The sequence below is a fragment of the Ovis canadensis genome, chromosome 19 (genome assembly GCF_042477335.2).
Source record: "Ovis canadensis isolate MfBH-ARS-UI-01 breed Bighorn chromosome 19, ARS-UI_OviCan_v2, whole genome shotgun sequence".
Taxonomy (NCBI): Eukaryota; Metazoa; Chordata; class Mammalia; order Artiodactyla; family Bovidae; genus Ovis; species Ovis canadensis.
This window is the reverse complement of record NC_091263.1, coordinates 71,008,274-71,229,820: the sequence shown is the minus strand read 5'-3', so window position 1 is coordinate 71,229,820 and position 221,547 is coordinate 71,008,274. Positions and strand designations below refer to the sequence as shown.

At 47.8% G+C, this 221,547-nt stretch overlaps 4 protein-coding genes and 1 non-coding gene across 22 annotated transcripts; 2 read left to right on the top strand and 3 right to left on the bottom strand.

Annotated features, from left to right (window-relative positions):
- The first annotated feature begins 35,891 nt into the window (after nt 1–35,891).
- TSEN2 (tRNA splicing endonuclease subunit 2) lies at nt 35,892–91,723 on the top strand. Of its 16 annotated transcripts, XR_011250739.1 has the most exons (15): nt 37,963–38,088; nt 44,333–44,547; nt 46,307–46,388; nt 51,242–51,278; nt 54,663–55,158; nt 56,191–56,268; nt 64,696–64,746; nt 67,017–67,155; nt 74,510–74,546; nt 75,317–75,428; nt 79,725–79,814; nt 80,719–80,851; nt 90,154–90,248; nt 90,456–91,320; nt 91,414–91,719. XR_011250739.1 is itself a non-coding variant. In XM_069560988.1 (14 exons), the coding sequence occupies exons 2-14, from the start codon at nt 36,361–36,363 to the stop codon at nt 80,776–80,778; spliced, it is 1,497 nt and encodes a 498-aa protein (XP_069417089.1). In that variant the 5' UTR covers nt 35,892–35,985; nt 36,221–36,360; the 3' UTR covers nt 80,779–81,447. The 16 variants fall into 16 exon arrangements, 9 of the variants coding, with proteins under 9 accessions (XP_069417089.1, XP_069417087.1, XP_069417092.1 ...); XM_069560988.1 differs by lacking the exons at nt 37,963–38,088; nt 90,154–90,248; nt 90,456–91,320; nt 91,414–91,719 and adding exons at nt 35,892–35,985; nt 36,221–36,393; nt 37,685–37,751 and having other exon boundaries at nt 80,719–81,447; XR_011250734.1 differs by lacking the exon at nt 37,963–38,088 and adding an exon at nt 37,374–37,751 and having other exon boundaries at nt 90,456–91,723.
- On the bottom strand, nt 65,559–65,630 carry TRNAC-ACA (transfer RNA cysteine (anticodon ACA)). Its single transcript has one exon. It is a non-coding gene; the product is annotated as a tRNA-Cys (tRNA).
- Nucleotides 88,958–95,350, bottom strand: MKRN2OS (MKRN2 opposite strand). The gene is made up of 4 exons (XM_069560996.1): nt 95,029–95,350; nt 91,476–91,525; nt 90,557–90,719; nt 88,958–89,316 (listed from the first exon to the last, which is right to left on the bottom strand). Exons 1-4 carry the CDS (start codon nt 95,244–95,246, stop codon nt 89,076–89,078), a joined length of 672 nt encoding a protein of 223 aa, XP_069417097.1. The 5' UTR covers nt 95,247–95,350; the 3' UTR covers nt 88,958–89,075.
- Nucleotides 95,351–107,745: 12,395 nt separating this feature from the next.
- On the top strand, nt 107,746–147,067 carry MKRN2 (makorin ring finger protein 2). Its single transcript, XM_069560985.1, has 8 exons — nt 107,746–107,913; nt 128,272–128,400; nt 129,280–129,461; nt 130,469–130,773; nt 131,659–131,873; nt 134,357–134,467; nt 145,491–145,635; nt 145,785–147,067. The coding sequence occupies exons 1-8, from the start codon at nt 107,888–107,890 to the stop codon at nt 145,920–145,922; spliced, it is 1,251 nt and encodes a 416-aa protein (XP_069417086.1). The 5' UTR covers nt 107,746–107,887; the 3' UTR covers nt 145,923–147,067.
- Nucleotides 146,976–220,484, bottom strand: RAF1 (Raf-1 proto-oncogene, serine/threonine kinase). Of its 3 annotated transcripts, XM_069560982.1 has the most exons (18): nt 220,060–220,484; nt 210,467–210,662; nt 177,801–178,033; nt 168,158–168,270; nt 166,159–166,261; nt 165,710–165,867; nt 163,545–163,643; nt 161,333–161,486; nt 158,324–158,351; nt 158,088–158,215; nt 157,622–157,739; nt 152,144–152,228; nt 151,344–151,520; nt 150,167–150,213; nt 149,002–149,120; nt 148,532–148,663; nt 148,289–148,423; nt 146,976–147,935 (listed from the first exon to the last, which is right to left on the bottom strand). In XM_069560982.1, exons 3-18 carry the CDS (start codon nt 178,005–178,007, stop codon nt 147,792–147,794), a joined length of 1,947 nt encoding a protein of 648 aa, XP_069417083.1. In that variant the 5' UTR covers nt 178,008–178,033; nt 210,467–210,662; nt 220,060–220,484; the 3' UTR covers nt 146,976–147,791. The 3 variants fall into 3 exon arrangements, with proteins under 3 accessions (XP_069417083.1, XP_069417084.1, XP_069417085.1); XM_069560983.1 differs by lacking the exon at nt 210,467–210,662 and having other exon boundaries at nt 220,060–220,473; XM_069560984.1 differs by lacking the exons at nt 210,467–210,662; nt 220,060–220,484 and adding an exon at nt 203,485–203,535.
- Nucleotides 220,485–221,547: the final 1,063 nt, after the last annotated feature.

Below are 221,547 nucleotides of genomic sequence, written 5' to 3'. Positions count from 1 at the left end.
ATAGGAGGTTTGACTTTCTCTGTTTTCTCTTACCTGTTGGTTCAGTTTTATTTATTGAGTACCTCCTGTGTGGACTTTCCTGGTGGCTTAATCGGTAAAGCATCTGAGGGAGACCGGGTTCAATCCCTGGATTGGGAAGATCCCCTGGAGACGGAAGCAGCAACCTACTCCAGTATCCTTGCCTAGAGAATCCCATGGACAGAGGAGCCTGGTGGGCTACAATCGATGGGATTGCACAGAGTCCAGCATGACTGAGTGACTCACACTTTCACTTTCTATGAGCTGTGGGCTGTTGGGGAGATAGGATTTCACCCGAAGGCCAGTTCTTCAGAGTGTCTAGTGGGCAAAGCCACAGGCCATCCCGTTTCTCCTAACAGTGACAGTTGAGGATGAGCAGTATTCTTTGCATTTCCTTCCCCCTGCCAGGAACAGGGGTAGAGGCTGCAAGCGCGCACGGACCCTACGGGTGTCTCGCGGGGCGTCTGCACAGACACACCAGCTAATGGGCGCTCGTCTCTGGCTTCTTTGTCAGGCTCAGTTCTTTCCCACGACTCAACAGAAACCTCCCCTGAGCTCCTAGGTCTCCTTCTGGGGAGAGTTTTATTATCAGGAAGCAGTGGCCCAGACAGATGGCAGGGCCCAGGCCCAGAGTCCTTTGCTCTCAGATTCCTCTGCCTGGGGTTCCCAGCCCAGGGGATGCCCCCTCCAGCCTGTGTCCCTGGACCTCAGCTGGAGCCCCAAACTAGACTTTCCGTGGTTGAAATTCAGCCCCTGATTTGATTTCCTGGGTATTCTTCTCACCCCAGTTTTTCCAGGCCTGAAACCTTGAGGGGCCTCAGTTTTTACATCAGTAAAATGGAGGTGATTGCCCTCCTTTATAAGATGGCGCAAAGCTGTTTGGAGGATCAAACAAGGTAATGGGAAGAGGAAGTGCTTTACAAACCCTATAAACTAGAAATCGTGGGGGCCACCGAGCTACTGCTAGTTGTTTTAGAGCCGTGTCCCCAGGTGCCTCCCTGAGTTGGGCCCCAGGCTCTCGAGACTCCAGCCAGACGCTTGGGTCTCAGGTGAGGAAGATAAAGCCCAGGAGCTAGGGCTCCACCCCAGGGAATCAGCTTTGGTGCCTGGAGCCATGGGCGCCCCGCCCCTGCCCAGGTTTATGAGCGCAGAGGAGGTTTACATTGTGACTAATGTCCCATCTCGCTCCCCGGGTCACCCCCACCTGCTGGGCAGGAAGTCCGCGGGACTCAGCCCCCCTTAATCACCGCCACCTCCCTGTGACCCGCCTCAATCACGTCTCTTTACAGTCGGGCAGAGCCGGCTGGGCCTCCTCAAACTTCCATATCTGCACCGGGAGATCACTGATACGCCTGATGGCGTTTGCTCGCCTCCACGCCCTGGGTCCAGCATTCCGGGAGTCACGCAACCCCACGGGCCGGGGCGGAAGCCACTCCCACAGCGGCCAGGCCCCAGAACCTCCCCAGCCCGAGAAGTACATGAACCAGGCCTTTCTTCACCACCAGCTGGCTGGCCAGCCCTTCTGCCCTGCCACCGCCACCGCCCCCCCCCCAACACACACACCTCTACCTTCTCTCTCGGCTCTGGGGATCTCCAGACCCCAAATTTCTCCTGCTGGAGAGGGAGGAAGTTGCTAACCTGAAGGCCACTCCAGCCATCCATCCATCATTCACTCACCTGCTCATTCGTTCATTCAGGGCTCAGAGAGCGTCTGCTCTGAGCTCGGCCCTGTGCGCTGGTGGCAGAGATGCCCTCCAGTCGCTGCCCTCGGGGAGCTCATCGTCAGGATGGGAAGAGGGCCCAGGGTACCATCTGGAGGGCTGTTGCAGCAGAGAAGCCCAGGAGCCCCATCGCGCCCCTCCTTCATCCTCACCTCCCTCATCCTCACCTCTTGCCTGTACCCGGCCACCAGCTTCACCTAATGAGATTTGCTGGGATCTTCATGCTCCTGGGAGCAGCCCGAAGCCAAGGGCGATGGGTTGTAGTTCATCGCTTGGTCATGTCCAACTCTTTGCAGCCCCATGAACTATAGTACACCAGGCCTTCCCTGTCCTTCACCATCTCCCAGAGCTTGCTCAGACTCATGTCCGTTGAGTTGGTGATGCCATCCAACCATCTCATCCTCCGTCACCCCCTTCTCCTGCCCTCAGTCTTTCCCAGTGTCAGGGTCTTTTCCAGTGAGTCAGTTATTCGCATCAAGTAGCCAAAGTACTGGAGCTTCAGCTTCAGCATCCATCCTTCCAATGAATATTCAAGGTTGATTTCCTTTAGGATTGACTGGGTGATGGGAGTCAGGGGCAAACACCCAGCTCCCTCACCCCTCCAGTAGGGCAGTCTATGCCAACTCCCAGAGTGTCCCAGTGGGATTAAGATCCCATCTCCCACCATGGCAAACAGCTTGAAACCACAGTTTTGTGGGGCTGCCTTCTATTTCTGTCCCACCTCCTCTCCACCTGAGGTGTTCTCTTTACCTCCTGATAACCCCTGTCCACCCTGAACCCTGCCCAGGGTCTCCCTGTTTGTGAGGGAGCCCAGACTAAGACACCCAGGTAGCAGTAACAGTGGCCAGACTGGGGACACTCACGCATCTGTCCAGGCAGTCAGTGAGAACACCCTGAGCACCCACTCTGGGTGCTGGGGACACTGGGGAGATCCAGTCTTGGACCCGGCCTCCAAGAAACACACTGTCTAGTGAGGAAGGCAGACCAGTAAGGCAGCGGTTACTAGTCAGAGTGATGCAGGCAGTGATGGAACGTGGTCCAGGCTGCTGTGGGAACACGGAGGAGAGCCCCTAACTCAGCCTGGGAGTGGGAGAGGCGGGCATTAAGCTGGGTCTTAAGAGTCCAGGAGAAGAAAGCATGAAAGGGAGCTCCAGGTCAGGAACGGTATGGGTGAAGGCAGAGTCAAGCATGGGCTGGCTCCAGAAACACCAAGGAGGCCACGGGGGGTGGGACTCAGCTCATAAGATAGAACAGGGAGAAATGAAACTGCATTCAGATCTTAGTGTGTGTGAGTGTGTTAGTCGCTGAGTCGTGTCCAACCCTTTGCAACCCCATGGACTGTGGGCCATGGGATTTCCCAGGCAAGAATACCAAAGTGGGTGGCCATTCCCTTCTCGAGGGGATCTTCCTGACCCAGGGACCGAACCCCGGATCTCCAGCAATGCAGGCAGATCCTCTACTGTCTGAGCCACCAGGAAAGCCCTAAAAGCCGTCTAGTTTTCCCAACGTTTGCATTTTTAAAAGAGACCCTGAACAGGGCAGTGTTGAAGCCTCAGGAAGTGAGGCTGCCATGGGGGTGGGTTTCAGGCCCCTCCCTCCTCCCTGTCCTGCCTCATTGCTGGTCCACCCCTCGCTGTGACCAGATGGCTGTGTGCAGAGGGACATGAGGCTTTGGAGGACAGCAGAGAACAGGAGGAAGCAAGCGGGCTGGCGTCAGGCTCCAGTCTGCAGCCAGCCCAAGCCAGCCCGGAAAGCTCCCCCCGCCTCTCAGGCTGGCTCCCACTCTTCTCAGAGATCCCCGTCTACTGGAAATATGGGAAAGTCAGATTTGGGCGATAATTCGTGTGGGTGTGGGGGAGGGGTGATTCAGACATTCCTGGGCCGGTCAGGTGAGCCTGTGGATTGGAGCCGCGGAGAGTCAGTTCCCTGAGCCGCAGAGAAGACTGTGAAGTGGGGTCAGGAGCCTGGTTGCAGTCTGGGGAGGTGTGGTTCTGAGCCCAGCAGGGGATGGTCCCTGAGCTCTCTGCCTGGCTCAGCTCCACAGACCTGCATCTGGATCCTAGGAAAGAAGAGCCCTCTGGGTAGAGGTTAAAGAGCTTCTTTGATAAATCCTCTGTTCCCAGTTCTTTTCATGGATTCTCTGGTTTAGTCTTGCAAGAATTTAATGAGGCTCTTGTAAAATCCCTGTGCCCACCAGTGTTTTTTGTCGGTTTGTTTGTTTTGGCCACTTCGTGCGGCTTGGGGATCTTAGTTCCCTGACTAGGGATAAACCCCACCCTCCGTGGTGAAGGCACCAAGTCTTAATCACTGGACCCCCAGGGAAGTCCTCCTGTGCCCCTTTAAAGAATAGGTGGGTTTCCCTGATGGCTCAGAAGGTAAAGAATCTGCCCGGAATGCAGGGAACATGGGTTCTGTCCCTGGGTGGGGAAGGTCCCCTGGACAAGGGAGTGGCAATCCACTCCAGTATTCTTGCCTGGAGAATTCCATAGGCAGAGGAGCCTGGTGGGCTACAGTCCGTGGGGTCACAAAGAGTCGGACAGGACTGAGTGACTAACACTTTCACACTTCACAATCGAAACGTAGAAGTGTTAAGTGATTTGCCCAAGGGCACATTTTTAATTCGACAGAGAAAAGAGGGAGCCAACTTCCCACACTTCCCCTCAGCCCCAGCTGAAGCTCTGACACCGCAAAGAAGCCTAGTGCAGTCAGGCAGCCCCCAGACCAGAAACAGTCCGTCTTTTCAGGTAGCGCCTGCCAACCTCTGAAACCTCAACCTGATTGGTCCACCGCAGTCACATGATGTGCCACCTGCCCAATCCCTGCATCCACGAGGATGCAGAAAGCCACTGTGTCTCCTGCCCAGCCCCGAAGCAGGGCCTGGGGCCTCCTCCAGCACTTGAGGAAGATGAGAACAGCTCCAGTCAAACACTGGAGGATGTTGGTAAAGGAAAAGGAAGTGGGATCTGGAGCAGCACTAGCTGCAGTCACGTGAGGAAAACGTGGTATCTTCCGTCCACCACAAGGCACGGAGCACACACAGAACTGTGTTAGCGTCCCACCACGAAACAGCAGGCGTGCTCAGATTGGGTAGTTTGAAGACAGCTTGATAAAGGGGTTATTTCCAAAGGGGTGAGCAGAGAGACCCCCAGGGGCAGTGTAGAGATCCAGGGCGAGACCCAAGGTCAGGCAGCAGTCACCAGAACCTGGAGGGAGAGTCAGCTGTGGGGAGAAGAGAGCCTGGGAGGAGAGTGGTGTTGGTCCAGGGAGGTGGCCCACTCACCCGGCCCAGGCAGCCAAGGAGCCAGGGCAGTAAGCCCCAGCCCCACTCTCCTTTCCCTCTGCCTCAGGTGTGCCTCCCATTCACTGGAGCTGGCCAGAAACCACTCGGCAAGGATTCACGCAAACCATGCAGGTCAGCCTCCGGCGGCGGCGGGGAGAAACACAGGTGTGGGTCTAGGGAGGTGGATGGGAGGTACCCAGCACACCAACAGCCTAGCAGCTCTTGGAAGCAGGGCCCTTGGTCTTCACGCCGGGAAACTCCACTGCAGGCAGTGCTCTCCAGGTTAAGAGTGCTTGAAAACCACCCAGGGAGTGTGCATACGTGCAGTTTCCCGAGACGTTTCCAGACTCTGACTCAGTGTGTCTTAGCATGGGGTTCACCCAAGGGTGCAGGTGATATCTGGGGGAGGTGGTTGCAGGAAGCAGCGGTGGCAGCGTGGGGAGAACCTGAGGGAGAGCAGGAAAAGTCAGAATACAGGTGTGGTGGCACCGTTGCTGGCTGCTCAGTAGGTAAGTTCCCCGGAAGGACAGTCCCCACCGGCCCCCAGCTGAGAGCACCGACGCTGGGAGTTGTCCCGAGCATGTCTGCATGTGAGCCTCGAGGGCTCCCACAACCGGGGAGAAGATCCTGGGGCAGAATGGGAAAAGGGGTGCTGCATGTACCGGGCATGGGGCCCCTACAGCTGAAGCCGAGTCTGAGCCTGCACGAGGCCGCCCCCACGGCTGTGGCTGGTCACAAGCGGGCCTGGGATGCGACATGGGCACCAGGTGCCTGTGCTTCTGCCCGACGAGTCTGGTGGAGGGCCCCAAACCCGGGCGGTGGGTGCACATCCCAGGAGCTCCTGAAGGAGGCTTTCGGGAAACCACAACTGGGAAGGCTTCCAAGGAGAGTGGGGCACTTACGTTTCAGGCACCAGGGGCTGTGAGTGAGTCAGGAGGCCCTCAGAAGAGGGAGTGAGTGGCTGATGGTGCTGACGTATCATTTTGGACCTTGGGTGTATCAGTTATCTACTGCTTCATAACAAGTTACCCTCAAACATCTGGTGGCCTGAAACAGTGATAATCGTTTTATCATCTCACGCAGTATCCGTGGGTCAGATTTCGAGGCGGCTCAGCAGGGAGGTTTTGACGTGGGAGTTTCTCAGAGGTGCATCCAGGTGTCGGCTGGGGCTGCATCCTCAAAAGGCCTGATTGTGGCTGTGGGGTCTGCTTCCATGATGCTCACGTGGCAACCAGCAGGAGGCCTGGGCTCCTCACCGTGTAGACCTCTCTCCTCACCGTGTAGACCTCCCTGCCTGGGTACCCTTGCAACATGGCAGCTCACTTCCCCCAGGTGCAGGATCCCAAAGAGCAAGGCAGAACCCACAATGCCTTTTATCACCTAGCCTTGGAAGTCGTACTCCGTCATTTCCATGAGATCCTGCTGGTCACACAGGCCAGCCCTCTTCTCGGTGGGAGAGGACTGCACGGTGTATGGATACCAGGAACCTTGGATCACTGGGGGGGTCACCTTGGAGGCTGGCTACCACCCCAGTGTTTGCACGGAGCCTGGCAGGTTCAGCTGGTCAATTCGTGTCTGACAAGTACCAACTGTGTCCCAGCCTCGGGTGGGGCTTGACACAGTCCCTACCCTCAAGGGCTTGTATTATTCTTGGAAATGTAGGCTAAAGACTGAATCAGGAGAAGCCAGTACAAGCTAGTGCTCAAGAGAACCAGAGATAAATAGACTCACAGAGCTCACCATGGCCCCAGAGGTGGTCCAGACACCTTCACAGCAGGCGGAGAACCGGCTGAGCCCCTGTTCTCACCTCAAGGACAAGTTCCTTGGAAACTGGGCACAGGAGGCCCTGGGCCTCTAGCCAGATGGCTGGGTGACATTGAGCTGGTCCTGTCCCTTTTGCTGACCAAAGGCTGACACCACCCAGGATAGTTGCTCCAGTTTGGGTCAAGCCTAGAGGCTGAGAGCTGGACAGGCCCTGAGAGACCGTCAGGTCTCACATCTGATATGTGATCATGTCCAGAGAGGAAAGGGAGTGATCTAAGGCCCCTGGGAAACTAACACACACTAGGCACCCACTTTGAGCCGGGCCTGGTGCTGGCACCTTCACCCCCGTTGAGCCATTTAGTCTTTACAGAAACCCTGAACCGCAGGAATGATAAAGCCCGTTTTACAGAAGAGAAATGAACTGTCTGGAGTCAGAGCTGAGTAGCAGTGGGGCCTAAACTTGAACTGTGGTCTCTCTGACCCTGAAGGCCTTGCAGGGTAGAAGGTAGACAAATGGAAAAGTCGGACATCCGTGCCCCCACCAACAGTGGGCTCTGGGGACCAGGTTTACCTCCAGCCCCATCCAGCCCCTCCAGCCCTGGCGCAAGCTCCCTGGACGGTGCCAGGGACATGCGGCCGTGTTTAGCAATCCCCAGTGGAGCCGGCCACCCTGCGATGGAGCACGAGCTGGTGACACCATGGGGCTCTTGGCTGCCTCCACGGTCCCCGTTGCAAGAAGGGCGGCCGCCATGTGAGACAGTTATTGCCACACGCGCGGGGCTCAGCATCTCCGAATAAGGCCATTGAGGACTCGGGGGACCTGAGCTCTGGTGCAAAGGCTCAGATGATCAGCACCAAAGTTGTGCAAGGATTGGGTCAAGGGTTTGCCGATAAACAGGGCTGGGTTCCTTAGATACAAACACAACAAGCTGTTACTGGGGATCCAGTGGGGTGGCAGCTACCGGCCAAGGCACCGAATACACATTATTGCACATTTTCACAGCATTCCTGGGTTGGGGGAGGCATCTTTATCTCTCATACAGATGAGGAAAGTGAGGCTGAGGAGGGAAATGACACAGTCACAGTTCTTTAGGGCCTGAGTCAGAACTGGAGCTCAGGGCTACATGACTCTCAGGCGCCCACCCTAGGCTGCCCCGTCATTTCTAAGGACAGGCTCTCTGAGTTCAGGATGGGTGGTCAGAGGGGAGACCCTCTCTTTGTGCTTACAACAGGATCCTTCATGCAGCAGTTTCCAGAGTTGCAGTTTCGCCCAGGGGTTAAACATGGGGCGTTAGGTGTCCGACAGGCATTCAGGTCCTGCCACTTGCAAGTTTTGTGGCTCCGGGCAAGCCTCTTGGCTTGGGTGAGTCCCAGTTTCTTCCAGCCCAGAACCAGCTAAGAATCTGTCCTGCGGGCTGTCCTCAAAGGCCGATGAGGGATTGGGAACTCCATGCCCCGCATCTTAAGTTCCACAAGAGCCTGGAAACCGCTTAGTGGGACAGTCACCATCTAACTAACTTTTGCATCTGCGGAGCATGGAGTCTGGCACACTCCAACCCATAGCGTGAGGCCCCCCTGTAAATGTCACCACCTCTGAGAAGCCTCCCTTGATTCCACGGGCCCTCTTCACCACATTCTCAGCTCTGCATCTCACTCTCACTTCTAAGGCCCTGGACAGACCTCTGTGTTGGCATTTATCGGGTTGGAGACGAATACAGTTTCTTGGCAAAGAGCAAGGCAGACCTGAGTCCAGTCTCCCTCTGCCTGCCTAGCTGTGCAGCCCTGGACAAGCGACTCCACGTCTTTGATCGTCAGCATTCTTTTCTGAAAATAGGAATGGCGACCCTGTCTTCTCAGGGTAATGACGAGAATGAAATGCTGTTCATGCTCTTAGCACAAGGATTGACGCAGACTAAATGGGTAATAAATTCTGTCATTGGAAGGACTGATGCTGAAGCTGAAGCACCAATACTCTGGCCACCTGATGCAAAGAGCTGACTCTTTGGAAAAGACCCTGATGCTGGGAAAGATTGTGGGCAGAAGGAGAAGGGGGTGACACAGGATGAGATGGTTGGATGGCATCACCAACTCAATGGACGTGAGTTTGAGCAAACTCCGGGAGACGGTGAAGGACATGGAAGCCTGGCGTGCTGCAGTCTCTGGGGTCGCAAAGAGTCAGACACGACTGAGCGGCTCAACAACAAATCAGTGCTATCAGCGTCGTCATTATTGCTGCTGTTGTGCAGAGACCCTTTTGCCTATGCGTCTCTCCCCTCCGGCTCTGAAGTTGGAGGTAGCTCAGGAGGACCCAGGAGCCTAACCCCTGCTGATCATCTGTTATGCACCAGTCTCCAGCGGGGGCTTCCGTAGGCTGTGATCCCATTCCACCCTGCTGGCCCGTGGCATTCTTGTCATTCTTACAGAGAAACGCATCGGAGCCCAGAGAGGTGAAGTAACTTGCCGAAGGCCGCACACCATGCAAGAGGTGGAACCGGTCCAGCTCTTCCCAGCAAACCTATCACGTTCATCTCTGCATCCCAGGGACCCGAGAAATGCCTGCTGATGAATGATCAGCACCCAGGCTCAGGCCATGAAGCATGACGTTCAGGAGGGGGTCTGCTTAGGCCTCGGGGCTCTGGACTTTGCAGGGGCAGATAAGGGCCCTCCTCCAGTTTGAGGCAAACGCTCCTGCTGGGACGGATGAAGGCAGCTGGACACACAACCTCTGGAATCCTGTCCCTCCCTGCCCAGCCCAGCCTCCTTGCTTCACACAGGTTCCCATGGGGACCATCCACCTCAGCCCCAGACCTGGGCTCAGAGTATCCCCACCCCCGTGTCCTGCTTCTGGGCTTTGGGGGGAATATCTTTCATTTATTTGTCTTTACCATGCAATTCATTTTATTTTAGGAAAAAAAAAATGTACTTAGCAGAGAATGAAATTTTCTATTTATTTCAAATATTCATTTCATAGTGAAGACTGAGAAGTTAAGAATCAATCACAACAGAACACAGAGAGCCATTAACAACTCCCAGACTCCCAGGCTAAGTGACACGTGTGTTGTTGTTTAGTCACTAAGTCGTGTCCCACCCTTTGTGACCCCATGGACTGCAGCCCTCCAGGCTCCTCTGTGTATGGGATCTTCCAGCCAAGAATAGTGGAGCGGGTTGCTATTGCCTATTCTAGGGGGTCTTCCCCACCCAGGGATCGAACCTGCGTCTCCTACAAGTCTCTTGCGTTGGCCGGCGGATTCTTTACCACTGAGCCACCCGAGAAGCCCAAACGACGCATGTACCTTGACTTTTTTTTTTTTTAACCAAAATGCTGTTCGGTAACTGCTTCATCATCTTAAAAAAAAATGTTGGGAGAAAAATAATCCCTGTTGGTGAGAGATGAGGTGCACACTGCGGATGACACAGGACAGGAGCAAACAGCCAGCACTGTCGACCTCTGCTGGGGGTTTCCTCTCCAATGACGTCTCTCTGCTGTAGGTGATACAGGCACAGCCACGGCACAGCGCCTGAGCAGAAGAGCCAAGCTTGCTTTCTTTCTAAATCAGATGAGGATGTTTTCAGGGTAGGAGGTCGTGGGAAGCTGAAGCAGGGCCTCTGATCGTCTGCAGGACTCAGTGGTCTGCCAGAGGCAGGCAGCTCCATCCCCACGGCAAAGACAGGGTGCAAAGGGTCCCCGGTCGCGGTCACAGCTCCAGCACCTACCCCTCCTTCACGGCCTCTGTGCCATAGGTGCATTAGCGGCTCAGCTACCTCCAGGCCACCGCCCAGGTCCCCAGTCTCCGTGGCTACGGCCCCTTCCTTCCCACTTCTATCTCCCCCACTTCATCCCGAGCCGTGCAGCTGCATCGCCTCTGGGGCCTCAGGCTTTAGGGAAGAAAAGGCCAGTAAAATTCTTCTCTGGGAGAAGCTGATGTGGGAGGGATGGAGTTGAGACCTCTCTTTCTTCCTGCGTCTCTCACAGGAGCAAGAACAAGTCAGGAGTTAGTAGGCCGACGACACGTCGTCCCGCATACCCACAGGAAAGACACATAACCGCTCTTTCGTAACCTCTTTCCATTCCCTTCCTTCTTCATGTTTTCTCTCCTATTCAAGCTCTTGTCCTTCTCCTCCCATTTCCCGGCCACTCCAGCCCTGGGTGGCCTCGCCCTCTCTTGAGCTCATAAGGCTGTGGGATCCCAGATCTTAGGGCCCCTGGACAGGGCGATTCAAGCTGCTGCCGTGCACGCTGGGTTTGGCTGGCCTTCAAGCACCATGGGCCCTTGGTGGAACCCAGGAGGAAACAGCCAGGGGCTCAGCAGGAGCCACTCTTGACCAAGAGGCACGAAGTTGGATGGACGACATCTATCCGCAGACCTAACCTCCTTTGGTGCAGCATAGAGGCTCCTTCTAGGGTGCATTGATGGGGCCTGACCAAGCGTCAGCCTGAGCTTAAGGGCACTCCTGGTGTCTGTGGGCTGCCATGGAGAGGTGGGGGAGACCCAGAGAAGCTTGAACAGCCCCCAGAGCACGGGCAAGCCCATGGTGGCCAGCTGGCAGCCAGCATCCCGGTTAGTGGTGACGACAGCTGGGCAAGGTGGCCCAAGAGCAGGTGGTACAGAGAGGGGAGGTCGTGGAGCATCTGGAGGAGGTAAAGATGGACGCTGGGTGCTCAGTGGCCAACCCCAGTGGCCACAGAGTGGCCTCCTGAGGGCCCCAGCCCCTCCTGTGGCTTCACCCAGTTGACCTGGTTTGTTAGCTGCTCAGTCATGTCCAACTCTGAGACCCCAAGAATTGTAGCCCACCAGACTCCTCTGTTCATGAGATTTCCCAGACAAGAACACTGGGGTGGGTTGCCACTTCCTTCTCCAGGGGATCTTCCCGACCCAGGGTTCGAACCTGCGTCTCTTGTGTCTTCTGCGCTGACTGGCGGATTCTTCGCCACTAGTGATACCTGGGAAGCCCCCGTGTTGACTCATGGTAATGGTAGAATGAGCGGTCCCTGCGCTCGCAAACACAGCACCAGACTGCTGGTGACTGTCACTGCCAGTGCCATCAGGGTTTCCCTGAAAGCTCAGCTGGTAAAGAATCGCCTGCAAAGCAGGAGACCCCGGCTCAAGTCCTGGGTCAGGAAGATCCGCTGGAGAAGGGATAGGCTACCCACTCCAGTGTTCTTAGGCTTCCCTGGTGGCTCAACTGGTAAAGAATCCGCCTCCAGTGCGGGAGACCTGGGTTTGATCCCTGGGTTGGGAAGATCCCCTGGAGAAGGGGAAAGGCTCCCACTCCAGTATTCTGGCCTGGACAATTCCATGGACTACAGTCCATGGGATGGAAAAGAGTCAGACACGACTGAGCGACTTTCACTTTCACTTCACTTTCGGTGTCGTCACGATGGACACAACCGAGCAGCTGCTGTAGAACTTTCTGTTGTTCCGTCACTAATTGAGCAACAGGTAGAGTTCACTGCTCCCTGACCATCCTGCTTCTTTCTTTGCTGGGGGCTGTACCTCTCATGAGTGTCGGGTTTCAGCCATGCTCCCGGCTCCCCAAAGTATCATCTGCGGTCTGATAACTGAGGCATCGCCTTGTTAAAGCCCTAAGTGTGACTGCATCATTTCCAGATCCAACAGGCACCCCACACGCCTCAGGTTCTCAGTTGCCTTTAACACTTTCATTCAGTCATGGAGATCAGGGAAGGGGCCTGGAGGAAACCCATTTTCCAGCTGACTCCAGCGTGGCTGCCAGCAGATCAAGGCCCCTCTAGTAGCATTTCTCCCTTGCTCACACACCTTCAGTGTCTCCCTGTGACCTACAGGATAAGATTACAAGTCTTAACCACCATAGAAGGTCCTCACAGTCTGACTTCAGCTGGCCGCTCCAGCCTCACCTCCCACCCCAACCACACGGGGCCACAAAGCCTTCTCCAGCTGTTCCTGGTCCGTTCGGCAACCCAAACCCTCCCTGGGTCTCTCCTTAGTTCTCCCCCAGCACTTTTATTCTAACCCTCATCATATTGGAACTTAGATTCCCACAGGATTTTATCCACCCATCACAGAGACTGCACCTTCCTGGGGTTGGAGGTGTGTCTTAGCTGAGAATCCTCCGTTCCCTGCACTCAGTAAATACCCAGTCACCGCCCTAGATGCTTTTTACAAACAGGAACTCTAATCTCTGTGCGTGTCTGTGCGCACAGTTGCTCAGTTGTGTCTGACTCTTTGTGACCCCACGGGCTATAGCTGTCTAGGCTCCTCTGTCCATGGGATCCTCCCAGCAGGAATACTGGGGTGGGTTGCCATGCCCTTCTCCAGGGGATCTTTGTGACCTAGGGATCCAACCCACGTTCTTTTTGTATCTCCCACATTGGCAGGAGGGTTCTTTACCACTGTGCCACCTGGGAAGATGTAATCACCATGGTAACCTCGCAACCTGGACAGTGCTTTCCCCAAAGTGACGGTTCTGGCTAAGCAACTTGCCCCAACGTTGCATCTACTTAGCTTCAAAGACAGAACTCTTTACAGTGTGTCCATACTACAAAAACAAAACAAACAAACAAACAAAAAAAAAAACCAATGACTCTGCTTCACCAGAGCAGCATTACCTGGGCCTAATCCCATCCACCTCTCACGGGACCTCGTGTTCCGTTTTGTTTTGTTTTTTGGAGCTCAGTACCTGGACAGACACCCCCCTCCTTTTCTGAAATTTCAGATGTCCTCTGCTATTACCGGGCTTGGTATTCACAGCTTCCTTCTTGGGCTGATGAAGAGAGTACACACGGAGCATGGGGGCTGCTGGTAAGCCTGTTCCTTGCTGGGGGGATGGCTGAGCAGTGCTGGGGCGGGGCAGGGGACAGGGTGGGGGGCAGGGCCCTGTCCTCCTTGAGGTCCCTCGGCATCACACATCTGGTTCATCTGGGCGGAGGTGGGGCCAGGAGCCAGGCTCCCTAGTCACTGACGAAATGTGTCTGTCCCGGGTCTGTTGGGCAACGCGGAGCCTGGAGAGGAAGGCGAGGTAGGGGCAGCTGCTCCCCGCTACCACCAACGCCCCACCACCGGGTCCAGGCAGCTTGAGCAACCCCCACCCCCACCCCCACCCCGGCAGTTGCTCCATCTGCAAAAGGGGCGACGATGCCCCAGGGTGCCGAGTTGCACCACGTTCTTAGAAAGCGGCCTCTGTACACGCATTTCCATCTGGTCCTGGTTTTGTTTAAGCAGTGTCTTTCACTTCCAAATTTCTGAGGGCAAATCGGGCGACAAGATATGGTGAAACGATGGTGATTAGCTAACTTCCCCTGAGCATTCAACCCGCACCCTGCCCGCGGTGCCAAGGAGGAGGCCGTATGCGCGAGGTGCGCACCCCGACCCTCGCAGTGGGTACCGTTCTCCCCCCTCACCCGCGGAGGAATACAGCGGCTTCCCCAGGACGAAGTGTCCTGGCCGCGCTCACACAGCTGGTAAATGGTGGGGCCAGGATGCAAACTCGCCCTGCGTGATTCCGGCCCTCTTCCCGGCTGCTCCGTACTGCTCCCCACGAGGGCCAAGAAGCTGGGCTCTGAGATCAGGCTGTTCCAGGTTGCATCTCAGCAGTACCTGGGTCCCCAGCAGGCCCTGCCTCCTCTCTCAGCCTCACTTTCCCCGCCTGGAGAATTCAGTGGGTTAGAACAGATCACGCATGTGCGTGTAAGCGTGCTCAGTCGTGTCCGACTCTTTAGAACCCATGGACTGTAACCCACCAGACTCCTCTGTTCTTGGGATTCTCCAGGCAAGAATCCTGCGGTGGGTTGCCACACCCTCCTCCAGGGGATCTTCCCGACCCAGGGACTGAACCTGAATCTTCCACACTGGCTAGCGGATTTTGTACCACTGCGCCCACAGATCACTGGTTCTCAAATGTTACTTTAGCTTAAAAAAAAGAATGCTTCAAGCAAGTGTGGTCTGCATTCAGGCAGGAGGACATTTGGTAGGATGAGGGAAACATTCTCCAAGTGGATTGTGGTGATGTATTTTCTGAAAAGCCTTAACTTGGACACTTGCAATGGGTGAATTTTATGGCAGGTAAATTATCCCTCAATCAAGCTGTAAAGAATTATATTGTTTCATGAAATCGTGACATTCAACCCCCCGGACCCCACCGGATTGTTTGAAAACCCTCCGGCTGTGTGGACTCTGGATGGCCTTCAGACTCTGACCTTGGGGGATTCTGAGGTCATTTTAGTTCACTCTGTGCAGCCGGCCCTGAGTTCTCTGGGAGGACAAGGATTTCTTCCAGTCCAGCCCCACACAGCATGCGGACCACAGCAGTCTCTCCCAGGCCTCCGGAGATGAGTGGCCACCCTTGATGGGAGGGACACCTGGCACATTCTCACAGTGTTCACCCGAGTTGGGGTGCTGGAGGCAGGCACTGTGTTTTCATGTCTGAAGCAATCCCAGCATTGATGCACGGAGTAGATACCTGGTAATGGTTCGTTGAATAAATTTTAAAAGTGAATGAATAAATGGCTCAGTCCCTGCTCGTGAGACAATCTGAGGAGGTAAGACATCCATGTATATACACGCACTGTGTATTACTTAGGATGTAACTTTATTTTTTTAACTTTTTTTTTTAATTACTTTTGGCTGCACCGGGTCTTAGTTTTGGCCTGCAGGATCTTTTGTTATGGCCTACAAACTCTTATTGGGACCTAGTCCCCTGACCAGGGATCGAACCCAGGTCCCCTGCATCAGGAGCATGGGGTCTTAGCCACTGGACCACAGGGAAGCCCCTAAGATTGTAACATTAGGGCATAGGAAATTTACTGAGGAAGCACGAGGAAGACCCAGTGCTCGTGCCATGGGAAGGATGGGTCAAAAGCAACTCCTGGGTCTACACAGCTGACCCAGCTTGTGTCTTTAGGCAGCCCGAATGGGATGAGGCAGCTGTAACTATTTTTGGCCCTGCAGTGGGTCGCCACACCCTCCTCCAGGGGATCTTCCCGACCCAGGGATTGAACCTGAATCTTCCACACTGGCTAGTGGATTCTTTACCACTGCGCCAACAGATCACTGGTGCTTTAGCTTTAAAAAAAAAAAAAAAATAGAATGCTTCAAGCAGGTGTGGTCTGCATTCAGGAAGGATTTCAGATTCAGACCCCAGGAGAAGGGCATGTGATTGGCTAGATGGGGTCAGAAGTGTTGCTTGGGCACTTCTGTTGACAGACTGCCTTTAGGGAGGGGAGGAGGGGCTCAAAACCCAAACTGGGTTCTTTTTTTTTCTTTTGGCTGCACTGGGTCTTAGCTGTGGTACTCAGGATTGTTTTTCCATTGGGGCTGCATGCAGAATCTTTGGTTGGGGCATGTGGGATCCAGTTCCCTGACCAAGGATCGAACCCAGGTCTCCTGCATTGGGAGTGCAGAGTCTTAGCCACTGGACCACCAAGGAAGTCCCCCAGGCTGGGCTCTGCTTCTAGAAGAAAGCGGGATGCATGCTGGGCAGATCAGAACAACTGATGTCCCCTGGAAAGCTTCTCTGATTGCAAAAGATGGAGATGCAAGTTGAAAGAATTAACAGGGAGATCACCAAGGCAAGGGGCGCTCAGTGCCGTGAATGCCAGGCCGTCTTTGAGCACCGCATAGGGCGGCACTGGGCAGAGAAGGGACTGGTTGGTGGGCTAGGGAGTTAAGGAGAACCAGGGTAACTTATAGGTTGTTCTTTAAAACTCTTGGCCCAGCTTCTGGCTGATCTTGATAGCCATCTCTCAGCACTCAGGCCATTTTCTCTCTGTTCTGGAAACCCAGGGAGTCCACGGGGTTTGATGAAATGGTCCAAGGAGGACCGTTCCGAACCAGGTACGCAGACCTCTCTGTGGTCCTCAGGCCTCCATCTGAACCGTTTGCTGGGTCGCACTTGCTATAGTTCCGGTTCCGGCTTGTATTTCAGGTAAAACGGGGGAAAGGATGAACACCTTCCAGACGCCTTCTGTGGCGCCTGCTGTGCGTCTGTTTTCTGATTTAATGCTCACCGCCGGTTTGCAGGGCGAATATTAACCCCATCTGGCAATCTGAGCTGCTGAGAGGGACAAGTCCCAGAGGCAGGATTTGAACCCAGGACCAGAGAGCTCCCTGCGGTCCCATGTGCCTCCCCGCTGGTCATTCAGCTCAGATAGGTCCTGTAACTTCTCTGGGTTTCCCCACCTGCAGATCAGGGAGTTGAAAGCTCGAGGAGGGTCATCTCCAGCCCTAGTGAAACTGCTCAGGAGCATCACAAACAGTCCCAGAGAGCCCAGGGCAGGTGCAGCCCGTCCAGGCTAGGCCCACGGTGAGGCCGCCCCTCACCCCCAGCTGGAGATGCCCGAATGAGGTGGCTTTCAGCAAGGGGCCAGCCAGCTGGGCACAGGCAGGAGGCAAGACCCAAGCCCGCGAGTCAGCCCACGTCTCCCTGGCACCAGAGGTGGCGGGGACAACCGTGTCTGAGCCCCTGGCCCCCACCCCCAGAGGTATCCCGCCACCCGAGGGGCACAGCCGCGCAGACTTCTGCGGCCATCAGGAGTACGTGCTCAGACACACACACGCAGACTCTGCAAACAATGCAGGGAAATAAAGTTCTCACAGGAAACAGTATCATATTGACTCACGACAGATCCATCCATAAAACAAACCCCAGGTACCTGGGGCCGGCTCAGAGAATGGCTGCCGGGGAGATAGCAGGCAGGCCATTCTCTCCTGGGCCCCAGGAGGAAGTGGGTGCCGCCAGGGGGAAGAGCAGCTTCCCCTGGCCGCTCCGACGCTGGCCCGGGATCTGAGTTATTTGTCAAAAAGAGAGAGAGAGGAAAAAAAATGATTTTTCGAAAGAAGCGCAAGTCCCAGAGCATTACAGCCTCTTTGCCTTGTCACAAGGAGCTGTGTTGCAAAAACCCTTCTCAACAGCATGGGATTTTGCAAGTGATTTGCTATGTCAATGCAGAAAATATTACCGTCTCCAGAGGCCTGTGTCTTCATCAGCCTTTGCTCAGCACAGCAGGCTCAACCGTTGCCAGGGTAGAAAGAGGTGTTGGTCCAGTGTGTTCTCAGATTTGGGAAGGCAGTTTGTTGTATGTGCAAGGCCTCAGGCGGACCGAGGCCTCTGGCTGTATGTCATCTATATGTTTGGAGCCTCAGTCTCCTCATCTGCAAAGTGGGTCCGCCTTGAGACCTCAAATAAGAAAAGGTGGGTTTAACACACGTCACAGCATTTGTTTTCCTGACCCTTTGTGAGAAGTACCTTGGAAAAGTGACTAGGGAATCTGAAGACCTTCATCCGATTCCTGCCTCCACTCTTTCTTAATCCTGGGAGCATGGGCAAGCCCCTGCCCCTTCTCTGTATCTTGGTTTCCTCCTCTGGAAAAGCAAGAGTCTAACCAGCCCTGACCTTCCTGCCTCCCAGGGTGTGACGTAGCTGTCGGGGGAGCAAGGGTTGTCAACCGGGACCCTGGGTCACGAGGGGTACGAATACCAAGGAAGTGGCACCTGGAGTGTTTGGGTTGCTGCAGTCTCGGCTGAGCCCTGGACATGGTTTCACATCTCAGTCCCTTGTGTATGCTTTTCTAACTCGTAGATTTTTCCTTTTCTTAGCTTCCAACAAACTCCTGTTCATCCTTCAAAGCCCAGCCTCAGTGTGCCCTTTTCTGTCCAATAGCCCTGAACTTCCTGGGAACAGTTGCTCTCGCTTCTGCGCTTCCACGGTGCCCCGTCCTTCTCTCTGTCATGATAGCTATCATGCTATCTTATCATTTATTTCTTTATAGATGTCTCATGTGTGGAAACAACAAGCTTAGTCAGTTAGGAATTGATTTCTGAGGTTTTTTGCTCCAGACTTTTAAAAATTTCTTCAATCTGATTGGATCTGCACAAGGAAATTTCCTCCTCCAAAATGGTTAACAGTGTGGATTATTGGTCTGTAAGACATGTCTGAAGATGCCCGCATGTACAAACCAAGTGTCCCTTCAAGGGAGACAACTTTGCCTTCAAGCTTTAGAAGCTTGTTTTTCTACCAAACAGACGCCAGGCGGGTCTGCACTAAAGGCAGCTAATGTGTACCTGCATTTTTAAGAGATTTTAATGTGTAACTGTTTAATTCTTCCCAGGGAGATGTTTTGTAGGTCACGGGGATGTTTTGTAAATATTCTGCTGCTTGTGTGTTGGAGGTCAAGTGTCAATGAGAAATCAGAGCCCCAAAGCCCAGCTGTTTTGCCAGCCCCCAAGTCAGCTCCGAGGATGAGATAGAGGATGTATTTCAGCCCTAAGGAGTGAACTCCTTGAGATGGATGTCTGTCAGGCAGCGTCGTCTAGAGCACTTCCTAGAAATCTTGACCTGTCTCTGTCAGTGGGGAAGGCTAATTAAAAGGAAATAAAAGACTAGTGGCCAGGAGATTCCAACGTGCTGAAAAAACAAAGGCAGCCAACCTGGAAACCGAGAGCTGAGTCAGCTGTCCGCTTCTCTCCGTCCAGCTCCCCCACCCACCCCACCACCCAAACACTCTTCCCTTTGCCTGATTTCCCACCCCCAGCACCTACTTGCCCCTGTTTACCCCCCGAGGGATCAGTGGAGACAGCCTTTGAAGCTGAAGCTAAGGCTGTCACCCAGGCCCCGACCCGAGTCCAGACCCCTCGAGGGCTACTCTGCTTCTTCCTCATCCAGAGTCTCACTCGGGGGCCAACCGTGTGATTCAGAGGGAGGAGGGGGAAATGCAAGGTAAAACGACCGCTGCCCCTCGTCCTCCGTCAGAATGACTGAAACTAAGAAGCCCAACTGTGGCGAGCGTGGGTGGGAATGTGGAGCAGGTAGTTAGGTCATCCGCACACTTCCGACGGGAGCGCAGCGTAGGAAACACTTGGTTCACGTGTATAGGTACAGTATGAGTCAGTCGCTCAGCTGCGTCTGACTCTGCCTGTCTGTGGGCTGTAGCCCACCAGGCTCCTCTGTCCACGCAATTCTCCAGGCAAGAATACTGGAGTGGGTAGCCATTCCCTTCTCCAGGGGATCTCCCCAACCCAGGGATCAAACTCAGGTCTCCAATATTGCAGCCTGATTCTTTACCGTCTGGGCCAAAGTGAAAAATACAGTTTACCTATGACCCTGGTAGCTCAGCTGGTAAAGAATCCACCTGGAATGCCGGAGACCCCAGTTCGATTCCCGGGTCAGAAAGATTCCCTGGAGAAGGGATGGGCTACCGGCTCCAGTATTATTGGGTTTCCCTGGTGGCTCAGATGATGAAGAATCCACCTGCAACGTGGGAGACCTGAGTTCAATCCCTAGTTTGGGAAGATCCCCTGGAGGAGGGCATGGCAACCCTACTCCAGTACTCTTGGCCTAGATAATCTCCACGGACAGAAGTACCTGGTGGGCTACAGTCCATGGGGTCACAAAGAGTTGGACATGACTGAGTGACTAAGCACAGCACATATGACCCAGCCATCCACCCCTGGGTACTTTCAAAAGTGATATGAAAACATATCTGTACACAAAGGCACATACATGAATGTTCAGAGCAGTATTATTCACAGTTCATCAAAAGGTGGAAAGAACCAAAAGGCTCATCAGCAGATGAACGGATCGACAAAATGTGGTCGTCTGTCCATACAATGGAGTACTATTTGGCCAGAAAAAAGGAAGGGTGAAGCCCTGATGTTCCGTTCCGTGGATGAGCCTTGAACACATTGTGCCGAGTCAGAGAAGGGAGTGGCAAAAGGCCACATGTTTTGTGGGATTCCGTTCACACGAAAAGTCCAAAGTGGGCCAATCAATAAAGGCAAGGAAGTACATTCTTGGTTGCCAGGAGGGAGGAGAGAATGAGGAATGATTCAACTAATGGGGTAAGAAGTTTCTTTGGAGGATGCTGAAAATGTTCTACAATTTATTATGATCATCGACGGTTGCACCACTCTGGGAATGTATTCAACAAACAATTGTAGTCTTTGACTTTTAAAAAAAACAGTTAATGGTTGCCGGGGGAAGGGATAGTTAGGGACTTTGGGAAGGTCATGACCACACTGCTATATTTAAAATGGGTAACCAACAAAGACCTACTGTATAGCAAAGAAAATTTTGGCTGCACATCCCCACCCCGCCCTGCCCCTGTGGCACATGGAACTGCAGTTCCTCGACCAGGGATTGAACCCACGCCTTCTTCTCTGGAAGGCAGAGCCTTAACCACGGGAGAGACAGAGAAGTCCCCCAGTCGTGCACTTAGAAAGGGTGGCTTGCAGGGGATGTGGAGTCTGTCTCAGTAACATGGGGGCACATTGCTGAGGACCGTGACTCCAGCCCTACTCATGCAGGCACCCAGTGGGGAGCCCTGGGCTGCAGATCCAGCCAGGCCACGGAATCTGGTGGGACTGGCAGTGTTTCCAGCCCGTGTGTGCTCTCCAGTCCCCCTCTCCAGGCACTCAGGGTTGAATTTAACTCAACCTGTGTGGCTTGACGTGTCTACCCCTTGCACCCAGCCTGCTGAACCCCTGGGTGGGGTGCTTAGGGTTTCAGGGACATAGCCCTGACCCAGCCTGAGTGCCTCTGAAGCCTACTGCACCCCATCCTTCCACGGGTGTCTGATCGTATGATGCCCCCAGGCTAGCAAGTTATGGCCGCCAGGTTTAAGAATCGGCAGAGTGCAGACCTCCGGCCAGGCCCCACGGTCAGTGTGAGATGGCCCTGACACGCCAGTGCGCCCGCTTCGGCACGAGAGCGAGCCTTCCCGTGCCAGCGGTGGCATAAACTTTAATCTGAAAGCTCGTCACTTCACTCTCACCGTGACTCTCTAAAGAGGACATCCCGCGAGGACCCCTGGGCACCCGCTGGCTGTTGTGTGCCTTGCCCAAGGCCGTCAGCCGTGTGTGTAAAGTGGGGAGGGGACCCCAGTCAGCTGGACTCTCAGACCCAACAGGTGGCCTCGCTGGGGTCGCAGTGGCTGAGCCGGAAGGGCCAGGGTGTCTATCACCTGCTCCTAGTGCACCTGCAACCAGGGCAAAGCAGAGGGGGCGGAGGACACAGGGCTTGCCCAAGGGCCAGCCAGACCGAGCTGGGCTGTTCGCCCTGTGACCCTCAGGCCGGTTATACTGGCTGCAAATCAGGAGCTCAGAGCAGTGGGGTTCTTACCCTGTGACAGGCGAGAAGAAAGAACAGAAACACCACAGGCGTTTCTGACCTGGAGAGAGAGGTTTAGAAAATTACTAGGCAGAAAATTACCGCACTGATAGAGAAGGTGGGAGGGAAGAGAGGAGGGCAGGCAGAGAGGGAAAGCAGGGAGGGAGGGAGGCAGGAGAGGAGGGAAGGAAAGAAGGAAGAGAGTCTTCTCGGCTCAGTGAGTATTTGGCAGATGAGTGATTTTATTTCCTAGCTGGTTGGTTTTGGAGACATCAAATGGCAACCCACTCCAGCATTCTTGCCTGGGAAATCCCACGGACAGAGGAGCCTGGTGGGCTACAGTCCATGGAGTCACAGGGCTCGACTGAGTGACTGAGCGTGCAGTAATGGTCCAGCTCTGTTCAAAGTAGTTCTGGAACCTTCTTATTGAAGAAAACCCCAGCGGCCAGGTGTTTAGCTCCCTGAGATCCTGCCTGGCTCAATTCTTGGCTGATCCCCATTCCCCCTGCCCCAGCAGCATCTCCCACCCGGCTTCCTATTTAGTGGAGACTCAAAATCAAGGTTTATTCATTTAAGAGGGGCTGGGCTGGGCTCGCTCTTAGAGTTAGATTCAGGTCATTGTACTATATACAAGTCGCTGTGAACCTCATGGAACCAGTGCAAAAGATAAGTTGGTGTGTCCTTGCCAAGCAGTGAAGGGAAGCGTAGTGGGCATCTTGAAGCGCCCACTACCTGCCCGAGGCTCTGCCACATTGCTGTCCTCACAAGGGCAGCTCTGAGGACCTCAAGGGCCACCCACCCCCTGCCAGCTTACGGGGGGTCACCTCACACAAGGTCATGCAGGTGCAGGCCCCAGAATTCTCCAGACTTCAAGAGTGGGGTGCTTTTTCTTTTTATCTGTTTTGGCCTCTGCTGATGGCGGGGCGATAGCGCTTTCTCCGTGCAGACCAGCTTTCAGGCATTCAAGGGGGACCTTTTGTCCCATGGATCTTGCGAGAAGTTCTCAGTCATTTTCTGTATATCAAAGCCTAAAAACCAAAGACACAGGAAACCATATTCACTGTGAAGATGAATTCAAGTGTACCCATCAAAAGAAGTCTGTAGAATTTTTGGAAACACAAAAATGTGTTTTGTGTTTTCATTACTGGAAAGGGCATACTCTTTTTGGGTATCAGGACACAGACGGCTAACACCCAGCTGCTAATTCTGCATCCTGACCAGTCCTCAAGTGTCCGGCAAAGCCTCTCTGGAGAGGCTGGAGGCTGTGTGCTGGGCCCGGTGGGTACAGACATGAGTAAGACCCATGCCCCCCGGGGGCGATAAGGCACGCTTACTAAACAGCCATGCACTCCAGGCCTAGACTGATAAGGGTTGTGGGAAAGGCTGAGATAAAAGGTCGTGAGACAACAAAGGAAACTATAAGCAAGGTGAAAAGACAGCCTTCTGAATGGGAGAAAATAATAGCAAATGAAGCAACTGACAAACAACTAATCTCAAAAATATACAAGCAACTTATGCAGCTCAATTCCAGAAAAATAAACGACCCAATCAAAAAATGGGCCAAAGAACTAAATAGACATTTCTCCAAAGAAGACATACGGATGGCTAACAAACACATGAAAAGATGCTCAACATCACTCATTATTAGAGAAATGCAAATCAAAACCACAATGAGGTACCACTTCACACCAGTCAGAATGGCTGCGATCCAAAAATCTGCAAGCAATAAATGCTGGAGAGGGTGTGGAGAAAAGGGAACCCTCCTACACTGTTGGTGGGAATGCAAACTAGTACAGCCACTATGGAGAACGGTGTGGAGATTCCTTAAAAAATTGCAAATAGAACTACCTTATGACCCAGCAATCCCACTTCTGGGCATACACACCGAGGAAACCAGAATTGAAAGAGACACATGTACCCCAATGTTCATCGCAGCACTGTTTATAATAGCCAGGACATGGAAACAACCTAGATGTCCATCAGCAGATGAATGGATAAGAAAGCTGTGGTACATATACACAATGGAGTATTACTCAGCCATTAAAAAGAATTCATTTGAATCAGTTCTGATGAGATGGATGAAACTGGAGCCAATTATACAGAGTGAAGTAAGCCAGAAAGAAAAACACCAATACAGTATACTAACACATATATATGGAATTTAGGAAGACGGCAATGACGACCCTGTATGCAAGACAGGGAAAGAGACACAGATGTGTATAACGGACTTTTGGACTCAGAGGGAGAGGGAGAGGGTGGGATGATTTGGGAGAATGACATTCTAACATGTATACTATCATGTGAATTGAATCGCCAGTCTATGTCTGATGCAGGATGCAGCATGCTTGGGGCTGGTGCATGGGGATGACCCAGAAAGTTGTTATGGGGAGGGAGGTGGGAGGGGGGTTCATGTTTGGGAATGCATGTAAGAATTAAAGATTTTAAAATTTAAAAAATAAAAAACTAAAATTAAAAATAAATAAATAAATAAATAAAATAAAATATTCATTGCAAAAAAAATAAAAAATTAAAATTAAAAAAAAAAAAAGGTCGTGAGAGTATGGAGCACAGGGGAGGGCCTGTACACGCGGGGGAATCAGGCAAGGCCGAAGGATGGGGGCGAACTGCATAGAGAGACTCGGCGAAGGCCGACATCCCTCCTGGCCAGGGGCCCCACGGCTGCCGGGGGTGGTCCCGGGCCGGACCCCTGCGTACCCGGCCCGTTATCCTGCCCACTGGCCCCTCCTTTCAGATGAACAAACGGAGGCCCCACAAGGCTAAGCCCAAGATCGCAGGAGGGTTCCAGAAGCGGGCTGGGCATCCCACTCTGTCTGAAGCCCAGAGCCCTCGCTCTTAGATCGACTCACCCTTTTCAAAGAACTTTTCAAACGCGTTATCCCACCGATCTTCCTGTCCCCGAGTTTCTCTATGTCTCACCAGCCGGTTGGCACAGATGAGTCACCCTGCCCGTAACAGCCTGAAGTTCACTTGCCCGGCCCCGCCCCTCCCCCCGCCACCCTGGCCCTGGGCCTCCGGCCAAGGCTCGCCACTGCTGGCCACTGTCCCCTGGGGTGTCTGTGGTCACCTCGCACTCCACCCCCTCCGTCAAAGTTCAGCCCCCAGGAAGGCAGGCAGTGGAAGGCCCCAGCCTCTGCCCAGGTGAGACCCACCCCCTTGGAGACACCTTCCCTGCCCAGTGAGCCGAGCAGGCAGCATGTGGCCTCCACTGCCCTGGCATCACTCCCCTCTGGCCACCATCCACACAGGCCCTCAGGCGGCCCGCATCCCAGGCTCAGAGCTGCACCAGCATCAACCCCATTCGTGTGCGTGTGTGCGCAGTCACTTCAGAGTCATGTCCAGGTCTTTGCAACCGCATGGATTGTAGCCCACCAGGCTCCTCTGTCCATGGGCTTTCCCAGGCGAGAATACTGGAGTGGGTTGCCATTCCCTTCTCCAGGGGATCTTCCCAGCCCAGGGGTCGAACGCGCGTCTCTCTTATGTCTCCTGCATTGGCAGGCAGGTTCTTTTCCCCTAGCCTCCCCTGGGAAGCCTTCAACCCCATTCATTCTCCCTCAAAGCCAGTTGGAGCAGGGACCCGTGTTATCTCCACAGTAGAGAGGAAACCCTGAGGCTCAGAGAGGTGGCGCTGCTCACCCCAGGTCGCACAGCTCGTGAGAGGTGGGATCTGAGAGCTGGGTCTGAGGGCTGGTGCTCATGGTTGTCTTCATGGAAGTGGGGCCCGTAGGTCCCGACATGGAAAACCAGCTCCGTCCCTTCCCGAATCAGGACTCTGGGGCTGGAGCCGTGTGGTTATCTCCCAAACTGCACAGTCAGCTGGAACAAGAATTCCGGCCCCTCAAATGAAACCATGGGCTTCCCTGGTGGCTCAGACAGTAAAGAATCCGCCTGCAGTCTGCCTGCAGGAGACCCAGGTTCAATCCCTGAGTTGGGAAGATCCCCTGGAGAAGGGAATGGCTACCCACTCCAGTATTCTTGCCTGGAGAATCCCATGGACAGGGGAGCCTGGCGGGCTACCATCCACGGGGTCGCAGAGGGTCGGACACGACTGAGCTTGTAACACAACTACACAGCACGAGGGAAACCAGGCAGGTGGCCTCCAAGTTCGCAGAGAAAGTTCGCGTGGCTGGTCAGAGCTGTTTCAGTCACGTCTTACTCCGGGACTGTTTTCAGAAGCCTTGGGAGCCCCGTGTCCCTGGTCCCTGCCAGAGGGCGGCAAGTCTTGGTGTCTGACCGACCCAGCACCATGACCGTGAAGGTCACCCGACCTGGCGGGCACGCTCATGGGACCCCAACCCAAATACCTGCTCTCTGTCTGACAGAGAAGTGAACCGCAGCCCACGGAGGGCACGGGTCCTGCCTCAGGTGACCTGCCCGAGACCCAGGTCCGGGGCCCCTTGCATGAGTTCCTCATTTTCCACTTTCTCAGTGGTTTGCAGCCCCGTTGTCACGTCTGAAATGCCTGGGATCCTGCCTGGGCCCAGCTTGATGCGGTTACATCAGTGTTGGGGAGTGGACAAGCGGGCAGACTTCAACTCTAGGAACCACCCAGAGGTCCTCCTAGAGGAGCCTGAGGGGGGCCTGGAACCAGGGGAGAATGGAAATTGTGGGGCGGGGGGAGCTGGAGGCTAGCTGCTCTGTCTTCCCCTCCGTCTCCTTCCCCTGCAGCCCACCAGGAACTGGCCTCCAGCCTCCCTCTTGGTCTGGGCCTTCATGCATTGGGGGTGAGATCTCTGTGTGGCTCCTCCCTCACTAGTGTCTCACCAGCCTGGCGCACCAGCATCGGTCGCTCGGTCGTCTCCGACCCTTGGCAACCCCATGGACTGTAGCCCGCCAGGCTCCTCTGTCTGTGGGATTCTCCAGGCAACAATACTGGAGTGGGTTGCCATTTCCTCCTCCAGGAAATCTTCCTGACCTGGGGATCGAACCCGGGTCTCCCGCATTGCAGGCGGGAGGATTCTTTCCCATCTGAGCCCCCAGAGAAGCCCAGCACATACTAGATGCTCCCTAAACATTTGGTGAACAGATTCACACAGATGGCCCCCCAGCCACTCTTTCCACACCAGGATTGCCCAGTTCTCTGCTGCAGGAGTGTAAAGGCATGACTCGCCCAGCCCAGCAGGTAGCATGACACGCCCATCAGCAGCACGTCGGGTGCCTCTTTTATCAACCCTTTCCCAGCAGAATGTATTAACTTAAAGAAATCCTTTCTACTTTAATAGCTAGAAAACAATCTCGGTTTTGGTTTGAATTTGCATTTCTTTGAATGCTGGTGAGGATGAACTTTTTTTTTTTCATGTGCTTCTTAGTCATTTGTATTGCTTCTTCTGTGAATTGTCTGTTCCCAATTTACTAATTTGCAACGAGAAACACAACTGCCAAAGGGACCGGATACACGTGTCCCCCAGCCAACACTCCAGCTCCCTGTGGGCGCCCTGCACGGGGAGGCCAAATTCTAATCAGAACGAGGCTTGGTGAGCACAGAATGAGGGAAGGGAGGGGCCGGTTGTGCGATTCCAGGGTTTCAGGGCGTCGGAGCAAGCTGGACCTACCGCCAGGATGCCACCGAATGGTCCTTGGCCAGGACAGCATCCTCCTTTCTCACCAGCTGCCCAGCCCTTCTTCAGATGGACATGGTCTCTCTTTAGAAACATTCATCTCCAGCCCCCGCTGGCATGAGAGCCCTCCTGGGTCCATGCTTGAACTCTCAAGGCGGTCGGTCTTCAGTCCTAATTCCTCTGCCTCCTGGACTGCCTCTGCATGCCTCGGGGATTCGCAGAGTGGAGCTGATCATTTTTAGGGTGTTGTCTTGGAGTCGCTGCCTCCCGACTCCTGTGTGTGGGGCTCTGCGAGACTCCACACACAGGTTCCATGTTTAGAACAGTTCCATCCTTGTGCAGTTTTTTCCAAGGCTTTCCTTGGACTCTTCTGGAGAACTCTGACCTCCAGGTTAAGGTCCATGGGCAGAGAGGACCTCGACAGTGCGGAACAGCTCCCGAGAAGTTAAAACTCCAGGAACCAGTGAGAGGGGCTCCAGGCAGGCCTGTGGTTCGGGGTTGGGGGTGCTCCTGGAGCAGCGAGGACAGGAGGATTTCATTCAAGGGTGGGAGGAGGAGGAGGAGGACTTAGGTGGGGAGGCCTGGGGATCTCTGGCCTGGAACATAGAGCTGCCTCCTTCCCAGGGCCTCTCAGACCCTCTGTATCCTCTTCTGCTCTCTGGCATCGAGAGGGATCTTTGGAACCCAAATCTAACCGAGTCATTCCCCTCCTTCAACCTTTCCTGTGTCCCTCTGGAAAGCGCTCCAGGCCTTCCACAGCCTAGTCCCCAGTCTCCCTTCCAGGCCCGTTTCTCTTCCCCAGCAGACCACTGGATCGCTCCTGAACATTCCCTGTGTGTTCAGACCTCCAGGCCTTTGCTCAGGTGGGGCTTTCAGCCTGCGGTGTCTTCCTGACTTGGCCAGTCCATCCTCATTCTTTTAAGTCCCAGCTCAAGCATCCACTCCTCCTTGCAGTCTTTCCTGAGCCCTGCCCCCCGCCGCGAAACCCTTCGTTGTACCATTTGCCACGTTTACAAGAGTAACTTTTCCAAGCACCTGCTCCACAGCTGGAACCCTGAGAACTTTGACGTCACATATGATGTGTGGCTTATCTCAATGTCCTAACGTCCGCCTCGGGGCCACACGGAGCGGGGGCTGGATGAACGGGAAGGTGGCTGGTGCTTGCACCAAGCTGAGAGGCCAAGGAGGCTGGGACCTGGCTCTGGCCTCCAAGACCTGGGGCAAATTCCTCCTCAGTTCGCTTCTCTAGAGAAGGGGAACGTGGAGACCCAGCTGTCCGCAAGGCCTTTTATTAAGACAGCCTGGTGGGCTTCCCTGGTGGCTCAGTGGTAAAGAGTCCGCCTCTCCCGAGGGTTCGATCCCTGATCTGGGAAGATCCCACACGCCGTGGAGCCACTAGGCCCACGGGCTCCCACTATCGAGAGTGTGCTCTTGAGCCCAGGAACTGCAACTCACGAGCCCACGTGCCGCAACTACTGAAGTCCGCCCTCGCCCTGGCTCCCATGCTTCACAAGAGAAGCCCACCTACCGCAACTAGAGGGCGGCCCCCACTCACCGCAGCTGGAAAAGGGGCCCACACAGCAACAAAGACCCAGCACAGCCAAAAACAAAACAACAAAATTACTGAAAAAAGACCCCGCATAAGGCACTATTCTGGAAATAAACGTGTTACAATGATTATATAATGTATATAATAAAAGTCATGTTGCATAAATATGTCTGGTAGAATGAACATATCAAAACAAAGCCCTTATAGTTACTTGCAGTCTGATTCTAGAACCAAGGAAGAGGCAGGACCAAGACCTCTTGGGGGGGCAGAATTTGAACCTCAGGAGAGTGAGGTATTCTGTTACAAGAAACACGACGCTGCTCTTGGCCCCAGAGAGTAGGTGTGGTGAAGCGAAATAAAGGTGGATGTGAGAGTCAGGCAGAGCACAGCTCAAACCCCAGCTCCACAACCCTCGCGCTGTGGGACCTTTAGCAAGGCCCGTTGCCTCTCTGATCCTTCAAGATGAGACACTGTCTAGCTAGCCCAGAGAGGTGCCCTTGGAGGCAGGACTCCATGACTCCTGGCACTCCCTTCCCAAGGAATGTAAGCCACCAGGAAAGGGAGCTTGTACACGGGGCCTCACCCTTCTAAGCCTCCGTTTTCTCGTCTGCCTAGCCAGGGTTGCCCGGCGGGCTGACTTGCGGTGAAGTGAGATTGTGAGTGCAGAGAACCGCACTTGGATCTTCAGTGAACGTTAGCTTCCCTCCTGGCCTGGCAGGGGGGCACCTTCTCAGGCTGAAAGCTTCGGAGCAGCCCCATCTTCTTGGGCAGAGAGCTTCAGACAAGGCGTTCAGAGCTGTAGAGGCAGCTGAGGAGGAGGCATGGTCAAGAATAGGAGTCAGAGCCTCTGAACACGTGACCATTTGCCTTCTCCCATCAGAAAATGCTCTTAAACAAACAGCAAGTTTCCTCCATTAATAAGGCCTGTGGAATGCAGATGCATTTTTTTTCCTTCTCCTTTTTCTGCTGATTAAGTTCCCCCAAAACCCCCTTAAGAATTTTAATAAGAAATGCAAAAATCAACAGAAGTCCAGCAAACCCTTTCCTGTTATTAAATAAAGGGAAAGTAAATATTGCAAATTGGACATATTTCATAAGAGGATGTTTTGTTTGGGTGAAAAAAAACGAGAAAGAAAAGAAAAAGCTATTTGCTTTCTGGCAGCAAATACATGTCTTTGCTGAATTTTGGTTTCAAATCTGATGACTGGGGCATTATTTCTGGTTTGCCTGGAATCCAGGCCTTTTGACATCGGAGGCGGACATGCCCAGGAGAGAGGAAAGCCAGGTTTGGGCCACCTTGGGCTTCTCCTCCTTCCTCTCCTATGAGCAGACCAATGAATTCTTCAACCACCCAGGAGATGACAACCTTGAGCTCTGAGAGGGGGCCAGGTTAGGGAGTGTCACACACAAGGGCAACTTGGAACAAAGAAAATTTCTATGAGGAAGAGAGAAAAAGCAGAACAAAACCCCAGATTCTCCTTTTTAGGATATGAGACCATCAACATATCTTATCAATACAGCATAGCGGCCCTGCAGTTAGGCAGTGTGTATGCATGCTAAGTCACTTCAGTCGTGTCCAACTCTCTGTGACCCTATGGACCACAGCCCCCCAGACTCCTCTGTCCATGGGATTCTCCAGGCAAGAATATTCGGGTGCGTTGCCGTGCCCTCCTCCAGGGATCTTTCTGACCCAGGGATCAAATCAGCATCTTACGCCTCCTGCACTGGCAAGTGGGTTCTTTAGCACCAGTGCCGCCTGGGAAGCCCAAAGTCAGGCAGAGCTGCGTCTGATTCCTACCTCTGCCGCTTCTTAGCTGGATTACCTTGGGTCAGCTACATAACTTCTCCAACTCAGTCTCCTTACCTTCAAAATGGGAAGAATAAAAGTGTCCACTAACGGAGCTGTTGGGAGGAATGAGTGAGTGGGAAAATGAGCCAATACAAGGAAAATGAAACTGAAATCAAAGCACTCAGTCCTAGAGGAAATCAGTCCTGAATATTCATTGGAAGGACTGATGCTGAAGCTGACGCTCCCAATACTTTGGCCACCTGATGTGAAACAGTGACCCACTGTAAAAGACCCTGATGCAGGGGAAGACTGAAGGCGGGAGGAGAAGAGGACCACAGAAGATGAGATGGTTGGTTGGTATCACCAACTTGATGGGCATGAGTTTGAGCAAGCTCCAGGAGTTGGTGATGGACAGGGAAGCCTGGCGCCCTGCAGTCCATGGGGTCGCAAAGAGTCAGACACAACTGAGCAACTGAACTGAACTGACATGGATCTTTGCTCATTTTGTGCAATAGGACAAATGTAAAGAACGAGGAAAAGCGAGAAGACTTTGTGTAGTGATCGATAGTTGGCAGAGTACTAAAGACCTGCCACGCTGGGCACCGCAGACCTGGGAGGCGGGCAGAGCGAAAACTGCCTTCAGTTTCTGCTTGCCGCACCTGCTGTCGGGAGGGCGCGTGACCCCTCCAGGCCACACTTGAAGTGGTCCATGTGAGCATGAGTCCAGAGAAAATGACCAAAGGGAAGGGACGGAGGGAGCAAAGCCAGAGGGTGTAGCCACGTCCAGCCACACAGGAGCCGCATCTTCCAGGGGCCCCTGCACCCTCTGCTGGTCCCCTCTGCCCTCCTCCTGGAGTCCCCACAGCCTCGCTGGCTGCCCGCTGCTCCCTGGTAGGCATGGCAGTCACAGGATGCTGGGACCACTTGGGCGTTGCCAGGATGAGCTGTTACTCTGAGATTGCTGGTGACCTGGGCCCCCGTAACACCAGAGCCAGGCCTGTGCATTTCTGGCCGAATTTGTCCACTCCTTCCTCTGATCGCCTTGCCGCAGGGTCCTCTCCCACCCTCCCAGAGTACGGGCAACCGTCATCTTCAAACTGCTGATCCTAAGCAGGAAAATTATTTAGGTTTTGTCATTTCCTGTCTGTCTTTGTATTTATCCAGTTACCTGAAGCATCTTTTCTGTGCAAAAATTAAAATAGAGAAGTCAATATACCAAAGTAACAATCACCTATATTTCTACCCTGATGTTTGCTTCTGTAGTTTTATTTTTCTTTAAGAAATAAAATACAAAGCTAAAAACCCCTTATGTACTACCCAAGGCCCACAGATAACAAATGAATTTGGTGCATAACCTTCCTGTTGTTTCAAAATAGTTTGACATACCTATGCATACACTGAGGCCTTGATACTGTTTGGACGGTGTTTTAACTTCATGGAAAGGTATCATAGGATTCATATCATTCTGAGTCTTGCCTTTGTCAGCAAACATGTTTGTGAAATCTGTCCATGCTAATGAGCACAGAAGCTTTATGGCTGAGACAACTTTTCCACTTTATAAAGCCTCTGTACCATGTTCCGTATGTCCATTCTTCTAAGGATGGACATTTAGGTCGTTTCCTTTTTCAATTACAAACCATCATGCTTCAATTAAAAAAAGAAAAAATGTTCGTGTGTGTCCCGTCTCTGCCCAGGTTTTTCTAGGAAATTTACCCAGACGTCGAAATCTGTTTCGTTAATCACAGGGAGGAGTAAGCTTATGTGGGATCAACTTCCTCCTCCTGTGATGAACCCCAGTGTGACCTTGGGCAAGTCATTTCACCTCTCTGAGTCTGTTTTCTTACCTGTAAAACCATTGTGTGATAACCCCTAATTCACTGAGTGGCTGTGAGAATCGTGAGACGGTCTCTCAAAAGCAGCTGGAATCAGGCAAATGGTGGGAGTCCAGCAGCTTCCTTCATCTACGCTGCGGGTTTTTCTAGCAGCCAAAGTAGTATCTAAAGGTAACACAGGCAGCTTGCCCTGGGGTCCCTGGGCCCAGCAAAGCGCAGCCTTGGGGGCTCTCCCAGCCCGCACCCCCTTAAACTCGCTGCCAGCTCTATCTCCCTGCCTAGCATGGTGTCAGCTCCGTAAATTAACTGAGCAAATATGTTCTTCAGCGTCTCAGTGGCCTCAGCTGTAAAATGGGAGGGCAGCACCTCCTCCCAAGGGCTGCCCTGAGGCTAAATTGCTGGAGAATGCCTGCAGGGCTCTTGTTAAAACGGAACGCCCGTTCCTGTACATCCTGAACACTTTCTCCTTCACGGCGGAGAAATGATCTGAGGTTTCGTCCCGCCGGCCGGGGGAAGCTGGACTGCAGTCCCCCGATTGATTTTCCTTTCCAGCCCGGTGTTTTCTGTTGCCGATGCTGCGGGTAAACGCGTAGAACCTTTTGCTGGGTCGCCGATTGTGTTGGTTTTCCTCGCCGAAAACTGGAGGCTGGGTAGTTGAAATTTGCTAAAATACTGCCATCTAGTGGCCTGCGCGGAAATACTGCAGGGCTTTCAACCCGTCTGAGAAAAACAATGGGGCGACAGCTGGGGCCGCCCTGCCCGGCTCAGAAACGCCGGTGGCTCCCCATTGTCTGCGGGGTAAAGTCCAAACGCCCAGCCTGGAATTCAAGTGCCTGCGAGATCGGGTCCCGCCCTGCCTATCAGACCTTATCGGCGGCTTCGACCTCCTGCCCAGCCAGGCCCAGCTCCTTTCCTGCTGCAGAAAGTCCAGGCCCACACCTCCTGGCACGTGGGCCTGCCCTGTGCCCGACTGTCTGCTGTCTCCCTCCTCCTCCTCCACGCTCACCCTTCTCCAGGATCAGCTCAAAGGCCACCTCTTCCTGGAAGCCTCCCGGATTCTTAAGCCCATCTGAGTCTTCCCTGACCTCCCCCCACCTCCCTCCCCACCCCCTCACCGCAACACTCCCTCTGGGGCATTTCTGTATTTCCACGTCCCAGGTGGCATAGTGGTGCAGAACCCGCCTGCCAGTGCAGGAGTCATAAGTGACATGAGTTTGATCCCTGTGTTGGGAAGATGCTTGGGGAAGGCAATGGCAACTCACTCTAGGATTCTTGCCTGGAAAATCCCATGGACAGAGGAGCCTGGTGGGCTTCAGTCCATGGACTTGAAAGAGTCAAGACTTTCCTGAGCGTGCACACAAACACACTCACACGTTTCAAGCTGTGCTTCTGTCGATGCACTGCCCTCCTGTATCAAACATGATGGATAAAATGAACGCAAGACCGATGGAGCGTCGCCTGGCTTCCCCCACTTCCTAGCTCTGAAAACCTGGGCGGGGAGGGAACCTCACCCGTGAAATACCAGCGAGAACACCTGTCTCACAGAACTGTGGTGAGAGTCAAGATCAGATGCTAAATGGCTAGCACATGTAAAGGCCTGATAAATTATTAAGGTGGTCAGATGAAATACAAGGTACCCAACTGATTCTGAATTTCCGATAAATGCTTTTTATTTATTATAGTATACATATATCCCAAATAGTACATGTAGCTTCTGTGTTACATTTCAGAGATGGTAAGGATTATTGTTCATTTTGTTAGATGTGCTAATGAAATTGGGAATATATATTTATACAGTCAGTCCCCATTATTGGCACATTCTGTATTTGCAAATTCACCTGCTTGTAATGTGGAAACCAATATTCACAGTACTAGGTCACTTACAGACACGCACATGCGTAGAGAGAATTTGAGTCTCCCGAGAGGCATGCTCTCAGCTGATGTCAGCAGCTCTGTCTTGTCTCAGCTCCCATGTCATAAGCAGGTATGCTTTTTGCCGTCCCTTCAGTGCCACGCTTTTCATATCTTTGTGCTTTGTGTTGGTGATTTTCAAGTGGACCCCCAGGCAGAGTGCTGAGGTGCTGCCCATTGTTCCTAAGCCAAGAAGGCCGTGCTGTGTCTCATGAGAAGAGGTACATGTTAGATGCGCTTGGCTCACTTGAGTTATACACATGCGGGCCATGAGTTCAGCGCTGATGCATCTACTGTGGACATTAGGTAAAGTGTTTTCAAGCACAATCGCTCATGAAACAAGGTTGCATATCAATTGGTTGATGAAAATGTTGCGACCGGAGGCTGGCGGGAACCTGCCTGTATTTCCCCTAGAAACAGGGATTCAGTATTCTCTGACTCCATGTTCATGTGACTTTACAGAACTACTGTGAATAGCAAGAAGCAACTATATAGATATGGATGTAATAAAATTTAAATTCTTACCTGTTAGAGTCACATATCAAAATATAAAGTGTGAAATTATATGATGCTTTAAAACACCCTAGCAGTGGGAGAGAAGCGTGTTTTATGGACAGTATAAAAGAATCAAGATACCAAAGGTTGAAGATGCTAGAAGCGATGAGGTATTAGGCTATTCTCTCTCCTTTTGTGTATGTTTGAAAAGGACCATAACAAAAGGTCTAAAACACCCACTGTTGGGAGTTCCCTGGTGGCCTAGTGGTTAGGATCCTGGACTTTCACTGCCGTGGCCCGGGTTCAGTCCCTGCTCAGGGAACTGAGATCCTGCGTGGTGTGTGGGGGTGGGGGAGCAGAGATCAACAAACACACCACCCAGAGGAAAATCTTGGTGCAAGAATACCTTGTTCATTAGCCTTTTCTCAGGACCCTGTGTGGGGACAGGACTCCAGACCATGGCCCCTGAGAGCCCATCGTGGGCACATCCCCAGCCCTTGAGCGCAGAGCACCCACTGAGGTTGCCCAGCCCTGGCTCTAGTCTCAGCTCCCCCTCAGACTTGCTCTGTTACCTCTGGCGACTCTGAGCCTTTTTCCTTACCAGGTAAATAAGGAAGTTGAACCGGACAACCTCTGCATTCTCTTTCATTTAAAAAACCCTCTCCTTCCAGCTCCAGTATTTCCTCCATTGCCTTGTTCTGGTGCAGTATTACAGCACACCTCCAGCTGTCTCTTCCCAACCCAGTCCAGGCCAGCACCACCATTCTGCAAATCTTGCGGAAGTTCTCCCTTTTTGGCAACGTTCTAACCAGGAACCTACTCTGATTCCTAGTTCTCTAAAGTCTGAACTCCTCAGCTGAGCAGTCAAGGCCCCTGCAGGCACAGTACCCTCTAAGTGCCATGTCTGGGGCTCTTTCTGCCAGGAGTTCACAGTCCAGTTAAGGAGGACCAGGAATCAGGGACATCACAGGGGTCAGCAGGTCTTCCCTGGTGGCTCAGTGGGTAAACAATCAGCCTACAGTGTGGGAGACCCGGGTTCAATCCCTTTGTCAGGAAGAGCCCCTGGAGAAGGAAATGGCAACCCACTCCAGTGTTCTTGCCTGGAGAAGTCCATGAATGGAGGAGCCTGGCGGGCCACAATCCATGCACGGAGTCACAAAGAGTCGGACACAACTGAGTGATTAACACTTTCACTCCTTTTTTTCAGGGGGCACCAGACTATCCCAGAACACAGAGGAATGTCACCCAAGGCAGCCTGGGAAGCAAGAGGAAGTGTCCTGAAGAAGAGAGGTCTGAGCTGAGACCTACAGGGCAGCCAGGGGTCACTGCTGCGGACCCAGGAGAAGGATGTTCCAGGTGGAGGCCGCAGTGTTCGCGAAGGTCTGGAGACAAGAGGAGGTTGGGGAAGGTCCGGATTTCAGAGCCCGTCACACTCAGCCTCATTAATCTCTCTGGCATTATCTGCCACCCTTTCCTGCCACCTGCCTTCCACACTGCCCAGCATGTGTGGTATGTTTGCTGGGGACCCTGGGATTTATTTTACGAAGGTATATACTGCACTCCCTACCAGGCCTCCTTTAAAACCAGGTAGAAGCTTTTATAATTCCCAAGGCACCTTTGGTTTTGCTCATCCCTCATGATCCTGATGACCCATTTTTTAATAGAGGAAACTGTGGTTCAGAAAGGTCCAGTTCTTTGTGACCCCATGGACTGCAGCATACCAGGCTTCCCTGTCCATCACCAACTCCCGGAGTTTACTCAAACTCACGTCCATTGAGTCAGTGATGCCATCCAACCATGTCATCCTGTCTCCTGCTTCTCCTGTGTTCAATCTTTCCCAGCATCAGGGTCTTTTCAAATGAGTCAGTTCCTCGTATCAGGTGGCCAAAATATTGGAGTTTCAGCTTCAGCATCAGTCTTTCCAATGAATATTCAGGACTGATTTCCTTTAGTTGGATGTCCTTGCAGTCCAAGGGGCTCTCAAGAGTCTTCTCCAACACCACAGTTCAAAAGCATCAATTCTCCTGTGCTCAGCTTTCTTCACAGTCCAACTCTCACATCCATACATGACCACTGGAAAAACCATAGCCTTGACTAGACAGACCTTTGTTGGCAAAGTAATGTCTCTGCTTTTTAATGTGCTGTCTAGGTTGGTCATAACTTTCCTTCCAAGGAGTAAGCATCTTAATTTCATGGCTGCAGTCACCATCTGCAGTGATTTTGGAGCCCCTCCCAAAATAAAGTCGGTCACTGTTTCCACTGTTTACCCATCTATTTCCCATGAAGTGATGGGGCCGGATGCCATGATCTTAGTTTTCTGAATGTGGAGCTTTAAGCCAACTTTTCCACTCTGCTCTTTCACTTTCATCAAGAGGCTCTTGTTGTCACTCACTAAAGATCACACAGTTGGTGAGGAGGGAGGTGAGGATGCTAACTCAGATCTGACTCCAGGCCTGTTGTCCTGGACGCTAAACGGGGCAGCCGGTGCCCACCGTGGCTTCTGGGCGGTGCCCTCTGCGAGGGGGCAACTCCTTACAGGTTCCCTGCATGCTTCACTTACACAGAAGCGTTGAGAAGGCTTCAGCCTTCTGCGGGCTGAGCTCAGCCTACCCGCTTCCTCGGGGCTTGGGTCATGTCAAGTGCAGTCGCTTCAAGCATCCCATCTCCCCAGGGGCGAAGACCACAACTCCTGAAGACCTGGCTTCGTGTCCTCCAATACCTCAGCTACGTGACACTGGGTAAGTAACTTAGAACTCATCTGTGAAACCGATCTTGTGGGACTGCTGTGGGGATTAAACGAGAACAGCACCTGTGCAGAGGGGCTATCGGTACAATCTCGGGAAGCGCAGGAAAAAGGACACGCCGCCCGCGACTCACACCGGGGGTCACACCCCACTGAGACCCGCCTGTAGGCCTCGCGCAGGCGCGCAACGTAAAGACCCGGCGGGCGCTCTCGCGGGCTCCACGGCTGCGCAGTCGCCCGGCTTTGCGGCTGCGCTGCTTGACGGCAGCGGTGTCCGTCTCCCGGCTGGCGTTGCCGGGGTAACGCCGCGCGCGCGCTGGGGGCGGAGGAAGGTAGGGTACCCTGGGCCCCCGGGAGCAGGCTCGAGGCGCCGAGCGCGGTGGCCGTGGCCCTTGGGGGCGGGCGGGCGGGGGGCGGCTCGTCCGCGGGAGGAGGCCTCGCCTTTTCAGAACGCTCTCCGGGGCTAGAGTAGAAGCGGTCCTGGGACGTTCTTCCGGGCGCACAGCCACGCGGAACTGGGCCGGGACGCAGGGCCCGGCTTCTAGTTCTGCCGGAATATTAGCCCCCTTTCCCCTCCTCCGTGTATCTGCAACTCTCTCTTTTCTATGCTTTTTGTGGAAACACTGACCCCGCGGGGCAGAGTGCCGCGGGCAGAGTAAGGCGGGTGCATCTGATAACAGACCGTGCCCTAGGGGAGCCTTCTTTGGTCGCTAGTAGGGTTGCTGGGCGCCGCTGTAGGAGCCCGGCAAAGGGACAGGTTATGACACGGAGTTGGGAGAGTCTGTTGAGCCCTTGACTTTTTTTTTTTTTTTGCTCATTAGTTGCAGCTGCAGCTTTTCGCCTGGCTCGCACATCACATGGGAAGCCCAGTACCAGGCTCGATCGCACAATCCCCCCATCAGTCTTCAAAGGTTTAACTTTTGTTTGTGTGTCTTAGTCTCGGGTTCTAACCTGAAAGCTCCCCAGAGGCAGGATTGTCTTTTCCTTTTCATCCTTGCCTCCCCTCGCCTACAGGGTACGCACTTGGAGCCTCAAGTGTGTGTTTTTGTGTTGTTGTTTTTTTAATAGGGAGAATGTGAGTTCTGAGTGGGAGGCTTTAACCAGCTGGTTTGGCAAAATGGGCCCAGGGGGTTGGAAAATTAAATAATGGTACCTCCCCCCCTTCCTTTTTGTCTTCCTTTGTTTTGTTTGGAATAAACATTTACGGAACACCTAAAAGATGTTAGCTTGTATGCTCAAGGGAAGAATTAGGAACAAGCCCTGCTTTTGATAGAAAACTAAATGTATAGTGTACTTAATACTGTGGGTCCCTGGAGTCATACAGCCAGGTTTGGAAAAGCAAAAGGAACAGCCCCTTACAGGTGCGTGGCGCTCGGCGCCAGCCCCTAGCCCCTTTCCCCCTCTCTCCAGTGGGATGGCTATTGGCATCAAGTTTGAATAGGCCATCCTATCTCTAGTGGCTGCAACCATGGACTGCATATTGAAATCGCCTGGACCCCATCTCTGACCTTTTGATGTAATTGTAGGTTAGGCCTCGGCATTGGGAGTTTCACAATTTCCCCAGGTGATTCTAAGAGCAGCCAAGCTTGAGAGCCACTGTTATATATGACCCCAGGTCAATTTTCTTAATCTTTTAAACTGGTTTTTTTTTTTTTGGCCACACGTTATGGCTTGTAGGAACTTAGTTCCTCAACCAGGGATTGAACCTTAGCAGTGAAAGCAGAGAGTCTTAAAGTCTGCTGAGAAGTCAGAGAATTCCCTCTTAACCTTCATTCCTGTTAATTGCTGGTAATATTCCAATACGTGGATATGTTGTTCTTTAGTTGCTAAGTCATGTCTGACTCTTTGGGACCCCATGGACTGTAGCCTGCCAAGCTCCTCTGTCCATGGGATTTCCCAGGCAGAAATACTAAAGTGGGTTGCCATTTCCTTCTCCAGGGGATCTTCCAGACCGAGGGATCGAACCCGAGTCTCCTGCATTGGCAGGCGGATTCTTTACCAACCAGGAAAGCCTATATGGATGCAGCATGTTTTTAAAAATCTTTTTATTATTTATTTCCTTATTTGGCTGCACCAGGTCTTAGTTTAATGTGTGAGTGGCTTCCACAGTTTTCTAGTCCTGATCAATTTGAAGATGACATTGAGTTCAGGGACCATACGTGGGTTGTTAAAATCACACGATCGTAATGGTAGCGCTGCACATTTGGAAGGCCTACTGAGAGGCACATCCTCCTTGATGTCCATGCGGCCACACGCACAGAGGTGACGCCAGACCTCTAAAATTTGGAGGTCTTGTGAAAAGCAGGGAGTCTTGTTAGAGGAACCTTCTATGATGCCAACGTGGGTTGAAGTACAGAGTTCTTGCATCAAGTGTCAGAGCTCATCCTAGGCTTTCTTAAAGAGTATAACAGCAGTCTGAAAGGGAGAATCCTAAGCAATCTAAGCACATTAAAACAGAACTTTTCTCTTTCACTGGTTTGAGAGAATTTAATTGGAAGTGTGTGAAGTTAGTCATTGAACATTTTCTGTTTTTAAAAATCTTTTAATGTAATATATACAAGTCAAATACTAAGCAGCGGTTAAGTTATAAAAGTGAACTGCTTATAAAAGTCCATGAATTATTCCTGGAAATCCTAACTGGAAACCAGCATCCTGCCTCAAAAAAGTCGACACGTTATTTTAAGTTTTAGAATAAGTTGCCGATTGTTCAGTTGCATGCTCAATGCACTTGGCGCTTGAATAACGTAGAAGGTGAGGGTGCTGACCCTCTGTGATCATCAAAACTCCGAGGGTAATTTTCAGTCCCCCTCCATATCCCTTGTTCCTTTATATCTAAGGCTAAGGATCTGTGGACTCAACCAACCATGGATGGTGTATCACTGTAGCATTCACCATTGAAACAAGTCTGGGTATACATGTACCCATGCAGGTAAACCCCATGGGGTTCGGGGTCCGCTGTAGTTGCTTGGGTTGAGTGACAAATTGGCAAGTGAAAGTCTACTTTAAATGCTCTTGAGAGGGAATCTCTTAATTGCCCATTAACACGTGGTATACATAGTTTTGTTCTGAACACTATGTGGCAAGATGTGTGCATAGATGCACATATATATGTATATGAAATGTATATAGTCATGCTCAATATTTACATCTGTTGGGGGACTCATTTAGAATCTTAGCATTTTGCTGTCTGGAATACTCTATAGCAGTCTTATGAAGCAATCTGCCAACTTGCTGATTCTTTATTTATAGTTCCTATTGTAACTGGTTGTCACCGTCTTAACGTCCCTGGTTTCTCTTTTCCTTTGTCCTCATTTAATTCCTTCACATCTTTTGGAGAGTGGCTAGAGGAATCCTTACACATGGGACAGTGCTTTTGATTTCTTTCTTTTCCCTAATAGTTCATTTGTTTGGGTGCGCTGGGTCTTGCGGCACTTGGGATCCTTTTTTTTTTTTTAGCTGCAGCATGCAGGCTCCTAGCCTGTGGGAGAAAGAGTGGAAGAGTCGTGCATCTCTGGGAGGAGTGGGTCTGCTGGGCGGGGGGGCTCGCTTTCCTGTCCCTGCTGTCCTTGGTGCTCGTTGTCCTGCCAGGAATGATTTGTGTCTGTCTGTCTGTCTTCCCATCTGGCCCGTGGGCTCGTTAAAGGACCGGCGTGTCTGTCTCCCCTCGTATCCACAGCATGACCTCAACCATATGAGAAATGAAAAACTATACAGAAAAAAATTGAAATATTTTAAAAAGGCTAAATTGCAGCCACACCGGATACTATTTCTCTGCTGTCTCATGAGCAAAAATCAAAAAGTCTGAGCACACACGTGGCCAATGAGTCTGTAGCAACACACGCACGCTTCCTTAATGTTTATTTTTAATTATTTGGTTGTGCCCTGCCTTAGTGCTGGCAATGGGTTCTTAATTGTGCCCGGCAGACTCTTAGTTGTGGCTTGGGGGATCTAGTTCCGTGACTAGGGATGGAACCCGGGCCCCCAGCACTGGGAACACAGGGTCTTAAGCTTCTGGACTACCAGGGAAGTCCCTGGGTTTCTTCTTAATGGGCCTAAAACTAAGAGCATGGCATCTGGTCCCATCACTTCACGGGAAATAGATGGGGAACTAGTGGAAATAGTGCCAGACTTTATTTTGGGGGGGGCTCCAGAATCACTGCAGATGGTGATTGCAGCCATGAAATTAAAAGACACTCCTTGGAAGGAAAGTTATGACCAACCTAGATAGCCTATTTGCCAACAAAGGTCTGTCTAATCAAAGCTATGGTTTTTCCAGTGGTCATGTATGGATGTGAGAGTTGGACTGTGAAGAAAGCTGAGTGCCGAAGAATTGATGCTTTTGAACTGTGGTGTTGGAGAAGACTCTTGAGAGTCCCTTGGACTGCAAGGAGATCCACCAGTCCATTCTGAAGGAGATCAGCCCTGGGATTTCTTTGGAAGGAATGATGCTAAAGCTGAAACTCCAGTACTTTGGCCACCTCGTGCAAAGAGTTGACTCATTGGAAAAGACTCTGATGCTGGGAGGGATTGGAGGCAGGAGGAGAAGGCGATGACAGAGGGTGAGATGGTTGGATGGCATCACCAACTCTATGGACGTGAGTTTGAATAAACTCCGGGAGTTGGTGATGGACAGGGAGGCCTGGTGTGCTGCAGTTCATGGGGTTGCAAAGAGTCGGAAATGACTGAGCAACTGAACTGAAACTCTGGAGCCCCTCAGCTTCCTGCTCCAGCTTTCACCACCTTCGCTGGCTGTTTCAGGCTTGAGTGTATCCTGTGTACAACAGATGCTGGTACCAAGTGCAGGGCGCAGCTAAGCAGTCAGCGGTGCTTTTTCCCCTGCGAGTGTTTGGAGCTCGGGAGGCTAAACACGTGGTTGGTACGGCGCCCTTGGGTCTTCAGGCACCGCATGTGCTGTCAGCCTCAGTCCGGTCCAGAGCCAGGATGCGGGGCGGGGCAGGTTGCAGTCCCCGTCTCGTCCCGGCAGGCTGCCCAGCGCCTGGAGCGCCAGGCCCTGTCTGCTGCACTGCCTGCGTTTCCCGCCCACCCCCCACCCCGCCCATGGCTGAGTTTTGCTGAGCTGATACATCTGCTGTGGTCCTCTGTCTTTATCACAGCAGCGCACCCGATTTGACTTCCTTCCTCCAGCCATTGCTGAGCCGCAGCCTGTGTGTGCTTTGTCCTCCTTTTGGCTCCTCGGGGTTGAGGAAGGGAGAGATACCGGCTTCACCTTCCTTTCCTCCCTCCGAGTGCTGCTGCTGTTGAGTCGCTCAGTCGTGTCCGACTCGTTTAGTCGCTGCCTGAACTGCAGCACGCCAGGCTCCCTATCCCTTCACTGTCTCTGAGAGTTTGCTCGAACTCAGGTCCACTGAGTCGTGGTGATGCTGTCTAACCATCTCCTCCTCTGTCACCCCTTCTCCCGCCTTCAGTCTCTCCCAGCCTCAGGGTTTGTTCCAACGAGTCGGCTCTTCGCATCAGGTGGCCAAAGTATTGGAGCTTCAGCATCAGTCCTTCCAGCAAATATTCAGGGTTGATTTCCTCTAGGATGGACTGGTTTGAGCTCCTTGCTGTTCAAGGGGCTCTAGTAGTGCTGGCTGTCAAGTAATTCCAGGATTCTCCATAACCCTCAGCCCCTAACCTGGAGAAGCAGTGAGCCTTCAAAGGAGAAGGACGGCTGCCGCCCGTGGTCCCGGCAGGACCTGGAGCCGAGCCCTTCCTCCCTGGGCCTCTGACAGCGTTTCTGTTACCTGGCCCTGCTTTCTCATCCATCAGCAGTGTTGGCAGCGCTCTGCCCATAATAGTAACGATACTGGGCACGCAGAGCGCTCAGTGCCACATGCTGAAGGCTGTTCTAGGCACCTTCTGGGTCGTCACTATAAGATGGAGCCTGTTTTTATCCTTATTTAGCAGAGGAAAAAACAAAAGCTTGGAGAGACAAAGTAAGTTTCGCCCATCACATGGCTGGGCAGTGGGAAGCCAATTCCGGTCCCCACACCCTGGCCTGACACTTCCTGCTCTTAGCCGCTCACACTTGGTGCCTTCAATGATGACCATTTAAAGACATTGTCATTATTATTAATTTACCTGAAAAACTGGGAGATGATCCTGTTTTGGAATACGAAGTGCTCACTACCTGTACTTCTTTGAGGACGGGGTCCTTTTGGTGTTCTCTCTCTGTCCCTAGCACCCCTGGTGATTAGGAGCCTCTGGTGGGTGCTCGATAAATGTCTGTTGGCTGAGTGAGCGGGTGGGAGAAATCCTCGAGGGCAGAAGCCCTCTTGGGCCCACTGGCAGGAGGCCTTTGAGTAGCGTTGTGCCCATGGACCTGCCTCTAGGCTCAGGCACCAGCTGCGATCAGAAATCGTACCGTGACTCCTGGGGCGTTGTTGTGGGAACTCATGGGGGTCCCCTCGGAGAGTTGGGTTTGTACTGCTCCAACAGATCCGTCCTGTTTTTGTCTCTCTTGAATATTTTGGTTTTCCCACAGGCCACGAGGTTTTTCTGAGCCTGGGCATACAGGCACTTGCCTGTCTGATCAGCATGGTAACCGATTGACTTGCTTCTGTCTGTCTCTTACAGTCCTGAAGGAACAGTCACTTGGGAAGATGGCGGAGGCAGTGTTCCGTCCCCCAAAGAGGAAGAGAAGAGTGCATGACAGCTATGAGTCTCCCCTGCCCATCCCTTGTGGTCAGGACTGTGGGCCTGAGAAGGACTTCCGAATCTTCCGGGCTGAGATGATAAACAGCCACGTGATCGTGAGGGGCCTGGAAGACATGGAGCAGCTCTACGGGAAGGTAGGTGTGGGCAGCTTGGCCCGGCTGCTCCCCGACAGCCCTGAGCCAGCCATGCTCCCCTGCCTGCCTCCAGAAGCAGACCACCAGTGACCCGCACATGCTCTTTGAGATCCGGTCCAGCATGGGAGCTGAATCCGGTACCCTGAAGCCTTAAGCCCAGAGGACCATAACCCCCACCACGAACCCACACTGTAGCACGGACGTTGGTCAGTGTGTCGACCTTTCTTGCTTCTTGAATGTAAAAGCAACATGTGTTCATTGTTTAAAAACAAAAAATTTTAAGCAGTTTACAGAAACGTCCTGGGTAAGAAATAAAGTGTGGCCCTCACGCCCTTCCATCCCGGGGGTTATTGTGGAGCCGCAGACTGTTGTGCTGCAGGACAATCCAGAGGAGGCCTCTGCTTATCCTCCGGCTCCTCACCTGCCTGCCCTCCTGGTTGAGGACCTCTCCTCTGACGAGGGCGAGTTCCGGTTTTGGCTTTTCCCGTCACTGATAGGTGTGGGTTGAGATGGGAAGCTTCCTTATCTTCTGCCCCGTAGCCAGTTCAACGCTGGAGGCATTTTTAAGACAGCTTTGTAGAGGTATGCTGCTGCTGCTGCTGCTGCTGCTGCTAAGTCACTTCAGTCATGTCCGACTCTGTGTGACCCCAGAGACAGCAGCCCACCAGGCTCCCCCGTCCCTGGGATTCTCCAGGCAAGAACACTGGAGTGGGTTGCCATTTCCTTCTCCAGTGCATGAAGGTGAAACGTGAACGTGAAGTCGCTCAGTCGTGTCTGACTCTTAGTGACCCCATGGACTGCAGCCCATAGGGCTCCTCCGTCCATGGGATTTTCCGGCAAGAGTACTGGAGTGTGGTGCCATTGCCTTCTCCGTTACGGACGTATAAAGCCATAAAATTCACCCTTTCAAGTGCACACCACAACAACCGTAACAAACTCAGAGAGACGTGCAGCCACACCACGGCCCAGCTGTGGAGCCTCCCCAAGGCCACAGGAGGTTCCCTGGTGCCCCGTGTGCTTGATCCCCGCCCCTACTCCCAGCCCAGGCGCGCCTGGTCCACTTACTGCCTCTGTAAGTGTGGCTTCTCTACTCGTTTTATGTAAAGCCCATGTCACAGCCAGCCTCCCAGGGTGGGGTATGAGGACGGCATTGACCGTAATGGCTCAGAGGTCCAGGCCAAGGACAGTCTCCCCGACAGTCGCAACACGTAACATTTAGCAGAGGCTTTGTGAAGCGCTGTGCCAGTGATTTATTCTGACTGTTCAATCTGGGCGGAGGGTATAAGGTGTTCATTTTATTATTATTTTGGTGGTCTGTGGGTTTAAATATATTCTGGTTTTTAAGAAATGGTGGAGAGGGAGCCAGGGTTTTTGGAGTCAGCAGGAAGGAGAGGAGTAGAACAGTTCTGGGTGCACGGGAATCCAAGAAGGTTTTTGTGTCTGGTGGATGTGGCTCCTGGCCCACATGTGCAGAGGGCACCCTGCCTCCGTCTGCCCTTCACCTTCAGCTCCCCGGGCCAGACTGAAAGCATTACTCCGGAGACAAATGACGTGCACAGGAAACTTCCCAGCTCCCTTCACACAATCGGAGGGAAAAAAAATGCTATGATCGATCTTCAGAGTAATCATTATGTAATCAAAAGGAAGATGTCAAGCTGTGAACAATGCAATGACTCTCTTGTTAACTCAGATAGTTCTCCTTCAGCTAAAAAATGAATAACTCAACATGAGCTAACTCTCTTTCTTCTCTTCCCGGAAGGGTTATTTTGGAAAAGGCATCCTGTCCAGAAGCCGACCAAACTTCACAATCTCAGATCCTAAGCTGGTTGCTAAATGGAAAGGTGAGATTGTACAACATTGCATTCTTCTGGCGAATTATCTTTTTTCTTCATTTTTAGCTCTCACACCAGATTATACAATAAAATTCCAAAGGAGAAGTAACATGCTACTGCAATCTTACTGCTAAAAGTACCAGCTAAAATGATTCTAATCATGGTGAAAGGGCTCTTAACAATTGGTGAAACTGTGTTTCGTGTAATTTCTGAAATTAACAGAAGTGTTATTCGGACTTTTCTGTTGTTAAGCATTGCCTCACAGTGTCCTGGGCATGTGGAAGGTTCTAGTCATTAAGTATCTGCTCACCCATATGCAAAGTGAATTTTATATTTTATTTTTAGGTTCGGAATTTGCAACAGTAACCATGACATTGATGTATTTGTAAAATGTACTAATGTGTGTAGTTCTCAATAGCTGTTCCTCTTTACTTTATAAATCTTTCATCTTGGTATATTTTTCTAAGGGGAGTCTCATGGTAAGTATGTAACCAATACCAGCAGGTTAAAACATAATTAGAAAGAATTTTAAGAAAACATTATATGGCAAGAAAACAATAGAAATTAAAACTGCACTGAGATACCATTTCAGCAATCAGAATGACAGAAATCCTAAAGTTTCGCAGCGTGCCCTGTTGGTGAGCCCTGAGAAACACTCTCACGTGATCCTGGTGGGGCTGCAGGTGGTGTGGCCGTTTCGGAGGGGAATTGGATGTCTCTAAAAATCACGTATGCACTCCCCCCAACACCTCCCCGCCAAATCCCTGGTAACTTTCGCATGCTTTCTGTGCCCTTGATTTCGCCCCTTCTAAATATTTCTTGTAAGGGGGAAAAACTCTTGTGTCCTTCACGTGGGATGAATTTTGTCCAGGTTTATCCATGTCCTAGCATGTATCAGAACGTTGTGAGTGCTGTTCCCTGGTAGGATATACTTTGTGTTTTTTCTCTGTTTGTTCACAGACGGATGTTGGGGTTGTTTGTACCCTCGCGAGTAGCACTGGTCTGAGCATTCATGTGCGGGTTTCCGTACAGACATATGTTTTTGTTCTTCCTTTGTGTATACTTAGGAGTGGACTCGCTGGATCAAACGATTATTCTAATTTTTTGAGGAACCACAAACTTTTCCATCACACCTGCGTCATTTTATGTTCCCCAGAGCAGTGCGTAAGGTTTCCCAGTTTTTGCGCATCCCCACCACCGCTCGTCATTGTTTTTTTGAATAACAGCCATTTTAATGGGTGTGACATGGTAACAAGAGTTTATCATTTTAATGAAGTCTAATTTATCCTTTTTCTTTTCTTGCGTGTGCTTTTGCTATCGTGTTTAGGGAACCATTGCCAAATCCAAGCTCACGCAGATTTTCCCCGGGGTTTCTTCTAAGAGATTGATAGTTTCAGCTCTTGAGTTTGGGTCTTTCATCTGTTTTGATTTAATTTTTCTTTGATGTAGGATATGGGTCCCGCTTCATTGTTTCGCCTGAAGATACCCAGTTGTCCAATAGATGCGTTTGCTTTTAACTCAGCAATTCCACTCCTGACAATTTATCTTAAAGATAAGTTGGCAAAAATATGAAAAGAAAGAGCCCAGGGCTGTTCATTGCAACACTCTTCCTAATGTTAAAAGACTAGAAATAACCCAAATAGCCATGCGGGTACCAGCAGAATAAAGTATAGACCAATCTCAGAAGGATGTGCTGTGAAGCTGAGATAGGAGTAGGGGCTCACTAGGCTATTATTTTTAAGCAGAGAAAGCAAGTTAAAGGACAGTGTGCCACGGGTCATCTAAGGGGAGGAGATTACAAATAGGTTTTGAAATGTTAAGAAGGATAAACTATAATTTTAAATGCCTGTGAGGGAGGGATAGACTAGGATGGAGAGAGAAGTGAGACTAGATTTGACTTTGGAAACTTGTAAACGTATTACATGACTACAAATGAAAGTTAGATTTTAAAAAGTTAATTTTATTTAAAACACACACACACACACACACACAAATCGAGAAAATGAAGAATCTGTATATCACGTTGATGGTGTAGCCATAGGGGAAGCTATTTCGAGTGACTTTAAAATATGATAGGGGCTCCCCAGGTTGCTCAGTGGTGAAGAGCCCACCTGCAAATGCAGGAGACACGGGTTCGAGCTCTGGTTGGGCAAGATCCATAGGCCATGAAATAACTAAGCCCATGCCCCACAGCTACTGAGCCAGTGTGCCTTAACTGCTGAAGCCCTAGAGCTGGTGCTCTGCAACAGGAGAAAGGCCCACGCAGCAATGAAGAACCCCCACAGCCAAAAATAAGTACATTTACTAACAGAGATCCCACATGCCATGTGGTATGGCCAAAACCAAAACCACAGTGATTCAGTCCTAATAGGACAGACTTTGTATCTCCTGCCACGATGTTGTGGAACAGACCACCCCCAAATCCAGTGGTCTTCAACAGCAGCTGTGTTTGCTCACTTGAGTCTCCAGGGGAGTTCTGGGTAGGTCTGCTGTTCTTGGCTGGATGGGCTCATGTCTGGTTAGTCATGGATCTGCTGGCCGCAGTGATGGATCCAGCGATGGATCCAGCTGGACTGGATGGCTGTCAGCCGGTCCAGGATGGTCTCCACCGCAGTGAGGGGTGGAGGCCCCCATATGTGTCATCCTCCGTGGGCCAGCTCGGGCTTGCTCTCCAGTTCCTGTGAACACTCGGGAAGATCCCCTGGAGAAGGGAATGGCAACCCGCTCCAGTATTCTTGCCTGGAGAATTCCATGGACAGAGGAGCCCTGGCAGGCTACAGTCCAGGGAGCTGCAGAGAGTCGGATACAACTTAGCAGCTGAGCACACAAGCACCAAAGACGGAATGACGTGAGGGGGCCGGGGCAGAAGACATACGGAGCATGACTTCTCGTTCAGTTGCTCAGCTGCATCCAGCTCTTCGCAACCCCATGGCCTGTAGCCCGCCAGGCTCCTCTGTCCATGGGATTCTCCAGGCAAGAATACTGGAGTGGGTTGCCATTCCCTTCTCCAGGGGATCTTCCCCACCCAGAGGTTAAATCCCCTTCTGCATCAGCAGGCAGATTCTTTACCACTGAGCCACCCGGGAAGCCCGAACTGGCTGTGAGTTAAAGCTGAGTGATGGGAACATGGAAATGTATTATACTATTCTCTCTACTTTTATACACTTTAAATTTTTTCAGAGTTTTAATTTTTAAAGAGGGAGAAAAAAAAAAAGTAGAGCAAATAAGCATTGTGACTTTGTCCTCGTCACCCAGCCTCAGCCGTTACTAATACTTGGCAAAATAAGAAATAAAAAGTTTCAAATAGTGTGATGGTCTTAAGTGTTGAGAAGCTTTTCCTGATCTATGTAGTATAACTAAAGTTTCCGATAGTGATCAAAATGTGAAGGAAATGGATTTAGGCCAAGGAAGCAGAGATTAAGGGCGTAGGGTGCTCTCACGACGTAGATCTCAAGTGTCCATTTTAGGATGCTCTTCAGCTTTTGGCCTCAGCCTCACCTTCCACCCTTTGTTCCGTCCTACCCCGCTGTACCTGTTGGCATCACACCCACCGTGGGCTGCCGTGTGTTTGCCGTCTCCCAGCCTCTGCACGGATCCCTCTGCATTTCCCCCTGGTCTGCCTGGCGACCTCGTGCTCATTCTGCAGAGCCCAACTCAATTATTCCTTCTCCTTTGTGTTTTTTCCTAACCCTTCCAGTTCAAGTAAGCCAGTCCCTTGACAACACTTGCTTTCCTTGCCGTTTATCAGCTGGGGTTAGAATCAGAGGTTCAGCTGGTCTGTCTCCCCAGCTGCTGCTGCTGCTAAGTCGCTTCAGTCATGTCCAACTCTGTGTGACCCCAGAGACGGCAGCCCACCAGGCTCCCCCATCCCTGGGATTCTCCAGGCAAGAACACTGGAGTGGGTTGCCATTTCCTTCTCCAATGCATGAAAGCGAAAAGTGAAAGTGAAGTCACTCAGTCGTGTCGACTCTTAGTGACCCCATGGTCTGCAGCCTACCAGGCTCTCCATCCATGGGATTTTCCAGGCAAGAGCACTGGAGTGGGTGCCATTGCTAGAGTGTGAGTATCTTAAGGAGAGGGGATTTGCTTTACTGCCTCTGTATTTCCTGTGCTTGGTAAGTGGAAGGGTGTCAGTAACACTTGCTAACTTGTTAATTGTTGTCAAACTACCAGAAGGGGAAAGTCGCGACACCAGGAAGACTCTCATTCCTAAGGAGATAGGAGTCTGTGAACTCGCTTCCCTAGGATTTTAAAGCTGAACATCAACAACTCCAGGCGTTTAGAGCACTGGGCAGGGAGTCAGAAAACAGAGATGACTTCCCCACGGGCAGGGTCAGGGAGGTCGAGGACGAAAACCTATACCGCGATGTGACCTCGTCAATGCTTTAGCCAGAAAGACTCTTCTGGCCAGATGCCCAGCAGAATGAAGTGTGCACCTTTAGGGCCTCAGCGCTGTCATTGAGAAATCGAGGGCCTGGGGCTTCCCTGGTGGTTCATGTCCAGGTTAAGAATCTGCCTTGCAATGCGGGGGACACGGGTTCGATCCCTGGTATAGGAAGTGAAAATAAATAAGTTGAGGGCCTGAGCATCCAGAGGGGACAGTCTCCCCCTCCGTGCCGTGGCCACTTAGCTGGAGTGTTGAGAAGGGTTCCAAGGTCATGTCTGAGCCCTGACGGGTCTGCGGCGCCTGTAGGGGCTGTGGGCAGCAGAGAGCGGTGGTTTATACAGCACGTGTTTGCTGCAGCTGCTTGGACAGGATTGATCAACTTCCTGGGTGTGAGATTTTTGCAGACCTTGAAATTCTCTCTGTCTCTTCTAGGCTGTCAGTCTGTAAACTAACAGAAACTTCCTTGTTGTTACAGATATGAAGCTAGACCTGCCGGTAATCACATCAAAGAAGTAAGTCTTGGCGGACGTTGGCCGTGGGCAGAATGACGTGGGGCTGGCGCTGGGCAGGTGCGGGAGATGGGAATGGAGGAGAGCCCTGGGTCCTCTCCTTGGGGCCATGTGGTCTGGTCACTGTAGACTCTGGTGGGAGAGGAGGAGGAGGCAGTTGCCTCCTCCGTGATGAGTATCATGACGGGCTGTCGCCCTCGCTATCAGCATCGTTGCAGTTGTCATAGCAGCACCATTCCTGGTCCAGGCCGCCTGCCTGTATCGTCCCAGTTCATCTTCTCGGGAAACCTTTGAGATGGGTGTAGTTGTTTGCGTCCCCTGCGTGGGGAGCCTCCCGAGAGGTGCCCAGGAGGACTTGAACTTAAACCAGGCGGAGCAGCTCCAGAGCCTGGGGTGGGGGGTGACTGTGAACTTGTGCATGCCAGCATTTCTGGAGCGTCTCCCATGCAACAGGCACTGCGTTCATAGCAGCTTGATGGGTTAGCTGCTTTCGTCCGCTCGCTGCCCCTCGGAGGTCAGTCCTGCTGTTGTCTGTCTTGGAAGGTGAGGACACAGGACAGGAAGAGGTTCGCTAACTTGCTCAGGGTCAACACTTAGACCTAAGCACACTGACTGAAAACCATTTTGCCGAGAATTTCCAATACTAAGTCGGCCTTAATCAGTAAGAGGTGGAGCAGGGTGTTCTCTGCAGATGGAAGACGTGTGTCCGAGGACAGGGTTGCCTGCGAAGCTGAGGCATGTCCAGGTGGCCCCACTCAGGGGTCAGGGGGCCCCAGGATGGGTCACCAGCCTCAGTCTGGCTTCTGATGAGAGCTGCCGCTCTGCCCTTACGCTTCCCAACTCTTCCTCTCTGTTCCTGCTGCCTCTCTAGCAGTGTTTGGAGCTGATCACAGCAGGACTTTCTAAAGGCACTGCCCACCAGCGGGAGGACACCGCCTCTTCTGTGTCTCTCTGCCATGGTTCAATCACCGGTCTGCCTCAGAGGCTTTCCTGCACGCGCTTCAGCAGCTGCTGTCCACGAGCCAGCGTGAGGTTGTTAGAGGCAGGGACTCGAGTGTGATGCCGGCAGTGGCAGGACAGCAGAGAAAGCCGGGTGCCGAGGGGTTTCGCTCAGAGTCACAGGGAGGAGCCCGCTCCTGCGCCCAGGGAGCGCCCGCTGAGGCCTGCGTCTCCATCTGTTAGAGTGTTCTTTGTATTGTGAAACGTACTGTGTCTGAAGTCAAGATGATTTTACTTTTCAGGTCTGCCCCCAAAACCCCACGGTCACAAGCTAACAAATACTCGTCCAACGCTGCCTGTGTGCCGAGCCCTTCACGTATCTGGTCCCCTTTAATCCATGCTCAGAGCTCCCTGGGGTGGGCACCAGTGTCCCTGAGCTGGGAGGGGTGGGGACATAGCTGGTGCAAGAACCTCGCGCTCACAGTGAGGGCTTGGACCCATGTCTGCCTCGACCACTCTGCTGCCGAGGGCAGAGCAGGGGCCTGTGTGCGCACGCTGTCTCTTTTGCTCTCTTACTTTCTCTTCGTCTCTCTAAGTTCCACCATCTGCCCAAAGGGGAACCATTGAATCTTTAATACAGTGGTTCTTTCACATGTTTTAACTCAGGGAATCTGCTGAAAAGTCATGGATCCCTTCCCCAGGAAGATACACATGATACAGATACACATTTTTGTTCAGACACAGGAGATGCGTCGACCCACGAAGGCTTTAGCTGGCGTTGCAGGTGGCGTGAAGAGCACACATGCTTTTAGATCGCTCGTGTGAAAAGGCTTACGACCGCCCACGAGAGCGGCTGTGCCTGTCGTGCAGGAGAAGAGACCCCCTGCTGTTCTCCGGGCAGCGACCTTTTACCCCGATTAGAAGCAGCAGCACGTGACGTGATCCTTACGAGGTCACGGTACTGTTGCCTCTGTCTTATGGGGGGAAACTGAGGCACGGAGCGGTTACGTCATTGGCTCAGCCACCCAGTAGTGGCGGAGGGAGGCGGGGCTGAACGCGAGACGCCAGGACTCCGGTCCTGCTCGTGTGATCACGGCTGCACCCGTCTCAGATGTAGAGCAGCCTCCCCGGGTCTTAGTCTTCGCATCTGTGGTACCGTTTCCTGTATACACAGGACGGCAGGCTCATCCCTGTGCAGGACAGACAGGGCGTGGACAGCTTGGAGATGCCTCTGATGAGCCAGGGTGAGGCGGCCGCCGCAGAAGCCAGCTAGCTCCCTTGCTTCACCGTGTGTCATTAGCAGTTTGCAAACCACGACACGTCCCGTCATCTGCACCCAGGCAGGACGCCCAAGGTGAAGAGAAAAGCGACAGCTGTCTTCCCACGAGCCACGTGGCTTCTCCAGATGCTTTCCAGACCGATCGCTGTAGGTGGAGGTGAACAGAGCTTGAGTCTCACACTTTTTCACCCGCGCTCGTCTGATTCCACACGTGTGCCATCTTGTACCACATGACACCCCCCAGCAGCCTCGTCAGCTGTTGCCCCTGCTTCACTAAGCAGAACCTGTGGCCGTTTGTAACTTGGGAAGTGTTCAGGGCTTGCCTTCAAGTTTAAGACATGCAGTGTATCGTCTCATTGAAATACATTTTGAAAATTGTGGAGGAAGGGTCTTTTTTTTTTTTTAAGACACTGGGGTGTATATAACTGTAACTGTTCCTTTCCATGTGTGGTGTAGACATTAGTAGGTCCTGTGAAAAATGTTCATTAAAATTCTCATTTTGCTTTCCAACACTAGACAAGGACCTTTTTATGTGACTGGGATACATGTCTGAAAACTTCAGGATATCCAAAATGGAAAATAATACAAAACAGACCCTGACAAAGGATGACCATTTTTCTCTTTATATTTACCCAGATTGTTTTGTCCACCAGTTGTTTGGGGGTTTTTTCTGTTTGTTTATTTGGCTGTGCTGGGTCTCAGTTGTGGCACACTGGATCACCGATCTTCGTTGGTGCATACGGGATCTTTGCAGCACGGGGGATCTAGTTCCCTGACCAGGGATTGAACCTGGGTCCCCTGTCCTGGGAGCATGGAGTCTTGGCCACTGGACCACCAGGGAAGTCCTTAGTCCACCAGGTTTAAATCACATAAATTTTCACACTTTGTTAAGCTGGGGTCATTTTTTTGTTCAAATTAAGCAAATTAAATGTAACTCTGTAATAAAAATAAGTAACACAACAATATAGTTATCACAGAGCAATTAGAAAATGCAGAGAAGTGTAAAGAAATCATTTACCTATAGTCCATCATTAAGAAGCACTATAGACTTTTTGGCAAACTGCCTTCCCATCGTTTTTACACGTTCTGCTCTCTTTTTTTTTAATTGTCTGCTGTCTCTTTAATACCAACGTTGAAGTGTCCTTGCTAACAGACTTCCCCATTTGCAGGTATCAGCGTAGCGTGGAGTGGGCCGCAGAGCTCCTGCGAAGACAAGGCCGGGACGAGAGCACGGTGCGCAGCATCCTCGAGGGCTACACGAAGCCCCTTGAGCATCCTCGTCTGAAAACGACGGAAGAGGTTGCTTTGGGCGATGAGCCCAACTCCGAGGTGGTTTCCAAATCAGAAGGTAGAGCAGAGAGAGAGAAACTCTCTGCTGTGAATGGGGTCGAGGGCAAGCCGTGTGATCTGGAGGATTCCAGCGAGCGATCAGACGGCCTGCAGGAGGGCCCCGGGCCTGAGCCCCGAACCCCAGATGGCTCAGGTGAAGATGTGGCCGAGGTCCCTTCGCCTCTGCCCTACGGCCACTGGGACGCTCTCCTGCTGCCATCTGGCGGTCAGCCTGGGGACAGCAGCCGGCGAGCCGGAGAGAGGGGGCCTGAGCACGTGCTGGTGGAGGAAGCTGTGTGTGCTGGGAGCGAAAGCGAAGCGGTCCAAGCAGGGGACGTAAGTAAAAGAGAAGAGATCACTTCCTGCAGAGCCGTCTGTTCCTGGCCCAGAGATGCTGGCCAGCGGGGACGGCCCTCCCTGGGACCTGGCAGTGGGCTGGTGTCCAGCGCCCAGGACCTGGGCGAGCCGGTGCAGGACACACCCTGCAGACCGTCTGCAGGCTCCAGCGGCCCTGTGGGCTCAGCAGTCAGGGCTGTTTCAACTAAAACCTCAGAGTCTGTGAATAACCTGGCCTTACGCATGGGAAATAACACATGTCAGGTAACATCCTGTCCCCTGTTGGGGAGAAGGACGCAGAGGTGATCAGCAGGTCTTAAAGGTAGCCGTGGGCACGGGCTCAGGTGTGCGCGAGCCGTCACAGGAGGAGGTGGGGCACAGAGCTGGAGCTGCTTCATTAAGTGACGTACTCGACAGTTGCCCCAGAATTACCTGTGGAAGCTGCAAGTGAGAAGCAGTCTCATAATTAGATAGTACGTAAAACACCCACGGGAAGAAATGTTATCTTGCCTTGGGAATGGAGTCTCATTAAGAACCTAGACATGTGCTTGTGAGGTGTGCAGTCAGGCAAAAAAAAAAAAAGCAACATGTAAAATTGACCCACGAAATGATGCTCCATGGAGGATAAAAAGAAATAAGATGTCAATACTGACCTTGGAACAACATGGGTGGGAACATGGCTCCCCTTAGAAGAGTGTTTCTTTCCATAAGTGCTGCACTCCACAATCCGAGGTTGGCTGAATCCACAGATATGCAGGAAGCGAGGACCTGCAGGGCCAACCGTGAGTTACATGCAGATTTTCAGCTGCCCGGAAGGTCGACCCCCCACTACCCATGTCGTTCAAGGGTCAGCTATAAAAGGAAAATAAAAACTTCTTTTTATACATAAATAACAGAAAATTTCATTTTTAACAGAATCCAGCAAGTGTGGGTCTGGGAAACTTAGAAGTATCATCATTTTAAAATGCAGCCTCCTCCATATAACATGTAGGGCTTACATTTGTCCTATATGTATCTCATTTTCCTCTTCAGGTGTTGCCACAGAAGAGACTGGTATGTAGAAGAAATCCGTTCAGGATCTTTGAGTATCTGCAGCTGAGCCTAGAAGAGGTAATGTTTCCAGCGTGTGGTTTCTCAGCTGTGGGCCTCGGGCCTGGGCAACACGGTGTAGACAAGTCCTCCTCAGTGAGGTTCTGCCTGCAGTTTGGTACCAAGACCGCCACAGGCAGCGCCCGCCGTCAGCCTGCCTGCATTTCACTCCTCGGCCTTCACTTTATCCACTCTAGGAGGACTATTTGTGGATCCTGCCCAGGATCATCCCACAGAGGTTTCAGGGGGTCACGTGACTCTTCTTTTGACATCAGGGTTTCAGATTGTCCAAATACCATTTTACTCTTTTTTTTTTTTTTTTTTAACCAGCTTCTGTAGAAACATGGTGCCCCAGATGGTAAAGAATCCGCTTGCAAAGTGGGAGAACTGGGCTGGGAAGATCCCCTGGAGGAGGGCAAGGCAGCCCACTCCAGTATTCTTGCCTGGAGAGTTCCCATGGAGAGAGGAGCCTGGGGGCGCAAAGAGTCGGACACAACTGAGCGACTAAACATAGAAAAATCACAAATTTATTGAGACACAGAGCATATACATACCATTCTCTCATTTAAAGTGTGCAGTGGTTTTATATATGTGTGTGTGCACTGTGTGTGTGTGTGCGCGCTGTGTGTGCTGTGCTTAGTCACTAAGTCGTGTCCAACTCTTTGCAACCCCATGAACTGCAGCCCACCAGGCTCCTCTGTCCATGGGATTCTCCAGGCAAGAATACTGGAGTGGGGTTGCCATATCCTCCAGGGGATCTTCTCAACCCAGGGATCGAGCCCAGGTCTTCCGCAATGCAGGCGGATCCTTAGCTGTCTGAGCCACCAGGGAAGCCCATATATGTGTGTGTACACATACACGCATATATGTGATTGTATATTTGGGTGTACACACGTGCGCGTATATATGATTGTATATTTGTGTGTGTACACACGCACACACACGTATATGTAATTGTATATTTGTGTGTGCACACACACACGCATATATGTAATTGTATGTTTGTTTATTTAGCTCTGCTGGGTCTTTGCTGCTGCACAGGCTTTGCTCTAGCTGAGGTGAACAGGGCCCACTCTAGTTGTGGTACGCAGGCTTCTCTTTGCAGCAGCTTCTGTAGTCGTGGAGCGTGGGCTCTAGAGCATTCGGGCTGCAGAGCGTGGGCTCAGTAGCTGGGGCACACAGGGTTAGTTGCGCTGAGGCATGTGGGATCTTCCTGGACCGGGGATTGAACCCGTGTCTCCTACATTGGCAGGCAGATTCTTTACCACTGAGCCACCAGGGAACCCTGTGCAGTGGCTTTTAGCATATTCCTGGAGCTTCACCAGCTTTTTGTAAACTGTGATGCGTGCTCCGGGTCATGTCATGACAGCTGATTGTGTGAATAGATGGATTCTAAGTGTTGCCTTCTGCAGAATTACTAACATGTCCCCTTTATGGAAGCCTCAAAAGTGTGTGCAGGCGGGTTTCTAAACCTGCCTCCTGTTTTCCCTGTGGAGTTTCTCCGTCCTGTGTTCACATAGCCTCAAGCGCCTCCTTTTTTGCTTCTGTCTGTCCTGCACCCGAATTTGAAGACAGCGCCCCTCCTCCGTCTCATGTCTGTGGTTGTGCCCTTCTCCAGGGGCGCCCCTGCCTGCCTGGACGGCTCCTGCAGTGTCTGGCTCAGCTCCGGGCATCTCTGTGGGTCTCAAGCCACGCTCATTGAGCTCATCCACGCTGGTCATTCCCCAGATGTGCTCACAGAGCAACGGTGTCTCCCGCTGGCCCGAGCCTCCCTCCACAGTGCAGCCAGCGGGACACAGAAGAGCTCGCGGCAGGAAAGGACATCAGGATTTATTCCCTTCATCTCCTCATTCTACACACGAGACAGCAGAGTCTGCTGTCGAACACAGTGGCCACCAGCCGCATGTGACTAGATAAACTAACTAAAATTGAGCAAAATTAAAAGCCCTGTCCTCGGTTGGCCTGCCACGTTTCAGAGGCTCAGGAGGCACACGTGGTGACTGTTGGGTAGTGCTGGGAACACCAGTCTCTACTTGCTTGGCCTCTCTGAGCCTCGGGTGTCTGCACTGTGAGGTGAGGGTCGTGTAACGCCTCGTGCATCAGCTGTTCTAGAATTAAATCATGCGTGTGATGACCTCGGTGACGTGTGTTGTGTCGCGGTGCCCAGGGAGTGTGGTGCCCGCTGTTGCTGCCATCGCCATCATCACTGTCACTTGTGCAAGCTCGTTACTGGCTGGTTGGAACCCTTTCCTTTGCGATTCATGTCGAGCAAAATTATTCACCAGGTGCTTTCTGTGTCCAGGCCCTGGGCTGAGTATTAACAGTCCAGAGAGAAGCAGAATGTGGCTCAAGTCCTCAGGTGGGATTGCGTTCCGGCGTGATGGGCACAGTGTAGGCAGTGGGCTGCACCTGTGCCACGCCCTCCTACCCAGTGCCTGACGTCTGTGAGGTGGTCAGTAACAGTTTTATCAGTGGACGAGGTCTGGGATTAGCCCAGAAACTGGTGGATCCAGAAGGGACGAGGTGCGTGTCAGGAACCGGGAGCTCCATCTCTACTCCAGCCCGGTGACGCGATGCTTCTCACTGACTGTCCTGCTCTCGCTTCCCAAACACCTGCTGAAGACGTGCTGGAGTGACAGGAGACGAGGGGGTTCTCATTCCTGCAAGCTGCTTGGTCCCCAAGAAATTCCAGAGACGTGTTGGCAGAAGTCTCCAGGCTGCTGCCAGTGAAACCCAGCCCCGCTTCCCAGCTCTGTTTTGGCCAGTTTCCTTGGTTACATCACCCCTGTTTATCAGCACCACCTGTGCAGTTTTCCGTGTTTCCATGAATGTCCACGAGGAACATGGGCGGCCCTGCTGTGGTGGTTCAAAGCGGCTCTTAGGTTGAGAATGGTGGCACTGAGCTGCCGTAGACCTCTGTCTTGGAGAGCTGTTTTTCACCTTGACGCTTTAGGCCCTGACCAGATCTAGTGACACGGCGTTAAAACCGTCTTAGGCTCATCCAGCCATCATATGGGTGGGTTTAGTTGCTAAGTGGTGTCCAACTCTTGCAACCCGGTGGACTGTAGCCCGTCAGGCTCCTCTCTCCCTGGAATTCTCCAGGCACAAATACTGGAGTGGGTTGCCATTTCCTTCTCCAGGAGATCTTCCTGACTCAGGGATTGAACCCAGGTCTCCTGAGCTACCAGGGAAAGCCGTTATCCATCATTATTAGTGCTCCCAAAGTAAAGGCTTACTGTGACGTTTCAAGGAACGAAGTCGACATTCCCCACAGATCTCCCTGGACTTGTTCTTCACCCGCCTAGTTGTGCCCAGATCTTTGCAACCAGTGGACTGTAACTGCCAGGCTTCCCTGTCCTTTACTATCTCCTGGAGTTTGCTCAAATTTATATCCATTGAGTCTTTTACGCTGTCTTAACTATCTCATCCTCTGCTGCCCCCTTCTCCTCCTGCCTTCAGTCTTTGCCAGCATCAGGGTCTTTTCCAATGAGTCGGCTCTTCACAGCAGGTGGCCAAAGTGTTGGAGCTTCAGCATCAGTCCTTCCAAACACTATTCAGGGTTGATTTCCTTTAGGATTGATTGGTTTGATCTCCTTGCAGTCCAAGGGACTCTCAAGGGTCTTCTCTAACACCACAATTGAAAAGCATCAATTCTTTGGTGCTCAACCTTTATGGTTCACCATGACTGCTGGAAAGACCATCGCTTTGACTATACAGACCTTTGTTGGCAAAGTGATGTCTTTGCTTTTTAATATGCTGTCTGGATTTGTCATAGCTTTCCTTCCAAAGAGCAAGTGTCTTTGATTTCATGGCTGCAGTCGCCATTCACAATGATTTTGGAGCTCAAGAAAATGAACTCTGTCTCTCTTTCCCCGTTTTCCCCTTCTGTTTGCCCGAAGTGATGGAACCAGATGGCATGATCCTATTAGTTTCTTGAATGTTGTTTTAAGCCAGCTTTTTCTCTCTCTTCTTTCACTCTCATCAAGAGGCTCTTTAGTTCCTCTTTATTTTCTGCCATTAGAGTGGTATCATCTGCATATCTGAGGTTATTGATGTTTCTCCCAGTTATCTTGATTCCAGCTTGTGATTCACACACTCCAGCATTTCTCATGATATACTCTGCATATAAGTTAAATAAGTAGGGTGACAATAGACAGCCTTGCCCAATTTGGAATCAGTCCATTGTTCCATGTCTATTTCTAACCATTGCTTCTTGATCTGCCTAGAGGTTTCTTGGGAGGCAGATAAGGTGGTCTGGTATTACCATCTCTTTAACAATTTTCCACTGTTAGTTGTGATCCACACTGTCAAAGGCTTTCACACAGTCCATAAAGCAGATGTTTCCCTAGAATTCCCTTCCTTTCTCTGTGATTCAGTGGATGTTGGCAATTTGATCCCTGGTTCTTCTGCCTTTTCTAAACCCAGCTTGTACATCTGGAAGTTCTGGGTTCACATACTGCTGAAGCCTGGCTTGAAGGGTTTTGAGCATAACCTTATTAGCACGTGAAATGAGCACAATTATCCGGTAGTTTGAACATCCTTTGACAGTGCCCTCCTTTGAGATTGGAATGAAAACTGACCTTTTCCAGTCCTATGGCCACTGCTGAGTTTTTCAAATTTGCTGGCATATGGAGTGCAGCACTTTCACAGCATCATCTTTTAGGATTTGAAGTAGCTCAGCTGGAATCCCATCACCTCCAGTAGCTTTGTTTGCAGTTACGCTTCCTAAAGCCCACTTGACTTCACACTCTAGGATATCTGGCTCTGGGTGAGTGACCACACCATTGTGGTTATCCGGGTTACTAAGACCTTTTTTGTATAGTCTTCTGTGTATTTTTGCCCTCACTTCTTAATCTTTTCTGCCTCTGTTAAATCCTTAACATTTCTCTCCTTTATCGAGCCCATCTTTGCATGAAATGTTCCCTTGGTATCTCCAGTTTTCTTGAAGAGGTCTCCAGTCTTTCCAGTTCTATTATTTTTCTCTATTTCTTTGCATTGTTCATTACAGAGGGCCTTTTCTCTCTCCTTGCTATTCTTTGGAACTCTACATTCACTTGGGAATATCTTTCGCTTTCTCCTTTGCTTTTTGCTTCTCTTCTTTCCTCAGCTATTTGTGCAGCCCCTTCAGACAACCACTTCGCCTTCTTGCGTTTCTTTTTCTTTGGGGTGGTTTTGGTCACTGCCTTCTGTACAGTGTTGTGAACTTCAGGCACTCTGTCTACAAGATCTAATCCCTTGAATCTATTCATCGCCTCCACTGTATAAGCATAAGGGATTTGATTTAGATCATACCCGAATGGCCTAGTGGTTTTCCCTGCTTTCTTCAACTTAAGCCTGAATTTTGGGATAAGGAGCTGATGATCTGAGCCACAGTCAGCTTCTGGTCTTGTTTTCACTGACTGTATAGAGCTTCTCCATCTTTGGCTGCGAAGAATATAATCAGTTTGATTTCGGTGTTGACCATCTGGTGATGTCCTTGTGTACAGTCGTCTCTTGTGTTGTTGGAAGAGGGTGTTTGCTATGACCAGTGTGTTCTCTTGGCAAAGCTCTTTTAGCCTTTGCTCTGCTTCATGTTGTACTCCAAGGCCAAACTTGCCTATTATTCCAGGTATCTCTTGACTTCCTGCTCTTGCATTCCAATTCCCCGCGAAGAAAAGGACATCTTTTTTTGTTGTTAGTTCTAGAAGGTCTTGTAGGTCTTCATAGAACCACTCAACTGCAGCTTCTTTGGCATCAGTGGTTGGGGCATGGACCTGGATATATAGTGTAATGATGAATGGTTTGCCTTGGAAACGAACCAAGATCATTCTGTCGTTTTTGAGATTGCATGCAAGTACTGCGTTTCAGACTCTTTAGTTGACAAAGAGCTCCTCCATTTCTTCTAGGGGATTCTTGCCCACAGTAGTACATAGAATGGTCATCTAAATTAAATTTGCCTGTTCCTGTCCATTTTAGTTGACTGATTCCTAAGATGTTGATGTTCACTCTTACCATCTCCTGCTTGACCAGATCTAATTTACCTTGATTTACAGGCCTAACATTCCAGGTTCCTATGCAAATTGCTCTTTACAGCATTGGACTTTACTTTCACCACCAAACACATCCACAGCTAAGCGACATTCCCACTTTGTCTCAGCCTCTTTGTTCCTTCTGGAGCTGTTAGTAATTGCCATCCACTTTTCCCCAGTAGTATATTTGATGCCTTCCAACCTGGGAGGCTCATCTTCCAGTGTTATATCTTTTTGCTTTTTCATACTGTTCATGTTCATGGGGTTCTCGCAGCAAAAATACTAGAGTGGTTTGCCATTCCCTTCTCCAGTGGACTGCATTTTGTCAGAACTCTCCGCTGTGACCCTGCACAGCATGGCCTGTAACTTGATCAAGTTATGCAAGCCCCTTCAACACTGATGACTTAATTCTAAAGAATGCCAACCCCACTGGAACAAGATCCCCACCATCTATAAGTCAATCAGAATGGGGATTACTTAAACAGGGTGGTCAGGGAAGACCTGTCTGAGGAGTGACCTTTGATTCCAGCTGTGGGAGCAGCAGTTACAAAGGCCAAGGCAGGAACGAGCTCAGTGCATCAGAAGAGAAGTGCAGCAACCTGCTGGGAAGAGTCACAAGGCTGTTGGCAGTGAAGTCAGGTGTGCAGCCAGGCACCTGGGAGCAAGGGGTCTTCCCATGTTGGGAAGGTGGCTCGGGCTGCCCTGGAGAAGAGGCTGTGGGGCCAGAGTGTGGGGCCCTTTGCAGAAGTACAGGCAGGAGGAGACCACTGGTCTTCAGACGAGATCAGGCGCATTCAGGTGGTATGGCTGTAGACCCGCTGCTCTTGAGAGCAGCTCTCGGTTTGGGTCTGGGTAGAACTAAAGTAGTTGTCACACCACTTTTCTCTTAAAAACTGTTGAGGGACGCTGAGAAGCATCTTACGTGGATTATATCTGTTGATGTTTACCAAATTATATATTTAAATGAAAATTTAAGTATGTGTTTATTAACTCATTTTACATGATAATAAACCCACTGAAATAATATTTTCATGAAAAACAACTATATTCTTTCAAAGCAAAACAAGTCGAGTGAGAAGAATAGCATGGTTTTTTCGCTTTTGCAAAGACTGTAAGGTGAGGCTGAAGGGAAGTGCCTTGGATTCTCACATCCACTGCTCCGTTCAGCCTGTGGTAGTATTGCATGTGTCAGAGCCTCTGGGGAGAATGAGTCTTAATCTCAGGACATGGTTTTGACCTTGTGGCTTCCTTCAAGGGTCTTGGGGACCCTAGGATCTCTCAACTGGCCACACCTCGAGGACCACTGCTATAAAGAGAAGTATCAGGTGGCCAAGAGAGGGTGGCGATGGGGTGGATTGGGGCAATTTCTGAGGGTTGGGAAGGTGTTTTCTTAGCAGAACCTTGCCACTCCTTGAAAGCCCTCCCTGCACCTTCACAGCTGTGGTCTCGCATCCTAAACACTGGACAGGGAGGACAGCAGTCGTCAGCACCAAGGACAGCAGCCTGAGGGCTTGGGGGCCCTCCAGGGTACCTGTAGTTTGATCAGCCGTCAGCACCAAGGACAGCAGCCTGGGGGGGGCGGAGTGGCAGGGGACCTGCCTTTCTGCTGCCACCTTTAGCAGAGGGCCCTCGACAGGGAACCTGTCGTTTGATCATAAGCCTCGTCTTCCATCCTCAAGTTTAAAAAGAAAGTAGCATGTAGAGCCACCGTTTTAGTTACCATCTGCTGCAGACCAGCCTCACCTGAGTCTTTCCTATGTAAACTCAGATCCCAGCCCCCTTCTACAGACAGAGCACATAGCAGGGCCTGTTTCCTCATGTCAGTGCTAGGCATCCTTTTGGTTTTGTCAGAAGGTTATTTTTATTTCCACGTCAGAGTGATCTTACCCAACTGAGCCTGACTTTGCCGTTTCCCCCTTGTATCCCCATGTGAGGGAAGCATGGTGTCATATGATGAAGTTAATGGAAAGATGGGGTTTACTTGTTAGGAAATCACTTTATAGCAAGTGACCAAGAAACTCATTTGATTATGAGTCAACCCAACTCTGTTGCTCACTTTCCACAAATTTCTTTGTTTTTCTTCTACAATTTTTTTTTTTCTGGTTATTTTACAGAGGAAAATCTAGTGAAAAAAAGTTTCTACTGTTATTGCTCTTTATGTCATTTTTCAGTTTAACTTTGTGGTTTTTTAAAAGAGAAAATACATGGAAAATTTCATAAAAGTGTTTCTTTTTCCACTGATTCTAAACTATCCTGTGACATTCCTATTTTACCCCCTTGAAATCTGAATGAACCATATATTTTTAAAAGTACGTGACCGATTGGATGGTGCAAAGGACATTCATTGATATTTAAGGCAAAAAGAATTCAATCTGTGAAATAGTTTGTCGAGAACAAGGAACAGTTTCTGATGAGCATTTTCTCCTTGCCCTGTTTTTAGGCCTTCTTCCTGGTCTATGCTCTGGGATGTCTGAGTATTTACTATGAAAAGGTAAGGTGTTTTATTCACACAATCCACTTAAAATTCCCTGATCTCAAAAGCACGTTGTAATACTTTTCATATTGCTTTACTCCAAGTTTGTATCTACTTTCACTGAATAAAACTGGAATTGAATTTTTGTTCTCTAAGTTTAGTCTTTGGATCCTGAATTGGGACTGTTCAGGCAAAAAAGCCAACTTTGACCCTTTGAGACTAAATTTCATTCCGAGATCCTAGGAGAAGAGCAGTGTCTTTATCTGATGATCAGGAAATCTGTAAGAATAGTACTGAAAATTAACAGCAGAAATGAAAACCACCTGTGTTTAGCACCCAGTTCAGTGAAGGTTGTGAGTCAGGTACCTTGCATGTGGTACTTCTGGGCCTTAGCCCCGCGCGTGAAGTTTTACAGATGAGGTAACTGAGGCACAGGAAATGAGCCACCCACAGGGTCACGCAGCTGGTCTGGTTAGAATTAGCATTTGAACTGATTCCAGGGCAGCTCCGAGGCCTACAATTTTGTGTTGTAGCCTGCTGCCCTTGGAAGATCATTAATCCCGTTTCCAGTGAAGGAGCTGGGGGCGGTGGGAGGTGAGAGTTCACTGCACCCGTCTGTACTTTTTGAATTTTGGACCTTGTGAATACAATACCTCTTCAAAAAAACTCAAAGTTAAAATCAAGGTGAAAAAGCTAAGCAGAACATTAGACAGCAGGAGTGAAGTGAAGTTGCTCAGTCGTGTCCAACTGTTTGCGACCGGCCCCTCCATCCATGACATTTTCCAGGCAACAATACTGGAGTGGGTTGCCATTGCCTTCTCCAGGGGATCTTCCCTGCCCAGGGATTGAACCCGGATCTCCTGCACTGTAGACAGACGCTTTACCATCTAAGCCACCAGGGAAGCTGGGAGAACGTGTATTTTATTCTGTCCTTGGGAGCACATGTCACATCATTCAGCAGATTCTAACCCCGTAAATCTTTTTCAGAGTATTCCCGTGGCTTGGGAACAGGTGTGTGGCTAGCGGGTTACTAATTTTCCCAGGTGGCAGCCCTTCTCACCCTGCCCTGTGTCCTCCCCTGGGCCCTCGCCGACACTCGTCAGGACGTGCCAGCTGCCCTGTAGCATCCTCAGACTCTGAAACGCAGTGGGCTGTCCAAGTCAGAGTCCAGCCTTGTCTACCGGACTCTTGCTTGTTTTGTGGGGGGATGGATTTGAAGACCACACACATACGGAGTTTCCACTGTAGGAACAACTGTTTTGGGTTTTTGGTTTTTTTTGGTTTTTTAAAGAAGAAAAAAAGTCTCAACTCGAGCTCATATTTATAGTGTTAAGATCTTAGGCTGAGACAAACTGAGCAGGTCTTATTGAGTGACGGAGCCGTGAACCAAGTAAAGAATGGCCCCTTTTACTCAAGGCCGAAATGGAGCAGGAAGCTTTCCACACTTCCCTGGTGCTTCATGTGGTGGTTTTGAATTGACACGTGAGAATGTTATCTGAGCCATGGTGTCTTCAAGTCCAACCTTAGAAACAAGCAGTTGGATTATTAATTTGTGCTATGGGATTAATTACCTAATTTCGGTGACTAAATGGAGTATCTTTTCTTTTAAGGCTTTTACAGAATTAATTTTTTGCATTTCTGAACGTGGCCCACCATACCGTAGCTACCCATCAGGGTCTGTACATGCTGGAACATGCGCCCTCGTCTTTGGTGGCCCCCTGGCCCACCCGCGTTCCTCTGCCTGGGCTGTTCTCCCCCACCACCCTGTCCACTGCCCTCCCCGCCCTCACTTGGCTGCTCCCTGTCTCCAGAGTGGCTGTCTTGGGGGAGCTTCGCCCAGGTCCTCTGTGACTTTGCTGTCCAGTAGAAATATGATGGGAGCCTCACACGAGAGCCTCATGCATAATTTTTAACTTTCTAGTAGCCACGTTGAAAAGGTTTTTATTATTTTTGGTCAGCTGAAATTGATTTACATAGTTTATTTAACCGAACATATTTAAAACTACTGAGATAGTCGTAACCCAGCATATTTAAAACTGCTTCTCTTTTGCATACAAGTTTGCATTCTCTTTTGCGTACGAAGTCTCTGAAACTCAGTGTGTGTTTATCGCAGTTCAGGGAAGTGGCTGGCGGCCGCCACACCGGACATCACGGGCCTGTATCTTCCAGCTAAAACCCTTCATCGTGGGCACCATCTTCAGCTCACATTTGCTAGAGATGTTGATTCGCTGGCTGGGTGCCCGTGGGTACACACGTGGTAATGCCTGGTCTTCTCCCACCAACCGTAGGAGCCTCTGACGATCATGAAGCTCTGGAACGCTTTCACCACAGTTCAGCCCACATTCAGGACGACCTACATGGCATACCATCACTTCCGCAGCAAGGGCTGGGTGCCCAAGCCCGGACTTAAGTACGGAACAGATTTGCGTAAGTGATTTCTTGGCCTCGCAGGCGCATGAGTCAGGCTTAGGGTCCAGGTCAGATCCTGAGGTGAATATGGAATCTGTTATGTGTGGTTGCTATTTTTTCCTGAGATGCTGTCCTCCTCCTGGCTTAGATAAGAATGTTTGGGTGAGGGTGGAGGGTATGTTTTTCCCTCTTGTCTGCTCTGAGATCTTAAAAGAGTCCACAGCCCCCCCGCCCCCCCCCCCACGTCTCATTAGTTTATGATTCTGTGATGAAGGGTGGTCCCTTGTCTTCTGGGAGAGTTTCCTTTGGCAAATTCTGTGCAGTCACCATTAATAATCATGGTGTACCAGTGATGATAGTGACAGCGATCATCTCTTGAGCCCTCACTTAGTGCCAGGCATTCGACATTCATGACCTCATTTAATCCTAACAGCAGTTCTACGAGACTGGTGCTCTGTCTCATTTTTCTGATAAGGAGACTGCAGTTGTGATAGAAAGGGTCACCTGCCCCTAAAGTTCCCAGGGCGAGTGTCAGAGCGCTACACTCTGAGTGCTGGAACCCAGGCTCCTAGAAACTTGCATATGGCACTGCCTTCCTGCTCTTGATGGCAAGGAAGGAGTCGGGACCCTGCAAGCACCACACTCACCAGAATATCGCTGAGGGCCTCGTGTGAGCCAGGTCTCCTTAGGCGCCAGGAACACAAGGCTGAACATGACAGGCAAGCTGCCTGGGTGGGCGCGCTCCTTACGCGCTGGGAGGGGACGAGCAAGCAGATGCACAAATAGGCGCTGTGGGCACTGAGAAAAAGAAAGTGGGATAGAGTGACAGCAGAAGGAAGGGGGTGCGTCAGGGAAGACTCTGAAAAGATGTGCCCCAGACACCCACCGCTCAAGTGCGACCCTGGTGAGGGAACAGCTCCCCTGAGAGTGTGAGGAAGAACCCCTGGGGCCCAGAGGAGTGACCCTTTGCAGAGGTCCCTCCCCGGGGAGAGTCGGGCTGGGGGAGATCACGTGGGCCCTGGCACAGACTTGGGAGGTTATTCTGCCTGTTGGAAGTCTGAGGGGCTCTCAAGCAAAGGAGTGACTTATATTTAACAACTCGGTTCAGTAGGACCTTTGCTTTCTTACTAATAGATGGTGGGGTTAGGGTGGGATGAGGGGAGCAAAAAGTGGAAGCAGAGAGAGGAGTCAGGGAAGCTGACCTGACCAGCCTTGCAGATGGAGTAGGAAGCAGCGTCTGGGGGAGGAGAGGAATTCAGGGTCACGCCTAGATTCTTGGATTTGTGTTTTGGACATAGTAAGTCAACTGGGAGCAGGGGGGAGAGGGGGAAGATACTGCAAAGATGGGCGATTCTGGAGCCCAGGAGAGCCTAAAGGTACACTCTTGCCGGGGGGTGGTTGCATCACTAGGCCTGGGCAAGTGGGCAAAGTTCCTTGGGATCCCCTACCGCAGGGGTCCCCAGCCTCCAGGATCGAATCCCTGGTGATCTGAGGTGGAGCCGATGTAATGATAATAGAAAGATGTGATGCACGTGAGTCATCCCCAGACCCCACCAGTCCATGGAAAAACTGTCCTCCACGGAACCAGCCCGTGGTGCCAAAACGTTTGGGGGCCGCTGCCCTCCAGCACTGCTGCTCCCGATAAGCCCCGGAAACTTTGCCACATCCACCCAGTGGCTGCTTCCTGGGAGCTCTTGAGAATTGCACGTGAGGAGCAAACAAAGATGTCAAGATGTTTGAGAGGACTCATGACGTCATGGCCCCCAAGGTCTACAGGCTCGATCATGTACTATTCCATGTGTTTTTGAGCCTTTCCTTGTTAATGTGCAAAGAAAGCCAGTTCAGTCTTTTAAATCCTTAAGTGCTCTAAAATCAAGTGTGCTTAACCTAGAATCATAAGATGATTTTCAAGGGGTACTAGGCACCCCCCCCCAGAATTTTATTCAGAATTGCGTGTTTGTAAACGGGTGCGTTTTCCCGCGTCAAGAATGGGTTGTTGTTCAGTCTCTCAAGTCATGTCCGACTCTGCGCTCCCACGGACTGCAGCCCTCCAGGTTCCCCTGTCTTTCACTGTCCTGGAATCTGCTCAGATTCATGTCCCTTGAGTCAGTGAAGCTGTCTAGCCATCCCATCCTCCGCCACCCCCTTCTGCTTTCATTAAATTCTCAAAGTGGGTCAGCAATATATATAAAGCTTAAGGAGTGCCCACCCCTCTAAGATAAAGGCTCCTGTTGTTTCTTCTGGGCCTGGGTTTCAGATACAGATGTCCTAACTCTGGGTCACCACGTGAATGATCAGGATGACGTCGAGCTTAGCTTGCAGAGTCACCCACAGGTCGTGGCACTTAAATGAGGGGAGCCTGTGGCCTGGCCATCACTGGCTCCCGCCTGCCTTCCTCCTCCCCGGGGAAGAGCAGCCGCCCAGGCCGCACGCTCGGCAGGCCTTGGCCAGTGCGCTCAGTGAATGGGTGAAATGTGAGCTGGGTTTTCTAGCCGACAAGGCCACAGTGATGCACTCAGAGGCGGCGGGGGTGACGGAGAGAGCCCTTTGGGGCTCGAGGCCAGCTCAGTGTCTTGCTGCCTATGTGACCTCAGGAAGGTTACTATGCCTTTGTACAGCTTCCAGTCACTCATCATGTAACATGGATAACATCATATTTATAAAGCAACATCTTTATAAAAAAAAGTAAAAACAGAAAGTTGCAGGGGCGGGACCTCTGTCGAGTGCGGTGTAAGCATACCTCATCACATGTGCTTTCAGTAGTCAAGTCGTCTTTGTGGAGGGTGAGTAGAGAGAACTTTCCTTGTTTAAAAATAAACAGCCTTGTAAGGATTGATGAAAGGGTGGACAGACGGACAGACTTTTTAAAAAGGAAATCCATCCACTGCGGTTTCCCAGCTCCCCAAGGCCTTTGCCCTGCTGGGGGGTGTTTTATGCACTTGGAGGTGCTCGTGTGGTTACTGTGAGCCCGGGTCCTGGCCCAGCAGCACCGCGAAGGGCGTCTTCCGGCCAGAGTCCGGGAGCTGTGCTGGCCTGCAGTGAGGGGCGTGGCCCCCGCCCCAGGCGCAGTGGCCGGGTGCTGCCCGTGTCCAACGCTGCCGTTTTCATTTGGAAGGCCGGCAGTGCAACCACACACACACTAGAGCTGCCGGCACTGGTAACACCCAGGACACGCTCCCTTCACAGTTGTTCCTGCTCACAGGCAGTGACTCACGACAGAGGGCCGCTGTGAAACTCACGTATTATCAGGGAGACTCTTCCCTGGACTAAGTCCTGTGAGTCGAGTTTCACTCCAGCAGCAGCACGTGCTGAACAGGCAACGGGATCTCAGGTCAGGCGCAGCTGCCCCGCCACCTGACTCTGAATGCCCACGGCAGACAACCAGGCCAGGAACCACGCGAGAGCCCTTCCTTACGCACATCCCCATCCCCCCGCAAAGCCCCCTTGGCTGCCGGCTCCTCTGGGCACCATCAGCTTGCCTATTGCCTTTCTCCTCCCATCTTATTTCATCTTCACGCTCCATGAGGCTTGTGGCGCTCATCTCCTCCTGCAGCCGAGGAAATTGAGGTTTCAGAGGCTCAGGGCAGATACCAAGGATCCCACAGCTGGTTGTTGTCGTTTAGTCATTCAGTCGTGTCCAGTGCTTTGCGACACCGTGGACTGCAGCACGCCAGGCTTCCCTGTCCTTTAGTATCTCCCAGAGTTTCCTCACATTCATGTCCATTGAGTCAGTGATGCCATCCAACTGTCTCATCCTCTGTTGCCCCCTTCTCCTCCTGCCTTCAGTCTTTCCCAGCATCAGGGTCTTTTCTAATGAGTAGGCTCTTCACATCAGATGGCCAAAGTGTTTAAATGAATCAGTCCTTCAATGAATATTTAGGGTTGACTTGTTTGATCTTCTTGCAGTCCAAAGGACAAGAGTCTTGGTTCTCCAGAACTATGGTTCAAAAGCAGCAATTCTTCAATGTTTGGCCTTCCTTAAGGTCTGACTCTCACATCCATACATGACTACTGGAAAAGCCATAGCTTTGACTAGATGGACCTTTGTTGGCAAAGTGATGTCTCTGCTTTTTAATATGCTGTCTAGGTTTATCATAGCTTTTCTTCCAAGAAGCAAGCATCTTTTAATTTCATGGCTGTAGTCACTGTCTACACTGATTTTTGGAGCCCAAGAAAATAAAATCTATCACTGTTTCCACTTTTTCCCTTTCTATTTGCCATGAAATGATGGGACCAGATGCCTTGCTCTTAGTTTTTTTTAATGCTGAGTTTTAACCACAGTTGGTAAGTACAGAGATTAGGGCTCTTTGTGTCTCAGCTCCATGTAGTTCCCACCATAGCTAAGTAGTGTTGCCAGCCAGAAAGCCAAAACCCAACTCCAGGATTTTTGTTTTTGTCCTAGACATGCAGTTGCTGGCGGCCTTAGCCCAGACTTCTAGTCACTCCTGAGCCTCCTCCCCACCCATTTCAGTTGTGGATTCGCGTTGACTGGCCACGTGATTTCACAGCTCCCTGCAAATTAGAAGTTGCAAATCGGACGAAAAATGGGAGTCGTGGGAAGCCAGCAGAGACAGGATGTCCAGAGCCCAGAGAACCATCACGTGTCGTGGAGAGCTGGCGGCTGGCTCTGCCCCGGGGAGAGGCATCAGGGGCCCCATGCCCTCACCCAGCAGGGAGGAGTGCCTTCATCCCATCTCTTCTCCAGTCCTGTCCTAAGCCACCCTAAACTTGTTTTTCCTACCGACTATGTGTTTTTGTTAACATCGTCTACATTTGTACATCTAATCCCTATTAATTCATAAGTGGTTTTGGACACAGCTCCTAAGAAGATTCTCCTCCGTAATTATGAAAGTGAAGTCGCTCAATCGTGTCCGACTCTTTGTGACCCCATGGACTGTAGCCTACCAGGCTCCTCCATCCATGGGACTTTCCAGGCAAGAATACTGGAGTGGGTTGCCATTTTATAACACCGTATAATACCTAAGAGAAATTGGAGTTATTCATTAGCATCATCTCAGTATTCAGTCCGTCTTTTCAGTTTCCTGCTTGTTCCCGCAGTGTCTTTTGTGGCTGTTCGGATTCTGATTTTTTTTTTTTGACAGGCTCCACTCGAGGTTCATTTATCACACGGAACATTTATCCATCTTATAGTTTCCTAGGGAGGCTATGAGGAATGACAACAAACTGGGGCGCGTAAAGCCGCAGAAGGTCCGGAGGGGGGAGCCTCAAACCGCGGTGTGGGCGGGGCCACGCTCCCTCCGCCCCTCCCCTCGTCCAGGTTCCGGTGGCGCCAGGCGCGTTTCTTGGCCGTGGCTGCGCGCTTCAATCTCTGCAAAGTTCCTTCTTCCCAGCACGATCACGTTCACGGGACTGGGATGCAGACGTGTCTTTGGGGGCCGCCAGTCAGCCAGCACTGCAGTCCCTTCAGTCTCTCTTCATCTAAGAGCCCCTCCACCTGTTGGTTTCCTGTGACGGGGACTCGTGCGAAGTCCTGTAGGATGTCCCACAGTCTGGGCAGGTGTGATCACTTCCTCACAGTTAGGCTAGGCTCACCAGTTTTCAGCCGGCACAGGTGATGTGTGTCCTTAGGGGCCACGTCCAGGAGTGGATGATGTCAGGTTGTCCTGCTGCTGGTGAAGCTGTTCTTTTGCTAAGTTGGTTGTTGTCAGACATCTGCATTTTTCCTTTTGTAGTTCACAGGTGTTTGTAGAGTGAGACTGACTATCTGGTACCCCGTTAGTTACAGTGGTTCCCCGAATTAATTGTTGCACTCGTCACCATTTTCACCAGTTACTGCACTCCACCATTCATTCCAGACGTCACACCCTCTCTTCTCTGTGTCCCTTCAGACTTTATTTTAAATACCCAGTATCCCTTAGACTGAGTTTTCATCTTTTCTACTTGGAGGCATTTCTGTAAAACTCTCTCCTTTTTTCGCTCTGGATACACTGTTACTATGGCAATGACTGTTATCACAGGTAACCTTCGAGCACCTCCACCTACATTATTTTCCCCGATTCCCATAAGGAGATTGGAACACGGGTGTCATCGTGTGGTCTTGGCACTGCTGAGCCTTGAACAGGGGTCTGACTGATGCTGTGTTCATGCTTCTAACCCCTGAGATGTACCTCCGTCATAGTCAGGCATCCGAGGGCCTGAAGTGGGGGGTCAGGCTTTCTTTCAGCCTGTGTCGTCTCCCAGTTGGGTCTCATCCGTGAAGGGTGTGTAACTGATCAGAGATGATGGCATTTGAGAACTGGAGGAGATCGTAATTTCCCTTCATGTCTTCATTTTATGGATTGGGGGACCGAGGCTCAGAGAAGTTAATGACGTGCTTAGAGCCCCACAACTGGGAGTGGCAGAGATCTGAACGAAGCAGAGCCCGGAATTCAGCCTCATCCTGGTGGGGGGGTCTCCTTCCACTGCACCACAGCCCAGAAGTTGAGAAATGGGTGTTTAGATATTTACTTCCGTTTGGACCCTTACCCAGTGAATTTGAGCTGACTTGCCGAATAATTTAAATACGATTTAAATAGGAATTCTTTTCATAGTAAGGAAACACAACCATGGGAAGTAGAGGTGGAGGGTTGCTGTATCATCAGTAGGGTCTTTGACCCGTTCTGACCTCATGGTGCTGGAGCCAAAGGGAAACGTGATTAACTACAGGATCGATGTGGCCCAGAAGGAAAAGTTCTACCAGTTCCTCAAGGAAACAAAGCTTTTCTGCCTTGGTTTTTCCAAGAGCTCACGGATATAACTGTGTTAGTTAAAGTAATGCCTGCAGCTATGGTTGCCCCAAATTTCAGGGGCTTAGCGAACACTTGAAGTTAATTCTGTTTCTGTGAAATCCAAAGCTGGTATCCAGATGGTGGTTGGACCAACTCCCAACGGGGCTGCAGGAGCCTGGCTTCTTCATGTGGCCCCACGGGCTTCATGTGGCTTCAGAAAGCGACAGGCACAGGCTTGGTGTCTGTGAGGGCTTCAGGGCCAGCCTGGAAGGGCCCATGACGCTCAGTCACGCCTGGCCGATGCTCGGGAGGCTGAGACGGGTCTCTCACCTGCCTGGAGAAGGAGCAGACGGGTTTGGTGGGCAGATGGCTGCACCCTATCTTGCTTGAATTTGGGTTTCATTTGTGGGGTGCGGGTGGGACGAGGGCGTTAGGGTCTCAACAACAGATTTGCTTTGCTAATTGCATTCTGTTCTGGGGAAAAAACAGTTTGGGTTTTGAAACTAGACCCGAGGGAGTGCTGCAGATCACCCACGTGCGGAGCACTGGGTGTTCGTGTCCCTTTGAGGATAGAAAGCACTTCATCAAGTAATAAAGTGGGAGTTTGATTTCGAGTGGTCATACGTTTTCTTTTTCCTTTGCAGTGCTGTATCGAAAAGGCCCTCCGTTTTACCATGCAAGGTTTGGAGTGATTTTTTTTTTCCCGTTGGAGTGCAGTTGATTTACAATGTTGTGTTGGTTTCAGGTGTACAGCAAAGCAATTGACATGCATACACATATATCCTTTACTTTTTAGATTCTTTTTTCGTATAGGTTATCACAAAATATTGAGTAGAATTCCTTGTGCTATACAGTAGGTCCTTGTTCATTGTCTTGTACAGAGCAGTGGGTGTGTGTTCATCCCAAGCTCCTGATTTAATGGGGTGATTTTTAAATAAGGTAATGACTTAAAGGGACAGGAGGAAATTTCTGAGCTCCAGTTTAATTTTCAGAGGCACACGATTCCTCCTGGCCTAATAGTCAAATTCCTCCTGGCCTAACAGGAATCAACACTATATGTCTGTACCTTGTACATTAATGTCCTTACGCTATAAAACAAATAGGTCAGGATAGTAAACATTGAGTTAATCTGTGTAGTTACTAATATAGAATAATTGTTCATCTTCATATCAGTGAGTGTTATTATCTAAACAGGTGAGTGAATTTTACAGCTTTCATGTTGGGAGAGAGATTCCTGTTCCCTTCCTGTAATTGCTGAAATCAGGCTGACTGTCTGTAATGTAAACTATGAGTTTTTCATTAAAATATTTTCCCAGGCATAGTTTAGGGGAATTCAGGACCAGATGAGGTATGCTTCTGTCTTCTGCATTGTTCGTGGTAGGACAGCGTTCTTTTTAGATGGGTTGACATCTTGCTTTTCATTTCTGGAATGCCCCTACTGTGTTTTATAGTTACTCCGTCATCGTGGAGCTGGTGGACGACCGTTTCCAGGGTGCTCCCCGCAGACCTCTCAGCTGGAGATCCCTGGCTGCCTTGAGCAGAGTTTCAGTCAGTGTCTCCAAGGTAACAGAGCATCAGCTTTGGGGTTCGCATGTCACTTAAATGGTTGAATCTTCATATTAAATGTTTCGGAAGCATGAAAGTCATCTGTGGGCACCGCAGAACATTTGTGCCAGAGGAGCTCTGGAAGCTGGCCCTCCTCTCATGCCCTCCCCTCTGCCCCCACCACCGGGTGCACAGCTCCAGGGACTGAGCCCCAAGGTTCCCCGTGGGCATGGGTGTCAGTGAGCCTTACCTTCCTTCCCGGGAGCAGGACCCACCAACACGTGCTCAGAATCCACCCACATGCATTCACAGATGACTCAGAAAACACAGACACGTTCGTTTTCACAGGTAGCAGGTCTCTCACAGAAAGAAAGGGAATTAATACTTATCACTGAACACCCCTGATGACTCGCCTGTAAGAATAAGACCCAGTTTCCCCCTCAGTCAGTCTCTCTCATCAGGGATCTTCCATAACCCTCTTATCCTTCTCATCAGAGGGCACACAGACTGAAACCACAGTCATAGGAAACTAGCCAATCTGATCACATGGACCACAGCCTTGTCTAACTCGGTGAAAGTGTGAGCCATTCATGTAGGGCCATCCAAGACGGATGGGTCACGGTGGAGAGTTCTGACAGAATGTGGTCCACTGGAGAAGGGCCTGGAAAACCGCTTCAGTGTTCTTGCCTTGAGAACCCCATGAACAGTATGAAAGGCATGAAGATATGACGCTGAAAGATGAACTCCCCAGGTCGGTAGGTGCCCAGTATGCTACTGGAGATCAGTGGGGAAATAAATCCAGAAAGAATGCAGATATGGAGCCAAAGCAAAAACAACACCCAGTTGTGGATGTGACTGGAGAGAGAAGCAAGGTCCAGTGCTGTAAAGAGCAATATTGCATAGGAACCTGGAATGTCAGGTCCGTGAATCAAGGGAAATTGGAAGTCGTCAAACAGGAGATGGTGAGAGTGAATGTCGACATTTTAGGAACTGGTGAACTAAAATGGACTGGAATGTGTGAATTTAATTCAGATGACCATTATATCTACTACTGTGGGCAAGAATCCCTTAGAAGAAAAGGAGTAGCCATCATAGCCAACAGAAGAGTCCGAGATGCAGTACTTGGGTGTACTCTCAAAAACGACAGAATGATCTCTGTTGGTTTGTCCAAGTCAAACCATTCGCTATCATGGTAGTCCAAGTCTGTGCCCCCAACAGTAATGCTGAAGAGGCTGAAGTTGAACGTTTCTGTGAAGACCTACAAGACCTTCTAGAACTAACAGACACCCCCAAAAGATATCCTTTTCATTATAGGGGGCTGAAATGCAAAAGTAAGAAGTCAAGAAACTCCTGGAGTAACAGGCAAATTTGACCTTGGAGTACAGAATGAAGCAGGGCAAAGAACGCACTGGTCATAGCAAATACCTTCTTCCAACAAAACAAGAGAAGACTCTACACATGGACATCACCAGATGGTCAACACTGAAATCAGATTGATTATATTCTTTGCAGCCAAAGATGGAGGAGCTCTATACAGTCAGTGAAGCCTAGAAGCTGACTGTGGCTCAGATCATTAGCTCATTATCCCAAAATTCAGGCTTAAATTGAAGAAAGTAGGGAAAACCACTAGACCATTCAGGTATGACCTAAATCAAATCCCTTACAATTATACGGTGGAAGTAAGAAGTAGATTTAAGGGACTAGATCTGATAGAGTGCCTGATGAACTGTGGACGGAGGTTCATGACATTGTACAGGAGACAGGGATCAAGACCATCTCCAAGAAAAAGAAATGCAAAAAAGCAAAATGGCTGTCTGAGGAGGCCTTACAAAAAGCTGTGAAAAGAAGAGAAGTGAAAAGGAAAGATATACCCATTTGCATGCAGAGTTCCAAAGAATAGCAAGGAGAGATAAGAAAGCCTTCCTCAGTGATCAGTGCAAAGAAATGGAGGGTGAACAATAGAATGGGAAAGACTGGAGATCTCTTCAAGAAAATTAGAGATACCAAGGGAACGTTGCATGGAAAAACAGGCTTAAAGGAGAGAAATGGTATGGACCTAACAGAAGCAGAAGATATTAAGAAGAGGTGGCAAGAATACAGAGAAGATATGTACAAAAATCTTTACGACCCAGATAATCATGATGGTGTGATCACTCACCTAGAGCCAGACATCCTGGAACATGAAGTCAAGTGGGCCTTAGGAAGCATCACTATGAACAAAGCTAGTGGAGGTGATGGAATTCCATTTGAGCTATTTCAAATCCTGAAAGATGATGCTGTGAAAGTGCTGCACCCAGTATGCAGCAAATTTGGAAAACTCAGCAGTGGCCACAGGACTGGAAAAGGTCAGTTTTCATTCCAATCCCAAAGAAAGGCAATGCCAAAGAATGCTCAAACTACTGCCAAATTGCACTCATCTCACACGCTAGCAAGGTAATGCTCAAAATTCTCCAAGCCAGGCTTCAGCAATACGTGAACCGTGAACTTCCAGATGTTCAAGCTGGTTTTAGAAAAGGCAGAGGAACCAGAGATCAAATTCCAGCATCTGCTGGATCATCAAAAAAGCAAGAAAGTTCCAGAAAAACATCTATTTCTGCTTTATTGACTATGCCAAAGCCTTTGACTGTGTGGATGACAATAAACTCTGGAAAATTCTGAAAGAGATGGGAATACCAGACCACCTGACCTGCCTCTTAAGAAATCTGTATGCAGGTCAGGAAGCAATAGTTAGAACTGGACATGGAACAACAGGCTGGTTCCAAATAGGGAAAGGAGTACGTCAAGGCTGTATATTGTCACCCTGCTTATTTAACTTCTGTGCAAAGTACATCATGAGAAATGCTGGGCTGGAAGAAGCACAAGCTGGAATCAAGATTGCCGGGAGAAATACCAACAACCTCAGATATGCAGATGACACCACCCTTATGGCAGAAAGTGAAGAGGAACTAAAAAGCCTCGATGAAAGTGAAAGAGGAGAGTGAAAAAGTTGGCTTAAAGCTCAACATTCAGAAAACTAAGATCATGGCATCTGGTCCCGTCGCTTCATGGCAAATAGATGGGGAAACAGTGTCAGACTATTTGAGGGGCTCCAAAAACACTGCAGATGGTGATTGCAGCCATGAAATTAAAAGACACTTACTCCTTGGAAGGAAAGTTAGGACCAACCTTGACAGTGTATTAAAATGCAGAGACATCACTTTGCCAACAGAAGTCTGTCGAGTCAAGGCTATGGTTTTTCCAGTAGTCATGTATGGATGTGAGAGTTGAACTGTAAAGAAAGCTGAGTGCCAAAGAATTGATGCTTTTGAACTGTGGTGTTGGAGAAGACTCTTGAGAGTCCCTTGGACTGCAAGGAGATCCAACCAGTCCATCTTAAAGGAGATCAGTCCTGAGTGTTCATTGGAAGGAATGATGTTGAAGCTCAAGCTCCAATACTTTGGCCGCCTGATGCGAAGAGCTGACTCATTTGAAAAGACCCTGATGCTGGGAAAGATTGAGGGCAGGAGGAGAAGGGGACAACAGAGGATGAGATGGCTGGATGGCATCACTGACTCGATGGAGATGGGTTTGGGTAAACTCTAGGATTTGGTGATGGACAGGGAGGCCTGGCCTGCTGCAGTCCATGGGGTCGCAAAGAGTCGGACACGACTGAGCGACTGAACTGACCGGCTAACTGAACACCTTATGTCTTCTCTCACCACCCTGTTGTTATCTGAAGGGCGAGGAGTCAGTGTTAGGGAGGTCGGGTGATAAATCCGCGCTCACGCAGCTCCTGTGCGGAACCGAATTCAAACCCAGGGCCCCGTGAGCTCCCGGCTTGTGTTCGCCTCCATCCCACTCCCGGCAGGATAGGAGGGACAGTTCACCCTGTACCCGGACTACAAGCAGTGAACGTGCGGTGTCCTCTGTTAGTAGTTCTGAGCTCCCTGTCCGGCTGCTGGAGGCTCAGGCGGCCTTGGAGAGGGGCCAGCGGGAGCCCACGGCAGCTGCCTGCATGCAGGCTAAGCTGCTGAGGCGTTAGCCTGTGAAAGTGGCTTTGTCCTGTAGAATTAGGGGGTCCGTCTGACCCCAGGGTTGAGTACTTTAAACGCTGTGTCTGTAGTCAGTGTATGTGCTGTGCTTGCGTTCGCCTGCTGCGTCAGCGATCACCAGAGGGCAGATCTTCGATTTGGAACGCCCGGTCACATTCCTGAGCGAGACGGCCATGCTTGTGAGTTGCGAGGGGGTGGAGGGGGCCCACGTTTCTTGCACACACACTTGGGTTTGTATTTCTGTTTTGTGCAACACGGAGTTTGTTTTTCCATGTCTCCTTAGGAACTTATGCTGTGCTATTTGATTAAACCCTCCGCCATGACCGACAAGGACATGGAGTCACCTGAATGTATGAAACAAATTAAAGTTCAAGTAAGTGAACTCGGAGCCAAGTTCACGTCACCTGGAAGGCTCTGCCCGTTGTGTTGTGTTTGTCCTCTGGAAGGTGTGGGCCCCAGACAGGACAGGATCAGCGCCTCTCCTCCGCCCTCCAAGACCCTTCCCCACTGAACCCAGCCTCACTTACCCTCAATCCCATGGCCCCGCGGCCTCGATGCCCTCTGGTTTCTGTCCCCAGCGCTCGGCCAGAACCACCTGCACTGCCAGCCTGGGGCCCATCCTGGCCTCTCCTGGTGCTCAGTTCCCGAGACAAGGGTCGCTGACAGCCTGCTGCCCCCTTGAACTTCCGGTCTGGCCCGGGGCCTGGGCCAGGCTCAGGCTCCCCCATCTTCCTGGAGGGTGTTTCTCTGCCGGGACTGCCAGTCCACCCTCCAGTCGCCCAGTCTTGGTTAATACTTCTGTTCCTCCTTGTTCCCACGCCCCACGCCCTGCTGTAGGCCTGCAGAGTCCGTCTCCAGAGCCTCATCCTGCTGTTTTTCCTTAGTGTCCACGGGGTTAGATTTTCAGTAAATCCCACTCCAGAACCTGGAGTCCCTTCTCTGTGCTGCCCCAGACACACCAGAGCCGTCACGGACCCGGTTCTGTGTCAGACGTTGAGTTCACGCCAGCACTCCCTGTTCTTGAAACGTGCCGCCAGACAACCACCGCTGCGGCCAGGGGAGCTCTTAGAATCCCGGGCTTCTGCCCGTAGGTGCTGTTTCCACGCTGGGGTTGCCACATTCGCGTTCCTCCCATGATTAGTTGCAAGGCACAGGAGCAGGTGCCATCCCTGTACAGACAGGCAGCTGTGAAACATCCCTGTGATGCCGCATGTCTAGCGTGTTCGTGTATTTCTGCTTCCAAAATTCAGCCGCCTTTGTGTTTGCATTGGTTCCAGGAGGTGATTCTCAGCCGTTGGGTCTCTTCACGGGAGAGGAGCGACCAGGACGAACTTTAACAATTCAGCCTCAGGTTTCTGGTCTCTCCAGCAGATACCACTGAGCTTCCTGCATAAACCAAATTCAGGCGAGGTAAAAAGGCCTTTCATGGTAATCGCCCCTTAATGTAAAAGTGGTAAAGGGCATGGTGCTTCCAGCACCAGAAAGTGTTAGTATTTTAAAAGTTAAAATTCATGGAGGAAATCAGCCCTGTGCAGGGACCACAGGTTCTGTCCTTGGATTGCTCACTCACCGACCCCCAGCCTCTCGCCCTGGCGCCTCAGCGGTTCTGGGAGCCGGACTCTCCAGCAGCAGGGAACTTCTGTTAGTCTCTGATTTTACCTGAAACGGTGGTTTCACTGCAGGCGATTCAGCCCTGTGCACCTGCCTCTTGAAACCCACGTCTAGTCTGTCCTGGAGGAGGGTGCTCTGTCCACAGGTCTCAGCTCTCCAGGAACTTCAGCCAGTTACCCCAACACAGAAAACTCCATGTACTGTCTCCCAAAGACTGCTGTGTCATAAGAAGCATTTTAAGCCAAGGTACCTCAGTTACCTCAATCATTTCTCAGTGACCTCATCGGCGGGCGTGTTGTGTAGAGCACACAGCAGTATGGTACGGGCTAGATGAGGGTTGTATACTGCTTCACCGAACTTATTACGAAATAAAAATATGTGGTGAGAAAAATGAATCAAGGTGTTTGGTGAGTGCGATTAATATTTCATGAAACACGCTAGACGAAGTAAGTAAAATTACTTTGCTAAAAAAAAGCAAAGGAAAACAGAATTGTGTGGATGACAATGAAGAGTGTTACCCGAGGGCCAGGAGTGAGTCGGGTGAGTGAGCAGTGTCTGAGATTCAGTGCCCAGATCCATGTCCCTGGTGGGCAGGCTTCTCCTTGGCACTGACTATCCCAGAAGCAGACAGTTAGGAACCATCTTTGGAAGCCGTGTGATGGGAAAACCAAGGCAGGCCTGTTTGCTTCCTGCCCACCTTGGTGTCGGAGCTCCTGGCGACTGAAGTTCTGCTTGAGGCTGTGTGTGCCGCGTGCTGCTTCTCTCCTCCTCCCGATCCTGCTCTCGCAGCCAGGTGGTTAAGTCTGCGTCTTCAGATTTGGCATCCAGATGGTGGAGCTCTGTTTACCCCCTCCCCACTTCAGACCAGTAACGCCCAGTGTGAAAGCACTCTTTGCTCTTCATTAGTAACAGGACAAGTTGGTCAGCACTTTTATCATTCACCTTGCTTACTCCAGGCTCCCTTGGACAAAGGCTTGGCTTTGAATCATCACTTTCTTGAAACCTTGACAAGTCAGCAAAAAAAGTTTCCAGAGCTGTCTCCTTCCTGTTTGATTTATCCTTCGTGAGGCTGCGTCTTTCCAAGCCTAATCAGGGGATCGAATGCCTTAATGGTAGACACTCTTGCCATCGTGAATCCTTCACCAGAGGGTCATCACCCTCTCAGCCCTCCAGATACTGTGTCATCAGTTAATAGCCTTGAAGATTGTGGTGACTCCTTGGAATAAAGGCTCCAGAAAAGGTGTAGGAAAGCATGAAGACCACAGTTATGACTTGTAACTGAAAGCTCCGGAAGGGTGCCTACAAGGCTTGAGGGAAAGATTCTGCCCCATCGTGTATGGTTTGAATACCGGGTAGCCAGCCGTGCACTCTGAGCATCAGAGGATGATACACCAGCCGAGGTTAGAGACAGCCCTGGAGGAGATCCACCAGCCGAGGTTCGAGACGGCTCTGGAGGAGACACACCAGCCAAGGTTAGAGACAGTCCTGAAGGAGATACACCAGCAGAGGTTAGAGACGGCCCTGGAGGAGATCCACCAGATGAGGTTAGAGACAGCTCTGGAGTAGACCCACCAGCCGAGGTTAGAGACAGCTCTGGAGTAGACTCACCAGCAGAGGTTAGAGACAGCCCTGGAGTAGACCCACCAGCCGAGGTTCGAGACAGCTCTGGAGTAGACTCACCAGCAGAGGTTAGAGACAACCCTGGAGGAGATCCACCAGACGAGGTTCGAGACGGCTCTGCAGGAGATACACCAGCCAAGGTTAGAGACGGCCCTGGAGGAGATACGCCAGCAGAGGTTAGAGACGGCCCTGGAGGAGATATACCAGCTGAGGCTAGAGCTGGTCCTGGAGGAGATACACCAGCCGAGGTTAGATACAGCTCTGGAGGAGATACACCAGCTGTTAGATATAGCTCTGGAGTAGATACACCAGCCGAGGTTTTGGTTTACATCACCCTCGAAGTCTCCAGCTGAAAGCAGGATCAGCTTATCTGTGGAAGCGTTAGACCTAACACCTCTTTCTTACCTTCTGAAATGTACAACATGGCATTTGTTTGGAGTAGGAAATGGCAACCCACTCCAGCATTCTTGCCTGGAGAATCCCATAGAGGAGTCTGGCAGGCTACAGTCTATGGGGTCTCAAAGAGTTGGACACAACTGAGCATACATATGCTGTGACATTTGTTTTCAGAAAAAAAAAAGTTGAGTTTCGTCAAGATAGGCAGTTGGCCCAGTGGTGCAGCCCCTCCAGCAGTTTCTGGGGTTTGCTGCTGCAGCCTGCCCACCCCTGCTTCAAAGCATCAGACTCACGTGGTTCTTAAATCTCGCAGGCCTTCCAGGCCAGCTTAAAAACCAAAGTCTGTCACCAGATCCTCACTCCCCATCGCTTGTCTAACTCTTCCCTCTGTGCCAGCACGGGCTCAGTGGCATCACGCTGACTGGTTTGCATCCAGCTCGACCACTTACTGACTGTGAGGCCCTAACTTTGGTTTCTTCATATGTTAGGAGGGATTAGTGTTAGCAGCGTACACCACACAGCGGAACAGACTGTTCAGCCATAAAGAGGAATGAATACTGACCCACGCTCCAACACAGACGGACCTCGGAACATTATGCCAAGTGAGAAGCCAACACAAAAGGTCCCGTACTGTGTGACTGCGGTCATGTACGCAAGCAGATACGTCCATCCAGAACTCAGATTGGTGTGGTCACCAGAGTCTACGGCGAGGGGGGGATGGGGAGAAACTGGTTAGTGGGTACGGACTCGCCTTTCGGGGCAATGGAATGTTCTAGAACCAGATAGAGCTGCTGGTTGTACGACTTTGTGCATGTACTAAATGCCATTAAATTGTTCCGAGTTTTTATATCTTTGTATTTTACATAAAAATAAAGTTAAATATCATTAACATGGTGCGAATCTCACCTCAATAAGACAAAGTAAAAATAATGATACAGTGTTACTGGGAATTCCCTGGCAGTTCGGTGGTTAGGACTTGGTGCTTTCACTATTGTGGGCCCAGGTTCAGTCCCTGGTTGGGGAACTAAGATCCTGCAAAAGCCGTACACCATGGCCAAAAATAATAATGACGTCACTGACCCCAGCAGGTTGATCCGTGCAAGGTTCTTCAGCTCAGAGCCTGGCCCGTGACACCCTTCAGCACTTTGCAGGTGTGACATTTCATTTGGGGGGGGGGTCGCTGCATCCTTAGAGCCACAGTGCACCCCATCCGTGACGGCTGTTATTAATACTTGTTGATGGTGATTACCATAGGCTGATCCTTTTAGCTGCAGTTCTAGAAGCTGACCTTTTCTCATCTCAGCTCCAGACTGAGGGGAAATGACGGCTTCTTTGCCTTCCCTGTCCTAGAGTTCCCTCATAGAGAGATCCAGTTCTCTTAAAAAAATACACACAAAGCTATTTATATGTAACACTCTGCTCCCACTCATATTGTTTTAATATATAATATTAAACCAGTGTGAGTAGGACACCACTTTAGGCAGGTTGGCCAGGCTCAACCTGGTTAGGTTTCCCAGAGTTTCTGAGCCTAGTATGCAGATCTGAAAGTTCACTGTTACTTATTGATAAACTTTTTTTTCAATCTTCATTTATTTCTACCTTTTTTGTTAAAGTATTTTCATTTTCTCTTAAAAAAAAAAAAAAGCTCTTGAATGTGGGTTTTCATTTTCTCCTGTGGGAAAAGTACATAGGCTAAAAAGAAATTAAATGTTTCTCCTCTCCATCCGCCACCTCCCATTTATAATATGTATTGGATTTTCCTGGTTGTAAGAGTAATCCAGCACATTGTGGAGGCTTTGGAAAAACACCTTCATGTGGGTGCATTTAGTCCTGAGAATCAGCGACTCTCAGGCACAGTCTGGCATTGCTGGAAACAGGGGCCTGGCTGTCGTCATCCCAGGAGCGCTGAGGGGGACAGACGAGCGCCCAGGGCCACACTGACCGCTGTGCTGCCCAGAAAGAGTGCACTTCGGGGCCCCTGGGGGACCGCTGGCACTCATTCAGGAGCAGAGTAGGCGCCAGCAGTGACTCTCCTGCAGTTCATGTTTGGCCAGTAAGATCACGGAGACGACAGGTTCTCCGTCCACAGTTCTACACAACTGAGCTGCACTGCCGTCTACTGGTGCTGTTCTGAAGCTTCACTTTTACTGGGGTACAGCCTGTACACTGCGGTTCTGTGAGCAGGGGATTTGTGGCCTGTGTGCCTCAGCTGGTAAAGAATCCGCCTCCAATACGGGAGACCTGGGTTCAATCCCTGGGTTGGGAAGATCCCCTGGAGAAGGGAACCGGCTACCCACTCCAGTATTCTGGGCGGGAGAAACCCATGAACTGTATAATCCATGGGGTCGCAAAGAGTCAGACACGACTGAGCAGCTTTCACTTTCGAGTGAAAGAAAAAATACAAAGTTGATTGCTGCCAGTCACCTCCAGGGTGCAGAGCAGCCCTGAAACTTAGGAAGTGGAGGTCTTGAAAGCTTTGTTTGAAAATCAGGGTCCCATGGCACTGAGAGAAAGAAGCATGAAATTAGGGTTTCTAATATTTACTGATGCTTATATAATTGTTTCACAGTATGTTTCTTCTGTTCATATTTGAATGCCAGTGAAAGCAGAATCCTCATCTTCTCGTTTATCTTCCCTCACGATGGCAAATCGCTGACCCAGTTTCCTGGGTCACCCTGTGTACTGCCGGTCACTTTCTGGTAGCTGGATGCTGGAGGTGACCGCACGGGCTTTGCTATCAAGCCTGGTCTGAACCCTGGTTTTGCCACTGACTGCGTTTGGGGAAGTCAGTTTCCCCTCTCATCTGTACAGTTGGCATGCTATAAACACCAGTCTCATAGGATAGTCTTCGGGATTGAAAGGGAAGAGTAGAAAGTGTGTGCTCTGCCGCGGAGTCGCACAGGAACGCTCATCACATGCCGCTGTTATGATTACTAATAGTAACAGTTGAGTGAAGAACTGGGCCTGGGAGCGGAATCCTGAGACAGCGTGAACAGAAAGGGGGAAGGTGGGCATGCCCTCCAAGCTCAGTGTTCCTCTCCTCGTCACCTGCTGAGGTCTTTATGGTCCCTTGAACGCACAGAATAGCAGGCACAGTTGTTTAAGGCGGCCTCATTCTCTGGGTAGCAAGTTTTGTGTTTACAGAACAAAACGTAACAAACGTGGGTCTGCCTGCGTGTTCTTCCACTGGAGTTGCCAGGGCTGGAGCGCTGACCAGTACCTCTCTAGAAGCAAGCTTTAGGATCTAAATACCTTTGTTGTTCATACACTAAGTCTTGTCCAGCTCTTTGTGACCCCGTGGACTGCAGCACACCAGGCTCCTCTGTCCTCCACTGTCTCCTAGAGTTTGCCCAAATTCGTGCCCATTGGGTCGGTGATGCTATCTAAACATCTCATCCTCTGCTGCCCCTCTCCTTTTGCCTTCAGCCTTTCCCAGCATCAGAGTATTTTCCAGTGAGTCAGGACTTTGCATCAAGTGGCCATAGTATTGGAGCTTCAGCACCACTCCTTCCAATGAATATTCAGGACTGATCTCCTTTAGGATGGACTGGTTGGATCTGCTTGCAGTCCAAGGGACTCTCAAGAGTCTTCTCCAACACCACAGTTCAAAAGCATTGATTCTTCGGTGCTCACCTTTCTTTATAGTCCAACTCTCACATCCATACATGACCACTGGAAAAACCATAGCTTTGACTATGGTCCAAAGATGGACCTTTGTCGGCAAATAATGTCTCTACTTTTTCATATGCTGTCTAGGTTTGTTATAGCTTTTCTTCCAGAGAGCAAGCACCTTTGAGTTTCATGGCTGCAGGCACAGTCCGTGGTGGCTTTAAAAGCCCAAGAAAATAAAATCTGCTGCTGCTCCCACTTTTCCCCCTTCTGTTTGCCATGAAGTGATGGGACCAGATGCCATGATCCTAGTTTTTTAAATATTGAGTTTCAAGTCAGCTTTTCCACTCCGTTCTTTTACCTTCATCAAGAGGCTTCTTAAGTTCCTCTTCACTTTCTGCCATTAGAGTGGTATCATCTGCTTATCTGAGGTTGTTGATATTTCTCCTGACAATCTTGATTCCAACTTGTGATTCATCCAGCCCAGTATTTCACACGATGTGCTCTGCATATAAATTAAATAAGCAGGATGACAATAGGCAACCTTGACGTACTCCTTTCCCAATTTTGAACCAGTCCATTGTTTCATGTCTGGTTCTAACCATTGCTTCTTGACCTGCATACAGATTTCTCAGGAGGCAGGTAAAGTGTTCCCATCTTTGTTGTCATCCACAGTCAAAGACTTTAACGTAGTTAATGAACCACAAGTGTATATATTTTTTAAATTTCCTTGCTTTCTCCATGATCCAGTGAATGTTGATGATTTGACTTCTGGTTCCTCTTCCTTTTCTAAATCCAGCTTGTACATCTGGAAGTTCTCAGTTCACATGCTGCTGAAGCCTAACTTGAAGGATTTTGAGCGTTACTTTGCTAGCACGTGACATTGTACGGTAATTGGGACATTCTTTGGCATTGCCCCTCTTTGGTATTGGAATGAAAAGTGACTTTTCCAGTCCTCTGGCCTCTGCTGACTTTTCCAAATTTGCTGGCATATTCAGTGTAGTGCTTTAATATGTTTGAAAGTGAAAGTCACTCAGTCATGTCTGACTCCTTGCGACCCGATGGACTATACAGTCCATGGAATTCTCTAGGCCAGAATACTGGAGTGGGTAGCCTTTCCCTTCTCCAGGGGATTGTCCCAACCCAGGGATCAAACCCAAGTCTCCCGCACTGCAGGCAGATTCAGGGAGCTATCAGGGAAACCCCAGATATGTTTATTACTAAGTAATTATTGGTACTTTGCAGATGGGTTTGGGTTTTGGAACTCGTACATCATTTGGTGCCCACACTGGGGAATAAGATTAGCTGAATAGTTTATCAGGTTGGTCAGAAACAAAGAGTTCTGGAAGCATTCTCCAAAGACGAACTCTGAGATGTTTTGCTCACTGGCTCAAGTCTAATCATTTGGGTATAAAAATCCTAATGTGCTTGTTAAGAATCATTATGGTTACCCATCCCAGTTGTCCCCTTCCTCCTGAAGGTGTTAGAGAAAGAAGACAGACTTCCATTGTGTCTGAATTCCACACTTTCAGTAGGCAGAGGAGGTGTGTTGCTCTGATAACCCCAACACCCCCCAGCTCCTCACATCAGGCCAGGAGATGAGAGGAAAACGGACTGACTGAGAAATTCCCAATCCCGTTTGTGGGCATAGACACGCAAAGTCTGGTTCAGGAGACTGCCCGATTCTCAGCTCAGATTCTGAGACCTTCTTTCTTTTTTTTTTCCCCCTACTATTGATTATTAAAAAGCTGTGTGTGGTAAGTCTCCTCAGTCACGTCCGACTCTGCAACGCTATGGACTGTTACCATGTGCTGTTTCTGTAAAAACAGCAATGTGAAGGCACTCATTACTAAATAAAACTGTAAAGATCTGAGGCACCATCCTATCAATCCCCACTTTCTGGATTCACATTGAAAGGTGACTTTGTTCAGCGCCAGTTACTCTACAGGAAGAGTTTTCACCGCTCTGTGGATAAAAGATACATGCCGCCACTTCATGCTTAACATGGACCCTGAACTACTAGGGAAGGCATTTTGGTGGTAGCATTTCAGTTCAGTCGCTCAGTCGTGTTCAACTCTCTGCAACCCCATGAACTGCAGCACGCCAGGCCTCCCTGTCCATCACCAGCTCCCAGAGTTTACCCAGACTCGTGTCCATTGAGCTGGTGATGCAATCCAGCCATCTCATCCTCTGTCCCCTCTTCTACAACTTGAAAACCCAGGGCCTTTTTTATTCATATCATAAATTCTTTCACTGCAGGAGGCTGAAACAGGCAGAAAGGAAAGCTGTAACTTTTTTTATTAACCACGGTTTAAGGCATGTGGAAACCTAGCATCTGTTCCAGGCAGGAACCCCCAGACACCCCTTCCTGTCCCATTTGCTCTCAAGCACCGCACGCTCAGCACAAGCCACTTCCCGGGCGTGGGCCCGTCTGGGGACTAGGGGGGTCGGTGACATAGAAGCCTCGCTCTTCTATCGCGCGGTAGAGCGTGATGTACTTGGAAGCCTTCCTCGTCCTCGGGACCACGAACTTCTCCGTGAACTCGTCTCGGTCCAGCTGCTCCTCACCCTCTGTGGCCAGGACGCAGTTAATGAACGCGAGGGCGTAGCTGTAGCAGTTGTGGTGGTCCTCTTCATACCTTACAAGGGCGAGGGCGTCGAGAAGACAAGGGTTAGCCCTGAGCTGCCCAAAGCCTTCCGTCGTCTTAATCCCTCTGCGAGCTGGGCCCCCACGTGAGCCGGGCCCCTGGATGGCAAAGCATCCAGAGTGCGGTTCTGAGGGACACTTGGCATCTGGGTGCATTTCTGCTTGCAGTGCAGAAACGACTCACCGAAATGTCCAGAGTGGTGACTTAGGTTACAGCTAAGCGCCAATTGGGGGAACTCAGTTTCCCTGAAGACCTGTCTTCTAGAAGTGGAACTCCGTGTCTTATGATATCCCACCATGTTTAAGGGCTTCCCAGGTGCCTCAGTGGTAAACAATTCGCCTGCCAGTGCAGGAAACGCTGGTTCGATCCCTGGGTCATGAAGATCCCCTGGAGAAGGAAATGGCAAAGTCCGCTCCAGTATTCTTGCCTAGGAAATCCCATGGATAGAAGAGCCTGGAGGGCTACAGTCTGTGGGGTTGCAAAGAGTCGACTTAGCAACTAAACAACAGTGTCTAAACTTATTTCAAGGAAAGCGTCAGAACAATTCAAGTCTACAAGCGTTACTGTATACCTCTTCTACAGTGACAAGGGGTCATGGAATCGAGAAGTTAATTTCAAAATAGCTGAAGCTCAACACGCGGGGAGCTTTAGATAGGTTTACATTTTGAACATCATGTAAATTTTTTTTTAAGGGAACATAAGACTATGGGTTTTGCTGTATGTATTATTAAATGTCTTGTGTGTGTTCAGTTGCTCAGTTGTGTCTGATTCTTTGCAACCCCTATGGACTGTAGCCTGCTAAGGTCCTCTGTTCATGGAATTTTCCAGGCAAGAATACCAGAATGGGTTGCCATTTCCTCCTCCAGGGGATCTTCCCGAACCAGGGATTGAACCCGCATCTCCTGCGTCTGCTGCATTGGCAGGTGGGTTCTTTACCACTGAGCCACTGGGGAGGCCTGTTAAACGTCAAGTATCTAAAAATACCTAATCAAATAAGTAAAATAACTTCAGTACTAAGCTCTGGTCCTTTTCAAAGCTCGTAGAGTGCTGTGGTTCTAATGTGTAAAGGAGTGCTGGCTCACCTCTGCAGAAAACCCCAGTCATTCAACCCCTGCTTCATTCTGTTACAGATGCACCTGTCCGGGTACTGGCTCAACGTGAAAGCCGGGGCAGCTCAGAGTCCTCGGGGAGCTGGGATCACACCTGGCGGTGAGGGAGGGCCCTGTCCTACCTGTGAGGCAGCCAGGCCCCCGTGGCGGAGAAGTCCTCCAGGTACTTGTCCCACTGATCCAGCAGTCCAAACAGGCCTGGCCGCAGGAGTGGGACGCTCACACTCTGCTCCCAGCCCACCTTGTCTCGCTGGACACCATGTACCGTGTAGTTATACACGACTCCTGCGGCCAAAACCACAGTCACGCAGAGGCATCAGGGGAAACGCCCCCCCCCCCCCAGTACCATCAGGGTGACTGCACCCAACAGAAAACCAGGTTGCTGGCACGCCCCTCCTCCGGGGACCATCTACCTCCCCTGCTCTCCGCACCCGAGGTCGCCCCAGAGAAACGAGACAGTAAGACGGCCTGAGATTGTCATCTCCAGTGATTCTTGTGGAAGCTCTGTTTACAAAGGGGTCTGTCTGGTTTCCTTAAGTGAGCAGCAGGCTTCTCTTGACAAAGACCGGTGCACCTTGGCACGCTCACACCAGTCACTGCGTTCAAAACCCAGTCCTCGCTGTCTGTTCAGTGTCAGCATTCTCTGATCTTTTTTGAAGCAGACCTTTGCAGGCCCCACCATGTGTTCAGCTGCTGTGCCCCCTCCCCACCAGTTTATCGCTGAGGTCCCTGCCTGGCCCCTGAAGTGGGAGCACCCAGTGGCAGTGGGCTGAGTATGGCTTTGAGAGCAGAGGGTCTGCTCCTAACGCAAGAGGAGGGCTTGGACAGCTTGATCTCTGGATGTCTGTTTCTTCTTGTCTTAAAAATCTAACAGAAAGGCTCACAGGTTGGTGCTGGTTTGAATGTTTGGAGACACTCCTTTGAGAGCATTCAGATACTGAGGGTTGTTTGTGATATTGTTGCAATACTTTTTGTCTAGAGATACTGCTCTCTCCTAACTGGGTATCGTGGGAACTTCTTGAGCTGTGAGAATGCACTTACCACTCGTGTTGGTTATTCCCACGTGAAGATCAGACCTTCCGTCGTACTCCCTGAAAGACACAAGTGCGTTCCGGTTGTCTCACGTGCACACGTTTGGCAGCTGGAGTTGGTATTTAAAGTGGGCACCCAGAGAGATGTTATGGGGAGGGAGGTGGGAGGGGGGTTCATGTTTGGGAACGCATGTAAGAATTAAAGATATTAAAATTTTAAAAATAAAAAACTAAAAAAATAAATAAATAAAAAATAAAGTGGGCAGAGAGTGATGGCCCCCCCCCTCTTGGCTGGTACCGGAACTCGGCTCCAGCGGCCAGCTGAGTGGAAACACCAGGAAAGCCACTGCCCCGTGACCCCGCTGGATTTTCCTGGCCCCCAGTCCTGAAGTGAGTGTGCTGGAGGGCCCGCTCTGCTGGAGCAAGAAGCCACCTGACGCCTGGCTTCGCAGCAGAGGGGTCCACCTGGCAGGCAGCTGTCGAGGAAGCTCCCTGTTTCTTGTTCCTCCTTCCTCGTGTGTTGAGGGGAGCCAGTTCCTCAACACACGGGTGAAAGGGTCGTGAGTGCAGCTCAGTGGGCGTCTACCTCTGAAACAACCACCTGTTTCCTGAAGCCTGTGACCATACTCGCTTTTCCTGAAGTGATTCTTCACCCCACCCTCACATTAGATGTACAGCTCCAGGTGATTCAAGCTCCATACAGGATCCCAGATCATTACTCACCTTGAGATTTTCCCACCTTTAACATGGAAATAGCATAAGCCTCTTAGCAAGCTGGTTGTTAGGGTAAAATGCCTACTGAGTGCCACCACGCAGAGGTGTCCCATGAACCAGGTCACTTTTAAATGACAGCTCTTTCGTCAGATCACAGGTCTGGATGTCTGGTTCCTTGTTAAAGCAAGAAGTCCTGGGCTTTAAAATGGCCCAAGGACACGGAGGTGGCGCTAATGGTAGAGAACCCAGCTGCCAATGCAGGTTAGACGTAAGAGACACGGGTTCGATCCCTGGGTGGCGAAGATCCTCTGGAGAAGGAAATGGTAACCCACTCCAGTACTCTTGCCTGGGAAATCCTGCGAACGGGAGCCTGGTGGGCTACAGTCCATGGGATTGCCCAGAGTTGGACACGATTGAAGCAACTTAGCATGCACGGAAGGACACAGACGACTGCTCCATCTTCTTCAGAGGAACTCTCCCCCCGCCAAACCCCAACACCCAGAGTTGTCCTGTTGCAGCCACTGTGAGTTTTCTGCGATCCTGCGAGTTCAGAGGTTGAGAATGAAGCTGGGAAAGGCAGGCAGTCTTGAGCGGCTGGTCACAGCGCTGGCCCTGGACGCGCGCTCCCCGTGTCTGCAGCCCCCGTTTCCCACCTGAATCCCAGGGGTCCATCCCACTCCCGCCCTCCTCCCTTTCCTTCAGCCGCTTCAGTCACATAACAGGTGTCAACTGCAGGCCGGTCGTTTGTAGCGAAGGGCCAGGTACCCAGTGGGAAATAAGATGAGGTCCCTGCCTCACCGAGTTCACTTGCTTCCAGAGAGGACATTTTTAGTTTAGCAAGTTTTTGATAGCCTGGAAGGTGTTAGAGAACCATGTGAGAGGGGCAGGGGGCCAGGCCACCCCTATGCCATATGACACTTTTGTACAAATTAAGAAAAGGTGACCCTTCTTCTTGCAGATGCAGTTCTGCCCAGGGTGAGTGGGACTCCGGCCGAGTTTCAGTGTACAAGAGGCCAGGTGCCTTTGTGCAGTCCACAACCTGCGCAACCGTTATGTGGCCGCCCTGCGGGAGCCTCATCTGGTTAGACCAGAGCCTTGGCGATTCGTCGAGTCCCTGCTGGTTCTCTTTGCTGAAGTAGATGAAGTTGTCTCAAGGTGGGTTGTGGGAGCCGGTTCTGAGAGTTTAGTAATAGGACGAGAGGGAAGGAAATAATCTGGAACTTGGTATTCAAGGGTCTGGTGGGCAGGGGGCTGCTACTTGGGTTCTGCAGTTCCTGGCCTGAGTGCCTGAGGGGATAGGAAGATGCCTCAGCACACGGCCGGTTTCAGCACCACCACCTCCTTCCTGCTGTTGCCAAGGGAAGCCAGGCCTGTCACTATCACTAGCACGTCATAGAAGAAATGACTGCTTTCCAGGGGCCAGCCTGAAAGCCTGTCCCCGGCTGGGTCATTTCTGGAGAGCAGGGCTGCAGCTGTTCACTGTTTGAGCGTCATGGTTCTGGTTAAGGTGGAAAGGAAGGTTCTAACAGTCGACTTCCAAGCTGAGTATGAAAGAATAGGATGGGAAGGAGCAGTTTGGTTCAACACCATGCCTGCCAGCTTGATAGGCCTTATTGCTGACCCACACAACTGTGCAAGGTCGATGGGTCCTCATTTAACAGATGAGGGTCCCAGAGCTCGTCTGAAGCAGAGCAGAAACCGGGGGCTTCTTGGCATCAAAGCCTGCACACTCCTCTCTGCACCCCGCAGCCTCCCCAAGGAAGGGTCGGGGTACAGTCTGTTCTGCCTCTAATGTTGATCCGTGCCTCCTCCACACGTCAGTTCATTTCATCCCCACAGGAACAGGAAGGGGGTTGATTAAGGGTGCTGGTGAGCAAAGAAGCACTCAGGTCCCATTTTCTAGTCCCAAAGCAGCATGAGGGATTCGGGCGAGGGCATGTTTCAGGAGGCAGGACCGTCCGGGCATTGGACGGCGATGGAGTGCGGGACACGCTTCCCAGAGCTCACTCAGCACCTGTGTCCTCTTGAACCCTGGCTTGCAGTAGCGCCAGTTTCAGTTCCATCTGTCAACTCAAGACTCGGAGAAGCCACCATCCTTTCTTCTGATTTCTAAAATGTTTCTGAAAGTCCGGTGGCATCTCCAGTTGAAGCAGACCAGCTTGTCTCAGTTTAATGCACCTCCCTGGAAAATGGTCTGTAAGTGGCCATTCTTCAGGCTCTGTGCTGAGTACCTGCTTGTCACAAATGTTACAAACTAACTCGAAGTAAAGGTATTGTTTTGATGAGATTAGCTGCTGAGTCATTTTCCCAGTGAGTCTCTTCATATGAAATCTATGAGTTAAAAAAAAAAAAAAAAACCTCCAGTCTATTGATTCCTCTCTCTTAAAATTGTATAAGCAGCTTTGACCTTTGTATATTCTTGCACTTACCCCAGAAAAGTATATGGTGTTGAGTCGCTCAGTCATGTCTGACTCTGCAACCCCATGGACTGTAGCCTGCCAGGCTCCTCTGTCCGTGGGATTTCCCAGGCAAGAATACTGGAGTGGGTTGACATTTCCTCCTCCAGGAGATCTTCCCCACCCAGGGATTGAACCCATGTTTTGTTCACCTCCTGCATCGACACATGGATTCTTTACTACTGAGCCACCAGGGAAGCCCCGGGAACGTATGCACCCTTCTACTCTTGTGAAACACAGAGGCCTATGTCTTAGCGTTTAACTCCAAAGCACTGAATAGATGATCCACCGGATCTCACGCCGTAGAGTGCATGTTAGAAAAAGAAAGATGAGGCGACCGAAACAGCGAAGGGAAACCTGGCAGAGTCCAGCGCAGCACGCCCCGCAGCGTACCTGAGAAACGTGCCTCGAGTCGGCCTGAGGAGGAAGGAGCACTTTTCTCGATGGCCGTCGGTAAACGGCTCAGAGATGCTGACGGGCGCTTCCTCCAGCCTCCTGGAGCCCACATCCTGCCCGCAGAGGGGGCAGCGCCTTGGCAGCCCGAAGCTGTATATGCACTTCTGACAGTGGTTGAACTTGATGATAAGCTTCCCGGCCTCTGGCCACTGCATGGCTGCCCTGCCCCGGGCCGGCAGGGGCGAGCTCCCCGGACTTCCTTTTCCTCGTTAACTCAGCCAGTCAATGGCCTGCTTCCAAGTAACCTGAGAGCTGTGATGTCATTCTGCGGGGCGGCTTCAGGCCAAGCCAGCTAGAGTTAACCTGTAACCAGGCCTCCCCTGTGTCTTAAAGAGCTAGTTTCATCCGTGCTCACAGCACGTCTCTCTAGCCATGGTACGTTTTCCCCCAGTCGACATCCAGCTCCTCTTTATCCTCCAAAGCCCTACTCTTCTGTGAAATCTTCCTCAGCTTCCCCCAGCATCCCCTTGCATTGGCAGTGCTGTGATTGCTTCTCAGTGGACATCAGTTTGAGCAAACTACAGGAGATAGTGAAGGACAGGGAAGCCCGGTATGCTGACGTTCGTGGGGTCCGCAAAGAGTCGGATACGACTGAGCAACTGAACAATATTTGTTTCTACTAGAGCTGTCAATGTCCGTGAGCTTCTTGGAGTTAGAGATCCACTTTTACTTTTGGTTTTCTAGAATAGGTTGTTGTCTCATTTGGGTCTTGAATAAATACATGGGATCCTTCCTTTCAAGGATTCCCCAGTGGCTCAGCGGTAAAGAATCTGCCTGCAATGCAGGAGATGAGGGCTCAGTCCCTGGGTCAGGAAGATCCTTTGGAGAAAGAAATGGCAACCCACTCCAGTATTTTTGTCTGAGAAATCCCATGGACAGAGGAGCCTGATGGGCTACAGTCTAAGGGATCGCGAAAGAATCTGACATGACTTAAGCAACTCAACAAATCTCTTAACTATTAGGGCTTCCCTGTGGCTCAGCTGGTGAAGAATCTGCCTGCAATGCGAGAGACCCCGGTTCAATTCCTGGGTTGGAAAGATCCCTGGAAAAGGGAACGGCTACCCACTCCAGTATTGTGGCCTGGAGAATTTAATGGACTGTATAGTCCATGGGGTTGCAAAGAGTCGGACATGACTGAGAGACTTGCACTTACTCTGTTATTTTTCTTGTGATATTTTGTATTGTAGACGGAATCTTGCTCATTAAAACACTGACAGCACAGGAACAGGAGTAGTGGTCACCCGAGGTGGTGAATACTGCCCGGGACAGGGCGTGAAGGGGCCCTGGGGCCCGGGGTGGAGCTGATTCACTGTCTAGGTGTTGACAGTCAGTCCCTCAGTCGTGTCCCACTCTTTGCGAACTCCCATGGACTGTTGCCCACCAGTCTCCTCTGTCCACGGGTTTCTCCAGGCAAGAACACTAGAGTGGGTTGCCATGCCCTCCTGCAGGGGATCGTCCCCACCCAGGGATCGAACCCAGGTCTCCCCCATTGCAGGCGGATCCTTTACCGTATGAGCCACCAAGGAAGGTGTTGATTACCCGAGAGCATTCAGTTTGTAAAATTTCATCAAGCTATACATTTTACTCTATGCAGTTTGTTACTCTTCAGTTTCAAAAGCTTTAAGCAACTGCACAAAAACATGGAAAACAAGACAATGTCCATTGTCTCTCATAAGTTTTGCACCCACCGTATTATATTCCCAGGAGAAAACTAAAAGGTAAGACAAGTGAATATTTCCACGTGCTTTTGTTTCAAACCCCGATGTTGTTATAACTTATACTGTTTTTTCTTATTTTTATTATAGTTGATTTATAATATTGTCTTAGTTTCACGTAGAAAGCAAAATGGGTCAGTTATACACATATTAATACATATGTCCACTCTTTTTTTTTTTAGATTCTTTCCCTATATAGGCTATCACAGAGTATTGAGTAGAATTCCCTGTATAGTGATACAGCAGGTTCTTGTTAATTATCTGTATACTGTTTTGAAATTCACGTTTTTCTCTCATCTTGGAAACGTCTTCACAGTATCAGGTGTGTGAGTCCAACTCAGCATATCAGATATGTGCAGAGGATCCCAAAGTTTGATTGTGACACACTTCACTTAGACAGCCCCCTGCTGATGAATGTGGTTTCAGAGAAGAAGGAAGACCCCCCCAGAGAAGGTATCGAGGCAAGTAAAAGTGCTTCAGAGAAGCGCTTCCTCATTGCATTCAGATAAATTACAGCATGCTGAAATGCAGGAAAGCACACATTCAGTGTAATAATATGGAATATTCAGCAGACTCACAGAAATAAAAAAGGCCTTAGAAATCATTCCAACCAACCTTCTCCTGTTACAGCGAAGGCAGACAGGTTACAGCTGGACACCTAGCTCAGGGGACAGGGATCTGAGGTTGTTCATTATTAATAGAAACCACCGCTGTTGTTCACTGAGAATATTCTCATCTTCACGACACTAATACCAAGAGGTATTTTTAGCCCCGTGAAAAGAAACAGGGGACCTATGCCTTAATAAACATTTTTTAATACACTAGCATTCTTTTTTTTTTCCTTAATCATTTCTCGATCTTTTCAGTGAACAGAGCAGGGTAAAACACCACAGGGTAAGAAACTCACAGACAAAACAAAGACTAAACGCTATTTCCAGTTCAAGCTCAGGACTAGTGTTTTTACTCAACCTTTCCTGTACTGCGTGTTATCTCTTTTCCTCCATGCTGAAAATCTCACTCGACACAATCTCAAGAGTAACAGTAGTAAATACTACCGCCTCTCTTCACGACGAGAGGTTTTGCTTTTATTTTTGCAGTGGTCTCCCCATCTCTCTCTCGTGTCCTTACATGGTCGGTCCTGTGTCGTCACTGTCGGAGCATCTGCCCTTGTAAACAATCGTCTCTGGCCTCTGACCCTTGCTGAGGCTTAGTCTTAAGCACAGACTTCGCTTCATGCACGCTGTTCATCTTTCCGTCAGTCTCTAGCAATTATAAGATTGTCTGAAGTTCATTCTAGAAAAGATTCCATAGGAAGAGCTCATAGGAAGAATGTTGTGAGTTCTTGGATAATTCATCCCTGTTCTTCATACTTGAAGGTCGATTTTTCTGGATATAAAATCCTTGGCTCACATTTTCTTTAATATCTCATTCCATTTTCTCCTGGTATAAGGCACTGCTGTCAAAAGTCTGATGACAAAGTAACTTATTTTCTTTCTCATATAAGTTGTGTGGTTTTCTACCAGTATGCCCACAGGATATTTTTTTTCTTTTGAAGATCAATAGATTTACTATGATATGTCATGAGGTTATCTTTTTGGATTGACTTATTCAGGCTTGTCTTGGAGGAGGAAATGGCGACCTACTCTAGTATTCTTGCCTGGAGAATCCCATAGACAGAGGAGCCTGGCAGGCCATAGTCCATGGGCTTGCAAAGAGTTGGACATGACTGAGCACAGTTCAGGCTTGTGGTGTGTTCTTTGTATTTTTTTTTTTAACTTACAAAACTACTTTTTAAAAGCTATAATCCACTTAAACTGTTATAAAATATTGGCGATATTCCCATATTGTGCAGTATATTCTTGTAGCTTTTTTATTCTGAAAAAGTCTGTTGTATTTTTGGCTGTGCTGGGTCTTCATTGCTTTGACGGCCTTCTCTAGTTGCAGCGAGCAGGGGCTGCTCTGTTGCACGGGCTTCTGAATGCGGTGGCTTCTCTTGTTGCAGAGCATACGCTCTAGGCATGTGGTTAGTTGCGACCTGCAGACTCGAAAGCATGGACTCAGTAGTTGAGGCACGCAGGCTTAGCAGCTCTGCAGCTGGTGCGGTCTTCTTGGACCAGGGATCAAACCCATGTCCCCTGCCTTGGCAGGTGGAGTCTTACCCACCAAGCCACCAGGGAAGTCCTTCTTAAAGCTTATTTTATACCTAACAGTTTGTTGGTCCTAATCCCCTGCCCTTGTATCGCGCCTGCTCCACGTCCCTCTCCCCACTGGTTCCTTCTCTGTATCTGAGTCTGCTTCTTTTCTGTTATATTTTGTGCTGCGTCCTTTGACTATGGAGCTTTGTATCTTATTTCAGGAAAGGTTTCATAAATTATAATTTGAGGATTTGTTCTGTTTCCTCGGTTTTGGTTTTCTTTATGAAGCTCTCTTCTCTATATATTGGATCCCTTTGTCTTCAATACCCCTTTCTTTTAAAAAATTCACATAAAATTTTACATGTAAAATGCATCCACTTCAAGCGTACAATTCCATGGTTTTTACCTGATCTAAGTTTAGAACATTTTGTACCACCTCTCTCAAAAAAAGCTCTGCCTGTTAGCAGCCACTCCCCATCCCCTGTTCCCACCAGCCCCTGGGGACCACTACCTTTTTTCTCTAGGCATTTGTCTGTTCTGGACATTTCATATAAATGGAATCATTTGATATGTGGTCTTCGGCATCTAGTTTCTTTCCTTAGCATAATGTTTTCAAAGTTCATCCATGTTGTAGCGTGTATTGGTTGTTCATCCCTTCTAATGGCTGAATGATATTCCATTGTACAGATGTACCTCATTTTAAATATCATTTCATCAGTTGATGGGCATTTTGGTTGTTTGTTTCCACTTCGGGGTTATATGAATGATCCTGCTATAAATGAGTTTCATATTACTGTAAGTAATATGTTACTTATGTAAATAAGTTTTTGTGTGAGCATATGTTATCAATTCTCTGGATTCCATACCCAAGAGTGGAATTTCTGGGTTGCATATTAACTATATTTAACATTTTGAGGAACTGCCAAACTTTTTTTCCAAGTGGCGATGTCATTTTCCATTCCCACTAGCAATTTTAGGGGGTTCCAATTTCTCCACGTCATCACTCGTTATTGTCTGTATTTTTTAACTGTTCTAGTGGTTTCAAAATAGTATCTCCGTGTGGATTTTTTGTTTATTTATTCGGCGGTGCTGGGTCTTAGTTTCCACACAAGGGACCTTAGGTTTGTGGCATGTGAACTCTTAATTGTGGCATGTGGGATCTAGTTCCCTGACCAGGGATCGAACCGGGGCCCCTGCTTTGGGAGTGCAGAGTCTTAGCCGCTGGACCACCAGGAAAGTCCCTCGTCATGGTTTTGATTTGCATTTCCCTAGTGACTGATGATGCTGAACATCTTTTCACACGTTTGTTGGCCTTTTGTATATATAAATTGTTGAGTTTATAATTGTTCTTTATATATTTAATCTTTTTTGGTGCTTTGTTGTTCTTTCTATATTCTGGATATATATATATATATATCCTATATAAATTCTAAATGCTGTCTTTTTACTTTCTTGATGATATCATTTAAAGTATAAATTTTTAAAATTTTGATGAAGTCAGATTTGTCCATTTTTTTCTTTCATTTCTTACGCTTTTGGTGTTTCATTTAAGAATCCATTGCCTAATCCAGTGTCATGAAAATTTGTGACTGTACTTTCTTCTAAGAGTTTTACACAGGATCATACCATTTGCAGATAAAGATAGTTTTACGTCTTCCTTTCCAGTCGGAATAACTTTATTTTCTTGCCTAATTGCCCTGGTGAGAAACTCCAGCGTACTGTTGAATAGAGGTGTTACCAGTGAGCATCCTTTTCTTGTTCTGGACCTCAGAGGGAGACCTGCCAGTCTTTCACCGTTAAGTTTGATGTTACCTGTGGGGTTTGGGTAGAAGACCTGATCAGGGTGAGGAAGTTCCTTTCTCTTCCTGGTTCTTTTGAGCGTTTTTATTAGGAAAAGGCATTCAGTTCAGTTCAGTTCAGTCGTTCAGTCACGTTCGATGCTTTGCAACCCCATGAACCGCAGCTCGCCAGGCCTCCCTGTCCATCACCAACTCCCGGAGTCCACCCAAACCCATGTCCATTGAGTCGGTGATGCCATCCAACCATCTCATCTTCTGCCATCCCCTTCTCCTCCTGTCCTCAGTCTCTCTCAACATCAGGGTCTTTTCAAATGAGTCAGCTCTTCCCATCAGGTGCCCAAAGTATTGGAGTTTCAGCTTTAGCATCAGTCCTTCCAATGAACACTTAGGACTGATCTCCTTTAGGATGGACTGGTTGGATCTCCTTGCAGTCCAAGGGACTCTCAAGAGTCTTCTCCAACACCACAGTTCAAAAGCATCAATTCTTCAGCGATCTATAGCTTTCTTTATAGTCCAACGCTCACATCCATACACGACTAGTGGAAAAACCATAGCCTTGACTAGACGGACCTTAGTCAGCAAAGTAATGTCTCTGCTTTTGAATATGCTATCTAGGTTGGTCATAACTTTTCTTCCAAGGAGTAAGCATCTTTTAATTTCATGGCTGCAATCACCATCTGCAGTGTTTTTGGAGCCCCTCAAATAAAGTCTGACACTGTCTCCACTGTTTCCCCATCTATTTCCCATGAAATGATGGGACCTGTTGCCATGATCTTAGTTTTCTGAATGGTGAGCTTTACACCAACTTTTTCACTCTGCTCTTTCACTTTCATCAAGAGGCTTTTTAGTTCCTCTTCACGTTCTGCCATAAGGGTGGTATCATCTGCATATCTGAGGTTATTGATATTTCTCCTGGCAATCTTGGTTCCAGCTTGTGCTTCCTCCAGCCCAGCATTTCTCATGATGTACTCTGCATAGAAGTTAAATAAGCAGGGTGACAATATACAGCCTTGACGTACTCCTTTCCTGATTTGGAACCATGTTGTTCCATGTCCAGTTCTAACTGTTGCTTCCTGACCTGCATACAGGTTTCTCAAAAGGCAGGTAAGGTGGTCTGGAATTACCATCTCTTTCAGAATTTTCCACAGTTTATTGTGATCCACACAGTCAAAAGCTTTGGCATAGTCAATAAAGCAGAAATAGATGTTTTTCTGGAACTCTCTTGCTTTTTTGATGATCCAGCGGATGTTGGAACTTGATCTCTGGTTCCTCTGCCTTTTCTAAAACCAGCTTGAACATCTGGAAGCTCACGGTTCACGTATTGCTGAAGCGGTAGCTGCGCAGCACAGGAGCAGCGGCTCAGAGGAGATACCCCACGTCCAAGGTCAGGAGCGGCAGCCAAGAAGAGATACCCCACGTCTAAGGTCAGGAGCGGCGGCCAAGAAGAGATACCCCATGTCCAAGGTAAGAGAAACCCAAGTAAGACGGTAGGCTCTAAGAGAGGCCATCAGTGGGAACACAGACTGAAACCACAATCACAGGAGACTAGCCAATCTGATCACATGGACCACAGGCTTGTCTAACTCAGTGAAACCAAGCCATGCCGTGTGGGGCCACCCAAGACGGACGGGTCATGGTGGAGAGGTCTGACAGAATATGGTCCACTGGACAAGGGAATGGCAAACTACTTCCATATTCTTGCCTTGAGAACCCCATAAACAATATGAAAAGGCAAAAAGATAGGACACTGAAGAGGAACTCCCCAGGTCGATAGGTGCCCAATATGCTACTGGAGATCAGTGGAAAAATAACTCCAGAAAGAATGAAGGGATGGAGCCAAAGCAAAAACAACCCCCAGTTTTGGATGTGACTGGAGATAGAAGCAAGGTCCAATGCTGTAAAGAGCAATATTGCATAGGAACCTGGAATGTTAGGTCCACGAATCAAGGCAAAGTGGAAGCAGTCAAACAGGAGATGGCAAGAGTGAACATCGACATTCTAGGAATCAGCGAACTAAAATGAACTGGAATGGGTGAATTTAACTGAGATGACCATTATATCTACTATTGTGGGCAGGAATCCCTTAGAAGTAATGGAGTAGCCCTCATAGTCAACAAGAGCCTGAAATGCAGTACTTGGATGCAATCTCAAAAACGACAGAATGATCTCTGTTCGTTTCCGAGGCAAACCATTCAATATCACAGTAATCCAAGTCTATGCCCCAAACAGTAATGCTGAAGAAGCTGAAGTTGAATGGTTCTATGAAGACCTACAAGACCTTTTAGAACTGACACCAAAAAAAAAAAATGTCCTTTTCATTATAGGGGACTGGAATGCAAAAGTAGGAAGTCAAGAAACACCTGGAGTAACAGGCAATTTTGGCCTTGGAGTACAGAAAGAAGCAGGGCAAAGGCTAATAGAGTTTTTCCAAGAGAACACACTGGTCATAGCAAACACCTTCTTCCAACAAAACAAGAGAAGACTCTACACATGGACATCACCAGATGGTCAACACCGAAATCAGATTGATTATATTCTTTGCAGCCAAAGATGGAGAAGCTCTATACAGTCAGCAAAAACAAGACCGGGAGCTGGCTGTGGCTCAGACCATGAACTCCTTATTGCCAAATTCAGACTTAAATTGAAGAAAGTAGGGAAAACCACTAGGCCATTCAGGTATGACCTAAATCAAATCCCTTATGATTATACAGTGAAAGTGAGAAATAGATTTAAGGGACTAGATCTGATAGACAGAGTGCCTGATGAACTATGGACAGAGGTTTCTGACATTGTACAGGAAACAGGGATCAAGACCATCCCCAAGAAAAAGAAATGCAAAAAAGCAGAATGGCTGTCTGAAGAGGCCTTACAAATAGCTGTGAAAAGAAGAGAAGTGAAAAGGAAAGATATACCCATTTGAATGCAGAGTTCCAAAGAATAGCAAGGAGAGATAAGAAAGCCTTCCTCAGCGATCAATGCAAAGAAATAGAGGAAAACAATAGAATGGGAAAGACTGGAGATCTCTTCAAGAAAACTATAGAGATACCAAGGGAACATTTCATGCAAAGATGGTCTCAATAAAGGACAGAAATGGTATGTACCTAACAGAAGCGGAAAATATTAAGAAGAGGTGGCAAGAATACAGAGAAGATATGTACAAAAAAGATCTTCACGACCCAGATCATCATGATGGTGTGATTACTCACCTAGAGCCAGACATCCTGGAATGTGAAGTCAAGTGGGCCTTTGGAAGCATCACTATGTTCAAAGCTAGGGGAGGTGATGGAATTCCAGTTGAGCTATTTCAGATCCTAAAAGATGATGCTGTGAAAGTGCTGCACTCAATATGTCAGCAAATTTGGAAAACTCAGCAGTGGCCACAGGACTTGAAACAGTCAGTTGTCATTCCAATCCCAAAGAAGGGCAATGTCAAAGAAAAGGCATTAGATTTTGTCAAATGTTTTTTTCCACGTCTACTAAAATGAGCATATTATTTTTTCTTTTAACATGGTGAATTACATTGATTTACGTATGTTGGACTGGTCTTGGACCCCAGGGATACTTTTCACATGGTCATGGTGGATAATCCTTTTTCTGTATTGCTGCATTCCATTTGCTAGTAATTTGTGGAAAAGTTTTATATTTCTCTTTATAAAGTATATTGGTGTATATCTCGTGATGTGTTTGCTTTTTGTATCAAGGTGTAATAGTGGCCTCACAGAATGGGAGGCATTCCATCCTCTTCTGTTTTTTGTAAGACTCTGTAAAGAATTGGTGTTAATTCTTCTTTGAATGTTCAGTAGAATTCACTAGTGAAGCTTGACTCCACAGGTGGTGCTAGTGGTGAAGAATCTGCCTGGCATTGCAGGAGCCAAGGGTTCAATCCCTGTGTTGGGAAGATCCTCTCCTGAAGGAAATGGCAACCCATTGCAGTATTCTTGTCTGGAAAATACCACGGACAGAGGAGCCTGGCGGGCTCCAGTTCCCGGGGGTCGCAAACAGTCAGACATGACTGAGCCCCCAGATACAGTGAAGCTACTGGTTTTGGAATTTCTCTGTGGGAAGATTTTGGATTGCTAATTCAATCTCTTGGTGGAGGTCTATTCGTATTTTCTACTTCTTGAATCAGTTTCAATAGTTTGTGTGTCCAGTCCTTAGAATATGTGATGAGAATGGCGCTTTAGCTCCAGATTCTTCTTCTAATTACTTTTAAAATTAGAAGAGTTTCTTGACACTTTGTAACACTTCTTTTTTCACTGATGTAACTCTGCCGTGGTTAACAAGTACAGCTAAGCAGGGTGAGGAACATTTCTCAGTAATGTATAATACAAAAAAAGATAAAGCATTAAATTTGAGCCTAAAACACAGCTTCAAAATGTAGAAATCAACTGTTGACCAAACCAAAAGGAGAACAGATAATTCCACACTGGGATTACACTAGAAATCAGTGAGGAAAAGATAATTAGAAAGTCTCAGTTGTTTGAAAATTAAGCAGAACACTTCTAAATAACTTATGAGCCAAAGAATGAAAATTAGAAAATATTTGAACTGAATGATAAGGAAAATAGGACTTAAAAGCTTGTGAAACACAGTTAAAATGTGCTTAGAGGGAAAAATTATAGCTTCAAATACTCAAAAAAAGAACATTTGAGAATTGATAATCTGAAGTTCCATCTGAAAAAGCCAGAAACAATAGCATTATGAATTCAAAGAATGTAAGGGAAAAAAAGTAGTAAAGATACGAGCAGAAATCAGTGAAATATAAAAAGCATCTACAGTGGGGAAAATGAACAAAGTCAAAAGCTTCTCCCTTGAAAAGATTAACAAAATTGATAAATTTCTAGTAAAATGAATTTTTTAAAAAGAGATAAAATACCAAATAATATCAGTAATGAAGTGAAGTTGCCCCTCCTCCATTCATGGGATTTTCCAGGCAAGAATACTGGAGTGGGTTGCCATTTCCTTCTCAGGAGATCTTCCCAACCCAGGGATTGAACCCAGGTCTCCCATGTTGTAGGCAGACGCATTACCATCTGAGCTACCGGGGAAGTCCATCAGTAACAAAAGGAGATACCAGTTAGTATCAGTAATGAAAGGAGCTTACAGATCGTTTTTTAAAGAAGATATTATTAACTCCATGACAATAAATTTAATAATTTTAATGAAATGGACTATTTTACTTGAGGGGAAAAAAAGCTTTCCAAACCTGACAAGATAAAATCTGAATAGGCTTATATTGTGCGTGCGTGCATGCTTAGTCGTGTCTGAGTCTTTGCTACCTCATCGCCTCTAGCCCTCCAGGCTCCTCTGTCCAAGGGATTTCCCAGGCAAGAATAGCCATTTCTTACTCCAGGGGGTCTTCCTGACCCAAGGATCAAACCCACATCTCCTGCATTGGAAGGTGGATTCTTTATCACTGAGCCACCTGGGAAGCCCAGCCCATATGTAAGACAGCAATTAAATCTTTAATTAAAAATCTGCTTATGCCAGAAACTACAAGCTGAGGTAGCTTCAGTGGTGAATCTTCCAAATATTTGAGGAAAAGTTAATACCTATATTATATAGACTTTTCCAAATAATAGAAAAGAGATAAGACTTCCAAACTTGTTTTATGAGGCCAGCACATCTCAACTACAAAAACTGACATGGACATCACAGGGGAACACTACAGAATAATATCTCTTAAGGATAAGGATGCATAATTCCTAAACACAATATTGACAAATTGAATCTGATGATTTATAGAAAGAATAATGTATCATGGCCAAGTGAGGTATATCTGAGGAATCTCAGGTTGGTTTAACATTGAAAAATCAATTGATATAATTCAATACGTTAACCAAATAAAAAGGACCGTGTGGTTTTCTCAGAGAGGAGAAAAACAGACTTGATTTAAAAGAACAAGACATTTATTATTAAAAAGTCTTAAAGCTAGAATGATAAAGAAACTGCCTTTATTTGATAAGGGGTAGCTTTAAAAACTCTGGGGCTACCTGACCTGCCTCTTGAGAAACCTATATGCAGGTCAGGAAGCAACAGTTAGAACTGGACATGGAACAACAGACTGGTTCCAAATAGGAAAAGGAGTACGTCAAGGCTGTATATTATCACCCTGCTTATTTAACTTCCGTGCAGAGTACATCATGAGAAACGCTGGACTGGAAGAAACACAAGCTGGAATCAAGATTGCCAGGAGAAATATCAATAACCTCAGATATGCAGATGACACCACCCTTATGGCAGAAAGTGAAGAGGAACTAAAAAGCCTCTTGATGAAAGTGAAAGAGCAGAGTGAAAAAGTTGGTGTAAAGCTCAACATTCAGAAAACTAAGATCATGGCATCTGGTCCCATCACTTCATGGGAAATAGATGGGGAAACAGTGGAGACAGTGTCAGACTTGGCCACCTGATGCGAAGAGCTGACTGACTGGAAAAGACCCCGATGCTGGGAAAGATTGAAGGCGGTAGAAGGGGACGACAGAGGATGCGATGGTTGGATGGCATCACCGACTCGATGGACGTGAGTCTGAGCAAGCTCCGGGAGATGGTGATGGACAGGGAGGCCTGGCGCGCCGCAGTCCTGCTACTGCTGCTGCTAAGTCGCTCAGCCGTGTCCGACTCTGTGCGACCCCATGGACTGCCGCCTACCAGGCTCCTCCGTCCATGGGATTTTCCTGGCAAGAGTACTGGAGTGGGGTGCCAGTGCCTTCTCCTGTGTGAGACACTGAATTGAACTGCGCAGAGGAGAGGGGGGAGCTTGGCCGCGGGAGGGCTGAGGTGATCCTAGGCCACGAGAAGTCGCTAAGGAATGGTGAAGAAGAAAAGGAGAGACCCGTAGGGACTCACAGTGCGCCCCCGGGCGTAAAACCCGCGGGCCTGAGGCGAGCCACGCCCGCCCGGGAGGCCTGCGGAGGCGGGACTAGGAGTGCAGCGATGGGCGGTTGGCCCCGCCTCACTCCGGGGCGGAACCAATTGTGACGGCGGCGAGGTTTCCTGCCGGCGCCCGCAGCGTGCGGCACGGAGACGCCGGCGTGCGCCGGCGTGACGCGGCCCCGCGGGATGGGCAGGGCCGAGGCCGAGGCGGCGACGGCGGCAGCTGGGAGAGCTAGAGGCGGCGGCCGCACGACGGTCCTCCGATCCGACCGCCATGAGCACCAAGCAGGTCACTTGCAGGTCAGTGCGCGGCGCCGCGAGTCCTTCCCCGCGCGCGCCTCTCCGCCGCGCCAGGGAGACGAGCCGGAGTGGGGCGGTGGGAAGCGGCTCTCCCGAGGTTCGGGCTCCGGCGGGGCCGGTGCCCAGGACCCGGCGGTGCGTGGCGGAGCCCCGCGGGCGCTGCGCCGGCCGCCGCGCGGCTGGAAGGAGAGCGCGCTGGCGGGTCGTGCGGGCTGGGAGGTGGGCCCGAGACCTGGGGCGAAGCCGCCGCTGTGCAGCCAGGGGGCCGAGGAGGTCGTTTACACACGGCGATACCACCCAGGTGTAGGCTCTCATCGTCGGTGAGGGCCTGCGGAAGCGGCCTTCGGTTCCTAAGTGTCTGGAGAACTCCCATGCACAGTTAGCGAGTTGGAAGCTGCTGTGTGGGAAATAGCGTTTGCTGGAAGTTTCTTTCTTTTCCCGCGTATCCCCAAGGCTTGTGTTCAGCAGTCTTCACAGTAACGTACTAGGCAGACGTTATTCCTGTTTCGTAGGGCAGGGAACTCAGGCCGACGGAGGGTAAGTGAGAGCCGCCCCTTACGGAGAAACCCATTTCTGTGGAGAAATGCAGCGGTAACGGGTGGACGGGGAGTTTTAGAAAATTCAAAACCGGATGGCTCCACTGCGCCCGTTAAATAGAAGGAGCTTGGTGTGTGTAACACCGCATTCCTCGGCAGGGATGTGGCTCGAAGGTTTGGGGGTCCTGCTCTTACTGAACCTGAAAAGTACAGCTTTTAACAGTTGGTCTGAGTTAAATCTGTGTGGGACACAATGATGGGCGGCGGTACCCAGCCCCATAGTCGTGTGGTTCGATTATATGTAATGAAGAGTTTTAAGTATCATCTGTGTTACTACTTCTCTTCCTTACTATGAATAGTTGAGAAAGTGTGATGTAAAAAGTTTCCTGTTAGCATTAGTCTCTATTAACCGTTTAACCAGTTAATCCAAGGCCTATGTGCTGTTGTCAGAAATTGGCAGTTTGTGTGGATAGAAAAGAATTTCACTAGGTTATTTGTAATAGAAGGTCTTTTGTGAGCACCTGTGCGTATGTTTATGTATATTTCTGTAAACTTCCCCCTGTTGGACAATATCTTTAATCATTGAGGTCTGTATACCAGTATACCAGATTCCAGTTACCCCGCCTAAGCCGTGTCTGCATAAGGGTGCTTGTGTCTGCGCTGCTTTGTAATAGAATCTCCCATCTGCCTGGTGTCTCATTTGACAGATGAGCAGAAGCTGTGCTCCGACTTGAAGCTTGCCCCGAATTCACATCGACCTCTAGGAACAGAAATGTAAATCAAGATTACCTTGGGGTTGTTCTTTCTATCCTAGGAGATGGCTTGATCTAAAAGCTTTGGTTCTGGTTTTCCCAGATAGGAGTGTCCTGCAGGACGTTGGTACAGAGAAACTAGAGTGGGTTGGAAGGTTGAGAAGGGATCAGTTCTGTACGAAGTGATGGCGGTACCCTGGGTGCTCTTTGAGGTTCCTTACCAGCCATGTTGCTTGTCATCCAGCAACACACACCATTCCGTGGATCACCAACCAAACCTCAGCAGTGAAGTGACTTCCAAGGTTATTCAGCTTCCAGGTGGCACATGTGGCATCAGAGTTTGTGTTCTTGTAGGTGTTCTGGCCCCCAAATAAGTTCGGGAAATGCTAAATTAAAGTTTCTTTACTGCAGAAATTTTCAAAGTTTTAAATTTGCTCATACCAAAAAGGAAAACTCATCCAAAACTATACAGTGGGACTGTGCCTAGCGGTCCAGTGCTTAAGACTTGGCCTTCCAGTAGGGGGTTCCAGTTCAATCCCTGGTTAGGGAGCTAACATTTCACATTCTTCAGGGCCAAAAAAATCAGAACAGAAGCAACAGAAACAATATTGTAACAAATTCAGTAAAGACTTTAAAATGGTCCATGTTAAAAAAAAAAAAAGGTTACTTGCAAAGGGATGCGGAAGAGTCTGGCTTGCAAGGCCTGCCTTGCCCAAGGAGAAACAGAAGACGTACTTACATAGGAAAATGGCAGTGGCACCAAGAATGCCAGGTTACCGTGAGTGCGCTAGTGATGGGAAAGCTCTTCTCGCTTCAGCGCCTTATACACTGAGGTCTTATCTCCAGACATTGGCAACTTATATGAAATGTGCAAGGTTTGATTTGTTCGGGAGACCAGACCTAAAACTGGGTGGTCTCCTGTTTTTGGTTTATGTCAGGATGCAGACGGGTTTTGGTTTATGCTGCATGTCAGCAGGAACAAGTGTTTGTGTTCGTTTTGCTTCCATTATAATACGAGCTAAATGGTAGGATTCCCAGACTGAAGGACAAAGACATTCCGTTTGTTGCCTGGAATGCAAGAGTGGCCACTCACACCTCTGCGCTGTCGGTCAGCTCCCCTCACTCCTCAACATTCCACTCGCTCCAGAATCTCAGTCTGTCCAGAATCTCAATTTTTTGCTGATTCTTTTTTCCAAACCGTCTCCCTAGGTTTCCAGTCTGTTTTCAAAAGCCTGGTGCAGGCCTTTATCATTGCTGGTAACCAATTTGTTTGTCCTCCCCTTCATGTGATAGCGGTAGGTCCCTTTGTTAAATACGGTTTCCATAGAGTCAGGCCCGGAGCTTGTGATTCATTGAAAGGCACCAACAAAATACGGGGCACCTTGCGGCCCCTGAGTGAAGGAAGCGCTTGAGCTCCAGCCTCGGGCAGCTCTGGATTCTGATTCTGGCTTCACCTGGGCTGCAGTCTCCTCACCTGTAAAATGGGGATGGCCATGCCCACCCAGCTTGGAAAAGCCCCTGGTGCTGGGAAGGATCGAGGGCAGAAGGAGAAGGGCGTCAGAGGATGAGATGGCCAGACGGCATCGTCGATGCAATGGACATGAACTTGGGCAGACTTCGAGAGGTGGCAAGGGACAGGGAGGCCTGGTGTGCCGCAGTCCATGGGGTGGCAGTCAGACACGACTGGGTGACTGAACGACAATGCCCAACCAGTAGGGCTGGTTAAAAAATTAGATAATAATTAGATAACATAATCCTCAGACCACTGAGGATGTTTTAGGCTAAGCACTGACATGCAGTCTATGAAGTACTATGAATTATAATCATATTACAGACGGGAAAGGCTTGGAGATTCACATTTTTACTCGAGGTCATATAGGAGGCTAACTTCACGGTCTTCCTTTAACCGCCACATTGTTCTTTATTTCATCTCTGCCACTCATCAGGTGCTTCAGGCCTGCCGCCGCGCCTGCCGTTAGCTAAGTTCCTTCCCCTTTTTATAAAGCTTTTGTTTTTATTTACTTGGCTGCAGTGGGTCTTAGTTGCAGCACGCAGGTGCTTTAGCTGTGGCACTCGAACTCTTTGCTGTGGCATGCTGGATCTAGTTCCCTGACCAGGGATCAAACCTGGGCCCCCTGTACTGGGGGCCCGGGCCACCAGAGGAGTCCAAATCTGCCTTCCCCCTTGATGGACCTGTTGTCACAGGCAGTACAGCTGTAAAATTTAAGCCTATGAAAATACGTGGGAAAAGGTGCAGGAAGGTGACGCTGAGAATGCAAACTGCCCGTGTACTTGGAAGTGACTTGCAAACATGTCCTGCTAGAGGCGGGCACTATGGAAAGACCTGCACGAAATCAGGTTGGTTCTGTTTGGCTCAGCGTTCAGCCACAGCTGCTGGCGGTCCTGTAGCTGGTAGTGAACCTGATACCCCCTGCAACAGAGAACAGCCGCACCATCTGAAACCATCTCTAGGGTTACCCAGGATAACAGATGACTTTGGAGTGTCCCTGGAAAGAACCTCCCTACTCTGAGTCTCAGCTGTGCACATCCCCCTCATATACCAGCAGCCCACGGTCCTCTCCAGCTCGTGTCTCCTCCTGCTCTCTAGGAAGCTGTGTGAGGGATGGCTTGGCCATCCAGAGGGTGAGCAGCTGGAAACTCGTTACAGGATACGTACCGCATGAAGGAGGCCCGGGTTAAACTTAGTATAAGCTGGATGGTGAGGTATCGCTGTGAGCAGCTGACAGAGGTGCCCTGAAGGACTGGCCGGCCGCTCCCAGGGGAGTTCTGGGTTTGTCACCGGGCAGCGGAAATGCTGACATGTGCTACAGAAACAGGACTGGACGGCTCCACTTCTTGTTTCCCGGTTGCCTTGCTTGAGGCAATGATGGAGGCTTAGAAGTTATATTTGAAACTGAATTTCAGTTTAGTCACAGAGGTGAAATGCCTTGTATGGAGTCACCAGCTTCTAAGTGAGAAAACTGGGAACTTGGGTGGTGGTGAAGTATTTTGAATTTTTGATGGAGAATATAATTAGTGCAGTTGGGAATGTGTGTTTTCCAAATAGGACTTGTGGGAGGTGGTGGTAGAATTACTCAATATAAGAGACACCTGCAGGCCCCGCTGAGCATCTCTCCTCCTCTTGCCTGCTTAGTAGATGGTATCTGCCAGTCTTGCCCTGGTTCTTTGAGGAAATTTTGTCTAGTTTCTCCAAAGAAATCATTAATGAAGCATTTGTGAGATCTCACTTGTGTGGAACTGTTTTTGTAGCCAACTGGAACCTGTTCTCTTCCACTCTCTCAGTTCAGTTCAGTCGCTCAGTTGTGTCCGACTCTGCGACCCCATGAATTGCAGCACGCCAGGCCTTCCTGTCCATCACCAACTTCCGGAGTTTACTCAAACTCACGTCCATCGAGTCAGTGATGCCATCCAGCCATCTTATCCTTGGTCGTCCCCTTCTCCTCCTGCCCCCAATCCCTCCCAGCATCAGGGTCTTTTCCAATGAGTCAGCTCTTCACATGAGGTGGCCAAAGTACTGGAGCTTCAGCTTTAGCATCATTCCTTCCAAAGAAATCCCAGGGCTGATCTCCTTCAGAATGGACTGGCTGGATCTCCTTGTAGTCCAAGGGACTCTCAAGAGTCTTCTCCAGCACCACAGGTCAAAAGCATCAATTCTCCAGCGCTCAGCTTTCTTCACAGTCGAACTCTCACATCCATACATGACCACTGGAAAAACCATAGCCTTGACTAGATGGACCTTTGTTGGCAAAGTAATGTCTCTGCTTTTGAATATGCTGTCTAGGTTGGTCATAACTTTCCTTCCAAGGAGTAAGTGTCTTTTGATTTCATGGCTGCGATCACCATCTGCAGTGATTTTGGAGCCCAAAAAAATAAAGTCTGACACTGTTTCCACTGTTTCCTCATTTATTTCCCATGAAGTGATGGGACCAGATGCCATGATCTTTGTTTTCTGAAGCCTTAAGCCAACTTTTTCACTCTCCTCTCTCACTTTCAAGGGGCTTTTTAATTTTAGTTCCTCTTCACTTTCTGCCGTAAGGTTGGTGTCATCTGCATTCCACTCTTTAGGAGTTTACTAATTCTGATAACTGGATTTGGCTCTAGTCGTTGATTTTTTTTTTTTAACACCTTCAGAGATTACCATACTTGAGGATGGCTGGGATCTATCAGTGTTTGTTTCCTTTATATTTATTTGTTTGGCTGAGTTGGTCTTAGTTGTGGCACGCAGGATCTTCAGTTGCGGGGCGCGGGGCTTTAGTTGCTCCGCGGCGCGTGGGATCCCGGTTCCCCCACCAGGGATTGGATCTGCGTCCCTTGTACTACCAGGCGGATTCCTAACCACTGGGCCACCAGGGAAGTCCCGGAATTATGTCACGATGTTGAGTAGTGTTTCTCCAGAAGAGTTACCCAACTGTTGAGAAGTGTGATACGCTTTCATGTCGGGGAGCCCAGAATCGCCGCTACAGCTGGTGATTGGCTAGAATGACCCATGGAACTCAACATATCGTTGTACTGAAGACGAAGGTTGATCACAGTGAGTGGTGAGGGGTCACAGCTGAACCCTAAGGGAGAGACAGACTCCAGTGGCATCTGGGGAACCTGAGTGCAGGCTTCCTGCCCTCACTTCCTCCCATAAAGGGCCACAGCATCCTTTTCCTCCTGCAGCGGAAACACAGGCAAGGCCATCAGAGGCTCTGTGCCCAGGCCTCTCGCCCTCTGCCTAGCATGTCCCCAGACCAGACTCCTGGGAAAGCCGATGCGCAGCGCCAACTAGATCCTACACAGGAGACGCGCAGCGAGCGTCTCGTCACTCAGAGACCGTCTCTCGGTGTCGGGGGCCGTCTACCAGCCAGGCGCCAGGGGCTATAGGCAGGGGCCTGCCTTCTAGGCGGGCTCAGGCCTGCTGTATTCACAATGCTTCTGCACACTTTGAAAGCCAGTATTGTGAATACCAAGGTTTATTTAGGCTCTTTTTCTTTTTAATGTTTCTAACAAGAATACCCTTAGTTTGCCAGGTTCTGAGCCTTTTTTCTTTTTTTCACATAAAACTACATCCGGCCTTATAGCAAGTTACTACACAAGTCTCCGGTCTGGTGGCGGCCCCCAGGGGTGTCGCCTGCGGAGAGCCCAGCTGACCACCTAGGCAGGACCCTGCAGGACACCGCCTCAGTGTCGCCGCTTGCACCGCAGGTCCAGTCATCTTTGTAGGCTCAGAAACTTGATTCTGTTGGTGTGTTTAGAGGTGACACGTGCTACCCAGGGGCTTTCCAGGTGTCGCTTTTATGTGAGCGACAGCTGAGCGGCTGAGCCCGCGGCCCCCAGACTCAGTGGGCACCCTTTCCACGCTCCTGGGAGGGGAGCAGCTGCCCCGTGGGCCTGGTCAGCAGGCTGCCGATGGGGAGATGGGCAGGCGGAGAGACGGGGAGGAGCGTGCAGAGCAGGGCGGGTGGGCCTTCAGACCGTGGCTCCGCTGAGCAGCCCCGGGCTCCGGAGGACTGAGGCGCAGCGCGCGCCTGTGCTTTCTGGCGGCCTGTCTCGCCGCTTTTGTGCTCGTTGGTAAATTCACATAATAGAAAACATACCATTTTAAGCATGTTTAACTGTACATGTCAGTGGCACTAAGTACCTTCATACTCTTGTACAACTTGTGTGTGTGCGAGCGTGCTCAGTTGCGTCTGACACTTTGTGGCCGCATGGTCTGTAGCCCGCCCGGCTCCTCTGTCCATGAGGTTTTCCAGGCAGGAATACTGGAGTGGGTTGCCATTTCCTCTTCCAGGAATCTTCCCTACCCAGGGATCAAACCAAGTATCCACAGCTCCTGAATTGCAGGTGGAGCTTGTGGTGGCTTGAGCACCGAGCCACCGTATGGCTCACCATCATCTCTTTCTTGAATATTTTTCACTTTCCTAAACTGAAACTCTGTTCTCATAAACACTAACTCCCCATGCCCCTCCCCCCCAACCCCTGGCATCTACCAATTTATCCTTACTTTCTGACTCTCTGAATCTGACTAGGTATTCTCGGTACCTCGTATATGTGGGAATCAAACAGTATTTGTCTGCACTGTAAATTGGGATGCATTTTTAAGGTTAAGTTAATGTATGTTCTACAAACAGATTGTACTTTCTTCCCACCCCACCCCAGTGCTATACAGTAGGTTCTCATTCACCTCAGTTAAGTTGCTCAGTCGTGTCTAACTCTTTGCGACCCCGTGGACTGCTGCGCACCAGGCTTCCCTGTCCATCACCAACTTCTGGAGCTCACTCAAACTCATGTCCATTGAGTCAGTGATGCCATTCAACCATCTCATCCTCTGTCGTCCCCTCTCCTCCCACCTTCGATCTTTCCCAGCATCAGGGTCTTCCAGTGAGTCAGTTCTTCACATCAGGTGGCCAAAGTATTGGAGTTTCACCTTCAGCATCAGTCCTTCCAATAAATATTCAGGACTGATTTCCTTTAGGATGGACTGGTTGGATCTCCTTGCTGTCCAGGGGACTCTCAAGAGTCTTTTCCAACACCACAGCTCAAAAGCATCAATTCTTAAGCGCTCAGCTTTCTTTATAGTCCAACTCTCACATCTACACACGACTACTGGAAAAACCATAGCTTTGACTAGATGGACCTTTGTCGGCAAAGCAGTGTCTCTGCTTTTTATTATGCTATCTAGGTTTGTCATAGCTTTTCTTCCAAGGAGCAAGCATCTTTTAATTTCATGGCTGCAGTCACCATCTGCAGTGATTTTGGAGCCCAGGAAAATAAAGTCTGTCACTGTTGCCATTGTTCCCCATCTATTTGCCATGAAGTGATGGGATCGGATGCTATGATATTAGTTTTTTGAATGTTGAGTCTTAAGCCAACTTTTTCACTCTCCTCTTTCACTTTCATCAAGGGGCTCTTTAGTTCTTCTTGGCTTTCTGCCATAAGGGTGGTATCATCTGCATATCTGAGGTTATTGATATCTCTCCTTTAATTCTTGATTCCAGGGTGCTCAGGGCTGGTGCACTGGGATAACCCAGAGGGATGAGGTGGGAGGGGGGTTCAGGATGGGGAACACATGTACACCCGTGGCGGATTCATGACAATGTGTGGCAAAACCAATACAATATTGTAAGGTAAAAAAATAAATAAAGACTGAATAATTTTCCATTGCGGGGGGGGGGGGGGAATCTTGATTCCAGCCCAGCATTTCACATGAAGTACTCTGCATATAAGTTAAATAAGCAGGATGACAGTATACAGCTTTGACATGCTCTTTTCCCAGTTGGGAACCATTCCTTTGTTCCATGTCCAGTTTCAGCTGTTGGCTCCTGACCTGCATATAGATTTCTCAGGAGACAGGTCAGGTGGTCTGGTATTGCCATCTCTTTAAGAATTTTCCACAGTTTGTTGTGATCCACGCAGTCAGAGGCTTTGGCTTAGTCAGTAAAGAAGAAGTAGATGTTTTTCTGGAACTCTCTTGCTTTTTCTATGATCCAGTGGATGTTGACAACTTGATCTCTGGTTCTGCTGCCTTTTATAAATCCAGCTTGAACATCCGGAAGTTCTTGCTTCACATACTGTTGAAGGCTGATTTGGAGAATTTGAGCATTACTTTGCTAGCATGTGAGATGAGTGCAGTTGTGCAGTAGGATTCTTTGGCATTGCCGTTCTTTGGGATTGGAATAAAAACTGACCTTTTCCAGTCCTGTGGGCACTGCTGAGTTGCCCAAATTTGCTGGCATATTGAGTGCAGCACTTTCACAGCATCATCTTTTAGGATTTGAAATAGCTTACCTGGAACTCTATCCCCTTCACTAGCTTTGTTCATAGTGATGCTTTCTTAAGGCCCACTTGACTTTGGACCCCAGGATGTCTGGCTCTAGGTGAGTGATCACACCATCATGGTTATCTGGAGCATTAATCTGTTTTTGTATAGTGCTTCCATGTATTCTTGCCACCTCTTCTTAATATCTTCTGCTTCTGTTAGGTCCATACCATTTCTGTCCTTTATTGAGCCCATCTTTGCATGAAATGTTCCCTTGGTATCTCTAATTTTCTTGACGAGATCTCTAGTCTTTCCCATTCTATTGTTTTCCTCTGTTTCTATGCACTGATCACTGAGGAAGGCTTTCTTATCCCTCCTTGCTACTCTTTGGAACTCTGCATTGAGATGGGTATAGCTTCCATTTTCCCTTTTGCCTTTAGCTTCTCTTCTTTTCTCAGCTATTTGTAAGGCCTCCTCAGACAACCGTTTTGCCTTTCGCATTTCTTTTTCTTGGGGATGATCTTGATCACTGCCTGCTGTACAGTGTCACGAACCTCCGTCCGTAGTTCTTCAGGCACTCTGTCAGATCTAGGCCCATGAATCTATTTGTCACTTCCACCGTACAATCGTAAGGGATTTAATTTAGGTCATACCTGAATGGTCGAGTAGTTTTCCCTACTTTCTTCAATTTAAGTCTGAATTTGGCAATAAGGAGTTCATGATCTGAGTCACAGTCAGCTCCCGGTCTTGTTTTTGCTGACTGTATAGAGCTTCTCCATCTTTGGCTGCAAAGAATATATGTTAGCCATCTGGTGATGTCCATGTGTAGAGTCTTTTCTTGTGTTGTTGCAAGAGAGTGTTTGCTATGACCAGTGCATTCTCTTGGCAAAACTCTGTTAGCCTTTGACTTGCTTCGTTTGGTACTCCAAGGCCAAATTTTCCTGTTACTCCAGGTATCTCTTGATTTTACTTTTGCATTCCAATCCCCTGTGATGAAAAGGACATCTTTTTTGGGTGTTAGTTCTAGAAGGTCTTGTAGGTCTTCATAGAACCGTTGAACTTCAGCTTCTTCAGCAATACTGGTTGGGGCATAGGCTTGGATTACTGTGATACTGAATAGTTCGCCTTGGAAATGAGCAGAGATAATTCTGTCATTTTTGAGGTTGAACCCAAGTACTGCCTTTCGGACTCTTTTGTTGACTATGAGGGCTACTCCATTTCTTCTAAGGGATTCTTGCCCACAGCAGTAGATAGAATGGTCACCTGAGTTAAATTCACGCGTTCCTGTCCATTTTGGTTCACTGATTCCTAAAATGTCGATACTCAGTCTTGCCATCTCCTGTTTGACCACTTCCAGTTTGCCTGGATTTACGGACCTAACGTTCCAGGTTCCAGTGCAATATTTTTCTTTATAGCATCGGACTTTACTTCCATCACCAGTCACATCCACAGCTGGGCGTTGTTTTTGCTTTGGCTCCATCCCTTCATTCTTTCTGGAGTTATTTCTTCACTCTTCTCCAGTGGCATATTGGGCACCTACTGACCTGGGGAGTTCGTCTTTCAGTGTTCTATCGTTTTGCCTTTTCATGCTGGTCGTGGGTTCTCAAGGCAAGAATACTGAGGTGGTTTGCCGTTCCCTTCCAGCGGCCCACATTCTGTCAGACCTTCCACCATGACCCATCCGTTTTGGGTGGCCCCACACTGCATGGCTTAGTTTCACTGAGTTAGACAAGCCTTGTGGTCCATGTGATCAGTTTGGTTAGTTTTCTGTGATTGTGGTTTTCATTCTCTTTGCTTTCTGATGAATAAGGGTAAGAGGCTTATGGAAGCTTCCTGATGGGAGAGACTGACTGAGGGGGGAGACTGGGTCTTGTTCTGATTCCTGGGGCCAAGATCAGTTCAGTTCACTCGCTCAGTCCTGTTCAACTCTGTGGCCCCATGGACTCCAGCACACCAGGTCTTCTTATCCCTCACCAACTACCAGAGCTTGCTCAAACTCATGTCCCTGAGTCGGTGATGCCATCCAATCATCTCTCATCCTCTGTTGTCCCCTCTCCTCCCGCCTTCAATCTTTCCCAGCATCAGGGTCTTTTCCAGTGAGTCAGCTCTTCACATCAGGTGGTTAAAGTATTGGAGCTTCAGCTTTAGTATCAGTGCTTCCAGTGAATATTCAGGGTTGATCTCCTTTAGGATGGACTGGTTGGATCTCCTTGCAGTCCAAGGGACTCTCAAGAGTCTTCTCCAACAGCACAGTTCAAAAGCAGCAATTCTTTGGAGCTCAGCTTTCTTTATAGTCCAGCTCTCACATCCATACATGACTACTGGGAAAACCATAGCTTTGACTAGACTAGCTTTGACTTTGTCAGCAAGGTACTGTCTCTGCTTTTTAATAAGGGGCCATGCTCAGTAACTCTTTAATCCAGTTTTCTGTTGCCAGGCAGGGCGGTGTTCCCTCCTGTTTGGCCTGAGGTCAAGCTGTCAGCCGCTGCTTCCGCTCCTGGACTCTCCTGGGCTAGTCTGGCTCCGTCTCTTTTGGGGTCACTGCTCCCGTCCCTTGGTCCTGGTACACTCGGTTTTCTTAGTGCCCTGCGAGAGTCTGTTTCCCCAGTCCTGAAACTTCGTAATCAAGTCCCACTGGCCTCCGAAGTCAGATTGCCTGGGGGTTCTAGGCTGCTCGGTGGCTCTGTGGTGGGGCTGGTACAGTGGTGGTCTCCTCCAAGAGGGCTTATGCCACACGCCGCGTGACCCAGGGCTGCTGCAGAGCCCCTGTGCGGCAGGCCACTGCTGACCCTTCCTCCACAGGAGACACTCAGACACTCGGAGGCAGGTGTGGCTGGTCTCTGGGGCCTCGGGGCCTGGTGCGCACACGGTTTTGTTTGAGCCCTGCGAGCATCTCCGGCGGGTATGGGGTTTGATTCTAAACACGATTTTGCCCCTTCTATCATCTTGCTGGGGCTTCGCCTTTGTCCTTGGGTGTGGGGTATCGTTTTTTGGTGGGATCCAGCATTCTCCTGTGGATGCTTGTTCAGCAGCAAGTTGCAGTTTGGGAGTTCGTGCAGGAGAAGGTGAGCACGCGTCTCTCTACTCTGCCGTCTTGAAGACAGCGTTGGGTTCGCGTGAGTTCCCTGTTCTGTACGTGGTGTGTGTGTGTGTCAGTCCCAGCCTCCGGAGTCACCCCTCCCCTCTTGCTGTTCGCACGATCGTTCTCTGCATCTGTTCCTCTATCTCTACTTTGTAAATAGGTTCAGCTGCACCATTTTTTTCTAGATTCCACAGATATGTATTAGGATATGATGTTTATTTCTCCCTCTCGGGCTTCTCCCTGTCCGTGTGGCTGTCTCTGGGCCTGTCCACTTCTCTGCCCTTGGTCTGCTGTGCCTGTGAGCCGCGCCTTTCCCCGCCTGTCTGCTGACGGGCATCTGCGCTGCTCCCGTGCGCTGCTCTTTAAATGGCGCTGCTGTGGATATTGGGGTGCATGCACCTTTTCAAATTAGTGTTCTGGATAAAAAAAACTTTTTATTTAAATATACCCAGGAGTGGAATTCGGAGAAGACAGTGGCACCCCTCTCCAGTCCTCTTGCCTGGAAAATCCCATGGATGGAGGAGCCTGGTGGGCTGCAGTCCATGGGTAGCGAAGAGTCGGGCATGACTGAGCGACCTAGCGGCGGCAGCAGCAGGGGCGGAATTGCTGGTTCTCTTTCTAGTTAGTTGGGAAATCTCCACGCTGTTTACCACACCGGCTGCACCAACTTACATTCTTAGCAACGGTGCCGGAGCGTTCCCTTTTCTCCACATCCTTGTCAGCATTTGTTATTTGTGTCCTTTTTTATGATAGCTGTTCTGAGTGGTGTGAAGTGATCTTGTGGTTTTGATTTCCCTAATGAGTAGTGATGTTGAGCATCTTTTCACACGCCTCTTGGTTATCTGCATGTCCTGTTTGGAAAAAATGTCTACTCAGGTTTTCTGCCCGTCTTTTTAAAATCATGTTTGTTTGATGTTGAGTTGTATGAACTATGTGTATATTTTGGATATTTACCCCTTATCAGTCAAATCATTTACAAATGTTTTCTCCCATTCCATAGGTTGTCTTTCCATTCTGTTGGTGTTTTCTTTTGCTGTGCAAATCTTCATGTTTGATTAGGTCCCATTTGTTTATGTTTGTTTTTGCTTCCTTTGCTTTAGGAGACAGATCCCCAAAAATATTGCTATGGTTTATGTCAAGGAATGTTCAGCCTGTGTTTTCCTCTAGTCTTACGGTTTCCAGTCTTACATTTAGGTCTTTAGTCCATCTTGAGTTTGTTTTTGCGTGTGGTGTTGACCAGAAGGCCCCAAGCATGTTTTCGAGAGTAGCGGTTCTCTCAGGTCAGGGCCCCCACGTTGGGAAGCACCACACAGTGAAGCTGTCAGGAAAGCACATGGTGGGTTGGAGGGGGTGGGATGGTCTCCTGGTCCCGCCAGGACTCGTCTGGCCGTGGAGGAAGGTGGGCCATCACCGTGGGGTGCAGTGAAAGCTGGGGCGCAGCGCCGCTGCAGACGAGGCTGTGGTTTGGCCAGAGGCAGAGTGACCGGAAAGTCAGTTTCGGGAAGAAGAGGTCCGGGCTCCCTGGGGAGACCAGAGCTGGGGTCCCCTGCCCAGCAGTTAGATCTTCTCTAAGCCTCCCACCTCTCTGAGCCTCAGCTTTCCTGTCTGCGTCATGGGTATGGAGCTGGTACTCCAGGGCAGTGTCAGGATTGAGTGAGAGAGAGAAGCGAAAGTGCTAGACAGAGTCTCACTGATGGTGCTGCTCCTTGAACCTGTTGCAGTTTTCCTTCCTGTTGTATTTCTGGAAACTTGTTCAGAGAGGGAAGGCCCTCTTTGCCACAGTTAAGAAGAATAACTCTTTCAAAAAGATACATTGTCACAGCCTTCCGGGGGAGGGGAGAAATGGGTGACCCCAGTGTTCCACGCTGCTAAGTTGAGAGCTGGCGTGGGTCTTGGGAGTCTTCCACTCTGTCTGCTTTTGTGCCTTAAGTTAAAACGTGAGTTCACAGATGAAGCCCCTTTCAGAGCACCTTCCTGATGAGTTCCTCACCGACTTCTCCAGCCTCTCTAGTCTGTGACCCCCCTGCGGCTCCGTAGCCCTTCTGGAAAAGGCCTGGGAAGGGGTCATGTCTTTCAGCCCCTTGTCCCTTACTGGGGGCACACTGGTCAGTAAAGCTGGCGCGGTCTGGCCGTGACCCTCCCGTCCGTCTCAGCAGGCCTGCTGTGCCCTCAGGCGGCTCCCCTCTCTGCCTTCCTGTCTCTTCGAGACAGGGCCTTCTGCCGCCCATGGCAGCCCTGCGCTCTGCACACTGCTTCGCACAGCCCCCTGGGTCCTCCCCGCCTCAGTCCTATGCCTCCTCAGCCCTGTGCGTGCGTTGTGGTAAGGCACGGGTCCGTCTTGTAACTGTCAGCTTAATCGTCAGTGTTTTTTTTACTAAACTTTAATAAGAGCTGACTCTTTTTAAAGAGGTGAGTGACTGCAGCCATGCGATTAAAACACGCTTGCTGCTTGGAAGTAAAGCTGTAACCAGCTGTATTAAAAAGCAAAGACGTTACTTTGCCAACGAAAGTCCATCTAGTAAAAGCTATGGTTTTTCTACTGGTCATGTTTGGATGTGAGTGTCGGACTATGAAGAAAGCAGCGCCGAAGAATTGATGGTTTTGAACTGAGGTGTTGGAGAAGACTCTTGAGAGTCCCTTGGACTGCAAGGAGATCCAACCAGTCCAAGGAGATCAGTCCTGAATATTCATTGGAAGAACTGATGCTGAAGCTGAAACTCAAAAACTTTGGCCACCTGATGCAAAGAACTGACTCATTAGCTAAGACCCTGATGCTGGGGAAGATTGAAAGCAGGGTGAGAAGGGGATGACAGAGGATGAGATGGCTGGATGGCATCACCGACTCGATGGACATGAGTTTGGGTGAACTGCGGGAGTTGGTGATGGACAGGGAGGCCTGGCGTGCTGCGTCCATGGGGTCACAAAGAGTCAGACACGACTGAGGGACTGAGCTGAATCAGAGGTGAACTTTGGGGGTTGGGTGAGATAGGTATTATACTGAGCGTTTATGTTTGTTTTTTTTTAAACACACTCTCCCCAGTATTCGATACTTTTTATAATTTTTAAAAACTAGAATAACCGTCGTTTACTCTTACAGAAGTAGTGTATATTCATGGTAGAAATACCTTTCTGCCTTTTTGAAATGCAGACATGTGTGTGTGTGAGCGCATACGGTATGATTTGAATCTGTGGTAAAATGTCCGTAACAGACTCGCCCGTCTTAGCCGAGTCTCAGTGCTGTGGCTGGCGCATTCGCGCGCCCGTGCGCCCATCTCCCCCGTCCACCTCCAGGACTCTCCCAACCCCAAAGCGAAGCCCGAACCCCAAGCCCTCTCGACACTTCACTCCCGCATCTGCCTCCCCAGCCCCTGGCAGCACCGTCCCCTTTTCTCTGGGTTTGACTGTGCTGAGCCCCTCGTGGAGGCGGGCTCTGTGGCGCTTGTCTTCCCGTGTCTGAAGGCCTTGCGTGTTGCAGCAGCGGTCAGGCTTTCCTTCCTTGCGTGTGCAGACACGTGTTGCCATCCATTCGTCCACGAAGGAGCACTTGGATTGTTTCAGCTTTTCTCTGCTGTGAATCGTGGGGTGTACAAATACTTGAGTTCTTGTTTCCAGTTCGTCTATGTATATACCCAGGAGGGGAATTGCTGAGTCATATGGCAATTCTACCTTTAATTTTTTGAGGAATCACTGTACTGTTTTACATAGTGACGACTGCACCGTTTTACTGTATATTCTGTTTCGTAATACACTTTTTTCAGTTAATACGCTCCAGTTTTCCCTGTCAATGAATTATCTGATATCTAGTCTGTATGCATCTGTACCTGGATTTCCTCATTTGTCCCACAGATTTTTTTTCCCGTTTTCACCGAGCACTTTATTAAACAATGTATTCACTGTTTTATTCCTCTTTGTTGTTGAGTCACTTAAGTCATGTCTGAGCGTTCTGCAACCACATGGACTATAGCCCACCAGGCTCCTCTGTCCATGGGATTTCCCGGGCAAGAATACTGAAGCAGGTTGCCATTTCCTTCTCCAGGGCCACAGGTGTTTTTTGGAGCTGCTTTGTCCAAACCAGAATATAATCCAGGACCAAATATTGCATCGGTTATTGCATACCTTACATTCTGTCTGCTAAACTAGTGCAGTCTACTTCTTTTTAAATTTTCTTTTGACAGCTTTATTGAAGTGTAATTTTCATGCCATTTATAGGGACTGTGTCTGCATGTAGGCTGTATAAGCTGTATAGTAGTCTGTAGAAGGACCATTCTGTCCCTGTGGATGCGCCCCTTTACACCACATGTAATGGCTTCATGCAGCAGGTGGCCTTTTGTGTCTGCCTTATTTCACTTGCTGTGATGTGTTCGCCCTCACCCTTGTAGCACGCATCATTGCTTATCCCTTTTTATTGCCAGATAATACCCCACTGTGTGGATGTTTTACAGCTTGTTTAGCCCTTCACCACTTGATGGAATTGTCAGAGTTCTCACTCTATTATGAATAACGTTGCTGTGAATGTTCCTGTCCAAGTATTTGAACATGTTTTCATCTTTCTTGGGTAGACAGGGTCAACACCTAGGAATGGAATTGCTGAGTCCTGTGGTAAATTTATGTTTAAGAAACTGCCAAACTGTTTTCCAAACCGAGGCCCTCTCCCCTTACTCTTTTCCCATGACACTTGCTTGGTAAAGAGACCTGCCCCACATACTGCCTCTTCTTCTGTATTTATCTGGTTGCTTTATCATGAAATCTTTTAGTTTGTTCCCAGTCCTCCTGAATTTCCTATAAACTCAAAGATCTGCAGCTTTGGGTTTTCTTGAACTTTTTATTTTGTGTCTTGGTATAACCGATTAACAGAGCTGTAACAGTTTCAGCTGGACAGGGAAGGGATCAGTCATGCATATATGTGGATCCCTTCTCCCCCAAGCCCCGCTCCTATCCAGGCTGTCACATAGCATTGAAGAGTTCCGTGCACTATCCAGTAGGTCCCTGTTGGTTATCCATTTAAGACGCAGCAGTGTGTACACGGCTATCCCAAACTCCCTGACTGCTCCTTCCCCTCAGCAACCGTAAGTTCATTTTCTAAGTCTGTGAGTTTCTGTTTTGTAAGTTCATTTGTATAATTTCTTCTTAGATTCCACATATAAGGGCTGTCGCGTGGTGTTTCTCCTCCTCTGTCTGACGACTGCACTCAGTAGGATGCCCCGGGCCCATCCACGGCTGCTGTAAATTGCGTCCTGTCCTCCTTCGTGGCTGAGCCACAGCCCTTGGTCTGCGTGCGCCGCGTTTCTTTCTCCTGCCGGTGGGCATTCAGGGGCTCCCCTGTCTTGGCTGCTGTAAGCCGTGCTGCAGTGAACGCTGGGGCGCTCGGTTCCTTTTGGGTCATGTTCTTACCCGTCGGTGCATGCCCAGGAGTGGGGTTTCAGGGTCAGATGGTAGCTCTATTTTTAGTTTTTTAAGGAACCTTTGCACTGTTCTCTGTAATGGCTATACCAGTCTACATTCCCACCAACAGGGTAGGAGGGTGCCCTTCTCATCATACCCTCTCCAGCAGTTATTGTTTGTGGATTTTTTTTCATGATAGCCATTCTGGCGGATGTGAGATCTCATTGTAGTTTTGACTTGCATTTCTTGAATGATTAGTGATACTGAACATCTTTTCATGTGCCTGTTGGCCGTCTGTGTGTCTTTGGAGAAATGTCTGTTTAGGTCTTCTCCCCATTTGTTGAGTGAGTTGATTGCTTTGACACTCTGAAGCAGCATGAACTGTTTGTACACATTTTGATTGTGACTGATGCCTTGTGTATCGCATCATTTTCAAATATTTCTCCCAATCTGTGAATTGTGTTTTCGTTTTGCTTATAGTTTCCTTTGCTGTGGCAAAGCTTTTGAGTTTGAGTTGGTCCCACTTGTCTATTTTTGTTTTCATTTTGATTATTCTGGGAGATGGGTGAGAAAAAGATGTTGCTGTGATTGATTGCAACAGAGTGTTCTGCCTGTGTTTCCCTCTAGGAGTTTTCCAGTATCTGGTCTCATTTAGGTCTTTAATCCTGTTTGACCTTATATGGAGTTTAAAATGACCTGTGGTCATTTTTTTGCACGTGGTTGTCCAGTTTTCCCAGCACCATTTGTTGAAGAGACTGTCTTTCCAGCATTGTGTGGTCTTAGTCCTTTGTCATAGATCGGTTGACCGTAGGTGCGTGGGCTTTTTTCTGGGTGTTCTGTCCTGGTCCATTGATGTATATTTCTCGTTCTGTGCCAGTACCATACTGTTTTGATGACTGTAGCTTTGTAGTGTAGTCTGAAGTCCGGGCACCTGATTCCTCCAGCTCTGTTTTTCTTTCTCAGGATTGCTTTGACTCTCTGGGGGTCTTTTGTGTCTACATACAGATTTTGAGATTTTTGTTCTATTTCTGTGAAAAATGCCATTGGAAATTTGATAAGGATTGCATTGAATCTGTAGATTGCCTTGGGGAGTATAGTCATTTTGACAATATTGCTTCTTCAGTCCACAAACATGGGATATTTTTCCGTCTGTTTGTCTTCTTACAGTCTTTGGAGTACTTTTGTCTCCCTAGGTAGGTTTATTCCTAGGTATGTTATTCTTTGAGGTGTAGATCCGCAGCTTTGTTGGATTCGAGTTTAAGTGTTTTTGCCTAGGATGCGTGGCAGTTTCGTTGTATACTTCATTCACATTGGGTACCATCAGCAGACATAATGGTTTTTGTGTGTGTGTGTGTGTGTATCCTGGGTCCAGCATCATTTGTTGAATTACCTTGACACCTTTATCAAAAGTCAGTCACTGTATACGTGCGATTCTATTTGTTGGCTCTTAAAAGAGCCTCCCTCCGCCTCCTTGAACTGCAGTTTCTGCCTCTTCGTGTCAGCAAGACCGTGGGGCTCCGCTTGGGGTCGCCCTCCCTGCTCCGGGCCCAGCTATGCCTCGCGGCGGGAGGCCGGGCTTTGGCGCCTTTGTTTGCCTCTACGGCCCAGTCTGGTGTTGCCTTTTGTCCACGTGTGAAAGCAGTTGTTTGATGTGTTTTGTTCTGTGTCCTAGCGTTTCACAGTGGAGGGACAAGCTCCATGCTCCTCCTGGCTGGAAGCAGAAATCTCTTTCCTCTTCTTGTACTTCAGTTTGGACAGTTTCCGTTGCTTTGTCTTCAGGGTTTCTGAGATTGTCTTAGGTAGTGCTGTTTTGCCGTCATGGTGTAACTGTCATTTCTCATTTGGTTCATATGTTGTGGAAGCTCATTCGGTTCTTTGTTGTGCTGTCCATTTCTCCTCGTGTTATTTTTGTGCTTCTCCTAAAACCTTCAGCACACTGAGCATGGCCTGTGGTGGCCGTAATTAAAGTCTCGGTCTCCTGAGTCTGCCGCCTGCCGTCCCTGTTACTGACGGACTGTTCGCCTGGTTGTGGGTCACATTTTCCTGCTTTTGGGTATATCCAGTGATTTTTGATTGAATGCCAAACATTGTGTTTTTGAGCATTTAGATTTTATTCTCCTCCCTCACAGAATGTTAAACTTTAACTGCCAGTAAGTTATTTGCTGTCATCTAGCTCGTTTTGGAGCTTTTCTGTCTTTTTCTGAATGTTACTGGGGCAGACCGAAAGTCTCTCCGTTTGAGAGTGCGTTTGCCCTTAATGCCAAAGCGCCTCCCTGCTCCGGCGGGACGGAGCCAGGATGCCTCGCTGTGGCTCCTTCAGGCCCGACTGGGACGGCCCGCGGATGCTCTTCTCTGTGCCTGTCTCGGCGCTGCCCTCGGCACGGTTTAGTAGGGCAGGTCGTGTCAGCTTTGTTTCACAGGTGAAGGTAGCAAGGCCCGCCAAAGCTGGTTTGGCGCTGATGGCTGACACCGCTGGGGCTTGAGCCCAGGTCTCTGACTTCTGCACAGCAGACCCTTTAATTCCGTGAGGACAGAGCAGGCCTTCAGCATGTGCTTTCTCGGTTAGGAGGCTCACATTTTACGCGGGGAACGTTTCTTAAATCAAGAGGATGTTTAGAGGATGAAATATGTGGGATCACGTTTCTTCTGGAAACACTGCCACGGAAATAGCTGTGGTGTGTCTAAAATCACTGTGTCTTCGAGTCAGGGACACGGGGGCATCTCCAGTGCCCACTTAACACATAGTGTGTGGAGAGTGTGTGTGTGTATACTCGGTTCAAGAATACGGTGATGTGGAAAGTAAAGTGTGCCTCTCAAAGCCCTGTGCCTCTGCTTTCTCTCCAGGTATTTTATGCACGGTGTGTGTCGGGAAGGAAGCCAGTGCCTGTTCTCACACGACTTGGCGAACAGCAAGCCATCCACCATCTGCAAATACTACCAGAAGGGCTGCTGCGCCTACGGGGCTCGTTGCAGGCAAGAGCCGCGCCTGTGCCGGCTGCTACGCTGAGCTCGCGGGGCCCTAAATCCTTCATCTGAACCTTGGGTCTTGATGAGGGGAGAACTTCAAAAGGAGTGTGCAAAAATAATTCAGAAGGCTCAAACTTAGTGCCCTAAAAACAACTTTAATTTTCCAAAGTCACTTTCAGGCCCGTTCTTATGAGTCTGTAACTATAAATTTGCATTCACAGTATACCCAAGAGTTTATGTCTTGCCTTTTCTTAATAACACGTCATAAGCTCTTCCCAGTGCTGCCACTGTTGCATCTGTGGTTTTATAACCTTCCGTGATGTTGACGTCCCATCATTCAGCTCTTCCACATTAGCTACTTTTAGAGATGTAAGTGGCGTCCAGCTTTTTGGGTGAGCGCGCACGCAGCAGCATTTATGCGCGCGTGGTCTTCATTTGAATCCACCGTCCGTAGGTGCCTTTCCCTGGGCGCGCAGAGAGCAGCTGCTCTGCCTCCTGGACTGGGAGCGCCCTCTATCCCTCCCTATGTTCCCGGGACGCGGGCACTCGGCCCGCCCTGCTCTGCTCCCGCCAGCGGGTGCCCCCAGGAGTCTAGGGAACAGCCAGCATCTCCTGGCGGGTCGGGCTCTGCGTGGTCTGGGCAGCACATCCGTCCCACTCGAGCTCCACAGGGCACTCAGTGGAAGTAATAGACAGCAGTGTACCACCCACTCTGAATTGCCAGGCAGTTCTTTCCAATTGGTAAGAGTTTTATCGATTAAAGTACAGGAGATTGTCTCCCCGTCCACGTGCACAGATGGAGCAGAAGCGGACGGAGCCTTTGCGACCTGGGGCGGGTGAGGCATGTGGGGGGGGCTCCTGATCCTCTGCGTGTGTCTTGTCCAGGTATGATCACACAAGGCCCTCTGCTGCGGCTGGTGGGGCCATGGGCACTGTGCCCCATGGGGTGCCCTCCCCGGCTTTCCACAGTCCTCGCCCTGCTTCTGAGCTCACCACATCGATCGTGAAGACTAACTTACACGAGCCCGGGAAACGTGAAAAGAGGACGTTGGTACTGAGAGACCGAAGTGAGTGGGCCCTGTCTCTCCTTTGAGCAGCACCCTCGTGTCCTGGGCTTCCCTGTCAGGGGGCCCCTCAGCACCTACCCAGAGCCCCCTGAGAGCAGCCTGCTCTGCTGCGGGGCGCTCGGGCCACATGTCTGGGCTCGTGCCCGTGGTGGGGAAGGGACGCGGCTGGCACTGCGTGGGGTGCCGGCTCCGCTCTGAGAGGCTGCAGGCTGCTCATCGCAAAGCTCCGCGTGTTGACGAAGCGCGTTTCACCGTTTCCCGTCTCCGCTGGTTCACAGTCTCAGCCCTCAGTGCCGAGCCAGTTGCACTTTCAGAAACAGAACAGCCCGCCGCGGTTTGGGAAGTGGTCTGTGCCCTGGAACAGGGTTTGCCTGGGTCAGAGACTACAAACAGTAGTTGTTTTATTGGCTGGTTCTCACCAGGTGAAGGAGTTTCTACTTCTGGAAATTGTTCAGCATAAGATAGGCAGAGACCGTACTAAGCAAACAGGTCCATCCCATAGCTGCCCGCTCTGAGGAGGTTAGGAGCGTGTGCCAGGGCGGTGGCGGCTCCTGGCTGAGAGGTGGATGGTGGCTGAAGGGCAGGAATCTACCCTGGATCTTCCGTCTCCTCACGTAGAGCGACTGGAGAAGAGGGAGTCTCTGAGGTTCTGTTGACATCATTCCGGATTCCGCTCAACTGTCTTTTTTTTTTTAGTGTAACTGGTCCATGTGTTGACATTTCCATACTTGCCGTTTTTAAAAAGCAACTTTCACATTCTTTTATATAAATATATCACCGTCTGCTTTGCTATTTCCCTGTGTTGCCAATTATGGCTTTTTGGGTTTTATTACAATTCTAAGTAATATCACTCTGAACATTTTCCCCTCTGGCCTTTGTTTTTTCCCATACATTCCCAAGGGTGAAACTCCCAAAGTCAGGGTTCATCTGTCAGGTTTTGACCGATGGCTTCCCAGAAAGGTGGGGCCGGGGTTCACGAGTGTGTGCACTGTGCTTTTTCTCTTCAGATCTCTCCGGCATGGCTGAAGACAAGACCTGCCCCGGCATGGGGAGTGGTCCTGGGGGCTGCAGCGACGCGCAGAGCGGCCCCGAGCTGAGGCCACACTCCTACCTGGACGCCATCCGGAGCGGCCTGGACGACCTGGAGGCCAGCAGCTCGTACGGCGGCGGGCAGCAGCTGTGCCCCTACGCGGCCGCTGGGGAGTGCCGCTTTGGGGACGCGTGCGCCTACCTGCACGGGGAGGTGTGCGAGATCTGTAGGTTACGCGTCCTGCACCCCTTCGACCCCGAGCAGAGGAAAGCTCACGAGAAGGTACAGCGCCCAGCTTGACGGGAACGTGTCTGAAGGAGCGGTTGCCGGGGGCGGGAGGGGGTGCACTAGGTGACGAAATGCTTGGCAGCTCTGTCCGCGTCTTGCTGCCAGTAGCGCCTGCAGCCTGGGCCTGGCCAGCCAGGCCGAGCCCCGGCGAGAGGGAGGCGCCCGCTGCTGGACGGACTGGCAGGGCCGCAGGCTCCAGCGTCTTCTGGCGGCCTCCGCTCAGCACAGGCTGTGGAGGGGGCCGCTCCCCTCCCCCCACATCTCCAGCGGGGGAGGGGGAGCTGCGCCCTCCGCCGGCTCCAGGGGGTGTGGCGGTGAGCGCCGACGAGAGCTGCCCTCCCCGGGGATGCAGTGTCCCGTGTGCCTGTGGGTTCCGCTCGTGTGTGTCCACCGTGCCAGGGCCTGGGTCTGCGTAGCCTTCACGTTGACGCCAGTGCCCGGTACGTGGTGCTGCACTGGGACGTGTTCACCTGCTTCCTGAGTGGAGGGGCGTGTCCTGGGAGGAAGTGATGCTGCCGACCTCCGACCCTGGCCTGTCAGCCCAATGTTTTAGGTTAAGAATTGTTCACCGTGTCTGGTATTGGTGTGGGGCAGGGCAGAGCCCAAGGGGCCAGGACACCAGGGTCCCAGTCCTGGCAACCTCTGTGACCCCACATCAGCCCTGTAACTTCCTTGGGCCTCTGATCTCGGGTTTAAATTGGAGGCGACCCAGGAGCGGTGCTGGAGGGCAGAGGGCCGAGCTGGGGGCGGCCTGAGCACGCGCTGTGTCCCGGACGCAGGCCCTGCCTCGGCAGCCTGGGTCCCCGGCCCTCCTGCCCGAGCTGGGCCGCGTGGGCGCCAGCTGCTCCCAGGCCTCAGGCTCCCCCCTCCGGACGTCAGGTCTGCATGTCAGCATTCGAACGCGAGATGGAGAAGGCCTTCGCCCTCCAGGCGAGCCAGGACAAGGCCTGCAGCATCTGCATGGAGGTGATCCTGGAGAAGGCGTCGGCCTCGGAGCGGAGGTTCGGGATCCTCTCCAGCTGCAACCACACGTACTGCCTGTCCTGCATCCGGCAGTGGCGGTGTGCCAAGCAGTTTGAAAACCCCATCATCAAGTAAGTGCGGCTGGGGCCTGAGCTGTAGACGCTGGGAGGAGGCTCGACCCGGGACCTTCCTCCGTCCGCTCTGAAGCCTTCCTCGTCTTCTGGGCTGCAGGGCCTTGAGCAAGTTGCAGACCACCCCCCCCCCCCCCGAGCCCTGATGCCTTCTCCTTTTAAATGTGGGTGTCAGTTCCTGCAGGCGTCTGCGGTGCTGGGGGGACCTCAGCAGGCACCCCTTTGCGAGAGGGCCCACTGGGCTCTGGTGCTCACGTGACTGGCGGTCTGCCCTTAGGACAGCTGCCTGTCTTTATCTTCGTCTGTCATATAGGGGCCACTTGAAGCCTGAGGGAAGTGGGGCACGAAGCCCATTCCACGTGGCATCTGACACTGGGTGTCCTCAGTGAGCACAGGGCTTGGCCCCAGCTCTACTGAGCGCGACCCCACACATAGGAACACAGGAGTCTTCAGCTCCTCAACGGGAGGGAGCAAAGCTCGCCCACAGGGAGAAGCCGCCACACGTTGTGCAGCGTGAGAAACTTCACACTCGTTACGTCATCATTCTCTCAGTGACCCCGTGATCATCACCCTCGCTTTGTGTAGGGAAACTCAGGCCTGGTGAGGTCAGGTGACTGGCCTAAAGTCACACACTTGTGTGGTGAGGTAACAGCTTTATTGAGATGAAATGTACAGCTCAGAGGACTTGTATTATGTTCAGAGTAGTGCGGCTGTCATATAGGCTAATTTTAGAACATTTTCATCATCTTAAAAAGAAAACACCCTGCCTTGAGTCACTGCCTGTTCCCTCCTTCCAGCCCCTGGCGACTGCTTTGCTGTCGTTCAGGCGCTTAGGCGCGTCCGCCTCTTTGCGACCCCGCAGACTGCAGCACGCCAGGCCTCCCTGGCCTTCAGCATCTCACAGAACTTGTCAGACTCATGTCCTTTGAGTCGGTGATGCCATCCAACCATCTCGTCTTCTGTTGTCCCCTTCTCCTGCCTTCAGTCTTTCACAGCATCAGGGTCTTTTCCAGTGAGTCCATTCATCAGGTGATCGAAGTATTGGAGCATCAGCTTCAGCATCAGTGCTTCAGGGAATAGCCAAGGGTGGTTTAGTCAGTAAATCAGTGTTGCTCTGACGTTGCCTGTTCTGGCCACATGAAGCGGACCCTGCCATAGCAGGCCTTTCTGTCTGGCTCCTCAACTCAGCGTGTTGTCAGAGTTCACCCTCGTTGTGGCATGAGCCAACATGCTGTTCCCTTTCGGTGACCGAGTAATGTTCCATCCTGTGCCGAGGCCACGTTTTGTTTATGTGTTCACTGGTTGATGAGCTTCTGGGTTGTTTTTATCTGTTGGCTATTACAGTGGCTTTTTGGCTATTTGTGCTTGTGAATATTTATTGTATTTGTTTGCCTGCCTGCTTTCAGTACTTCTGGGTATACACTTCGGAGCGCAGTTGCTGAGCATATGGGAACTCTGTGTCTAACATTTTGAGAACCTGCCAGACTGCTGTCCAAAGTGGCTGAACCAGGGATGTCCCTGGTGGTCCAGTGGTGAACAACCCACCTTGTGACGCAAGGGACGTGGGATCAGTCCTTCGTCAGGGAGCTGAGATCCCATATGCCTTGGAGCAGCCAAGCCAGCAAGCACCCCGCGGCTCCCGATGCTGTGCGCCACTGGACTCCGTGCGCTGCAGCTAAGACCAGCACAGCCAGATAAAGACGCCCCGAAGCGCTTAGTCTGTTAAAAAAAATGGGTGAACCATTCTATACCCCCAGGGGCTTCCCGGATAGCTCAGTGGGTGAAGAATCGCCTGCAATGTGGGAGACCCCGGTTCAATCCCTGGGTCGGGAAGATCCGCTAGAGAAGGGATAGGCTACCCACCCCAGTGTTCTTGGGCTTGCCTTGTGGCTCAGCTGGTAAAGAGTCTGCCTGCAATCTGGGAGACCTGGGTTCAATCCCTGGGTTTGGAAGATGCTCTGGAGAGGGAAAGGCTGCCCAGTCCAGTATTCTGGCCTCGAGAATTCCATGGACTGTATAGTCCACGGGGTCACAAAGAGTCAGACATGACTGAGCGACTTTCACTTTGGCTTTTCACTTTCAGCAACGTAGGAGGATTCCAGTTTCTCCACATTCTTGCCAACACTAATTTTGAAATTGTCTTGATTTCTGATGTTAGCCATCCTAGCAAGTGTGAAGTGATACCTTAGTATGGTTCTAATTTGCATTTCCCTGATAACTAACGGTATCAAACATCGCGTGCTTGTTGGCCGTTGTGGAGAAATGCCTACTCAGATCCTTGCCCCATTTTAAAATTAGGTCGTCTCTTTACTGTTGAACGTGTTTTTACTGTAGATTAGGCTTAGAGGATTGTGTTTGTACCTTTTAGAATTCAGGGGTGAGAGGCACCGGGCTGGTCACACACTTGAGCACGAGGTGTAGTGGGGAGTGGGCATGGGGTGTGTGACTGAGTCTCTCCCTTCCTAACCCGCTGCTTGTTGCAGGTCTTGTCCAGAATGCCGCGTGATATCAGAGTTTGTAATTCCAAGTGTGTACTGGGTAGAAGATCAGAACAAAAAGAATGAGCTGATTGAAGCTTTCAAGCAGGGAATGGGGTAAGTGCCGTGAGCTCGAGCATGGTCTGGTGCCGGCCTGGCTCCTTCCGTCGCGCGGCAGGCGGGGCCTCGCCTGTGGGGGCCTGAGGCCTCTCAGCGTCTGCTCTCTCTCGGGTGGCGGGCCGGGCTCTGGGGGCGTGGAGATGAGCGCGGCCAGGGTGAAGTAGGCTTGCCTTTTGGTTCCGAAGCTGAGCAGTATGCCCCTGAAATCCTGCTTGTGATGCTAAGGTAGGCCTGTCCTGCCTGATCGCTCATTCAGCAGATGGCTGGGAGGATCTGCATGACAGACTCTTGCTAGTTGCTGGGGATACGGCTTTAAACAAACGGCAGACATCCCAGCCGGCCCACCGTCCACATTCCACTGAATCAAGTAAACCCATGAGATAAACAGGATATGAGACGGTGGGACTAAGGAGAGAAATAAGCCTGGGAATGGGGACAGGAAGTGAGGGGCTTGCAGTGTCCGTGGTGGAGCCCGGAGAGCCTCAGCAGAGGAAGCAGAGACCTGGGGGAGGGGAGGCAGCGGCCACCCGAGGGAGGGGCTGGTCCCTGCAGAGGAAGGCTGCAGGCCAGCGCCTGGTGCTGGGACCAGCAGGGCGGAGCTGGGTGGGAAGGGAGGGCCGGCCGCATCGTGCGGGGCTCAGGGCACAGGGTGGGACCCCGCTTTCATTCTGGCCGAGGCGGGCAGCCGCCATGGGGTTTTGACCGGAGGACTGGCGTGACCTGTGACTGAACCGCTGCGAATGTCCTGAAAGAGGAGATGGGGGAAGAGGAGAAACCAGTCAGCCTGTTAGCCGGGCGAGCCACGGCAGGCGGGGGCCGGGCCGGGAGGCGTGGAGGCTTCGGGACCGGTCTGGATTCTCCGTCTGCGGGAGGATCGGGGTGAATTTGCTGGGCCCTGAACGTGGTGAGGGCTGAGAAGCCGGATTTCACTCTCGCCCCAGAGGCGCCGCTCTCCGTTTGCTTGGCTGCGCGCCTGTCTTTTTGGCCAGTTTCCTCTCCATCAGTTTTCGTCAGATCTCTTGAGGATTTAGCACGGGGAGACGAGGAGGCAACACGGCACCGCTGGGTGGCCAGCCACTGACAGGCATGAGAAGAGCTCCAGACGGTCGGTCCTGCCCGCGCCCGTGTGCTGTGTGTGGGCTGGTCTGGAGAGCTGGCTGTGCTTCCTGCGGCCTGGGTCGCGAGGATGGAATCTGAACCGTGTCGCGGGGGCTCAGTGGCTGTTAGCAGAACCCTGGGCTTTGTTTCCCGTGGCTGCTGGAGCATGACCCCGACGGGATGGCTAGAAACAACGGACGCTGGCGTCCCCACGGTTTGCAGGCTGGGAGCCCCAAACCAGGTGTGGGCAGGCATGGCTCCCTGGGGTTGCGGGCCCCTCGCGGCTTCAGGGAGCAGCACCCTCCACTTCCGCCTCTCTCCCTTCCGGCTCCTGTGAGGCTCTCCTGTGAGACCCTCCCATTAACCCAGGAAGAGCCCCTCTCGAGGTCTGTCGCTGCGTCAGCAGACGTGGTTTCTCCAGAGGAGGTCCCGGTCCCCAGAACCACGGGCTCGGATATGCCCACGATGCATCTCACTGTACGTGGTTTCTCAGCCTGTTTCGGATGCTGTAACAAAACAGCACAGACCAGGGGAGTTAAAAACAACAGGTGTGTTTACTGTCGCAGTTCTGGAGGCCGGGGGTCCGAGACCAGCGCGCCGGCGCGGTCAGGGTCCAGTGAGGGCCCGTGCCCCCTCGCCGCGTCTTCACGTGCTGGGAGGGTGAAGGAGCTCGTGGGCCCCTGCAGCAGCGCTGCTCCTCTTCCTGAGGGCCCACCTCCTGACTCCATCACCTGTCTGCTGACCCTGTCCCGCTGGGCATGTGGGTTGCAGGGAACTCACACACACTCACACCATGACCCGTGATAGCTGAAACGCACACACACCAAAGCCAGCAGAGCAGGCCTGCCTGTTGAAGCGCTGATCTCTGCTGAAGGACACCGCTACTGTTTACAACTGAGAGCTATTTTGAATATTTTTTTTAGCATTCCATTTTAACTGACATCTCTTAGCTTCTCTTTTTCTCTTTTTCTCTTTTTTCCCTTGGGATTACAATGTATTCCTAATTTTTCAGGCAGTTAATACCCCTGCTGCCGTACATGAAATGCAGTTACCTCCCTGTTAGCATCTTTGTGGCACAGATGTAATACACATGCATTATATTTACATACATAAGGCTACGCAAGGTGGTGGTACAGTTTTAAAACTTGGCTGAGGTATACTCGGCAACCGCAGTTTGTTCGGTCACTGAACTGTCTCCAGCTCTTTGTGACACCATGTTCTACAGCGTGCCAGGCATGCTTCCGGCTGTCACCGTCTGAGGTGTGCTCAAGTTCACGTCCACTGAGGCGGTGATGCCATCCAACCACCTCATCCTCCGTTGTCCCCTTCTCCTGCCCTCGGTATTTCCCAGCATCAGGGTCTTTTCCAGTGGGTCAGTTCTTCACATCAGGTGGCCGGATCATTGGAGGTTCAGCTTCAGCATCAGTCCTTCCCGTGAATGTGGGAACAATGATCTCCTTTAGGATTGACTAGTAGGATCTCTCTGCTGTCCCAGGGACCCTCCAGCACAGTTAGAAAGCATCAGCTCTTTGGCGCTCAGCCTTCTTTATGGTCCAACTCCCACATCCATCCGTGCCTACGGGAAAAATCACAGCTTCGAGTATACAGACCTTTGTTGGCAAAGTGATGTCTCTGCCTTTTAATAGGCTGTCTAGGTTTGTTATAGTTTTTCTGTCAAGGAGCAGAGTGTCTTAATTTCCTGATTACAGTCTCAATCTGGAGTGATTTTTGGAGAGAGGAAAGTAAAGTCTGTCACCATTTCCACTTTTTCCCCGTCTGTTTGCCCTGAGGTAATGGGATGGGAAAGCCATGATCTTATTTTTTTGATGTTGAGCTTTAAGCTGGTTTTTCACTCTCCTGTTTCACTTTCATCAAGAGACTCTTTAGTTCCTCTTCACTTTCTGCCATTAGGGTGGTATCATCTGCATAATATCAAATTATTGATATTTCTGCCGACAGCCTGGGTTCCAGCTTGTGATTCACCCAGCCTGGCATTTTTCACGATGTACTCTGCGTGTAAGTTAAATAAGCAGGGCGACAATATACAGCCTTGACGTTCTCCTTTCCCAATTTGGAACCAGTCTATTGTTCAATGTCCAGTTCTAGCTGTTCCTTTTTGACCTGCATACAGATTTCTCAAGAGGCAGGTCAGGTGATCTGGTATTCCCATCTCTTTAAGAATTTTCCACAGTTTGTAGTGATCTCCACAGTAAAAAAAACTTTAGGGTAGTCAGTGAAGCAGAAGTAGATGGTTTTCTGGAATTCTTTTTCTTCCATGATCCAACATGTTCGCAATTTGGTCTCTGGTTCCTCTGCCTTTTCTAAATCCAGCTTGAACATCTGGAAGTTCATGGTTCACGTATTGCTGAAGCCCTGCTTGGAGAATTTTGAGCATTACTAGCATGTGAGATGAGTGCAATTGTGCGGTAGTTTGAGCATCCTTTGGCATTGCCTTTCTTTGGGATTGGAATGAAAACTGACCTTTTCCAGTCCTGCGGCCACTGCTGAGTTTTCCAAATGTGCTGGCATATTGAATGCAGCACTTTCACAGCTTCATCTTTTAGGGTTTGAAATAGCTCAACTGGAATTCCATCACCTCCACTAGCTTTGTTCATAGTGATGCTTCCTAAGGCCCACTTGACTTCACATTCCAGGACGTCTGGCTCGAGGTGAGTTACCCCACCATCGTGGTTATCTGGGTCATTAAGACCTTTTTTGTACAGTTTTTCTGTGTATTCTTACCCCTTCTTCTTAATATCTTCTGCTTCTGTTAGGTCCTTACCATCTGTCCTTTATTGAGCCCATCTTTGCATGAAATGTTCCCTTGGTGTCTCTAATTTTCTTGAACAAATCTCAATAGTCTTTCCCATTCTGTTGTTTTCCTCTATTTCTTTGCACTGATCACTGAGGAAGCCTTTCTTATCTCTCCTTGCTATTCTTTGGAACTCTGCATTCAGATGGGTATATCTTTCATTTTCTCCTTTGCCTTTAGCTTCTCTTCTTTTCTCAGCTATTTGTAAGTCCTCAGACAACCATTTTACCTTTTCGCATTTCTTTTTCTTGGGGATGGTCTTGATCACTGCCTCCTGTACAGTGTCACAAACCTCCGTCCATAGTCTTCAGGCACTCTGTCTATCAGGTCTGATCCCTTGAATCTGTTTGTCGCTTCCACTGTATAATTGTGAGGGATTTGATTTAGGTCATACCTGAATGGTCTAGTGGTTTTCCCTACTTTCTCCAATTTCAGTCTGAATTTGGCAATAAGGAGTTCATGATCTGAGCCACCCCGGTCTTGCTGCCGCTGACTGTAGAGAGCGCGAGCAGTCCGCTTTCGGCGCTGCCCGTGCTGGTGTCCGTGTGCAGCGTCTGCTGGCTCCACGGCAGCTTCCGGGGCGCGCTGCGGTGCTCTCAGTCACTGCGTTTCACATTAAATACGTGCTCATCCTACAGGTGAGAGGCTGTAACCTTTCACCCGCTGTCCCTGTCTTTTAGCACTGTGTTCCTGACCACCATGTTTCCACTCCATTTCCATTTGTCTAACTTTTGCCCTGAGAGCCGCACGTGTGTGACGTCCTGCAGCGTTGGTCTTCCCTGTCTTCACTTAGCACGATGCCCTCCAGGACAGTCCAGGCTGTCACAAATGGCAGGGTCTTCTTGTCTCCTGGAACGTGTGTTTTGGGGTTTGCCTGGTGGGTCGGGGGGGGGGGTTCCCAGGTGGCACTATTAGTAAAAATCACACCTGCCAATATAGGAGATACGAGAGATGCAGGTTCGATCCCTGGGTGGGGAAGATGGCATGGAGGAGGGCATGGCAACCCACTCCAGTATTCTTGCCTGGCAGGAGTCCTACGATCGAAGACTCTGACATGGCTGAGGCAACTGAGCATGCGTGCACCAAGTGCTGAGTGGTAAAAAACCCGCCTGACAGTGTAGCAGATGCCAGTTCAGTCCAGGGATCTGGAATATATGTTGGAGAAGGAAATGGAAACCCACTCAAATCTTCTTGCGTACAAAATTCCATGCACAGAGAAGGCAGGTGGGCCGCGACGCAAGCAGTCACAAAGACGGAAGACAAAACGAGGGAACTGGCTCGAAGACAGGTGGCATTTACATCCCCAGATCTGTGTAAAGGGCCTGAATGCACCATATTTTAAGTTGCTGGTGGACATTTACGCAGGATGGCAGCGTTCCTGCATTTTCTGTTCTGGTTGCTAGGGCAGTGAGAAGCTAGAGAAGGTCCGGGTGCTGGGTGCTAGGGGAGAGTGGGGTGTGCCAGAGGACTTGGTCTCCTCCCCATCTCCCCCTTAGCTTCATGCCCCAGCAGGCAGATCTCAACCACTGGAGAACAGCTGGGCTGAGGGTGCTGTCCCGGCAGGGGCTTCTCGTGGAGAGTGGGAGGTCTGGCACCAGGATGCTGGCAGATGCGGTGCCTTTTGGAGCCCACGCCGACCTTGGTTCCGCCTGCCTTGCTGTCGGCGGGCCCTCCTGGCTGTGCAGGATGTGGTCCCGCCTTACGGGGCCAGACCGTGCAGAGCCCAGTGGCGCCGTGTGCAGTCTCATCCTGACCGGCTCCTGCCCAGCACAGGGACCCAGGACTGCTCAGGCTTCAGGGATGGGTCACAGCCTGGGGCCAGAGACCCATGGGGAATGCCGCTGGCCTTGCGTCTTCGGTGCGTGTCTTCCTGTGGCATAGGGTTCCTCTTTTGTGCTGTTTCTCCTGGGTGTCCAGCCACTTGACTCACTGATACACACACACGTTTCTGTTTCACTTTGTGGCGTAGTCTCTGAGAGTGGGGTCTGGACTCTGCGCTGAGCACCAGGCCTCTCGGGACCGTCGCTCCGCGCGTGTGCTCAGACGGTCAGACCCTCCCCCTCTCACCGCCAGCACCTGGCCTTGGGCAGCACCTGGCCTTGGGCAGCACCTGGCCTTGGGCAGCACCTGGCCTTGGGCAGCACCTGGCCTTGGGCAGCTGTCAGGCTGTGTCGTGGGCCTGGCGGTCGGTTTTTGTCTGATGTGGGTTCAGTTGTCTCGTGTTGTAGATTCCACCTGCAACTAATAGCATGTATATTTTCCGGAACGTCTGCGTCTCTCTTCACTCTGTATGCCAAGTCCGCGGCTATCCAGGTGGTTGGAAAGGCATCATTTCATTCTCTCTCTCCGGCTGAGTAGGGAATAGTCCCTTCTGTAAAGGGCCCCATCTTCTGAACCCTCGCGTTTGTCGATGGGCGTCTTGTGCCGTGTCTGTTGCTGGTGACGGAGCACTTCACCCGTGGGCCCACGTTTGTCACTGCCGGTTCACCTGGTATGTGTGTATTGAGCTCTCTTAGAAAACTCTGGCCCCTTGTCAGTGGGGCCTTTTACAGACACACCTTCCCAGAGACAGCCCCGGGGGAGTCCGTTTGCTCTCTGCCTTCTGTGCTAGGTGCTGTTTGTAGAGATTTGAGGATGGCCACTGTCAGTGATGAGATGATTTAGCCCTGTCTAATAATCAGCCAGGCGGCATCCTCTCCATGTGCCTGAAAAGGGGTGGGGGGTCCTGTTCTTTGTTAGATGAATGCCTTGAATTTGCTTCTTGAGAGGCAGTTCTGTTTTGAACTGTTCTTGATGACCTACCCCAGACATGGCCGTGTGGCAGGTGTCACTCTCGGCCCCTCTGGCCTTGTGACTTAGAAGGGCCTGTGAGCCGGGATATCGAGGAGCTGTGAAAGGAAGCGTCCACAAGGCGGCAGCACGCCTGCATTTCCTCCCTGGTGCCGGTGCCACGGCGGCCAGAGCCCTAGAGAAAGGCGTGCTGCTGGGGGGGCGCCTGGGCCAGAGGAAGGCGCGAGGGCTGGTGCCCCGTTCCTGCTTCCCCCTCACCGTTCACAGACTGGGGTGTGTGCACTGTGGGGATCTGTGTGTGCTAGCGTATCTGTGTATATCACCTAGTGCACGCTAACCTGTCGTGGCAGGGAGGCGTCACTCTGGAAAGAGGAAGGAAACCCACCAGGACCCTTGCCGAGCGGAGGACTCTTCAGAGCCCCTTACGGTCCACAGGGTGCTCCGAGCTTCGGGCTCCCTCCGCGTGCTTGAGCTGTAGGCATAGCCCTCCTGGGTCTGTGGACTGATCCCATCCTGAAGGACCAAGGGCGTTCAAGAATTAGTAGACGGTGGCTCAGGACTGTCTGTGTTCTGTTTTGCTGTAGGTCCCTAGGATATTTTTTTCCAGTACCTAATGGGAGTCCTGTGTGGGAAAGTTAATGTCCTTGAGGTGTTTCTTGAGACATCTGTATTGAAACACATCAGTTGGTTACAGTCAAGCTCCCAGTTTTGTGCTAATCACTGGACTATCTGTACATCAGCAGTCTATGAGACTTGCTTCTTTGAAGTGTCATTGTATTTTATACGGTGTTTTCTTCTCAAAACTTTTCTTTTCCATTTTTCTTTCCCAATGTGTTAAATATTGGTCTTCCCTTGTACCTCAGTTGGTATACAATCTGCCTGCAATGCAGGAGACCCAGGTTCGATCCCTGGGTCAGGAAGATCCCCTAGAGAAGGAAATGGCAACCCGCTCCAATATTCTTGCCTGGAGAATCGCTGGACAGAGGAGCCTGGCGGGCCACAGTCCATGGGGTTGCAAGAGTCAGACACAACTTAGCAACTAAACCAACCAACCAGCACATACTTTAGGATCTTACTGCTGCTGCTAAGTCGCTTCAGTCATGTCTGACTCTGTGAGACCCCATAGGCGGCAGCCCACCAGGCTCCCCCGTCCCTGGGATTCTCCAGGCAAGAACACTGGAGTGGGTTGCCATTTTCTTCTCCAGTGCATGAAAGTGAAAAGTGAAAGTGAAGTCGCTCAGTCGTGTCTGACTCTTCACGACCCCATGGACTGCAGCCCACCAGGCTCCTGTCCATAGGATTTTCCAGGCCAGAGTGGGGTGCCATTGCCTTCTCTGTTAGGATCTTACTAGCATTCTTTTAATCAACTAGTTAAGCAGAGTTGCCCAGTCTTACCTAAGAGGTCTTTAACGTAAAGTGTAAGACAAAACAGTAAAGTAGTATCTGGTTATCTTACATTAAAAATACTTAATTGCTAATGCAAAGCAAAAGAACATGGGGAATGAGCGCTTCGCTTTCTCCAGCAGGAGGAAGGGGGCCGTTGTGTTCACATGCCTAGAACATGTGAAGGAGTCTATGGAAATGGCACGCTTCGATAGTCTGGATGATGTGAACCTGCATTATCCCAGAGTGGTTAACTTCCATTGTAAAGCTGAGAAGACAGATCTATCTGCTGGACACTTAAGGGCGTAGCAGACAGTGCTCTAAGGGCGTTTCAATGTGGGATATTACTTACTTAAGCAAGTGAGGTACTTTTCTGCTTGCAAATAAGCCTCCTGAAGTTCAGAGGACACTGGCAGTATCAAGAGGTAGGCAGACTTATAATACAAGCCAGGCTTTTGGGTAATTTACAGACTTATCAGATGATACTCAGCTAATCATTCAAACCAGTGGAAGGCCATGGCGCAAGTAACTCTAACAGGTAGTCTGGGATTTTTCACCTGGCTCTCAGCACTGTAGCGTATGTTTTGTTTGCATTAGGATCAGTTTTAGAATGTTATTCAGCACACACTAAACAGCTTCCAGTGTCTGTCTGACCTCAGGAGAATTACTGCAGATCAGTGTGCTCTAATTAAGTCAACAAGAACTCATACCATTATCTGTTAGATGTTATCCTCAGAGACCGTATAATTCAGCTTAGAGAAATCTATAAAACAGAAAATAATCTCAGACCATCATCTTCCAATTAAGGGCTAAATATTGTGAGACCAAAAATGCTAGAGGGTTTTATTGTCACATGTAAGTATTACTGTTAGGAACTGACAGAATAAATTTTGACCATCGTTTCATCACGTATTTTTTCTGCAGCTGATAGACGTTTTTATATTGCCCACTCAGTTTCTTTTTCTCCCCTCCCTGCCACCGCCCCGCCCCCCCCCCACACACAATCTTTTTCTCTCTCTGTTCATCTTGAACACCTTTCAGAAGCAGCTGCTTTGAAACCCTTGTCATCTTGAATGTAGCCTCCAGTGTGAATGGGGCACCTTTTACTGATTCTTCTTGTGTGTCATCTTGTATTTTTAGCAACCAGAATGGTGGGGAATGACAAAGAGCCAGCGACAGACCTTTCCTCACCTTGAATAGTGGGTTTCCACCAACTCTGTCTTAACGTTCTTCAGGCCACAAAGACATGGCTTTTCCACTGGAGTTTTAGCTCCCTTGCCAATGTATTTGACTGGGGCCTGCTCTAGGTTGAGCACTATTATTTCTTAAAAAGGTGACTCAACCTCTTACCATTCCATTCTTCCAGGTGTCTATAATCCCTTGAAAAACGCTGCTTTTGTTCATTCTTCATAAACTAGAAATACAGATATGATTAAAAGACCTGAAGGCACTAGTTTATCTGCAGAAATGGTACTAAGATCAAAACTAGCTCCTTCAAGTTACTGAAGGCTTGAGAGCTTATCGATTTACCTCCTGTGGTGGTCCTGTGTGTCCACCAGAGGGCAGGAGCAGCAAGGCTGCTCTGCTGCAAGAAAGCTCTGCTGCAGCCACCTGAAAACATCCCAGTACAGCCGTTGGGTTTCATGGCCTCGCTTTCTGTGGATGAGTGTTTCTGTGCATTGCACAGATTTTACTGAGTTGTGGGTCCAGCCCCTTCAAGCTAAATGCCAGTGTGGGAGAGCTGGTAAGAAATTGCACGGGAAGTTACGCGAGGAGTTATGTAGTCCTCATGGCACCTGGCCGTGTCAGGAGAGCAGGATGGGGTGGGGACCTTGAGCCGGACGCGTGAGCAGCCTGTGTGTTGGGCTTGTGGGGTCAGGTGGAATGACGGGGGTGCAGATTTTGTTTGGGGAGGAGTCCCTTGGGTTAAAAGAAACGTGGGAAGATGTGGCATTTACAGCAACACAGACACACGTCCTGGAGGGCCTCAGCCTGGCTGGGGTCTTCAGGAAGAGGACGACAGGGGATTCTGGTCACAGTCCTGTCCGAACTGAGAGGAGGGTCGTCTGGGGAGGTGCTCTGTAGACTTGGTGACCAGATAAGGCTGGGGAAAAATCATTTTAGGGTGGGGACTAGAGTCTAGAACCTCTAGAACCTGACACGTTTTGAAAAGCCAGTGTCCCAGAGACCCTGGTTAAGAACCCCCGGCTTGGGCGGTTCTTTGAGGACCTGCTCAGAAGCTCGGGAACAGGGGGCCACGGCCCCTGGGTGTGGGTCAGTCCTGTGGGAGGCCGGCTGTGGGGAGCTGGGCTCCGGCCAGCCTCACTCTCTGCGTCGTGTCATCTGGGGTCGGGCTTCATCTCTTCACTTTCTCCAGACACCTTCCGGCTTCTTGGGCATCTCTTCAGCTTGGGATAACTTTGGACCACAGATTTCATTTCAGTAAGGAATGTGGATTGTCTGTCTGGTTTTGAGTTTCAGGAGCAGGATTTTTAACAGAGATCTGTAGCTAGAAGCTGAAGATGGGGAAAGTTTAACTTTCCGACTATATTTTGTAGGCGCGCAGGGGTCTGTGGCCCAGAGTGAAGAAGCCCTGCTCTGGAGGGTGGGACCAAGGAAAATCAGAATGAGACCCGTAACGCAGCTGCCGAGGTCCAGGCTCCCGTGTTCACCTTGACATGACTGCTGGCTGGGAGGACGGGGAGCTTGCCCAGGTGGAGCCAGTGCTGGGACCCTGGGCTGAGATGAGTGGCCCGGCTTCAGAGTCTTGGCCGAACGGGGCTCCCCGGGTGCGTGAGACTCCGCGGGAGGCTGTGCAGCGTGGTGAACCACCGGTCCAGCGTGGAGATCGGCTTCCAGCGTCTCTGAGCCTCCCTGTCAGCGGAGGAGTGGTTCATCTGCATCCAGGTTTTGACATTATTCTCTTCTGCTTTTCAGGAAAAAAGCTTGTAAATACTTTGAGCAAGGCAAAGGGACCTGTCCATTTGGAAACAAATGCCTTTACCGTCATGCTTACCCTGACGGGCGGCTGGCAGAGCCTGAGAAACCACGGAAACAGCTCAGCTCCGAAGGCACCGTGCGGGTGAGGACTCTGCCCACCTGTGGGCATTGCTGGGGCCACTCCTGGCCTCTTCAGGGCGTTGGCCACAGGGATGCCAGTGGAGTCTCAGCGACTCTGCTTTCGCATTGCGGTTAGCAATAACCAAGCATGTCTCCTGGCTGTCTTTGCAGTTCCTTAACTCCGTGCGGCTCTGGGATTTCATCGAAAACCGAGAGAGCCAGCACGCCCCCACCACTGAGGACGTGGACGTGACGGAGCTTGGGGACCTCTTCATGCACCTGTCCGGGGTGGCGCCGTCCGAGACCTGAAGAGCGGCCGCGCCCTCCTTGGGGGCTCTGTGGCCCAGCCTCCCGCCGCCAGGCGTGCCGAGCTCCGTCCACGGCAGCCCGGGGCAGCGGGTGCCGGAGTCAGTGGGGCTCTACGCCTCTGGGTCTCAGCCACTCCGTTACTCCAGCGGTGGGAAGAGTGAAGGATATAAAATAACCTGACACGTAGACGGGGTCCTGCTTCTGTAGCTGCTACTGTAGTCGCCCCTCCAGCAGCGGGTACTTGGATCCCCAAGGGAGCCTCCCCCTTCAGAGGGCTCCTGTGTGGCGAGCCTCCTAGAGTGCTCAGCGTGTGCTCCACACGGGGTCTGCACCTTGCTTTTAGAACACCATGGCCGCTGCACACCTTACTTGCCTGGCTCAGTTTGGCTGAGGCGCTCTAGGGCCCCAGGCAGGGCAGGAGCATTGCAGCTGGGTGTTCCTCTGAGGGGGGCTCCTGAAGCAGCAGGGGGCAGAGCAGATACGGCCCCCCCCGTTCAGGGTTTGTTTTGGGGTCGCCAGGCAGATAACCACCTTGCAGACACGCCCTGGCTCTCACCTGCTGGCTTGTGACCCCAGGGTCCCTGTACCAAGGGCGGCTATGCTCTCTCCTCTGTAAACTGGCTTTGAGTAGTTTTATACAAATGTAACAGCACCTAAGAACAGTTTCTAGTTCTGACCCAGCAGTGGTCCTAAGGAAAACCGAATACAAGTCTCTCATCAGTTGTGATTGTAAGAGCTTAAAATATTGCCGATCCCAGAACTCACTCCAAGCCTGAATTATCTATTTTTATAGACATCTGTAGATACCAGATAATTTTATAAACTGTATTAAAGTATGGGTAAAAGAAAGTCTACTCTTCACCTGAGTTTAGACTGCTTTTCTGCGTAATTCCTACAGTTAACTCTAGTGGAGGGTGAACAGAGGCTGGATTCCATTCACTCCTGCAGACACTCTGGCCCATTTCTTGCTTCTGGAGTTCTGCTCTGAACAAACTGAATTCAATCCTGTAAGCTCAGGATTACTTTAACAGGAGAAAACAGCCATTAAACCTACATTTAATTTATTTTATTAAAATAACATAATTGAATAACTGTATTTTGTCAGGCGCAATAAAAACAAAATTAAACGCAAATTATCAAGAAAACCGGTGTTCCTGGCTTCCTTGCACACATGATGGGATGCAGAGACAAGGCTGGCCAGGCCCCGCCCACGGGGGCCGCTCCTGGAAGACTCGGCACGCTGAGGACTGCCCCCTGGGGCGGGGAGGCCCAGCACCTCTGGTGCAACCAAGCCCAGCACCGGAGCCCGTCAGGAAAGGATGTGTCCCCAAGTCAAGTCCCTAGTACCAAAGCGGGCTCATCCAGGCCGCTGCAGTCCCAACAGCCCTGGGCCGTCTGGAGCGTTATGTGCAAAGCTACCTGTTTGGCGCCACATCAGGTGTCTGCAGAGAAGGCCTTCTGTGACAGCGACCCTCCTAGGAGCTGGCTTAGTCCACACGTCCCATATCACGGCTGGTTGCCTGCCACCTTCATTTCCCCTCCGAGCGCGGCTGTTCCAAAGACACTCCTGCAGCTGACAGCTGGGCCCACTGTGTGGCCATCAGCAGCCATGGGTGCGTCTGGAAGAGGTCGGCTCATGAGCTCGGGAGCCGCCGGGGGAGCAGGATAAACCAGCTGGCGAATGGCTTCCTCCTCCCGGGGCAGTAAGGGCAGAAAAGGCAACGTGAAGTTAAGGCCCTGTTGAGTGGTGTAGAAGGTCCTTAGCAGCAGCTTCTCGGAAGACCAGCTCCGTCCCCACAGAAAGGGAACAGATGGTGGTGCCTGCTGACCGCCCTTCCCACCGGCAGCCGGGGCAGAGGCGCGGGGCTACTAAAAGACGGGCAGCCGAGGGGACGTGGTCAGCGTGCAGGCGTTGATGTCCTCGGTGTGGGCCGCCCGGTGCAGGGAGGGCTCCGAGGCGCTCCGGTTGATCTTGGGCAGAGAGTGCTGGAGCAGCTCAATGGAAGACAGGATCTGAAAAAGGCGCCAGGGCGGTCTCGGGGGGCTCGCCAGGTGTCCCCGCAGCAGCTTCCCCTCGGACCCCAGATAGGCCTTTCCCACCCCCATGCACGGTGTGTGCAGGACGCGTGTCTGCCCGCCTCCACATCACTCAGTCGTGTCCGACTCTGCGACCCCATGCCCCATGAATCACAGCACGCCAGGCCTCCCTGTCCATCACCAACTCCTGAAGTTCACTCAGACTCGCGTCCATCGAGTCAGTGATGCCATCCAGCCATCTCATCCTCTGTCGTCCCCTTCTCCTGCCCCCAATCCCTCCTAGCATCAGACCCACTCTAACGTGCTCGAGCGCCTGGACCTAGCCTTACCTGGGGAAAAAGAGGCCTCTCTTCCTTCACTTTCTTCACACAGTCGGCTACCAGCCTCTTCATGGCTTTGGGGCAGTTCTTGTACAGCTTGCTGAGGTCTGGGGAGGCGTACCCGCGGCCCACCATGAAGATGATCTGGGGAAGCAGCGAGGGAGGGCAGGCAGTGAGCAGAGCGCCTCTAACCCTGCCGCTCAGATGGCGGCCCGGCTTCCCAGAGCCAGCAGGTGGGCGCCGGGGACGCACCTGGTCGCGGTTGTTGATGTGGGAGTAAGGGAGCTCCCCCGTCATGAGCTCATACAGCACGATGCCGTAGGAGTAGACGTCAGACTGGAAGCTGAACGGGTTATTATCCTGCATCCGGATCACCTCTGGGGCCTACAGAACCAAGTGCATCTGTCACTGGGTGCCCCAGCCGTCCAGGAGCCAGGCTGTCTGTCCTGGGGCTGAGTGCGCCTGTCCTGTCCTCAGAAAGCCCCGCAGCTGCTCATCCCCAAGGGCTCCCACGCTCAGATCCATGAGCTCAGAGCCCAACGTGAACCCAGCACCCCCGCCACCCAACTCCATGCCGTGCTGTGCGGCCAGCTCCCTCCAGGAAGCCCATAATGCCCGGGAGCTGCCGGCACAGGACAGCATGGAGGTGCTCTGGGCCTGGCCTGGAGTTTGCACCCGGCCCCCCGGCCCCCCCACCCGCCTTGGGCGCCGAGCCACCTCACCATCCACAGGATGGAGCCGGTGGGCTGCTCGACCTGCTGAGAACCACTCCAGCGCGACTTCACCGTGGCCAATCCAAAATCGCCGATTTTCACCGTTAGGCCTTCGTGGAGAAATATATCTCAATGCTCGTTAAGGATGCTAGTTTAGAAGGACGGTCCCGTTCCTCCTGAAAAGCCGCCCCAAGTTTCCCCTGGCACCACCTCTCGGCCTTCCCTGCGCTGGACCTGTGGTGCTGCCGAGGGGACCAGAGCGAGGGGCCCGGGCAGCCCTGTCCCTCCTGCTGCGCTCACGGGCAGCTGGGGCTCCCCACAGCCTGCAGGGCCTCACACCCCACGACTGCGAGCTCGGCCTGCACCTCGCCCTCCCACGACCAAGAGAAACACCTCAGTCCTGAGTGCTGTCTGCCTTCAGACATTTCCCATGAGAACAGGTACCGCGGTGACTTCAAAATCAGAACCAAACTTGCCTCTGTTCCGGGTAAAGTAGTCAGGCGGTTTAAGGCCGACGCGTGCGATCTGCTGATGCCCAGTAATCCATACCTCCTTAGAATCGGGTGTCTGCTTTCGCGGTGTGATGTGTTAGCCCCCAAACCCACCACTTACAGGTACTTCCTGCCTCAGACACATGCCCCAAGTAGGTCACATCCCAAATTCCAGCCCAACACAACTGCTGTGCCTCCCACGGGCCAGGAGCAAAGCTGGCTGCAAAGCCGCTCCTCTGAGAGGCGGGGGGCGGGGGGCAGGTATGCAGCTTGTCTACTCCACGCCTACCGCATGAGAACCGCCTTTATTCACTCCCCTTCTGCAAAAGCCCATTCCAGTCAGAAAAGGGCTGATTCCAACAGTCATCTCTAAGGAAACCATTTCTGTACATTCAAGAAAAACAATTTCAAGTAATAATTCTAAAAATCTTATAACTTTCGACTTACATCTACTTTCTGACCAGATATAATCCACAAACCAGAAATAAACATGAGACAAAAGGCCCCTTCCCCCCAGTCAGATTTACTAATAACATTCTAAATTAGGCCTGTTTCAAGTATGACCAAAGCAAGTATCTCAACTTTGGTGGAACTCTTTCCAAAGTCACTTTTGCTGAGGTAAACTTTAGAAGTCTTCTAAATTTAGAACTGAGCAGTCTGATGAAACTACCACCAAAGGATACTATTGGATTTCATGTCTCTGTGGATGATGTTCTTTGCATGCAAATAGCTGTGAAGGGAAAATAAATCTATTAAAACCAGTTTGACAGACATTGGTAAAAAGCAGCTTCCTTCAAATTACATCAAAGAAGCAAACCATTTGGAAGGCCTGACTCCCAGGTGAGGAGTTATGGGGTTGGCCAAAATGTTAGTTCAGTTATTTATTTGGTTGCATCTTACAGAAGAGCCTAACTGAACTTTTTGGCCACCCCAGTACGGGTACTGGTCCTGCCCTGGTTCAGCGTGGTCCCTGTTAGGACTCAGACCTGAAAGCAAGGCCACAGCACAAACAGGGTTGTCTTTTAGCATCAGTTTTATTCAAAAGGTAATTCTGACAACCCAGACGTCCATCAGCTGATAAACAAGTAAAACCATATCTGTACAGCCGACTGTTCTTCAGCCACAGAAAGGACTGCAGTACTAACACACTGCAACATAGATGAACGCCTCAAAAACATGCCAAGGGAAAGAAGCCAGACACAAAAGACTTCCATCTAATTAATCTTGAAAATGTTCTAAAATTGGATAGTGGTAATGGCTGCACAACTCTGAATAAAACGAGTCACTAGTCATTTCTGAAAATGTATACCATGCAAATTCCGTATGAATTTTACAAGCACGACAGGAGATTTTATAAACCACTTGCAAGCACAACTTCAGCTCAGTTGAGTCGCTCAGTCATGTCCGACTCTTTGCAACCCCATGAATCGCAGCACGCCAGGCCTCCCTTTCAATCTCCATCTCCCGGAGTTCACTCAAATTCATGTCCATCAAGTCGGTGATGTAAATTATCAGAAAAGTGACATCTGATAAACCCTCAGGTGGATAAACCACACTGGACAGCTACACCTCAGAGGCGTGGTGCCCCCCAGAAGCTGCCGGCCCACTCTGTGTTCTGGGGTGTCTGGCTGAACTCTGAGGGCAGCAGCTGGAACCTGAATCTGAGCTCTAAGCAGGTAGATAGCTCAGGCAAGAAACCTGACATTCTCATTCTTTCAGTCCACCCCACAGGTTCACTTCCAGCTGTGCAAAAATATCACAGAATCCACTTAACAGACTGAGCTTTCCCTAATCTTGGTTTTGATTTAGGGACAAGGTGCATGGACCCCAGACCTCCTACTCGTCAAGCCATCCACTCACTCCATTCCCTGAGCCGTCTGCCGGGCAATGTCGATCAGCTGGAACATCTGGAACTTGGTCTCCTGGACATGCAGGTGCTTGTAGAGGCTGCTGCCCTCGCACCACTGCGTCACGATCGCCAGGTTGTCCTTCGTCATGTACCCCATGAAGAGCAGGATGTTCACGTGCCGGGTTTTGCTGGAGGGGGGGGAACAAAAGGCTCTGTGCTTCTGCAGACAGGGAGGTGCATCCTGCCCCCGAGCGCAGCTGGTGTGCTACCGACACCGCCGCACTTACAACCCCGGGGCTCGCAAAGCAAGCATGGCAGACTGCGCCCACACAGCCGCTGCTCTGGGCTAGCAGGGCGGCCGCCCGGGTGCCGGCCTGGACGGCAGAGAAGGCGTCCCCTCCCAGCAGCACAGACCCCACAAGCTCCCCACAGGGTCACTCATCCACTCAGCCTAGTCCTGAGTTTAATCAGGGACTCCACAAAGACTGAAAAGCTGATGGTTTTGAAGTCCAAATTAAGGCCATTTGGCTATAAAGAGTTCTTGGAAATAAATATGAAAATAGAACCTATTTCTCCCTATGTCAAACCAAAACCCAGCAACAGAACCTGAGCTGTTGAGGTGGTGAGCCCAGAGGCTGAGGCGGTGGGAGGGCGGTGCCATCAAGCAGCTCTTCTCAAGGCCTAACGAGCACAGGAGCTGGAAGAAGGTTCCACTCCTTTCCACTCGAAAGGGAGCTCCACAGGAGCACGCCCCCAGAGGCAGGGCCCGCCCGCCCCTCCACAGCTCCACAGAGGCCCACTCTCCACTCACCGGAGGACAGCCACCTCGTTCCTGAAGGCCTGGAACTGCTCTGGAGTGGGGTCAACAACCTTCAGAATCTTTACTGCAACATCTCCTGCAAATGAGTTTACAGTCAGTACAGCTGAATGATCTTAACTTCATTTTTCACGTACACTCGTCTGAGGAAGAGATAGTAAATCCCTTATTCAAAAATCACAGACCTACACAGGACAAATACTATGCCAATTTCTGAATTATTCAAGTGGCTGAAAAAAAAACAGGTTATACTACTATCCTTAAAACTCCACCCCAAGGCCCTGAACCGGCTCGGTTTCAGCTGTTCCTGTCAAGCCTGGCATCCCCGGTGGTGAAGTGACCGTCACAAGCTGGGCCCATAAGGATGAGAGCAGCAGGGTGTGAACCGCCCAGCAGATGCTGAGTCTCCGAGGCCAGAGGCTGGTGCCCAGAAGCGGGCCAGTGACGGCCCAGATGCTCCTTGCACAGATTCAAAGATCTGCATTGTAATGAAGCTCCTCTGCCTTCAATCCCATTAGAAACCAATCCTCTCAACGACCCCTGACCACTCACTAAGCCTGCACGCTGCCTCCACGGGGCGGCACTGCTCCAATCCTCAGCTGCCTTCTCCCTCTAGCACTGCTGACCTCACCCTATAAGCAATGCAGGGGCTAGGCCAGTTGGCCACGGTAGCACTGCCCAAAAAGCCAGAGCCAGACTAGAACCCCAGTCCAACAGCTGTACTTGTAACTAACATACTGCCAACCACTCTTCATGAAACTTCAGAAACACCCACAGAGCAACTCTGTTTTATAGGTTAGGCTCATCTGGAAGCCACTCTCAGTAACAGTGCTGACGACAAACTGCCTGAAGCCCTACAGGGACGCCAGCTTTCAGGGAAAGCGATCAGACAGAGGAGTCCAGCTCAGCGGCACCCCAGAGTGACCGAGTTCCCCCGCATCCTGAGCCTGTGCCCGCAGCACCCTGGCACCTCCACTGGGGCACTCATTTCACTTTGGGGGGCACCAAATGGTAGAGAGATGGTTCTCATGACGGACTGCTGCCCTGCGATCTCTGCATCATGTGAAAATAAAATCACCTAACAGCAGCTTCCACACTGGTTCTTAACCAATTTCCTGCCACATGAATTTGCGGAGGGCCCAGGCTGCCTGTGGACGGCAGAGACGCACTGTGTTCAGAGCTGCCTTCTACCTGGGCAGATGGAGCTGGTGAACCGTGCAGCCCCGACCCCAAGTTCTGATGACGGACAAACGGACAAGAGCCTTCTGGGTAACTGTCCATTCTGGAGCATCTGAGCCAAGACAGACGCAGGTGAGGGCGCTGACCCAGAGAGGAGCGAGTATGCCAGCAGAGAGGGTGGCGGTCTTCAGGGTGGCGGTCTTCGGAGGGAGATGGGAGGTCAGCCAAGGCAAGAGGCAGTTCTGGACGAGGAACACCAGGAGCAGTGAGGTGATGGGGAGGAGAGAGAGGCCAGGGAAACGCTAGCGTGTGCTGCGACGCCTGCAGGCCAGGAGGGGGCTGGGGGAGCCTGCAGCAGGCCCAGCTCGGCGCAGGCAGAGCTGACGGAGGGCTGTAAGGGACAGAGGCCAGAACCCCGTGAAAGTGAACTGGCTCAATGCGGCAGTCAGCCGAGAGGCAGGGCCGGGGCCAGGGTCGGCCGGGGCGGGACGCAAAGGGCCAGGCTGGGGAGGATGCGGGAGGGAGCCGGGCAAGGCTGGCCGCCCCTCGGGGGAACCACTCCCCACGCTGAGCCTGGTCAGCACGCCCTGCACGCCCTGCCCCCTCACGGCTCTCCTCCGGGCACACGCAGTCCCGGGTACACGGGCACACGCAGTCCCGCTGTGGACTGATCAGCATGGCAACCGCAGAGAAGGCAGCAGCAGCCACACAGCTGCCCCAGCAACACCCCCTGACCTGAGCTCAGCTGGCACCCTCCCCCTCTAGCCTCTACTTTCTGCAGCTGGGAACAAGACGGACTCCTGTTAAACAGTCATCTGTTCTCTGTTCCACCATCACTCTCTCTTAAGTCCAAACCCTACTCCCCAGGCCGTGCCCGTCACTGATGGGGAGACGGGACCCAGAGGCCCGCCAGCTCAGGTTAGCAGTTCTGCCAGCGGACTGTGCGTTAAGACTACAGTCTGGGTCACAGCACCCCCAAGAAGGCCATCACAGGGATCCAGTTTGCTGAGAACAATGGCCAAACAAGACAGGAAAACCGATTTCAACTCCCATACAGAAAGGCTCTCTGCTGGTGGGAACCGCCCAGAGCGAGGCTGAGTTTTCAGGTCACTCAGAAGCTCCCATCACTGGTCTTCAGGCCAAGGCTGGGCAGCCTCCTGAAGGCCGGGCAGAGTCCAGGATGCCCACTGCACCCAGTGAGACCAGGGTCTCTCCGGGCCCTCACAGGCCACAGCCTGACCCCACTGCCCCAGCCTCTCCCTCGCGCCTCCCCAGCAGCCCCTCAGAGCTCCTGGGGTCCCTGAGACAGGCCCGGGGTGCGGCCCACTCCACCTCTGCTGCTTCCCTCACCGACTCCCCACTGACCCATCGACTAAATGCCGGGAGCCAGGCCTGCCACTCCTCACCCGCCTTCTTCCAAGTTCCTCCTGAGCGCTCAGCACACACCATCTGCTGGGCTTTCCTTGGTTATTATCCCCACCAGAATATTAACTCCGTAAGAGAAAGAATTTGTATCCATTTTGCTCAGGGCTTCAGTCCTAGCCCTAAGAGAAATGCTTGGTATTAGAAGAATGCTCAAGAAACACTGGCTGAAGAAATGAGTGGATTCTAAGAGGCACCGGTCAGCAAGCCAAGTCATGAACTCAAAAGCTGTCTGTCTGAAGCTCTGGAGCTGGAAGCGGGCACAGCCTCTGACAGGGAGCAGCGGGCACTGAGATGGCCCGCGGGGCCCGGCGCGTCAGGACCACTCAGCATCGCCCTCTCAGCGCTCCGTGCAGCAGGCTCAGCGCCACTGTTGAGTGACCATGTGACGCGGGCGCTACTAAACCAGAACGTCTCACTTTCCCTCCACAGTAATGTCAGAGGCAAACGTGGTACAAGCTCTAAGATACATTGCTACTGGTTATCACAGTTTCAATAAGACACTGAGCTGGTATGATTCATCCACCACTGAAGAAGAAAGAGCTGCCATCACTGATGAATCTCAAGTGGGTTTTTTTTTCCTTTTTACCTTTTTATACTTCAATTACCTTTCCTGTTTTAATCATCTGGGATTGCCTAAAACTTACTGTACACAACCCTGCTTTCTAGAACAGAAACAGACTGAACCCCATTCCTCCTCTTTATACTGACTCAGTCAAGATGAGCCTCAGCCTGAGGTGGGGCTGGGGGCCCCACACATGGCTCCACCAGCTGCAGACCTCACTTGGGGCCCCTGAGTGTCCTCGGTCTGGGGATCTGCTACCTCTTCTCGCCCTAAGAGACTGACCCTGCTAACAGTCTGAGAGCTTCAGCTGCTGTCTTTATCGTTTTTAATGCATTTTTGCAATTAGGAGACGCCAAATTCACACTCAAAAGGAGACTCGGCTCTCAGGCCCGAAGAGTCTCTTCTGTATGTGAAGTCAGTAGGCTCCGTTCACGGATCTGAGGCCTCCACCTTGGCTGCTTTAAGACCTTTTCTGTTTTTTTATTTTTGTTCTGCAGCTGGGAAAAATAAAAAGCATTTAAAAATCACCAAAACAGCTATAATTTTTAAGGAATCGAATAAAACATTATATTATATATATAGGAATCAGAAAAGCATGGGGGGGAGGCAAAAAAGGAAGCAAGCATAGCATAAAACATTCACTCTTGAAATCATGGTTTCCTTGACCCTCTCCTTCGTCTTCATTTGCAGACCACAGCTTGCTTTCTGAGAGGCTGACCTAAAAGTCCACGGCTCCTCACTCCTCTGACTTTTGAGACTCTTAACTCAGAAAAATTAGAATTGAAAGCATTAGATGTTATCCACATTCTAACAGTTGTCTTTATGGAAGTAACACTAGCGCAATATACCTCCTTACAGTAATCCACACGCTCACAACTAAGAGAAAATCTACAATCTCAAAGGCAGTACTGTGGCAAATCTAATGCTCTAAAAACTTATGAACCCCCAATAAAAGTGCTCAATCGGAGGAGGTTTAAATTTGGGCAACATTTAAACTGCATGTAACTGGCTTTTGGCAGAGGCTTTAAAATGTATAAAAATGATAAAATGCTCCTAATGGAAGCATTAAAAGAAGTATTTTCTGCTCCACTTCCTGCAATTACTTACAGGCTTGCTGTCTCAAATATAAGCACTCTATCTCACAAAATTGTGTTTTTCTTTTCTAAGGGATCACCAAGACATTTCTGACATCTATTTACAAAATATTCAGCAATAGCATAATTTCTTGGTGACCTGAATCCCCCTTCATGTAATTTACATTCAGTCCTTTCTCAGTTCTCACAAAGAACCAGAGACTTGTCAGATGGTTAGTTGTAATAGGAAAACCCATAGGTGAATGAATATGCTACTCGCAATGCTGCCAGTGTTTCTCAGTTGTTAACAAGTTGAATCTTAATGCTCCAACGCATTTTATGCTCATGACTTCTCTCAGCCTTTGTCCACTTATGTGTAAAGATAAACACGGTGGCATCCAAAGTAGAAATGCAGGCACTCTAGATTCTGTGTGTAGTTTTGTGGGGCTTTTGGTGGCCTACTTGCTTGCCTTTTTGTTTTATTAAAATCTGAATTTAGGAGAGATGTCTTTTGGGGAACATGTAGCATTTTCAAGAAAATACTCTATCTGCTGACATTCTAAAGGCCGAGGCAATAAAAACCTGACAGAGAAATGTTAAGCGTGTTGCCAAAATAAAGAAGCTGTGGCTACAGACCTTAAAATAGAAAGTTTCTTCCAAGTGACGAAGTATTTCCATTCAAATAAGAACATCAACTCCATACAGATTCAAGAATACAGTCTGTGCATTCCTATCTGACAGAGGTTCCCACAACCAATTCCAGGGCAGAGCAAAGATATTCTGCCTTAGGAGGCTCCAGGCTTTAATGTGCTGACTGTCTGACCATGGGTGTGCCAGTTCCCCTTCTTGAGACCTTGCTTTTCTGCATGTAAAATCTCTAAGGGCCTTGCCAGTTTTAACTTGCTGGAATGCATGAGCCTAACAGACTCTTAAACACATTTAAGGAGCTTCAAAGCATGTCCCTCCCAGGTTCACTATCTAGTCAATTTATAAGAAAGAAGAGACTGTGACATTTGACTATAGTGTTCAACCCTTGTTCACCGATTTCAAGTTATCCTGAAAACTTTTTTGTACCAATTATAGATTGTTGAGTCTTACAAAGAACAGTGTGCAATGTCACTGAGACAGAATAGGTACCCTTGGACAGTGCTGCTGTGAGCCCGCCTGGCCCTCTCTGGATTGAAACAGGACTTCACCCTGGTAGTTGGCGGGGGCAGGGGGTACCAAACTTACCATGCCACTTGCCCTTATAAACAGTCCCGAAGGAGCCTGATCCAATCCGAGTGGACAGCATCACTTCACTGGCTTCTATCTCCCAGTAATAGCTCGAATCTCTCTGTCCACGAGGCCTCTAAAGCAAGCACAGATCATTAATATGTTCCATGAATGGTTAAAACTCTGTTTCATGAGGGTGCCAAAGAAAGGACCAACCCAACTCCATCCATTCCCAGATCTTTCAAAAATACCTATTAACTATAAGTCTAGTTTTTGTCATTTGAGAAAATATGATTTTAGTTGTGCCCTGCCTTGCAACAAACCAGCAAGTTTTCTGGTGCAAGCATGCGAAAAACAGCACTGACACGTGTAACATGTTCGCTTAGTTAGCCTTGCCCAGCCCTAAAATTAACGGCATCCCCATTTCTGACTAGGCTTCTCTTGCTGAACCCGGACATGCAGGGGGTGCTGTGGGCACACTCACAATTTTGTTCTTCTCCTGGGTGCTGGAGCCTGGCGCCCGCTCTCTCTGCGCAGGCGCAGGGGTTTTGGGCTGTGACCAGCCTGTCGGGCTCAGATTGTTGGGGCTGCTGGACAAGGCTGAAGGGGAGCCTTAATAGACAAGACAAACAGGATCCACTCATGGATAAGCCAACAGAATATACAACAGCATAAAGAGAAAGAGCCCATTACTATCTGCTAAATGACTTAAGCAAGTACCTGATTCACTGTGACTTCGAATTGCATCCTGAAACAGAAAAGGAAAGTGTCAATTTCTGCCCTAGAAAAGATGTTCTCTAGGGGAGGGAGACGGAGGATAAGGATTTACAAGAGCAAAAGAGATTATAAAATCTCTACATCACAAAAGGTCTAATTACATACACTAACGTTTCTTCGATTCAATTCATCAAATGTCTGTGGCCAGTATCTCCAGGACTGTTATCACATAGGAGGACTGACGCTAGTTTCTCATACACGATGGACATGACATTCTTATTTCTCTGAAGAAAGCAATGCACACAGCAGACTGGTACTCTTTAAAGGAAGGCTAACAAAGTCACTATCAAGCTGAGAGATTTCCAATGGTTGGGGACCTTGCTCCACTGAAGCTCAAAAAAAGAGAATAATAATATTTTTTAGCAAGGGATTCAGTGCCCAGTTCACTCTTACTCCCCTAGGAGTTAGACTTGCGAAGGGTAAGCACCATGACTACATACTTTAACCAAGCCTAAAATCATGGAAAGCTGGGAGAACCATAAATCCCCTAGTCTGAAACCTACTTTTTACATATAAGAAAACTTATGGAAACAGGCAAAGGGGTGTGGCAAGGGCCACACAACCAGCAGGTGGAAGAAACGGAACTAAAAATACCACCCAAGGACCTCAGCCAGGAGCGCACTCATCACAAAGTGTTCCTCAGACCCTGTGGGTGCACTCGGAAATGAGCCACATTCTACTCAGGTGAGAGGGCAAAGGTTACCTTTAGAATTTATTAGAAACTGTTCAGTTGGAACAGTTTAAATCACAGGGCTCTCCCATGAGGCCTAAATCCCCATTTTATAAAAAGCTCACTTGGAGTATATAAATAACAACAGTATAAAACCACTTCATCCCCATATCCTTGAAAAGGATATTTTTCTTGGAAGTCCTACTCTGTTTTCCTTGTGTAACCACAGATACTTTTTTCACAGAATTATTATCAAAATGCTTGCACTCTGTGGTATCTTTACAAGAGATGAGAGAAATCACAGGCCAAGCCCCCCAACGTTGGCAGCTCCATCTTCAGAGTTTACCAATAAAGCTTGGTTCCAGGGTTCCCCAAATTGGTCAGTCTTCAGAATTACCTGGAGAGGTATGTGAGAACACAGATTCCCAAGCCCCTCCACCAGCAGAATTGATCTAAGAATGTCTGGGAGAAAAGGTGGGAAATCTAGGAATCTGCATGCTTTTACGAATGACAAGATGACTGCCAGGTGGACAATCCTTTATCCAAAAAAACCCTGAATTTCAGTAGATATTTACCAGCTGTAGTTTTATTATTCAACTAATCTATTGTTTTCAATCAAAGCATGGCACAATGTATTTTTATTGACCAGAATTATATACCCCGTGCATTAGGATTTTTTTCTTAATGCCATAGTAATTTTCTTCCCTGTTTTTTCTGTGCTAATTTCTACAGCTGGATTGACCTGTCATCTTGAAATCTAAATATTAAAGAGAACTAAGATGGTTTATACAAAGCAAGAAAGTGTACTTTAAAAATGCTGAATCAAAATTTTAAAACACAGGAGTCAAAATTTTGCTCTGCTTCTGAAGTACAGACAGGATTAAGCACAACAGATGTGCCAGTTATCCTACAATTCAAGAATTTTCACAGTTACTGTTCTCTCCAACTATAATACAGTGTTTATACAAGAACAGATTATATATCAGAAGAAAACTGGTATACTACTGGCTATATTACTGGTATAAACTGGCTCATCACAATAAAATAATAAGATTCATAGTCTGCATACACACAACCTCACAATAATCGTGTTATGACCCAAGAGCCCCTAAGTGACCAGTTTAGACCCCACATTCAAAGGACAAGTATGTTAGGAATGACTGAGGTCTGAGCATGGTGAGCTGGGTCTGAGGGCGCAGGTGGCCCTGAGGTTTTTCAAGGACCAATTCAGGAGGCAGACAGGGCACAGCTGTCTGATTCTAAGAAACCTCTTATCACAGGGTTTCCAGGGTGTACCAACCAAGCTGAATCACTGTGTTTCTAAACAAAACGTAACAGGATCCTGACGGTGTACAACATGAAGTAAATAAACTAGCATTAGTCTCCGGTTGAAAATTATTTTTAAAGAACAATTTTTAATACCCTTAGACTCAATATCCCACCTGAGAAACTGGTATTTTTTTAAACTCCTAAATATGCTGCTGCCAAAAAGAAAACATGAAAGCAAGTCTGATGAGAAATATAAAATGCAGTGATTGTCTCATTTTTGATAGTCTACTGTCTGACAGTCTAAGAAATCCTGTTAGTTTACAAGAAAGCAAAGGCATGAAGAAGAATACCTACTCTTCCCCTCACACAAAATCGTCTGGACCACGCCCTGGGAGAAGCATTCAGGCTGTTATTCTAGTCCAAAGCAATGAGAAATAAGAAGAATAAAGAACAAAGGAAGTATTTTAAGTGTATTCAGTTGTTAATAAAGATGAACCAGAAAGCAAACCAAACAAATAGAACATACCATAAAGCAAAGCAAAGAAAAAGCAGCAGTTTGAAAACACTAGCTTTGGGCACTTTCATATATCCCTAAATACTTGCTTATTAAAATCTTAGGCCTCCACCCTTTTATTTCTAAATAAAACACAAGTCTTTCAGAGAGTTCACAGCCCTCCATCACTGTTATTTCCTTTTCCCCACTCCCCCTCCAAAACAACAGGACTCTCTATTCTAACTTATCCACCAGTTCGCTGAAATTCTCTTCATATCTAACCTGGAAACAATGAGCTCAAATGTTAACATCTCTTCAGGAAATTTCAGTTCTCCATTTGAATGATATACCAACAGGATTATTAAGCTAGTCTGAGGATATAGTGAATAAAAAACTCAGAAAGTCCAAGGGCCTCAGAAACTGCTGCAACATTCCTTACCAGGTTAGAAACCCAAACCTCTCGGACACAACTGTCAACCCGCCCAACGGCTGACTCCTGCCTCCACCCGCGGGCCGTTACCTCAATCATCCTGCTGTCCACGGGCAGAGCGGCGCTGACCATGTGCACGTTTGGCGTGGACGTCGACCTCTGCCTCTGGGAGAGGGAGCCTTCAGAGGAGGGGCTGGAGGTGCTGAATGTGAAAGCGTGGGGTGTGGAGTATCTGTGCTGGGAACTAGGCACAAGGAGAAACAAAAGTCCACAGTTGACACTCAGGCCTCTGGAATGGAAAAATCTTTCAACTACTTACTTCATTAACATACTCGGGGCAAACCCTACTTACACTATGACCTTCGACAAAAGTATTCCTTTCGTCAATCTAAATATGCACCACTTACAATTTTTCTTCTGTTGAGGTGCCTCTGCATGCAAATTTTTAAAAAGGAAATAACATATGTGCTCAGAATTCATGTAAAAAGAAATGATACTTCAATAAATCACGTCTACAGAATACTCCAAAATTTTAGACCATCTCAACACTACCCTGTACAATTAAGCTAGCTGAACTTTCCCAGGTTCATTTCGAGACTAAATGAGAAAACCTGAAGGAAGATTTCTAACCATCTTAGACCTGACCAGTGTGCCTGCACACAAGTAGCGCTTTACTCATGGGCATCCTCTCCCCATAAACAGCTCACAAAATCAATTACAATGACTTTGATTTTCAGATCTGCATACCTCTGACATTTATCACTGGCTTCTTTTACCCAATGCCACTCTCCCACGAGCGAACTGGAAACATGCATTCAGCGTAACACTGTCATTTGCTCAAAAGATTACTCTGGGTTTTGTTCAGACAAGGTTAGCACCATGCATGAATTCAAGGGATGAAAGAGTTTTTCAAGAGAAATTATTTCATGGCCTTGAAAAATTGCCTTTCCAGGCAATTCAACATGAATGGCCTCAGAGGCCTGGCTTCTTCTATCTAAATATTCAGAAGCAAGTACAGTTTTTCAGAAAGACATGCTTTTCAAATTATCAAGAAAAATAAGGTCATACACTAATACATCCAAGTATCATTTCAATACAAATTCCTTATTCTAAGATATGCTGCCTTGAATAATTTCTATGTTAGTTTTACAAAGGCCATTAAATATTATATGACTACATATAAATTAAAGTCAGATATTTGGGGCAAAGATGTAGAATTATTTTAGGTTCCAAATTCATGTGTAGAACTGAGTGAGGCATGTGAACTCAACAAAACTCTGATTTTAAAGTTGGAAAACAGAGTAAAGACAGATTATGTGCAAACTTACAGGCACATTAAAATGGATTTTTTATATTAAAAATCTAATTAGATTTTTTCAAGATAGCAGTTTATTAAACATCATGGTTTTAGCAATGCAAGGCCATAATAAGTATTTCAAAGTCGAGGGTTTTACTTTTATTGAATCACTGCATATCATTTTGGGACCCTTCCCCTGAGGCTCACTGCATACTGACAAAGGCAAATCTCAAAGTCTTTGAAATGTAGTGAATGGAGAGAGGAGATGTGGTACGTGTAGACAGGAGAAACTCAGTCAGCCAGAAAAGGGAAAAAACAGGATCATCTGTAGAGATGTGGATGGATCTTGAGTCTGTCATACAGAGTTAAGTCAGAAAGAGAAAAACAAATGTCAACTACTGATGCATATATGTGGAATGTGGAATCACAGCTCCAAAGAATCTATCTGCAGGGCAGCCCTAGAGACACAGACGTAGAGAAAAGATTTGCAGACACAGTGAGGGAAGGGGAGGCTGTGATGAACTGGGAGATTCGGACTGACATGTATCCACTACCGTGTGTAAAACAGATATCTACAGGGCCGCTGCTATACCGCGCGGGGAGCTCAGCTCAGTGAAATGACAGCCTAGAGGGCTGGGGTGGGAGAGGGAGGGGACACCTGTATACATACAGCTGATTTACTTCACTGCAGAGGAGAAAGTAACACAACACTGTAAAGCAATTACATTTCAATAAAAAATACAAAAACAAAACACACAAATGAGACATAACGAACATGCCAGAATACCAGAATTAACTGTATTCATTTTCCAGAATTTAAGAACTAAAGGACAACAAAAGGAAAGTTCTACATTTTGCTTTAACACCAATGCTGAGTTCCACAGAAGCTGCACAGTTTACATGGAAAGAGAAGGGACCCCAAGGGAACTCCTGTCCTCTGTGTTCACACTTTCAATTCCACCTGCCCCAGTACAACTTCCCATAAAAGCAGTAGGTGCAAAGTACCCAGGAGGTATCCGGGAAACAGACTCTCGCATCCGACGCATCGTCAAAGAAGGCAGCGCTGGGACCCCGCCATCACCAACAGTGGAATTTGGGAACAATCTAAATGAAATCAGAGAAAGGCTGGTTTACAGACTTGTGATAGTGATTTTACAGTCAGCCTGCTTGGCCTTCCAAACTCAGCTTCTCCTAGTCACACTTTCCTGGACCATTTTAGGCTACCCAGACTAAGTTGCTGGCCAGCTATTTCTTGTTGCTCACGTCCACTGGGCCACAGGATCCCAGAGGGGAAGAGGATTCAGACACAGCAGCTCGGCAGCCCCTGATCAACAATGAGGCCTCAGAGTTGAAGCCAGGTAGGAGACTCAGGAGCCCCTCAGAGCAGCGGTCACTTTCTCTCTCTGGGTTTCAGTCTTTTCCTTTCTACTGTGGGCAGTTTGGAGGGGACGTGGATGGGCATGTCGGTTATGATGAGAGCCAACCACATTCATCGGAGAAGGAAATGGCACCCCACTCCAGTGCTCTTGCCTGGAAACTCCTGTGGATGGAGGAGCCTCGTAGGCTGCAGTCCGTGGGGTAGCTAAGGGTCAGACACGACTTAGCGACTTCACTTTCACTTTTCACTTTCATGCATTGGAGAAGGAAATGGCAGACCACTCCAGTGTTCTTGCCTGGAGAATCCCAGGGACGGGGGAGCCTGGTGGGCTGCTGTCTATGGGGTCACATAGAGTCGGACATGACTGAACCGACTTAGCAGCAGCAGCAGAGTAAGTTGTTTAAGTAGCTCAAGTCACGTCCAACTCTTTGCAACCCTACAGACTGTGGCCCGCCAGGCTCCTCTATCCATGGAATTCTCCAGGCAATACTGGAGTGGGTAGCCATTCCCTTCTCCAGGAATCAAACCCAGGTCTCCTGCATCGCAGATGGATTCTTTACCACTGAGCCACCTGGGGAGTCCACCAATGGACTACCAACCTAAGTGACTGGCCTAGTGACTACAGAACACGAACAATCTTGACCTGCCAATGAACACAGAGTCTCTAGCGTGCAGTTCTAGGAAATACTGGCCTAATGTCCAACTACATCAAAATAATGTGTTTTTTTTTTTTTAATCTATATGTAGTAGGGCACTTTGTAACCTAAATCATATAGCTTTTCTGGAAACATTCTGTCTCAGAAATGCACAAATGGTAAGACTGAAGTATGAGAGGACAGATCACCATTAGCACCAAAAGTCATACATAGAAAAAAGTGATATTCACATCAGTTGGGCATCTTCCCTCCATGAGACGAGCACTCAGTGACTAGAAAGCTCGTGCATTCTCTCTCACAAGGCTCACACGAATGCTGCAGCCAGGAGAATGCCCCCTCTTACAGATGAGTGAGCCAAAGCTCAGAAGTGATTAACAGTCAGTTAATGCAACAGTGAGATTCTGACCAGTGTCTGCTGGACTCCAAAATCTGGGCCACTTACAAAGTTCTCTCTGCAAAAGCCACATGTGACTGCCACGAAAGCAAAACAGATGCCCCCACGGTGGCTTAATGGTGACACGCCCCTCATCTTTCTGGTGCCCTCAGAAAGGGGTGAAGTGCAACTCCGACGTCTCCTATTCCTGTTCACAGGTTTTAAGAGATGCTCTGGAATACTTCTTTAAACCTTACTAAAAAAAATAGCTTGTCTATATGGAATATATTTGAGTAACCGGCTTGTCGTCAGAGAGATATATGTGTTTAAGGTTTACTGTAAAATCATTTGAAGACTGATGTTTTCCCTAGTTTGAGGTGAAGAAAACAGCACCAACCATACCAACTACTCCTTCTCTGAAGAAGAGGTCTCTTCAGCATTATTTAATACAATACAGAGGAGTGTCTCCTAGCAACCTAGTAACCCTGGGGGCTGTCCATGTCACCGTGCTCTTTCTCTTACAGAATCACAGTATATCAATCTCTAGTTGACAATCCTCCCAGGTCGTTTTAGAAAGTTGTATACAAGCCAAACTAAAACTTAACTAATTTCAGAACTGTCAGATTTCTAAAGGAAATCATTTCCAGATCACTTAGAGAGTCTAAAACCCAGACCTGTCAGTCAAATATACAATATGCATCCCCCAAGGGGGTTTATACCTCCCTATCCCCTTATGTTCTTTGAAAAAAGAACAATGCCTTACAAGAGCTGTCTGATATTACTCCAGTCCACACACATAGTGGGTACTTTGGTGCTACAATGCTCGTGAAACTTGTAGCCACAAGTCTGACATCTAAATCCATTCAGCAAGAACTTCTGACAGATGTCACAGAAGGCAAGCTTCAGGAAGGTTTTCCGAGCCTGCAACAAGAACACAGGTGAGTAAATTATGCTGAATCAAAGACAAAATAATTTCCTCCTCGAGGTTTTATTACAATGGAGAATCACACTTCCAACATTTGTAATAAAATTTATACACAGAAACTGAGGTACATCTGTGATCTAGTGAAACCTAAACTGCTTTACTGTAAACAATAATAGCATAGCTTTAAACAATCCAACAACATGCATGCTTATTATCTCTGAGAAATTCCTACTGTGCCAGCCAAAGCACCCAACATACCACAAAGAGAGAAGAGATCCGCCACTTACAAAGTTGTGTGTTGTGAGGGGAACATGATCCAGGAAATCCACTTGAAGTTCCTCTCCAATCAACGAGGCAGCATCAGTATTCCAATCTAACCGTGCTTTTTTACTAAAGAGGATTTTTAAAACCATAACACAAAAGGGAAATATTTAAACAAGGTAAAAGAGTTGAATACCAATAAACAATAAATACCATTTAGCTCATGCTACATAAACATAAAACTTAAAGCCCCATACAACACTAACATTTAATTCATACGACAAATCCATAAAGCAGGCATTCTTACCTCCATCTTAAAAATAAGAGAACTGGGGCTCTAAGAAGGTGACTTGGCTCAAGGCTACACAGAGTTTAAGGGCCTATTTGGAATCTAGGTCAGTCAGACTCCAAATGGGTACTCTTAGAATAAAGTTTTCTTTAAACAATGCAATAAAACAATCTCATAATAAAGAAAATCTGCAATAAACTAGAGACATCGTTAAACATTAGAATCCTATAAAAATCCTGTAAAACGGGTTAAAAATATTGTGAGAGTAGCAAAATTTAATCTTCACTAGCCTATTTCACTCTTGAAAATAAATAGGTAGAAAGGAATCACAAATAAAATGCACTTTTTCTATTAATAATGGGCTCAACTCTGTAGAACTGTTTATCGTCTATAAATATAAAACTGAGGAAAGACATTAAGTGTCTTAATATTTACTCTGAAACTATTCTTTCTGTGCCTACATGAGACATACAAGCAGGTACATGTCAGTGGAAACGAACGCCCAGCTCCTTTCCCGTGTCCTACGCAGTCCATCGGCCCACCTCCTGAAGGAAGGCGGCCCAGGACAGGAAGAGGACACCGCGTCCACGGCACCACGCAAGCCTCTCCCTTCACCCACAAGAAGCCCTCAGAGCCATCTCTCTGACTATCGAACAGGAGACAATCCACTCCTTAGTACGGTTCCCCGGACAGGGTACAGGAAACCCAACCTGACCCCAGTTCGCCCTAGTGGCGAAGGTGAGGGTCGTGCTGTTTTCTGATCAGCCCTCAGGTGCTCTCCACCCAAGGGAGAACTGAGGATGGCTCCAAACAAACACGCCTGGAGACCCAGGGGGCTCAAGCACCAACCCCCCCCACCATCTCAGCGCCCCAGTCTCTAAGGAGCTCTATGTACGAGTTTGGGGACCAACCCACAATTGTACCAGACAGAGCTGGCATCTGCTTCAAAGATCTGCACTTCAGCAAAAAGCCTCCGAAGCTGAAAGGAGCATCATCAACAGATGACTTTATCCTCACCCTTCTGAGCAGACTCATTCCCTAGGCTCCTCTCTCAAACTAGGGAGCACCTTGAAAAGTAAAACATGCAAGCGAAAAAAGAAGGGAAAGTTAAGGTATCACCCCAGATTTCTGGGGGGAAGATAACAGGTAACCAATGGTCACAGACAGCTCTGATGCTTCAGGGTATTTATCATTATTACTCCTCGACTGTGAGGTGATGTCTCTATCCTTCCACCATCGTTAGAAATAGCATGTTATATGGATAATCCCTGAGGCAAATTCTCCTGCATCTTTTACCCCTGTGTCTGTCAAACTGCTGGGATTTAGTAGAACTGAATAAAAATGAGTGAATTGTAAAAGTTTCTCTCTTACAGACAACATTCTTTAACTATAAATAAGGCAAACACTTTCTGAGTCCCCATTCTGTTAACTGCCTTACAGCAAACACAAAAGCCTTGCTCTCAAAAAACATACCATCTGACATTACTGCTTCCTTGTGTGAAACAGTATCTAACACCTAACATGTATTTTATTTTCCAATGTGATATTTAAGCAAAATTTTCAAGTTCTTGGTATCTTACTTTTCTAAGCTGTCTCTTTATAAATAAGATATTCAAATATTCACTATTCAATAAGAAGCAAGTACTTGTTTTTGTTTAATGGAAAAGAGTTACGATCTGAAGCTAGGAGATCCTTACTAGTGTGAAGGAAGACCTGGCTGACTTCCAAGCTCTTACCCCTTGTGTTCGTGGAGAAGTCTGAACACTGCACAGCACTCTGGTTGCAGGCCCCTCACCTTGAGAGCTTTCATAAGGCAGTCATGCAAGCTCATTCCATTCCGCACGTTGACCTACAAACGAAGGACCACCATTAGAACAAACACAGGCTGTGCAAGCATACTCCTTGGAAAGTAAGCATAGAATAAAGGCATCGGTCCGTAAAGGTGTATGGAGAAAATGTAGAAGAGCGCTGCTCGGACAGCTGACCCTTGAACAACACGGCTCTCAACTGCATACGTCCATTTACACGTGGCCTTTCTGCAGTAATAAATACTACAGTACTACATGAGTCGTGGTTGTTTGATCCAAAGGCTACGGAACAGGAAATACACAGCAACATACCCAGGGGCTGACTATAAATTATATTTGAATTTGCAACTGCACACAGGGAGGGCACCCATAACCCTCAAGTTGTTCAAGAGCCAAATATAACGGCAAATACATACACAGGGGAAACAACCAGGATGCCCAGCGATAGGCGAGAGCTGGAATAAAGCACTGAGCATCAGCACGTGTCACGCTGTGCTCTGACTATACTACTTCCAATGACCTGTCAGAAGGGGGACAGGTCCCCCCATCTCAACTGGGGGAAAATATTTTTCAGAATAACACAAAGAGTAGTATTAGATTCAAAAGATTAGATCTGACAGAGTGCCTGAAAACCTATGGACAGAAGTTCATAACACTGTACACGAGGCAGTGACCAAAACCATCCCAAAGAAAAAGAAACACAAGAAGGCTAAGTGGCTGTCTGAGGAAGCTTTACAAATAGCTGAGAAATGAAGAGATGCAGAAGAGAAAGGGAAAGATATACTCAACAGAATGCAGAGCTTCAGAGAACAAAGAGAGATAAAAAGGCCTTATGTGAACAATGCAAAGAAACGAGGAAACCAAGAGACTGGAAAAGATTAGAAATCTCTTCAAGAAAACTGGAGATATCAAGGGAGCATTTCATGAAAGGACTGGCAGGATAAAGGGCAGAATGGGTAAGGACCTGACAGAAGCAGATGAGATCAAGAGACAAGAATACGAAGAACTATTTTAAAAAAAAAAAAAAGGTCTTAATGTCCCGGATAATCCTGATGGTCTGGTCACTCGCCTAAAGCCAGATATCCTGGAATGTAAAGTGAAGTGAGCCTTGGAAAGCACGACTACAAATAAGGCTAGTGGAGGTGGTGGAATTCCAGCTGAGCTATTTAAAATCCTAAAAGGAGGACTTCTCCGGTGGTCCAGTGGTTAGCACTCTCCACCTCGGGACTCTCCACTTCCACCATAAAGGCCATAGGTTGGATCCCTGATCAGGGAACTAAGAAATAAACACATTTTTAAAACAAATACATAAAATCCAAAACATGATGCTGTTAAAGTGCTGCACTCAATATGCCAGCAAATTTGGAAAACTCAGCAGTGGCTACAGGACTGGAAAAGGTCAGTCTTCATCTAGAAAAGGTCAGTTTTCATTCCAATACCAGAGAACAGCAATGTTCAAGAATGTTCAAACTACCATACAACTGTACTCATTTCACATGCTAGCAAAGTTATGCTCAAAATTTTTCAAGTTAGGCTTCAGCAATACGTGAACCAAGAACTTTCAGATGTACAAGCTGAGTTCAGTAAAGGCAGAGGAACCAGAGATCAAACTGACAACATTCGATGGATTACAGAGAAAGCACAGGAATCCCAGGACAACGGCTACTTCTGCTTCACTGAGTGAAGTCACTCAGTCGTGTCCGACTCTTTGCGACCCCATTAACTGTAGCCTACCAGGCTCCTCCATCTATGGGATTTTCCAGGCAAGAATACTGGAGTGGGTTGCCATTTCCTTCTCCAGGAGATCTTCCCAACCCAGAAACTGAACCCAGGTCTCCCGCATTGTAGGCAGACACTTTACCATCTGAGCCACCACGGAAGTCCAATTAACTGTATGCTTCACTAGCTATGTGAAAGCCTTTGGGTGGATCACAACGAACTATGGAAAATTCTTAAAGAGATGGGAATACCAGACCATTTTACCTGTCTCCTGCGAAAACTATATGCAGGTCAAGAAGCAACAGTTAGAACCGGACATGGAACGATAGACTGGTTTCAAATTGGGAAAGGAGTACATCAAGCCTGTATATTGTCACCCTGCTTATTTAACTTACATGCAGAGTACATCATGTGAAATGCTGGGCTGAATGAATCACAAGCTGCAATCAAGAGTGCCAGGAGAAATATCAATAACCTCAGATATGTAGATGATACCACACTAATGGCAGAAAGTGAAGAGGAACTTGAGTCTCTTGATGAGGATGAAAGAGGAGAGTGAAAAAGGTGGTCTGAAACTCAACATTCAAAAAACAAAGATCATGGCATCCGGTCTCATCACTTCATTGCTAATACAAGAGGAAAAGGTGGAAACAGTGGTAGATTTTATTTTCTTGGGCTCCAAAATCACTGCAGACAGTGACTGCAGCCATGACATTGAAAGATGCTTGCTCCTTGGAGGGAAAGCTATGACAAACCTAGACAGCACATTAAAAAGCTGAGACATCACTTTGCCTATTGGTCTGAATAGTCAAAGCTATGGTTTTACCAGTAGTCATATAGGTATGAGAGCTGGACCATAAAGAAGGCTGAACGCCGAGGAATTGACACGTTTGAATTGTGGTGCTGGAGAAGACTCTTGAGGGTCCCTTGGCTGCAAGGAGATTGAACCAATCAATTCTAAAGGAAACCCACTCCCAGTACTCAGTGGAAAGACTGACGCTCCAGTACTCTGGCCATCTGATGCACAGAGCCAACTCACTGGAAAAGACCCTGATGCTGGGAAAGACTGAAGGCAAAAGAAGAAGGGGGTGACAGAGGATGAGATGTTTAGATAACATCTCCAACTCAATGGACATAAGACTGAGCAAGCTCCGGGATATAATGAAGCACAGGGGAGCCTGGCGTACTGCAGTCCATGGAGCTGCAAAGAGTCACACATGACTTAGCAACTGAAGAATGCCAAGAAGATTACTTAAAGGGTGGGGAACCGATATATGTTTTATATGTCATCTGCATGTGAAAAAATAGCTCTTACCCCTAAGAGAAGTGGTTTCTTGTTGTTTAGTCGCTAAGATGTGTCTGACTCTTTTTGACTCTATGGACTGTAGCCCACCAGGCTACATGGGATTTCCAAGGCAAGAATACTGGAGTGGGTAGCCATTTCCTTCTCCAGAGGATCTTCCCGTCCCAGAAATCAAATCCACGTCTCCTACATTGGCAAGCAGATTCTTTAACACTGAACCACCAGGGAAGCCCCAAGAGACAGTAGTTGGGAGAGAGAAAATGATCAACTTTCCCTTTCTACCTGTATGCAGGTCAGGAAGCAACAGTTAGAACTGGACATGGAACAACACACTGGTTCCAAACAGGAAAAGGGGTATGTCAAGGCTGTATATTTTCACCCTGTTTATTTAACTTATATGCAGAGCACATCATGAGAAACGCTGGGCTGGAGGAAGCACAAGCTGGAATCAAGATTGCTGGGAGAAATATCAATAACCTCAGATATGCAGGTGACACCACCCTTATGGCAGAAAGTAAAGAAGAACTAAAGAGCCTCTTGATGAAAGTGAAAGAGGAGAGTGAAAAGGCTGGCTTAAAGCTCAACATTCAGAAAACTAAGATCATGGCATCCAGTCCCTTCACTTCATGGCAAATAGATGGGGATACAGTGGAAACAGTGGCTGACTTTATTTTCAGTTCAGTTCAGTCACTCAGTCGTGGCCGACTCTTTGTGACCCCATGAATCGCAGCACGCCAGGCCTCCCTGTCCATCAATAACTCCCAGAGTTCACTCAGACTCACATCCATCGAGTCAGTGATGCCATCCAGCCATCTCATCCTCTGTCGTCCCCTTCTCCTCCTGCCCCCAATCTCTCCTAGCATCAGAGTCTTCTCCAATGAGTCAACTCTTCGAATGAGGTGGCCAAAGTACTGGAGTTTCAGCTTCAGCATCATTCCCTCCAAAGAAATCCCAGGGCCGATCTCCTTCAGAATGGACTGGTTGGATCTCCTTGCAGTCCAAGGGACTCTCAAGAGTCTTCTCCGACATCACAGTTCAAAAGCATCAATTCTTCAGCACTCAGCTTTCTTCACAGTCGAACTCTCACATCCATACATGACCACTGGAAAAACCATAGGGCTCCAAAATCACTGCAGATGGTGATTGCAGCCATGAAATTAAAAGATGCTTACTCCTTGGAAGGAAAGTTATGACCAACCTAGACAGCATATTCAAAAGCAGAGACATGGCTTTGTCAACAAAGGTCTGTCTAGTCAAGGCTATGGTTTTTCCAGTAGTCATGTATGGATGTGAGAGTTGGACTATAAAGAAAGCTGAGCAGAGGAGAATTGATGCTTTTGAACTGTGGTGTTGGAGAGGACTCTTGAGAGTCCCTTGGACTGCAAGGAGATCCAACTAGTCCATTCTGAAGGAGATCAGTCCTGGGTGTTCACTGGAAGGACTGATGTTGAAGCTGAAACTCCAATACTTTGGCCACCTCATGCAAAGAGCTGACTCATTGGAAAAGACCCTGATGCTGGGAGGGATTGGGGGCAGGAGGAGAAGGGGACGACAGAGGATGAGATGGCTGGATGGCATCACCAACTCAATGGACATGAGTTTGGGTAAACTCCAGGAGCTGGTGATGGACAGGGAGGCCTGGCATGCTACAGTTCATGGGGTCACAGAGTCTCGGACACCACTGAGCAACTGAACTGAATTGACTGAAGTTGTTTGAGTCAATGAAATATTCATGCAAACATAAATATCCACCAGAAACAAAAATTAACCAATCCAATCTATGACATGAGTTCTTTGTATTAAAAATTTGTATTTCAACTTATTTTCAACAAAATGGTTCATCTTCCTAACCAAAAAGCCATCTCACGTACACTGCACAGTAGAGGCGGGCAAGCAGGAAGTAAAGGAAATACAGTCTCTGCCCCGCTGTCAGGGCAAACAGCACTGCTGGTTTAAACGTGTGTGCACATCCATCCAGTAGTCTCAGCAGTATAGACCCCTTCACACCCCCACGTACCCAGTCCTCAGGAACTCAGTAGGCACTTCAGAGCCTAACAGAAAGTGTGAGCACCCAGCATGCTAATATCAGCAACTAGATAAACATTTCAACCAAGATTTTAAGCATTTCAGTAAAAGTCCTATACAGTGTTTTAAAAGCCAATAAACATAATCAAAAGTAAGGCAACTAGACTCAGGATGGGCAGCAGGGTGAGCAGAATGAGATTTGAGGTGCTTGCAAACTGCCCACAGTGGAGTCCTTCTGCTGAAAATGTGGCAGCTGACAGTGGCCAATCCAGCCCCTTTCCAGAGAGAGGTAAGCGATTTTTTATTTTAAACGTTTAGAATATTTTCAACTGTCCATCTTCAATGTTTCACAACAAGTTTATTTTTAAGGTTTCTTGAAGCAGTGATACCCTTAGAAATATCCCACCGACTTCCAGCTTTTCAGAAACAAAACAACTCAGTAAAGGGAGAGACTGATCTGAACTGTGATGGCACCAAGAATGAAGACAATGAAAAGTAATAAATACTCAACAGTAAGAGAGCCAGGACCTGGGTCACACACTGTGCAGCAGTACTTTGAAAACTGAAAAGTGATCTCGGTGATATTTAATCTTCATTAGAAGCCAGAGCTCCAAGAGCGAGACGGTTCTTTAAATATCCTCTAATCCAGCGGGGTTCCCAAACGTGGCTGGTATTAGAGTCATCTGAGGAGCCTGGGAAAATGTCTTTTCCCAGCCTGCCCCCTCTAACACACTCATCTGATTCAGTTCACCCTGAATGAAGCTCAGCAATTTGTAGCTTAAGCTGCTTCTGACATGATTCCAATGGTAATTAAAGAGCCTGAGCTCTGATCCAATCACTCATCTAATAAAAAGCAGCAGCAGCAAGTCAAAGACACATGTTTACAAAACAAATGACAAGAAAAACTCAAAAACCAAGCAACTACTACTTATTCTAAAAATTTCTTATCAGACATACACGCTCTCTGTCACTCTTCTCTCTGGACTCCCCATGGGTACATGCTGTGATCAGTTACGGTCTGACTCATCTCTGGAGCCCCCTAAGTGATTATGACAGTCATTCTGGGCTCCAGCGGTGAAGCAACCTGGGAAGGACTACAAACAGCTGACTGGCCAAGCCGGCCAGCACGTGACGCCTTCCTCCTTCAAGGTACCCCTGGAGCTGGGTACTCATACCAGCCACGTTTGGGAACCCCAATGGATTAGAGGATATTTAAAGAACAGTCTCGCTCTTGGAGCTCTGGTTTCTAATGAAGATTAAATATCACCGAGATCACGTTCAGTTTTCAGAGTACTGCTGCACAGTGTGCAACACAGGTCCTGGCTCTCTCACGTGTGAGTGTTTGTATCAGAAGCACACAGTCCGCCTCAGGACAAAGAAACAAGAGAAACTAGCTTTCTCTGATACAACCTTCTCAAAAGCTGCTGTAGGTGTCATGCGTTTCAAATCGGTGGTCCCAGCCCCCAGCTGTGCTCAGCTGAAGGCTACCGAGGACACACTGATGTAGGAAACTCTCAGAAACCATCCTGCTGCTGCTGAGTTGCTGCAGTCGTGTCCAACTCTGTGCAACCCCACAGACAGCAGCCCACCAGGCTTCTCTGTCCCTGGGATTCTCCAGGCAAGAACAATGGAGTGGGTTGCCATTTCCTCCTCTAGAAACTATCATAACTACCATTTTACTTGTGAAACTAGTCACTGTAGCTAGCATCAGCCTCATTTCATGAAGGTCAGGAAGAGAGGCTCAAAATATTATGTAACTTGCCATGATACAGCTTATAAAAGGCAATACAAAGATTTAAATTTGGGCCTTGTTGTCTTAAAGGCCTAAACACTTAAACAATTGCACAAAACTAAGGTTCCCAGTCTGCAGGCAAACGGGTAGACGGGTGGAAAAGACGGGGCAGCAACACCCAGAAGCAGCACCAGAGGGTCTCAGCTCCCCGGCACACTCACACTTCCCACTTTCTTAAGGTCAGAAAATTAATGAGAAAACTCACTTTGCAAACAAAAGATTACTCCTGAAATAAGGAGATTATTATTATTAATTTTGCCAGTCATTAAAGTTTCATTTCCAGGAAAGAGAACAAAAATAAATTTACTCAAACTTTAAATGCCTTTGAGTTTTGCCTTCAGTTTAAAAATGTACCTTAATGTACAACACTTTAACTGGGAGGCTCTCTAGGTTTCACAAAAGTAAAAGGAAATTTTAGTGAAGAGAGTGGAACTGTTAGAAAGAAAACTCTGGACTGCACTTCCCAACCTTGGAACACAGAATAAACACAAGGCCCCGATTTCACACAAAGAACAGAGGGTGGGAAAGGATGACGCCTGGATGTTCTGAACAAAGGTTTTCTCGCACCGTATCGGTGTTTGATAGCCACACACCAAGCACAATTAGCACAGCTTCACTTTTTGGTTTCAACCAGGTGGTGTTCCCCCCGCCTCCCCCAGAAAAGGAAGAAGCTTTTAAGCAGTAATTTCTTAAGAAAGTTGAGATTTTGTGTCAGAAGCTACACAAGAATAACTGGCTAGTCCAGGGCCTTGGAAAAACAGTTTGGTTTCCAGGCTACCTCCAGCTTTGCCCCAGAACCTAGGAAATGTACTAAAATAATTTTTTCCAGGTAATTTTATTTTCTTCTATATACTTGACTATAATATCAAAAAAATTTAAATGAACAGTTTGCTTTAATACACTGAACAAAGTTTGTAATGAGCCTGAAATGTCTAGGGGGATTTCTTAGAGAACCCTTTGAAATACATCCCCATTAAGAATGTACTACATTCACCTGACACCAATCAGAATGGCCATTATCAAAAAAATCTAATACAAATAATAAATGCCACAGAGGGTGTGGAGAAAAGGGAACCCTCCTACACTGCTGGGGGGAACATAAATTGATACAGCCACTGAGAAGAAGAGAATGGAAGTTCCTTAAAAAACTAAAAACAGAACTACCATTATGATTCGGCAATCCCACTCCTGGACATATCTAGAGAAAATTGTAATTCTAAAGATACAGACACCCCAATATTCACTGCAGCACTACTTATAGTAACCAGGGTGTGGAAGGAACCAAAATGTCCACCAACAGAGGAATGGATACAGATGTGGTTCCTATATATACAACGGAATATGACTCAGCCATACAGAAGAACGAAGCCCTGCCATGTGCAGCAGCACGGATGGACCCAGAGACTGTCAGACTGAGCGAAGACAGAGAAAGACAAACACAGACATCATGATATCACTTCCACGTGGAATCTAAAAACAGGGCACCATGGGCTTGTCCACAAAACAGAAAGTTACCTATAAACACAAATCTGTGCTTACCAGAGGGTAGGGAGGGGGAGGAATAAACTGGGAGACCGGGACTGACCTATATACTACTACATACAAAACTGATCACTAGTAAGGACCTCCCGCGAGCACAGGCAACTCCACTCAATACTCGACAATGGCCTGTGGGAAAAGAGTATTAAAAAAACTGGATCTATGTGTATGTATAAATGATTCACTATTATATACCTGAAACACAATATTGTTAATCAACTATATTTCAGTAAATATTTTCTTTAAAATGTATTATTTGTTTACGTGAATTGTCAGAAAAGACCTTCTAAGCAAGGCTAAGTCGAAGGAAGGCCAAGAGCTAGAAAGGAAAAAGCAAGGGGGTGTGAAGAGAATATAAAGCAATAAAATCTACAACTAGAAAGTCAATTAACAAAGACTCTAAGTAGAACCCTCTTACACTGTTGGTGGGATGAACATTTGTACACACCCGATGAAAAACAGTATAGAGGTTCCTTACAAAACAAGAACCAGTTACTATACGATCCAGCAACCCCACTCCTGGGCATATATCCAAAAAAGACAAAAACTCGAACTCAAAACCATACATGCACCCCAGTGTTCACAGCACTATTTACAATACCCAAGACATGGAAACGACCCCAGGGCCCACCAATGTATTACTCAGCCATAAAGAAGAATGAACTACTGCCATACTAAGTGAAGTCAGTCCGAAAGAGAAAACAGATATTATGTAATTATCATTTAAATGTGTAATCTAAAAACAGATGAATCTACATACAAAATCAAAACAGACCACAGATACAGAAACCAAGCTTATTACCAAAGGAGAGGGGAAAGAAAGGTGGCCTAAGTCAGGAGTGTGGAATTAACAGAAACAAACTACGATACATTAAACAGATTGGAAACAAGGCTCTCCTGTACGACATGCAGAAGCAGCCAGCATCGTGTAATGACCCACAGCGGAAAGTCGTCGGAAGCACATGTACACGCTGCAGCCACTGTGCCACGTGCCTGAAACTAGCACAACAGTGTAAATCAACAACATCTCAATTGAAAAAAAAGGTGCGACTACAAAACACTAAAATAAAATTGAAAAATAAAGCCTCTAAGTGACAGTGAAGATCTCTGCTATCTATGTGATGGGCAACAGGATCTGTAGTGATTTCACAAGTGATGGACAGCTGCATTTTCGGAGAGGAATGTTCACGTACCACTGTTCTTTGCTTGTTTGGCAAAAACACACGGATAGTGTTGCTTGTCTTAGAAGGGTCCGTAAGCTTGCCATCATCTGACGCCCGACGCTGATAGCCAAACTGCTGAACTATTGTAGGGGAGATGCAGCTGGCGCCGTCAAACACCGTGTCTTTGAATCCGAAACCGTTGCTGATCGTCTTCCAGGCGCCCTGTATGTGCTCCATTGATGCAGCTTACGCAGCACTTCAACCTAGCGAAAAAATATATTAATTCTTGAGTAAAACTAATTAGCTCAACAATACAATATACAGAGTAACTATGAAAACAGTACTATTGGGTTTTTTTTGTAGGTGACATATTCTGTTTAAATACATTATTCAGAAAACTTCTATTATAGTGTATTTCCATAGAATATTTCACAGACAACCAAAAATGAACCAGATGGGTACTAGAGATCAAAAGACTCATCAAGGGTTATACAACCAGGTAAAAGTCAACGCGGAACATAGCTAGGTCTAGTCCTAATGCTTTTTCAATTCCACTTTTTCTTTTGTTATTGTATATTAAGCACAAACAGCTACCTTTGAATATTAGTAACTCATTAGTACTATGAGAAATACAAAAAAAAAAGTGTAAGCCATCATTTTCTGCCTTTGAAGAAGAAAAAGAACTTAGTTTTTGTAAGATGTATGTTAGATACTTTATATGTAAATTATCTCATTTAATCTATAATAAGGACCCAGAAAGATTTTAAATACCTTCCTCCAACCATGCTTTAATTTTTAAACAAATGAGGCAGAGGAAAACCATGCTGCTTGCCCAAGAACATCCAGGTTGATAGGTAAAATAACCAGACTCTATATCTGTTTGTATTTAAAGTACATGAACTTTACAACATAACATTCAGTTTTAGTGCAGAAACAAAGCTTACAAACAGATGCAAACAGAGATAGTAACAAAAAACAATTAAATGTCTTAATAGGGCAACAAGAAAACCGCAGTTGAAGTCCACAGACAGTCACACAATGAGAGTAAGTCAGAGATACTCTGCAGTGAGTATGTGCAATGCCCTGGCACCGACCGGGAGTCAGCAACCATGCAGAAGTGACAGGGGTCCACAGCCATACCATCCTGGAGGCAATCGATCCTGGCAGAAGTGAGAGGTGCTTCCACCTTTACAGAACAGTGAGGTCGACAGGGAACCCATCCTTCTCAAGCCTTCCTCCTTCAGAAAGTTGTTTTATCTTATTATCACTACTGTCAGCAGCAGCTACCTTACTAGATGCCTACTATCTATCATGAGAATGAGCATATGCTGCACACACCCCACTCCTATTATCCACCCTGATCCTTAGGGGATACTCTAGGTGGCAATGACATCCACTTCACTCTACCCGGCAGAGACAGGATTCAGAACTGGGCAGCTCAATCTGATTCCAGAGTCCTTACCTTGTCATACGTAACCCTGACACTTGCAATCATTTAGTCAGAGCTAAAATGGCCCAGAATTAAAGATCATTTAATCCAAACGTCTTGCTCTGTACCAGAAGCTTCTGTCTGCACACCCACTATGCAGTAAGCTCTTTCTCACCTCACATGCCTGAATCCAGAAGGGACGATAGATACTAACTATTCTGAGCTGACAGCTGAGCAAACTAGAGAAGTTTAGAGACAGGATCACTATCTGGCATCACTCTCACACAAAGTCTCGACACAACTTTTTGGAGGAGAATATGGTTAAAAACAAAATACTACTAAAAATCTGAAATGTTCTTAAAGACTAACTTGGTAATTCAATATTGTTCTCGGAATTTATCCTACAGAAGTAGAAGGCAAGGCCTTCCCTGATGCTCCTGTGGGTAAGACTCTGCACCGCCAGTGCAGGGGGCGTGGGTTCAATCCCTGGTCGGGGAACTAAGATCCCACATGTCACACGGCACAGCCAAAACAAAAGATATATGTATAAGCATCTTCAATACTGGGGAAAAGACCAAATACTTAACAACAGAGAACTACACAAATCATGCTAATTCCCATGTGACAAAGTTGCTCTGTATGTGCAGAGACGGAAAAAGCTACCCAAGACAAAATGAAAAATGTAGTCTGAGCCTCTTTCATACTAATCTAGAAAGGAGAAAAATCTAAAATCTTTCTTTTAAAGGTGATAAAATCTAGAGTAATAAACAATGTGCCAATAACTATTTCAGCAGGATGGTTAGGAAATTTTTACTATATATATGTCTACATTTTGCTTTTTATATTTTACTACTACATGAAAAGCTTATTTTATTTGTGTAAGGGGGAAGGGCAGGACAAGATCCTACAGCCTTTGAGGGGCAGGACCATGACGCATTGCCTCCCATTTCTTTCTGACACCACCCAAGCTCCAACACATTCCTAATTCTATTACCATGAGGTCACTTTTTAGGGGCATCTACAGCTTCTTTTCCCTAGACCTTTTTTCCCACCTAAAGAGGAAGACTTATCTGAGCATCTCAGTAGCCTGAAAAGGTGTAGCTCATATAATCAACAGATACAGAGCAGCCAGATTAATCTTAAAAATGCAACTCATCATTTCCCTCCCCTGTTTAAGACTCAGAACAAAAGCTAAACTCCCATCCAAGCTTCGCATCCCAGTGCTTTTGAACATTCTGTCCCCTTCACCTGGAAAGCCAAAACCTCCACGAACAGCCAAGCTGTCCTTTTCAGATCATTAAGGGCTTTACTTAAAATATCATTTAGAGACACTTTCTCCACCCTAACCATAAGAATCCACCGCCTTCCCCCATCAAATAACCCAGTCTTACTTTCTTCATGCCACTTACCACTGATGTTAACTGCTTACAGATTTTGGTCAGTACCTCCCACCCTCTTTCTGCTCCGTGCCAATCCTGCCAGTGCCTCCTGCCAATCCTGCCAGTGCCTCCTGCCAATCTTGTTCACTACTGTGTTCTTAGTCCTCGATACAGTGCCTGGATCACAAAAGCACTCAAGTATTTATTAAATGAATTAAGTTAGGAGCCAGAATAATGCTGCAAAAAGTATATTTTAAAAGAAAAGACCTGTCAAGAACTAGTAAATGTGAATTAAATCTCCATCTGGTAGTACATCTTTAAAAAAAAAAAAAAACCTATTATTCAGCAAAAGACAAACTGCAATAAACTGCATTCTGTATTATAATCAACTGCAGCCTAAATTCAAGATCATAGTTTTTTATGACCAATTCTGTGCCCTACTGTAGGCACTTAGAAAATAACAGTGCTGGTACTTAGTAGGAACACATGACAAAACTGTTAATAAAAACTGACAAAAGCAAATCCACTCTAATTCTCAAGTTTTTGATTATTTATCATTCATAACTTTGAAGCTTCCATGTTTATATCAAGACCACTTACAGGCTAAGAAGCATGCTAAAGCAGTGCCTTTTTCATGCCACTCACAGAAAATGATGAATCCTAACTGTAAGGCATGCTGAGATAAGCAGACAAGCCCAGAAAAGCCAAGGCCCCTACCAGCTGCCCCAGTGCTGACCACTGTATCACAGGAAGCTATAAGCCAAAGTATTCTGTAATCAATTAACGAGTAAGGATACACATCTAAAAACAAGAACAAAGAATCTTCTAAAAAACCATATAGCAGCCAACATACTTCAATATTAAATGGAGACATTCAGAAACCCCATTGATACTACTCCCAAACGTAAAAGTATGCATAATGTAAATATAAATCTAGTTTCTAATATTGTGATCTCTCCCTCTGATCTGTTGACCAAATGCTTTAAGTTAAAATATATATATACACACCCATACATATCCTCCTAAAGATATAATAAGACAGTCCAAAGTAGAAATCTACTTCTGATAGTAAAAGGTCTTTCACAGTTCCCAAGAAAACTTTCAAAACAAACACATTCTCTTATGAATAGAGAAATTCATTTTATCAGAAGAAATAATTTAAAATAAGACATATATTCTTCCCTACAACACAAGAATATAATAAGAGGATTATCATTCCTAACATACAAAGAACTCCTGAAAATTAATAAGAAAATTTTCAAACTTTAATTGTGGAATATTTCATATTTTCATATGTAAGTAGAAAACCACTGGACATTATTGCTAAAATTGTAAATTATTCATCCACAAGATGGGTCCAGGGCTTCCCTGATGGCTCAAATGGCAAAAAATCTGCTTCCAATGCAGATAAAGTGTTAGTCGCTCAGTCATATAGGACCCCACAGACTGTAGCCCACCAAGCTCCTCTGTCCATAGGATTCTTCGGGCAAGAATACTGGAGTGAGTTGCTATTCCCTTCTCCAGGGGAACTTTCCCATCCAGGGATCAAACCCAGATCTCTTGCATTGCAGGCAGATTCTCTATCGTCTGTGCCACCAGGGAAGAGACCCAGGTTTACTGCCTGGGTCGTCGAGATCCCCTGGAGGAGGGCATGGTAACCCACTTCAGGATTCCTGCCTGGGAAATCCCATGGACAGAGGAGCCTGGTGGGCTACAGTTCATGGGGTCACAAAAAGTCGGATACGACTGAGTGGCTAACACTTTCACACTTCACAAGATGGAGCCAATGACATCATCTTTTAAAAAATACTTCAAAGGACTATACGTGCTGTGTAATATCAAAAGTAAAGCAAACATTTTAAAAAAGAAGTTTAAAATGTTCATAAAGTATTTCTTGGTATTTATCCAACCTTTTCAACCCTTACATAAAAGTGTATTGTGTAAAACAGGATTGTTCAGTAAGCCATTTAAAGATAACTTTGGAAACAAAAAGTTCATATGGAACCTAATTTTAAAAGCTCCTTTCTGTCCCATGATTAAAAAAAAACTTTTTAGATAACTCTCTTCAAAGCTATACAAAGTAGTAGCCTCATTATGTCAAAAGATCCCTGATTGTAAACACTTCTGTGTTTATATATATATACAGTGAGACAGCCTAAGAATTTGTATTCGACAAGCTAAACATTGACCTTTTACCAGAAAGGACACAGCATATTCACAATCTCACTATGATAGCAAACTGCTATAATTTTAGGAAGCCTACAATTTACTTAACATGAATTCTAGCCTATTCTAGAACAGAACATTCTAGAACAGGCTAGGCTCAACTGGTTTCAAGCTGCTTCCTTCTGCATTCATGTCCCTTTTCTCCTCCAGTCATCCCCATTACAGAGCACCACAGAAATCAAAAAACCCAGATCCTACTCTGCTCTGCTTCCTCCGTGACTCTTCCATTAAAGATATGCCAAAATGGGCTTACCCCCAAATTCCGTCGCTGAAAGACACCACTAGGGTCTACATTTTATGAAAAAAAGGAGGGGAGGGGGGAACAATTCATCAATAGGTGTCATGGCTTTCCTGAGTCACTCAGTCTATATCTACCAATCATTAGTTGATCAAAATTTCTCCTAAAACTATGACTTCGAGCATAATTTCTGAGCCTGACAGCCTCCACAGGTTCACCAAAAAGCTTGCCTTTTACTGACTTCATGCTTCATCTGTCATACTAGAATTTAAAGGTTTTGTAGTCTAAACTCTTTTTAAAGCTGAATCTATTTCAAAATGTTTGCTTTTACTACCATAGTTCACTTGTCATAAGCATTCAATCTCATTTATTCTCTGCATGAATATTCTTTTAGAAAGTCAGAGAATGATATCTATCCTATATCTAACTTAAACAGTGGTTTAGAAATTCTAGTAGTACTGAGTCTCGTGGGTAGTGGTTTAGTTGCTAAATCCTGTCCAACTCTTTTGACTCCATGGACTGCAGCCCTCTGTTCCAGGCTCCTCTGTCCATGGAATTCTCCAGACAAGAATCCTGGACTGGGTAGCCATTTCCTTCTCCAGGGGATTTCCCGATTCAGGGACTGAACTCAGGTCTCCTGCATTTCAGGCAGATTCTTTATCATCTGAGCCACCAGGGAGTTCAGGAGCGAACAAAAGAACCACATAGAAAGCACATTGCCCTGAATTATGCAGCAAGGGGACTCAAGGAAGAGTCGAAGACCAAAACCCTGAATGATCTGCTAAGTTCTATCTTGAGATCCATTTCAGATGCCTTCTCCAGGCCCTTCTGGTTGGTACAATAGTGCCCCATCTTAGAAAGCTTTGCGTTCTGCAGTTTCAGTTACCCATCTGAAAATATTAAATAGAAAAGTTCAGAATGAATAACTGCTAAGCTTTAAACTGCACGCCTTTCAAAGCTTTTTGATTTCTGAGTTCATTTCAGTTCAGTCGCTCAGTCGTGTCCGACTCTTTGCGACCCCATGAATCGCAGCACACCAGGCCTCCCTGTCCATCACCAACCCCCGGAGTTCACTCAGACTCGCGTCCATCGAGTCAGTGATGCCATCCAGCCATCTCATCCTCAGTCGTCCCCTTCTCCTCCTGCCCCCAATCCCTCCCAGCATCAAAGTCTTTTCCAATGAGTCAACTCTTCGCATCTGAGTAGTGTAATGAAATCTCACAGCAATTGGCCCCCTCCTGCCAGGATGTGAACCACCCCTCTGTCCAGCACACACACACTACATATTCCACCTGCTCTGCAGTCCTTTAGGGGTCTTCTGGGTCACCAGATGGGCTGTCGCAGTATGGGAGTGCATGCTGCTTCACTTAACAATGGCCAAAAGTGCAAGAGTTGTGATGCTGGCAATTTGAATATTCTTACTGTGCCTAGTTTATAAATTAAACTTTATCATATGTATATATGTATGTATGGGATAAAACAGTACAAGAGTTCTGAACTATCTATAGTTTCAGACACCCAAGGGGGAGTCGGGGGCGGACACTTAACAAAGTATCCTTCACAGGTAAGGGGGGACTATTATGTAATTAAAATAGTATCCAGCGTGCTTCAAACAAGGACAGAATAAGTACCTTCTTAATAGCCAGCTTCTTCAAGGAAGACTTCCAAAACTCATCTCTTTCTCTCCTAGACTGTAACTCAGCACTTTTTCACACTGTGGAGTGTGACCCCTAGGTGTTCAGAATATCATTTTCATGAGTTATGACCAGCTTTCTCAAGTACGGTAGAGCAGTGCGTATCCACATAGCAGAGTTAAACACTACTTTGAGAAATCTCTGACTCAGGTACACACACATCATAAAATGTATTCCTTAGTATAGATCACTACTAAGTCTGAAAACTCCTGGTGTAATTATAAAGCTCAGAATCCCTACCAGAGCATTCACTGAGGTCTCAAGCGCATTTATCTACTCAGAATATATCTCCTTGCGCTTGAATGATCAGTTTTTTTAAGGATCCATGTAGTCTTAGATTGTCTTAGTTTTATCAATGAACTCTCTCCATGCGTCTGCTAATTCCACCTTATGTTAGGTACCAAAATAGTCATTTCTGCTAATTCATGTGATTCTTCCAGTTTTCATGTATTTCACTGCCAAGCAGACTCAAAGAAACTCAGTATACTAAGCTTTCATTCTTTTCTCAGGTTCCATTAGTTATTTTGTGAGCTTATTTATCATTCTCATAAATGACAGAACGATCTCTGTTCATTTCCAAGGCAAACCATTCAGTATCACACTAATCCAAGTCTATGCCCCAACCACTAATGCTGAAGAAGCTGAAGTTGACTGGTTGGTTCTATGAAGACCTACAAGACCTTCTAGAACTAACACCAAATAAAGATGTCCTTTTCATTATAAGGGACTGGAATGCAAAAGTAGGAAGTCAAGAGATACCTGGAGTAACAAGTTTGGCCTTGGAGTACAAAATGAAGCAGGGCAAAGGCTAACAGAGGTTTGCCAAGAGAGCACACTGATTATAGCAAACACCTTCTTCCAACAACACAAGAGATGACTCTACACATAGACATCACCAAATGGTCAATACCAAAACCAGATTGATTATATTCTTTGCAATCTAAGACGGAGCAAAGTCAGCAAAAGGAAGACCAGGAGCTGACTGTGGCTCAGATCAAGAACTTGTCATTGCAAAATTCAGACTTAAAGAAAGTAGGGAAAATCCACTAGATCTCTCAGGTATGACCTAAATCAAATCCCTTATGATTATACAGTGGAGGTGACAGACTCAAGGGATTAGATCAGACAGAGGTGCTGAAGAACTATGGATGGAGGTTTGTAAAACTGTACAGGAGGCAGTGATCAAGACCATCCCCAAGAAAAAGAAATGCAAGAAGGCAAAATGGTTGTCTGAGGAGGCCTTATAAATAGCTGAGAAGAGAAGAGAAGTGAAAAGGCAAAGGAGAAAACGTTAGATATACCCATCTATATCTATGGAACCCAGAGTTCCACAGAATAGCAACGAGAGATGAGAAAGCCTTCTAAAGTGAACACTGAAAAGAAATAGAGAAAACCAACAGAAAGGGAAAGACTAGAGATCTCTTCAAGAAAATGAGAGATACCAAGGGAATATTTCATGCAAAGATGGGCACAATAAAGGACAGAAATGGTATGGACCTAACAGAAGCAGAAGATATTAAGAAGAGGTGGCAAGAATACACAGAAAAACTGTACAAAAAAAAGTTTTAATGACCCAGATAACCACGATGGTGTGATCACTAGAGCCAGACATTCTGGAGTGCGAAGTCAAGTGGGTCTTAGGAAGCATCACTACAAACAAACCTAGTGGAGGTGATGGGATTCCAGGTGAGCTATTTCAAATCCTAAAATATGATGCTATGAAAGTGCTGCACTCAATATGCCAGCAAATTTGGAAAAGTTGGCAGTGGCCACAGGACTGGAAAAGGTCAGTTTCATCCCAATCCTAAAGAAGGGCAAAGCCAAAGAATATTCAAACTATAGCACAACTGCACTCATTTCACATGCTAGCAAGGTAATGCTCAAAATCCTCCAAGCTAGGCTCCAACAGTACATGAACCAAAAACTTCCAGGTGAACAAACTGTATTTAGAAAAGGCAGAGGAACCAAAGATCAAATTGCCAACATCTGCTGGATTATAGAAAAAGCAAGGAAATTCCAGGAAAACATCTACTTCTGCTTCACTGACTTTGCTAAAGCCTCTGACTGTGTGGATCACAACAAACTGTGGAAAATTCTTCAAGAGATGGGAATACCAGACCACCTGACCTGCTTCCTTAGAAATCTGTATGCAGGTCAGGAAGGAACAGTTAGAACCGGAAATGGAACAATGGACTGGTTCCAAATTGGGAAGGAGAACGTCAAGGCTGTACACTGTCACCCTGCTTATTTAACTTAAATGCAGAATACATCATGGGAAATGTCAGGCTGGCTGAAGCACAAGCTGGAATCAACAATGCTGGGAGAAATATCAATAACCTCAGATACGCAGATGGTACCACCCTTAAGGCAGACAGCAAAGAGGAACTGAAAAGCCTCTTGATGAACGTGAAAGAGGAGAGTGAAAAAGCTGGTTTAAAATTCAACATTCAAAAAAACCAAGATCACGGCATCTAGTCCCATCACTTCATGGCAAACAGATGGGAAAAAAAATGGGAACAATGACAGACTATTTTATTGGGCTCCAAAATCACTAAGGACAGTGACTGCAGCCATGAAATTAAAAGACACTTGCTCCTTGGAAGAAAAGCTATGACCAACCTAGACAGTATATTAAAAAGCAGAGACATTACTTTGCCAACAAAGGTCCACAGAATCAAAGCTATGGTTTTTCCAGTAGTCATGTATGGATGTGAGAGTCGGACCATAAAGAAGACCAAGTACCACAGAATTGATGCTTTCGAACTATGGTGCTGGAGAAGATTCTTGAGAGTCCCTTGGACTGCAAGGAGATCCAACCAGTCCATCCTAAAGGAAATCAACCCTAAATATTCACTGGAAGGACTGATGCTGAAGCTTCAATACTTTGGCCACCTGATGCGAAGAGCTGACTCACTGGAAAAGACATTGATGCTGGGAAAGATTGAGGGCAGGAGGAAAAGGGAGTGACAGAGGATGAGATGGTTGGCTGAACGGCATCATTGAGTCAATGGACATGAGCTTGATCCAGACACAACTAAGCGACTGAACAATGAACATTTATCATTCAAATTTACTGTGACAATATGTACTGCAGTGGATTCACTGACAGGAACTTGAGACCATTCTCTAACATTGATTAGGCTACATGGCTCACTAACTGTTAAATACTGTGACATTTTTAAGGCATGGAACTTATACTCCCATGATCAAGTCTCATTTCAACATATATGTAAATATATTTATCTGTCTGGTTGTGCCAAGTCTTAGTTTCCAGCATGCCGAATCTGTTCTTTTCCCCAGTTGCAGCGTGTGGGATCTTAGTTCCCTGACCAGGAATCGTGAGTGTGATGTCTTAACCACTGGACCACCAGGGAAGCCCCTACAAAGCCTCATTACTAAATTAGTTTACTCCATGTTGAAGCGGTAATATTTTGTTCTCTCCCAAAACTGCCCTTCCTCTTTGTCGTCTCATTTATCACTCCTTATAATGATAGTTGTCGCTGTAAGATCTTCTGTTTCCTATTCTTTTCTGCTTTTAAAGGAAATACCAAATAAGAGTGTGGGGCTAAATCTATGTCACTGAACTTAATGCACATTCCACTCCCAATTTAAATCCTTCTCCAAAGTGGACGTGAGAAAGATTATCCTCACTCAGAGTCTCGTAATTTTTTTTTAACCTTGTCTTTTGGAGAGTTCCAGAGATCAAGTCTCTGGATAGCAAGCATGAGAACTTCAAAACATACAAAGTAGGCTTCCGGAAGTCTTTGAAGGCAGCCACTATGTAGAAAAATTCTACATGCCTCTACTGAGCTTTGGGTTCTTTGCGATGTCCTTCAGGTAAAACTCTTCCCATAAAACCTCCTTTCTTTGCTTCCTAAAGAATTTACCACTCTCTCTTGTTTTTTTATATTGCTATTATTCACATGCATGCTATTAATAGCCCTTCCCTAGTTATTCACATGTCTGCATCCCTATTTGACTATAAGCGCCTTGAGGACAGCACACACATGCCTGTTTCCCTTTGTTTTCCCAGAACTTACTATTAGCACAACATGTGACTCAAAGAAGTTATTCAACAAAGACTTCAAATCAATGAGATAGTTGTTGCAGAATCCACAACATAGTAAACATTTAGATTTATGTAAATTATTAAGGGAAAGGGCTATTTTTAATATGCAATATAAGATTATAACCACAAGCAAGGATCCATGAAAAATACAAATAACTTAACAAAGACTAGTTATCTGAACACTAACAATATTGGTTTGTTCTCTATTTTGACACCTGCCAAAACTGACTAGGAAATGAGATATATTCACCAAAAATGAATTTCTTAAAATTCTGTACCAACTATACAGCAAGAATGATAACATTAGTTCATTGCTACTGAGTTCTTGACATTTCAGCAGGTACGATACTACTGAGGTACAGACTACAACATGCAGAGTAACACTGAAATTGTCACATTTCACTATGTAAGCATCAGTTCTTTAATTAAATCTCTCATTTAAGCCTCCCAAGAACTCTATGAGAGATACTATTATCCTGATTTTGGAGACAAGGAAACTGAAGACCAAGAAAGTTAAAAAAACTGTCCAAGGTTACACAGTAAGATAGAGAGCCAAGATTACTGACAGAATATCTAAGGTCAAAAGCACTCACAAGTTTTGCCAGAGCTTTATCACACTATCACTCTTTATTGTTCAGGCAGATAAGATCAGTGCATTTGGGTGGCAGGCTGAGATGAGGCACCAGATTTCAACCCTGCGGCTGCCTGCTCTAGCTTCCTGCTACTGGCTTCTTCCTTCCACCCTGATCATTTGTTTTTATTACACTTTTATTTAAAATATGATATAATTAAATTTGGGGAGGGGCATAAAAGAGGAAAGTTACCCATAACCTTATTCATCCTAACAAAACATTTTTGGATACCATCTCCTAATATTAGAAGTGTGGTACATGGATATCTGTTCAGAATCTACTTGCCCCTTTTATTAGCTGTGTGGCCTTTTGCCAAATTATTTAATTTCCCCCATACTAATTTTTTCACTCAGTCACATTACGGAGCAACTACTATGTACCAGACACTGTTTTACTCTACATGCCTGAGTGAATTAGAGACAAAGACTCCTGATCTCCGGAGAAGTGATCTTCTAGAGGACACACACAAAACAAAGTAAATTATATAACATGATAGCGGGTGATAAGTGCTGGGGGAAGGGAGACAAGTTGCAATTTATATAATGAGGTCAGAGTCAGAGTCGGTCCCACTGAGGAGGTGGAGTTGGGTGAGGAAGTCAGGAGTCTGACTTGCAAGCAGCTGAGGGGACAGACAAGGGAGGAGGAGCAGCCAGTGAAGACCTCCAGGAGGAGTGTCCCGCGCACCATCAGCAAAGGTCATGGAGCTCAGTGAAGTGAGAGTACATCCAGGGGAGGGGGCAATGTGGTCACCCAGGTCACCACTGGAAGGACTCTGCCTTTTACTGAGGGAAATGGGAAGCCACTGAAAAGTTTCGAGCAGAGAAGACACAACACCAAAGTCTTAGAAGGACTAGCCCAGTTGCTACACTGTAAAGTAACTACATGCGCAGTAGACATCCAACTATGAAGTTCAGAAGATGTCTGTGCTGAAGGCTTAACCGTAAAAAGGGGTAATAATACTGAGTTTTCATGAAAATGGTTCAGTGTTCGTAAACGGCTGTGCCTGACGCTAATACTGCTGTAGCTTCTGCCTTACCAAGGCCACTCAGCATGGAGAATGAGAGTGGCGGAAAACGAGCCTGTGCCTCAGTGTGCCGTGTATGCAGACAGACCAGGCTGAAGGAAGGGTTTCTCCTAAATCCCGTGAAGTGGGTGGTTCTGGGAGCTGAGCTACGTTCTTTCACTATTTAGCAATGCTGTCTTTGGGTCTAACTGTGGCCTCAATCCTTGTCCATACGTGTACATAGGCACAACTGCTGTCTCAATTCAAACACTGTTACATTATTCTCCTTCCAACTTTAAATATTTGATAATTCTTTGTCTAATCATACCCCATTGTGTTGCATATAATTCATCCTTAACCTATTCTTAAGTCACACTTTTTTTCAGAGCTAAAAGTCTCTGAAATCAGAACATATGAAAAAAAACAATGCTGTCCCTTACTTGTCCCAACAGAGAACCGGAGAAGAACACCATCGGGTACGTGAGTATTCTGCTCCATAACCTAGGTATGAGATACTAGGTCAGAAGGTAAGAATTATGGACGAATGCTGCTACTCTCACAAGGTTAATATTTTAAAATTGGTCTGGGATGAATTTTTGTCTTTAAGATACGCTTATTTTCTGAAGCAACTCGTGGCTATTTTCTCTGATCTTTTTTACCTCGGGGTGGCGGGGTGGGGTAGGGGGTTAGGGTAGGTTTAACCCGGAAGAGGAGGGTTGTGTTATTCCACTATCTTCGAAGTGACAAAGACTTCTGAAAGTTTAGAGAGGGTAAAGATACAGACTGATAAAGGCAACACCAATGGGTGTAACTTTCTTAAGAATTTCACATTAGGTCAGCTTTCCATCAGCAGGCAGGGTATTAAGTAAGATTATTTTGTGTTTTTTATACTCCATGGAAGAAAAGGAGCACTCAACAGCCTAATTCCCAAAGAGGTCTCTTAAACTCTTCTAATAAGGTGGCTCAGGTCTTTATTCCTGGAAAAAGTAAAACAGAGGGTCTCTACACTGGGAGGTTTCAGGTACAGTTGAGAGCATGGGTGCTATTCTGAAAACCATGCTAACTGAATGCCTGAAAGCAGAGACCAAAGAGCTCCTTCCACAGCTGGGCAACCAGGCTCAAAAGAAACCCCAACATTAGCTCCCCTACCTTACGATGAAGCTCAAAGACAATAAGCCTAACCCAAGCGTTCAAAGATTCCAATCAGCTATTTAATCCAATCCTTTTAGAAATAAGACTGCCAAGGATTACCAGACACTTTAACATGGACGATAAAGACCAAAACACAATAGGAAACACATACACCCCTGCATGACTTGAGCTATCAGATTAACTGAAATTATCAGAACAGAGCCCATCAAATGCTCATTACATTCAATTTTACAGTAATGGGGTAACAGAAAATTTCACAAACTTCTAGAGAAAAAAATAAAAGGAATCAGGCATTGGAATGGCTTCAAACTTATCAACACTGGAAGCTAGAAAAATAATGAAGAAAAGACTTCTAAATTCCAAAGGGAAACTATTTCCAATTTAGAATAATCACCGAAACTATTGTAGAAAAGAGGTATTTTCTGACATTTACTACTATTTTACCCTTCAAGATCCATGTCTCAAGGGATTTGTTACATAATTAAGAATAAATCAAGAAAGAGATGAGATATAGGAAAAAGGGCATCTAACCCAAGAAAGAAGCAAAACAAAATCCCTAGGCCAGTGGGCAGAAATCTCTGAATCACACCTGTGCATCAGGGACAAGAATCCATAACTGTGTGACCCTCTGTAGCACCGTGAACTGCCACCAACAACACTCACCTGCACAATGGCCTTTTCTTTTCTTCACAGACAGAGTAGAGAGAGGGGAGGGGGAGAGAGGTAAGGGAAGAGCAGTGGGGAGGGAAGAGATGGAAGGAAACAGCCCACATTTTTAGTTTTACATGATCCTATACTCTCCATATTTTTTTAAACTGAAGTATAGCTGATTTACAATGTTGAGTTAATTTCTGCTGTACAACAAAGTGACTCAGTTATACATACATATATTCTTTTTTATATTCATTTCCATTACGGTTTATCACAAGATGCTGAAGTTCCTATACTATATCATAGGACCCTGTTTGCCCACACTATATATAATTTTTGCATCTGCCAAGCCCAAACCTGCACTCCACCCCTCCCCAAGCCCCTCCCGCTGGGCAACCACAGGCCTGTTCTGCGTCTGTGAGTCCATCTCTGTTCTGCAGATAAGCTCATTTGCGCCATACTTGAGAGTCCACATACGGGTGGCATCATGCAGCAGCAGCCTTTTTCTGACTTACTTCACTCAGTGTGATAATATCTGACACCATCCACGTTGCTGCAAACGGCATTCTTCTTCTCTGCTGCTGCATGTATTCCGGTGCGTGCGTGTCTGTGTGCACATCTTCATCATCCACTCATCTGTCAAAGGGCATTTAGGCTGTTTCCGTGACTTGGCTTTTGTGAAGAGCGCTGCTGTGAAGAAAGGGGTGCACGTATCTGCCCAGGAGTGGGATTGCTGGGCCATGCGCATGCATCATGCGTTCACTTCAGTCGTGTCTGACTCTTTCTGACACCATGGACCAGAGGTTGCCAGGCTCCCCTGGCATGGGATTCTCCAGGGAAGAATACTGGAGAGAGTTGCCATGCCCTTCTCCAGGGGATCTTCCCAACCCAGGGATCGAACCAGTATCTCCTATGTTTCCTGCACAGCAGGCAGATTCTTTTACCCACTGAGCCACTTGGGAAGTCCTGATGGGTCATATGGCAACTCTATTTTTATTTTTTTGAGGAACCTCCATACTGTTTTGGCTGCATCAACTCACATTCCCACAAACATTGTAGGCACATTCCCTTTTCTCCATACCCTCTCCAACATTTGTTACTTGTAGACTTTTTTAATGATGAGCATTCTGACTGATGTGGAGTGATATCTTATTATAGTTCTGATTTGCCTTTTTCTAAAAATTAGCGGTGTTGAGCATATTTTCACATGCCTGAAGGCCATCTGTCTGTCTTCTTTGGAGAAATGCCTATTTAAGTTTATTATGCCCATTTTTTGATTGGGTTGTTTTTTATTCTTGAGTTGTATGTTTGTATAGTTTGCAAATTAAGCCCTTGTTGGTCTCATCATTTGCAAATACTTTCTCTCCTTCTATAGGTTATACTTTCATTTTATTTGTGGTTTTCTTTGCTCTACAAAGGGCTTCTCTTGTGGTTCAGCTGGTAAAGAGTCTGCCTGCAATGCATGAGGACCTGGGTTCGATCCCTGGGTTGGGAAGATCCCCTGGAGAAAGGAAAGGCTACCCACTCAAGTTTTCTTGGGGCCTGGGGCTCCCTTGTTGCTCAGCTGGTAAAGAATCTGCCCCTAAAGTGGGAGACCTGAGTTTGATCCCTGAGTTGGGAAGATCCCCTAGAGAAGGGAAAGGCTACCCACTCCAGTATTGTGGCCTAGAGAATCCCATGGACTATACAGTCCATGGGGTCATAAACAGTTGGACACGACTGAGTGACTTTTTCTTCTTTCTTTGCTGTACAAAAGCTTATAAGTTTGATTTATCTTTGCTTCTATTTCTACTGCCTTGAGAGACTGACCTAAGAAAACATCAGTACAATGTATGACATGATCCTATACCCCTTTAAGTACACTCTTCCTTATACAGGAGCTAGTGAGAGCTGGGCTGCACCTTGACATATTCTGGGTGGTTGATCAACATGAACAGAATATTCGGTCTAGCAATACAGGGTTTCCCAAAGCATGGGCAATACATTATTCATGGTTTAAAAGGTGATTTTAGAGGATGTGTGAACATGACATAAAATAACACTGAATCAATCAGATAAAGATTATGATAAAGAAGAATTACCAGTTTGGGATCTTTACTACCTCTTTAACACTTCTTAATCGCCATTAAAAAAAAAAAAAAAAAGCCACTGACAAACTCTAACTAAAAATTAATACTGTTGTTTTTATTATATTAAAATAGCAGCAAAGGAATACAGTACTATACGCGATCCCCATTCTCCTGGCAGCTTCTTTTGGATTCATTTTGACTGTATTTTCAAAGTGCACATAACATAGTTCCCTCCATTTCTGTGCAAAAGAAGTCAACGCAAGAGAGTAAGCCATCACCATCCATCCTTGATGCTCTGCTCCTGCAATTTCAGGTGATGCTAGCACCAAGCCCTTACCTCTATAACTCTACAGCCTCAAACTACTTTACTATTTTTAAAGTTAAAATTCCAGGAATACCCAGGCGGTCAGTCCAGTGGTTAGGACTCCACAGGAGGCACAAATTCAATCCCTGGTCGGGGAACTTAAGATCCCACAAACTGCAAGGCATCGCCAAAAAACAAAAAAGCAGTGAGCTATTTTAAGAGAATATATTAAATCAGCACTACTATAGGTGGTTCTCTGTTCTGGTAAAAGTCAGGCAGATAGTACTCCAATGACTGAAACCAGTGAAACAGTAGTCTAGCAGAGGCAATACATTCTTTAAAAAACTGACCCTGTACTCTGCCACTACTTATCTGTCAGGCTTTTAAGCAAGTCTGAGCAATAAAATCCTAGCAATTGAATCTAGAGGGTTTCTCAGCCTAACGACCCTCTCCTCCTCCTAAGAGACTTTCGTTATCCGACACTTGCAGAGGTTTCTTCTATCTTCTCCACCTGCTTTGCTGGCTTCTGTTCTTCCTCCTGCCTCAAAACCATGGATACACCTGAAGACTTCTAACTTTCCAAGTGTTCACAGCCTTTCCAACCTGGCCTACACACACTGCCTCCACCAATGAAAAGCGCGGCAAACGACACTGTTGTCTCTCAACCCCACATTCCTCTTTTGAGAACTTCATTCCTTCATCCACAGGAAAAAGCCCCAAGCAGCGACATTTATCTGTTTATATTCATGACCCCACCCCTTGAGGCCCCACTACAACTGAATGGAACAAGCAAGCGGAAACTTGCTTTGAAACTGAGAGACTATAAAGAATGATCCTTTGAACTGAGAACATAGAAACTCAAGAGCTATAAGAATGTTGGTCCATGTATGTTCAAAGCAGTCAAAGCAAGTTTGCTATTAAGAGAAGAATATTCTGCAAGCTGACCTACAGATTCAACACAATCTCTAACGGAATAGGCTTCTTTGCCAGCTTCTTAGTAGATATTGCCAAGCTGACTCTAAAATACACATGAAAATTCAAGGGACCCAGAATAGCCAAAATAATCTTGAAAAAGAACAAAGTTTGAGGAATCATACTTACCAATTTCAAAGCTTACTACACAAAGCTACAGTAATCAATGTGGTACTGGCATAACCATTTAGAGCAACAGAGCAGAAATGAGGGGGGCACCAGACAATTCATTACCCACATGCAAAAGAATGGAGCTGGACCCCTACTTCAGAGGATATGCAGAAATGAAACCAACAGATGAAGACCTGAATAATGTAAGAGCTGAAACTGTACAACACTTAAAAGAAAACAAAAGAGGAAATCTGGATGACCTTGAACTTGCCAGTGGTTTTTAAGATATAATACTAAAGACACAAGCAAAGAAAGAAAAACAGATAAAATGGACTTTATCAAAATTAAAAACTTCTTGCTTCAAAGAACACAATCAAGAAAATAAAAAGATAATCAAGTCTGGCAGAAACCAACGCAATTCTGTAAAGCATTTAAACTTCAATTAAAAATAAATTAATTAATTGAGAAAAGGGGGGTGAAATCTGCAAATCATGTAACTCATAAGGGATTTGCATCTAGAATATAAATATTCTATAGAATACAGGCTAAAGAATTCTTAGAACCCAATAATAAAAAGACAACCCAATTTCAAGACGGGCCAAGAATCTGCATAGACATTTTTCCAAAAAAGACACAAACAGTCAAGAACATGCAAAGGTGCTCAACATTACTAATCTTTAAGGAAACGAAAAATCAAAAACATGAGACAGCACTTTACATGACTATTATCAAAAAGAGAGAAAGAAAAAGGGAGAAAGGAAGGGAGGGAGGGAAGTGTTGGCAAGGATACAGAGAAAGTGAAACTCTTGTGCACTGCTGGTGGGAAATGTAAAATGGTGTATGGCCTCTACAGAAAACAGTATGGCACTTCCTCAAAAAATCAGAGTTACTATACGATCCAGCAAGTCCACATTTGGATGCAGACCCAAGAGAACTGAAAGCAGGAACTCAAAATACTTGCACACCCATATTCACAGTATTATTCCCAACAGCCAAAAGGTGGACACAAGCCAAGTGTCCACTGACCAGTGAAATGATAACAAAATATGCTATACACATACAAGGAAGTTATCATTCAGCCTTAAAAAGCAAGAGGATTTTAATACATGCCACAGCATGGATGAACCTTGAGGACATTATGCTAAGTGAACTAAGCCAGTCATAAAGGGACAAATATCCTATGACTCCACTTACATGGCATACCTAGAGTAGTCAAATTCATAAAGAAAGTAGGATTGCAGTTCACAGGGACAGGAGTGGGGAGTCAGGCAGGGAGATTAAGGGTACAGAGTTTCAGTATGGGATGATGGAAAAGTTTTGGAGATGGATGGTGGTGATGGCTGCAACATACTGTAAAGGTACTTAATGCCACTCAACTGTGCAGAGATTTATAATGTATGTGGTGCTGCTGCTAAGTCGTTTCAGTCGTATCCGACTCTGTGTGACCCCAGAGACGGCAGCCCACCAGGCTCCCCCATCCCTGGGATTCTCCAGGCAAGAACACTGGAGTGGGTTGCCATTTCCCTCTCCAATGCATGAAAGTAAAAAGTGAAAGTGACGTCGCTCAGTTGTGTCCAACTACTAGCGACCCCATGGACCGTAGCCTACCAGGCTCCTCCGCCTATGGGATTTGCCAGGCAAGAGTACTGGAGTGGGGGTGCCATTGCCTTCTCCGATGTATATGGTGCATGGTGGTAAATTTGTTATATTTTACCACAAGTTTTTTTTACAAATAATGTTTATAGTTGCCTAAACCTACCATGTTTTTTTTTAAAGACAGCATGTCAAAACACCATCAAAGTCACTGATAGTAAATCTGGAGGCTCTGGGAAAGCCCATGCATCTCCCTGGACCTCATGGTTTCATCTTTAAAAACAGGTGCAAAGGACTAAATCAGACCTACCGCTAACTTGGAGTCTCAGAACGCCTGTGAACACCAAATGTCACAAAACTGGAGTGACCAAAAAGTTCGCTGGGGTTTTTCCATAATATGTTACAGGAAAACCCAAATGAGCTTTCTGGCCAAACCAATTAAAAAAAGAAAAACTTCTCCGGGAATTCCCTGGTGGGCCAGTGGTTAGGACTTCATGCTTTCACTACTTTCAATCCTTGGTCAAGGAACTAAGATTCCAAAAACCATAAAAACAAAACATCTGGTTACTTGCAATATTTCCAAACTAAAACTAATAATCTATTCTTTTACCTTCCAAAAATCCACTCGGAGCAACAAAAATCATCAGGCTTCTTTATCTATTGCAGACTGGAGCTACAGAACTTCAGGGCAGACCTGCAAGTTTTCAGGACCTGTGATGTTGCTGCTGTTATGAAGTCGCTCAGTTACGTATAACTCTCTGCAACCCTATGAGTTGTAGCCCACCAGGCTCCTCTTTCCATGGGATTCTCCAGGCAAGAATACTGGAGTGGGTTGCCATTTCCTACTCCAGGGGATCCTCGCAAACCTGAGTCTCCTGCTTGGCAGGAGGATTCTTTACCACTCAGCCACTTGGGAAGTCCATTAGAACCTTAGGACATCAGAAAGTTCACAGGAGCATTATGCCTAACAGCCAAAAGGTAGAAACAGCACAAATACCCATCCAGTGATGAATGAATAAATAAAATGTGGTACAGTCACCCTTAGGTATCTGCAAGGGATTTGTTCCAGGATCCCCTGCAGATAAAGTCCAAGGACACTCAAGTACATTATATTAAATGGTGTAATATTTGCATAAAAACTACACACATCCTTCCAAACTTTAAATCATCTCTAGATTACTTACAAGCAACTGAACAACAACAAGATTACCTTCAATATTTAATGCAATGTAAATGATATGTATATAGTTGCCTTGACAAAGGAACAAATTCAAGTTCTGCTTTTTGGAACTTTCTGGTATTGCCTTCAGGTAAACAGCATTTCCCAGGGAAGCTCTTCACAGTAAAGAGCCCCAACACAAGTTCACATTTCACTGGCCTCCAGTGAGTCACTATGAACAAATCATTACGTCCAAATGGTTGGCCTTTACAGACTGACTGAAGCAAATCAGGCTCTCAACTAGAGCTAACGATGAGATCAGTCTCATTAAAACTGAGTGGCTACATAAGAGAGAATAAGGGCTGACAGTTCCTCAGAGAAAAATATGGGTACAGTTACAATGAAAGGGGGTAATACAAACAAACAACAGGTGTCCACTTCACCAGTTTTCAGGTGACAATCACCAAGATCAAGGGTTTGTTAAAGGAAGGAGCTTAAGAGATATATCCTTAAATTGACCTACTGTGCATACTCTTAAAGGTAGAATCAAAACTCAGGTAATACCTTTAACTTCAAGCTTCTCAAATATTGCCACTATTTGTAAACACACGCACGCATGACAAATCAGGCAAGCAACATGGGTCTTCTTAAGCTCTTGTCACTCTGTTCTTCAGCAGATCTTAGGGGAAGAGCCTTGAGCAGGGAGGGGACAAAATACCACATGTTTTCTTGTTCAATCACTTCTGTGGAACACATCTATCACTAGGACCAGGAAAATGGAATTTCCAGAAAGCAAAATATGAGAAAATACAAAAGGAACAGACTTGACAGATTTAAAAAAAAAAAAAAAAAAAACCCAGCAACTTTCAACCATCTACTACAAGCTAGGTGCTAAGCATATAGGTATTCAAATGCTATTTCCTTTAATCCACATAACCTCAAGTTACCTACCTCTTCTGCCCACCCCACCCCCAAAAAAAAGAGTTGGAAGAGATGACTTATATTGACCCTTCTAGCTCTAACACCTTGTAATGATTCTACTGCCGTGAAAATATGACAAATACTACAATTTTCTGATACAGAATATCCTTCCCTAGCTTTCCAAACAGACTATATGGCAACCTTCTCTTAATGATTTATAAGTTACTGTAATGAGTAACCTCTGGTTATCTACAAAAAATAAATACAGCAGATTTTCCAAAAAACAATAATTTTACTCAGATTTGAGTTGGGGAAGTTAATAAGGTAATTACAGTTTTAAATATGGGCTTCCCTGGTGGTTCAGACGTTAAAGAATCTGTCTGCGATGTGGGAGATCAGGGTTCGACCCCTGGGTTGGGAAGATCCCCTGGAGAAGGGTACGGCTACCCACTCCAGCATTTCTTGCCTGGAGAATTCCATGGACAGAGGAGCCTGGCGAGCTACAGTTCACGGGGTGGCAAAGAGCTAGACACGACTGAGCGACTAACACAAAGTTTTTAATATTTTTATAACGTATCTATTAAGAAGTAAAAGTCACAAACCAAAGATTTAAGATGAAACGTTTCAAAAAACTTTCAGGTTTAAAGAGTAGGCATTTAATCTAATATTAGTGGTAGTTTGATGGAAAAGCTTCAAAACAACAATGACAATCACGGTAACAGACCACAGCTCTGCGCCTTCTCTCTGTCTCTCAGATCCTTCCTGCACTCCAGCTGCCAGAACCCCTTCTGACTCGGCAGCTTTACTTCCGCTGATTGCCCTACTCCTCAGCATTCGCTCTTGACGACCTGATTTGAGAAAGAGAAGAATCAAGCCTATATATTAAGCAGAACAATAGGAAGAGAAAGAAGGCCAGAGCGTGAAAGTCACTCAGTTGTGTCTGACTCTTTGTGACCCCATGAACTGTAGCTCCCCAATTCCTCTGTCCATGGAATTCTCCAGGCAAGAATGTTGGAATGGGTAGACGTTTCCTTCTCCAGGATCCTACCAAGCCAGGGAATGAACCTGGGTCTCCTGCATTGCAGGCAGATTCTTTACCATCTGAGCCACAAGGGAAACCCAGAGAAGGCCTAACCTACTGGGTAATAAAAAAGCTTCAGTATAGGCTTATTTGCAAGGTCAAACCTACAGTCCAGAAAATTAGTAAGAGTACCAAAAATCCAACATTCAGCTAAGCAAGGTCCTCCTACACACTTGGTCCACAAAACTATATAGACTCTTGTAGTAAAATTTTTAACACTCAAATTATTAAACTCCATGAAAATAAAGACTGAGCTTTGACAACCTCTGTATACTTAATTCCTAGAAGAGTACTTGTTGAATGACCAAATAAACTAAGCATGCACTTTTAAGTGCAGAGATTTGCTGATGAATAACATTCTTGGCTGTGTGGAATTGGGCAAAAAACATCTACGCCTTAATTTCTTCAACTGTAAAATAAGAATATATTTTAAGAGGTGGAGTGGTTATGAGAAATAAATGAAAAATTATAAAGAATACAAAATTCACTGTCTGGTACACTGTGGGCACTTAATTCAAAATAGCTATTACTACATGATATTATTGGTAATAATAGTGCTTACCCACACAACAGAGTAAACTAGATATGATCCTTGATTCCTTTAGTATTTTCCTCACCCACCACATTTAATCATCCAACACATACTGTCAGACCCTCCAAACTCCACCACTTTAACCCAACCATTCCAACCTAAAGCACCATCATGTCTTGCCTAGATTACAGCAGGTGTCACTATGTCCACTCTCAAAACTTGCGAATCTATTCTCTACCTACTACCTTAAGGCACAAATCTGGTCACATGATTGCTCTGCTAAAGTCCTTACTTTTGAGTGTGACTAGTTCCCTATTACACTCAAAATAAAAGCCAAATTCTTCAAAACTATGACCTACAAGGCCTTACATGATGACCTGGCCTCTATCTCTGCTCTACACCTTATCCCCTATCCTCTCTCTTAGTTCATTTATTCCTGTCACACTGACCTTCTTGTTGCTAGCTTGTCAACCACGTTTCCACTCAAATGTGGTTCCTCACAGGGGACCTCCTTGGCCATCCTGTTTCAGTGTATCCTGTCTCTCCCCAGCATTTTCCCCTCTTTACTGAGCTTTACTGTTTCCACCATCCTTTACGCCATTTTTACAATACTTTGAAATTATATTAGATACCAAGTGATTGTCTACCCTCGATAGTATGTTCCAAGAAGCTGCGTTCAGTTTACCCTAAAAACCCCATCACCTCTCAGTGTCTAGCATACAACTGGCCATTAAAGACACTTCCTGAACGAATAATAAAGGCTGGCATCTAGGTCCAGTGAGTGCTGAGTTCTACTAAAAATCATCAGTCCAGTCATTTATGATCCACACAATGCTGAGGGGCTACACTCCAGGACTAGAACACTGACAATTGTGGAATTCTGCAAATGCAGAATCGGCACAGCGTAACCACTGGCTAGCAGTCCGCTCTACCAGACAGATGCCGAACAGACAAAAGCTAGCTGGTAATAGCCAGTTGGAGCCATTATGGAATTCGACCATGCTTGAGCTATTTCCAAAGTTTGATTTCCTAGTGTTGTTTGGCATTTTTCTTCACAGTTGTTTTATTATAAAAATAAAACCAAGCACCATTCTTGTTCACCTGCTGTCAAACTAAACTGTAAACATGTTCCAGCTACACACACATCCATTTGTCCTAAATATACACTGCTGAAAATAAAAAGTGGTTTTAAGCCACAGTGTCTCTACTAAAGAAATGTTGAAATGTGTTTTTAAACATGCCTAAGATCATGCAGAATCCAAAAGAATGAGTAGGCTATCAGACAGGAGCAGGGGTGGTTCAGCCTAACAGAAATACAATAATTAACAAATATTTGGGGTACATGTCCCAAAACAAGAATGATTTCTTAAGCATAACCAAACAATGGCAGTTCCAGTTTAAATTTCTGGATGTCAATCTAAAAAAATAGTCTTCACATACATAAGTTGTGAACCATGAAACTAATCAACAAAATTAAACAGAAAATCAAAGTTTTGTTACAGTTTTCAGCAATTTCAGAACATACAAAAGCTAAAATTTGAGAAAACTGATACATTTTCACATCAGGTTTGCAAATGATTCTAGAATCAGTTACTAGTCATCACCTTCTCTATATTCGCTATGGGCCTAATGCCGTATGTTGTAACCTCTAAAAATAAGTCTCCATTTTAGTAAAATGATGAAACCAGTAACTCAGTGAATAAAAACAAGGAACTGCTGAATGTCAGCACATTTCACAGGCCACAGCTAATTAGATGATTAAAATGATAAATTTCTCAACTCTTTTTAAAATAATCCAAATATAGGAATGTTAAGAAAAGCTCACTTTTTTTTTAACTCAATTTTTATAGCAAATTCTTTTTTTTTTTTTTTTAAACAATCAAGAACCCATTCCTGGGAGTTTCCATGAACAACATGCACCAGGACAGTCAAGCAAAAAACTGAAGAAATGGAACAGAAGCAGGGTGCCAGTGATTTTCATCTTATACTTTCAAGAAGTAAGATTATCTTTATAAAAGTCTAAACACTGGCAAGCAAGGTACACTTCTGTCCTCAAATGGCCCTAAGAGCACAGCACCTACCACTCAACTCCCAGGGATTAGCAGATAAGTCACAAACATTCTCTTGGCTAAGGCAAAAGGCTTTACAGGCTGCATTTCCACAGTCTGCAGAGTTTTGAGCACTCTTCCCACAATCCTCACGCCCCAAACTACACAAAACACCACGTGACTGAGAAGCCAGTTAGAGCAGGAAGGAACACTCGGATATGCAAACAAAGTAAAAGGGTAGTAAATACAGGGGCCATACTGCGTCTGTGAAAACTGACTTGCTTAAAATTTTTTAGAGAAATCAAGTTATTTCCTAGTCAATTCCTAACAAGCTGTTGAGAAGTGACATTACAAAGGAAACTGGGATCTTTATTCTGAAACTCAGAATCCAGAATACACAGGTTATGATACAGGCATTTTAAACTCAACACATTCATTTCAGACTTCTCACCCTGTGGCTCAGCTCTAGCAGTAACTTCAAAGAACTGCTTCATTCAGAGGCATTTCTAAAAATGAATAAATAGCACCAGATTAATAAAACAGTAATAAATTAATTACTCTGGGAGAGTCTTGGTTGTTTTTTTTTGTTTTTTGGCTTACCATGTGCTATAAAAAAAGTGTTCAGAAAGCAAGCCTGTTTCAGGGACAAGATTATTAGGGAGCAGCACACATACAAAGTGCTAATAAACAGCCCGAGACAAGCCAGATGCGGCGCGAGCACAACTATGGAAACGTGACAGCCAGTACGCATCGTGCGCCTTTCAGGGACTCGAGTCCTGTGTTTAAGGTCCATCATCTAACTCAGGGCCTAATCTGATGGATAAATGTTTGACTGGAAACACTACCCTATCGACGTCAGGAGATACAGACCTCAGCAGAGCACTCACTCAAACATTCCTCATCGATTGTCTTGTCAGTTACTCTCCTGAAGGGTTAGACACCTTTGGACCATGGTAAGTAAAACAAACGAAAACAACCCCGATTAATCCAGAAAGCTCTTCAGGAGTTCAGTGTACAAGAACCAAAGTGTTCTAAGACTTCGGCCTAAAAGAGTCAAGAAGCAGTTGCGCCAACCTGGGGTTAAGGTTGACTGCTTTACCCTCTCCGTACCTCAGCCAAGCCAAGCCACCAAATAAATTTTACTATTCTTTCCTGAGTAGGGAAACACACACACACACACACACACGTGTAAATATCTCACAGAGACGGATGGCATTTTTCTTGAAAATGCCTCAGTGAATCAGTATATAAAATCTGTCTTAAAACCTCACTTTTGAGCTTTTATTCAAATACTACTCTCTTTTATTTCACTTAAAAATATTAAAGTGGTAGAACACAAATACCTAAGGCAACCAGCACTTTGGTGTTAAACTAGATTTTAGAGATATTCTTAAGCCTAATATCAAGTTTCTAAGAATATAGCAATGCATCCTGTGGTTGAGATAGAGTGGAGAAAGTTTACTTCAATCAAGAGAACTTAAAATTTTACATAAATTTACAGTTTATTCCTCTCCACTATCTCACAGTGCTATTAAACAGGCTAAAACCAGGTATTATTCCTAGTTCTTCTGTAGACAAAGAAAACAAGAAGTTCAAAAGGTTTAGTGACAATAAGGGAAGGAAAACAAACAAAAAAACTCAGGTTCTCAGACTCTATGAATTACAGGTCTACCTTAACACATTAAAAAACAAAAATAATTGTTTAACATTATTACTATTACTACTTTGAAATAAATAGTTTATAGGTAATGCGGTATACGGAATAAAGGAAAATATTTGTTTTATATAACATAAGCAATTTAAATGTCCTTCATATTTAAGAGAGTTTTACTTCTTTTCTAAATAATGATTTAGTTCAAATTCATTATCTTAGAGCAGTTGTTTTCCCAATGCTTTTTCTCACATAGCCTTTCTTTCTTCTTATCCATTAAATAATACAGCATAGAAGAGTATCAAAAATATAATCCTGGGACGTGGGTAGTCCAGAGGTTAGTACTCCACACTCCCAATTTAAGGAGGCCTGGGTTGAATTCCTGGTCGGGGAACTAGAGCTCACATGCCACAGCTAAGGGTTCGAGCGCCTCAACTACAGACCTGTCTGCCTCAACCAAGGCCTGGCGCTGCCAAGTAAGTATTTCAAAATGCTCACAGACAATCTCTTATTTAGAAGCTAACTCTCACAATCTGCAGCAAGTGAATAACCAGTGAAGACAAACATGATGAAGGCTCCATTGTGTTTAACGGCTCTGTGGCTCAGGGACTAGAGCACTGGTCTCGTAAACTGTTTTTAGTCATTCTTTTTTAATCTTCACTCCAAAATTTTCCTACTCAGAGTTGGTAACAAACAGAAATTAGATAAAATAAAATCTCCATGTAATTAGAAGACTGCTAAACTACAAACCATGACTCACTAATTCTGAATATTAGTCAATACAAAAGAACTCCTATACATCAAAATCACCTGGGTACTGCCCTGGAGTTAAAATTCTGTTGTAATATTTTGTAGCTGCTGTGAGTTTTTCTTTGGTTCAAAAGGAGAGAAATGAGGAGAAACGGGTAGCAAGGGCTTGAAAAGACTATTGCTAGACTAAATGACCTGAACACACTAAGATGCCCACAGCTTTAAACAGCCCTTTACTCATGACATTTACTTAAGATGGACTTGGAGCTCACTCCCCTCTACTCAGCATGTTTCACAAACTGCGAAAGTTAAACAATGCATGTGAAGCACAGAGTGCTGGCCTGACACAGTAAATGTTCCCCATTATGATGGAACAGTCAGGAGTTCCAGACAGCCATAAACCTCCAGCCTGGGTTTTTCTGAGTTCAAAGCCTAACACTCTTCACTACTACGGTTACTATGTTCCAAAATTAAGTCCTAGCTTCCAAAATACAGATCAACTGTTTAGCTCTCACATTACTCGGGTTAACGTGTGCTGTGAGCTCAGTCACTCAGTTGTGTCTGACTCTTTTTGACCCCATTTTGACCTGTAGCCCACGAGGCTCCTCTGTCCATGGAATTTTCTAGGCAAAAATACTGGAGTAGGCTGACATGTTCTCCTCCAGGGAATCTTTCCGACCCAGGGATCAAACCCGCATCTCTTACATCTCCTGTACTGGCAGGCAGAATCCTTTATCACTGAGCCACCTGGGAAGCCCAGTTGGGGAAATAACACAGCTAATATGCTATCTTGTTCATTTGATCTCTGCAAATGATCTCTCTATTCCCAGAGATCTTCTGCAGAGCCTGCATGGAGTAATAATTCTAGATGCTTAACCATCAGTCTATATCTTGGAACCTGTAAACACATTCCTAAATTATCTACACATCAACACATGCCTAAATTACCTGCAATTAACAACCAAGGTAACTTTCTGAAAAATACCTCCTTCTCTGCTTAGACTTATCATTTCCTCAAAAAGCTTCTTATTTTTGTATTTCTCCATGGTAGGAGAAATGAGACAAGATTTACCATCAAAGAGAAGTAAACCTAATGCTATGTACAACTTACAACAAGCCTTAGAAGAAATGTAAAATATCCTACTTCGCTGTTCTAAAAAGTAAAATACAGTTAAAAGTAGGTCTATTAACTACAGAGGGTATACGTGAAGTATATGTCGATTGTAACCAGTTAACTACTTAAAGTATTCTAACTCCGTATCCTCCTGGTAAATCGGAAAATTAGAAACCAGGCTGAGAGCACAAAGTAGGGGAATGGCAGTACTGAAGCTGAGCCCATTAGCCTCAGAGACGCCGACAGCCACTCCGACCACAACATGAACGCACTCCAAAGCCTAGCACCAACTCAGGATCATTACTGAATTGTACAATGAACTTTTAAAATTACAAAAACCAGTACATCATTTTAGAAATCTCTGCACTAAGCTCACTTTTCAGAGTACTACTATCACATAAAAGTCTAAGCAGCTTAAATATTCTCATAAGAACTGGCAAACTTAGGTGGGTACCCCCAACCACTCTAAACTTTAAAGGCTTTAGGGTGAGCCCACAATTGCTTTATACATATGCAAGTGATTAAGTGTTCCTAGAAGTTTATGAAATATTGATTAGTGGTAAAGAGAAAGAATACTTCTTAAAGTGCTATTTTAACCTAATTCCCTAAATTAAACACGTAAGATTAGAAGAAAAGTTTTCACATACAAAGTCATAGCACTATGATTATCATCTTACAGAAAAAAGGTAATGGAACTAATTATTTCTATTCAAGTCAAAAAGGTTTAGAAAAGACAACTCGTCAACAGGGGTATCTCGGGACTCCCCTGGTGGTCCAGGGATTAAGATTCCTCCTTTCCCCTGCAGAGGGTGGGGGTTTGATCCCTGGTGTGGAACTAAGATCCTGCATGGTGCAGTCAAAAAAAGTGTGGGGGGGGGGGCGGGGCGGGGGTGGATATCTCTGAGGGTCCTGTGAAAAATAAGTATCTGGAGAGGCAAATTAGAGTAGCCTCAATCCCAGCCCTCAATAAACTTATAGTTTAGATGAAGAAATAACACAAGGACAAGGTGGGGTTAATTATACAAGGCCTGTGAGAAGGAAATGGATCTACTCTAAGCCATAAAGAAAATTATAAAACAGCATTCCCAGAAACCTAACAAAAACCTTAAGTTTGCATCACATCTTCGGGTTACATTCTGAGGTGCAGAGAGGGTGTAGGATGCAGTCAAAAACTAACCTAGAAACCCCTTTAAATCTCTCCTTAAGTCGATGGCCTATATTTAGAGTATTTACTCCATCTTTCTCAGTGCTTCTTCCTCTTTAAAGTAAGGATTACAATGTACCTACATCATCAGGTTTATGGGAAGATTAAACGAATTAAGGTAAACTCTTAAAAGAATCTGGTATGCAGTAGTTAAGATAAAGGTAAGCTGTTATCTTCAGGATGGCTTTTTTTTTTAATGTATCTTTAGACAAAAAAAAAACATACTCAATTATGAGATGGTCGAATTATAAAGCATGGAAGAATTGAGAATGACAAAGAATAGATTCACTTTCTTCAACTGCAATCAAAATCTCCCAAGAACATATGCTCAGTACCATAAGGAGTGAGTGATGGCTGAAACTGCCTGGACTATTAAAATACTTTTTTGGCAGGACAAAAACATAGTTGAATACTTATTTCTTCTTTTTGTTTTTTGGGGTTTTGGTGTTTTTTTTGCCACAACACACGGCTTGAACCCAGGTTCCCCGCAGTGAGAGTGCAGAACACTAACCACTGGACTGCCAGGGAATTCCCTGCTCACTTTAATATACTGACAATGCAGTTTCACTCTTCGTTTCTCCTTTAAGCTCATTTCTTTGCTCAGTCTAGCTCTGTTCCATCTGAGGGACTGAGTGATCAATTTTTCAAGATTACTCCAAGCTTCCTTTAAGGAGTACGTGTTTTTCTATTTTCTTTTTTTTTCCTTTTTTTCATTCAACTGGTCACACAACACTGGAAAAAACCCACCCTCACACATAAAAAGTTTCTGCTGAAACAGACACACTCCAACACTTAAAATATCATCTCATCCAAGCTAGGAAACAATAATAAGTCTGGTTTGGAAATGGCTTAGCTAGTTTCCCAACCAGTCCAAAAGGGCAGCTCAGAGGCACTGCAAGGTGGGGTGTGTGTCAATATTTTGAGTTTCCTCACCCCTCTTTCTCAACTTCTGACCACAAACTGGTAACTTCATCAGATGACTGGCCAGCATAAACGCACATGAAGAAATGTGATACTCTACCCTTCTCATAGTTAGCAAGCTGGGCTGCCCAAGTTTAGAAAAGAACCTAACTCTTTTAAAGGATAACTAATTTTTTAAAAGTTCATCAGCTAGTTCAAACAATTACATTGAAACATCAGTTCCACAGTGAAAGACATATGGAGCCGATTTTATTTTTAACTCTTAGTTTTTCATTATTTTCATTTTAAGTCACTTTGTCTAAACTCTTTAATTCATTTTACTTTTCATCTCCAAATCAGTCACTGCTTCTTCATTTAAGCAGCAACTGTTCATTTTTAAATGAACGGAGCTATTTACAAAGTATATCCTTAAACACAAGTAGAAAAATATGCAACACACAAATAAAATATGGTTTAAGTATGATCACTCTGATGGTCGGGTAATAACGAAGTAAAAAACAGCTACAGAGTGGAAGGGGAAGAAGAGGAAATAAAAACCACCCAGACATCTCATCCTGCTAAGCTAATGCCTGGAAACACTGACTTAACCATACCAATAATTTCTGTTCCACATAAAAGGCATAAATTTTAGTGGCAAGTCCTGCATAATCAACAAGTGATTTAAAAAATAGCCATGCGCTTTCTTCAAAAATAAAGACATGAAAAAAATTTAATAAAATAAAGACATGAAATACAAAATAAGTGAATCCACCATTCTGCACACTGGCCTCTCTCACTTGGGCAGGCATTTGAGATTTACGCTCAAGATAAGTACTCCTCCAGGTTTACAACCTTGCCAAAGCTATTTCAAGAAGTAACCATCTGATTCAGTCATTTCTCCAATGATTCCTTTGGAGTCAATGGCTTTCATACAGAAAAATTCCCTGGTCTTCAATGATACCACCAAAGGTAAGCATCTTGCTTGTTTTGAGAACTTGTAAGAATTACAATAAGGTATATCTGTAAAACCATTTGTTTCCCAGAAAATACTTTAAATCAACTTTTCAAGAATATTTTTCTTAAACCAAGGACATGTTCAGAGGTTTCCACTGTAAACTGGACCATTAATTCATTAAAACTCTAATTTATACCCAGCTACTTTGCCACAGGAGTAAAAAAAGAAACTAAATATGAAAATGTAACCTATGTAATTACATGTCAAAGTCTGAATGCCTTAAGGAAAAGAGCTGTATGTGTCTCCTACATCTTGTTATATACTCCGTCAGAATCCACCTGCAATGCAAGAGTCAAAGGAGACGCAAGTTCGATCCCTGGGTCGGGACAATCCCCTGGAGGAGGGCATGGCAACCCACTCCAGTATTCTTTCCTAGAGAATCCCCATGGATAGAGGAGCCTGGTGGGCTACAGTCCATAGGGTCGCAAAGAGTCAGACATGACCAAAGTGACTTAGCACACACGCCAGTACAGTACCTTGCACAAAATTAATGTTTAAATATCTGAATAAACTATTGATGGAGAAATGATGTAATTACACTATTTATCCTAAACTTTTCTCATGGATATTGAATCACTACCTACCACATGAAAGTACTGATACAGAGAATCCAATAAAACAGAATGCCTCTCTATATACTGCAACTTGGCACAGAACTGAGTGGAAAAGTGTAAGAAGCACATCATTTGACAATTTCTAATAATCTATTTCAACTGCCAGTGGCTTTGAAGAATATAAAGTTCAAAAAAATAGCCCTTGCCTTGTTAAAGTAGGAAAAAAACAAAAAATCATGACTTACCAAAGACTGCCTATGTGCTAAGAGCTCTCGGGATGACACAGAGGCTACAACAGCAAGAACTGACAGCTGTGTGCGTGCGGTGACGGGGGAAAGGAGCGCCTTCTCAAGAAAGCTGTAAGAATGTGGCGCATGGAACGGCCACTTCCAGCCTGAGCAGAGAAGAGGCAGACAATACAGGATGATGTCACTGTAGTATCTGAAATTGAAGGGGAAGCATTTTAATAGGTGCATGTAAATGTTTTTCTTTATAAAAAATAGAATTTTAATGTACATATTTTAGCACCCTACTTTTTTCACTTGGTATATCTTACCACTCAAGGTTAATTGAAATAATTATTTACAAGTTAACTGAATATATTTTAGATTAAAAGGGGATGAAGGGTATAAGGAAGGTAACAGCAACAACTACATGTACCAACTTAATAAAAAACCTTTTTTTTTTTTTCAAAAACAGTCATTAATTGTGTAATTAATTTACCTCTTTGAAGAACATTATATACAAATACATTTATAAAGGAGGAAAAATTCCATAGATGCAAATACAGCCAACTTCCTAAACTTCTGGTTTGCTTAGTTGATCTAATTAGCAGTTAAGAGAAAAGCCTAGAGCCACTTCACATCCATTAGGACAGTTATTATCAAAAAACAAAATATAACAAGTATTAGCAAAGATGCAGATAAACTGGAACTCTCATGCATTGCTGGTGGAAATATAAAATGATGCAGCTGCTGTGGAAAATAATCTGGCAATTCCTCAAAAGTCAGACAGAATTACCATCAGTTCCAGCAATTCCACTCCTGGGTATATACAGTAAAATGAAACAAAAGCAGAGACTCAAACAGACACTTACAAATCAATGTTAACAGCATCATTATTCACAAAAGCCAAAATGTGGAACCTAAGAGCCCATCAACTGTTGAAAGGATAAATATTGTGTGTGTGTGTGCGCGCGCATGAATATTATTATTCAACCATGAAAAGGAATAAAATTTTGACACACAGTATAATATGGATGAATCCTGAAAACAGTAAGTGAAATAAGCCAGATACAAAATTATAAATATTGTATGATTCCCCAAAAGATCCAAAAGTTAAAGCTATGGTTTTTCCAGTTGTCATGTATGGATGTGAGAGTCGGACCATAAAGAAGGCTGAGAGCCAAAGAATTGATGCTTTTGAACTGTGGTGCTGGAAAAGACTCTTGAGAGTCCTTTGGACTGCAAGGAGAGCCAACCAGTCCATCCTAAAGGAGACCAACCCTGAATATTCACTGGAAGGACTGATGCTGAAACTGAAGCTCCAATATTCTGGCCACCTGATGCAAAGAGCTGACTCACTGGAAAAGACCCTGATGCTGGGAAAGACTGAAGGCAGGAGGAGAAGGGCATGACAAAGGGTGAGATGGCTGGATAGCATCACCAACTCGATGGACATGAGTTTGAGAGAGCTCTGGGAGATGGTGAAGGACAGGGAGGTCTGGCGTGCTGCAGTCCATGGGGTTGCAAAGAGTGGGACACAACTGACTGAGTAACAATGATTCCCTTTATATGAGATACTTGGACTAGCAAATTCAAAGAGAAAGCAGAGCTTACCAGGGGCTGGAGGTAGGGAGGAATTGGGAGTTATTGTATCAATATAATTGTTACAAGGTTCTATCTGGTATGATGAAAAATTTCTAGAAACAGAGTAGCGGTCATGTTTGCACAACACTATGCGCACTTGATGCCATGGAATAATACACTCAAATGTGGTTAAAACAGTAAACTGTATGTTATGTATAGCTTATCTCCACCACTCCCTCCAAAAAAGCCTAAGGGGCCCATATAAGCTCTAAGGAGCTTATATCTAGCCAGAGATGTTTAAGACATCTATATAAAAAATTCAGTTCAATCAACATCATTTAGCACCTTACACTCAACAAATTGAACTGAAATCAGGGGCACCAAACACTGTGCTAAACTCTGGGTATTCAAAGGTGATTAAGAGACAATCCTGTGAGAAAAGATGAGAGGCAAACAAATATTTTAATAAAATACATACCACAATAAATACATATCACATCTACAGTGTACACTATCAAAAAAGTACATACACAAACCATTTAAGTTTAAATAAAAGGTCTTATTATAAAGTCTAGCATTAAATGTAATGATTTAGATTTAATAGTTTCACCAAAATGCACAGACCTGGTCCCTCAATTTCTCAAATTTTTTCACAAATGTCAACAAAGAAGGACTTGCACACTGAGTAGAAAGCATTAACTTGAATTTATAATCTAATGGGATGATAAACTCACAAATGGCTATGTGATAAAGACAGTCAGAAAAATAAATGCAATGGTTTTAAGGTAGGGTTCAAGGAAGAAAACATAATGAGAAAAAGATCAGGAAATGTATTTAGAAGATGGTGTTCAAAATGGCTCTTAAAAGAGGAACAGATAAAAGTGAGGAAATCGTGTGAATCTCTCCTCAGTAGATAAGGTTACTGAGGCAGGAACTTGCCTAATTCACCCTCCATCACACTAGCCTGCTGCACTTACTTAGGTGCTTTAAAAAAAAAAAAAAAAAAAAGGCTTCTGAATTCCACTGAAGATAGTAAGAGAAATCCACACTACCAAGATATAAAAGCAAGAACTGTATGCTTAGTCTGAAAAGCAAAGGAGACTCTTGGACGATTTGCCAAAGGAAGTAAGGGCAGCTCAACAACATGTGAATATTCCTGTATCATCACAAAACAGGCAGATACCCAAGAATCTCGTAACACACTTCCCTCCACGAAAGAAAGCTGGGTACGGGAAACAAAGGAGAAAGCAGACTTACTCTAAACAGCGTAACTTTCTGTATCCTTTAAATTCTGGAGCATGTGACTGCATAATCTATACAAAAGATTTACAAAACCTAATTTTTAAGATTCTGGTGAGGGGACTTCCCTGGAGGCGCAGTGGTGAAGAGTCTGCCTGCCAACACAGGGGACGTGGGTTCGATCCCTGCTCTGGGAAGATTCCACATGCTGCAGACCAATTAAGCCTGAGCGACGCAAGAACCAAGCCTGTGCTCAGCAACAGGAGAGGCCTCGCGATGAGAATCCCATACATAGCAACAAAGACCCACCACATCTACCATAAATTTAAAAAAAAAAAAAAAGATTCTGGTGAGGGACAGGGAAGCCTGGCATGCTGCAGTCTATGGGGTCACAAGGAGTTGGACTCAATTTCACGACTGAACAATATACATTTAAAAAGTGAATCTGGCAGTAACGTGAAAAATGCAACTGAAAGAAACAAGAAAAAGGAGTTCAGTTTAGAAATTCTAAGGATAGCTCAGGCAAATTCAGTGATAAAAGCCTGAAGTAACCTGGAGAAAGTAGAACACAGCTGAAAGAAGCGTAAAAATATAGTTGTCATGACAACTGAGAGTGACTGAATGTCTGAGGGACATAAGGGCCCACAACATGAATAGAATTTATCTTTATATCTTTATATGTTTTTTATTATAAATCAATATATTCAGAGACAATGAAAAGTAATATAAAGTAATAATAATTAATTTCTGTTTAACAACAACTAGTAACATCTACATGTACTTTCTTCCTATGTGTAGGCTTTGAGTTTTTGTTTTTAAAGCTTGAGATATAACTTCCATCCCATACAAGTCACCCATTTAAAGTGTACAACTCCATGGCTTTTATTAGACTCACAGAGTGGTACATTTACCTTCACAATCAATTTCAGAACATTTTCAATACTTCAAAAAGAAACCCCTATCACTGTTCACTGACATTCCCCTCTCCCTCCAGCCACTGGTAACCACAAATCTACTTTGTCTCTGCAGATTTGCCTGTTTTGGGCACTTCATGCAAAAAGAATCACAGAATATTTTGGGTTTTCTGACTGACTCCTTTATTTAACATGATGTTTGCAAGGTTTATACATACTGGAGAATGTATCGGTTTTGTTGTTGTTCTGTCCCTGAGTCATGTCCAACTCTGAGACCCCACAGACTGTAGCATGCCAGGTTTCCCTGCTCTTCACTATCTCCTGGAGTTTGCTCAGATGAATTCCTTTTCACTACTGAATAACATTCCATTGTATTAAATGTTGTGTTTTTAACAGAACTACAATCATTCAGACATAGCATTTCTTGTGTCATAAATGCTTCATATATGCCACAGTTCAAGAACAGCACTGTGCCCCATAAGGGGCTGTCCCACAGTTTACTTATTGTTGAACATCTAAAGTTTCTCCAGTTTTTTCTGCCAGAAACAAACTTTTTAAAATGCAAATGGGAACTCCTTTCAAAATAATCTATCTAGATCCAGGGAAATGCCTCTCCCAGAAACTGAGATTCCTAATGAGATTTGCCACAGAGAACAAAAGTCATGTTCTTCTAAGGAAAACTCAGGATTCCATCTACCCTAACGTCAGGAAGCAACAGTTAGAACTGAACAACAGACTGGTTCCAAATAGGAAAAGGAGTACGTCAAGGATGTATATTTTCACCCTGCTTATTAACTTCTATGCAGAGTACATCATGAGAAACACTGGGCTGGAGGAAGCACAAGCTGGAATCAAGATTGCCAGGAGAAATATCAATAACCTCAGATATGCAGATGACACCACCCTTATGGCAGAAAGTGAAGAGGAACTAAAAAGCCTCTTGATGAAAGTGAAAGAGAGTGAAAAAGTTGGCTTAAAGCTCAACATTCAGAAAACGAAGATCATGGCATCTGGTCCCATCACTCCATGGGAAATAGATGGGGAAACAGTGGAAACAGTGTCAGACTTTATTTTTGGGGGCTCCAAAATCACTGCAGATGGTGACTGCAGCCATGAAATTAAAAGACACTTACTCCTTGGAAGGAAAGTTATGACCAACCTAGATGGCATATTCAAAAGCAGAGACATTACTTTGCTAACAAAGGTCCGTCTAGTCAAGGCTATGGTTTTTCCTGTGGTCATGTATGGATGTGAGAGTTGGACTGTGAAGAAAGCTGAGCGCCAAGAATTGATGCTTTTGAACTGTGGTGTTGGAGAAGACTCTTGAGAGTCCCTTGTACTGCAAGGAGATCCAACTAGTCCATCCTAAAGGAGATAGGTCCTGGGTGTTCATTGGAAGGACTGATGTTAAAGCTGAAACTTCAATACTTTGGCCACCTCATGCGAAGAATTGACTCACTGGAAAAGACCCTGATGCTGGGAGGGATTGGGGGCAGGAGGAGAAGGGGATGACAGAGGATGAGATGGCTGGATGGCATCACCGACTCGATGGACATGAGTTTGAGTGAACTCCGGGAATTGGTGATGGGCAGGGAGGCCTGGCGTGCTGCGATTCACGGGGTCGCAGAGAGTCTGACACAACTGAGCGACTGAACTGAACTGAAACCTAGGTAAAGGACAGATGTTAAAAGCCATCTAACATGGAAAAGTATGGGATGGGGTGAATTCTGAGAGTAAGCACTGACATATATACACTACCATGTGTAGAACAGATAGCTGTAAGGAAGCTGAGCTCAGCTGGGTGCTCCGTGATGACCTAGAGAGGTGGGGCGGGGGCTGGGGGAAGATTAAGAAGGAGGGAATATATGTATACATATAGCTGATTCCCAGTGTTACAGAGCAGAAAGTAACACAACATTGTAAAGCAATTACACTATTATATTTTTTTAATTTTGAAAAGAAAAAAAAGAAGTATGTCCCCATAAAACCCAGATTAAGAATGACAACTCATAATTTTAAAGACCCAGTAACATAGTTAACCATTACTAGCCGGACTCTTCCATCAGAAATGTTTACGGATGAAGAAAGTAAATACTCTGTCCAAATGTGATGCCTAGTATTAAGTAGCTTCAAAGAAATCATACCACTTTTCCCTTCCCCAGCAGGATGGAAGACAATAAACAGGAGATAAGTCTTGACTAAAACAGTAAAGATGTATTATTTACTCTTGCTACTGGATGACAGTACATGAAACCCAACAGGCAGAAAGAAGATGTCACCCATATAGTCCACCAGGATCCTCAGAAGCAATTAGACATATCTGGTTCCCCTAAAACATTTTCACTGCCTGTGACTTCCCATTCATTAACCAAAAATGTGAACAATTTCTAAATCACAAAGGTTTTAATTCCAAATCAGTTTTACGATTGTTAATCCCCACCCAGTAAAATCCCTTAGAATCTGATCTAAAAATAAAACTATGTGTCAAGTGTTCCTCAAGAAAAACTATCTACACTGATTGGAATGTGAAGCAATTAACACACTTCTTGAGTGAGTTGCCAAAGAGACTTGAGATAGCCTGGGCCAAAACCAGTAACAAAGGAGCAACACCCAGTTGACATTTTCCTTGGTTAAACTGACATTCTAGGAGTAATTTTAGGAGAAAGGCTAACAGATCTGAAGTTAACTACTAAAATCATTGTGAGCTTCACAAGTATCCTGGGAGAAAAGGAGCAACAGAATGACTCAACCACTATAAAATTAAAGATGAAAACTATAATATGTAATTAAGGAATTTTTACTCACAACTTTAAGGCAAGGAAAAAAAAAAAACAGCCATTTACTATCCTAAGGATTATGGGCAAGGTAGTTAAACCCTGTACCAAAAATACTAACTGAATTGTAACACAAATAACTAGTATCACATTTGCAACCTGGGCAGTTTAGCAAATAAGAATTCTTAGACATCCATACACAAAGATACACACAAAGATACACACACACACGCACAACAACCAAAACCCTAAACAACCTCATCCTAAATGAACCCAAGTGTCCCTTGATGTCCCAATTAATTTAGTCAAGGTGAACAATTTTCCAACTACAGTCATTTTTTTCGGAGAACTGACTTTCACAACACACATGATTTAAAAAACAAAAGATCTTTTTAAGTCAAAGCTTGACTTTATGGTTTCATAAACCCCCCACTGTCACATAGTCCACTGCCTTTCAAAGGCACTAGTTAAAATTCTCTTCTGCAAGTCAACATTAAGGCATGCTGTTCATCTAACAAGCTCCTCCCAAGACCAGGATTATGATGTATGGGCTATTATGTTAACATGCAAACAAAAGCACTCCCCATGTAACATTTTTCTATTTTTAGGCAACAGGTTATTAACAAAGCTTTATCTGGAATTAAAATGTGATAGAATCATGCACCTACTACAAACAGGTTACTTGAAATAGTAATTTGAAGTTATTAATTATATTTTCCATTTAATAAGTAACCTAGTGCTTCTGGAGAAGTCAAATTTAACTTCCAAGAAGTTGCTGTTTAATCCTCAGAGCAAACTTCTACTTTGGATTTCACAAGTGGCCTGTTTTAAACTAAAACCAACTAGTCTCAGAGCAGTTAAAATATAATACTTAATGTTTAACCATTCTCCATTTGATCTTTTAGATACTTTTCATCATAAGTGACCAGCTTAATCTGCTTCTCACTGTTTTCTCCTGCAAAACCAAAACCTATAAAATATGTTCTCCTGTACTTCACTCAAGCCTTCTCCTTTGAAGGCATACACATCTTTTAATTGTTGTTAAATAAGAATTTTAGAAAACTAAGCAATTTCACTACAACTTATAATCACAAACACTGTATATCTAAAAGATAATAAGCTTTTACACAGAAAGAGTAACAGGTTAATTTTCCCAAGTATCCTGTGTTCAACTGGGTCAAATGTTTCTGTTGCATTTTAAACAGCAAGCCCTTAAAGTGATAAGGGTGAAAACAAACCAAAAGAATTTTAATCTTAATGTTCTGGAGTGGTATATAATCATCACAACCCAAAAAAGATTCAGGAACTTCTAGATGAAGTCTGTTAATATCATAATAGTCACTTTAGCACAAACATTAAGCACAACAATACAGCTCTTTGGGGAAAATTATGTTCATAGAGCTAAAGACTTTAAAACAGAACTGGAATCCACAGAATCAATCCGAACAGTTTACTATATAAAACATCTACTAAACTAGAAATAGTTGCATTCTACAATTTTTCAGATGTTTCATATAATCTGCCAATTTCTAAGCAACTGGGGAGCACAATTTATGTTGTCAACAACCATTTAAAATGCGGTATTAGTAGACTGCCTTACATTTATAAAGACAACACTTTTGTGAGCAAGCACAACTTCAGAAGAACCTTTTGCAAGAATCCCGAGAAATATGAATTCTGTTCATTCACCACAGTGCAAGAGCAAAATATTTGACGTAAAGCATTTATCAAAATGTTCTTGACGGAGCTTAACAAAGTAAATCTGTGCAATTACTAACAGCTTTAACATCATCAAGAGAAGGGGGAAAATCGATTATCAGCAAGAAAATTAGCAACATTCGTCTAAAATAACTCCAATTAAACCAACTAGCTCACGATCTTCAACAAAGAAAGATCCTTCGCAAGCTAGGCAACCTTTGTTTCAGACCCTCATCTCTCACCACTTCCTTCCTGCACCCCAGACGGCTCGCTGCTCCCCAAATTCATTCCAACTCCTGCACATCTCGGGGCCTCTGTACCAGCTGTTTCCTCAGCTTAGCCTGCTCCGCCCTCCCCACCTGAAGAGCATTTGCTCAGCACGAAAATCCCCCTCCAGTCTACATGCTCCGTCAACTCCCCCAAGCAAAATGAGTCGTACCAAACTAGCACGACCCTGGGTAAACCCACCCTAATCACAGCGTCTTGTTTTCACATTTGGGAGCGAACAGAGGGGCCGCCTACCTCCACTCAGACCCGAGCGGACGAAGCAGGCAGAAATAATGAACGCGGGCTGAATCCATTCCCTCCTTACGACTTTTCAGAACCCCGTCACACCTAGAGGAGGCACAGCAGACCCTAACCTTCCTCCCACCAGAGAAAGGGGCACACCCTGGCCCCCTGAGAGAGAACAATGAATGAACACAGCCGCCTCGCCTCTCCTCACGTCCAAACGCCTCTCTCGGGGCATCGACTAGCTCTGCAGAGCCTCTGCAGCTGCACAGCCGAAGCGTCCAGGCGGCTCTCACTTCACACAAAGGAGCCCTGGATCTTTATTCCCAAGCATCCTGGGGCCGACCGTCAGTATAAGCATCCCAACGGTATCATCAGTAACGCGCAGAGTCCTGAGCCCCAAGGGGAGGCCCCGATCCCGTCCTTTGTGGTGGGACACCGACCTACTTCCTCCTCTTGTCCCCGACCGCTCTCACCTTCCCGAAAAGGGTGTCACTTGAGAGAAGATGCAAGCCCGGGTCCCCCCACTCTGCGGCCAGAAAGAAACGACGGTGGTCCACCTCAGTGACAACACGGATTCGAGGCGTCGCTGGGCGGATTTTCCCGTGGCCGAAACACAAGGACTGTGCAACGGGAACTCGGGTGGCGCCCGCACGTCTCCCCGAAACACAAGGAAATCCTGAGTGGGGAATGTGGGGACTCGGCTCGCCGGCCATGACACCGAGCCCCGGGGCCCCCGCCCGCCCAGCGCCACCCGGGGTGACAGCGGCCTGGCCCGGCCCTCCGCCCGACCGCCGCGGGGCCGTTCCGTCAGCGACGCCCTAGCCGGGCCGCCCGGGAACCCGGCCCACTCAGCCCCGCCGCCCCGCTCCCAGGGCCCGGCCCTGCAGCCTACCTGAGGGAGCCCGGCCGCCTCCGCGTCCAGTCGTCCGGCGGCGGCGTCTGGTCCGCTCCTCCTCCCCGCGGCGGGTGAGGGAGCGGGAGGCGATCACATTCGGCGCGTCCCCAGCCCAGGGGACGGGGCCCCGGGCAGCTCTCGCATTGTCCCACTCGCGCTCCGCGGCCTCAGGGCACACACCCCAAAGCCCGGCCACCTGTCCCTCTCCGGGGCCCAAGAGCGGCAGGAAAGCCTTCCCGTCTCACTCTCGTTCTCGCCTTAATCCCGCCATCTAAGATGGCGGCCCCAGCGCCCGCACTTGAGAGACTCTCGGGCGGCCCCGGCAGGCGAGCCCTACATTCGGTGCTCCTCCTCCCGACCTGCGCCGCCACCAGCTCTGCTTCTGCGCGAGCCCGCCTAGGAGCCGACTTCAAACTTGGCTCGGGCATCCATCGCTCTGGCCTGAACTCTGGTCCCACCTTCCAGTGGGCGTGGCCTAGAGATCGCGCTGGTCGCCATTTCCGAGCCGTAAAGGCTCTAGGGCGGGTGCTGATCGGCCAACGGAGTGGCGGTCGAGGAGGGTCAGAGTTTAGCTGCCCCGAAGGAGTCTGAGACTTAAAAGGGAGAAGAAGGCCAGCCTGGTGATATCTCAAGGTCCAGAGATAACCAAATGAGCCCGAGGACTCAGTGTAGAGAACAGTGTCCAGCTTTGGCGTGTTCTCCCTGGAGTCCGACGCATCAGGAGACACATCGCGACTCTGTCGTTTACCCATCATGTGGGAAAGTCAGTAAACTTTTGAGTCTCAGTTCCTTGCTGGCTCAGACGGGAAAGAGTCTGCCTGCAGGAGACCCAGGTTGGATCCCTGAGTCTGAAAGACCGCTGAAGAAGGGAACGGCTACCCACTCCAGTATTCTTGCTTGGGAAACCCCATGGACAGAGGAGCCTGGCGGCTACAGTCCATAGAGTTGCAAAAGAGACACAGTGTAGCTACTAAACAGCACCAACAAATGGATATTTTAATGCATATACCCATCGCCCCAGCAGGTCCGCTCTGGACACTAATTCTAGAGCACAAAAAGGCACTCGCTAAAATGTTCATTGCCATGCTGTTTGCCTTAGAGATGACACTGGAAAAAAATGTTACTTAGTTAAAAAGGAAACTGCTCAAATAAAGGGTGCTATCTCCACAGTCCATGATATCCATTTGTTAAAAAGAATCAGCTAGTTCTATATACTGATTTTTTTTTTCATCGAAGACATTACATTTTAAAAAGTAGAACATGTACAGAATGACTGTTCATTCTCACAGGGGCACACAATGCTACCCAACACCATGTACATTTTTTAATTTAAATTTTTATTGAAAGCCTGATGTTATTCTCCGTATTGGGAAGTCAGCAATAATCAAAAGCTCTGTCTTGTAAAGAGAAAGCCAAAGAAAATATAGTCAGTCCTATGTACAGTATAAAGGGAAATGAAGATGAAGCAACACTATGTGTAGGACT

Coding starts and splice junctions, on each gene's coding strand:
- TSEN2 (XM_069560986.1), top strand. CDS start 37,646: ATGTCAAGTGCAGTCGCTTCAAGCATCCCATCTCCCCAGGGGCGAAGA. Junction 44,548..46,306: donor TGGAGCAGCTCTACGGGAAG/GTAGGTGTGGGC, acceptor TCTTCCCGGAAG/GGTTATTTTGGAAAAGGCAT. Junction 46,389..51,241: donor GCTGGTTGCTAAATGGAAAG/GTGAGATTGTAC, acceptor TTGTTGTTACAG/ATATGAAGCTAGACCTGCCG.
- MKRN2OS (XM_069560996.1), bottom strand. CDS start 95,246: ATGCAGTGGCCAGAGGCCGGGAAGCTTATCATCAAGTTCAACCACTGT. Junction 91,526..95,028: donor ACTCGAGGCACGTTTCTCAG/GTACGCTGCGGG, acceptor TGTGTCTTTCAG/GGAGTACGACGGAAGGTCTG. Junction 89,317..90,556: donor GGGGCCTGGCTGCCTCACAG/GTAGGACAGGGC, acceptor CGCCCTTGTAAG/GTATGAAGAGGACCACCACA.
- MKRN2 (XM_069560985.1), top strand. CDS start 107,888: ATGAGCACCAAGCAGGTCACTTGCAG. Junction 129,462..130,468: donor GTTGGTACTGAGAGACCGAA/GTGAGTGGGCCC, acceptor TTTTCTCTTCAG/ATCTCTCCGGCATGGCTGAA. Junction 131,874..134,356: donor TTTGAAAACCCCATCATCAA/GTAAGTGCGGCT, acceptor TGCTTGTTGCAG/GTCTTGTCCAGAATGCCGCG.
- RAF1 (XM_069560982.1), bottom strand. CDS start 178,007: ATGGAGCACATACAGGGCGCCTGGAAGACGATCAGCAACGGTTTCGGA. Junction 161,487..163,544: donor GTTTCCCGGATACCTCCTGG/GTACTTTGCACC, acceptor CCTTGTGCCTAG/TTCCCAGCACAGATACTCCA. Junction 148,424..148,531: donor ACATCAACAACCGCGACCAG/GTGCGTCCCCGG, acceptor CTGCTTCCCCAG/ATCATCTTCATGGTGGGCCG.